At 32.6% G+C, this 223,639-nt stretch overlaps 3 protein-coding genes, 1 long non-coding RNA gene, 1 other non-coding gene and 1 pseudogene across 5 annotated transcripts; 3 read left to right on the top strand and 3 right to left on the bottom strand.

The window, feature by feature from the left end:
• Positions 1–28,502: 28,502 nt before the first annotated feature.
• On the bottom strand, positions 28,503–28,584 carry Trnal-aag. The gene has a single exon. It is a non-coding gene; the product is annotated as a tRNA-Leu (tRNA).
• Positions 28,585–41,615: 13,031 nt separating this feature from the next.
• LOC124537829 (glutaredoxin domain-containing cysteine-rich protein CG31559-like) lies at positions 41,616–150,241 on the bottom strand. Its single transcript, XM_047114754.1, has 5 exons — positions 149,973–150,241; positions 106,894–108,523; positions 72,748–72,981; positions 46,508–46,573; positions 41,616–43,936 (listed from the first exon to the last, which is right to left on the bottom strand). The coding sequence occupies exons 2-5, from the start codon at positions 108,340–108,342 to the stop codon at positions 43,760–43,762; spliced, it is 1,926 nt and encodes a 641-aa protein (XP_046970710.1). The 5' UTR covers positions 108,343–108,523; positions 149,973–150,241; the 3' UTR covers positions 41,616–43,759.
• A 4,287-nt stretch (positions 150,242–154,528) lies between these two features.
• LOC124538041 (guanylate cyclase soluble subunit beta-1) lies at positions 154,529–170,572 on the bottom strand. Its single transcript, XM_047115050.1, has 15 exons — positions 170,437–170,572; positions 166,403–166,430; positions 166,244–166,317; positions 165,559–165,659; positions 165,176–165,294; positions 164,370–164,525; positions 163,850–164,003; positions 162,710–162,864; positions 162,153–162,284; positions 161,329–161,411; positions 160,847–161,017; positions 160,375–160,612; positions 160,134–160,271; positions 159,866–160,023; positions 154,529–155,949 (listed from the first exon to the last, which is right to left on the bottom strand). Exons 2-15 carry the CDS (start codon positions 166,403–166,405, stop codon positions 155,829–155,831), a joined length of 1,803 nt encoding a protein of 600 aa, XP_046971006.1. The 5' UTR covers positions 166,406–166,430; positions 170,437–170,572; the 3' UTR covers positions 154,529–155,828.
• LOC124538042 lies at positions 158,391–159,840 on the top strand. Its single transcript, XM_047115051.1, has 3 exons — positions 158,391–158,558; positions 158,749–158,982; positions 159,144–159,840. Exons 1-3 carry the CDS (start codon positions 158,429–158,431, stop codon positions 159,803–159,805), a joined length of 1,026 nt encoding a protein of 341 aa, XP_046971007.1. The 5' UTR covers positions 158,391–158,428; the 3' UTR covers positions 159,806–159,840.
• A 14,968-nt stretch (positions 170,573–185,540) lies between the features above and the next one.
• LOC124538116 lies at positions 185,541–185,675 on the top strand (annotated as a pseudogene).
• A 23,322-nt stretch (positions 185,676–208,997) lies between these two features.
• Positions 208,998–209,893, top strand: LOC124538026. Its single transcript, XR_006966955.1, has 3 exons — positions 208,998–209,284; positions 209,425–209,564; positions 209,877–209,893. It is a non-coding gene; the product is annotated as an uncharacterized LOC124538026 (long non-coding RNA).
• The last annotated feature ends 13,746 nt before the right edge of the window (positions 209,894–223,639 follow it).

Below are 223,639 nucleotides of genomic sequence, written 5' to 3'. Positions count from 1 at the left end.
ACAAAGTTTCCGACTCCGCAAATTCAATAAATCCTTCTTGGGGCAAGGTATCCGATTATATAATAAAATACGGCAGAAATTTTTAACTTTGCCGTTTCATAAATTAAAATCATTTGTAAAGAAATACATTAGTAAAGAAGATATATTCAAAACAATAATATACAGATGATAAAAAAGCGTGGAATTAATACTTGTCGGCTTCCAGCCAAAATACATTACATGCATATATAATTGTTATACGTGTTCTAGACTGGAGGCCGCATCTCGGCAAACGTAGTGTAGGACGTCCTCAGGCACGGTGGAGTGACGATATACGCAAGGCAGCAGGCAGGAGCTGGATGCGAGTAGCCGGAGAAAGTCCACAGTGGCTTGCACTTGGAGAGGCCTATGGCCAGCAGTGGACAAAAACGGGCTGATGATAATGATGTATACTTGTAATTAACTAATATGATTGTATTTTTAAATGTTGAAAAAGAGTAACTACTGAGTTTCTTGACGGTAGAATCTACTTTCCGAACCGGTGGTAGCTTCACTTAATATAGTTGTCAAATGACTTGTAAAAGCCCATTTGAATAAAGTATATGTTGATTTTGATTTTTGATTACAAGGACCTGAAATTCACGCTTGTAACATCAATATATCTCTGTCACGTGTGTGGATTTAGCTTTTCAAACGATATCATGTCCACTATGCTTATATAACTAGGAGTTGCGTCGTTGAATTCGATGCCTTTACGGAATCAGACTAACTTAATGAGTTTCAGCCCCTTTGATACAAGATGCAGTCTTGGAGCTGAGTTATTAGTTCATTTAATCTTACTGAAAGCTCTCTTGTTTTATTTACGATTATTAATACAGTTTTATGATTTCGCTATTGTATTTTATTTTGAGTATAGTTAAAAATTTATACTCAAAATAAAATGCATTCATATGTATATATTGTTGAACGAAAATCAGTGACGTCACCGGACATACGACGAAGCGTTACAGAAGATATCTGACAGGCGGGCAGGCGACGGCCATATTAGTTGAAACATAATATATATTTTTTATAATAATAAATATATATATTTTAATTTAAAAAAATATATATATTTATATACATATAAATATGATACTATTGTTATAGCTTGTATGAACGAGTTACTGATTACATGTGACGATTTTATGACGACGTAGGACCATACTCTATCACCTGACAAAAGTTTACAAGGAGCAGACTCGCAGAACACACACACACACACACATACATACACTTAGGATCTTTGTATCACTGAGCCTGCACGTGGAGTCTTTTTTTCGTATGTAATGTAATAAAGAGCTATAATCAATACAGAAAAAAAAATGTTGGCAATTCTGGTAAGTTATGGTACATTTTACTAAGGAGTTTTTCCCTTGTTGGCTAATCCTAGATACTTGGAATAATTAGTTTTTTATTTATTTATTATCATTTATTACATATCATCAGGATAATTTACAGTTTATTAAATGAAATCCATGATAATTGGCTATAACATGAATCTGTTCTAGATATTCGATAATCAATTAATACCGGCGATTAATTAGTTAATTGATTAAATGATATGGTTAAATCCAGATACACTCGTATTATGTATGACATACTATATCAAATACTATGTTACTTTTTTTTACTAGCTATCCTTCCCTTTGATGGTAAAATTAGGGTCTTGAAGATTAAAGAAAAAATGTTGTTTTTCTTGAAGTAAATGAGGTTTAAAATTGAAATTCTCGGCTATTCTTTACTATAATATGCATGTTCAATGCATATTAAGAGGAAGATTATTCTTGAATCACTCTATTTTTTGATTAAAGCCGCATTAAAATGAATGATGAATGAATTTGACGCATAAGACGGCAGGAATTTGTTTATATTTAATAATAGTCTATTTTGTAAATAATTATTTTTATTGCCAAAATTTATAGTTTCAATGATAATAAAATCTTGTATTGAAGTTTTTGAATAGTATAAACAAAGTTTTTTAATTATATTTTTTGTATTAATTATCTTGGTCCAATTGAAGTTTATCGAAATCTATCTATCTATGAATAACATAAATATACAATAATTTATAGTTCAATACATACATAGAATCAAGTGAAGTAATGTAGTTTACATTAGGCGAATAATCTTGGGAGTTTATAGATTTATACCGCACCTTAAATTAATTTTATTATCTTGTATTACTGTATTTATTTAACTCTTAATAAAGACATAGTAGTATAAATATCAAAATATAAGAATTATAACATCAAAATCATAATCACGTAAGTATACTGATCTAATTTTACCGATAAATCTTAATACACTGCGCGAAAAATGAACAAGTACTGACACTGGAGAAAATAAGAATACAGGGCATTGAATTATCTGAAAAAGTTTAGATGTAATAAAATACTTCATATTGAATGTTTTTATAACAAATTATTTTGATATATAACGTTTTATTTCGGTATTTTTCGTGACTATTCGTACTTATTGGTTCGCTGATGTAAGGTGATCAGTGTCCATAATCTCTTATAGATATGGTGTCCTACTGTGACTTCACCGTATCCAAGTAAATAGGGTCCGTCCATCAAGACATTAGCAGGGCTTTGTTCTGTACCGTCTCTGATAAATTATTAAGTCACCAAGCAGATGTTACATCGGTGTGTTTTGGGTGAGTTAGTTCATGTATTTTATACGGTTATCGATTCTATTCGCGAAGCATTGACATCGTAAAATAGGTAAACCCACAATGAGTGGGCGTAGATGACCACTCAATCCCTCTTACTCTTGTCGATAAGAGCGTTTTCACTCACTTACTACTTACTACAAAAGGTTAGCGTGGGTTTGCGTTTATTAGTAAAGTAAAGAAACCTGTAAATTACTGTTGAATTAAGGCTACTTTTAGAGAAGATTTGGAGCTTATTCTACATAATGTTTAACTTAGAAACAATCAAGTGTCTTCACGATGTTTTTCTACACCGTAAGCACGAGACGAGTTATAAACACGGAAAATGAAAATTCATTGGTACTTTCCCGGTTCGAATTCGCAATCATCTTTTTATTCATATTTATGTTATAAGCATATGGCAAACGAGCAGGAGGCTCACCTGATGGAAAGTGACTACCACCGCCCATAGACATCTGTCTAGATGCACGCATTCTAAAAATTTGGTCATCATATATTTAAAAGTATATTCGAATCGTTTTCTAAATGTTTCAATTTAATATGAAACTGCTGAAGAAATATAAAGAAAGTCAGTTGTGTTTATTTATATAAGGAGGTTCTTGCAAGCCCATTTCCTATATTAATTTGATTGAACTTAATAAATTACAAAATGTATAAGTGTTCTCAACAGTACTCCATACCGAACATTTACAGGTATACATACAAAAATAAATATATAACTTACTTATGTAACATCTCTTTTATATTATATATTTTAAGACATTTGTATTGTTACGACATATATTGCTTTACTAATGTTGAAAATGCAAAAGTAACTCTATCTGTCTGTTCCTCTTTCACAGTCAAACCATTAATATCATTAATTGAGGGAAGGTTAAACTCTAAGAAAGCATAAATAAAAATTTTAACAAAAAGAAAAACCGACTTCAAACAAAACACTATTTTAAAACAAATAAATATGAACTAATAAGTAATAAAATAATTGCGTTTTCAACATATGAGTCCTCCTAAGTAAAATGAAATGAAAAATATTAGACTACTTAAAAGTCGATTTACGATTATATAACGTAGTTATAGTTATTGTTATTTAGGAAAATTATCAAAATCGGTCTACACAGTTAAAAGATATGGGGTAACAAACATAAAAAAAAACAAAATACAGACGAATTGATAATCTCCTCCTTTTTGAAGTCGGTTGAAAATACGATACTAACACCTATCGATCAAAGCCGAAAATGCAAGCAAGCTACGAGTCACAACCAGTGTAATTTTTTTTTAAAGCAACACATTTAAGAAAACGTAGAACCTATTTTATAAAATCGCTGTCATATAAAAAAGCCGTCGAAATAACATATATTTATATGTATATATAAAGTAACAGACACACATGTCAGATTCTTAGAAATAGATCTTATCCGCTTAAGGAGAAGGCTTATGAGTTAATTAATGATCACACATGCGGCAATATATACGGAGTTTCTCACAAAACATCCTTAATCGTTAAAAATGACTACATGAAAATTATGCTTACTAAGTTTTGAAACATCTGATAATATTCACGTTTGCATTCCACTGAGCTAAAGCTCATATTGATGGAATGGCAACCTCTTTCAAATGTCGAGCTTTGACTTATATGGATTTAGAAATAGATATATTTTAGGTTAGGAAAACTTCAGTGTTCAGTGAGTGATTTGATTTTCAACCGACTTCAAAAAGGAAAAAAGACATCGACTCCAAATATAGCAATAATTATAGCTATATTATATAATCGTAAATCGACTTTTAAGTAGTCTAATTTTTTTTTTCATTTCATTTTACTTAGGACTCTTAAAAAATTTGTTGAATACGCAATTATTTTTATTACTTTTTAGTGCATATTCATTTGTTTTAATATAGTGTTTTGTTTGAAGTCGGTTTTTCTTTTTGTTAAAATTTTTATTTATTTGAAGCCAAAAAACCCTTTCTAAGACTGTTTTGATAACATTCTTAAATAAAAAAATAAATAGTTAGTTTGCTTTGTGCTAGGTCTTTGTGATAGCCACTCATCAGATATTCTTCCAAACGGCCTGTATGCTCTGGTTTAAAGGGTAACCTAGTATAGCTAGGTTAGTGACTCAGGCACAAGGGAAATGATATCTTAGTTCTCAAGTTTATAGGTCTGTCTAATAACATAATATATATGACGAGCAAATGCTAGCTACTTCATATACAAATATAAATAAACAAAAAAACAACCACATTGATTAAAATATAAAAGTCTATTGAAATATGGACTTAACTGAAATACCTTAAACGTATGTTTGAAAAATAAGTAAGAAGATGTTCAGTATCGAAACCTAAATTTCAACCTCGTTAGTCGACATATCGGATATCAAAGAGTTCTTTCAAAATAACGGGTAACATAGATTCTTGTTAAGCAAGTTCCAAAAGAAGCAATACCAGTATCTTGTTGCTTCGGTAACGCGAAACTTACTAAGGCTGTTTACACACGTGCGATTCACTTTAGACTTGAAATGAATATAAACTGAGATTATGTAAGAGGTTAAGCAAAGTGCTGTTTATTTTACTTCTTGCTAATTTGTGATTGAATAAACTTGTGATCGGTGAAAGCGTGTAATAGTAAAAAGTAAAAAGTAACAGCCCGTAAATTATTACCGACCGCTGGGCTAAGGCCTCCTCTCCCATTAAGGAGGGGGTTTGGAACATATTTCACCATGCTGTTTCAATGCGTGTTGGTGGAATGATCATGTGGCAAAATTTCGATGAAATGAGACACATGCAGGTTTCCTCACGATGTTTTCCTTCACCGCCGAGCACGAGATGAATTATAAACACAAATTAAGCACATATAAATAGTGGTGTTTGCCTAGTTTCGAACCCAAAATCATCGACTACGATGCACGCGTTCTTACCACTGGGCCATCTCGGCTCAAGCGTATAATATTAGCCTTAAATTAATTTAATATTAACGGAACTTTACATTGTTTTTTGTATTGGTACGAAATCAGTTGGTTATTTCAATACGCTAACTGCACCTAGATATTAAGATTTATTAGGATATACAAGACAAAGGTAATATGATTATAATTAAGTTGACGAGTTTTTCAAGGTAGAGCTTACGTTCAATATGTGTAGTGTGTGTTTGTACACACTACACTCTGTATATTCACATATACATATCAATCACTTACACATACGCAGACTGTCTGTGCATATATGTGTGTGTTATATCAGAAATTCAAAACTGTAAAGAATTTAAGCTTCTAATTTTAATAATATATGACGTGTAAGTATTTTGTGTGTGTTTTATATTACTCACACTAATACACATAACCTCAACACACTCAAACACCTTACACGTCCGGTTTATATCATACACATCCTATGAGTTGATACTCAGGATAAATTAAGTATAACAAATACTGTTATACATAATAAATTATGTAGAACAGTATCTTTTAAATTTTTAGAGTTCTATAAGCGCTTTGATTTTTTCACCTAGAAATAATCCTTATATAATTAAATATTCACAAAACGCAAGCCTATATCCAACCTTAAATCCGTTCAAATTTAGTAAAATTAAATTTAGAAAATCTTGAAAAAGGTGACATATAAATATTAAAAACCTTTTTATAGAAGAGAGTAATTAATGTTGTTTTTAAACAGATTAAATTTACAATAAAACAGGACTTGCTAACTTAAGTCTGTAATTAAGCAAGAGTAATTGGTGACTTGTTTTAGGATAAAACTTCACTTAGTTCTTTATTATGCGACCGTAACATGTTAAAGCAAAGTAAGTAATCTTTTTTTTTTATTTGTTTCTTAGTAAAGTTACCCAGGTAAAACCCATCACATATTCTACCGTGAAATTAGGTCTTAGTTTTGTTTTGTTTCAGTTTCAAGGCTAGTCATTGTAAATTGTACAAGGGACATAATATCTTAGGTTTCAACGCTGGTGAAGCATTGGTGATATAAGGGATGGTTGATATTTTGTACAATGCCAATATGTATGGATGGTGGTGACCACTTACCATCAGGTGGCTTACTTGCAAATAGGCTTATTATATGCATATTTTCATTTGAATCGTTTCTCGAAACCAGTAACATAGTAAATTCTTTGCTATTAATTATTATATTCTAGATTTAATTTTTTGTTATTATGTTTTCCGTCCATAGCGATCCATGAGAGAATTTAAAAGAGATTTTCTTTCAAATCAACGTCCAAAATTGTATATTTGAATGGTATTTTCATTTATAATAGAAATACTAGGAAAACCTTTTAAAACTTTTGTTAGAACGAAGGTTCACGAATGATTTATCGAATGGAAAGGTGAATGAAATTATTAGAGGTCAGCCATAGTCCACGTAGTTCGTCTGTTTTAATGAGTGCAATAAGATTTTATCTATTTTATCTAAAACTTAGCACTATATTATTTGTAGTTGAATGAAATCCAAGACCTCGTCACCAAGAGAAGTTGATTAATTAAAGGTTTTCTTAGAATTTGCTCACCGAAATTTATAGTCTTACACGTTTCAAGGATTCAGAAACCTTAATTAAGAAATTAATATTACATGTACAATTCGATCTTAAGTCTGGGCCATATTAATGAGATGGAAATTTAAAAAAAAGAGAAATAACACAAAATTATTTTTTTATTAAAAAAATCATGATGTATAAAATATAATCAAAGAAATAAAATATTTCAATTAAAAAATAAAGGAGCTTAAATAGTTTAATGTGGTCGTCAAAATCAGCCGATAGGTAATAAACTGAAGGTTTCTATGGTAACTAACTTCAAAAGTACGATTACGATCCAATATTGAAACGTACAAGTATATTGAAATTTACCTAACTACACGATATAAAGGATATTGTGAAGTAAGCTCTAGAATATGGAAGACTTAAATTTTTAAAGTAAAATAAAAGTGAAGTAACCGCCTGTAAATTACCCACTGCTGGTCTAAGGCCACCTTTTCCAATAAGGAGATGGTTTGGAACATATTCCACCACGCTGTTCCAATGAGGATTGAGGAGAGGTTAATAGAAAGCACATGTGGCAGAATTTCGATGAAATTAAACACATGCAGTTTCCTAACAATATTATTCTTCACCGCCGAGCACAAGATGAATTATAAACACAAAGTTGCCTGGGCTTGAAACCGAAATCATCGGTTAAGATGCAAGCGTTCTAACCACTGGGCCATCGCAGCTCTTAAGTATATATGATAACAGTCCAAAATTTTATTTTAGTAAAACTGTTAAAGATTACTATAGTATAAGCATTGCTTTGAAAGAAACGATTCAGGACAATTATTTTTAGATATATGATTTACATAAAGATATATACCACAATTTTAATAAATTAGTACTTGGTGAAAAGAAAATTTGGGTAACCAATTCCATTTAAGTGCCCAAGTATTTCAAGCAAAATTGCTTTTTACAAGATTGGCTATCATAAAAGCATTTTATATCCAAGTCAGTAATGTGGAAGGAAGAGGGCACTTGTTTGAACAAGTGTTCACACGTGCGTCGAAGAGTCTGACCTGAATGAGTCTACTTATGTACGTGAAAATCAGAACTCATACTGTAAGTAATTCAGAACTAAGAACAGCAATATACTCGTAGTAACAAAAACAAGTACAGTCATAAATATACAACTGAATACCTATTCAAATGCTAATCACATACTTAACGTGACGATAAATTTCGTTTTGTGTGGAGTAGTCCTGCTTTCGAGCTACGCATTTTCGCCGAAAGAGCCCAAATTTTTTTTTACTTACAATTCTGGTGTACCGTGATAAAGAACGATTGAGCGTCTTTAAAATCTGATGTTATGAATGAGTAATTCTATTCTGTAGTTTTTCGGAAAATAATTGCAAACAAAATAAAATGTAGTATTAGTTAATAAATTATTGTGTCTTTTTGGGGTAGGTATTTTATCGATCAATGTTTGTCCGTATATTTATCTATTTCTGTCCGAACACGACTACCCGCTTTACGTAAAAAGCTTTTTCATTATATTTAGTTATATTTCAGAAATTATACTTTTGGTTTTGTAACGTTTTCAAATGGTATAATTAAAAAAAAAAACTGATTTGATGTTAGGAATGTCCATTAATCAGATCTCAATCTAATTATTTTGCGATTAACCAGAACACACACTACATATTGATAGGTAATGCTTCGATAGGGACAGACGAAGTTCAGAATCAATTGTATCCTTGAATAACTCTGCTTGTGTGATATTATTAAAGTAACCATGTCCAAATGTTGGCCCAACGTTTCGTATTGGCTATCCTCGTCCATATTCATGGTTGATAAATTATGTTATTATTTTATATAAGTGTAGTCAATATGTCAATATTGACAACATATCAATGAGCGATCGTAGAACTTAAGTCATTATTACTTTACGATATATTCTTGTTTGTTCTATTTATATAAGAATAACGTTTGCGTCTAAAAATAGGCCAAGGGAAGCGACCTTCAGGAAATGGGTCACGGTGTCCCGCTATTGAACTTGTTTGCCGATAGTATAAAGGTTTCTTATATATTCGACTTTTAAATTGTTTTATAATGATTGATTGTTTTACTTTATATGAAATTTTATTTTATTTTTTTGAGCCGAGATGTCCCAGAAGTTGGAGAGCCTACATCTTACCCGATGATTGCGGGTTCAAATCTAGGTAATCCATTGTATTTTCATGTGTGTGTTTATAATTCACCTCTTAATCGGCGGCGTTGGAAAATTACGCCACGTGGGAATCAAGCAATTGCTGATCCTGCATTTTATTCAGTAACTATTTTTATTTTTTACTAATATGGGGTTAATATTAATAATTCTTTTAAGGAGAATATTGCGTTTCTGTATGTATTTAAAAGACCTCTGTTCCAATATTGGAAATCCCTAATGTAACTTTTTAATTGAGATATCAATGTTGAATACATAACAATAGTTTTTAAGTTCTTTATTATAAAAAAATATCCTATTCTTTTAATTAAAAAAATACATATATATTTTTTACGAAATATTTTCAATATTAATATAAAATTACACGATGAAGATGCTCGCTGAGCCACCAATTAAGTATCAACTCGAAACAGACAACTTTACATATTACTTTATTTTACACTAGCCCGCCCCAGTTTCACACGGGTACAATACTGATGTATACTAAATATACCACAGAATCTGTTTACCTAAAGTAAAAGTAAAGTAACAGCCTGTAAATTACCCACTGTTGGGCTAAGGCCTCCTCTCCTATTGAGGAGAGGATTTGGAACATATTCCACCACGCTGTTCCAATGCGGGTTGGTGGAATGCACATGTGGCAGAATTTCGCTGAATTCAGACACATGCAGATTTTCTCACGATGTTTTCCTTCACCACCGAGTAGGAGATGAATTATAAATACAAATTAAGCACACATACATATATATATATATATATATATATATATATATATATGTATGTGTGCTTAATTTGTATTATATATATATATATATATATATATATATAGTGGTGCTGGCCTAGGTGAGCCCGAAATCATCGATTAAGATGCATACGTTCTAACCAATATACATATATCTCGACTCCATCTGTTTACCTACGATATCCCAATATAAACATCTAAAATTATCAGTGTGTGTCTAAATAAAAACAATTTTTTTATATATTTTTAACGCCGAAGAAGAATAACTTCTCAGGCTTTAAGCAAGTTCACACACTTTTTTTCATCAATAACCGTCAATTGCCATGTCTAACCGCTCACCGCCTTAAGATGTCTACATTTTTACAATAAGAATTCTTTTGTATACTCACAAAAGCAATTTTTTTGTACTTAAAAGATTGATGGTAGAGAACGCTATTAAAGTAGGCATGGGTGACTAAAGAGGGATATGCTATCGATTTGACCTAACACGCAAGCTGCAATGGATTAGTAAATGACTTTAAAGTATCTCTAGTGTATTTATGAAATTTGATTTTATCGACTTAATCTTACCATTTATTTTCGCATACAGCTGGTAGTTAAGTAAGTGATTTAGTCCTCGTCTGATAAGAATGCAAATAACAAAAAAGTGTATGTGCAGTTCGCGTTTCGGCGACTTTATATATAAATATGTATAATGGTGGACGAGCATATGGGCCACCTGATGGTAAGTGGTCACCATCACCCATAGACAATGACGCTGTAAGAAATATTACCTATTCCTTACTTCGTCAATGTGCCACCAACTTTGGGAACTTAAGATGTTATGTCCCTTGTGCCTGTAGTTACACTGGTTCACTCACCCTTCAAACCGGAACACAACAGTACTGAGTACTGTTGTTTGGCGGTAGAATAACTGATGAGTGGGTGGTACCTACGCATACGGGCTTGCACTAATCCCTACCACCAAGTGCCATATATCATTCTAAAATAAAAGTAGACTAAATTACTCCTCATTACATTAGATATCTACTTGTGAAAGTACCGTAACAATCGATCCAGCTGTTCCAGAGCTTAGCCGGAACAAACAGACAGACAGACAGAAAAATTGTATAAAAAGCGTCATTTTGTTATATGGTATACTTATGTATTTATTGAAAAGCATTTGTTTTAATATTACAAACAGGTACTCCCATTTTGTTATATGTGTAAGATTCGTTTAATTCTTTTTCAAACATATTGTTTGCTTGATCTGTTTTATTAAATATGATGACTTTATTAAAATTATTAAACATAATCTATCTTTCAGTTCTGTGTTAGTATTTTTTCTCATGATTATATAACTATGTCATAAAATACTCTGAAAACTGGTTCATACTAGTTATATTAGTTCGAAGAACCTTCAATTTAATATCAAACTTTTCCAATAATGTAAAATTTAGCCGAATTTGGGTGAAATGCGCTTCGTCAGATAACATTTTTATAATTGACTGAACACTTCATTACATTTAGATATTACGTTTATTAGTATACTCTTGGTGACTTACAACCAAAAAAAATATCTTAAAATGCGTTTCATAATTACCAGCGTCATGTTTGGAAAACTTGAAAACACAAAGAAAGTTCATTTCTGTCGAAACATTTTGTTAATCGTGGATGTATTATTATTTTGCTCGGACTTTCGATACTCGGAGGAAATTAAGTGTGTATTTACGAAAACTAAAGTAATCCACAGAGCTCTAAATATTTAGACTTTGCTTTTTATAATATTACTAATCTCTGCAGTTGTTATTCTTTATTTATGATTTTATGTATTTTATTTTAATGTCCTCGCTTTTTTTTGTTTTGTGTAGTAGAATAACATTTTTAATTTAAATAAATGTGGGAGGATTCGTTATATTGACATTACATGATAAGACATGACAAGGGTTTGCTGGCATTGTCAGGAAATTTATTTTAAATCTAATAATATAACAGTCATTATTTGTACTTCAAAATGGGTATTACATAGACTTTTTTATTCATGTTTTTTTTTTATAATGTAATTTACAAATATTACATTTTTATTACACAGACGGTTATTCGCTAATGGTAATTGATATTATAATAAATAAGAGATCTGTAATTCTGACGCCCTGTCTCACGGTGGAGCGATGATTTACAGAAAGTGGCTGGTAAGAAGGGGATGAGAAGCGCCGAAGATCGGCCATATTGGAAGAAGCCTATGTCCAGCAGTGAACTGATACGGGCTGACCATGATAATGATGAATTAGTGATTTAGTTTTATACATATATTATATGTTATATATCTTTAGGTTTTTTAAGCACTGAGCTATCTTTGGTCTTTATACTTTTTATAAATTTATTTTTGAATAAAAGCAATCGTAATGTTATTGTTCCATCATTAGAGAATTTAATTTTTTTTTTCTAGAAAAATAACTAATATTCTATAATTTTAAAATAAAGAATTACTGGTTATGTGGATGTTGTTTGTACAGTTGTAATATTAAATCTATTAAGCTACATCCTCGTATCAGTTTTCAGAGGTAATGTTTATAAACTATTAATTCCTCGAATTACAAACGTTAACAGTTCAGGGGTAGTTTTAAGCCCATGTGATGTATTAGTGAAACAAGAGTTTTAGTTTAATTTTAAACGTTTTCAGCGTTAAACTTTAAGGTACAAAAGGGCTGTTGAACCGATTTATCTGTACATTTTTATTATAGTTTTTAATTTTCAAACATACAATGTAAAATCTTACTATTTTTACATTGATCTGAATAACGTAAGCAGATTATCGGTCCGAGTTGTATTAAGATGATTTTGATTAATATATATCAAGATTATGAAAACTTTTTATGTTGATTTAATAGTAATATTAAAAATTATTTGAAGAGAAAATGTTTTTTATCCATTGTCGCATGTAATATTCTGAAATAGCCTGTTAAATGTCTAAATCTAATTAATTTATGTCCTGTCTATATCTTATTAGCTCTGTACACGACTTGAACTTTTTTCTTGACCTTCATCTAACAAGCAAACAATGAGGGAAGAAATCATATTTTGTTGATTAGTCTTTGTTTATACAACTCAAACAATCGATTTTCTGTGTTCTTTATATACGAAACTGATACAAAAAGGTTATATTCAGCGTTATGAGATGCATATAAGAACACCAGAATAATATTAATAATATAAATAACAATAACAAATCGACATTACTATTCACTTAGAAATTTTAACATTCACAATTTTATTGAATAAAGTAAAGTAAAGTGTGACGTTGTCTATTTCGAGTGACTCGAACAAAAAAACTTTTGAGAAGCATGATATCCTGCCGCGAATGTCTGAACGCAACGAATCCAAAATCTTATGAAATAAAAAAAACGTGACAGTTTTCACAAGTGATCAAATATAAAGCATATGTATAAAGCATGGAATGATTCACCAGGAAGGCGTATAATTCGTTAATGTTTTCTGCTCTAGGAAAATGCTCTAGGAGCGGTGTGCTTTAGGTAAATTAGGTATATACAAAGTATGAATTATATAAACTCATGATACATTACTACTTGACTATGCGCATGTATTACATACCTTATATATTACTATTCAATCCATGCGCAAACAACGGATAGCAAGTAAGTAATATATTGATATCTAACTCATACAGCTATAATTCTAGGAATGACATTAGTTTCAAAACTTCAGAGTAAAGGTCATTTGTCATCTCTTGCGGGAAAACTCCGCAGCACCCGCAGTAAGGAAAGTTAAATACTGGTTAAAGGCTATTAAAAGAATTTCATACCGATGTGTATATATTTAGCCATTACAATATCAATTTTATTTTATTACAAATTGAAATTGTGAATGTATTGCTACGCAAATGAGTGTTATAGTAGCGAAATTAAAAGAGTATGGTGAGATGATACTTATTATAATCATTTTATTATATAAATATATGATTATTTCATTAAATTTAATAATTTGTATGCAATAAAATATATTTTTAGAAACCCATCATTTTTGTTTTTTAACATCCAACGTATTTTAATTGAAAACAACATGTGCCTGTAACTTTGTGCCCGTTTCATTTTTTATAAATGTTATTGTTGTAGCCTAAGTTACTCCCTATAACATCAGCTTTCTGTCAGTGAAAATCCCGTCAAAATCGGTCCAACTTTTCCAAAGACTAGATGGAACAAAGAGAACATACAAAAATTGTAAAAAGTATTTGTTTGGTATATACATATAGTGTGTATACATAAATATGAATTTAGAAAAAGCGGGTTGTTTAAATATTACAAACAGACTTTACAATTTTGTGATATGTATAGATGATATTCTAGGCGATATCCGCAGCGGCCATTCTCAAGAGAGACTAGCAGACTACGTAGAGCACAATATTATAACGCTCAAATGTCTGCATAACCGCTAGTCCGATATTCCTTGGAGCGGCAAATCTTAGTACCTATATATTAAACCAACATCTCTTACATTTTACAATTAGCCATAAAACTAACTACATATATGTGTGTATAACGGCGTGCTCTTGATTTTTTTTTTCATAGTTAGAGAGTTAGAGTAATTGCTAATATTATTTGATTGCTTATTTATTTTTAAGAGCGAGTCACCTCGAATGGTGTTGTGTCATGACAACGCGAGCCGTTATTATGTGATAACTTAAGCCTCTTAAATGCGATGGTGACTTGCAAACCTATTTTTCTCTCATAGTTTTCCAAATGTCGGATTAACCACCAAGCCCACCTCTTTTGCATCCTGTTTCTCTGACATATATGTATATGTTATGAGTGCCTTGGTCTAGTAGTACTATAGGAGAAGAAGGTCATGTATGTCGGGATCGTTAGGATCTTTCAGATCTTAGGAAGATTATCGGTCCGAGTCTCGAAGTTGGTAGACTCCCGTGGCTATGAAAGCAAGTAAAGCCTTGACCTTGCTTCTGAACTCTTTTCGGTGTTGAATTTCGAATTTCGAAAACCGTCCCTTCGGTGATGTGAATGATAGTGAAGAAATAGAAAATGCACAAGCTTAGTAGCAATCAATGGTCCGCCAATATCTTCTTCGTAGTTGGTTGGTTCATCTTGAAAATGATCGTAGTTGAAATCTAATCATGATATAACGTATTCATAAATTATTCCCACTTGTTGGTCAGTTTTGTGCCCGGTAGACATCAGCTCATCAGATATTCGACTGTCAAAGTCACTGTCAGCAATTCACAAGAAAGTCAGTATAACTACAGACACAGTGGACATAACATCCTAAATCCCAAGGTGGGTAGCGCATTGGGGCTGTAAAGAATGTAGCACTAGTATCTAGGGTGGTAATCACAACGACCATCAATAAAAATATCTAATCATCAAATCAAATCAAATCAAACTTTTGAGTCGTCATTTCACAATTAAGTGAAGCTACCACCGGTTCGCAAAGTAGATTAATAGTTGTAAAAAGTAAAACCGGCAAGAAACTCAGTAGTTACTCTTTTTTAACATTTAAAAAATACATAGTCATGTTTGTTAAATACAATTATTTAAATTAATATATCCTGCTTGGAAGTGTTGACTCCTGTTGAGGTCTAATACCATATAAAATATCTTTTAAATGTACTAAATAAATTACTTTTCTAGAATTTTCGCAAGCTAGATTCTTAGACGAAAATGATATTATTTTAACTGACTGAAATAAATATATTTACATTTTAAAAGCGTTTTCGTGCAACGCCTCGAATCGCATTATACATAAGTTGAAGAATATTTATTCAAAATACGTCTGAATAACGTTTGTGTTTCTTTGAAATACTTTATCATATCTGATGCAACTCGTATTTTAATTAAATCTGTCTACAATTTCTGAAATATTAATTAAATTACTTAACTTTTTAGTATAGTTACGTTGCCGAGTTTGAATTCGGAATTGATCTCTGTAGATGATAAATATTTGTACTCGCTAGTAATTGTTTGTTTTCAATCAAATCAAAATATTCTTTATTCAAGTATTTAACTATACTGAATGAAACTATCACCGATTTGGAAAATAGATTCTATAACTAAGAAATCCAGTACTTATTCTTTTTCAACCGATTTCAAAAAGGAGGAGGTTATCAATTTGTCTGAATTTTATATTTGTTACTTCATAACTTTTTACTGGGTCGACCGATTTTGATATATTTTTTTTGTTCGAAAGGTATATATTTAAAAAAGGTATATTTTTATTCAAATATAACAATAACTATAACTACATTATATAATCGTAAATCGACTTTTAAGTAGTCTAATATTTTTCATTTAATTTTACTTAGGACTCTAATATGTTGAATACGCAATTAGTTTTATTACATTTTAGTAGATATAATTCGTTTTAAAATAGTGTTTTCTTTTAAATTTTTATTTATCAATATTTAAAAATAAAGTAGTGTCAGTTAAATATGATTATATGAAGTAGCGATCCATCCCGCTTCGCACATGTGCAATGCTAATATATTGCATAACATAGAAAGGTACCAGTTTTTCAGTCGTTGGACATACAACCCGCTATGCCCCATTTTTTAAATCTGTAATACCCTAGGAAGTATTCATTAAAAGTACATGCTCTATAGGGCCATATTGGTCTATATTAAATGCACAATATATTTAAGGTACTTAAGTTGATAATAGACGTTACTATAAAACTTTTCAAATTATCAGTGTTTCGGTAATATAATGTGCTTGTATTATGACTATAGATGATCCTCTTGAACCAATACATCTGTTAAAAAGACGCATCAATATACGTTGTGCAGTTTTAAAGATATATACATATGTACATCCCTAGTGTATACAGCAGTATAGGGGTATACAGCAGTAAGCAACTTTATTTTATAGTATGTAATGATAATGATAATGACGATTGATAATCTTAATCAACGGGGTCAGTAGAGAAGTTGAAGATAGATTCCGTTTCGTCCACTTATTAAAAATAAATAGTAATTTATTAGCAGGATTGAGTACGGCTCTTGTGTTTGCGTGATCGGTATCGCCCACTCATAGCTTGTGAATCTGTGTAATTTAATCCAAAGACGCTTTGTTGATGTAAGGAATAGTTCATATTTCTTCAATAGGTTGTCTGTTTTACAATTATAGACAAAGAGTAAGTGAGAACTGCATTTCCCTGTAATAAGTTATATTAATAATAGTGGTTTCTCAACATTTGTACTAATAATATAGAGAAATTCGAATCGATTTTTTCAAACACTTTTGAATCTTCTTTTTACAGAAAGTTACTACCAGTTCGATATGTGGATTCTTTCGAGATGATCCTGCAAGAAACTCAACAGTTATTCGTTTTTAAAATTGAGAATACGAAGTTAAGGAATCAGCTGTTTGTTCTCTCTTTAAATTGGTAAAATATATACAAAGTTATATAATATACTTATAAATAATTATTTATAATATAATTATAAATAAATTTGTAATTTCCAAAATTCCCTTCTTTATAGTTTGAGATCTTATAACGAGTCAGTCATGAGTCAATGATATGTTTCACATGTATGAAGATAAAATCTAACGAAAGGAAATTTGTGTAATGTAATAATTAGGAGATATAAATTGTAAAAATGGAATACTTATAATTTTGTAAAGGATACAGTTATTAAAAATTTTGATGGAAACTCGCACGCTTTTGCAAAGTACACGATACCGACCTTGAAACGGGGCGTGACCTCTTTACAAACTCCCTGGAGGCTGATTGGATAAAAGATTATCAGTTAGATAACACCACGGAATTTCACTTTGAAGTAAATGGTGTAAATATTGTTACAAGTGAATTAGTTTAAGGCATCATTCGTTCTGAAGCAAATGGAAGCATTTAAAAAAGGAACTAAATGATGGTGATGATAGGCGGAATGTATTCATTTATTTTATTTAATTATTTAGTACGTTTAATAACAATATTAAAATAACTATCGACGTTATATAGGATTATACACGTGACAGGATACTGATACTAAATATACTACAGAATTCGTTTATTTTACACACAGTTTATTTACATCATCACATTAGAAACTTCTTAAATTATTATCAGTGTGTCTTTACTATATTGTACAAATGTATTATATTATGTACAAAAACTTTCCTCTCGAATCACTCCATCTATTAAGAAAAGTGAAGTCGGACGATTTTGAGTGAAAAACAAAATGTAGAAATATTTACATACGATCGGCCGATGTCAATAATACGTGTTAAAATCAAATTATTTTGTTACATTTTTAGTGATCACTTTGAGTCGGTGTTATTTTTTTTTTAAATATTTTATATACTATCTAATGATATTTCAGTTTTCAATCCTCGTGAGCTCACTCAGGCTGCAACAAAACAAATCCACCATGTCGGCTATCACATTGAGAGCACGTAACGTGCGCGCCAGTGGCGCCGCCTTGGGAAACTTGGTTCACCCAATGGGCACCGCTAGCAACGACGGTCGGTGTCTCCGAAACACATCTTTGGCGCACAGACTCAACTGGCTTAATTGTACATTGTACCCTACCATACAACAACAAATAACAACAACAACAGCCTGTAAATTCCCATGGCTGAGCTAAAGGCCTCCTCTCCCTTTGAGGAGAAGGTTTGGAGCATATTCCACCACGCTGCTCCAATGCGGATTGGTGGAATACACATGTGGCAGAATTTTTATGAAATTTGTCACATGCAGGTTTCCTCGCGATGTTTTCCTTCACCGCTGAGCACGAGATGAATTATAAAGACAAATTAGGCACATGAATCAGCGGTGCTTGCCTGGGTTTGAACCCGCAATCATCGGTTAAGATGCACGCGTTCTAACCACTGGGCCATCTCGACTCTTTACCCTACCATGCCTAGGATAAATAATGCTGGGTACATCAACAGGCAGTAAGGATACTTCCCATACGTAATAAATTTATCTTGAACTCGCTCTTACATTATACTATATTTCGCTTCATGTGGAGCCTAAATGACTGCATTACATTCTAAGTGGCTTCTAACCAACGCATTATACAAGGATATAGCCCTCATATCTTTGAAACCAGTATGTAGCACGAAGTCTACATTTCTATACATGCTATTTGCAGCATTTTATTTTGTGATTACGAAACATTAGGTCAGTCCTAAAATTACATCAATCCTTAACCTCTGAAACTCTTAACTGCACTTCAACGATAAAATATTCGTAAAGAATTGGACCATGAGCACGAGAAAATGTAATCACCGTTTCGCCTTCTGATAATTAAAGGCAAGATCATTGATAAAAATTAAAACTAACTGCAATGGTCCTAAATTGCTTCCCTTACTTACACCGGATCTTGTAAAATATGATTTGGACTTGTATCACTAAAATATATGAATTACTAAATTTTTGTCACTCACAATTACTACGATTGCATAAGGTCCGTGTACTTACTTGTGGTGATTTAATTGTATGGAGTTAATTAATGACAATCTAATATCAATATATTTATTAATAGTAACATAATCAGAGCAATAATGATAAAGTATCATAACTTTATTCTCAATTCAATACAACTAGGAACACTTTAATTTGAATTTATTTAATTGGGATCACACATACATTTAACACTTCATTATTTTATAATGATGAAATAATAATCTTGAAAATCAATATATTTTTATTGATTATTTCTTTTTCTGCTCTTTGTAATATCGTCATTAAAATTGGAAGCAATTAGATCGTCGTAGAATAGCGTTATGCAATCGCGTGAAACAAAAGGTTGTTGTTTAAAAATACATACGAAGCGGTAAATATACACAACCCACAAAATATAGACCTTTTCTAAAATATATGATTTTTTATTTACTTAAATAAATAAAAGAATATGTAACTCAATTATACCGAAGCAAAATAGATTAATTATTGTTCAAATCATGAAAATGAAATAGAATTATGAAAGGAGAACTAATTTGAAATCGGTACATATTTATTTATGTTATAAAAGCATACACTGCTTATAATTGATATGGAAATAATTAAATACAAATAATAATTGTTTAGACAAGGTTGCATAAGTGGACCACCGCATATAGACAATAGAACTGTATGAAATATTAACCATACCTTTCATCGCCAATTCATCATCATAGAAACTAAGATGTTAAGACGCTTGTGCCTGTAATTACACTGGCTCACTCACCCTTCAAGATATGATGATATGAGCGGGTGGCATCTACCGAGACGTGCGTATATCTACCAGCAAGAGATAATATAACAAGAATATGCTGTCAGTTTTACTAAGTCATCTAAAATATTTAATAGAGCATGTATTAAAATCCACATCAATAAATTTTAAAAGCAAATATGAAATACAAGGAACTTTCAAAGAATTCCTCAGCCACCGGCGACCCGGAGGAAATCGTCCTTCAATTCAGATATCGAAAACGGATGGAACGGGAAGGTTCCATCCATTCAACATCGTTGTATTTGAACGACAAACAGTTTGCTATACATTACTGTCTAGATATACTTATTTAGACATTATATGTATCAGATTTCAATGTGTATAAAGGAAAAAGGCTGTATAAATTAACGATGTTAATTTCGCAGTCCTACAAGTCTTGATGGATTAGAGGATTCCATAATGCGTTGTAATGCGTGTGGACAGACCGTGTTTGTACATGGTGTCTAATTAAAATTTCCTTCTATTTCGACTCTTAAAATAATGACCCATAGTTCATCAATAATCATATTCTCTCTATTGTATATTAATATTATAAATGTGAAAGTAAATCTGTCTGTCTTTTTTTATGGTATAGGTTGGCGGACGATCATATAGGGCCACCTGATGGTGAGTGGTCACCATCATCCATAGCCAATGACGCTGTAAGAAATATTAACTATTCCTTACATCGTCAATGTGCCACCAACCTTGGGAACTAAGATGTTATGTCCCTTGTGCCTGTAGTTGTACACTGGCTCACTCACCCTTCAAACCGGAACTCAACAATAATGAGTACTGTTATTTGGCGGTAGAATAACTGGTGAGTGGGTGGTAATTACTAATTAACCAGACAGGCTTGCACAAAGCCCTACCACCAAGTCGCTCTTTCACGACAAAACCGCTGAACCGAATTTCATGAAATTTAGTACGAAGCATATATTAACTACAAGAAAGGACTTAGGCTACTTGTTTGCCTAAAGTATGACAACCAACATCTAAAACGCGTCTCAGCCGCGGGCGACTACTAGTTAAAAATATGTTTTAATTAAGGTTACTGCAAGAATAACAACACGTATAGATATCTTAAACATTGAAAACCTACATATATATGTGTATCCGTGAGTTGATTTCCGAACAACACAGTCCAATTTTTCTTCGTGATATTTCCAGACAATAATTGAAGTACATGATGGTAACGAGTCACAAAGTTTTATAAATTCGCTCTCGTCTCGACAACCGCCAGCAGCCTCGCCAAGATATATCTTCGTATATTCTTGTGTGTTCTTTGCTTATCCAATTCAAATAAGCTGTAACGTTCAGCTTTTAGAGAAACAAATTTGTCTTGAATGTCCCTTTTATTTTTACGTTACCGATCGATTATATATTATTTTGTAGTCAATTTAGAAGTATGTTTTCGAAAATAGATTTGGACATAAACTTTTAAAAGGAATTGCGTGGTTAAAGTTGATTAATGATTCAGAATGCGAGACGAATTTATAGTTGAAGTTCGATCAGATGAAAAAGCCTCATTGTCCTAATATTTTAAGCAAAAATTGGATATTTGGATATTTATACACAATACTATGATAATGGCTGAATAGATTTGCTAAAGACTTCAATAAATCAAAATATTCGATTTGAGTATTTTGATTTATTATAAAACTTTTAATCTTAAAATAATGTAGGATATTTAGTTTTAGAATAAACGTGTTTTCCTAAAGAAATTGGTGTTAAAAATGGTGAAAGTGGTGACAATATTGTCATTCTGCATTTAGCTTGCTTGATAAAAAAACAAAATTTCATCTTAATATTAATATTTTCCATACAATGGTAAAGGCAATTTGTATTGTTTTTTTCTTTGTTTTAGTTTCGTAACAAGCTCGATGTATTTGAAAAATCTTTTTCCAAGAAATTCAAAAAATATGTTCAATAGATAATCTTCTTTCATGGATTCTTTGGAATTCGTTTAAGAATGGAATGATGTAAAAATCTGTCCGTTACGTTGGATTATGTTCTTATTTCAAACAATTTTCGGTTAACCATTTTTATCGGAAATATCATAAAAGAAACAGTTAGGACCATCCAGCGTCTCTTACCTTGGTGTTTTTTTGAAGTTAGTGGTGTGTATTTTGCTGTCTTTTTTTGTTTTTATTCTAATAATATTTGTAATAATATATAAATTAAAATGTAAAAGTGAGAAGCACTTTTGGCAGAGGTAGATTGTTCGGTAATTATACTCGTGTGCCAGAATACCGAATTTTTTGTAATTTATGTGTGTTATATATGATGTCATTGTATATGTTATATATGTTTCGTAAATATTGTTTCTAGATTTGATTCTATGACTTTTGAATTATGTGTACATCGTCCCGGGTTTGATTCCCGGCCGATGCAGAAAAAGTTAATGAATGAATGAATCTACAGCCTCTTATCAAGCTCCTTTGGCAAAGCACTTTAAATCATCATTTATTTGTTATAGTTTAAAATTAATACAAATTCATTTTAGAATGTAGATTCTACCGAGAAAAACCGACAAGAAACGCGGTAGTTAGTCTTTTGTACCATTTTAATTACTGAGTAGATTTTTAAAATATAGTTAAATTTTTATACATATGTCTTGAAATCAACCAAAAACACGCATTTTTGTCGCATGTTGTATTGAGTGCATGCATTATTTATGAATATTTTTTTTATGTTAATTTTCAATTTTTAATAGGCCGAGTTAAAAATATCTGCGGCATCTCATTATTGTAACGAGTACCGTCTTGAAGCATGTAATAACTTTACAAAGCCGGAAAATTGGTGTTATTAGGCTACCTACTAAACTAGGTTATTAGGTACTAAAGCAATGAAATCTTTTTCTTTCATAAGTACTAAATGTTCTTAAAGAGTGGGTAATTTGCACACATGAAAGATGATTACTTAACGTTTTAAAAGGAAATGTTCGATTCCAATGCTGTTATTACTGCAAGGTGTTTCCCAATCAGCAAAATATTATTGGTCATCATTTTACAGTACAGGAGCAGAGATGGCCCAGTGGTTTGATCGCGGGCATCTTATCCGATGATTGTGGGTTCAAACCCAGACAGGAACCACTGAATATTATATGTATGTGCTTAATTTGTGTTTATAATCCATCTCGTTCTCGGCGGTGAAGGATTTTTCCTTTGCAAGGAAACCTGCATGTGCCCAATTTCATAGTAATTCTGCTCCATATATATTTCACCAACCCGCATTGGAACAGCGTGGTGAAATATGTTCCAAACCTTCTACTCAAAGGAAGAGAAGGTTTTAGCTCAGCAGTGGGAATTCTACAGGATGTTGTTTTTACAGTACATTAAAACATATATGATAATATTACATATACAGCTATGTAGAATGGATATGTAATAAATCTTTGTAGTTCTAGGCTTTCTCATCACTCACTGTCCCATGAGACCTAACGTGTTTTACGAGTGATTTTAATTAAACACGTCTTACTATCTACGATTTTTTATATAGGAGCAAAATAAGGACACAAATTTAGTGTTATTTGTTAAGTATTATTATAATTTTTAACCTCCAAATGAACAAAATATTTTAGGCGATTGTTTTGTAAGTGGATTGGACTCGGTTTGTTATTTTCAAAAATGGAATGAGTAAACCATCTTAACATAACTGGGTTTAGGTATTCAATATAACAAAGCATTTACATCCGAACTAAGAGACCTGTGCGTCAGCTGTCAGCCATTTATCAGAATTAGTTACACATTTTCCTATAAAGGTTCCTATTTCTTTATGCTTACAAATCCTTATTCGTCCTTAGTAAGATTCGAATCCTATCTCAGGTTCGCTTATTCTCAGCGTCAAATAACGAGTAAACGTGATCGCTGTACAGATGAGTCGGTATAAAGTTACAAAGTTTCCCAAACGTTAACATATCGTCCTATATTTGGTATTGGGTATGTTTTTATTTTTTTTTAAACAATTGAAACACGAAGAAGGTTTTGCTCTTTTTTTATCGTATCTCATTTTCATATAAACAATGGCACCATATCGAAGTATTTATCTATTTTTCCAATTGACAATGTATGTTTACAAATTTCTTTCGTTCGAAAATCCAAGAAATCTTTTTTGGATATGCAATTGAAATGTGGATCATATTATACTATAACATATACACTGTTGTACAATATCACACTGGTTCACTCACACTCAGCAAACCAGCACAAAAAGTGGTAGAATAACAGAGGAGTGTAGTAGATTCAGCTTAATAACACCTAAAGGAGATCAAGTTATACATATTATGCTTAAATATGCTAGCAGCTAATTGGCCTAAAAGTCCTTTGTCAAAGTAATACAAAAAACAACCCACAATCTACAAAACATACGCAATATGTCCTGTAAAATATCCTTTGATATTTAATTTGCTTTGATCTTACTGGAATAGGAACAATAACAGTTAGATTCGCTAACTTGTGTTGGAAAAGGTCAAATAATTAAAGCATTCATATACACAATAAATTAATATCAAAAGAGTATTCCTTTGAATATTTTGAAAATAAAGAAAAGCCGCAAATAAAATTAATAAATCTCTTATTTTCTGTTAATAATTCCAAGTTTTTAAGATTAAGGAAAGTAATGTCCAAAGTATTTGTCATTTTCTTAACTATGAAATGTAAGTGTAAATTTTATATAGAATGGTTTTTAATGATCTTGCTGGGATGTCCAATATAGTCTTTGTTATTTACATGAGTTATATCTTATTTACTAGTAGTCGCTAGCGGTTTCGCTTGCATTTTAGATTTAGGGTGTTGGTTGTCATGTGTTTGTCCTATTTTTATGGAATAGTAAGTGGTCAGCATCACCCATAGACAATAGCGCTGTAAGAAATATTAACTATTCCTTACATCGTCAATGCGCCACCAACCTTGGGAACTAAGATGCTATGTCCCTTGTGCCTCTAGTTACTCTGGCTTACTCACCCTTCAAACCGGAACACAACAATACTGCGTACTGTTGTTTAGCGGTAGAATATCTGATGAGTGGGTGGTACCTACCCAGGTGGGCTTGCACAAAGTACAACCACTAAGAAAAGTCCTTACTTCGAGTTCAAGTTTGCTTCATACCCAAATATCATCAAATTAGGTTCATTAGTTTGATCTTGAAAGATCGACAGACAGACAGACAGAGTTTCTTTCACATTTATAATATTAATATATATTGATAATTAATATGTAAAATTTGAAATTTATTTCGGTTGCTAGCTGGAAAATTAATCGTCAACCGAAGCCAAATAAGTAGGCGTATATTTGTATTGAAGAGCAAGTTCCGTTGAGTGAGACCGAATCTTAATTAATTCTACACAATTGCTGTTTCATTTTAAGCCCTCAACCCCTAACGTACATCTTCATCAGATTATTCTTTTGTCCTTCTAGCATATATCAGTTCGATTTTGCGATTCGCAACCATGACCAGAAAGAAAAATCTATAGATAACTCAACCTATTTAGATGGCCTATGCTTTTCTAGAAAAGTATCAAAGTATAAGTACATAATCTGAAATACATATGGGACAACATCACATACATTACTCTGATCCCAATGTAAGTAGCTCAAGCACTTGTGTTATGGAAATCAGAAGTAACGACGGTACCACAAACACCCATACCCAAGGCAACATAGAAAACTAATGGTAATCAACATCGACTCGGCCGGGAATCGAACCCGGGACTTCAGAGTGGCGTACCCATGAAAACCGGTGTACACACCACCCGACCATGGAGGTCGTCAAAGTAAGTATATGGAATTTGAGTATAAGGGCAGCACCCAGCCTTTGGACAGATAAAATTAATGTACCAACCTGGGCAAATATTAGTCTCTCGCATAAACCCGTTGAATATTGCGAAACTCCAACAACAGTATTAAGTTTATCTATTCAACTAAGTACAGTCAGAGTAAGAAAACCTTCGGCAGTTCTCAAATTTATTTCTTTGTCAAGTCATAAACTCTTAGTACCTTTTGAAACTAAAGCACAAAACTAAAAACTGCATTTAAAATTAAACTTATATGGTATAATAACTTGGTTCAAAATTGTGTGACTTATTTTTAAATTAGAATTGTCAAAACATATTTGTTAGTGTTATTACTTTCGATCGGTAAAGCAGATTATCGCTCATACTGAGCACACGAAAATAGATCTTAAGGTGACGAACCTTTTCTTACCCCGACTGTACATAATTGTACGAATATATTTCAAAGGAAATTAGTTATACTATGCTCTTTACTTTAATATTTAATCCTGTTATTTCCTGCTTTTTATAAATTCTATTTTGACACAGACTTTTCTGTCCGTGCTTCCGAGATTATTTTGTTGTATAAGACGTATTGCAAACTCCAGTAGCCAGGAAATCTTTTGCTAGCGAAGTAACAAGATGGAACGAATGTAATCATTCATTTTCATTTTTAAAACGAGAAAATGTGGAAAGTTTTCGTAAGTGGCCATAGACACTGGTATTGTTAAAAGTAGAAAATAGTCCTTATATTTTCAATAAGCTCATTCGTTGACTTTATTTGAGGCATTACCCTTGTTGCAGTAATTACACTGACCTACTTATATGCCTAACTGAATCAAAGATAAAGAAAATGAGTGATATTCAGCAGTATGATTTTTAATTAGAATAAATTAGGGTAGAACTGAAACATAAGACATAATTTTATTATTTTCTTGAGACTTTGTCGTCACGAGTTTTCGTTACGTCGAGATTCAATCACAACGATTCTAAAATTAAAAAATTCAAAATATTCTTTAATATTGTTTATTACTAATTTCATTATCAGTTTCTTTTAATTTAATATCAAATAAATCATTTAATAATTTTTTAAACACACAAGTTGTGTTTTTTTTTTTCAAAAATACAACATGGCGTCTAATACAATTCAAAATACGAATAGATACAATATTCAATAGTTTGACAACATTTAAACCACGTGACAGTCACGTGCGCCAGTGAAATTTACATTGACTGATAATGTCATCAGCATTCAATAGCGAAATGAGGGAAATCGCTTCAATAACCAACGTAAAATGAAACGTCCTACAAACTAATCTGGACTCTACTACCATAGCAATAAAGGTGTAAAAATTGCATTTAGAAAATAAACATGGTAGTGACCACGTGTCTGAGCAAAATTGTCTGTACAGCTGGATATTGGAATATCGACTTTATCTTTGAGATATAAGATTCAATTTAATTGTAATATAGCTTGGTAAACATGTGGAGCTATTTCAGATGTCAAATGAGTCGTGATAGCGTAGGTGGTGAAAAGAGGGGACGGTACAGATTAGCTACATTTTCAGGGAAAATTATGCGTTGGGAGAATTTCTTTATTATAAATATAAATATAAATTTCTTCATAAATTAACAGCAAAATAACTTTTAAGTTATATCATTTAGACTAATATAATTTGAAAAACTCTAGCTTTGAGTTAGCCATTTAAAAGTACAGGAAATTGACTATTGTGTGTAAATGCATTTCGAATATAAAGAGGAATAAAATATATAAGTAATGCATTATAATTTAAGTGAAATCTCTGTAAACAAGCTACTCTGTGTGGAATCCAATTTCATCGTTGTGTGGCTTGTCTAACTCACCGCTCGTAATATTCTCACGTGGTACAATTTGATGGCAATTAAATTATTGTTTTACGTTCCAATTACTGGAACCAATTAGCTGGAATAATGTTGGGTCTTCGTTATCGAATTAGTTATTTGTTAGAGCTCTTTTAAGTTACACGAAACATAGGCGATTAATAGTTTTAGAAGTATGTACATATTATACATATACATATGTATGGCTGTTTACAAGGCCCTTGGGATTTAATTTTTTTGCGTGTCTTTATAATTAGTGGCATAAAGACATCTTACATCCCGTGGATGATACAATGATATATTACAAGAGTTCTTTTCATATAAGAAGTCTCTTTGATGTATTTTTTCTTGTGATAAATTTTTCTTTAGGTTAGGTCTCTTATGAAAATCTATTTAGAACAATTCTGCGCAATGAAGTTTTCTCAAAGATTATTTTTTAAATATTTTCATTTATGTAAAATTATTCATTAGTAAATACTTAAATTACATACTTAAAAGACAAATATCATAGAAATATATCGATTTAATAAAATATAAAAAGTTATTGGCAGCGGTGGGATTCGAACCCACGCCTCCGAAGAGACTGGTGCCTTAAACCAGCGCCTTAGACCGCTCGGCCACGCTACCTGACAACTAGTGTGACGAAAAAGTTAACTCATTACTTTCATTTTATTTAATTATTTAAAAAAAGTTATTTCATCATTAATATTAATTGCAGTGTATGTTGATTAATATTGTATTGTGTTAATGATATACATATAACGAGGTTCAATGATATCAATATCCATAATGAACAAAATAATATAATGTTCTTAAAATTAATTAATAACATCGCTTTGAAAATTCGTCAGCTAAGATTTTTAATATTGGTGTTAGAACTTCTATTTATGGTTAAAATATGGTCGATAGAGTCTTTTGAAAATGTGCCCCTTTCTTGGTAGAATGGATTTTGCATGGAGAGAAATTTCGCTATTTTTTTTTTGTTAGAAATATTAAAATCGGTTTTGATGTGATATTCTATCATAACTTGAAGTTTTTCTTTATGTGGTTAAACTGTTATACGTATTCAATATATAATAAGACTTTTACACTATCACCACTGATAGAGTGTTTCAAAAGGAAAGTTTTTTTTTTATAAAAAATATAGTTAAATATCTAATATGCTGTCGTAAATAATAAAAAAATCTATAATATATTTAGTATCAGTATTGCACTCGTGCGAAGCTAGGGTGGGTCGCTAGTAACTATATAAATCCAATTATTTTTCAGTTGATTCCATGATGAAAATTAAATTATTTATATGAATATTTTGCTGTTTTCTTAATACTTGCCTCTGAGCGTACAAGTCTATGGCATCCTTTTTAATTCAGAACAATAATAAGGTCTTATTACACTACGCTGCTCTATTTATCGATGCATACATGAGTGAAAAATTTTCCTATAACACGTGGGTTCCTCGCAAAGTTATCCAACATGAAAGTAACAGACTGTAAATGTCCCACTGCTGAGATAAAGCCTCCTTATCCATTAACATATTCCAGGGTTTGGAACATAATCCACCACGCTGTTCCAATGCGGGTTGGTGGAATTCATATGTGTGAGAATTTCGATGAAATTTGACACATGCAGGTTTCCTTACGATGTTTTCCTTTACCGCCGAGCACGAGATAAATTATAAACACAAATTAAGCACATATATATAGTGGTGCTTGCTTCGGTTTGAACCCGCAATCATCGGTTAAGATGCACGCGTTCTAACCACTTGGCCACCTCAGCATCCAACGTAACAATTCAGGGGTATTTGTCGTTCTTAACAAGAGGCTATATTGGCTCTATAAGTCAATATGGTACACGAGAATATATACAGGCGAGACGACATTGAACTCTCGGGAACGCAAAACTCATAATAAGGTCATTGGCACGTTTTCCAACAATACAGGTCTCGACTGTGTGGTTACTATTTGCACTTTAAGAACACAATGGTAAACTTAAGTGATCTGATGTATTTGAGCCGAGATGGCCAGTGGTTAGAACGCGTGCATCTTAACCGATGATTGCGGGTTCCAATCCAGAGAAGCTGTACCGAATAATCATATGCTTAATTTGTAATTCATCTCGTGCTCGGCGGTGAAGGAAAACGTCTTGAGGAAACCTGCATGTGTCTAATTTCAATAGCGTGGTGGAGTATGTTCCAAGCTATCTCCTCAAAGGGTAAGAGGCCTTAACCCAGCAGTGGGAAATTTATAGGTTGTCGTTATTGTTGTTGATAATTAACGACAAGACGGTACAAATCCCAATGAATTGTATGAAACTATATTTATTATGTAAGAATACGTATATTCCCATTTCTACTTTTATTAATTTATCAAGAAGCATATTACTTTTTTAATTCAGACTCTACTAAGACCTTGAGCCCTAAGGGTCAGGATTGTGCTAGCGATGTTTACTTTCGGAGTTTAACGGTAAGAGGGTACGCTTAAGCCGTTACGTTTTCGTCAGTGATACAATTTCCTTATATTAGAATTTCTTTTATGTAATAAAATTGTCATTTATATATTATTTACTTTATCAATATAATCAAAATATATAAGGTTTAAAACTTTATAGACACTTTTACTTTAGTTACAAGCGGTTGTTGTTTAATCTTACTCTGCTTTTGATTGCATAATGCTACGACCACACTATGGTTAAAGGATAGAAATAGTGCTTTATTGAAATGACTCTTCACTAATTATTATAATCTGCAAAGCCATATCGTGTGTGGTAATATTATAAATGCGATAGTGATTCTTGTCTGTTTGTTTTTATTTAACAAGTGAAGCATTTTTTTTTATTTCGCGACAGAAAACATTTATAACCCTTTAAGGGGGTAATGTTAGGGGAAGGATTGTACACAAGTTGTTGAAGCATTTTCATTAAAAACTGTATTTTCCAGCGACGAAGTCTTGAGGTCGTTTTGTACCTATTCATCCATTTACTTACAAGGAAACAAATGATAAATCAGGACATTAAAATTATGGACTTACACAATTTAGAGTCAGATTACATTCCTAAGTATGTGTACACAACTTCCGCATAATAATTATATTAATAAAAGTGTTTTTCTATATAATCATATTAAAAAAGAAATTACACTACCTACGGTATTTTTTATAATTTTTAATTTCCTATATATATATATATATATATATATATATATATATATAATATATAAATATAAAAATATATAAATATAAAACTCCATTGATAACGGTGGATGAGGCCAGACATAAGAAGTTAGTTTTGAGTTACAAGTTCGAATCCATCGCCCTTAACTATTGAAGTAATTAAATGAGTGACAAGCGCTGTATGACAGGAATAAAATACGAGAAATAAAATTATATTTGCTACATAAAGTTTTTACTCCGAGAAGTAAACTGATCTCTATCAAGACCAGATTTTCAATATGTTAAAATTGAGTAAAAATTATTATTTAATTTTAAAAATTTAAAGCTCAAGTATAGCGCATATAGCGCAACGACCTTATAATGAACATCAATAAACATTAGTGTGGCTGCAGCATTAATCTGAGAAATGGGTTAAAAATTTATATATTCGAAGAAGAAGAACACTGCATCGCATTAAAAGTAACATCGAAACAAATGCTACTTTTAAAGTCTACGAACCTTTTAAGAAAGTTTGGACTTTATCAGATGTGGCAGAGTCTAATCCACTTAAGGGTTCCTCACGATGTTTTCTTTATCACAAGATTACTGAACAAAAATGGTTCTTGCATGAACTTAAATCCGTAATCATCCACCGGCTTTGTTGTTCACATAGTAAATATTTACTTTGAAAGGAAGTGCATCTTAATCATTTCATTTTAAACTTACATAGAATCAGTTGCGATTGACTTTACCTTCTACTTTGTATATTTTCTCGTACAACATTGTAAAAGCGTGGATATTAATTTCAAGACTTCGCAAGCAATATCAATATTAGCTGCAAAAGATCTATGCATTACTGAAAAGGACTTAACATTGCAAAATTTTCTTTGTTTTATTTATAGAAGTTGGACTGACAAACGGACCGTTTAATGTCAAGTAATCACATTACTAATGTCAGAAACTAAGAAGTTATGTTTTTGTTCATACTTAATTTAAACGATAATACATGTATCCCACCAAAAACATTAAATGTAAAAAAATGCCAAGTCTCTCGATGCAGTCTTTCCATCGTAAAAAGTTTTGAAATCTCATAGAAGCCAATACCTATTCAAATTATTTTGTAGTCATAAATCAACAGTTAGTAATTGTATCAATAGTTTTCTTTATATTATAATAATAGTGACTTGTTTAAGGAAGCATACTTATCTAGCGTCTGTTACAATTTTCATATATAAAAATTAAGAAATAGAAAAAGGTTACATTTTTATAAATTAATACATTTTAATCAATATCTCACGTTAAACGAGACAGATCTCTTTGAAATTGCTTACTTTCTTCAGATTATCAGTAAATCGATCAGAACTCGCCGTATTTACTTTTAAAAATTTACAAAACTTAAATCGGTGGAATGTGGCTTTGATCTAACCGCGATAGTTTTAAAATGACTTCGTGTCAATAACTCTAATTTCAAAAGTCGCGTTGAAAAGATAGAAATTTTTGCATATCATTAAAAAATTATAACATCATGAAAGAATACTAAGTGAAGTTAGGTATTATTTAGCTACACTACCTATCTTGAAAACAATACATTTTATATTGTTAACTACACTGATTTTACATGTTTGAAATTTAAAATTTGCATTACATGAACGTGAGTGGTCAGAAATGCACGTTAAACATTGTGTTAAATTATATTAGGTTTTGCATTTCTTATTTAAAAAACTGATCGATTGCCTTTCTATTCGATTTACCTTCCACCTTCCTTGTCACACCCCCAAGGAATGATTTCCGTGATAAAAACTAGCCTATTTCCTTCCCCTCAACTGAAAATATCTCTATACTTTCAACGGTAAGAAGACAACAACATTTGACAGCAAATTGACGCTATGTCATTGGTCGCTTGATTAATCTATGATATTCACTGTGGATTTGCGAAAAAAATGCGTTTTGAACATCGACGAAACTGTTATCGGAATTACAGCTAATCAAAAAGGGATATTTGCACCGTTTTTTATTGTATTTGATGTAGCTCGATATTTCGACATTATCTACGAATGTATTGTTCACGAGACTGAAAAAAAATATGTTATCGGAATTTTGATATATTAATCATATAAATAAAGATATGTATATTAATCATAAACACTTAGTAGTCTATAGCACAATATAGGAAAGAGAGTTATTAGCAAAAGTTATGAAAGAAGTTTGTTTTACTTGGTGGTAGGGCTTTGTGCAAGCCCGTCTGGGTAGGTATCACTAACTCATCAGTAATTCTACCGCCAAATAACAGTACTCAGTATTGTTGTGTTCCGGTTTGAAGGGTGCGTGAGGCAGTGTAACTACAGGCACAAGGGATATAACATTTTAGTTCCCATGGTTGGTGGCACATTGGTAATGTAAGGAATAGTTAATATTTATTACAGTTTCATTGTCTATGGGTGATGGTGACTACTTACCATCAGGTGGCCCGTATGCTCGTCTGCCATGCTATACCATAAAAAAGTTTATATACAATAATTCATCTAAATTATTGCATCATGTTTTTGCTAAATATAACTAAAGTAATATTACTAGATATCGTTAAACATGTATCACATATCTGGTAAACACATATAATGTACAGAAAAAGAAATCTAATATCAATTAATTTTCGGTGTTGTTTGTCTGTAGGCACAAAGAAGATTCATTCTAAAGAGATTAAGGGCATTTAACGCCTAATAAAGGATCTTTAAAAGCCTTTTGATCCTAAAACGAGAACACTAAATATTGAAGAAAAATACAACAGATCGTTGAAATTTTTTAGTGATACTTTTGCTCCTAAACGCATAGTATTATCGGAACTTGGATGCATAGCATTATTAAGCACAAGGCTAGGCTATCTGGGTTAAATCTTTAAATAAGAAACAACTAATTTAGAACAAAAAAGTAACAGTCTATAAATTCCCCACTGCTGGGCTAATGCCTCCTCTTCCTTTGAGGAGAAGGTTTGGAACATATTCAATGCACATATGGCAGAATTTCAATGAAATTAGACACATGCAGGTTTCCTCACGATGTTTTCCTTCACCGCCGAGCATGAGATGAATTATAAGCATAAATTAAGCACATATGTATAGTGGTGCTTGCCTGGGTTTGAACCCGAAATCATCAGGGGAGCAGGAAATATAGTATGTATGACTGAGAAAATTGTTCATTGGAATGTAGAGTAAAAATTTGGACTTTGTTAGAGAATATTTTTTGTTTGACAATATACTAATGAAAGAGTGAACGAAGTAAGAGCGTGGCTTCAGTTGAAAACGATGGAAACTCTTTGACAATTTGAGGCTTCTCTCATCTCTGTAATCTTTTAAGTGTACAAGGCTTCTAATATACAAAAAATGAAAGGAAATGAAAGTACAAAGAAACAAAAAAGGTAATGGTAATTAAACATTTTATTTACTGTGGAGTTTTATTTATTTCCTGTGTCGTGTACTTTTTTTAGCACACATATTGTGTTGATACGATGAATTAATGTAATTGAAAAACTTTGAATGTCGATAACTAATTATTTTCAAAGCAAATACTTCAATATATGTAGCAGAAAATAATACGAAAAAAATATACCTACTTTAAGAAATATTTTTTTTATAAATTAACTTTTATAGAATCGGTAGGATATGATTTTAATATGACAGATATCAATGAACCGTTAGTTCTGATTCTGAGGCACGTGCCCGTGGATGACACCCGCACCAAAAATAACAATAATTGTAACTACATTATATAATCGTAAATCGACTTTTAAATAGTTTAATATTTTTCATTTCATTTTACTTAGAATAACTCTAAAAATATTTTGATCATTGTTGATATACTTTAGAGTACTAACAATGATTTTTAATATACCTAATCATTAAGTCTTAATGTTTTTATTGTATTAGGTTAAGAATAAACAAGGAAATCGCTAATAGTACACAAGTCTTCAAAATTTAATTGTGTTTGTTTCCTTAACCGTACCAATCAATCTCATTCGTGTCTTCTCGATCCTACGTGACTATGGCGAAATATTCTGTGCCCTGTCAGCACAACTAAAAGCCATTAAACTAAGAAGTTAATTGAATTGAATTTGCATTAAATTTTGCTTCACAATAATACCGGAGTCCAAAAAAACTTTTAATTTAAGCGTTTAATTAATTTTACATATGAAGGAAGATCCAGATTTGACCCAGCCACTATACTGCATATTTTGATCCATTGTAACTAAAAAAAGAATCTCTGCTCCAATTTAGATTCTCTATCTAACTATGTAAGTAGGTTTTCTCATATTTTTCTCAGGCATATATAGGCAGGTCCCAAATATATATTAATCATAAGTTCTTAGTAGTGCACAATATAGCCGAGTTATTAGCAAACCGCATGAAATACGTAAATCTAAGGTTTCTTTATCTTTTTTCCTACGTCCACTGGAATCAGCTAAAGAGCCGTTGGTGCTGCGCCTAATAGTGGCGTCAATGAAGCCTTTACTTCGAAAGTCCTCGAGAACAGGATTAAGAGTGCACCTGTATAAATTGTGCATAAACTTATATACTATAATACATTTGTCCTGAGTACTAGTGTCTCTTAAGATACCAAAGTCACTATCGTTACCAAAGACAACTACCTGTAAATTTCCCACTGCTGGGCTAAGGTCTCCTCTCCCTTTGAGGAGAAGGTTTAAATCATATTCCAGCAGGGCAGTTCCAATGCGTGTTGGTGGAATACACATGTGGCAGAATTTATATGAAACAGACAGATGCAGGTTTCTGTCAGGATGATTCACAATATACAATCAGTGATGCTTGCCTGGGTTTGAATCCACGATCATCGGTTAAGATGCACGCGTTCCAATCAAATCAAGCCAATGACAGTATCTATATATATATAGAAAAAAAAAAAAAGTTTCTTCGTATTTTATATGAAAATTCAAAAAGTTTTTTTTATAGTTTATTTACATTTGACTAAAGTGTGTAGGTGCCATTTTGTTCCATAACTTTTTGCCATCTTGTTGGTAATGACATGATCCCATTGCTGTAAGACAAGTGGTTTTGGCAGTCCTCTCGTGATGTTAACCGTACACTGCCTAAGGAATTCTGCAGAGACCGAAACAGATGAAACTCTGAAGGTGCAAGGTCAGGTTAGGCTATACGGCGGATGCATTAATACCTCCCAGCCAAACTCTCGTAATTTTTGTTGAGTGGCTAAAGATGTGTGAGGTCTAGCGTTGTCATGGTGAAAAACCACACCCCTTCTGTTGATCAATTCTGGCCACTTTCTCTCAATTTCTTGCTTCAATCTCATCAATTGTTCGCAATACAGTTCTGAATCGATGGTCCTGCCGGGCGGTAACAGCTCATAATGAATGATGCCCTTCCAATCCCACCATTACCTTGTTGCGAGTTAATCCGGGTTTTGCCACAGTCTGTGAAGCTTAACCGGCCTTTGACCACGATCTTTTTCGCACGTTCTTGTCGTATGTGATCCACTTTTCATCACCAGTTATCAGCTTCTTCAAAAATGGTTCGGTTTCATTACGCCGTAATAAAGAATCACAAATGAGTACACGGTTCATTAGGTTTCTTTCAGTGAGTTCATGAGGCACCCATATATCGAGCTTTTTTGTGTACCCAGCTTTATTCAAATGAGTCAAAACCATTTTGTGGTCAATTGCCAGTTCTTCAGCTACATCGTAACTACTAATATGCCGATCTTGCTCCACTTTTTCAAAAATGGCATCAATTTTGTCCGTAACAGGGCGACCAGAGCGAGATGCATCTTTGATATCAAAATTTCCGGCTTGAAAACGCTTAAACCAAACTTGCGCTACTCTCACAGATACTGCATTAGGTCCATAAACATCACAAATTTTTTTCGCGGCTTGAGTTGCATTTTTACCTTTTTTATAGTAAAATTTTAAAATGTATCGAATTTCTTCTTTAGATTCACTCATTTTAACAACAACAAAAACAAATGAAAATCACACAAATTCCTAATTTGAATTTGGAAGTGCCTTCTTTAAAATTAAAACTTTTTAATGATACCAAAACCAGCCAGATACAAATGGTATAGCCAAAGAGATTTTATTACAAGTTCATACATACTATATGCAAAAAGACTTTTTCCAACCTAATAATTAACCATACACATAAAGGCGTATTTGCCGTAAGTTTTTGAAGCATTCGTGTTATGCAGTTTCTAGTTACAACTGGTTATTACTGGATATTCAAATTGGATCAATGCAAATAACAAAGAGCGGTATCTGTATTGAATAAATTGAAACAAAAGCCGGTAATTAATCAATTCCAAGTAGACATAACGACGAATTCAATGAACAATATTTTTTAGTATTGCTTTAGCGGTAGTATTGAATGTGTTCGTAAAAGGAACGTATATTTATGATTCGTTTGATTCTGCATAATATATTTTAACCTTCTCAAAAGTTTTCTCAAAGGAACGCCTCTCTTAGTAGTGACTATCTTTACTATATAAAAAAAACCCGCCAAGAGTGTGAAGTACACGCACACGAAAGGGTTCCGTAGCCACAAGATGGGCCATAACATGGAACTTTAGCAGACTCTATTTTTCACCCTGGCCCACTTCGGTATGTAGGAATGTAACATTCCTACTTATTTTCATAGTTTGTAGGTAGTTATTTCCATAAATTATCATTTAGTTAGAGAAACTGCACGTCATAAGTTGGTCGAGTTGTGTAAAAATAATTATGTATGATACAGAATCCGCTATAGTTGTCGTTGAATTAACTTACAAACTAAGCAAACACAACTTAAGCACATATATATAGTGGTGCATGCCTGGGGATGAACCCGCAATCATCGGTTAAGATGCACGCGTTCTAACCACTGGGCCATCTCAGCTCTTTAACATCTGAAGTACTCTCATTTATTCTGTAGTAGTACCTCATATCCCATCAATGAAGTTTATTTACCACAATGATTATATTATTCGACAAGTGGGTGAAGCAATACAATATATAAGCGTATTTAATTGATACGCCCTGGGTTGTTCTGATAGATTATCCTGTCATAACATGAGTAGTTTACGACTTGCCGATACATTGTTTCGATCAACATGATATTCGAGTAAAATTGTGATAATATTGGCTTGTTTTGCTGATTCTACTAGGTCGGAGGGAAAGTTCTGTCGTATTTTAAATAAGCAGCTAATTTTTTCTTGTAAATAAAAATTTTAAAAATTGGTCGGTGATATATAAGAATACAAATAACAGGACATACTCGTATATATAATCGATTAATATTAAGTACATATATTTTTTAAATGAATTCAAATATACTTTTTAAAATACGGCAGCACTTCCCTCCAAACTATTATTTGAAGTTTAATGACACCCCAACTGTTTCGAACAGTACTCATATTTTTTTGTAATGACGTCTAAAATCATTATAATATGGGTAAGTAGGTAGTAAGCTCCTAAAACTGTTTTTTTTTTTATATATGTATATATAAATAGAACAACGCTGCAATTATACAGCCAATATTAAAATTTACGTTCAGGTGCACGCAATTGTCACCGAAACATTTAGGTATTAATTGCTGAAACGGAATCAAGCCGTAAGCCCTCATCGTGAACCCCTTTCAATAGTTTTAATAGGAAAACTCCAAATATTCAAACTAGTGAGCGAACATTGCTAACCGCTAGTGTTACTCTAGCTTTAAAAAATATTGAATTATTTATTATTTGCTCATAGTTTACGTGATATTACAATTAATTCATTTTATTAAATAAAGTTTTATTTTCTTAAAATCTACTAATTAGATCTAATAATTGTTATTTTTATAATAAATATTATATTATATTATTTCATTAATTATGTAATTTATAAATTTAAGTACATACAATAATTGTAATATTATTTAAACCTTACAATTGTTTTGTCTACATCAAAAGTTACTATTTGTTCAATTTTTTCATCATGTTTTAATTTTGTAATATGTTAAATGTTAATTCTATTGCGTTTTTTTATTTATATATTCGACAAATTAGTAAAATTAAAATGTGTTTAGTAAAGCAACGTCGCTTTGTTAGCGGGCGTTAATAACTATCGCAGTAATTATCGTTTCATCTTGTTAATGATGCAATATGATGCTTAAATAAATATCTATTATTATTATTATTATAGGGAGACGAATTTTATATAAAGGGAGTACGTAAGAGGGAGTTTGACAGTGACACCGATCGCCGAGTTGTTATGTGGCAACAATTATGGTATGAACATGTTATGAGGAGGAATGAGGAAAATATTGTGAGGAAGGTCGTGTGCATGAATCTGGATGGACATAGAGGAAGGGGACGACCAAAGAAACGATGTTTGGATTGTATTAGAGATGATATGCCTGTAAAGGACTACTTGTGAGATAAAGTCAGATATTAAGGATGAAAGAAAAAGACATGTTGTGCCGTAAGTAAATTGGGATAAGGGAAGGAGGATAATGATCTTTATGTTAGAGAATGGAATGATTAAAAGATAAAAAATCGTTTAACATTTTGCACGAATAATTTCAAATTTGAAATCATCGAAACGATTAAACTTCTCGTACAACTTCGCATTCGTTCGTAGTGAAGCGAATTAATAACAAAATGTTTCCAACTATTCAGACGAGTTAATAGCGGAATATTGAATTCGACTTTGGACGTGAATAAAACCATTAATTACAATTATTACCGTCTGTAAATTACGCCCGTTTATGAAAAGGCCAGTCGAGATGGCCCATTGATTAGAACGCGTGCACCTTAACTAATGAATGCGAGTTCAAACCCAGGCAAGCGCCATTGAATGTTCATGTACTCAATTTGTGTTTATAATTCATCTCGTTCTCGATGGTGAAGGAAAACATCGCGAGGAAATCTGCATGCCATGTTGTAAAATATGTTTCAAACCTTCTCCTCCAAGGGAGGAGGCCTTAGCCAAGCTATGGGAAATTTACAGAACAGTTTGTAAATTTTTGTTTGTTGTTATATGAAAGGACTAATAACTTTGTTCTGCATCTTAATGTTCGAAACTTTTCTTCTAGTTTAAATACAAACAACTTTATTATCCCTCTTGTGATTACACCATTTGCATAGTACGCATCTGTACAACATATTCAAATAACTTAATTTTATAATTAAGCCTTAATACTCAGCGTTATTCTAATTATGAACGGCCATAAAACCGATATTTGTCCGCAAATACAACGTTTTTAATGAAATATATTCTCTAAAATAATATAATTTACACAATTCGTGGTTAATTAACTATACATTATAATATGTAACAGTAAAATTATACTGTTAGATTATAATGTCTCGTTATTTAACGCATTCAATTATTAGTCACAAATCATAGGAACTGACATAGGTCAGGTTTCTTATTATAATTAAACTAGGTCACACGCTTTAAGTCGGAATAGCATTACTAAGAACTGATATTTAACAATACAATGATTGATACCTAGGTATACCTCAGGTACACTCAAAAACCTACCACTGTTAATATCAGTTGCCACAAAATGACTACGAAGTTGCAGCTACCGTCATTTGAAAACAAAGTTAAAAGAAATATTGAAAAGTAAATCCGTCTAAATGAACATCACGACCACAGATACAAGAAAACCCCATTATATTTTTAAAATAATTTCATCATTTATCATCATTCTACTAAGTCTGTGCAATACACTAATCATTGAAGATATCAATCTAAATTAACTCTAATATCTTCGGCATTAGGTCTAAAATACGTTGAAAGATGAATCAATAAGAAACAGTCCGCGAAACACATTCAACGACAGATGGAAAAGTTTAGTAGGAAGTCTTCATATTTCGTTTACGTACAAAGAAAAACAACGATTGACACACGTGTAAAATCACGCACACATAAAAACCGCTTGCAATCCCTGGCCCAGACGGGATGGCGAGCCAGTTAGAAAGAGACAGTTGATCAATACTACACGTTAGAAGAGTACAGGCTAGTGATATTGACCTTGCGTGTCGTGACGTCAGTCGCGACCTAGCTGCAGCTTCCATCCCTTACGTGCTAGTGTGCGTGAACCAGACCCTGAAATGGACTAGTGTGCGTGGAGTTCCGTTTGCCCGAACATTAAACTCGACGTCAACTTTCGATGTGTGTCGTGCGTGTTTATAGCGTTGTGTGTATACAGCATGCAACAGGCGATGTTTGTATGTGTTGTGACATTGATTTCCCGTATAGGAGCAACAGGCGCTACTTTGTTTTGTGTTTTTATGTATGCATGTAATGTATATTCATTGTTATACCTTTGATTGTTTGTAAATTTATAATATACATAAAGTAAGCAATTGTAAAGTTACTTAAATATAACATTGTTTTTGTTTCAATATATGTATCTTATAAGTTACAAATGTGGATTATTAATGGCTATTGTTTAATGTATGTTTAATCTGTTTCAACTGTTTCAAGGTAACATTTTTGTGTACTTAGATTTAAAAAATAAAACATCAAATATTTTGTGACATTATATTTCGATAAAAAACGTTATTTACAAAATGCCCTATAGTATTATAGTATAATAATTATTACGCTTGAAACAATAACTATTATAGTACTAACAATATTAAAAAGACACAAGTGACATTATATTCAAAATTGATACGCCTTTTTGTTATTATCAATATAACATATTCCAAAAGTTATCTAAACATTCTAAGTAATTTTAATTTTATTCACATTATTTCTAATTGATTACAATTTTTCATTTATTTATCACATTTCCTTGTAAGCCATCACATATTTACATATTATGTATAAATTTTACTTGAATTTTTAAACTCTATTTTAAATTATAAAATAGGATAAAATATTCGAAGTAAGGAAGAAATTATTTTCGATTGTTTTATCTTTGTGATGTTATTATTAACTCGAGAGAAAATACATACATAATATAATAATGATACCATTCGTATTTCATATATATTAGTACACGGTAAAGAAACTTATATTAATTCCACACATATACAAAGGTAACTGTAGTGTGAAAAAAAACAGTTTATTTTACCAAATACCTTTACGACTAAAACCATGCATATCTTTAAAATATAATATAATCATTAATATTTGGAATAATAATTGCATTCCAAATTCACAATTCAATGTTTAAAAAAAAACTCGACATTTTTATCAACGCCATCTAGTATCAGAGGACAACAACTTTATCGAGTTTTAATAACTCTATGATATATTTATAACTAAATTATATTAATATATTCTATGTAGAAAAGCAAGTATACTAAACATTTAATTCGCCTATAAATACACATTATTGCATCTAATTTATGGCATACTACTTTCAAGAAGTCTCAATAAAAATTATGCGTTTAACTTAATCATACTTAATAATTTTACCTTACATCCAGACTTGATTTTTTCCCGTATAGTTTGAGCATTAGCAAATAGTTAAATAATCAGCACCTTTGCGTTACATTAAAAAAAAGTGAAAGTCGAAATAATGACTACGATAAAATCTCTACCCGCTAAAAATGAAACTGCATTTGTGTATAAAAAACAAAGGAATGTAGTAATTATGTATATTTGCGAAATATTGTTGATAATATCAATGGATATCATGGGATTCATTCAATTAGTCGAAATTCCTAATAAACGACGACTATGAGTTCAAACTCGGGTAGTCAGTGAATTTCTCAATTTTCAGTGCGAGGCAGCGCCACATAACCGACCTGTGTAACAGCTTGGAATATCAATAGTGCTGTTACAGGCTCTTATAAATTTTATAAAGCTACAATCGAGTAGCACTTAAAAAAAAGTTACAGTAATTCCTCAATTGTTTCATTTTCAAAATTTAAAAATATTTTCATTTTGATATCATGCGTTAGATAACATCATTTTATATAACTAAAACCTTAGTCTAATTAACAAACTTGACACACTAACTAATAATAACTATATAAGCATGCTCTATACGTAAAATTTAATAATCGTATTGTTTCATTTTTATTTCGAGTACAATACAATAATTAAACCTAGTATTCAAAAATACTTCCGATAACGATGACAATTGTAAAAGAGACTACACCTACATCGAATTCTATTTAAGAAATAACTCCACAGTACTCATTAAATTCTGGAAATAATATTGAGAAAAAAAAACAATTCGTAATTTTTTGGAGCGTCAGAATAACAATGACTCGTGACGACGAATGGCATGACGTCATCTTATGCTTTCATCTCTCCTTTTTATTTAGACAATTGTCACACAAATATGTAAACATTCGTTACTATGTGTTTTAGAAAAATATTTTTCTTGTAAACATTGTTTTGCTAACCATCAATTTTTGTTGTTGTAATCTTCATTTGTTTTACGCTGCTATCCGTATTCGTGCGATTGATTGCTAACATGCCAATAGTCACTTCTAAATTACGCCACTTTGGCTCTATTATTCGTTAGCAAAGCTAATTGTTTCTAGAGTATACTATCTACGTATTAGCAGAAACACAATTCGAGTTAATTGCTTGTAAATAATGAACATCTCAAATACGCACAGGCACACAAAGCAAAACTTCAGCCTAGCTTAAATTCTAGATTTTATGATCTAAATGATCATTTAATGTTTTTTTTTAATTTATATTGGATCAGGAGCAGGCTTCGCATCGGACGAGGCCGACTTCATCGCAGTTCATGCATTTGAGAGCGACGAATTCAGCCGTGAAATGGTTCCGATGGAGGCTTTTCTTGGATCCGTTGCAAATCCGGCACGGTAGGAGACGGAAGCCGCCGCAGAATTGACAAGTGTTGCACGCGTCTGGACTCTGAAAACAAATTTTATATGTGTATTTATTAGAAATACGACACAAAATAATTGTAAACAATCGAGTATTTTATAGGAATGATGACAAGATTTATGTAGTCTTGCAGTATATACTAATGTTATAATTTGACGCCCTTTCACTGGATCAAATTTGATGACATTTGTGAAATACATGTCGGTTAAATTTTAGTCAACGAATAGTGTTCCTCTTCACTCTTATAATTTGTTACGATAAATCTAGACTACTAGAAAGAGATAGACAATGAGAGATAGACCGTGCTTTCTGAAACAAAAATATACACTTCTTAATTTAGGCCTAGTCCTAAGAAAGGAACTCCTTAATTTTTGACATGATCTGGCATTTGATCTAAGTCCTACGAAATATTCAACCTTAAACCAAGTAGTACTTAAAAAACTTGAATAAAACTAAATTCAGTATGAATTACAAAGCATTGTTTGTTTCAACTACAGTGGGAACAAGAGTCGGGAACTTCAGTTCGCTTTTATAAATGTTCAAAAGGTTGACGTGCGTTTCGGAGAGATTTCTTTGAAACGGTTCGCGTTTGAATATATTGTTTCATTTCGAATACAACTTGAACAATTTTTTATTGTGAATAGGAAGTATTATATATGAAACAAATCTTTTATAGCAAGTGATTAAACAGCGATAAATATTAAAACAAAAAATCAAAGAATAAATAACAAAGATTAACGGTTACTGGTGTTTATTCATATTCCACAGAACAAATAAGAAAATGATGAGTTCTTATATCATGAAAATTGATAATTACAAATCGTATTCAAAATATTCTAAAACTTGAGCAGTATTCTAACTAATCGTTGAACTAAATATTGTTGAAAATCTCAGTAACACGTGGTCCGTGATCCGAATTATATCATACATCGTATCGATGAAGTGTAATTAAGGCCCAGCAATCGAAATTTTACACGCTGTTAATTTTGTATATGCTATACATATAAGTAGGTACTCATACGCAGGATTTGACAAATCAATCTTGACACTAAATAACGCTACAAATCTTGATCACCATACAAAAAACTCAAGTATTTTTATGGCATAAAAAGGCGACCGGGAAAATGGCCTGCTAATGGTAAGTGCCACAGCGTCCATAGATATAATCGCTGTAAGAAATATTAATTATTCCTTACATAGCACCAACCTTGGTAACTAAGATGCCTCGTGCCTGTACTTACACTGACCTCAAACCGGAACACAACTCTGCTTAGTATAACTTACACAAATACCCTCCAAATAAATTCAATTACTGGTTTTTAAATTTGGTTGCATTGAAATCTTTATTTCTTAAGCTAAATATTTTGAAAGTATGATGATGAAACGGACAAAGATTAACACATCTTGCGTCATCTCCACGCCTCGGTAGCATAACTTATTGATGGACCGGTCAATCAGTAAATAAAAACCTCCCGTCGTATCTATATGTAGTAAACTTTAAATCTACTAAACAAGAAAGCATTGTTGTATAATTAATGTTTACGTAGACCCATGTTGTTATAATGACTATGTTTACTTTATATTATATAAGTAAATTTTGTGTGCAATTTACAAAATAGAAAAGAATAGGTTAGTTATTATAGAAAGACATACTTAACTCTTCCAGGCTTCTACTAAGGATTAAGTCGAAAGTCTGGCAAAGTTTGCACTAACTATTAACTTAAGTAAGAAATAACTTTAGACTAAGTTGTATTATATAAGCAATACGTATACAACAAATATACACACCAAATACCCATACATTTATGTGTATCGTATTTAATTTAACTTTTAATTTAAAAACAAACGTACTACTACAATATTAATTTGTAAAAAAAATAGTAAGTATATATATATATATCTATTAAATAAATTAAAATGTAATTATTATTAGATATTTTTAAATGTCACACATAAGTGAAATAAAAGAAAAAAAGTTTACCCGGTGTATAAAACACAAGAATTTACAACATAAATCGTTATGATTGATAATGTTTTTTTTTTCTTCATATTGTCCGAATAAACATACACAGATACGACTGGTAAGCGGTAGTGGAGTGCGAAGAGAAGTAGCTCAGTACAGTCAGGAAGAAAGAACTGTACTAGTTGCCCTCGCCACGCCGGCCCTAACAATGCTTCATCACGACTCGTTTGAAGGAACACAGGTTGTAAAAGGGTAATACCTGTGATGGTAGACAGTGCCAAGAAGAAAAAACGTTGCCTAATTTCATCTTGTACGTTGGAATCTATCACACAGTTAGCGAATGAGATTGACATCATTCGTTTAAAATGTAATACGTAATGATAAATTCGTTTATATTTCCCTTATAATGTAATGTGTATTATTTTATTTATAATATACATATGTTAACCATATGTCTGTGAGTACATTATTATTATTATTTTAATTGTAGCGACGCCTATTCCTTTGATTAAACATAAAGCTTGTACACGAGTAAGGAAGGCAACAGCCCAGTGATCAGGAGTGTCATTAATTAAGAGGCTATTAAGTTACGTTAATTTGTAAAATCATTAATATATAAGATCAAGAAACGTTACCTTATACGGTTTCAGCATTTTCCTCAATTCACCGCACTCGTTCAGTTTCTCAACAGTGTCCGCGTCCTGGAAGCAATAATGTTACCATAATAAAAAGAACAATAAAAAGAGACTTAATACAGATACTAAGAACCATCAAGGAGGTATTAAAAAATACTTTATTAAAAATAATCATCGATTGATCGATGAAATAATTTCATTTTTTTTATTCAAAAAATGATAATCAAAAAAATCAAAAAATATTAATATAAAAATCGAAATCGCTCAAGTATACATTAACAAGACATTTTGTATAGTCATACAATACAATACAGTTGGTATTGATACATAACAGAGCACCTTTAAGTTGAATAGAGTTACTCTGCTAATAATAAAGATTCAGAACGATTTATTTTTAATCCAGATTTAGATCGATCTAATCACTATTAGTTTAGGCATGTGCCATATTTTTTTTTTTCGGTTTAGTTGCAGTTTGAATTTGCACTTAAAAATCATTGTAAGCTACCAAAATCAACATTGATTTCGTAATGAAAATATTTCACTTCATTTTTTGTAGCTAATTTGCAAAATAAATAATGAATTAAAACCCGAAATTTGCTTATGAATCATTACATTAATTGGTGAAAAAATATTGTTCGGTTGGTTTCTGAATGTATAGCGTCCAAATAAGCATAAATAAGGGATACCGCTAATTTATTTTATAGTCTGTACAGACGATTTTATCAGACTTCAAACGTAATAAAGATTTTCTTAAGATTTCCAATAGTTAATCATTATGTATGGACATGTATATTTATATTTGTTTATAACTCCTCATATGATTGCAATAGGTATTACCAAACTTAACGTTGAAAGACCCTTTTCAATTGACGATAACCATAAACGTCTAAATTTGTAAGGAAATGTGAGAGAATGAATGGTGTAAGGTAAAGCGATATAGGTTTATGTTCGATGCGTGGGCAGGTGAGATTGGGTCCATGTCGCATTAAATAAGAGACCGTGGAAGGTATAGCGGTTAGGTTTCAAGCTAGCTACAATCCTAATCCAATATATGAAGTGTATATGAATATTGGATTTTCAGTTTATGAATTGGATGCAATCCTAAATCTTTGGTTGTGGTATTCACTAAAACAAGGTTACAAATACTTTGATCTTTCTCAATTGGATGGCCTCCTTCGACATCGATGCAAATTCCTTGACGTTTATTTTCGCTAGAGGGTACTTTCCGAAAACTTAGTAGCTAGTAGTAGTAGTATTTATATATCGACGATTCAAAAACGCTTTGTAAAGTTTACTGGAATAAAATTGATTTAATTTTTCTGATAAATGATCACACCCCTTTAAACTTTGTTGGCGGAAAAAAAAAAGAGAAAAATACAGGTCTGTTAAGCGAAATGTTTCTTTACGCAGTGATTTTTTAAGTAAAGGGGGGTGGGGTGGTTATGTGTGACTGCATCGCGATTTATGGGCTGCAATTATGTAAAATAATTGTATAAATATTACGAAAAATATAATGTAAAGATAAGCATTATTCAAAATCCTGATCTCAATAATAATAATAAAAATATCTCGTAATGTACAGTCTCATGAAGACTGCAAGGTCGAAGTCCAGCAAAAATCTGCGGATTTTCATATAAAACGCCACAATTAATTAAAGTAAATTGAAAACAAAAGTATGGGAAACTGTTATAGTGGATTTTGTTAAATTATACAAAAAATGCCCCTAAATCACGAGGGTAAACGTTCCTAGAAGGAAATAATTTGCCATCTTATAATTTGTATTGTCGCTGTCACTTCTTCGTATGGCATTGCTCTTTGAAGAGGATGTTATAACGTAAAACGACCAAACCTTTTACGATTGTCAATTTCGCCTTTCCTCGTAAGGTTATTGACCCGTCGGATACAGACGAAGCCACAAATACTTCCTTCAGGAACGATATACTAAAACTTTCTCAGCAAGGAAAGTATGTTTCGTCGTTAGCTGGTGATTTAATAGTCGCTTTAAACGATTACAATGTAAGGGTGAGTACAGACGTTTCTCATGTTTCTATTGTTTGTAACAGATAAAACGTATGTCAGAACAATAAAGACTAGGAAGATTTTTTTACTTAGAACCTTTGACGTTTTGATATCAGACTAGCGGTGCCTGCGATTTTGTGCGCGTTTGAATTAACTTATATAATATTATACACATAGTCTTATTACAATCAGCTATGTCAGTGAAAGTCCCGTCAATATCGGTCCAGCCAGAGATTAGTCGGTACAAACAGTATAGTAGACACTAAAATTTTATGTGTAGATTTTTATTTTATATTATTATCGTATAGATTTAGCGTTAATTAAAAACGTATAGCAAAAATATACATCCATTTAAATATATTGTGTAAATAAATTGTATTTGAAATAAATATGTATAAATCTTTGCTACCTGCATTCGTTCTCCATAAACTTTAAATATGTCAAATCTCAATCTAGTTCGTGTGTACAATCAATAAGAGGTTATACCCTTTATTCGAATTTACGCACTATTGCGTTGGGGTAGGGTCGTATCAATCCAATTTCTTTCTGATTCAAGAACATTTCTGCTGCTTATGTTCTCCAGACGATGTAATCCTATAAAACTACTCCTTCTGATTTGTGAACAACGTATTAAAATTGGTTGAATCAACAGGAAATTCGATAGATATGATCTTATCCTATTGGCAATCTCCCTCGCTAAAAACGCTACAGAGAGTATCTGTTAGGAACTTAAACAAGGTAAATCTTTATCTCCATAAAATTAGTTGTGTATCTTCTACAAAAATTCTTATTCTTCTACAAAAGTAGGTTACCAATTCAGTACATAATAATTCCATTAAGTTCGAAGCTAATTGTACTTAAATATACCGACTTATCATTTAACTGCTTGCGTTACTGCAGATCTCGTTACGAGCTAACTTCTACCGTCGAATGTAATGAGCGCTTTCAAGATACCCATCACAAAAGTGTGCTGTTTAAATTTTAACCATATTGCTTTCAAATAAAGATCATATTCCGTTGTTCTTATTTAAGCTTACTTTGAGTAGATTTTTTATACTTTTTTTCATATTAAAAATAATTAAACTGGATTATTCGAAAAATATTAAAAAGCCTTTGAGAGTCCCACTGGTGGGTTGAAGCACTTTTTCAAAAGAAAGTGTAGCCATTCCTTCACTTCAGCTTCAATGCTGATTTCTTGGTGGATACCAAAGCAGCAGATTATCATCCCAAATTTAAGAACAGCAACACACATTTGGTGATGGCTCGAGTTTGAACCCGCAATAATATTTCGTAAGGGTTAGTGCAAGTCCTATCTGGGTATGGAACACTAACGCATCATAAAAAAAATGAATATCAAGATGTTCATTGTATCTATAGTTATTCTGATCCGAGCCTCCCAGGGTTGGTATCGCATTGGTGATGTAAGGTATGGTCAATATTTCTCACAAAACGCATTACAATAAGTAATGACTACCAGGTGAATCATATACCAACTCAGCAGTTTTCAGCTTATCTATTTTATATATTCACTAATGTATAAACTTCTTTCATGATTCATGTGTTCTCAGCTCGTTAAAAAATCCGTGATGAAAAAATGATATCGGTATTATTTGTTTCTAATTCCATTATCAACGAATCGTAGTAACAATATGTAAATACGTAATGTAATATTGTGTTACGTCTGGGTGTCACGTGGAATTCTTATTACGTTGTTCAGGATAAAATTGTTCATCCGTCTTCATATATTTCACGGAGCTCCATTAAGTAGTCGTATGAGAAAAACCTCGTTGGACTAACGGCTGTTTTAGAAGGTCGCAAATCCAGAGTATACGAGTTCAGATCATTTTATAAACTTATGTTTAATTACTTGTGAAAGGAAAGTGGATTTTCAAAGAAGCGATAGAAGTAAAATACTATAAACGATTATAAAATTGACACGTATTTCATTTATAAATAGCGTGAACGCATTTGTCCCAGTGATTATGGGACGATAGCTGAATATATAAAGCCGGCCATGGTCACTTTTAGAGAATTCTAATTATTAAATAATAGAATGATAAAAGCTAATATAAATATAAAACACGTCAATATATATCCATAAAATGGGTATGTCATTACAATTGGTATTTATAAAAAAAACTCGAATACATATTAGGAAATTTTTTTAAATAATAAAAAAATTGGAAATGAAGTAGAATATTATACTGATTATGCACTGGCAACTAATCAAGTGATACACCCGATACAAATAAATAGAAAAAAGAGGAAAGGTTATTCAAGGGACAAAAAAAGGAAAAACAAACGAGAAAAAATGTTGGGGCACGTGTATGAGTCTGAGGCAGAAGTGCACTCTTTATTTATATATCACTACATAGTATAAAACAAAGTCGCTTTCTCTGTCCCTACATCCCTATGTATACTTAAATCTTTAAAACTACATAACGGATTAGACAGTGTGATTCTAGGGGAATGTTTGTGTATATAATACATGAACAATATAGTAAAGAAACACTGATAATTTTCGAACCTTCTAATGTGATGTCGTAAATAAGCAAATTCTTTAGTATATTTAGTATCAGTATTGCACCCGTGCGAAGCCGAGGCGGGTCGCTAGTTATATATATTCCCTCATTCCGTCCAAGGGATACAAATTCAAAATGGTCGGCGAGAGATCACGAGTATCAACAGCAGCCCGACAGTTAACACTGCTTTCCTAACAGTCCGTCAGTCTTGTGCCTATTTACAACACGAGAATATATCAACAAAAAGTAATAAGTATAGGCATCTCTACAGGTACATAACCTGCAGAGAGTATGCCCAAACTCCCTACAAATATATCAGCATATTACACATTTAACTTTATTCACAAGTATGTTATAAAATGTTAAAACACACGGAAAACAAACTAGTTAAGCTTATATAGATTATTATGCAAGTATTTGCACTATTTTGTTGTGTGCTGAGTACACATTACTCTAACGAGTTGTAAATTCAAACATTGTACACATACTTGCGTAATAAAGTGCCTACCGTTAAAAATGTTTGAACATTTCAAAAGACAAAATATTCACATGGATTTGGCTTCACAAATACCACGACGAATTTATTAAATACAGCATCAAATCTCTCGTTACGCGGTGTAAGGGTAAATAATTGCATAATTTAATTACGATCTGTCAGTATTGACCAATCCTTCGGTTATTATAAACGACCTTTGATGGCCCAATAATATCATTGATAGGCGTGATGAAATTTGTAGTAGTTGATTAATTACTGGTGGTGCTGCACCAATCTTTGGGCATCCTCCTCTCATCAGATATTCTACTACAAACAGCAATATTTAGTAGTACCGGCTTGTAAGGTAACTACAGACATAATAAAATAAAGCTATTAATTTCGGGATATTCACCTTTTTTTTTGTTCGGTAGAGCTCGATATTTCGACATTATTTAGGAATGTCTTGAAAAAAAAGATCTTATATAATAAAATAACATCTTAGTTCCAAAATATATTGGGGTGGGTGATGCAAGGAATGGTTAATTTTTCTTACAGCGCCAAAATGTATGGGTGATGATTTATCATCAGGTGGCTCACTCCCTCGTCCGCCAACTTATATCATAAAATAAAGCATGTCTCCATAATAGCTCTACAATTCACTGCTGGGCAAAGAGCTGTATCCTTTGTATTTCTCTTCCAGTGGACCATTTCTTATCAAGACTAACTTAATGGCTAAGTGTACACTTAGGCTTGTTTGTACTTATAGCATAAATAATTACCATTCAATTTTTGCACATTGGTACAATGTGTTCAATTATCATGGCTTGTGTTGTAGTAAAGAGTAATATACAGTTTTGAAGTTATGTGCTGAAATAAAATAGAGCAAATATTTTGTTTTCATTAAAACAAGCACCAAATTATTGAACGAGCTATGGCTTACTTTAAATATATAGTATGGATATTAAATATTGTAATAGCTGTAATTTTTAATAACTAAATAGTAGGATGTTATACTCTGTAAGCGTCCCACTTGGGCTTACGAACTCCTTAACCTTTGAAAGAGACTACTGGATTTTTGATAAATTAGCGAAAAACAAGTTTCCTGAAGATGTTTTTCTTAATCGACAATAACGAGATGAATTATGAACACATATTAAGCACGTGATAATTCAGTGATGATTGCCTCGGTTTTAAGTCGCAATCATCGGTAAAGATGCACGCGTTATAGCCCCTGGGTCATTGCATGAAACTATATACATATAACATAATCCTATTAATATTCGCAATGAGTTAAATTATTGTCAGTTGTGCATAAAAAAATCTATACTTAGTTAATTATATTGATGTTATTTTCTTTTTCTTATTTTATTAAATAAAATTAAATGTTTAATTGGTTTGTATATTGTTCTATAAGATTTCCTAAACTTCGATAATGAACAACTTTAGATAAGTTGTTTTTCGTACGACAGGTATAGAAATACACTAATGTATTTCCCGAGTGTCCTGAGTCTGCTTGTCTGACTGTTCTTTCAATGTAAACGTTGTATGATTATTCTACCCGTGCAATGCAAGATGGGTAGTTATAATAGTTATTCATATATTTTATAAAGATACTCTAGCCCGACGTTGTACTAAATTACCATAATGTTTTTTGCAAGTTCCTTAAGAACCTTCCAGTTAACTATAAGGTTATAACTTTAGTATCGCTTGGGGCCGTTTACTTTTGAACTTAACATTACTTAATATTATAATTAACGTTAACGACGATATGTTATACTACAAACGCGAAGCGGCGTAATAACGCTCTATTAAACTCTTTGTGTACCTTTTGAAGGGGTTGGTATTAGACTCATCTATTCTTATAATATTATTGTTGTGTTTGATAGGTGAGCCAGTCAGTAACAACACGAACACAGGAAATAACATCTTAGTTTTCAAAGTTGGTTAATATTTCTTACGATCTCTATATATATTAAGCATTACGAACGTAGGCGATGTTACGGTCTTTAAATTAAGCAACAAACATAAAAATATTTAATTAAGGCGCTTATGATAAACATAATCTCGGTTTGTGTAAATTTTATCAAAAATATCACAAAGAAGAGATTATAGATCTCAACAATTCCGATTCAATAATTAAATCATTTTTCATAAAAATTGTAGTTACGGTCGTCTTTATTAAGAGGGCAGTGTGAGCGACGGACATTTGCCAATCTAGCAATAAAAGGTATTTAATATTTTCATAGGATCCATTATGAAATAATGAAGTACTTGTGAATAAACGCACAGAAACGTGTCCTTATCACAATGCTTTCAGGGTCAAGGCCGGCGAGGCTATGCACGTGGATATCGGGAGCTTTTCGAATATAATTAATTGTTTGAGTTAGATAAACACGTGTATTATTTTACACTGTTTATTTGTAAGAATTTCGCGCTAACGTTTTAATTGATTACTATATAACTGTTAAATCTATACAAATGAATTTAAACCGTAATGGACGATAAATCACGCGTGCGTCTTAACTAATGATTACGGAGACCTGCTGGGCTAAGGACTTTTTAATTTTGAGGGTTAGGTTTTAAGCTGCATTGGAGGCTTGCGATGGAGCAACCACCCTACGCTGGGGGATGTGATATGTAAGCAGACTTTCATTGAAATTTGACATATGCAGATTTTCTCACTGTTTTCTGTCACTGCCGCGTACAAGATGAATTACAAACACAAATCAAGCACGTGACAATTCATTGGGGTTCTAGGTTTAAACCCACTAGTCTTTGCCGGAATTCACTTAAAAATAAATATAATATAAAAGATGTTTGTATTTTTTTAAGTAACGCATTTTAATCTTCACGGATCGTGTCTTCACAGTCGTCTAACTCAACAATTTCAACAATTCATCAATTCAATCGATAATTACCATTAGCAACGCGGTATTCATAATTGTTTTGTAATTACTTCAGCGATTAGAAGTCCATTTGAACGTATTGCTTGCCAAGATTATCTGTATTTGGTTTTGTTAATGATCCTTCGCTGTATTGGGATCGGCAATCATAGTAATGAGTGATCGTTTAATGGATTTGTAGTTATAGGTCGTCCTTCAGATTTCCAGATTCACATTCGAACTACTGGAACATTTTAGGCTTTATATGTATAATTTAAGTTTATTATTGATATTGGATTAGTATGTTGATAAGTGAAATAGTAGCTTAGGGAGAAGGGTCAACTAATAGTATCTAGTTTCCGCCTTTCAAAACTCAAAATTCAAATAACTTTATTCAATATAGAAGTATATATATTGCACTTTCTTATTGATGGTCAATTGAAATAGTACCACCGGTTTGGAAAAGAAAACACCCTGACCTGAGAGGAAACGGCAAAAGAAACTCAGCCGACTTTTTTTGTCTCATATATTATATACACAACTTAATATAAAAAGAAATAGCCCGGAGGCGATCGTTTCTTTGTCATTCTTTACTAAGTTAATAAATCCTTCAAGATTTCACAGATATGCTTAATACTAATGTAAAAAAAAGCAATCAAAATACACATTATTTAAGTAGGCACTCATATGCTCTTTTGAATCGTCATTTAACAAACTATATTAAATGAAGCTACCTCAGGTTCGGAATGTAGATTCTACCGAAAAGAATCGGCAAGAAACTCAGTAGTTACTCTTTTCCACCATTATAATTACAGATATGTCTGTTTAGTACATTTTTTTATATATCCTGTTTAGAATTCAATAAATACTTAGTCTACGATTTTTTATCTCCAATAAAAGATATACTGACTAATGCTTTACTTATCAACTTTGTTGTTTTATAAATTCAAATAACTTGTTTTCTTCTTGGTTCTTCTCGTTACAATTTACATATCGGTGGCAGTTTTACATTTAATTCGACTCTGAAACATGGTGATTCAAAAATACTTTTATAGGCTTAGGCTTAGTACTTGAACCATTTTTTTTTTATTTACTTAATATTTTGTCCTGCATGTTTCCGCATCTGATTGTCATCCTATCGCTCGATAAGAATTCGGTCAGGTGACATTATTACTGCTCCATTGCGCATATTTCAAGGAACGGTTTCCTCGTGACATTTTTCTTTTTGCAAAATGTCTAAGGAATTCTGAGTTCATTTAAATATTTAAAAAACGAATTTATGCAGCTAGGATTGGTTTCAGTGTGTGTCTATGGTATATGTGTCTTATAACAGGAATTTATTTTGTTCAAAATTGAAAAAGAATAGCTTTAGATGTCTAAATCAGCTCATGTGAGCTGATGAACGAATCTTGGTGGAGTTATTAAATGGTTGCTATTAACAATGAGTATTTGAGACTTCAATGTTATCGTTTATTTACCAAAACATATTATCATCTACAATGTAATTCGGATAAAATCTTTAATTTATCCAAACGGAGTCGTAGAAGGCGGTTACATGTGTGTTTAAATATTCTTTAACTCACAAACATAACTTAAATTATTAATCCTGTTAAGTGGAATATCAAATAAATAGTTTACTCTAATTCCTGGTAAAAACGACCTTAATATTACTAGAATATTTATTTCTGAGTAACTTCAACTGCAAAACATTCAATGGAATTTGGATCAACGAAGGACATATTTATTGGACCACAATTTTTTAAAACAAATCATCAGAAATAAATAATACAATAGTTATAATGCTGATGATGTCCTGTGTGAATTTAGTCAGGTGGGGCACGGCGAGCTACTTTTAAGAAATCGCGGATATTATACTAGTAGTCTATTAGGGTGTTAGTTGACATGTGTCGGGCAAAATAGTAGCTGGATTTTCTTAGAGTTCAAATATGCTTCATACAATAATTCATCAATTTCAGTTCAGCGGTTTAGCCGTTAAAGATCGACAGGCTGACAGACTGACAGAGTTACTTTCACATTTATATATATTTTTTTTATATATTAATATTTGGTATAGGTTGGTGGACGAGCATATGGGCCACCTGATGGTAAGTGGTCACCATCACCCATAGACAATGAAGCTGTAAGAAATATTAACTGTTCCTTACATCGTTAATGTGCCACCAACCTTGGAAACTAAGATGTTATGTCCCTTGTGCCTGTAGTTACACTGGCTCACTTACCGTTTAAACCGGAACACAACAATACTGAGTACTGTTATTTGGCGGTAGAATAACTGATGAGTGGGTGGTACCTACCCAGACGGGCTTGTACAAAGCCCTACCACCAAGGCTATTAATATTAATATAGATAGTATAGATTGCAAAAGTTCGGCACAGACATATCGTTAGTGACATACATACATATGAGTTAGTGATGTGAGAAGTGTGTACATATACAAATATTCTCGGATCACCAGTGTCTTTGGATGACGGTACCAACTTACTGTTAGGTGCTTCATAAAAACTTACTATCCTCATAAAAACAAGTCAAACATAGTTTTATATGATCTGATCCTAAATTACATAATCATATTTATTTGTCTGGTTGAATTCAAAATGATTCTCCAAATAGGTTAAATAGGGGAAAATTAAAATTGAAACGGTTCCACGGGCTCATCAAAAGGAAAACTTCGTAATACCATTATAAAGAAACAAAGGTCTAAGTATCTTTGTTAAATAGTTAATGCCGCGCATTGATACAGTAAATTCGTCAACAATGCCTGTTAGCAAATGACTTGATACTCAAAGCCTAGTATGTATTTGCTGATCGTCTTCAATCTTAGCTCAACACACAACTAACTAGCCGCTTTTGTTGATCTTATGATTGCTTATGGTCTATACTCATACAAGGATACCACATTATAGATTCAGTTCATTTTTAGCTCGATTAATCAATCCATTAAAATTATACTTCGCTTCTTGGTTTAAAACTCACGTCAAAAAACATTTATAAATTAGGCATATTTGTTGACTTCTGTGGTCGAGTGGTGTGTACACCGGTTTTCATGGGTATTCTCGGCCCAATCGATGTAGAAAATTCATTAGTTTTATATGTTGTCTTAGGTCTGGGTGTATGTGGACCATCGTTACTTCTGATTTTCCATAACACAAGTGCTTTAGCTACTTAAATTGGGATCAGAGTAATGTATGTGATGTTGTCTCATATTTATTATTTATATATTGAATATGAGATTTTATTATTATTACATAGTATAAAACAAAGCTTACCGCTGTCTGTCCCTATGTATGCTCAGATCTTTAAAATTACGCAACGGATTTCTTTGCAGTTTTTGATAACAGATAGAGTGATTTGAGAGGAAGGTTTTTGTATATAAAACATGAAGACTCAGCTCCGCAACATACGCGGTTAGAAAAGTTAGACAACTAACTGATATTGATACCGCTCGTTTAGTTTAGTTTGGTTATTTTCACAGTATTATGTCATATGGCATATTACTTTGGGGTAACGCTGCAGATATTGAATCTGTCTTTATTTTACAAAAGAGAGCAATTCGGTTTATTTATAATCTTGGAGCTAGAGACTCTCTTCGGGATGTTTTTAACAGAGTAGGAATACTCACTGTTGCGTCGCAATATATTTACAACAATATCATGTATATTCACAGTAACATTGATCACTTTGATAAAATCAGTGATAATCATTGTATATGCACTAGAAGTAAGGATAAACTTATAACGCCAAGTTTCCGACTCCGCAAAGTCAATAGATCCTTCTTGGGGCAAGGTATCCGTCTCTATAATAAAATTCCGCAGAAATTTTTAACTTTGCCGTTTAGTAAATTCAAATCGTTTGTTAAAAATACATTGGTAGAAAAAGCATACTATTCGATACAAGATTTTGTAGATGATAAAAAAGCGTGGAGTTAATACCTGTTGACTTCCAAGCAGGATACATTAATTGAAATAATTGTATTTAATTAACATGACGTTGTATTTTTTAAATGTTAAAAAAGAGTAACTACTGAGTTTCTTGCCGGTTCTTCTCGGTAGAATCTACTTTCCGAACCGGTGGTAGCTTCACTTAATTGTAAAATGACGATTCAAAAGTGCTTATAAAAGCCTACTTGAATAAAGTTTATTTTGGTTTTGATTTTGATTTTTTGCACAATATATCAAAGAAACATATATATAGTCATATCGTTTCTTGTTTCAGGGTTTCATTAATTCATCTATCGCAGTCTTGTTTATGATCAGACGTGTTACATCTCATTTAGTTTAGTTTTTATATTAATCCTAGTGTCCTTTCCAACGATATCATTGATTTTCATTTTTATAACAAATTTATTTTCCAGAGTATGGGAGAGGAATTTCGCAAAATTCCTCAGTCGAAGCTGCTTCGAAGTATTTCTTGATAGAAAACTGACTTTTATTAGTCTGTAAGTCCAGTTACCAGAACCTGCTATAAAGTTACCTCTAGACGCTTTTATACATTTTCAAGTAAGTAAATAAGTCATAAGCTCTTTATAAGGACTTTTTTATATGAAATCTATGTAAGCTAAATAATCCACTATTTCATCGAATGTGATAACTTCATTATTTTTTTACTCGGTATCAACACTACCTCCTTTCTCATAATAATATTTTAAATGTAAAAGTAACTCTGTTTTTATTTTATTTAACTCTGTTTGTTTGCCCGTCGCTCTTTCACGACCAAACCACTGAACTAAATTTGATGACTGTTGTCTTAAATTTTCGCGATTATTACACATTTAAATAAAACTAATTATAACGGATGAATCGCGTATATTAATTATTTTTAAACATCCCGACGTTTCGAGCACTTTGCAGTGTTCATGGTCACGGGCAGACCACGGTATGTTTAAAAATAATTAATATACGCGATTCATCCGTTATAATTAGTTTTATTTAAATAAATTTGATGAAATTTGGTATGAAGCAAACTTAAACTCCAAGAAAGGACAAAGGGTACTTTTTGCTTAGCACATCACAACCATCAGAGAACACTAGTGTAATGGCCCATTACAAATTTTAAAATAATCATTAAATTTAAACTCTGATAAAGCAATACATAGAAAAATTAAAAATTGAAGTATTATTTGACGACCGTGGTCGAGTGGTGTTTGCGCCGGTTTTCATTGGTACGCCACTTCGAGGTCCCGGATTCGATTCCCGGCCGAGTTAATGAAGAGATTATCATTAGTTTTCTGTGTTGCCTTGGGTCTGGGTGCTTGTGGTACCGTCTTTACTTCTGATTTTTCATAACACAAGTGCTTTAGCTACTTACATTGGGATTAGAATAATGTATATGATGTTGTCTCATATTTATTTAATTATCAGTAGTTAATACAGATATATTCTACTTTAAATTAATTCCCTATTTCTCTCTATTAGTATCTATCGTTTATCGTGAGTCTCTCTTGTTTCACATCAAACAATGACGTCACGTATCCTCAGATAAACAATGCTATCTTAATATAATTGTTGTCAAACGTCTTTGTCTAGTAGGGTAGTCAACTTCAACAACAACATGTACAGTTTATAAATTAACTGGTGGGTGGAGACTTCGTCTCCCTTTTAGGAGAAGTTTAGGAGCATATTCCATTACGCTGCTCCAATGAAAATGATGGAAGAATTTCGATGAAGTTAGACACATGCAGGTTTCCTTACTGTGATTTACTTCACCGCCAAACACCAAATTAATTATCGTGTATTAATTACGACCATATGAAAGTATATTTGTATATTTTTGTCACATAAGTTCCAAATATATTCAATTTTAAATAATAAGAAGAGCAACTAGGCCATCTCGTACAAAGAGGTCAATGACATCGAACATTAAAACTGTAAGGGTATCTACACATTATGCGATTAGTGGGTACATGGTCAGACGTCCGGTTAACCGCAAACAAAAATCGTTTGGCGAGCTACCCACGGCCCCGCAGACGGTTGCATTACGCGGGTAGTCTGTGGTTGCTCACTATTGACAGCTCACGGCTAGACGCTATCTGGTTAGTCGCATTTATATCCTGTGGCTAATCGGACGGCTTTCCATACACAGCTAACACTGTAACTGTTCTTCACACGATAGACGTATCGCCACCTACATTACTAAGGCTGCTTACACACGAATTTAGAAATGCCACAAGCAAATTATGAAATGTCGAAATTGATGGTTATTAAAAAAAGATCTAGTTAAATAATATCCATAAATAAATACAAATTTTAAGTACGTGTGGCGCAGACACAAAGGGGTCAAGTGCGGCAGAACAGAGTGGATTTGACGGTATTAGGGAGTGCGTCACGTCATTTGTCGTCACGCCATACGAGTTTGTCTTACCCCCAAAGCGAGCCAATATATGTATAAAATTCTATTTTTCCACATTTTATTAACAAACCAACAGACTGTATCTCATAAACCGTGATAGATAGACAATTGAAATGTTCACTTATGATGCATTTCTGTTGCTGCTATAAAATATTTAAAAACAAAATTAATTATAGGGAGCAAGTTACTTAGTTAGTTTACTTGGTGGGTTTTGTGCAAGCCTGCCTGGTACGTACCATCCAGATATTCTACCGCTAAACAACAGTACGAAGTATTGTTGTGTTCCGTTTTGAAGGGTGAGTGAGCCATTATAACTATAGGCACAAGGGACATAGCATCTTAGTTCCCAAGGTTGGTGTCGCATTGACGATGTAAGGAATAGTTAATATTTCTTACAGCGTCATTGTCTATGGGTGATGGTGACTTACCATCAGGTGGCATAGGCTCATCCACCAACCTATTCCATAAAAAAGTAAGTACAAAAAAAAAACGTATTTTTGCCGTTTTTATTGATAATAGTACGGAATCTTTCATGTGCGGTTTCAACTCGCGCTTATGTGCGGATTTTTCAGCCTAAGAAGTGAATCCACGTTAGTACAAAGTATTAATGTTTAGTGGTAAAATAACATACGAGTGAGTGAGCTGTTTTTGCCCAGACAGACAGCCTTCAAATACTTAACTTTATATTGTATACTTTTGTTTTTAATTTGTTTGAAGGAAACATTTCCATTAGTAGTTTTTGTTTTCACTCTGAGAGTCGATTCACGTTTCACGTCTTGCTTTTCAAATTGCAGTGCCCTGACCGCACCTTAATATATTTATCTATGACTCTTATTGTTCTGAGAATAAAGTCTAAGTTGCAGAGCATATTTTCCTTTACAATGTTTCAAGACGAAAATTTTCAAAACAGCTTTCGTTCTATTTTTTTGTTAACATTCAATTTTTTAAAAATGACGTAAGTACCTACAATGTTTACTCAAATTTAATCTATATGTACAGTATAAATTCAAGCAAGCGATGGGTGTTTTCCCACCTGAGACTCGAGGTTTAAAGTAAATTTTGAACTTTAATGTTTTGGATCGAAGTTCCTTGTCGTACGTTACTTTTCAGACACTTGGAACATTAATGCTAGAAACAAAAGCTATAGTGTGTGTGATATGTTTACAAGTGTATTGTCTGTGTGTGAGTGTATCACTTCTTTGTAAATAAAACAATCATTAAATATAAAACAATCTTCTCCACTGTTTATTTATCATATTGTGCCTGTAATTAACCTATACTAATTATTATAAATTTGCAAGCAATTTTGACTGTGTTTGTTTGTTACGCTTTAAGGGTTCAACTACTGAATCGATTTTGATGAAATTTGATATTAAATAAGCTTGAAAACAAAGGAAAACGGATACTTTTTATGCTTAACGACTAACGCAACCAACCCTTAAATTACAAGCGAAACTGGGGGCGACAACTAAGACAGATAGACCAGACAGGAGGAGTGCAGAAAGCATATATTTATATTATATGTATTATAAATATATTATCTATACACATAATAAAATTGAAGTAAATATCAGTTTGTATACACGATACATGGTATATGTAACAATAACATTTTTACAATTTTTGTCTGTCTTTTTGTACTAATCTCTGGAATGGATGAGCAGATTTTAATGGGACTTTTACTGGCGGATAGCTGGTGTAATAATTAGTAACTTAGTCTACTTTTATTTGAATTATATGTAAAAATTTATTTCAATTCAAACGTGCACATAGTCACAGGCACAGCTAGTATTGAATTAAATAGCTTTTTGTCAGCAATGAATCACAATCGAACGAACGACCACTTCATTTAATCACTTAATATATATTTTCTCAATAAACATATAGAAAAAACCATTCGCAAATCGATAGCAATAATGTTTTTTGGAAATGAAGAAACTTTTTAATAACGCTACTCTTAAACATATTCCAGTCAAGTCGTAAAACTTTCCTCGTAATAACTCAGAAAAGGCTAATGTTACTAACGTCGGGATCCTACGTTACACATGGGAGGTGTAAACGGGACAATAACTTATTTAAAGACATGGCAACACTAACTGTTAATATAATATTTCTTTTGGTATGTTTTAAGAATATTTCAATAATTAAAGTTCCATTTTTAAATAATTCTATTAACAAAGTCAATTGAAATTCATGTCACTTTTTGCACACTCTGTGCAATGTCCGGTCAGTACAGTGGTATGCATTAATTAACTCCTGTATAACTTGCATATGTGTGTATAACCCACACTAAAACAATTTGAAAATGGAATATGAGTGAGCTTATTTACTTAGTTTCAGTTAGGAAAAGGTTTTATGTAAAATTTTAAATCAATATTTTTTTATTCGTTTTTAAACTGCAGAATCGAATTTAACGTATAAATGTTTTTAAGGTTAATTTGAATCTTAGTAATTATGATTAATGAACTCTTCCTAAATGGCTGGATCAATTTCAATGAATATAATTGAGTGTATGCCGGGATCCTCTTGTATCCAATACTGATAGGACTGAGGATGATACGATCATTTTTTTCTTATAATATGTACATGAGGCGTTAAGTCCCTTATGTCTGTATTTACTCTGGCTCAATCAATTGTTAAAACAAAACACAACGATACAAGTATTGATGGTTGGTGGTACAACACCAACCATGTGGTGTAATTTCCGAATGGTACAAGCCTGCACAGTGTCTTACCACCAAGTGATACTAGTACTTTATAAGAACAATTTAAATATCGATATTATAGCTAGCTATCACACAAACGCGCAAAGGCATAACCACATACAGGTAATGCTAATTACAATGTTTCTATGAATTCACTTTGACTTTTATAGCAACTTAAATGTTTTATAGTCTGTGGCGCGTTTCATCGTTGTGTGTGTCGCGTGCCTCTCAACAGGTGGAAGTTATTGATTTTGCTTTAGGCTCCAATTGCACTGGATGCATATCAGAAAGATCTAGAATCTAAAACTGTCTATCATTTTAAGTATATCTAAACATCAATATAAAAGAGTAAAATAGCATTTGAAATCGCCTAAAGATAGCTTTATTGATAAAGAAGTAATAATGGTTCCGGAGGTCGCAATCAACTATAGTTAGTCGTTTTTGGGAAATAGAATCTTATTAAGAGGGTAGTAAGGTGTGATAATTCTCGTTGGTTATTTTGTTGGTTACGGCCTTATATGTTCGAGAAACAATTAGCGTGGTTTAGCTGTTTAAGGATATTTTTATATAAGTAAAATAACATAAATGTTTTTTTTTTTTGTGTCATTGGTTACCATATTACTTAAACGGAAAAATATTTACTTAGTGATAGGGTTTTGTGCAAGCCAGTCTGGATAGCTAGCACCTACTCATCAGACATTCTCTCACCAAACAGCGGTAATTATTGTTGTGTTCCGGTTTGGGTGAGTGAGCAAGTGTAACAGGTACATAACATATTAGTTCCCAATATCAGTGGCGCATGGGCGATATAAGGAATGGTTAGTATTTCTTACAGCGCCATCGTCTATGGATACAACAACAGCCTGTAAATTTCCCACTGCTGGGCTAAGGCCTCCCCTCCCAAGGAGAGGGTTTGGAACATATTCCACTACACAGTTCCAATGCGGGTTGTTGTAATACAACATGAGGCAGAATTTCAATGAAACTAGACACATAAAGGTTTCCTCACGATGTTTTCGATTTGCTCGTCCACCTACCAATATAATTAAAACAGCTTTAATTTTTGTAACTAAGACTACATCTGAATTAAGCCTTACCATCTAATGAATTGCAATTAAGCGTAGGTCTTTGTAATGCAAGCTGTGTTCCATGACGGAGATAATAAGGGGTTATACCTAGTCAATATTTTGAATCAGATAATATAAATCAAAGATAGACTGATGATAGATACGGTACTCGGTATCATTACATAGTATAAAACAAAGTCGCTTACCGTTATCTGTAGATAATTATATTTGCTTAGATCTTTAAAATTAGGCGACGGATTTTTGATGCGTTTTTTTTTTAATAGATAGAGTGATTCGAAAGGAAGGTTTCTGTATGCATGCACGATATAGCAGAAAAATAAACACATTTTTATTATCAGCAAAGCACCTGTGCGAAGTGATTTAGATTTTATTTCTGTAACTCGAAACGGAATAATTTTGGTTTGCCTATTTTAATTGACTATTTGAGATTGAAATTATTTTTTTTTGTGTAAAGAAAGAAAAATAATAGATAAAAAAATAACTATTCTATGCAACTATCGCGATGTCTTAACGAATTATATTTTTTATTTAATAATTGCAGTTAAAAATTTATAAGATGAAATAATTCATCATTTCATAAAAAACTCAGTAAAAAGACGGTTAAAAACCTTTATTTCTGTTTCTCGTGGTTGAAACATTTCTGAACAACACAACTTAATTGTAATTGCTTATCGAATGATTCAAAAATGTAACAAAATTTTATGTTTTATTTATTTGCTTGCAGTATAGTTGCAGAACAGCTGTTCTTAGTATTCCACCAGTGGGACATTTACTGGCTATTATTTATAAACGTGTATTTTAAATGATTACATAAATATACATAATATAACCAATAAAAACTTAACCTTTCCAAGAACCAAAAATCTATACGGGAAAAAATCTCTTAACTATGTCCTACCTATGTTTATAAATGAGTTACCAAAAAATATTAGAGAAAAAATTACAGAAAAAAATATCAAAAATGTCCTAAAAAAATATTTTTATCAAAAATTATAATATACTATGTATGTATATATATGTATATATATATGTATATATATGTATATGTGTGTATGTGTATGTATGTGTATGTGTATATGGTATGTATATAAATAAAAAAATACATATAATTAAATGAGACATTTGGGAACAGCCTGTAGTTTTAATAAATAGTATATGCAAATACTTTTCTTAGCCAATACAAACCAGAAAATGGTTTAATTGCTTGTAAAATATATTAATGTGTATGTTTTATTATAAAAAGAAATAAATAAATAAAATAAAACAAAAATAAAATAAGTTTCAATATTATAATATTAATAGCTATGCCCGTGACCTTGTACGAGTTTGAATTTAAGAAAAAAATATATATTACTGTTGCCTACGTTGCTCCTTATTATATCAGTTATCTGCCAGTGAAAGTCCCGTCAAAATTGGTCCAGCCGTTCCAGAGCGCTATTTTAATATTACAAGCAGACATTCCAATTTTATCATATGTATAGATTAAAATTTCTTTAGTTATAGATTCAATTGAAATAAACTTCGGGCGAAATCGATTTTTTTTATTGAACAATGACATTTGTAACTGACAATGTAAAAATTATCGATATTAGAAAGGCTTAAATGTCAGTGACATCATAATACAAGCGATTACAGTACTTATTACTATAATTTTAAAATTCATATTCCATTTTTTTATTTTCGTAACTGGTACACAATGGTACCGAGCTTGTGTAAATCTTGGAAAAAAAATGTTATCATTTGGGTCTAGACTTGAGTATCTACAGAAAGTAAGAATATGTCGTCAACATTTAAGCAATTTGTTTTTAATAATCTGTGAATATGGAATGATTATTTTTGTAGTTTTATTTATTTTTAGTAATGTATATAATTTGGTCGTACCATTTATCGAAAAATATTTCATTTCTAATTAGTTCTAATATTAAGAGCGATTGGAATATTAGCAAGAATGCAATTTCCTCGTTTAAACGCAATCACGATTCTCGAAAAGTTATCTAAGACAAAATATGACAAAGAATTTAACAATCAAAGTTTCTTTAAATTTATTCATTATTAAACATAATATCGAAATATAGACCAGGAACTCATACAAAATGTATATATTTTGGCCATTCATAATGGACTAATAATACTTAAGACAAATAGAAATCGATATATGAATTGAACTTTTAAGTAACATCGTCATACTCCTTAAAGTAAAAATAAAGTAACCTGTAAATTTTCCAATGCTGGCGTAAGGCATCCTCTCCCAAGGAGAGGGTTTCGAACATATTCCACCACGCTGTTCAATTGAGGGTCGCCTGAATGCACACGTGGCAGAATTTCGATGAAATTAGACACATGCAGGTTTCCTCACGATTTTTTCCTTCACCGCCGAGTACGAGATGAATTATAAACACAAATTAAGCACATATAATTATGTATATATGCTTGCCTGGGTTTCAACCCACAATCATCGGTTAGGATGCATGCGTTCTAACCACTGGGCCATCTCGAACATAAAAAAATTGCTCAGAAATTCATTTTAAATGTTAAAATCATAAGGAAGGATTATTCGAGATAATTAAATAGGGAACAAAAGTTTATATGAAACTTTGTGATATTTCAGAAATTAGAAACATGATTCAACAGATCGGTAATTTAGCTTCTAATTAATTAATTACATAAAATTTTGACAAAGTTTTTTGGAAAATTCATCACTTAAAGGGGTGAAAATTAATTTGAAAGTTTGCTCAATAATTATTGCAGGTTGAACCTGTAAATTTAGTCGTTTTATTATAGTTAGCTATACTTTACATATTTTCTTCAACGTTTACAAGTGGTAGTGCCACACTGCATACCTCTCGGTTGCAGTCGAATGGGCCGGCACGCCCGGGGAAGTACCACTCTCTCACTTAAAATCGGCGTGAAGTGGTAGCTATGCTACCGCGTTTCGTCCGGTAAGTGAGAGTTCCGGAGGCCCGATCCCTCTCCCCCCAAAACATGGTTGTGCAGAATTTGGTGACATTACCCCAGGAGGGTACCATCAGCGACTGCGATGGAGAATCCCTCTCTGGGCATCCATGCTCAGGACGTACACCGCCTGAGCAGGGATGCCCAGGCTGCCCTCCGAATTCTGGGGGGGGCAATTTTGCGCTCGCCACTGTTCGGGGCAAGCGGAGCAGGCATCATAAGGCAACCCCTACCACACTCGCTGTGGACTTCTGCAACATAAGGGGACTCAACTCCAACTTGAATGCCGTTCACTTTCACCTTGAGACGGCGAAGCCGGCCTTGCTCTTTCTTACCGAGACCCAGATATCTTCTCCTGCCGATACGTCTTTTCTCTCTTACCCCGGGTACAAATTGGAGCATACTTTTGTGCCACGAGCTGGGGTGTGCGTTTACGTCAGAGATGATATCTGCTCTCGACGCCTCGGCAGCCTTGAAGGGCAGGACCTATCAATTATCTGGCTGCGCGTAGACTGCGACGACCATCCGCGAATCTACGCGTGCCTTTATAGGTCCCATAGCGGTAATGCCGAAACCGACCGACTGGTTGAGCACGTCCAATTGGCTACAGATTCCGTGCTGCAGCAGACTCCATCCGCAGAGATCATTATTCTGGGCGATTTCAATGCTCATCATACAGAGTGGCTTGGATCACACACCACTGATCATGCGGGTAGATCTGTTCTCGACTTCGCTTTGGCTTATGATTTGACACAACTGGTCACCTCGCCAACGCGAATACCGGACGTGGAGGATCATACACCTTCCCTGTTGGACCTTCTGCTGACTTCGCATCCGGACGGCTATAAGATTGTCGTCGATCCCCCTCTGGGCTCGTCGGACCACTGTCTCGTCCGGAGTACAGTGCCAGTTGCACGGTACTCACGACCTCGTTTCGCGGGCTGTCGTCGCGTGTGGCACTACAAGTCAGCAGATTGGGATGGGATGCGGTCCTTCTTTGCATCTTACCCATGGGGGCGAGTTTGTTTCTCGATGGATGATCCGAGCGTTGTTGCTGACTCTGTCGCCGATGTGGTGCTTCAGGGTATGGAACTTTTCATTCCATATTCTGCGGTGCCCATTGGTGGCAAGTCCCAGCCCTGGTTTGGTCGCCTCTGTAAGACGGCTTCACGCCGAAAATGGGAACGCTACCAAGACTGGGCTAACGCATCGGCGTCTCGTGATACAAACACCAGCACATTCAGAAAGGAATATAACTCTGCCTCCAGGTCCTTCAAAAACGTGATAGCTGAGGCGAAGTCGAAGTACATTGGCAGAATTGGCGAGAGACTGGTGCGCTTCCCATCAGGAACACGTGCGTTCTGGTCTCTCGCTAAGGCTGTCCTAGGGAATTTCTGTCAGCCTTCTTTTCCGTCTTTGCACAGGGACGGTGAGTCATTGGCCCATACCGCGAAGGAGAAGGCCGATCTTTTAGGGTCTCTCTTCGCGTCGAACTCGACTCTGGATGACCAAGGAAAGTCACCTCCATCAATCCCGCGATGTGATACGACGATGCCGGAGGTTAAATTTCGGCAAAGTGCAGTTCGGAAAGCACTTCTTTCCTTGGACATTCACAAGTCGAGTGGACCCGATGGCATCCCTCCAATCGTGCTACGGACATGTGCTCCCGAGTTGGCACCGGTCTTAACGCGTCTTTTCCGGCAATCCTACGCATTAGGCGTCGTCCCGAACTCCTGGAAGACTGCTTTGGTGCATCCGATCCCTAAAAAAGGCAACCGCTCAGATCCGTCCAATTATAGGCCTATAGCCATCACCTCCTTGCTCTCCAAGATAATGGAGTCCCTTATTAACTGCCAGCTCCTGCGGTACCTAGAGGAGAATCAGCTGATTAGTGACCGCCAGTATGGTTTCCGTCGGGGTCGCTCAGCCGGTGATCTTCTAGTTTACCTTACTCACAGGTGGGCTGAAGCAGTTGAGAGCAAGGGGGAGGCATTAGCAGCCAGCTTGGACATAGCGAAGGCCTTCGATCGCGTATGGCACAAAGCGCTTCTTTCGAAGCTTCCTTCTTATGGGCTTCCCGGGAAATTATGCAATTGGATTACCAGCTTTTTGGCAGATCGGAGCATCAAGGTCGTTGTCGACGGTGCATGCTCTGACTTAAAATTCGTCAATGCTGGTGTTCCACAAGGCTGCGTCCTATCACCCACTCTGTTTCTTCTGCATATCAATGATTTGTTGCAAATCGGGAACATTCATTGCTATGCAGACGACAGTACCGTTGACACCTTATACACCGGCCGCGCTAATATTTCTCGGGAAAACGTCGAAGAAAACCGGAACAAACTTGTGTCTGAAATCGAGTCTTCGTTAAACGAAGTCTCGAACTGGGGCCGGCTAAATTTAGTCCATTTCAACCCCAAAAAGACGCAAGTTTGCGCGTTAACCGCTAAAAAAACACCATTTGTCGTATCTCCACGATTTGAGAACATCCCGATAGCCGCTACAGGTAGTATCGGAATACTTGGCGTTGATATTTCGAGCCTCGTTCAGTTCCGCGGTCAATTGGAAGGCAAAGCCAAATTGGCTTCAAAGAAGCTCGGTGTGCTCAGCAAGGCGAGACAGTACTTCACGTCGGCCCATCGCCTAAAACTTTACAAGGCGCAAATTCGGCCTCACATGGAGTACTGCTCTCACCTCTGGGCGGGTGCTCCCCAGTACCAGCTCCTTCCATTTGACCGCATCCAACGTAGAGCGGCTCGAATTATCGACGATCAAGCCCTTTCCGATCTCCTTGATCCTTTGGCTTTGCGTAGAGATGTTGGATCACTCTGCATCTTCTACCGAATTTTTCACGGGGAATGTTCCGAGGAATTGTTCGGATTAATCCCGGCTGCTGAATTTCACCTTCGGACATCTCGTCAAAATTCTAAGTTTCACCCGCACCATCTTGATGTCCGAAAATCCACAACAGCGCGATTTCTTAGACATTTTCTGCCTCGCACAACCACTCTGTGGAACCAGCTGTCGCCGGCGGTTTTTCCGAACCGATACGACATGGGAACCTTCAAGAAAAGAGCCTACTCCTTTCTCAAAGGCCGGCAACGCACCTGCAAGCCCCCTGGTGTTGCAGGTGTCCATGGGCGGTGGTAGTCACTTTCCATCAGGTGAGCCTCCTGCTCGTTTGCCACCTATTCCATAAAAAAAAAAAAAAAAAAAAAAAAAAAAACGTAAATTCTAGTAAGGTATAATTTGTCTTATAGTTGTGTCAGTTTCGTTAGAGAATAGAGCACACCTTAATCTTTGGTTGTGTAGTTTCACAAGCAAAAGCACTCCCTAAAGGGGTTGATGTTATAAGTCTGCAAAATCTATGCAGTTAGCAAACGTAATAAACTTAGGATATGAAATGGTCCTAGATTTATTTAAGTCTCGAGTTATATGTATGCCAATGTCATATGGTTTTATCAAAAAATGTGTTAATGACATTGTTCAGTCTCACGGGAGATGCCAATCAAGTAGCCTTATTTATCATACTAGTTCTCGCCCACGGCTTCGCTCGTATGTTAGGTTAGGTTAGTTAATGTCTTTCCTATTTAGCCTATGTCCTTCCTTGAAGCTCAAACTTTCTTCATACCAAATTTCACCAAATTCAGTTCAGTGGTTAGGTAGTGAAAGAGCGACAGACAGATAGATAGAATTATTTTCACATTTATGATATTAGTATAGATTAAAGTGCACAAATATTCGGTATAATAAAGGTGTATTATCTTTTTGTTCACCCTTATAATCCAATGGGTCGACAAATCCGAGGCGACAGAAAAGGGTACAGGTGCAGTGTCATGGGAGATCACACTTACAACTTCCAGACTCAGGGCTAAAACAGTACACAGTAACAGCCTGTAAATTTACAACTGCTGGGCTAAGGGCTCCTCTCCTATAAGGAGAGGGTTTGGAGCATATTCCACCACGCTGTTCCAATACGGGTTGGTGGAATGCACATGTGGTAGAATTTCGACGATGTTTTCCTCCACCGTCGAGCATGAGATGAATTATAGACACAATTAAGCACATATATAAGTGGTGCTTGCCTGGGCTTGAACCCGCACTCATCGGTTAAGATGCACGCGTTCTAACCACATGACCATCTCAGCTCTACTCAGACTCAGGGCTGTTTATGAGAATTGGGATTCGAACCCAGGGCCTCAGAATTAGGGGTTTATATATAGCCACTAAACCAATGATGCAGAACAATATTACGAACAGCATAAAAGACAAGTCACAAATAAACACTTCTTTTAAATACACATACTTCGTGTAAATACACGTAATTTGTTTTGATAAATATAACGAATGACGGTTCAACGATTATTATATTATTAAACATTTTATTTGTAAACTTGCTTATTGATTTTGAATGCATTACAATTTACATCTGATTGTGCAATGCTTTTAGCGTCAACATATATCCATCTCTTGCACTCCGAGGCGTGAAACAGGGATAGCCTATGCTGAAAATTCAGAATTCCGATAGAATTTTGCTTGCCCGAGGGTATTAGGGAGTTATTTGTTCGGTTGCTATTAGCTTGTAAATTATCGATTTTATAATGCAATTGTAATAGATCTTATTGTATTAATAATAAAGTTGATTTTGAAAAAGCAATGGTGATTTTAAATTGGTGAAATTTAGTGTCGCACAGAACAATGAAAGCTTAAAGGAAATGTTATTCTGGTGTTATTATAAACTAACCTGACATGTCTTGATATGTCCCAACTAAGAATATTTAATTGTGAATAAATAATTGTGAATGAAATAATTATACCAAATACTATATAATATTGTTTTTGATGCTAAAAATTTATATTATAAATGCGAAAGTAATTTTGTCCGCTATCTCTTCACGCTTAATATTAGGTATATAATTTGTGTGCTATAGATAAAGTTTTCAGGTTCAGCCATAAGTTTCTATTTTAATAATTTACAATAAACAACATCATCATAGATAGGCATCTAGGTATAGAAAAGTATTCTGTATCTTTCCTTTAGTTTTCTTCAAAAAATTTCATTAAAGTCAAGCAGGCTATCTACCGTCAAAGCATAATGAATCATTTTTCCTTATATTTCAGAGTTATGAAATACCTGCGCCAATTTCAAAAGGAAAGGAAAACTAATTATACGATACCTTAGGTAACGAACATTAAATTTACAGGTTGATTCGAGAGAAGTAATTACTTACCCCCACGTGTTGACCATCAATGAACAGCTGTGGGACGAGAATCTGGTCACTTTTCATCCTATCCCTGATTTCATCCTGGTACTCCATGCTCATGAAGACGTCCCTCTCTTCGTACTTCACGAGCAGATTCCGTAGAATCTTCTTAACGAGCAAACATCTCTGGTACGTGCTTCGAACTATGCCCATAGTTGTTGCGTATAAAACAACTTTGCCTGCGTCCTTTTCTCGGTAACTCTGCAAGAGAAATAATCATACATTAATACGTGAAATTCTAAAACCGATGAACGCGTAGTATTTTTGTAGTTGGTGACAGTTGTATATTTTTTATGATAGGGCTTTGTGCAAGTCTCTCTGATAGCAATGTTGTTGCACAATCTAGAGTAATATAATATTATAAATGTGAAAGTAACTCGGTTTGTCTGTCGCTCTTTCACGATCAACCCAATGAATATAATTCGATGAAATTAAGAGTGAAGTTAAATTGAAGTTCAAGAAAGGACATAGACTACTTCTTTGGTTAACACATGATAACTAACGCGAGTGACGCCGCGGGCGGCCACTAGTTATTATTTCTTACAACGTCTTTGTCTTTAGCTGGTGGTGAGTTACCATCCGTCTGTACAATATAAAAATCAAATTAAGGCCATTTTTGATGGAGATAAAATTATATCACGACGTGTATATATAGGGGTGAGCGGTTAAGTTTTGAGGGCGTATAAAGCTTATATTTTACGTGATTTTGTTTAGGTCGAAATTAATGACAAAAATAAAGTATTGTGAGCATAAGTAAGTTATATATTTCAAGTACTATCTTTGATCCAAAAATAAAACAATTTTTTTTCTCGATACAAAACAATTTTCGAAAGGTCCTTTTTCTTTCTTTTTTTATTTATTTATACTCTTAACTTAAGGTTATTCAAATAACAGTTGTTTATCTAATTATACTTACGAATAATTTAAGCTAGCCAATCGGGGATTATTTTTTAAACCCATTTATTTACTTGTATAACGATAGTAATTATTGGCGCTTACTACATTTTCCATCTACAATAAACTAAATCCTCAATTATATATCTCCAAATATATTATATTTGTTTCTTAAATAAGATATCGTTGACTGCAAATTACGACAAAAAATCGACTGCGCTTTGTATTAATTATTCTATTAAAGTTAAATATTGACTCAGGAAAAACAGGATTCAATGGTATAATGTACAGTCGGGGTAAGAAAAGGTTCGACTCATTAAGATCTATTTTAGTGTGCTCATTATGAGCCATAATCTGCTTTACCGATTGAGACTGATATATTGCGTTGCGATGATTTCATGTTTAGATTCAAAAGGTACTAAGAGTTTTTGAGACTTGATAAAGGAATTTGAAAAATGACGAAGGTTTTCTCACTCTGTCTGTACCTGGAGCGAAACAGAAGAGAAGCGCGGATGAATTTTGATTTTTTGTGTGTGCGAACTGAAAGACGCTCTACTCGCTCATAATTAGCTTTTGATCTGAGCTGTGCTCGCTTTGCAACGTGCTTTAAAATCCACGAGAGTGTTAACACTGACAACCTAAAAACTACAGTTTGTAACTGAGAATGGTTCGACAAAAAATTCTATTGCTTTTCATTAACTTAACTTGGAGCTTGCTAGATGCAGCCTTATGAGCTGAATTCTAGATCAACGCCAGTCAGAACATCTGCCTTGACGTTGTTATTTCAACTAGAGAATATTTTACGAGTATTAATCTAATATAGTTGCTATTGTACTCGTTGGCCTTTGTGCAGGCCAGTTTAGGTAGGTACCGCTTTTCAAATTTTTTTCTCTGGTAAACAATACAATTAAATAAAGTATTGACTTAATATCATTGTATTCTGGTTAAAATGAGTAAGCTTTTGTACTTATAGACACAAGGGACATAACATTATAGCTTCTATAAATAGACATTGGAAAGAATTGTTAATATTTCAAGCAGCGTCAATTGCGATGTAAAATAAATATTATTAAAAATATCATCTTAAGAGTAGTTAAGTGTTAATTTTCGGAAATTGATTATTGTTTAAGAACGCACCCTTGGATTGGTCTTATGTGAAACGGTTTCAGAGCAATTCATGTGAAAATCGTGCACTTCAAAGATTTTGTCTAACACAAAGAACACCAAGCTTCCAATTTTTTCAGGACATGTACCAGATTTGGAATTTTCTTGGGAGTTTTGGTTCAGAATTATGGAGTGTACAATGGCCCACAGCAGTTGGAATGTTATAATTTTCCTATTCCCATCGTATAATATTAAATACGATAATGATAGTTTTAAGGGGGGTACTAATTAAAGTTTTAATGTTATGAAGTAGTAGTAGGCCCATTATAATTGTATAGAATCATTTATTTTCCTTCTGGTATATGGCTAAGAAACTATTAATTATGGTGTTATTTATATATTGTAGTATAATTATATAGAGCAGAAATTAAGGTTTGTTTTAATGTTTTGTTTTTAAGCATTGGAGATGGCAACCTATATTTTTACATTTTTTTCTAGACATTTTTATTATTAAATACATGCATGCTAGTAAAGTAGTATAATGTTTCGCGAGTGACAAGCGTAGTGGTCACGGACTCTAAGATATAATAATTTGCTCGTTTTTTAGTTCTTTTGTAGGGCGACAGACTAAATAGAAATATAAATTAAATGTCCAATAATTCATTCAATTCCAACTCATTCGATGTCAAGTAATTATTTTTAATCTGTGGCGAAAATAATGAGAAAACTCGTTTACGGTTCTGTTCAAATTTAGAACGATGCGAACTGATAAAACAATAAGATTTGGACGTCTGAACTATGATAATAACATGGTTTATGGACCGTTAAAATGTTTTGTAATATCTGAACCCTGATATGACATAAGTTTACCTTGTAATATTACGAGGAACCAGATAGGAAATGTTAATTAAATTGTCAGCCCTGTTAGTTCTGTGGTAGATCAACGAGCGACACTGAAGATTGTGTCCGAATGTAATTATAATTTAAATTTCGTGCTCAGTTTGGAGTTATTTTAGAATAGAAGAATTGAGAGCCCTGTAGATTGAATATAATGATACTATATTAGGTTTTTGCAAAACTATAACCGTTTACGTCTCGTTGGAAGTTGAAGCTATCAAAAGACATAATTTTTCCCCGTTTTGCAATATTTTTCATTGATACTATACCCTTCTTTTGATCACAGCGTGATGGGATAAATGGATATCTAACAATGAGACTCTTTCAAATATCTTCCGAGATTAGCGCGTTCAACCAAACAAACGAACTCTTCAGCTTATAAATATTAGCATAGACAGTTATTGTAGAATCTTCTATACTATTTTTAAGAGTTCCAATAAATTAACATTTGTAATAAACAAAACGTATACCACATTTTATTGAGAACTAAACATCCAGACAAGAATATTATATAACTAGCGCCATCTATTTAAAACTTTAAGTACTAGAATACTTTATATTTTACAGTTCATGCTGAAGCTTGATTGGCAATCAGTTTGAAAATTCGATGATAGATGGCGCTGAGAAAAATATATGTTCATTGTAAGACTATTTGCGAATTAACGTAATAATCATTATTATCGAATTTGAAATTCGAAATGAAAGAAACCTCTTATATAATATCGTTTTTTCTTTTATTAATTCAATATTACTAGCTAGGTTCAATGTACATAATTATGTTTATTGAAACATTTCATCAGCTTGCAATTTACAAGGAAATATTGTCTGAGGCGAGCTAAGAAGACCACGGAGACCAACCAAGACTTTAAACGCACCCTGACCGTAATTCAGGATATTAAAATTTACTCCACTAGCATTGTCATAGTCAAAAGCAAATCGGGTATTAAAAACTTTTGCTACCGGCCTAAGTTCCAAAGATTAATAGACAGTATCAATTTGCTTTGTGTGATCCCGTCGGGGTAGATGCCCATAATGTTACCTAGATCCCACTTGTCATAGATTCTACCGCCAAACAACTAATGTTTCAGTATTGTTGTATTCCGGTTTGAAGAGTGAGAGAGTCAGTATAAATGAAGGTATAGAGCATATAATATCGTAGGTCCCAACTTTGTTGGCGCATTGATTTTATATAAGAAACTATTAATATTTTTATCTCTCAGTATTATGAAGGCAGTAGTGCCCACTTACAATCAGACGGCCCAAATGGCCCAAACATAAGAAAGAGATAGAAAGAAATAACCCTTAATAAAAAACTTTACGGATCGTGAAAATTACTTTGACGTCACGTCGAAAGTAATCTTGTACCTGTATCGTGTATTTTGTGCATGATTCCACGTTTTTAATATTAGTTGGTTATGCAGTTTTATAATAATCTTAGTGGGTCATTAACAATGTGACTGGCGACCGCAATGTTGCATGTTCTGCTATTTTCGCTTACGTTTGCTTAATTTCTTAAAGCATATCTTGCGGTAAACCATATCAAACAAGTACTTCTGACTTTATAAACAATATATGCATATTTATTAATTATTTTTTTACTATACCACTACTACTTTCTCTGTCTCTATATCCCTATATATGCTACAGTCTTTAAAACTACACAATGGGTTTTTTTTTAATAGATTCGAGAGGAAGGTTTTTGTATATAAAACATGGACAATATAGTTAAGAAACTCCGATTTTTTTAGAAATATTTAATGTGATGTCGTAAATAAACAAATTCTGTAGTACTTTAGTATTAGTATTGCACCCGTGCGAAATCGGGGCGGGTCGCTAGTAAATAATAATTGGTAATTTCATAGCATGCATTTTATTCAATACATTTTTAATGACAAAACAATAATTATGGTGCTAAATTATCTAGTGCTACATTATAAGAAAGGATTTGACAGCCCTAGTCGTAATTTAGTGTGATAAAAGGTGCCCAAAGCATTTGGTTTACATCTTAATGTAAATGAGTTGAGAACTTTGCTGTTTAGCAATAAATGCCTGTTGCACCTCATGCAACTTTTGTGTACCAAAAATGTTATTTTTAGTTTTAAGATTGGGTGCAAGAAAGAATAAATAAATAAACTTTTATTGGTATGACGAATTATGACACTTCATTTATACCAAATTTAGCTGCAGGAAGGAAGGTTAGGAAGGTTCCCATTTTATTGGTTCGTGCGATGAATCCTTTAAGAAAATAACAGAAGAAAACAGAAACGAAAGATGTTCGATCCATTTTGGTAAGAACCGTTATTACATGCCAGTAGCTGCAAGTAAGATAGCTACTGATGCAGCACCTAAAGGCTTGGGCGCAGGTTTATCTAATAGACTACCAGTTGAAACAGAGAGACTTATAGCTTTTGCCACCCACCACCATTTCATTGCCATCACCCTATCATCAACTGAAAGAAATTCTAGTCAGATTGAAAAGGAAGCTACAGCTATATTCTAGGGATTAAAAAAGATTTTTCGGTCGTAAGTTTATTTTAGTTACGGTTCACAAACCTCTCACAACAATTTACAATCCACATAAAACCTTGCCTACAATGAGAACTTTGGGATTATTTCAATATGCTCACTTTTTGTATGGGTTTGATTACAAAATTGAATACAGAAGTTCAGAAAGACATTCAGTAAAGTAACAGCCCGTAAATTTCCCACTGCTGGGTTAAGGCCTCCGCTTCTAATAAGGAAAGAGTTTGGAACATTCCACTTCCATTACACCACGCTGTTCCAATTCCGGGTTGGTGGAATGCACATATGGCAGAATTCTCACCGCCGAGCACAACATGAATTATAAGCACAAATTAAGCACACATGTATAGTGGTGCTTGCCTGGGTTTGAACCCGAAAGCTTCGGTTAAGATGCACGCGTTCTAACCACTGGGCAATTTCAGCTCATTAAAGACATTCAAATTCTGATAATTTACCTATATTTTCCGTCGAAAAGACATCAACATACTATATATCAATTACAACAGATTGTTATGCTGCTCAAAGCTACACATACAAATTATTGTATGAACAATGGATCTGCTTACATATTTTAATTAATATTTTAATTTTTACATTGATCAAGACTCGCGTTGTTACATAAATGTTTTCCTGACACCTCTATCGGCTTTGTCATGCTATATTTGTGTGCTCACAAAACGCTGTGCAATGTATGTTGTGTAATTATCAACATGTCGTATACTCGTATGAATAGGTCAGAAACTCGTTAATATTGTCACATATGACACAATATACTTATGTTACAGGTTTTTTGATAATGTTTTGGAGGTATATAATAACATAGTATAAAACAAAGTCGCTCACCACTGTCTATCCCTATGTATGCTTAGATATTTCAAATTACACAAGGGATTTTGATGCGGTTGGTTTTTAATAGATAGATTGATTCAAGAGGAAGGTTTATATGTATAATACATGCACAATATAGTGAAGAAACACTGACAGTTTTAGACGTGCGATGCTGCGGCGTGTCACTAGTAGGTATTATAATATTGTCAATTTGTTGGTTTGTATGTATTGATAATCTCGGTAACTAATGACATGATTGGAAAAATATTTTCAAGCCTTGCATTATTTATGAGATAAATAACATTTATGTGATATCATAATTTATTGAATACAGTTTTAATGATATGTCATTTATATATATGCAATAATAATATCTTAGTTAAATTTGATTTATTAGAAGTAAAGTATAATAAGTAATAGATAATACATTAAGTCTCATAAACAAATGATACATTTATTACAAAGAAAATAATATTCACAATAATAACTAAATAATGTTTTCAAGTAACCCTTTTCGGTAATGCGATACAACATTTCTGAAATGTATTTTTTTTAGAACTCGCAAGGAATTATATTTAATAAATTGTCATGGCAATAAAGTGGCAGAATTTCTATGAAATTTGTCACATGCAGGTTTCCTCACAATGTTTTCCTTCACCGCTGAGCACGAGTGAATTATAAAGACAAATTAAGCACATGAAACAGCGGCGCTTGCCTGGGTTTGAACCCGCATTCATCGGATGCACGCGTTCTAACCACTGGGCCATCTCAACTACAACCCTAGTTCAATTCAATTTTTCATGTAACTTACATACAAAAAAAACTGAGATTAGATGATCAATTTTAAGTTATTTATGTCTAGAAGTTGAAGTCGGGCGTAACTTTCTAGACAAGGAATTGTTATGTTTAACTTATTGCTAGAGCAATTTAGTTGAGTCGAGTTAAGACACGACGTTTACGTAATATCACTTAGCGCGCTAAGTAAATATATTTGCGAACTTGTACAAGTTTGTTAACCGTGAAAGACGTTTATTAGGTGTGTCGAGTATTTGAGTATAGGCTTGGTTTTGTGACATCGAGCTGATTTTCGCTTGTGATATTTCTTACAAACACTAAATTACAACAATAACAGCAATAGCCTATAAATTTCCCACAGCTGGACTACGGATAGGGTGAGCTATTCCAATGCGGATTGGTGGAATACACATGTGGCAGAAATTCTATGAAATTAGACACTGCATGTGTTTTCGGAGCATGAGATGAATCATAATCACAAATTAAGCACATGAATATTTAGTCGTGCTTACCTGGTTTTGAACCCGCAAACATCGCTACGCACGCGGTATGCATGCGTTCGAATCACGGAGCCATCTCAGCTCTTCACTAAATTAAGGTTGCCAAAAATATATTTTGAACGATACTGACACAATATTTGTTAGAAGCTCGCCGTATTTTATATCTTATAATCACTAAATTAGGGTTGCCAAAAATACATTTTAAACGATAATAGATATGTGTCAAAATCTCGTGCTATTCAACAGTAAGATCCTAATAGAGTGGTACAAATTCTCAATAACATGGAGATAAAATTTAGCCTGTGTGACACTCTTGTGTCTCGTAAAGTATGTTAAGTCAATACAGCGTCCGCATGTGTCGGATTGTCTTTAAATATAACTAAGAATCTTGAGACTAAAATTGCATCTATTTTGTACCGTAATTTTAAGGAGTGATATTTCTATTTTCAAACCGACTTCAAAAAGGAGGAGGTTATCAATTCGTTTGTATTTTTTTTACTTTTTTGCGCACCGGCTCCAAATACGATAACTATAATTATGTTGTGTAATCCTAAATCGACCTTTATGTAGTCTAATACTTTTCATTTCATTTTACTTATGAGGACTCTGAAAAATATGGTGAATACGCAATTATTTTTATAACTTTTTAGTGTATATTTATTTGTTTTAAAATAGTGTTTTGTTTGAAATTTTTTGAAATTTTTAATTTAAACTAACTAGATTTATTTGCTAATACGGACATTATTATGATTTAAATTATTGATATACTAAATGAACATTCTATTGGGTAATAATGGTTTTGATACGAGACACTATTCGTGTAACGAATAGGCGTGAATTAATTTCATGTTAATTAAGAATATGGTAATTTATTTTAATTTCTAATAATTAACATAATAGTACTAAAATTGCTGCATTAATAATTTACATATCATTAACGAAATGTTGCCTTAAGTTTTTTTTTTTGTAACTATCGTAAAAAAAAATGTTAGATTTAATGAACCGTTTGTAACAGTTTTTATGCAATTATATAAAAAAATTCAATGTTATTCTACTGGAATCAAGAGCAAAGATAGACTTGTGGTTAGAAAATCTTAATCTTAACAGAAGATAAAGGGCTTATGATAATTGGACACATGTGGTTCTACGTAGAGCAGCCTGGTGGAATACGCCTTCTTCTCATGAGTAAAAAGAGACTTACCAGACATGTTAACTTTATAGTAACAATTAATTAAATAAGTATTGTATATAAAAATACGAAGAAAAGAATTTCCTTGTTCTTAATGCCTCGATCCTATTTCGCATTTGGGTTAGCACTTAGTTATTACTTACTGTGGCCATTTGCTTAAGTATGGCATGTTACTTAAAATCACTTCTTAAGTCCAGCACTTAGCTATGCGTACAAGTTGTACCTTATCAATGTCGGAGCCATCGTATAATTAAGCACGTTTTTTATAACACACGATATTTTGTAACGTCGTATGGTTTTTTTGATCATGTATAATATGTAAATATTTGTGTGTGATGTAATACATGTTTTAGTAATTTGAGTAAGTATTTGATATATTGTATACGTTAGTCATTTGAGTTCGCATTTGTAACATCAAAGTTTACCTCAACAAAGAAAGATGTGTGTACGCGCGTCAGAAGTTATACCTATTTCTTAAAAAAATACAAATAATTAATCATAATAAAAAATACATTATTTGGAGTTCGATAGTCAAAACGTTTGACAAATTATTTTTTTATAAGTAATTGAGATGGAAACATAAGGTATGAAATTGTCTGTTTCCGACATAACACTGGATTGGTTTAGCGAGTAACCTCGTCAGACATAAACATACCAGCAAGTGCGGGCGCGTTATAAAAAATCACTACTACCTAAAAAAACAAATAATATGTTGTTACTATTTAATTTAACAAGCAGTATTTTCCTATACGAATAATAATTAATTGAGCATATAATTACATTTATGATTAGATATTCCAATTTGTAATGACTTTATTGTTGTAAATTTATTACGCCTTATAAGGAAATGACATTTGATAATACGTACGTTTTTGATAGTCGAATAATGAGCATGTTATTGTCTGTCTGACCAACATAATTTGAGCCACCAATGTCATTGTTAGAAAAGAATAGCTATATATAGGATATAGTTGTCAATTATGTGCGAATATGTGGATACTTTCTTGATTTCTGCCTAGTTATAATTCGTTGAGAGGACAATCTGACATAAAAAGATACAGTTCAGAAGTCAGAGACACGAGTTTTATCATACCAAAATTTAAAATTGGAACTGCTATCGAGACTATATTTTCAAATAAATGATAATTTTAATGGCCTAGGATATCGATCCAGAACGTAAAAGATAACCATTTGTACGCGGCTTTCAATGATGATGTATGTAATATTGATATGAAGACTTATATCTCTATATGTTGCTAGGTGTCGCCTGCGACTTTGCTAGCAGTACTAACTAGTTTTAGGGTTTAAAAAGTAACAAACTTATGTTACTTTTTTTTAACCTTTAGGGTTCAAGCTCCCTACATTTAAAATTTCATGATAATTTTAGCGGTTTGGCCGTGAATTCATAACAGACAGACGGACAAACATTTACAGTATTAGTATAGATATATTTTTCAACCAACTTCAAAAAGGAGGAGGTTATCAATTCGTCCGTATTTTCTTCTAAAGCAAATACGATTATTGGTTATTTTAATTATAAATATCGATTCAAAAATGAAAAATAGAATGTCGTGTCGTATCGTATAAAGAGTTTATAAGTCGGTACGCAAACCAACGGTATTATGATTCAAATCCACATTTGCTTACCGTTCCGTTATTTACAGATTTTATAATAACGTTTGATTAATTATCGTTTATTTCTAATTTATTACGAGAAACGTTATTGAAATATTTTGTTTACTATTTAAACAATTATTTGAAACGTGGCCAGTGACTTGAGCTGAGATGGCCCAGTGGTTAGAACGCGTGCCTCTTAATCGATGATTGGGGGTTCAAGCACCACTATATATGTATGTGCTTAATTTGTGTTATAAAACCTGCATGTGTCTAATTTTATCGAAACTCTGCCACATGTGCATTCTACCACCCGCATAGGAACAGCGTGGTGGAATATGTTCCATACCCTCTCCTGAATGGAAGAGGAGGCCTTATCCCAGCATTTAACATTTAACTTTAACAATATAAATCAATTTATAAAATTCCATAACTTATTAAAATTAGTATCAATAATTCAATGTCCACATATTTATATACTTTAAGGTACATTATATTAATTATTGATTCTATTGGAGAGATTATATTTAGTGCATTTCGCTCATAGTATCGATGCATCGCGCAACTGAATAATGCTGCTAACATTCTTGCCACCAATCCAAACGGTCACGAGTAATACATCAACGGTTTTTAATTCAGATTTATTTAGTTAATCATATACTCATTTTAATAAATAATAATAAATAAATATTGGACAACATCACATACATTACTCTGATCCCAACGTAAGTAGCTAAAGCACTTGTGTTATGGAATAGAAGAAGTAACACAACATATAAAACATTTTCTACGTCGACTCGGCCAGGAATTGAACCTCGGAGTGACGTGACGTGAAAATCTGTGTACATACATACTATTCGACCATGGAGGTCGTACTTATGTCAATATATGGCTTTATTCACAGATTGTTTTTTCTTAAAAAAAAAAACTATTGCAAAATGATGTATACCTATGTGATACGAAAAAAACAAAGTGTTTAGAACAATAAAACAATTAAAACCACGTGGCTTAAAAATTCCTACACGTCCAATCATACCCCGTTCTCCTCAAACCGGAATTACAAGGTCGAACCGCTCCGTGACCAGACGGAGTCTATATCATTCTTATAACTTATTTATCTCGATAAGATAATAAATAACACATCGACATAATTAAACAGATTCCTTGTTTAATATTTACCGAGGAATACTAAGGAATATCGAATAAGAGGATTAGTTAGCAATGTCTACACAATTGATATTTCAAAATATTTCGATAGAAATATAGAAGTTGCATTTTAATTTAGTGGTAGGTTGTGTAAGCCCTGGTTCTGGGTACCACACACTCATCATAAATTGAACAAACAAATAATAACAATACTCAATATTCAGGTAGTGTTCCGGTTTGAAGGGTGAGCGAGTCAGGTGTTATAAGCGATGGTTCGTGGTAACTTGTTGTAAAGAATGGTTCATATTTCATAAGACGACAATGTCTATGGGAAATCGTGACCACTTACCATAAGGTGGCCCAGTTACTCATTAACCTACCGGTATTTACAAAAAAAAGGTAAACCTGCCTTAAACAATTTTTATAATGGCGTTAATTTATAAACATACCTTATATATATTTTTATTATTTACCTGAATATATGCCTCTTCAATGTTCCATATGGAACCCAGCGCGAGTCAATTTATCGTTGCTTGTTAGTTTATATTACTTATTCATTTAAATTTCGAATAGACGTATCATGTTACTGATTTATTAATGAATCAGATTCTTAAAAAAGTTACGTTATAATTATGCAGTTTATAATCAAAATTTAGGCATACGTTTTTCTATGAAGAAATTCTACGGCATAATGCAAGCCTATAATGTTATGCCATTTGATTTACATCAAAACTCTTTTAAGTTGTGTTGGCTTGTCTTATCATCGAACGAGAGTAAGTTAGTAAGTTATTAGATATTGCATTGATGTGCGCAATCATGTGTGTGTAATATCGACTTCGCATTTGATTAGTGAAGGCTAAAGAGGGACATTATAATCTAATTAATTACTGGAAATATACACTTTATTTTAATTGCATGCACTTATAAATAAATAAATAAAATTATTTATAAGTGCATGCATTATATTACTCTGATTCCAATGTATGTAGCTAAAGCACTTGTGTTATGGAAGATCAGAAGTAACGACGGTAGCACAAACACCCAGACCCAAGACAACATAGAAAACTAATGATAATCTACATTGACTCGACCGGGAATCGAACCCGGGACCTCGGAGTGGCGTACCCATGAAAACCGGTGTAAACACCACTCGACCAGGAGGTCGTCACTTAGTTATTCGCTTAATATTAAACCGCTGATGAAAGACACAGATCTATCGATTTAAGTTAAAATTGAGTAAAAACAGAACAGCTTTATATGTCCCATTGCTGGGCTAAGAATTCCTCTCAGTTTGAAACGGTCATATTATCCTTAAAACAAGCTGATTCTAGAGACGTTCTTATAAGCATAAGATGAATTATTAACACAAGAAGCTCATGGAAGTTCGGTGTAGCTAGGATGTGATTTAAGTACTAATATTATAATGCTGATAATTTATCTTAAAGCCTATAGCGCCGATGAGTTTATCCGAACGGCAACCGAAGGAAATAAAATCAACCAATTAAAAAAAAAAAACTTTAAAAAGACATTATTATTCAAAAAGGTTTTATATATACGTTAAATATCACTACTACAAAAAAGGAGAAAAGATACTGTATTATAAAGGGAGTCAAATCACACTTATAATTGTGATGATATATTGATGTGAATATTTAACAACCCGCATTAGAACAGCGTGGTGGATATGTTCCAAACCCTCTCCTCAATGAAAGAGGAGGCCTTATCCCAGCAGTGGGTAATTTACAGGCTGTTACTATTGCTATGAAGGTGCATTTAGCTCGGATCGATTTTGGTCCAAAATGGATCAATTATTTCGACCACATGCGATAATATTTTAATCAAAATACCATTCACCGTCACTTACAGTGCTAGGAATTCCGTATCACATTTGGATAAACAATTATAATTGATTGCATTGACCGTAGAAAAAATATCGGTTAGCGGTACCCTTGTGTCTTGCCTTGAGATATGTTAATCCGCCCATGTTGACTGTTACAAATACATAATAACAATTGTCAACTACGGATGTATATACTATATTATTGTACAATATGGTTTTGAGTAGAGACTTATAGAGATTTTTCTCTAATTTGTCTTTTTTTATAAAAATAGAAGTGTTGAACGATATTTATATGTTAACACATGATGTAGCCATTATTGCCCAGTGGTTAAAAAAAGTGAATGATTCTGAGTTCAAACCCGGAAAAGCAACACTATTTTGTTTTTTGTTCATTCATGTAATTAATTCGTATTTATAATTCATCTCAAGCTCGACGCTTGAAAAACAGTATAAAGAAACTAGCAGTTGGTGGATAAGAATCTGCCACGTTTATCCACCATCGTGTTCGAAACCTTCGTTAAAATTTGTTACTTTACGTACGTTTTTTTATGTATATTATGTGTTTGAATTGTTAGTAAAAATAGGTGGCAAATTTCTTGTGATAATCACAGTTCCTCATCAGACTCAGCGACGGTGAGTTTCAATGTGTGTATGTACATATGTATGCACACACATTTATATGGTATGTCTGTACTTTAATAAACCAATGGAATCCAATATGATAGCTGCTCAGGAAGACACGCAGGGTAATAAATTTAACCCAATAAAAATTTTATAGGTTGTAATCGGATAAGAACCTTTGACCACTGCATCCAGTCTCTAAAGCAGCAAGATTTATTATTTAAAATATAATATTTACTAAATATTAAATCGATTACAAAATTAACCTTCGTATAAAGTATTGCCAAACGCAAATAGCTTTCGGTAATTATCATTTATAACTTCCAGTAATAAAACTTACGGAGTTGCGACACGAGATATTAAATCAATTGCTTTAACAAAGACCTATTCAATTAAAATTAAAAAAAAGCGTTGCAACTTTGTAATTCCAATTATAATATTCGCTTTCGTTCATTCGATTTTTATATTTCATTTGTTTTTCTAACCATACTTTGTATAATTGATTTGTGACATAACATCTTGTAAACGCTCCATTGCTGGGCTAAAGCCTCATGTCCTTTTGAGGAGAACGAAACACATGTGTCAGAACCTCATTGAAACTGCAACAAGCTATTTTTCTCACGATGTATTCCTTTACCAAGCACGAGAATCTACCCACGAATTAAGAACATAGAAATGTAGTGGTACTGGCCTGGATTTGAATAGTCATGAGTTAAAATACATACAAAATAAAAACAAAAATCGCTAGACAAACAGAGCATAAAATAATACAAAGTTGTTTTGTCTATGTATATTTAAATATAGATTATAATCTATTGAAGATTATACTGGCGAGAAAGAAGTATTTGTATCAGTGGCTTTGAGGGCTCTAGGTCACCAATTAACGGTGAACGGTGAATGAATTTGTAATTAAACAACGCACCCAAGTGATGTCAAACCTTATATCTAATGGTATAAAGTGTATACGTTTCTTACAAGTGACTATATAGTATCAGTTTCTTTTTTATAATATGGTTAAAGTTGGCGTATGGGCAAATGCCCTATTCGATAAGTACGTGGTAAAAGTCAAGTTAAAAAAAACCTTTATTCAATAAGGAAGTGTTTGCTTATTGATACTCAAAAATCTACCATCGTTTGTTATTTTATCAACTTTAAAATCGATATCGGATGACGAATAATAATTGTAAGATAGACATTTCCAATATTTTTTTATAATATCTTCTTTAGATATAAAAAAATGTGATTTCCGTAAGCGAGTTATATAGCATCATTTTTGTTTTACACTAATTTTTATGTTACAAAATTCAATAAATATAATTACAGTCAAATTGGTCATACGTTGCCAACTACATTTGACGTTTATCATTACCATGTATTTAATTAATTTTACATTAAATAAATTACTTCTCTTTCTAGCATATAGTATTGAAAAGAGATAGAAAGTATTGCAATACAATTAAAGTAGTAAAGATATTGCACAAGAGATTCTTAGGTATTATGAGCATAAGTATAAAAGCGTATAAAATCGCAATCATAATAATTAAAATGGTACCATTGAAAACTTGCACAGTTATCCAAGAAAAGGCAATGAACAAGATTGTATAAAACATCGTCATTTGAACTAGAATGTAGAAATAAGTTATGTAAGGCTGTCTGCCTTGGTTTCGACCCACTAGTGCCTATGATGGGATCCATGACGCATTCCTTTTAAGATATGGTCACCGTTAAGTAATCCACATAATTGTATATCGTTTCATTTTATATATAAATGATATTTAATTTTAAATGGGATTCCGTAGGCTATAACGAGTTTTAATTTTCCACAATCTTGATAATTTCATTGATAATAAAATGAATTAAAGTATATTCTAGAAGTGTAATAATAAGCTAAGTTATGTAAATTGTAGTAGACAAAACAGACTACATCAATAGTTTGCCGATATAATAGCCAGTATATAAAATGGTTAGTAGTCTGTATATACTTTTTAAATAGCTTAATTAATAACTTCATTAAATATCTAATAACTATGACATGCTACAAAACAAATCACACTTTTATAGAAAATTAAATTTTGTAAGCCTTGTCCTCTTACATCGGTTTGGTATACTACAAAACATATTATCGAGATAGAATAAGAAAATCATGTCACCACCCATGAGAGCAATCAGGGTATAAATGTACAAATTAAAGATCGCAGAACAAATATATAATAAATCAAAATGATTTCCAGTTAGGAAAGTTAAAATTTTCTGCTCTGTTCTATAATTTCAGGTTTGATACATAATATAATTTTTCCCCTCGAATCTTTCTGTTCGTTGAAGAAAACTGCATTCAAATCCGTTGGGTAATTTAAAGGGGAAGCGAATATGTTTTATAGTATGTAGCTTCGGTTTGCCCGCTTTATAATCTTAAGAAAATAGCACAAAAAAACTTACAATAAAGTGTTTGTAATATTAAAATAAACGTTTTTTAATGTGTATATACACAGTACATATACCAAAATTATAATTTTTACCATTTTTGTCTGTCAGTCTGTTTGTTCCGGCTAATTTCACGAATTTTGACCGGACTGAGAGATAGGTGATGTAATAAGGGTAATTTAGGCTACTCTTATTTGAGAATGTGTTTGAATTTAAGTGTTAAATTATAGCCGAACGAAGTCGCGGGCACAGCTAGTAATTCATAAATCATTAAAGTTTTAATTGTTATAAAAAAGTGGTTCGTTCACGTAATAATTTACCCAACGGCGGTATTTATGAAGTAAGCTGTTTTGTATGACAATACTTCTTTGTTCATTGGGTTTCTCAATCGCCACAACTTTGTAAGCAGCTGACACACATGCGTTTTTAAGAGTTTTTATTTCTATTAAGTACTTCAATTAACTATTGTTTTTCAAAGCAAATATAAAAAATATGATTTTCCTTTCTAGACGTATTTAAATAATTTCATATATAGAACAAATCGATCGAAACCTACCACAAAATTCATATAATCAAGATATTTCGATATACAATAAGATGAACTGTCATATCATTGAATTTTAGGCGGCCATGTTTGACGTTTACGGATGCGTTCAGAATATGTATGTATTCCATATAATATTTTTTGCAGGGCATTTATTTTACCCGAATGAAGTCAGTTTTTTTTCTAGTTCATATATATTAGTACACGACACGCATCACGACGAGACATTCGCACAAGCTAATATTGCACTAAAATGATAATTGAGCCAATCACAATTCATTATTCAAGCTTTAAGTATGAGTAAATTGGGTGGGTGGTACAATAAACAACGATGTCTGAACAGAATCTGCGACCATTACCCGTAGGCGGCAACAGTTGAGATATTAAAATTAAAGCATTCTTTATTTAAATGAAGATGAATACTGAACCATTTTTTAAGCATACGATATTGTACAGTATGCTATAATTTTGAGAGTATTCGCTAGAATCTAGAACCTCCATTGAAAATTAATCTGAGCGAAATGTTTTGTTTTAATCTGTGTGGCATCTGTGGCCCGATTGCGTACAGGCTGTTACTTTTAATATCGGTAACACTCAATTAAGGCTGAAAGGCAACGACGTAAATTCTCCTAAGGCTGTTGTTATAATGGCTCATAGTATAATCCAATCATGTCAATAAAAAGTATTAATGTTTATGTAAATGAAAATCAATATATATATAATGGAATTTATATAGCAGGATTCATTCCAAGCTATCGAGAAGAACTAAAAGTAAATTAAAAAATTTGTTTTATTCTCGTGTATGAAGGAAGATAAATTTGTTTTTTATCATTACTGATTTATTTTTGATAATCTATTTGATGACTTCGCTTTTTTTATCATAACTGATATCAATGTAATGTAATACTGATGTATTTTTGATGAGTTATTATAAGGATAACATTGATATATATTTATATATCATTTCATCTTAATTCTAAGAGGTTTTCGACGATGTTTATTGGAAAAATCTCTAGCCGATGTTATTCATCATACAAATAATTTCGTAATCAATTTGAAAAGTGATTAATTGATAAAGCGGACACCTTTCGAAAATATTCATTGACGACATAAATTATATATGGATGATACATTAAATGACTGGAAGAAAGTGACGGTTTATTAATTTTAGCCACGGTTTTGGAATCTCCGACTTTAGTATGGTCACTTGTTTTTAACTTGGCCGAGTTATCGGAATTTTCGTGTGACACATACCTTATTCTGGTTTAACTTTCACAAAACCGCAGTATTTACTGTTAGCACGTTTTGTTTTGGCGCGTTTTCTTCGATGTTAATACTTTGTAAGAAAATTTGTTTACGAGCCTTTAGTAAAAACCAAAACCATTGTGGTTTTCTTTGAGACTATTTTTGTCATTTGTTTACCTTCTATTGTTTTTTGGACATCGTTACTAAAACATTTTTTTACCTTTGCTTATCAGTTTATATAATATTGTCAGTTTCTGTTTAAACGTTGAGTTACGTAACAGCCTTTATAAATACTACCTTATTAATTATACACATTTATATTGTTCCGATATTTAAAACTGATTTTTAATTGACACTTGACGACCTCCGTGGTCGAGTGATGTATACACCGGTTTTTATGGGTACGCCACTCCGAGGTCCTAGGTTCGATTACCGGCTGAGTCGATATAGATTATTATTAGTTTTCTATGTTGTCTTGGGTCTGGGCGTTTGTGGTACCGTCGTTACTTTTGATTTTCCATAACACAAGTGCTCTAGCTACTTACATTGGGATCAGAGTAATGTATGTGATGTTGTCTCTCGTATTTCATATTCATATTTACCAATATATTATAAAGAAATTCTTAAAGAATTTTCTCAAAGTCGATGAACAGTCAACAAACAGACGGATCGACTTACTTTCGTATTTATAATAAAGATCAGCATATATATTGTTTAATAGTTTATCTTATAACTTTCCCTAGTTGGTATAATCTCGAACCGTCTAGGTTGTTTATCTAAAATATTTAAACCTGTTTCAAATTGGCAAGCATAAAAACCCATTTCAAATTTGCAACTTAATAATTCTTTTACTTAAACCTGTTATTTATGTGAATAAATAAAATAATTTACAATAAGGTTTCGATGTCACTCATTACAATAATATTGGAAGGAATGTGAGTTTGGAAACATTTCTGACAGATATCTATCTCCCATCATAGCACACCTACTCATTTTTGCAGCATATTCCATTAAATGAAGCTGGCTTTACAGCTAAACGTTTTAATGAAACAATACGATTATAAACAAGTAATAATTCCACAATATCCGCGCTAGATGTACTAGACGAGCTCAGAATCTTCCGCGTTCCACATATCTCACTACACAATGACGCCCGCGCAACCAACTCAACGCAAGACAGCGCAAAAATAAACTATTAAAACCATTCAGGCAGGAAGAAAGGCGAAAGCGACAAAAAGGTACCTTTGCAAAATTACATTTAAAGTTATTACTTTTCAGTTTCGTTTACGTTGACCTTTAAAATAGACATATAATTATGAACAAATTACAAAAACTAGGAATTAAATACACATTCCTAAAAAGTTTAACATTTTCCATATATACCTCTGTCATATTGATTGCTATCGTCTAGTATCATAATGATTGGGATTATTTCAAAATAATAGAGTTCGGTATCTAGCTATACTAATTTAAAAATCGAATCCGTTTCAGTTTCCACCAAAATCGGGAGACTCCTTTTTTTTTTTTTTTTTTTTTTTTATGGCATAGTAGGCAAACGAGCAGGAGGCTCACCTGATGGAAAGTAACTACCACCGCCCATGGACACCTGCAACACCAGGGGACTTGCAGGTGCGTTGCCGGCCTTTCAAAAATGAGTAGGCTCTTTTCTTAAAGGTTCCCATGTCGTATCGGTTCGGAAAAACCGCCGGCGAAAGCTGGTTCCACAAAGTGGTTGTGCGAGGCAGAAAATGTCTGAGAAATCGCGCTGTTGTGAATTTTCGGACATCAAGGTGGTGCGGGTGAAACTTAGAATTTTGGCGAGATGTCCGAAGGTGAAATTCAGCAGCCGGGATTAATCCGAACAATTCCTCGGAACATTCCTCGTGAAAAATTCGGTAGAAGATGCAGAGTGATCCGACATACTCTACGCTTCTCATCCTTTTATGAGTATTTATTAATAGTAATTTAGGCTTTGCCCATCCTTGAAAAAATATTCAAATTATTAGCCAATAAAGTAAGCAAACTTCATATGTTAATGTCCTACATCTGGTCATCTGGTCATTAATGTAGTTTCAGCTTGAGTACCTTCAAAACTTAAACCACTTGATTCAATGAAGAATGGCCTACAAACACCTGATGTAATTACATCCAACCACCGAGTCCGAGATGACTCATTAACACAGGTTAACATAGAAAGTCAGTGGCACGGATTGAATCCACAACATTCGGTTAAGATTCACCTGTTCTAACCACTGAGCAATCTTGACTATATTGAGTCAGTTGATATAAAATTGATTTTGTGGTTAAATATATGAATGCATCCGCAAGATGATCTCAATTAAGGGCTGTCTAATAAGGAAATATACTTTATTCAAGCACTTAGTACTGATTTATTTACTTAAAAACTTTTTACATTAAGAATAGAATTGTAGTAAAAACGCAGCAACTTCAATTTCATTAACTATCGATACTTATGAAGATTCTTCAGCAATCAACCGATATGAAAAGTCATTTGTTATGAAAATTATATGGCGTAAATAAAATATCTCAAACATATAAAAGTTTGATTTAAAAATCAGTAACATGTAACCTCATTTAAATTTCATAATAATTATAGTTAAGCTTTTTTGATTATGATACATCAGCTATTCCTACATACCCATTCTAACAGTAGGAAATCATTTCTATAACATATAATCTTTTAGAAAAAAAATAAAAGTTTCTATGTATAATAAGTATTGTGTTACATCCCTGTTCAACCTATGAAAGTCATCATGCTACCGTTACCATCAGCCAGCGTTTACCATTAGATTACCAGACCTAAATCTGACGAAGCGTATCCAATATTATTAATATTGAAGTTAGCGGTTTCACACAAATGTATTATAAATCTGTCTGTATTTGTGTAAATTCATATACTTCAGGCGCGATTATAAAAACATAAACGATCACAGCCTAAGTGTGAGCTTACAATTGTAATAGTAAAGTCCAAATCATTAAATAGACGACACACTTGATGAATTAAAACGAACGACCCTATGAATAAATCGTCGAACACACTATCTATAATTACTAATATAATTTTAATTATACTTTTATTTGTTTGGTACCAAAAAAATAATAAATATAATATTTTGAAATCGATGTTAAATTCACGAGAAGTCGATATAAATCGCTAGTACAGTACAATAAGAATATACTGTACAATATAAATTATGAGATGATACTGCACAAAGAAGTGGGAGAAAGTAATCGACTTTGGAGTCTATTGTAATCTATGTGTTCAATAAAACAATGACGTTGCGTGAGTAATAATTCTTCCTATCAAGACAAAAACTATGATGACAAGTAAAGTTGATATTATGTTGACATCCCAACAAACAGTTATATATGTTTAACATAATTTCATGTCATTGTATCGGAGACCGAAGTACTTTACGCTCATCACTCATTCAGCCAAAAAACAAAATATATTGTTACGGTATTCCATTTTCAAATGATTCAAACTTCGAGAACATTCTATGTGCCATCGTAAACAAAAACAGTTCTTATTGTCAAGTTTATAAACAAAGGAGGCGGTATAACTTAATAAGGCTTACACTGGTTTGATTTAGTCGTATTACTGGTTTAATTACAAACAATACTTAATTGCTGTAGACTCGTTTATCTGATCTTTAGGAAAAGGATTTAGCTTTATAAGACAGCGATATATTTCAGATAACCTTATGTTTAATGTCATTTAAATATAATAGGAAATAAAAATACCGTATATACGTATGTACAGTCAGGATAAGAAATGTAAAAGTATGGGTTTACTGCTTTACTGATTGAGAATGACATATTGCGTTGCAATGTCATTATAAGTCACATCTAGCAAAGAGTACTTTGTAAGTTTAATTTTATATGCGATTGTTTATTTAGTGTTTTAGTTCCAAAAGGTACTAAAAGTTTACGACTTGAAAAAATTAAAACTGACGAAGGTTTTCTTACTCTGACTGTACTTGAAATCGTACTTAAGTAAATACAATTATGTAAAGAATTGGATTAAATACTGGCGAAACAATCGTAACTAGAGAACAAGAATTAATCAACATTCTTTATGATAAAAACAATAATATCCATTAATAGATACGATTTCTATGATCTTGGCGAAAAAATATCTTTCTTTTTCTAGACAACAATCAAATAAAGAAAAGAATAAAAGAAATCAAATCGATATAAAAGGTAATGCTGAATTCAATGTATACTTGTTAGCATATAAACGATATTTATTCGTCACACTGCTCTTAATTCGGCACGTCTGAGCCTAGCATAACAATATGTCATGCAATATCATAGCAATCGATTTTAAACCTTATATCTATACAAAATAATATCTGAATTCCGATGAATGAATTAGGAATTTGTGACGTAAACTTTTTTATTGTATCATTTTTTTTATGTTGTTAATATGTACACATTTGTTCCGTTACGCATATGAGAAATTATGTACTTGATTCATGAATTATTGATACGTTTAAATAATTTTCGTGATGTCGTTAACAGAAACATGTGTTAATTTTTTTTTTAAATTGCAATTTTACAGATGCGCTCATCTGTAAACATACTAATGTTAGCAACTGTGCTATTTACTTGATTTGTGAGCTAATTTTCTTTGATGATTTTAAACGAGCCATTTGTGTAATTGTTTTTATTATTTAATAGTACTCGACTTTGCTCACGTTTTACGGTGTTGGTAGTCATGTGTCAGGAAAAATGGAGTAGTATGTCCTTTCTTGTAGTTCAAATTTGCTTCATACCAAATTTCATCAAATTCAGTACAGCGGTTTAATCGCGACAGACAGACAGACAGAGTTAAAGAAAAAAAAAAGAAAAAATCATTTATTGACATACACACATATGAAGAATAAGGAAAAAAATATTTACAAAAATTGATGTTAAAACAACATAAACAAAGAAAGATAAACTAATAAAGAAAAAAAAATATAATGAATATAAAACTTGTGTGCAGTCAAAAGGAGACGGCTCAGGCTATGAGGGATTTTTATCCCTTTGCTGTCTCCCTTTACTTACTTTCACATTTGTAATATTAATATAGATTTATGAAAATATGAGAACTTCTCATGGTTTTCTTATTATTTTTTAATTATATTCTATCAACTACAACTTTAAACTTTATTTTACTCTATTCAGAATTCAAACTAGTGTGTCTTTATATAAAAGTGAAAGTTTATTTTATTAAATCAATCAAAAAATCACCGGATAATTTTAAATGATATATGGAATTGATATACCCTGACTTTAAATAAAGGCTACGTCATACCTGTATATGATAGTTGAACCGTAGTTTAATTATTTAATCGGTTAATCTTAAATCACCCAACCTGCCAGGAAAGAAAGAGAAAGTGTTTCACGTTCATTATTTTCTTTGCACTAAACGATGCTACGTCACATTGAGACACACAATCTATCATTATTATATCATACACCGACTGTTGATCTTTTAGTTAACTTTTATGGCACTCGAGGTTCTAAGTTCTAAGTTTCTGGAGAGAAATTTTGATCGGTTTTCCTTCGAAAAAAAATTAGGAGCATTTCCAAAGCAAGATATAAAGAAGTTTACTAGCAAAGAAGAACCGGGTCGTGTCTCTATTGTCATCGTAATTTGTGAATAGCAGCCATATTAGGAAAGAGAATGCTCGTTATTTTTCGTACATACTTATTTACAACGATATAATCTATAAAAGATCTGATCTCCAATAATAGGTCCGATCTTTAAACTTCAAAGTCAACCTCCTTATTGATCAACCTCCTTTTTATATACTCTATGATGGATACTCTCAACTATATCATTTTGAAATCGCTATTAGTAAATACAATTATTAATAATATTCATATTAATAGAAAACGTTTTGATGTCGCGATACGCAGTGGATAAACCGGTCGAGACATTAATATATGTACAGTAGGCAGCAGAAATTCCTTTAAAATCGATACATTAAAATCGATACTTCGATTAAGAAGGCGCCACGCATTGAACCTCTATGATCTTACACTCGTATATGAATTTAAATCCTAATGTACGGTAAATGTTAATACATAAATGTGTGTGTGTGGTAGCTTCACTTGATATAGCTGTTAAATGACCTTTGAATGATTTAAAAGTGCTTGTATAAGCCTACTTGACTTAAGTATATTTTGATTTTGATATTGATTATGACCGCAACGAAGTTCTATAACGAGTCTTACAGTCGAGTGATCTGAAAAGAAATGTCACGTTATCTTCCTTCAAGGCTATCTTTCCCTCTATTTTCTTTCTCTCTATCTCTTTCTATTTCAGACAGTTTTATATAATATACACAAAATTTTTGGTACCAATTTTATTTCACGACTTAAATTGCTCTCAAAAGTTGTTGATTTTTTCATTGTCTGTTTTTAATATTTATTTAGCGAAAACAACGTCATTTGAAGCGAGTGTCACGATACCTACCATTTAACAAATATATAAATTATATATTTCAAACGCAAAGGTGCATTACTTAACATAACTAAAGTTAGCTAAGCTATTCATACTCTAAGCCCAAAATTCGTATATAGTATTCATAATTCGAATACAGTGTGTACGTACGTATTAAATATATTATTGAGTCCATATTTATGAGATGATTTTTTTTAAACTTCATCATCTGGGAATCTCAGTGAACGGTTTTATTAGACAAGTCTTGTAGCCGACTGTACTAATATGCAAATTGCATTTTTTACGCTGAATGAAAGTACGCGTAAATACCAAGGTTGAATTTGAGTTCCTTAAACACTGTAGCGTAATATAAATTTAATATTTTGTTTTATTTTTTATTGAACACAATACTTATTGTTTTTTTTACCGATTTTACGACTGGCTGTTCGAATTGAAACAGCGTCAAATGAACATTAAATACCACTTACGTATAAATCAAACTGTTTTTCGAAATCATGCGCAAAATACAGCCTTGACCGAATTAATTTGTTTCAATTCATCTCATCTTTAAGCAATATAAGTACTTATATTAAAATACTAGTAGTCTACCGCGGTATCGCGTGTTAAGGGTAAAATAGTAGCATGTGTCCTTTTTGGAGTTCAAGTTTGCTTGTTCGTGATCGTGAAAGAGCGACACACAGACAGTGTTACTTTCACATTTACAATATTAATATAGATGATGTTCAACGATTTAATCTGTATTCAGTGTTGGTCATATAAAATACAAGTACTGTAGTTGACAAGCAGATTCTAGGCCTGAAAATAAAGTATAAATAATGTAGAACCATGTCAAAATAAGACACTTTGAGGCTTAGGATTTAAAAGGTTTGAAGCCTATTCTACGTTGCTCGATAACGGACCTGTGTATAACATATGCAGGTGTCTTTACATTTTTTTTAAACTCTTTGCTCACCCATGTAATATAGCCGCTAAGCCATCTTAGAATAAAACTAAAGATACATTAAAGAGATTTCATCTTGAAATAATGTCCAACCAATCAATCTAAGCTTTGATTCCCTTAATTCTAAACAGTTTTATTTATACTCATTTGCTTTCAGTCAGTGAGTGCAAAATTTCAGCTTAGTCTGTTGAAATTTGATTTGAGTCATACGTAAACAAGGATAACAACTACAGGCCCAAAGGACATAACATCTTAATTCCCAAGGTGGCACATTGACGATGTAAGGAATAGTTAATATTCTTTAGTGATGGTGACCACTTACCATCAGGTGGCCATATGCTCGTACACCAACCATAAAAAAGGATTAATTAAAAACGAATAAAAACCTCGAACCCAAAAGTAAAGCGTGATGGCGACTAATTACGATTAATGAAATTAACTTTCTAACTATAATTTTCTATCGTAACGTTATTATATATGTACGTACACTTATATTAAGATGTAAAATAACAAAAAAAGGAAACCGAATATTTGTAACATCAACTGAAACTGTATTACAATCGAGTCAATTAACGAATTCCATTCCTCAAATTAACAACATTAAGTTGTTTGAGCAACAAAATTGTTGTAACATACATATTAATAAATATTTTTAAATTACCAACATTTAAATAAATTTCGCTAGTGAATGTATCATATTCATTAATATCAAGGACGATTCATGTCTTTAATTCTTTATATATACACGGAAGACATTAATGTACAGTCGGGGTAAGAAAAGGTTCGTCACCTTAAGATCTATTTTCGTGTGCTCAGTACGAGCGATAATCTGCTTTACCGATTGAGAATTACATATTTCGTAGCAATGTAATTGCAGTTGTCTGCTTAGTGCTGTAGTTTCAAAAGGTACTAAGAGTTACGACTTGATAAAGGAATTTGAAAACTGACGAAGGTTTTCTTACACTGACTGTATATACTATATGTAACGAGATGTAAAAAACACGAAGGTCGTTTTGATGTTTAATTGTCACAATAAAAAACGGGCTAATTGTCGAAACAAGAAGTAATATTGGCTATCGACTGCTTAATGTGTTTCGTGAAATAATATGTTTACCTTAATTTTTGATAAATGCAGGTAGGCTGCACTAAATTATTTTAAATGTTAGGTAGACAGACAACCAAATGGTAAATAGTCAACCAGTTATGTACATCGGTGATGGAAGAAATTATTAAATATTCCTTTCATCGCACCGATCTTGAAATTTAAGAAGTTCAAATCGTTGTTCCTGTATTTATACTGGCTCACTCCCCCTTAAACCTGTTGCAACCTGTTGTATATCAACAATACTGATTATCGCTGTTTGGCGGTAAAATACATTATGATTAGTGATCTTTGTCTAGACAGGCTTTATGTTTAATGAAGGAAATCTAATAACAAACTAAATCAACGGCCTTCAAATATAATTTTTGAAGGTTTGTAGTACCACTAGGTCGTTCCAAAGACATTTAAAAGAATTTTATTCTCTAAATTATAAACGCTGTCATAAAATGACATTTGTAGAAATAATATTATCATAAAATTATTATTTTCATTAAAAAAAAAACAATCAAACGAGTTGCGTTTGACATTCTTCAACAATTTCATTAAATGGTTATTAAATATTCGTAACATATTAATAAATTTAATAATTCCTCAATTGTAATTACTGTTATCAAACAGTATTAAAATTATTAAACAATTATCATATTACATCGTAAACAAAATATAGTTCCAAACGAATACCACTAAACATAACAACGTAAAAAACAAATGAAAATAACGAGAGAAAATATCGTCAAAACAAAAAAGTTATCAAAAATAATGACACTCGGTTGCTATTAAATGTCAATTGCGACAAATTGAAAATAATACGAGAGTAATGAGCTGTCTCATTCAATACAAATTGATCGGATTATGTAGCAAAGTAGTAGAAATCTAAACGAGCTTGACCGTGTTCATAATGTTTAATGAGCGAGCGATTTCTCGATGCTCACAAACATCGATTTTATCATCTCGATACGAATAAATTGCACTAGAACTGTTAAAGAATGTTATTTTAATATAACGTTAATGTTTTTGTAATTTATCTCACTGATATTATAATGCGAAAGTTTTGATGGATGTTCGGAATTTAATCGCGCCAGAAATGTAGAATGGTTCTGAATGAAATTTGGCACAGACACGTGACATTCCAGACCATAATGTTATATTCTGGATTACCACATTGGTTATCCTTTATCCCCATCTATACTTGCATACTTATGTTATAAATTCGAAAGTATCAGTCTGTATATCTATTGCTCTTTCATGGAAAAAACACTAAATTTCATTTGATGAAATTTGCTATGAAGCAACTTTGAACTTCGAGGTAGAACATAGGTTACTTTTATATCTAATACCTAATCACCAACTCTTAAAACTCTAGCAAAACTAGAGGGAAATATTTGTAATATTACTCATGACATGAATACGCAAATATAATGACAAAATTAATGAAATCGTCTTAAACTTAATTCATATAATTTTAAGTAACATATTATGCGTAAATGAAACATGTTTTCTTCCATTAGATATTTATTTAATAAGAAAGAATTTACAGTCTGTGAATGTTCCAAGAATAAGCTAGGCCTCATCTCGTTTGAGAAGATTTTTGAAGCAAATTCAAAGCAGCTACTCGGTATATCCGTTTGATAAACTTTACCATACTTTCATCCGACATATACAGATTTTCTCACGACGTATTCTTTCATCGAAGATCATAAAATGGACTATAAATACAAATTAGATACAGGAAAATTTAATGGTTAAGAACTGGTTTGAACTTGTATCGGTTTTTACCTTTTGCTTAAAAAAAAAAGGTTCGTTATTTTTTACTTAAAATCAGCTAAAAAATAAAACTAAAAATAGATACGAGTATTGTATTTAATTAGAAACTGTTTCAATGTCAATATAAATTAACAAATAATTTGTAATTCTTTAAATTTAAATTGAATCCATTGACCATATATAGAACAATTAATTACAGCATACGTTTCTAAAAAGACAAAGCAGATACATTATTTTTTAGTACGACTTTCCCAGCATCACGTATTTCTATTGAATCATTATGTGATGTCTCTTCCTCTCGTCGTGAGATCTTTGCAAGGAAATGGCATTTTTACTTTAATTACTAGACTTGGAAAAGCGGGAAATAGTTGACAGATATACGTTCAAGGGCTGTAATTATTTTGATTTTAAGTGGAATAATTATAAGCTGCTTGGTTTGCGATTATACATTATCACCTATAAAAAAATTTAATGGAAACGTGGAAAGGTGTTTGTTTGAATAACGGGAGACTTTTGTGGGAACATTAGGATGATTGAATACAAAGATTGGTGAAAAAATTAACTATCGATCTAATTACGACAAATTGATATCGTGTTAGCGCGGATATGCAAATTTACTCACGATTTCAAATCACTTATGACCTTTTATACAATCAAGTATTTTTTCATCTATTAGTATTATTCTGATGTACCAGTTTGTAGGGTGAGTGAGTGCAATAACACGCAAAGGGCATATCACATACAGGCATATCCGTCCTGACGTTTCACAATCTTGGTCTGTCAGAACTCACTTCGAACTCACAAGTGAAATGTTGAAATGTGACTTACGGTACGCTATTTTTATTCCTATACTAAATGTAAACAATATATAGTGAATGTCGCATGACATTACTTTCTGATATTTCATGATCATAACTAGTGTTTAAGTTTGTTTATTCTTACAGAAAACCTCGAATGATATTTTTGTAGTATTATCGATCAGATTATTAAAAACGATAAATAAACTTCAGTATTATCTTAAGACAATTATTAAAATCAATTAATCCTTCAGTTGCCTTAAGGAATAGTGTTGGTTTAACCAAATTAACGCCCTCCCTAATATTATCGATGGCGATAAATATTTTGGCCTTAAAAGTTTTGAAATGATTCTATAATTGACATTTGTTTGAAGACATTACATAACAAATATGGTGTTGTCAGGTTGTCGTGTAACTTTTTTAGCCATCATTCAATACAATGATGAATCTGTTCAGCTGTTCGATAATACCGTCTAAACGTAATAAGTTTTTGATCGGTTGTGTAAACCGATGTGGGTGGTTAAAATGTATACGAAAATTATGTAAGATCGATACGAGTTTATCGACTTCTTAATTATGCAGTAATTGCGAATTCAAAATAGTTGTAAATATCTTGATAATAGAAAGCCAGTCTATCATATCTTACCTAATGGTATTGGAGAATGATTGAGCTATTCACAGACGTGAAGTCTATACCTAAAGAATTTTATTAACTTTACTATGACATCTGGTGTATAGTGTGGTAACAGCATATCATTCATTTCTAGAGAAAAATATTAAAAAAAATATGCTACTGTTTTTTCTTCAGCTCTCAGCTTCAGAAATGATAGGAGTGATGAGTGAGAATACTTTTAGGTACGACATATAACAAAATTTATATTTCTATTTTAAGCTTCAGAAAGTGATAGGTGTGTTTTGTGAGAAGGCTTTTTGGGACAGGTGTATAATGAAGACGGGGTACCAAAATATTTCAGTATGTATTTTTGATGGAGAGATTCTAGAAAATGTTTAATTAAAATTTATTACTTTTTTCTTTTTTTGGTGATAATGACACAAAATTGATTGATTTCGTTTATAAATTCTAATAGGAATATTGATACCTGTTATTGAGACATGTTAGTTTACAAGAGTGTACGCATGCGCAGAAGTACTTTATTCCCTCATTCTAATTTTTGCATGTGTATGCAGATAACCACATGTGCTACCTGATGGTATGTGATGCCGTATGAAATTTTAATACATTTCTTGCCAATGCGCCACTAATTTTGGAAACTAAGAATTTATGGCCTTTGTGTTGGTAGTTAATCTGACGCAGACACTCTTTAATGGGAACACACTGGATGATACCAACTCAGACAAATTTGTACATATGGTATATCTTCTGCCAAGTAAAAGGATAGGACAATTTTTGATGTAAGTACATATGTATAGTGAGATCAAGCAAAGAATCAAACGCTTTATGACAATCCAAAGCCATTAAAGTGTACTGTAGATAAATTCCTGATTACAAAAAAAAAACCAAGAACGTTTATTGAACTTTGAACCTAGAAATTCAGCATCTGCAGCCATATGACTAAGCAACTACATCAATGAAGCAATAGATATAGATAATCATTATAACCAAAGCAGGGAATCTGTGTGTAATCGCAGTAATCATTCAATGTCAAAATGATCACAATAGAACACGTTAAGGAATTTTCTTTTATCATTACGTCTATTGTTTAAGTGAAGTTCTTAAACAAATTCTCATACTCGATCTCGTGGCATTGACAAATAACTTGTCATATCATCTGTTTCATTAGTTTCTTATCATCAGACAGATTTGCTTGTTATTTTATTGCTGTTATATTAAATACAACGAGTGGCTCGCAGCTTTTACCCAAATTTTAGGGTGTTGTTTGTCATGTGTTAGGCAAAAACGTAGTATATCCTTACTTCGAGTACATGTTTGCTTCATACCAATTCATCAAATTCGGTTCAACAGTTTGGTCGTGAAAAAGCGATTGCTGTCTGTCTGTCTGAACAGACCGAGTTACATTTATAATATTAATACAGATTTAAACGAAACTTTCAGAATTATTTTATATAAAGATACTTTTTCATAAGTTTTTTTTTTTGACATCAACGCCAGTCACCTTTATAGTCTAAATTTATAGCAGGTTTAACTCCGGAAGTGTTTATTTCTTTAGTAGTTTTTTTATTCAGTTAGGCATTACAAAAAATAACGTTTCTTTTAGGAATTTTAAATTTAATTTAACACTGTGACATGACGATTCATAAGTGTTTTTATGAGTCTACATGAATAAAGAAAATTTTGTTTTGGTTGTGATTTTATAAAGATACTAGCGACCTCACCCGGCTTCAAAGGGGTGCAATGCTGATACTAAATATACAACACATTTTTTCTTGTTGCTTTATGATGAATTGGTTGTCCATGTATTATATACAAAAACCTTCCTCTCGAATCACTCTATCTATTAAAAACACCGCATCAAAATCCGTTGCGTAATTTTAAAGATCTAAGCATACATAGGGACAGATAGCGGTAAGTGACTTTGTTTTGTACTATGTAATGATATTATATCATCGAATATTATTTGGTTAGCCATATATTTAGGTGTTAAGTGTTACTGTCTCTTTAAATGAGAAATTTATTATTATTATATTAATACGGAATAAGAACTAAATTCCATTGACAACTCGCTTTTGATTAATGGATTATCACGTCTCAGTGAGGAATAAGGGTTTGGATTTCCGGTGGCAGGAAAGGATTCCTCTGATTTGTAAGTAATCAAGCAACCCTCGCAATCAATTGCATTACCTTAAACCATATATAACAATTATTTTGTCAGAAATATTTGACATGAAAATATTGTTTTGTAAAGAAAGCTTAAGTGTAGGGGCTCTTCCTCCAGATATACCCCGACCTATCAATTTTCAGTCTTTTCTCACTTATTCGCATTCTTCTTTTGTAATTCATTTAATGAAATAAATTTCATTTCATGACTTAAAATATGAAACATTTTTTTCCCCTTTACACATGTTGTTAGATTTTTTTTCTTTCCTACATATATTTTCCATTTCCTACTAATAAACTTATTTCAACTTTTTTTTGTATGATACCATTATTGTATTGTCTTGTCTGTGTCGTCATTTTATGTTATCTGTTTTAGGTGTCCTGGAACAAATCCTTGCGTGTTACTTTCCTAAAACGTCGTAATTGGCCAAATACGTCGCATAAACAAGAGATTAGAATGACATTGAATATTTAAAAAAAAAGTGATGGGACAGTCAAATTACGTTCAATTATGAATTCTAAAACTATTGTCAAAACAATTGCTTGTTAGATCTTTGAAAGTTACGATAACTTAATAACATTGACCGGAGTCGTGGTATAATCATATGCTGTCATGCGTATAAAATTAGCCGTCGTTTGAATGACAATAGGCCTTTGTTGAGTAAAGAATTAACCAGATCATCCGTTAATAATTACAAATGTAATTAAGACTGTAATTGTTGCTTGTTACTTGTATTATTGTACCATTGTTTTAATATTATGAAGGTTCTCATTTAAATATTTCAAAACTCCTAAAAACAATGCTTGTATAAATGATAATGTATAACAATTTTGTTTTACGTTTATATGATTTCGTGAACATGATCATCTATACATAGTATAAAACACGGTTACCGCTGTCTGTCCCTATGTATGCTTAGATCTTTAAAATTACACAACGCATTTTGATGCGGTTTTTTTCAATAGATAGATTGATTCGAGAGGAAGGTTTTTGTATATAATACATGGACAATTTACTAGAGAAATACAGATAATTTTAGAAGTTGTAAGTGATGTTGTAAATAAACAAATTCTATAGTACATTTAGTATCAGCATTGCACCTCTGCGTAGCCGGGACGGTTTGTTAGTTATTATTATTCTTGTATGTACTGTGTTGAATGCTTTTTATCCGATAGATGGATTATTGTGTGATTGTTATGGAGAAAGAAAATCGTTTCTTGATAGGTCTCTTTGTATTTTGTGGAACAATAAATATTTGAATCGCAAGATAGATAAAATATAGCGACAGCTTATAACCACTTATATCTAAAGGTACTTGTTATAGAATGTAATATAGATATATATAATACAGAATGAGCTGAGGTGGCCCAATGGTTAGAACGCGTGCATCTTAAACGATGATTGAGGGTTCAAACCCAGGCAAGCACCACTATATGTATGTGCTTAATTTGTTTTTATAATTCATCTCGAGCTTGGCGGTGAAAGGAAACATTGTGAGGAAACCTGCATGTGTCTAATTTCATCAAAATTCTGCCACATGTGCATTCCACCAACCCGCAATGGAACAGCGTGGTGGAATATGTTCCAAACCCTCTCCTTAATGGATGAGGAGGCCTTATCCCAGCAATGGGAAATTTACTTTTACTTTATATACAGAAAGAGTTTAGTGATATTCATAAGTACAGAAAAATATTATAAGAATTATAATTTTTAATGATCGTTCAATACTATAATAATATGTACTTCTTTGTTATTGTTGACTATGCTATACGTCGTGTTCGGCAGTCTTGCACCTTAATAAAACGGTCGTAATACCCTAGGGTACGTGTTTGCGTGCACTTTCAAATACTTGACTGTGACCTCTAAAATCGGTACGTGTTTAATGAGCAGTTAGTGCAAACTTTCTGATTCGTAATCTACTAGCTAACTTGACATTGTAATGGACACTGAATAAAAGAAACAAATAATTGTCTCACTTTTACTTGAAGTTTTTGACGCGCTATTAATTCCGACTAATGCGTTTTTGACTAAGAAGTTTTTAGTTGTTTATTTAAAAAAAAAATTAAGACATACCTTTGTCGTGCTTTGCATTTGAAGGAATGTTGCAATCCCCGCACGAACGCGGTTTTTTACTCCACGAATTGTTCCCTTCGAACTTTTTATAGTAGACGGTGCCTCCTCACTTTTGTAATCTTTTATTCCCGCGAAATACTCAATATCGGATAGCTGTTCACAAACACTGTTATTTTCACTCACACTTTTCACCGACACATCGTCGAATTGTTTTTCATTCAAGTGGAAGTCATAAAATTTGTCCGTATCGAAGTAGTGGCTGCTATAACATAAATCGTCTTTCATTTTCTCTGATTGCTTTCTTTCTTCGTACGTGCTCTCGCTAATAAGGGGCGTTTTGGTTTCAGTTACCGGTAGCAATTCTACGCTGTTTTTCTTCACTTCGCTATTAAGCTGGGAAACTAAACGGAACGATGTGAGTTGAGCGCTTTCTTTTGATATATTTGCATTATCATTAATATTCTGAATCACTTCCTGATTCCGCTCAGTCTGCAACTCACTTTCAGTTTCGACCGTGCTGAGTTTCGCTGAACGATCTCTAATGTCTTGAAGAAGACCTTGTGGTAGAAAGCTGCCGTCTTTATTGTTCGCTTTGGCTAGCGCTTGTGGCGCTGCCTCGGAAGACTGTTTCTTTTCTTTTTTACTCGCGTCGTCGCTGTGACTTTCGTCGGCGTGCACGCTTCCATTTAACTCGCTACTATTTAGCGAGTCACACGATATGTTCGAGTCGTTATCTTCGAAATCGACCTCGCTTTGATTTCTTGACTGGTTAATTACCGTAACGGAGACTTTCTTGGCGGAGTTAGATTTTAATGTCTTCTTTTTTGGAAGCGGCGGTGGCGTGCCGTCAAGGTCACTGCACGTACCCGAATCTAGAGTGTCACTTGGAGAGCATTGGCCACTCGACATTACGATATTAGACATTGTGTTCACGTACGAATTACAATAGATGTACGGTGGTTTATCCACCTTTAACATATCCTCATTATCTAAAATTTTCGGTCGACTCTCCTCGACGTTGAGTCTGACTAAGCTGTTGTTCTTCTTGCTGTTGTCATTGATTTTATATGTGTCGAAGTCGACGTCACTTTTGAGGTGGACGCTCGATATTTTCGGCGCCTTCGGCTTATCAGCATCCGTGTTTATTCTGATAGTGACCACGTGTGGACCGTTGGCGAGTGCGTCTGCACTATGAGCGATCGCGGGTCGCTCTGGCTGGGTCGCCGCTAAATATACCGTTGTTGTTGGTGTCTTAGAATTAAGGACAAGAGAGTGCATCGAACTTAGAGAGTCCATGTCTGAACGACTATCGGCGAATCCATTCACTCGAAGGCTAGCATCATCGGCGGTTATCTGCGTAAAAGTAGTCGATCCGGTAATTTGCTTCACTTTAGGGGGTAGAGGGGAGATGTACTCCAAATTGGGGCGTGTAGTCACCTCCTCCATCATGTCGCGAGTTAATAAATAAGCATAATTAACTAACGGTTCTTTCAATTGCAATTCGAGTCAGGTCTATCGTTTTAGATTGTTGTTGATGTATATGGCATAATGGTTCCGGTTGGTCGAGTGGGTCACTAATCACTGCCAAGCATGCACGGGTGGCCTGTTTCGCCTTGCTGTATTTATTTACCTGAAAAGATGAATTCTCGGTTAGTAATTGTTCGTATCACATTTACGTTTACATAGAAATATAATTTTCATAATAATAGAACGCTACAAATGTAAATGATTGCATGAATTATTAAAATTACAAAACATTCATAAATAAACTTATGTGGAACGAATATTTACATAATTTTCGTATATTTTTTTTATGAAATTTTATTCACTTTTACATACAACGAGATAATTTGTGAAAGGTAAATTATATATAAAGCGTTATTATATAATTGTCTAGTGTATGTTATTATCGAAGTTTGCATAAATATGGCGTACTAATGTAAACGTTCTACAAACAATGAAATTATGCAATTAAATATATAGGAAATTTTGTTTTATAGTTATAATGTTTATGTTGCACGCACGTACATTTCCGTTACGTGAAAATTTACCTTATTACAAACGTATTACGACATAAATTAACAATTACACGACGATGTCACTTGGTCACTAAATAATCGAAATGTGCAATAATTTCGTTGAAGACACGCCTTTAATGTGCCATCGGTTTTATTACTCAAATACAGTCGGCGAAGAAGTAGCAATCGACGTACTAAATTTTGTTACACAATTTTTAACTGGAATCTTATGTTTTTTTTTTATGAATAAATTCAAAGATGATGAATGATGATGGCTGATTCACTGATCTTATTTTAATATCAATAGCTTTAAGTAATAGAATAACTTTACCTGATTTTAAAGTAGTTGTATAAACCTACTCGATTGAGGAATATTTTGATATTGATTCAGAGTTATTTTTGGGGTTACCTATTGTAAATATTATTGGATTTTTGGATTATTATTGGATTTTTATTGGAGTTTTATTATTGGATTGGAATTGGGAGTACAAGCAAGGTACGACGAAATATAGGACGAATTGAATTAATATTTTATTTAACATGGTTTTATTAATTTTTGTTTATTACATTATAATTTAAAATTGTATTATGTATTCTTATCTCCAATGCTTGTTTGATATATTTTTTTATTGTGCATTCTGATACATGGTGAGACTACCTGTAAATAAATTGTTTATTGTAAATAATTGTATTAATTATAATAGAAATGCTTTTTTAATTTTGATTTGTATACTACTGTTGGTTGTCCTAACGAAAATAAAATAAAATATGCGAGTACAAGTTAAAGTAGATACTATAAATAAAAGTAGAAGCACTCGGAAGATGTACGATTAAAATCATACAAGTAATCCAATATATAAAAAAAATCAATTATTTCTAACAAAAAATTGACCTTTTTAAAAGGTTACAGTATAAATACTCATGTTGATATCATATTATCAGGGCCGACTGTACATTTTTATGGACGTAACCATTGATAGATTTTGTAAGAGATTGCGTCGTTACTATGGTATAAATTCAAGTAACACGGTTGTAACAGTTACATAATATACCTTCGATAATAAGCAAGATAATATTTCAATATGAAAAAAATATATATTTTTTTCAAACTCTTATACAAAGAACACTAACTAAAATATTATGAAATGTAATTTAATAGGCTGTTTTTAGACTCAAGATTTCTTGAATATACCTAAGTGTTATTTGAAGTTATAATAACCGTAGAGAAGGTATGTAATGTGGATACGTGATATAGTATTATATGGATGATTTAAATTTAGTTGATTATACATAAAAACTATTGTTTATTTATTAATTATGCTCGTTTAACATAAATAAGTAAAACTTTATTGTAATTGTTTTATTTACATAGTTCTGCAATCGTAATTTTTTATGTAGGCGAGCTGTCAAATGGGTCACGATATGGTAAGTGGTCACCACTGCATAAAGTAAATATTACCCACAGCTTACGTCGACAACGTAACACCAACCATAGTAGCCATGATGTTACGTCCCTTATGCTTTTACACTGTCTAAGACAACAACATTAAAAATTGCTGTTTTGCGGCAAAGTATGTGATAAGTTGGTGACACAGGCTTTCAGAAATCCCCACCGCTAAACTAAAACTCTAAAGGATGAGACACGTTTAAAAATAAATTTGTATGCGCAGTAAATATAATAGAATGTTCATTTCACGAACTAATACCCGTTAAGCGAAGATGACTTAGAATCCTCTAGTCTCAAAACACGCGTTCGTGTTTTGATACGATTTTTTCAGTAGTGTTTTGTTTTGAACTAACTTTAGACTACTATCACTTTATTACAGCATACTAAGATGGTAAGCGTTATAAACTAGCTGCAGGACTCCAGGTAATATTATATTAGAACCCCTTGTTGGATCAGAAAAAAAATATAAAACAAATCAGTTGGATAATTTTCAGTAGTGCTCATTTTGCTCTAGTAGTTTTTTGGTCACGTGACTGAAATCGGTCCGAAGCAACTTTTATTTTGGATTCGATTTTATTGCTTCACCATAATGTTCTACGCACTCCATCTGTCTTTTGATTTATTAAGACATTGATGTTAATTTCGACACCAATTAATTTATTTTTAAAAATTAAAAATTACTATAAATATAAAAATAAAATTATAATAATCTCACTTCAAATCAGCAACGATAGCGATACTTTATTTCTGGTATATAAATTTTAAGTATTAAAAATGAAAGCATTATGTAATGAGACTCGTTTCTAATTACACAGCTTAAAAAAAATTGAAAGTAAATACGTAGTAAAAAATAGGCGAAGAAAGTAGTTTTTTTTATAAGAAAGTAATTATATTATTAAAAATAAACGCTGCAAAAAATATAATATTTTTTTATATTTTTTTATTTTGATGGTCATTGTCACTAATTTACCGAGCAAATTATAATTAAAATATTAAAACTCTCGCTTATTTAACCTTCAAATGGTATCGTTTTGGCGTCTATCACCTGGTATAAAGCAATTGGTATTGTTGTGTTCCGGTTTGAAGGGCGAGTGAGTCAGTATAACTATAGTAACAAGAGACATAAGATCTTAATTTCCAAGGTTTGCGGTGCATTAGCTTTAACAGCGCCAATTTCTATTGACAGTGGTTGAGCATTTAACATGATGTGGCCCATTTTCCAGATAACCTACTAATAAAAATTATAAATTTGCCTGCGAGATAATTTCTCACTGGAATAACGTTTTACGGGTTTCCCCTGCATGAAGTTTGCACGTAAGACTAACTAGTACTAAGAACGCCAGATGCGCCTCAGTTCCAGAATACCCATTGAATTGATACCAATCAAACGATACCTATTCTCCGGGGCACCATCGCTTACGCATACTACCGTGACGCCACGACAGTTGGCCCCCAGTTTGCAAGACCTCACCGTGAATATCAAAAAAGGTTCGAACAGATTTCGAATCGACATCATAAAATTATGATTAAATTCGTCGAACAGAATCATCGATTGGAACAAAAACAACTTTCCCAACAAAATATTGGAACGAATCGATTTTATAAATCATGTTACGCGAATAATTTATATCGATTCGAAGCGAGTCGATTTATACAAAGAATGAAGGCAGATGCTTGGTTTACTTAACGAAGTTTCGCATACTTTATTCAAAATATAATGTAAGGCTTATAATTAAATCTCATATTTCTAATAAGATCCACGAGATATGACGGGGGTGTTCAATCGTTGATCAATCAAGTGCGTCAATCGTTGATCATGTAAAAATGTAACACATAAATACATATAACACTCTCTCTCCAGCAAATGAAATCGATGGTCACTTTTGATCCTGTCTAGGCTGTGTCTAATCGTCTTAGTCTCTCGTTCTAAATATAACAATAACGACGTTATATAATCGTAAATCGACTATTAAGTAGTCTAATATTTTTCATTTCATTTTACTTAGGAGGACTCCAAAAAATGTTGAATACGCAATTATTTTTATTACTTTTTAGTACATATTTATTTGTTTTAAATAGTGTTTTGTTTCAAGTCCGTTTTTCTTTTTGTTAAATTGATAAGTGGTAAGTGGTACCTTCATAGATATTGATTTTGTAAAAAAGTATAAACAATATCAAGGCGCTGCAAACCATGGGATTAAAATCTGTAAATGCAATAAATTATATTATACTTAGTGTACACCACCCAGATCTGCTTTGTAACACTACACTGGTAAGCGGTGATACCGTAACTAAACATACTCCTATAAAAATACTGCTGTCCCACCAATATATAACCTGATAAGTTTAAAAAGTCATCAGGGAGAAACATCGATGTATCAGTCAGAATCATTTTATAATCGGTCGCACTAAATGGAAACAAACAAGAAGACAACGTCACGGTCTAGGCGGAATTAAAATTTACCAATTTAAGTAACCGATTTCTTTGAACGTAACGACAAAATATGTATTGTTTTGTCGCCTTGTTATCATGTCATCAAGATTCACTCACAGCCGAGACAATACAACAATGTTCAACTTTTTTTTCAGATATTGTATTGTCCTTATGTAAAGGTGTCGAATGTTGTAACTAGTCCAAGAGTTTTTATTGTGACTTGAAAACGTTCGTAAAGTATTCACGCAGGATTATACTTAAGATATTTAGGTGTACTAAAATAATATAATTCATATTTCGCTTGTGAATTAATCATGAAACGCTGTTTTGAAGGACGGGAAAAAGACTACCTGATGGTAGTAACCATAAGTTAGCGGCGTGATAAATTTTAACCATTTCTTCCATCCTCAAATGCGGAATGCCAACAATTCCTGGGGAATTAAGATGTTATGTCCCTTGTATCCATACACTTGTTCGTTTTGTGCTCCACGGTGAAGCGAACCTGGATATTCCGGATGAAAATATTACAAATGTAACCACTAATCCACGCCTAATCGAATAAAGAATACTTGTATTTTAATATTTATTTTTTAGTAAATAAATACCCGATACGATCTGTGTTCTATGATAATGAATGAAACCCTCACGAATGTGATCTGGTCGATACAATAGTTCTGTCGGTTGAACGACGGTATGAGCACATATAATACGAACAAAAACAAAAGTAGTTTTCTTTATGGAAAATAATAATTATTATTATTATTCTATTTCTTTCATATCTAACTGGTTTATAATTGAAATGTTTCTATTCTATATGTCTTTGCTATTTTATACAATGATAACTGCATTGTTTCATAAAATTATTGTCATTATTATACAATAAGCACATACATTAGCTCGAACAATAAAAACACACAACATTGACTTTAATTACAATGCATTAAAGTGTAATTTCCTTTGTTTGTATTTGATAAAGATTGCATTGTTTACTCAGTATTGACAATTGCACTTTCACTTAGCGTCCAAGCTACTTTTGTGACGATAACGCGTTTTCTTCAGTAAAAGCGTATGATGTCAAATGTCAAGGTAAGATTTGCCCATACATCATAAAATGAATTGTCAGTAAAAGTGGTGTCATTAAATTTATCATTAGTTTTAGAAAACTGCTTTTGTGAAAGCGAATTATTTAGCTGAAGATAAGTAAATTGAATAAATTATTTTTATTATCAGATAACATTAATGAAATTATTAGGAGGTTCGATATATGTTTCATTTAATATAATAGATTTGAAATTAAATTACTTGTATGTAAATGGGACAGATATACAGCGTGATGAAAAATCTTAAATCTCCTAGATTATCGTTTGCTCGGTGGTAAAGGAAAACATAGTAAATAAATTCACATGTTTCTAATTTCAATGAAAATCTGCTTCACGTGGACACGCTTTGGAGTAGAGGAATAAGTTCCAAATCTTCTCCTCACAGGGAGAAGATTTGCTTAAGTTTTTTGCTGACAATTTGTTTTTAGTTATTACTTCTTTATCAACCGACTTCCAAAAGGAGGAGGTTATCAATTCGTCTGTATTTTTTTTTTTTTTTTTTTTTTTTTATGTTTGTTACCTCATAACTTTTCACTGGGTGGACCGATTTTGATAATTTTTTTTTTGTTTGAAAGGTAGTGCTTCCCGTGGGGTCCCATTTTTTTAATTTTTTTTTCCGATGATGGTATCCATGTGAAAACGACATAAGTCTTAAATTTGCATTACGTATATGCGCGACAAATAGGTGAATAACTGAAAATCACGTTAACAAATTTTGATAATTCTTTTTTTATTATAAAATATATACTTCAAGGGTAATTTGGTGAAAGTTTGGTAAGGTTCTGAGCACAGGATCCATGACAAAGTAACGGAACGGAAGGGAACGGAACAATTCTGAGGAGCACGTTAGCGATACGCGGTCGAATCTTTTATTTATAGGTTATTTGGATATTTGAGTCACCTTCCGTAATGTGGTTATGTTTATGTAATTATCATAGTCGAATATTATAATCAACTAGCTACCCACCCCGGCTTCGCACGGGTGCAATACTGATACTAAATATACTACAGAATTTGTTTATATACGACATCACATCGCAAACTTCTAAAATTATCAGTGTTTCTTTACTATATTGTTCATGTATTATATACACAAACCTTCCCCTTGAATCACACTATCTTTTAAAAAAAAACCGCATCAAAATCCGTTGCGTAGATTTAAAGATATAGGGACAGAGAAAGCGACTTTGTTTTATACTATGTAGTGATGGAACTCCTATACGGCTCGCAGTTAGGGTGCGATATGGGGCAGAATTTCTTACTATCTTTAATCAAATTTTGTGTATGTGATGTGATGTCATATGATGTACGAAATATAGTTGGTCTTTTTCAAAGTTTTTTTGCTGAGTTCGATTACAGCTCCTTCGAGGGATCCTTGTAGCTTACGCCGCGTGACGTATTAAATCCGCATTTTCGAAAGTCTATTTTTGCTTTATTCGCAAGTTTCCTTTAAAAATTGTCCTCGAAGTAGTTTCTGACTCATATAAACGGAACGCTTAATCTATCCATATTAAAACAAATTAGTTAGTCAACATCAGCTTCACTTAAAATCAAAAAATAAATAAAATTTTAACAAAAAGAAAAACCGACTTCAAACAAAACACTATTTTAAAACAAATGAATATGCACGAAAAAGGAGGAAAAATAATTGCGTATTCAACATATTTTTTAGAGTCTTCCTAAGTTAAATTAAATGAAAAATATTAGACTACTTAAAAGTCGATTAACGATTATATCATGTAGTTATAATTATTGTTATATTTGGAGTCGGTGTCAGCCAATAAAACCCTACAGTATATCTATCAAAAAACATTACGAGAATACTTTAACAAATATGTTTTTTACAAATTACCTTTTACACAATAATATACTGGATCAATCAAGGGGCTCGTATCGCTTCTTTCTTTTGATTGTTGGGGCAAGGGCACCGTGGCTGACACCGGCTCCAAATATAACAATAATTATAACTACATGATATAATCGTTAATCGACTTTTAAGTAGTCTAATATTTTTCATTTCATTTAACTTAGGAAGACTCTAAAAAATATGTTGAATACGCAATTATTTTTATTACTTTTTCGTGCATATTCATTTGTTTTAAAATAGTGTTTTGTTTGAAGTCGGTTTTTCTTTTTGTTAAAATTTTATTTTTAAATAATATTAGTTTCTTTTTTATAATTGAGACCAAATAAAAATCAAGTCTGATATAGACGATATGCTTCCTCAGAAAATATACCTCAAACATATACAAAACTACAAACAAAAGTAAAATAAATACTAATACTTAATATATATTTATAGAAACATGTGAAATGCCACTAGAACATGCTATTATACATATGGAAGTCTTTATCTACATATAAATTATAATGCTTGTGATTGTATTAACGATAAATGAACACGATGTAACACACGCAAGAACTGAAGCTAAAACAATCGACGAAAGATACGTCAGCGATTTTAATGAATATAGTGCGAATTATTATTGTATGTTGTTTAAACACTTACATATAATATTATTTATTATCAACATTACTTATTGTTTGTTGAACCGAGCTGTATAGACGTATCAAGCAGATATTTTTTTTAAAAAATGAATGATTTAAAAATAGAACACTATTGATGAGAATAGTAACAGTCTGTACATTTCCCACTGCTGAGATAAGGCCTCCTCTTCCATTAAGGAGAGGGTTTGGGACATATTCCACCACGCTGTTCCAATACGGGTTGGTGGAATGCACATGTAGCAGAATTTCGAAATTAGACACATACAGGTTTCCTCCCGATGTTTTCCTTCACCGCCGAGCGCGAGATGAAATATTATAAACACAAATTAAGCACATATATATAGTGGTGCTCGCCTGGGTTTGAACCCGCAATCATCGGTTAAGATGCACGCGTTCTAACCACTGGGCCATTGATGAGAATAACCCTGTCAAATTATATATGTATATTACTATAGAGTTATCATATCATTTTTAAGATATCTTTTATTTCATAGCATTGCACTGATTTTTACTTAAGATATATTGAAGATAACATTAGTGACTTTGTGGGTTGGAATTTGGAGCATTGCTGTTCATCACGGTCCCATTAATCTGGGTAATTCAACAACCATCTCACTAAATTCTTATATGTATTAATATTAAACGAATAGACAAGATACTTTTTGTCGGTAAATTAACTATTATACTTCTCAACTCGTATTGGAGTTCTTATAAGAGAATTCCAAGTTAATTTAAAATTTATAGGGGGCAATTCTACTTACAAGTTGTAACTTTAAATAATCATCATTTTTCTAAAACAAAGTCTCAAGTGCGGTTTTGAAGGCTTTTCATACGAGAAGGTTCATCTTGGCAAGCAGTTTATTTACTTATTATAAGCGAGTAAGCAAAGCGTGCGATTTCACATGCGTGTTTCAAGGCGTTTTCCTTTATGGTCGCACGATATGAATTATAAAGACAAGCTGATGAAACTATCTGGTGTTTGGGTTTGAACACAATTATACATAATATATATTAGTCAGATATGTCGTATAGATCTTTAAAATTACGGAACGGATTTTGATGCGGTTTTTTTTAGTAGATAGAGTGATTCGAGGGGAAGGTTTATGTATCTAAAAAAATATAATATAGCTAAAGGAATAGGAAAAAATGTGTAGAATATTTAGTATCAAAATGACATCCGTGCGAAGTTTGGCCGGTCCTTAGTACATAATATAGTACAGTCAAATATAAATAAATATGAGACAACATCACACACATTACTCTGATCCCAATGTAAGTAGTTAAAGCACTTGTGTTATAGAAAATCCGAAGTAACGAGTACCACAAACGCCGAGATCCAAGACAACATAGAAATTAATGATAATCTACATTGACTCAGCCGGTAATCGAACCCAGGACCTTGGAGTGGCGTTCCCATGAAAACCGGTGTACACACCACTCGACCACTGAGGTCATCAAAATATGTTGTTTATTATGCATTGAAATTTCTAGTTTATAAGTGTCATCTGTATTTGAATTTCGCTAAAGTTTTTTCCACTGCGACTTCATATCTTTTATTATAAAACTATTTATAAATACAAATGTTAAATATGTCAACTGTTGTTATATGGTCATCGTTGTAATGCAAAAAAATCTAACTCGTTCTTCCTCAATTCCTGTTTATTTATATAAATAAAGGAAATGGAATGCTGTTAAGTATTTAAAAAAGTATTTCAATAATTGCATTAAGGAACTGGACGTTGATTAACGTGGAAACTATTGGAGTATGTTAAATATATTAATAAAGATTATGTTGATTGTTTGTTTGTATGTATTTAAGTATCTTAACAGTTAAGTCATTTAAGATGAATATGTGAATTTATAACAAGAATATTGTTTTACATATATAATGCTAGTACGTTGGTGTAGTGGATTTAAGGCAGCAGAGGTGTCAGGAAGTTAGATGCACCCTCTCGTGCCTCGGAGAAAAACCCTTGGTCCTGCATCTTAACTCTTTTCGTCTGTGTTGGATTTGCTCGAATATGACAGTACAAGATCAAAGCACATTTTTTGTTGTGTATGTATGTGTGTGTTCTGAATTTTATTTACTCATCTGAACCATCCAAATATCTTCTAAATAAGTACAACAACAACAACAGCCTGTAAATTCCCACTGCCGGGCTAAAGGCCTCTTCTCCCTTTTGAGGAGAATGTTTAGAACATATTCCACCATGCTGTTCCAATGCGGGTTGGTGGAATTACACATGTGGCAGAATTTCTATGAAATTGTTCACATGCAGGTTTCCTCACGATGTTTTCCTTCACCGCTGAGCACGAAATGAATTATAAAATAAAGACAAATTAAGCACATAAATCAGCGGTGCTTGCCTGGGTTTGAACCCGCAATCATCGGTTAAGATGCACGCGTTCTAACCACTGGGCCATCTCGACTCCAAAATAAGTACAAAACCATTAATTAAAATTAGACCAGACCGTTATGAGGAATCCAGTGGCACACCCCCATACAGAAAAACTACATATGTAACATATATAGATGATTATATCCGAAATGAGCCACACTGTTCAAAGTACATAGATCCTATGTTATATCTTAAATTCTTGCACGTCTTGTTTAATTTTCAATTTGGCGCATTGGGTTAATATATATTTATAAAATCTGATTAAAAAAAGTTCGCAGGATCCACAAAAGGGGGTCAGATAAAGATATAACATATTGCCCTCATTGTGTATGTTTGTTTGTTTTGAGATAAGTGATATCACTATCAGTTTATCTTATAATATCTGCTCTATTTTAAGTGTGAGAAAAATATGACCAACAATATTACAATATAATCGATGTTCTTACTTACATACGGACTCGTGAAAATGAATATAAAAATACACTTAATTAATTAATTAATTAAACGGCCACGAGGTCCATCGTGAGGAAACCTGCATTTGTCTAATTTAATTGAAATTCCGTCATGTATCAACCGTATCTTCACAGTTACATAACAAGTGGGTAATTTTACCTGATACCCATTGGTTAGAACATGTGCATCTTAACCTTTTATTAAATTTCGTGTTCAAACCCAGGCAAGCACCACTATATATATTTGCTTAATTTGTGTTTATAATTCAGCTCGTGCTCGGCGGTGAAGAAAAACATCGTGAGGAAACCTGCATGTGTCTAATTTCATTGAAATTCTGCCACATGTGCTCCACCAACCCGCATTGGAACAGCGTGGTGGAACATGTTCCAAGCCCTCTCCTTAATGGTAGAGGAAGCCATTAGCCCAGCAGTGGGAAATTTACATGCTGTTACTTTTTCTTTACTTACTTTATGTATCAACCGACCCGAATTTGAGGAGCATGGTACAACATTCAAAACTTATACTCATAGAAGATCCAGCGATGATCATTAACAGACTCTACAGGCGGCTCTAATCACCATATATATCCGCAAAATTCTTAATTCATACATATAAATTCTAAGATAAGAATCGTAAAGTCATCTGAGTCAATGTTTTATTATCACAATACGAGTATGTTCAGTCGGTTGGTTTGTTTTAGTTGTGTTGGTAACAAATAAACCGACTTATATGTTTAATTTAGAACTGAGGAAAATCGACTGACACTTGAAAACTCAATATTCGTCTCATGTGTTGTATCAAAAGGTTGAGTGTTTTAAAAATGACAACCGAATTCCAATACACTAACAACGTAAACGTGTAATTATATAAGCATAAACTGTCAATTATGAATCGGACTTACACGCTGAGAGTTCCGTACAAAAGAGATAAATACACTGAAGATACAACAAATTATATAGTTACTAGTTTTTGCTTTATTCGTGGAAATCAACCGAAGTACCCGGAAGGCTTTGATTCATTATGCGAATGCAAGAGGAATTCGACATAATTAACGATCTTTTGATTGCGTTTACGTAGAGGTTTGATTTTTTCATAGATCCAAGGGACACCAGTCCTCATTATTTGATTGATATTTCAGCTTAATAACAACAAAGTAATCTTATAAAAGATTTTTATTTCATTTAGAAGTACGGAACCCCAAAAAGAAGCCACGCTTCTTGTATAGATGTCTAATAGTGATGATCCTATTGAGTCCGACATTTTAATATATATGATTACTTTTATGATAGTAACCACAGTGGCCTTTCAAATTAAGTTCGTTGCCGACATTTAGTAGTGTTCAAAAGTCAAGCTGTCAAGGTCGTATGGAGATGCGCCCGCGCATGTCGCTTACGACTTAATCTGCGTTGATATCCTTGTGATTAATTAAAATCAATGCGATCATAAGGTCAATGACAATGAAGGACTTTAATGATTTTTTTTTAATTAATTATAAATTTTATTTGCGATGGTCATATGATGTTCATAAAATTTCCCAAGATTTCTTTTTTTTATGGTTTAGGTTGGCGGACGAGCATGTGTGCCACCTGATGGTAAGTGATCCCCATTTACCCATAGCCAATGACGCTGTAAGAAATATTAACTATTCTTTAAATGGTCAACGTGCCACCTTGGAAACTAAGATATTACGTCCCTTGTGCCTGTAGTTATACTGGCTCACTCACCCTTTTAACCGGAACAAAACAATACTGAGTACTATTGTTTGGCGGTAGAATAACTGATGAGTGGGTGGTACCTACCCAGACGGGCTTGCACAAAGCCGTGGTATGGCAAGAAAGAATTGATTCATTTAAAGAACTTTATTTTTCATTGAGATATGCTGATTATATCTTTGTATTAGCTGTTTAAAAACTGGACCTTGAACCTTTACAGAGAGTATTACATCTCGCTTTATTGCCTGCCCTGGTGATAGGGCTGCTCAGAGTTGCCAGAGTATCAGAATTCCAATCAACGGGGAAATGCTTCTTACATTCTTGCTACCATTCCACGCGGTCATGATTTCTATAGTGACTATTTTTAGTCCTTATTTGTATATAGTCAAAGCTATTTCATGTAAATAAATATAGTTATTAATATATTTTGATACATTTAAAAATTATTCACATGACAATACAAACAATTAGTACAATATTAAAAAAGGTAGGTAGATACAAAGAGTCATCATTGCTCGTATCGGCTACAAACAAAGAAATTAATTCATTGTTGTGACAGACTGGTGTAAATACTAAAAAAATAAAAAGTTAATCTACTACCAGTTCAGAATTTAGATTCTACTGCAAAAAACAGGCAAGAATCTCAGTTGTAGTCAACATATAATAACCTGCCTGAAAGTCAACAAGTATCATCGATTTTATATTCTATGTATAATATATTTCATATATACATATGTACTTCCTCTTCCAAGCGTTCTTCTTAATAACGTTGATTTATATATTTATCTAAAAATAAATGTTTATTTGTACTGTATGTTACAATATAATAAAAATGATTACATTTTTAATCTATATTTAAAAGCGAAATACCACTCACTGATTAGTCAAAAATAACTCAGAAACCATAACACCTACAAACTTGAAATTTGGCAGTTACTTTCCTTAAAGGTGTAGATTTTTACGGAACTGCGCCCTTAAGGGGTAAAACAGAAATTTGTATTTTATAACTTAGCGCGGGTAAAGTTGCATCTAATATTAAAAAAAAAATATGCAATGTAATAAAATTGAGCAAACATATACATATTTTAATAATATATTACTCCACTATTCATCTATATTGTTTAAAAAGAAACTTAAATTCAATATGTACTTGCCGTTATAAAACGTTCTAGTTTCGTCGGATGGACGGATGATTTCTAGATAAACGAGTTTTTATTCTATATATAGGATGTTTACCAGTTTCTATAGAGAGAGGTTTTATTTTTATATGGAATACGTAAAGACGGAATGTTTACTTCATGTATGTGTATGTAAAAACATTTTATATAAATATGATCATGTTATTTTGATAATAGTTTAATACTTCGTTACTATAAATATATATACCAGTATATATCATTGTCTGTTACGAATTCACTACTACACCATTGATCGATTGTCTTTCGGTTTTGTATGTAGGTGGCTTAAGAAAAGACATATCTGTTTTTATATATTATACCTTAACTGTTCCAATGTAACAAATAGTAATAAATAAAATTATATTTTTTTTATGGAATTGTGTACATGACAGTTCTAACTGATGGAAAGTGACCGCTGCCCATAGACAAGACTAGGAGGCTTGTAAGTTCAATGGATATGGTAAGGTGTATTCCTAAAGATTCCCCCGTCATATCACCTCTAAACAATCCCGAAAGTGAAAGCTGCTTTCATTCAGTGATAGAGCGAGACAGAAAATACCGTCAAACCGCTCTGTTTTGGATTACAACCTAATCAAAAAACGGCATTATATATTGGTGATGTTTCCAAATTTTACAACAAAGCATTACTTCTATAGATCTCTTTTGTTTTTGAAGCAGATGATAAAATAAAATATGTATTTATAGTCACTCAAAATACATTTAATTCTAGTATTTTCCAAGATGTTTTAAGGTCATTGCGAATGCTAGGTATCAAGGACAGACACATCTTACCATAATTAGCCGACGACACGCGACGGTTATAAATTGCTAAATTAATATATTATAAAGGTGAATACATACATACAAATTACAATAGACTAAGTACTATAATTTTATAAACCTCTTGTCCCAATAATAATCATTACAAAATATAAAACAAAGTCGCTTACCACTGTCTGTACCTATTTATGCTTAGATCTGTCAAGTTACGCAACGGATTTTGATGCGGTTTTCTTTATATATAGAGTGATTTGAGAGGTTTTTATATATATTATTCATGGATATAGTAAAGCAACAAGAAAAAATCTGTAGTATATTTAGTATCTACATTGTACCCGTGCAAACCCGAGCTGGATGGCTAGTCACGATTAATTACAATGCAAAAGTAAATAGTAGTAGTAGTTAATGATTAGAAGTATTCAGGGGAAGAATAAATGTTAGTTTTATTACAAAAATAAAGAATGAATAATAATAAATAATAATAATAAATAATAAATATGAGACAACATCACATACATTACTCTGATCCCAATGTAAGTAGCTGAAGCACTTGTGTTATGGAAATCAGAAGTAACGACGGTACCACAAACACCCAGACCCAAGACAACATAGAAAACTAATGGTAATCTACCTCGGCTCGGCCGGGAATTGAACCCGGGACCTCAGAGTAGCGTACCCATGAAAACCGGTGTACACACCACTCGACCACGGAGGTCGTCAATAAATGAAAAAAAAGGAAAATTTGTCTTATATAATAAGTAAGGAGTATAAAACTCATTAAACTTTTCGTTAATTTATATTATGTGTAATTTTGACCAATCATGTGTTTTAGAATGGAATTTGTATATTATGGTTTAGAATGGGTGCTAAAATACGGGCATTGTTTTTGGAGGATTGGGTGATTTAAAGTTTTATAATTTGATGCGGTTTTAGCTATTTATCAACCAACTTCAAAAAGGAGGAGGTTATCAATTCAATGTATTATTATTTTTTTTATGTTTGTACACCGGCTCCAAATATAACAATAACTATAACTACGTTATATAATCGTAAATCGACTTTTAAGTAGTCTAATATTTTTCATTTCACTTTACTTAGGTAGACTCTAAAAATATTTTAAGCACACAATTATTTTTATTACTTTTTAGTGCATTTTAAAATAGTGTTTTGTTTGAAGTCGGTATTTCTTTTGTTATTTTTTTATTTAATAATATACAGAAATAATGTTATTGCACAGATGTGCAATATAATACTTAAATATATAATACTTTACCTACTATGTTTTGAAATTGGCCACCGTGTCCTAGTTGTGGTTAAAACATTAGTATTATTCATCAGAAAGCATTGGTTTACACGTTATGCAACTCATTAAAAATATATAGTAATTATATACATATACAGTACTAGTAGTGACTCGTGGCTTCACCCGCGTTTTAGAGTATTAGGTGGGTGAAATTTCATCAAATTCTGTTCAGCGCTTTCGTCGTGATAGAGCGACATACAGATAGAGTTACTTTCACATTTATAATATTAATATAGATTCAACGAATAACAGCTGATTTCTGAAAGGCTAATAAAATATGGCCATCGAACATAGCTGTCAGCGTTAATCAATATATGTAATCTCGATCGGGTTACTACTCCGGCCATAAAGTTACATAATTATAATACTTTCTCAGCTTAATTTTAGCGCTTTAGATGACTCTTAGCGTATATTTAGTTTAATGACCTGAGAACATTCGATACTAATTTACGCTCGCGGCGTCGCTTTCATCTGAAGAGGGTTAGGTTCGGCGTTTAAAATAAGCAAATTCAATTTCAAATATGGAACACTGATGACGGTTAAGTTAGCTGTCATGTTTGATAATGTTTTCTATTTCAAATTTGGAACGTCCGTGTTCTAAATGATATTGTAAAACAAATGACTTCTGAGATAGCCTTGGTAACGATATTATTTGCAATAAGCCGTTTTAAATAGATACATAAATAATTACACAGTAAATAATCATTGTTGAAAATGTATGATTTTGCTCAATGTTTTTACCAATTCTTTTTAGAGGGAGGAGTTCTATTCGAATCCGTAGGTTTTTTTGGTCAGTCATGCTATGTATTTACTAATTTACTATCAAAAATATAATTACTGTTAAAAAAAAATACTTAAATATATAATAAAGATTTTGACTTTTAGCATAGTTCTATAAGGTCACCTCAATCAATATACTAAACGACATTTCGCCTATAGATGCCATCATTATCATAGATATCTATAAATTATAATAATTGGATCAAAATAGGTAAAAAAAATAGTTCTAATTTATTCTAAGAAGTTTTAAGGTCATTGTTAATGTTAAGGTAAAAAAAATAATAATTTTATATAAGTCACCTAGGTGAATTTATTATCTGTGTATGAGAAAAAGAGGACATTAAGATATCTACGATATTATATTATGAATAATAATAGCGATATTAAAGCAGTCTCATAAAAGTTTAAGATATAATCTGTTGCAATCTAAAGTGTAATATGTAAATTCTAATTAAATGAAAAACGGGATGACTGTCAATAAAAATCATAATATTGGAGCGTACTATGATCAACCAAATTTAAAAAAAAAGTCCAATAAAACGTTTATTTTTTAACAGATGAAAATATTTTGTTTTTTTTTTACAATTCAAATTTGGAACATAAAATTTAAATATGTATTTAAGCTGTACTGCATTGATAGTATTATTATATATTTTTAAATGGACCGTTTTTGAGTGTGCTAATTTAGAACGTGTTCTATGTGTCCTTTCAATTAAACTCAAATAAAAAAGATCGTAAACGACACACGATTAAGGTAAGGCTAGAACGAAATTAAACCAATTTTATAAACGTTATGTTTACGTTGTCCTAAAACTGGTACGAAACCTTGTTCTTAGCCTTCATATAAAACTAGTTTAACTGTCGTGAGTTTCAGAAATTCGTAAGCATATGAGATATTTTGAAAGCCACGAACAGAATGGCAAATCGAATCGGCTAGAGGTTATTGTGCAATGTTTAGGTCGTTATTTCTTTAATGTGTGTTCTAGGCCTTATACTTTGTTTTTTTAATTCCAAATTTAAATGAGGCCGTACCAGACATGGATTTGACTTATTATGTTTACATGAGCTGAGATGGCCCAGTGGTAAGGATCTTAACCGATGATTTTGGGTTCAAACCCAGGCAAGCATCACTATGTATACGTGTGCTTAATTTGTGTTTATAATTCATCTCAAACTCGCCGGTGAAGGAAACATCGTTAGTAATCCTGCATGTATCTAATTTCATCGAAATTCTGCCACATGTGCATTCCACCAACCCGCAATGGAACAGTATTCAAACCCTTATCTTAATGGGAGAGGAGGCCTTAGGCAGTGGGAAATTTACGGGCTGTTACTTTACTCTACTATGTTTACTTGTGTTTGTGCACGCATACAAAGACAATTATAATCAAAACAATTGACGGATGTAGTTCTATGTATGCGTGTGGTTGTCGTTAAGTTGTAAAGCACTCCGATCATGGTTAGATAGTTAAACGAAAGTGACACACAAACTTAACAAATTAATCGTCGATCTATTGTAATAAGAGCTTCAATTCAATAAGTGGTCACGACTTTACACCTTCTTCTGATGAAAAGAACTAAACCTTATTTTATATGATATAAGGTTGAAATTTAATTGACAAATATGTTCGAATACAATGTTAGCGAACTTGTGAACTATGCGATTACATATTGCGGTACGAAGTTGATGATTCTTGTTTGAATTATGCAAATTGTCTGTTAGGTATCTCTAATCGGTAGGAAAAAGTATTTTTGTTACCAAAAGAAAACAATATATTAAATATGACACATGTAAACGTGAAATGAACTTAATGTGTATATTGATAAGGTTTATTTTCATGTAGTGTTAAATATTTTGAATGATCTGTCAAGTTGCTCTACGTTTGTTTGTGAAGGTTTCTTTTCAACCGACTTCAAAAAGGAGGAGGTTATCAATTCGTCTGTTTTTTTTTTTTTTTTTTTTTTCTTTTTTTTTTTTTTTTATGTTTGTTACCTCATAACTCTTTACTGGGTGGACCGATTTTGATAATTTTTTTTTTGTTCGAAAGGTAGTGCTTCCCGTGGGGTCCCATTTTTTTTTATTTTTTTCCGATGATGGTATCCGTATGAAAACGACATAAATCTTAAATTTGCATTATGTATGTGCGCGATAAATAGGTGAATAACTCAAAATTGGTTAGCACAATTTTGATGATTCTTTTAAAATTATAAAGGACATACTTTAAGGGTAGTTTGGTGAAAGTTTGGTAAGGTTCTGAGTATAGGATCCATGACAAATTAAGGGAACGGGAGGGAACGGAACAATTCTGAGGAGCACGTTAGCAATACTCGGTCGAATCTATTATTTATGGGTTACTTGGATATTTAAATCACCTTCCGGAACGTGGTTATGTTCATGTAATTGTCATAATCGAATATTATAATGAACTAGCGACCCGCCCCGACTTCTCACGGGTGCAAAACTGATACTAAATATACTAAAGAATTTGTTTATTTACGACATCACATTGCAAACTTCTAAAATTGACAGTGTTTCTTTGCTATATTGTTCATTTATTATATACACAAACCTTCCCCTTGAATCACACTATCTATTAAAAAAAACCGCATCAAAATCCGTTCCGTAGTTTTAAAGATATAGGGACAGAGAAAGCGACTTTGTTTTATACTATGTATTGACGGAACTCCTAAAAGGCTTACAGTTAGGGTGCGATTTGGGGCAGAATTTCTTACTGTCTTTAATCAAATTTTGTGTATATGATGTGATGTCATATGATGTACGACATAGCATACGAATAGCTCTTTTGCAAAGTTTTTTTACTGAGGTCGATTACAGCTCATTCGAGGGTGGTACCTTGTAGTTTATGCCGCATGACGTATTAAAGCCGCATTTTCGAAAATCTATTTTTGCTTTATTCGAAAGTTTCTTTTCAAATTGTCCCCGAAGTAGTTTCTGATTCATATAAACGGCACGCTTAATCTATCCATATTAAAAAAAAATGTTAGTCTACATCAGCTTCACTTAAAATCAAAAAATAAATAAAATTTTAACAAAAAGAAAAACCGACTTCAAACAAAACACTACTTTAAAACAAATGAATATGCACTAAAAAGTGTTAAAAATAATTGCGTATTCAACATATTTTTTAGAGTCCTCCTAAGTAAAATGAAATGAAAAATATTAGACTACTTAAAAGTCGATTTACGATTGTATAATGTAGTTATAATTATTGCTATATTTGGAGTCGGTGTCAGCCAAGAAAACCCTATAGTATATCTATCAAAAAACAATACGAGAATACTTTAATAAATATGTTTTTTACAAATTACCTTTTATACAATAATATACTGGATCAATCAAGGGGCTCGTATCGCTTCTTTCTTTTAATTGTTGGGGCAAGGGCACCGTGGCTGACACCGGCTCCAAATATAACAATAACTATAACTACGTTATATAATCGTAAATCGACTTTTAAGTAGTCTAATATTTTTCATTTCATTTTACTTAGGAGGACTCTAAAAAATATGTTGAATACGCAATTATTTTTAACACTTTTTAGTGCATATTCATTTGTTTTAAAGTAGTGTTTTGTTTGAAGTCGGTTTTTCTTTTTGTTAAAATTTTATTTATATAAAACACTTTTTCATATTTGTCCTTCAATACAATCGTTTAACGACCCTTATACAGTGTGAGGCAGGAATGAGTATATAGTATTTTTTATTTCCTTATTAATGTAGGTTAAATTATTATTAATCAATGGTAATTTTATAAATGTGAATCTAACTCTTTCGGTTCATCTCATTGTTACACTTTCACTGCTAAATCACTGTACCGAATTTGATTACATTTTCTATGGAGCAAGTTTGAAATGCAAGGGGAAAAAGGGATGGGAATATTTATACCTATATATGCGAATACCTTTCATTACATTTATTTAAGTTTTTTACTATTTTTATTGGCTATATTATACTGTGTCCGTGAAATCTCGTTGGAATTTAACAAAAAAAGTTACTGTTGTAGCCAAATTTCCTTCTTATTGCATCTGCTTTCTGTAAATGAAAGTCCAATCAAAATCGGTCTAGCCATTTCAGAGATTAACCGGAACAAACGGACAGACAAAAATTGAAAAAATAAAGTTTATTTTGTATATGTACCGTGTATAAATACATATTGCATTTAGTATAAAAAAAAATATTTATGTATGTATTTTATTTAAATAACGGCGAATCAAATAGAGGGTTAGTGTGACACAGGTTTAAGTGTATATATTTTTATACCGTACTCGATTCATATCTGTTAAGAAAATGTATACCGGTTGCGGATACCGTACAGCGGAGCAGTTAGAACTGTCACGAAGTAATCTCGGAGTTGTCTAGTATCACGCTATTTTAGGTAATAATTATTTTGTCACTGTAATATTCCATTAGTATTTATAGGGTAAGATGTTACAAGGTCGTTTAATTTGTACTAATATTATAAATTTGAATGTAACTCTGCCTGTCTGTCTGTCATTCTTTCACTACCAAACTAATGAACCGATTTTGATGAAATTTGGTGTGAACCAAACTTGTACTCCAAGAAATGACGGTACTTTTTTGCATAACACATGATCATGATCACTAAAACGCGAGCAAGACCGCGGGTCACAATTAGTTGAAATATAAATAAAATAATCAAGATTTAGCGGTCGCATATAATAAGGCGAATTTAAATAAAAATGTTAGTTATCAAATCTATTTTGGAAGACTCATGGTGTTTCTCAAGCATGAAATCTTCTGGAAAGAGTCGATACGACTCAGTGGCTAGATTACGTGCCAGTTAACCAAACATTGCGACTTCAAAGATCAAAAAGTACAATCGAAATTTCATGTCCTTAATTGGTGTTTATAATTCATCTCGCGATCGGTGGTGAAAAACATGAGGAAATTCTACCAATTGTTTTGTGGAGTCATTTGGTAAATATTGGCTTCCAATTCGACTTTTAAATCAACAATATCTATTGATTATATTAGTGACAGATACAAGGGATCTTAATGACCAATGTTGGTGCGTTGGTGGTGTCGGGATTGGTGAATATTTCTTACATCACTAATGTCTACAGACGGCAGGTTGGCGGTATGTTGGTGATTTCAGGATTGGTGAATATTTTCATTACTATCAGGTGCGTAACAATTATATGAAAAAAGGTTATTTAATAATTTAGGTACAACCCACTTATCAGTTATTCTACCGCCAAATATCACTACTCAGTATTGTTGTGTTGCGGTTTGAAGGGTGAGTAAGCCAGTGTAACTACAGGCACAAGGGACATAACATCTTAGTTCCCAAGGTCGGTGGCACATTGACGATGTAAGGAGTAGTTAATATTTCTTAAAGCGTCATTGTCTATGGGTGATGGCGATCACTTACTATCAGGTGGAACATATGCTCGTCCGCCAAACTATACCATAAAAAAAAAATTAAAAAAATTAAATATTAATTATTGTAATCAAATTAAAAAAACGGTATCAGTCATTAGCACATGAGTGATTACGATTCACCAATCAAAAATGTATAAAATTTTAAAACGCCTACACTTTTAATTAATTTAATTATTTTTCGATTGCGGTTTGACCGTATCGAATCTAGGAACCGTATTGGCCAGGTATTATAATAACTAAGATTTTTTTTTCTATATAAAGCAATGAACTTACAACAATTCTACGTGGGCGTTTAAAGATAACTTAATTCTAACAGTTCTGACGAGTGATTGATGCTGAATGAATATCTAAATCATTAATCTTGATACTTGGAATTTAATAACAAGAATAAAATTGAATTCAAGATTAATCAAAACTGTGATTTTGATTGGCTGTATAAATTATTTGTATTTAAATATGTGTTTTGATTTCATAAAAAAAAATATAGCAATAAATGGAACGTTACATGATGTAGACTAAGTGTGTTTTGAAGGAAAAGATAAAGTTCATCACGCTTTAAAATTTTACTGCTGATGTGACAGGAATGGATTTTACATCCTTGTTAATTCATACCAAGTAAATTAATCTTTATCTTCATAAGCAAAATAGTTTGTTAGTGTTTTATAACACAAAAACTATCAGTAAGGCTACGGGATACGATAATTTTGTTCATCTCATTTTTGTCATATGTGTATCCCCCAACATTGGGGTAGCGTGGAGCAATAAACTCCAATCCTTCTCCCCTATCCCTCCCTCAAAGGGAGAGGAGGTTTTACCCACTATTGAGATATTTACAGGCATTGTTACTAGTCAAAATTAAATAATAATCAATATTTTAAAATCAAAATTTATTTGTAGTAATTCCAATAGTATGTATGTGGTACTCCTCATACTAAAATTCTACTTAAGACTAAGTTGATTGATCAGACACCCAGTCATCAAACTATAAGTTATTCTTGGTACGAAGTAAGTATTATAAATAGACTTACAACGTCATCCTCACACAGACATTCACAACCTTGACTTGGAACTTGAAAGTTAATGTCGAGTCGCCATTAAAACTTGTATCACGTAGTGCTTTCATCGATTCTGACCAATATGTGTATGGAAACCTTTATACGACAGCTTGGTTCGGTACAATTTGGATACGACGTTTATTAACTGGCTTAAATAAGGAGGTTATCGATTTTGATAACTTTTTAATTGTATCGAGTTATCTTTAATACCTAAATCATTTAGATAGTCATGACTTATCTTGATATTTATATCTAAAAAGATTTCCTTTGTCTTACTTTAATTGTTTTGATAATATTTAAATAACAATAATATTGTATGATATCGTTAAAATTAATACTTTGTGGTAGGACTTTGTAAACTCACTTCTGTGAAGTTAATACCTACCTATCCCTGCCAGCCAGCCAGCCAGAGTGAGCCAGTCTATCTATACACAAGAGATAACGTCTAAGTTACCAAGATTTGTGGCATATTGATGATTTAAGGGATGGTCAATATTTCTTACAGACAATGTCTACCAGTGTTGGTGATGAGGTTGGCCATATATCTTTCTAACTACTATTCATTCTGAAATTTATTATTTTAGTAATTGTAAATATAATGCTGGAGTAGTTTTTTGGTTTTTCTTTAAACAATGTTATCTCTTTCTTTCAAAATTCATTTCGACATAAGAAAGAAGAAGACAAAGTATTGTTTATTCACCCCCCTAATGGCGTCAACGGGTTTCGAGTTTGAGTACCGTCATAGCAAATGTTTGTAGAGGCTGTACCGTCTTTGTTGGTTTAAGAATTTGTGCCGTGAGTTATTGATCCCCAAGACGGAGTTTCCATGCAAGATATTTGCGATTGCTGTTTTTGCCAATGTTTTTTTTTATTTGTAGTATAGCGGAGATGGTCCAGTAGTAAGTAGTCATATTACCCCATGATTGCCGGTTCAAACCCAGGCGAACTGAATTTTCATAAGTTCCATTTCTATTTATAAATCTCATGCTCAGAAAACATCGTGAGGAAATAAGATCAATGAATTTCAGTAGCCGTAGTGGAACATTAAAAATTGACTGCAAATTAGCAACTACGATTCTATTGGGTGATAAATTATTATTATAAAAATGCGCCAATGGGTTTAAAGTTGTTATATCTTGTGTACAGTGATTGCGATAGCTCACTAATACATAAATATGAAGAGCTTGCACTTAACCTTAAGACTTATAAGACCGCCTTTTGATGATTCTTATCTTCATTTTCTGTTCATATAGATCCGAGTCTCATTTCTTTCCAAGTTCACCGTATATAACTGTTTACTAAGAGCCGAGATGGCTATTGGTTCAAACGCGTGCATCTTAGCCGATGATTGTGGGGTTGAAACCCAGATGAGAGCTGAATTATCATGTGTTATTTGAGGTTTATAATTCATCTCAAGCTCTGCAGCGAAGGAAAATGTTACAGAAATTGTTGGGTTAAGGCTTCCTCGCCGTAGCCCAGCATTTACTATCGGTTGGACTTTATCTAGGTAGGTCAATCATCTTCTTCTCAGTAAATCTACCGTCATTCCTGATTGAATCATTACAAAATTATACGTGCACAGATATTAGATAAAGTTTATTGCATTTAAATTTTCCTTATTTTTAATATATGAGAATACCTTCAAAGAGTCATTGACCGAATTATTTTCTTATGGCGAGTAGGTAATGTTTTATAAATTAACTTAGTTAGGCAAATTACAGCTTTATTGTTATTACAAAAAAGGTCAAAATTGCTTAAGCACCCTTTAAAAGTATTCAACGTAAATTCCTAACTAATAATAAATAATGATCAATGACGCTTACCATCAGGTGTCGTTTTTTGTTGAAAACGTTGTAAATTTAATATGGAAATTTTATCAAACATATTTGGTTTCTCTGTCCATACAATAGGGACTATTTTTGCTTGTTTATATTTAAGAAGGCATTAAATTTGTATGGTGTATCTATAACAATGTCCTGGACGCGTCCGTCTCAGGTAGCGTTTCCGCTCATTACTCACAGGCCACAGCAAAGGATACACCAATCTATCAGCGATTCAACTGCTTTAGGATATTAACGTCATATTCTTTAAAAGCATTTGCAGCGCTGAATTTGTATACATTGTATGGATTTAATTTAATAATTGTAAATTCTTGGAAGTCTTGTATAGAATAAATTATTTATAAAATAATGCTACACAAAATATTTTGTTTTGTTATTTATTCTTTAAGTATAAAATTTTACATCTCATATGTCCCTTGTGTCTATAGTTACACTGGCTTAATCGTTTTGCCAAGCAGAACGCAACAATACTCGTTAATCATACTAATTGTTGCTTATCAACGGATTTATGATTAAAAATATGACAGAGTCAAATTAAACATATGTAATATATGCCACAGATTAATAACAATTATATTCCGTACATACACAAATTTAGCGTGTAAGAGCTCATTGGTGTTCACTTGATTTTTGATTTTGATTCACATTTCTCTAATTTAAAAACGTGATTTAATTAAAACATATTTAAAAGCCAGTTTAAGTATTCCAATAACTGAATGTTTCTATAAAAGCCCAATTCTCAACATCCCATACAAAACATTGCGTGTTATTTCCTAATGAATCGAGTTCTTGTATATCGACTTTCTCTTCAAAATCTGACCAAGTAATCGTACAAGAAATCGATTATATAACATCGATATTTTGTGAGGCCATTAATATTGTAATTATACCTCATTAGTATCGCTTGATTTTTTCGTTTTTTTTTTCGATTACAATCGTAATATAATTTGCGAAAAAATGCTAAAAAATATTAAGTTCAACTTATTGTGATTGGAATTGTAAAGGAGAAATTTTATTAGATTTTTTATATGCGTCAGAAAATAGGCCACCGAACGGTAAGTGATCAACACTTTCCATAGGTTTTATTACCGTAAGAAATTTTAACCACTCCTTATCCAAAGCGCCATAAACCATGATGCTTTTAGGTAAAATGGCTCATTCATCCTTCAAGATTTATTCCAGATAAAACATTGTATTGCTAATTGAGTACTATCATCCTTATCCCTTTATTTTGGTTATTGACATAAATAAATGAGATGAAAAGTATTTACCAGGACAGTCGAGATATAATATAATAGAAGTGGTTGTGGTGTACTATATAGTATGTACACAGATATTATCTTTATATAAGTATTTTTATAGTAATCTATGACTATGAAATAAGAAGACACTATTTATTATATCGCATATTTGAAAAAAAAATACTCACCCAATACTTATAAAAGAAGATACAGTGTGATACGAAAAAGGTTTTACTATATATCATTACATAGTTTAAAGCATAAGTCACTCACCGCTGTCTGTCCCTATGTATGCTTAGATCTTTGAAAATAACGCAACGAATTTTGATGCGGTATTTTTAATAGATAAAATGATTCGATAGGAAGGTTTTTGTATATACATGGACAATTTAGTAAAGAAACCCTGATAATTTTAGAGGTTTCTACTGTGACGTCATATCATTGCACTCGTGCGATGCCGGGGCAGGTCTCTAGTTATTGTATAATTATAGGTTTCGTAATTCACTCGCTTTAAATTTAGACTATTGACGTGTGAAACGTGAGTTCTTGTAACGAACATATGACACAGTAAACTAAAATGAATACGAACTCTATATATTGAATATTATAACAATTCAATTATATTAAATATTACATCCTTTAATATGCAATAATGATTATTTTTATAGACATATTTAATGTAAGACTTTGTGCACGTTTTAACTATCGACCTTGTATTAATCGTGAGGCTTTGTATAGTGATTTGCGGATATGTTACACGTAAGAAAAAAAAAGTGTGATTCGTGTTAACGAACTAAGGGTTCCGTAGAAGAATAAAAGTACTTTTGGATTTACAATTTTTTATTATTGTGATGATAGAAGCTTTATTCATAGGGACTCTTATCATCATCAGTAAAGAGTACAGATAGTGTGCGAGAGAGATGACTAGAGGTGACAGCATTTTCAATTTAATTCTATTGTATACATAATATTAGGTTACTACATATGGAATATAGTATTACATATGTATGTACGTATATATGTTTTACAGACATACAGGTAGAATAGGCTTTATAGTAGAGTTCATTCTTACGCTATAGTACCCTAGACAGTTGAGCAGTTTTTTTTTTAAATTACTAGCAGAAAGGCAGATATGATAGTGATCACCACTTAAGGCATTAAAATATCAACTAAAGAATCAAATTCCAAACTATACGGAGCCTCCGACGCAACAAGTAAATTATTTTAGAAAGTAAATATACAGTAATATCGGAGTGCGAGAAGCTGTAATCATTCATCAGTCATCAGATCGGAAACAGAAGTCGTTTAGTGGTACAATAGTGTCCACAAAGACGGCATTTCATCATGATAAACCAGCTAAGTTAGGGAAGTCATTAATTTTAAACTATTTTACATGTAACAAAATCTATAACCTAATTTAGGCGGATTAACGTTGTCACTTTTGGTGGAAATTAATTAATTATATTAGAAATAAAAATATAGTAAGTAGATGGTTATGAGGTTTCTGTACGCAGTATTTACGCAGGTTTCAAGAATTTTTCGTTTTTGTACGAAATGAGTTATACACAAAAATTAATCAAACGGAAATTCAATTGTGCTTACTGGGGTTTGAATTTGTTATCGTTCGGCCATAGGCTTTTTATAGTAATATAATTTTCCAATTTATCGAAATATAAGAACTAAATCAACCTTTGGTTACTGTTCTGCTTTCAGTCTAAGTTGTTCAATAAATATATGTCGCACACATGAGACACGGATATTTAAAATATCGTCACGAATAGACTAATTACTTTAATTTCAAAATGAACGTAAAACATCATACACAATAAATACATTTCAATTTATAAACGTTTCACCAAACTAATTTGATTTTAGATTGTAACCTACCAGTGCTTCCACTTTATCATTAAAAACACATATGACAATAAAATTATATATAATCTGTGGCCGATACCAGTGTTGTCAAATATAGACAGTTTACGTCAGCTATAATAACCGTTCAGAATGAAGTATTCAAAAAAATCTACTTTTTCTTTCAAGCGTAATTAATTGTTGCAAAAACTGAAACCGTGACAATACGACCGTTGAACCATACAAAAATGCCGGAATTTATTTAGTTTCTGAATGTCAGGGCTGCACGGTATTTTATTTGATGACTGCTAAGTTGACATATTAATTAATTTTGTTACAAAATATCTATATTAAAAAATAAGACATATAATTCAACACAAGATTTTAATGTAGATGATAAAAAAGTGGAGCTAAAACTTGAATTCCAGATATATATTATATGTATATAATTATAATCACTGTATTTAAAATATTAAAAAGAAGAATAACTACTTCTTACCAGCTACCAGTTCTCGGTAGAATCTGTATTCCGAACAAGCGATAGCTTTACTACTAATATAATTCTGTAAAATGACGATGCAAAAGTGATTATAAAAGTTTGGATCGAATATTTCTTAATCTTGATTTTGCAAAGTTTAATAGAAATTACAAACAAAAGTATTAACCTTTAGCTGAATTTAAATCTTGAAATTATAATACATTTCTTCTATTTTCCCATCGATTTTGGAATACTTGTACAAATAACGAAGGACTAGGTATAATTGGTAAAGGAGCCGTAATCGAACCTGTCACTTGCCCTAACTGTTAATCTATTGAGGTAACTTACGTTTACCTATTTACCAAAACATAATGTTTAACTCTAAGTAAAATTAATGCAGAATAAACTTACCATTATAGAAACATAGAATTGACAGATTTCGTAATTTTAAAAGATCATCACGTCAATTAAATCTAAAGCCACCAGGCGGTGCGGAAACGAAAAGAACACTTGTTAATCTTTTATGTACATATTTTAGTAGTTGTTTACTATTAAGTAGTTTCTTTTATAAATTACATTAGCTGATGCTAGGTGGTCACCTGTATTCATTGGCGCCGTAAGACATTTTAACCATTCCTTATATCGCCAATGTGGCCCCAATTTTGGGAACAGAGAAGTTAGTAAGATACGTCCGAATTTATACTGGCTGACTAACCCTTCAAACTGAAACACAATAATATGAAACATTGCTGTTTGGTTGTAACAATATACAATGACTGATTGGCCCACACAGATTGGCTTGAACTGGGCCGTATTACCAAGTAATTAATTATTGGAGTGGCATGTTGAATTGTTGGTGTTGGATTGTTGGTTAGTGTTGGAGCAACAAAAGGCAATGTGGATATTCCTCAGCTGTGGGATAGAGGCTTTACTTAATACGTCCTTAAAAACCGACAAATACAAATTGCCTGTATTTTTCCATCAATATTCAATTTTTGTCGAATAATATGTTATGCAAATATGAGGTACTTAAAAAATACTTACGTTTGTAATGTTTAAAGGTATACAGGATGTTGCAAAGAATAATATCCGCTCTAAAACGAATTATTCACAGGAAAACGATACATACAATTCTTAGAAGAACATAATGACAAAAGACAAAAAGCAACTGTCAGATATAATATACATATAAAAACATAAAAGCTGTATAATCTGTGTAATCTGTGATGATTGAGAATATTTAAAAGCTGAATCAGAACATCTATACCGATATGAGTAAGTTTAGGAAATTAAAGGAGACAAAAGCAAAATAAAAACTGACCAAGATGTTGAGATTAGTTAAGAAGAAAAATCGTACCATCCATAACTTATTGTAGATTAAAAGGGCTTTGTTTATAAATGTAGTTTGGCGATATTATTCATGCTCCGTCTTCTTCTTTCGAATGTCAAATCAGTTATGACCGAAAGAGAAAGATCGGTGTTAAACAGATCCCGCTAAGGTATATTTTTAAGTTATTTAATTTTGAGGAGATGATTTGCAACAAACGTCATTATTATAATTCAGAAGGAGCATGAGCAGATGATTTGCAGCATTCTTAAATTTATCATTATTATAATTCGGATGGAGCATTACAGAAGATTATAGTGAAGTATCGAAAACGAATACAAATTCAAAAGTCAAGTCAAATTTCCGTTCAATAATTTGTAATTAAAGTGACAGCACTTTTGACGTATTAACAATATCCCGTCGTTTCATAGTACTGGAAATTCGTATTCGCTTTTCATGTTGTATTTGATTTTTTTGTATCAATATGATGTTCTGAGCGCTCCATCTCCTTTTGTTTCAATCTGAGTTATTACAACTTATATTCATATATCGGAAATAAGAAGTTACCTCGTGTTTGGACTGGACGTAATATACTTAACACACACTTTCTCAAATTATTATAGCTGTAAAATACAGGTATCAATACAAAAATACACTTTTGTTGCCAATATCGAAAATCAATTAGGATGAACGCGCGAATTTATCGTCACTGGCAATACAGTTCCGGTTTACCTTTTGTTCGTTTGAATGTGATGAGTAATTTTTAATATTGCCAAATCAATGCTGCTGTTCTTTTTCGAAAATCGAATCATCGGAAATACTACTGGATCTCTCGCAAAACGTCTTGTTTATCTAAAACATTTTTCAGGAATTTTGAAACCTATGACAGGTTCTCGTTAGATGTCACTTATCTATAGGAGCCAAAATGATGAAACCTCTTTTATATCAACATTTTTAATATCAAACAGTGCACATTAGTTCAGCCGTAGTACCGCTCTCTAAGCTGCCAGTAACTTTTTTCCGCTCTCTAAAATTAATTCTTTGTTAAATTGTAACAATTTAGTAAATTGCAATTAAGAATCCTCTTTAATTTTTTGCACATTTTCGGCTGGAGTTGGAGGTATTTCTTATATGTGGATTACATCCTAATTGGTGATGAATATGTAAATACGCCGAATGCCCTTTTACATAATTTCCAAAAACATACGTCTAAAAGCCTAAATTTACATTCCAATATAAGAAAGGACGATATTTTGGCTGATGTATTCTCAAAAATTTACTCTCAGAGATTATTGGCAAGATAAATTAAGTCAACCTTTTTGGTTTGGTTCCTTGCTTACACGTACACTCTTAGAACGCGTCACTGGCTTGAACTCGTCTTTTTTTTTTCATTTATGATCACAAAACAAAGAACAAAACAACAATAAACTCCAAAAATAAACACACAATATTAAATACCAATAAATTAATTAAATAAATACCCTTGTAACAAATGACAATCAAATGCTGTTCAAAAATTATTGTTTTCGAATTTGGAATATTTAATTGTAATAAAACATGATGACAATATTTACTAAGAAAAATAATACTTGGAGTTGAATTTCGAACGCACGGAGCATTTTTTGCTTGCTCCGAAGTTAGCAAGATACAATCAGATATATGATCGTTCAGAAACACGAGAGCTGACCGAGTAGTTCTTTATCGAGTCGAACGAACGGAAATTTTATGACTCATTTAGTCATTTTGCAATTTAACATCAAGTTGAGATTTGTATGTTAGAATACAAGTGAACGAATGCATTACATCATTTATTGGAATGTTCAAGAATGTATAAGCTATGGTTGGTACGATATATTATTTATAAATATTTTACAGTATAAGTTATTTTCTTAAGCGTTTCGTTATGGCGTCCGCCGCTGGCTGTGTTCCTGGTAAATATTTTCAAATAGCTGAACTGATAGTTTTATCCCTACTTTATTAATAAAACTTTAATAAACACTAATTGTCAAAGCGATTTTACACTTTCGAGAAAAAAGTAGTCTATATTCTTCCCTTGTACTTAAACTAGTTTCATAGTAAATTTCATCTAAATCGAATCAGCGGTTCAAGTGTGAAGAGTTATCTTCGCTTTTTATCTGTGGTTAGGAGTAGCAAAAGTCAATCTGGTAATCTCTAAATATTTCAATACATATTCGAACCATTTGCACAAGAGTTAATAGACAAAGATTTATAAGTATAATATTATAAATTAGAACGTAAATTTTACATAAACAAAATTTTCTTATTAATTTGCCGAAACACAAAACATGCGTTAGTTGGTTTCGGTAAATTAGCAACAGCGTTGAACAGCGATGTGCTGAGCGCTAAAGCCGCTTAACAACTATAGCTAGCAACGTAGACAAAAACTTCCGCGTTCGTTATTCATAAGGCAATTATTGCTGGAAAAAAAAATGTCCGTTCATTTAAAACACGTAAACAAAATAAATGTCAAACTATTCGCTTTCACTAAGAATAAAAGACAATTATTTAAAGGCACTCGATGCGTAACCGTTCGAATAGCTGATGTCGATTGCACTGTCGTTAATATTAGATAGTGTTACGTCTTCTAATGGTTCTTTAAATTATAGATTGTAATATTATAGATAAATCTTATGAAAATTATTTTGCAAGTGACCAATGACTGACTGTAACGTGGCACTGATTTCCAGATTATAAATAGACCTGTTCGAAATTTGAAAAGCAAGTTGTTTATACTCAAGTGCAATCCTTTACAAAACACCACCGATTATGATACCTCGATTTTCTCGTATGATAATTACAAGTTCAATGAACCACATACTTTAATAGGATCACTGGATAGGACATCAACTTATTATTGCCGGTTTGAAGCCGGACCAAAGAGTTTTTATGTTAAATTATATTAATAATACATATCATGCTCTTTGATGTGTAAAATAACTCGCCACAATAACATATATTACAATAGAGTCATGGATTGCCTTAGTCTTTACAAAAGGAGGTCTTAGTGCAACAAGAGCACATTTACAGACATACATTGACATATAAATAATAAGGATTACTGATGAGGTTTTTTATGTCTGGGCTATAAATTTCCACACCGGTAGATACACGTGAAGTGTCTCGTCATATTTTCAAACAGATGATTCGAATATAACATTAATTACCGTTTGAATAATTTAAATTATTCAATACTAATTGTAAACCGCGGATTCGATCGCGCCTAAATGGCTTATGTCCTTTCTTAAAGTTTAAGTTTGCTTGTTGGTCTTGAAAAAGTGACAGATAGACAGAGTTACTTTACATTTATAATATTAAATATATGTAGATAAAATATATAAACCCAATTTTTCCAAGTGTAACATGGCGTACGAAACAAAACGGGAAACGAGTATCTAAATCTTACTTACATTAATAAATGTGAAAGTCGTTATCTTTGTCACACAATCACTTGATAACTATGGAATAATTAATTACATAGACACTTTTGAAGGATACTTAATTGTATATATTATAATTAGTATACCATTCAACCTTATTAAACGTCGGCATTATTATGTATTTTAATATTAATAAGATTTAATTATAAACTTGTTGATATGAACCAAAACATGAATGTGTTAGGCACTAAATCGATTAATGATTAGACTACTTATTTACATATTAAATTATTATTTATAATTATTATAAATTCACGATAAAGTTATTAGATATTGCTGCTTTCATAAAGATTTTTAAGCGAGTCTTTTTTTTTTATTAATAAAATATAAATTTTACTGTTCATGATGCTAATTTCAATAAGCTAAGATAAAAGTTAAGAAAGGCCTTATTAAATATAATGACATAATTAATTAAAATTACAAAGATGCCGCATCCAAGTGTTAGCACATCATGAACTTCATTATCCACAAGTTTTTATTATCGGACCCTTCGTTTTAAGTCATGCTGGCAAAAGAAAGTCCAGGGTGCGAGGCCAATGACCTTGAAACTTGTTCAGCAACCTCTTTTGAATATGTTATAAAATAAAAAGGTTTGGTGACTGCCATAAATAATAAAAATAAATTTATTAATTTAAAATCAATTAATACATAAATTTAATCTTTTTATTGACTATATTTCTGTTATATTTTTATAGAGTATAAAACAATGTTGATATCCCACAACTGTATCCTTCGATCTTTTAAACTATGTAACGGATTTTGATGCGGTGTTCGTTAACGGAATAATTCCAAGAATATCAAGATTTCTTTCCAGAATAGAACAAGAATTTTTCTTCTATATAAAAGTTGAATGGACTTTTATTGTACTTAAGCGAAGTTGGGATGGACAGCTAGCTTATATTATGTATTGCATTGACTTTAATGTCTACTATAGTTGGTTGATACGAACAAGTGGTTTATTACAGAACAGTTCGTACGCAATAGCTTGGAAAACACGTACAATAGACATATAGGTGTGGTTTAATGGAAAATTTCGACATTCCCACAGCATGGACAGACAAGTGAAATGTACTGTGTTTTTCGGTATTGTGGCTCTTTAGTGGTTTTTATGGTCCATTACGTTGATTGTTACAATATCATGTTTTAGTACAGGTAGAAAGAAAAGTTTAACGAAATAAAATTACTAAAACGATCGCAGTCGACGCCTTTTAGTCTTGTATATTTAAGTTTGATTTAAATCTATTACACACATAATATACAAAACTGAGTTATTTTGTATGTATTGAAAGTTATTTAACGCAACGTAGTTACACTCATGTAAACCCACTCGTAGTACATACTTATAATATTTCAAAATAAATAATTTCATTTCATCTAGCTACATTTGTAAGTTATACGTTTCCCCTTACCCCGCACTCCCTTTCATACGTCCGCGCCGCCCTCCTATCAATCAGTGATAGTATTTATATGATGTAATTTTTATCTTGAGGAATGACGTATATCATACGCTGTAGTCGAAAACCAAAGAAACGAAGTGAGGTTATATAAAATTCACTTAAGTTATAGGCATACATCCAAGGCGGTTATTTACTAACTATATAATCGTTATTTTGTGAATACAAACATTATTTTATTTATCTTACCAAAGCATATCATAAAATATCTTACAGGCATTAAAATTATAGATTTCTATAAATAAATGAAGGCGTTGTTATTCATTTATAAACATTAAACTCATCAGTTAGCAGAAAACGATATTAAAATTCGCAAATTGCTCTGAGAAATGTTTAAAAGCCCTGTCCCTCATCTCACCAGGTCCCTGAAGCTATAACAGGTTTCGAAAAGCCATAACTTTGGACCGCCGATGCATAATTTCCCTACGAAGATGTCTGGATATGATAATTGTAGGCTTTAAATACTTGCTCGTTAGTTGATATAAATAATATTGACAGCCAGTAGACTTCCACGTTCGTCTAGCTAGCTTAGCACTACACGCTATGAGTGTCTATATGTTCTATCAAAATTTCAGTAGGCTGACTGAGTCCTCGGAAATTAGCTCTCGTATTTGCTGTCCCATTGGACTGTAAGAGATACGGAGTCTCTGCTCCTCTAAGGGCACTACTTGTGACCAATAATACTCTTCTGCGTTTCAGATGTAGACCAACTATTTTTGGTAAACTTGAAAATGGTTCAATATTATTGTGAGATTCACACATAGCTGGAAAATACAAACACAGACACACAAAATACATTTTGACTCGTAAAAATTAAAAATATTTACAATGAACGGAGGTCGAATTCCGACGAAAACGACGAAGACCGTTAACACAACATCTAGTTGTTGAAACAAATAACGTGTTAGCGAATAGTCGAATCGTCGTTTATATAATGTTCTAACAATTAGCAGTTTGTTTCCCTTAACTAACAATATTTACCACATGTATATACACATGGCCTGTGTACGTGGGTAAAGCTAGTTTAATTTCATTGCTAAACATTGTTCATTTATAGGATGGTTGACAAACCTAGTATAAATTACGAGCACGAGATATACAAAAGTTTGACAGCTGTCACGTGCTAGTATTGCTTTTTACCCGTTAAATAGTTATCTACAATAGTACCAAATAAGGAAGTTATTTACGTATATTTTTGAAGATATTGTGATGTTGTCGTTAAGGCTACGGCAAACAATCTCAAACAAAATCATCAATGCAAGACATAATATAACTCATAAGTATGAGCAAATGGTAAGACATATTATAGAGCACAGGTGCAATCTCTATTCCTTCACTATTATAATCTGATTGGACGGCTAATTCCGAAAGAGAGATTCACACACATACAAATTCTAGACTGATTCTTTACTGAAAATTTTCTATGGAAAAATCCAATTTTTATGGGGCTCCATTTGGGGTTTAATCCAGGAACTCCGGACCAAGACAAGAACAATGAGACAGATGTGTATAAGATTTTCTAATAAATAATATATTACTAACATAAAATTGTATATCTATAAATTTTTGTACATTTAAAATGTAATTTATGATATCTATTTGAAAAGGTAATTAAATAAATTATCCATCTTTTATCTTTTACTATTTGACTTTTTGATAGCAAAATAATTTATACAGTTAAAACAACTTTTATGACTGCTTAGCATATTCATCACTCATAAAAGCGAAAGTTAGTATGTTTGTATGTTTATTAGTCAATCACGATTGAAAGATTGAAATTGATTCATCGATCGAATAACAACGATTATTTCGCGGAATAAGGCGTGGAAATCGAGTAGTGCTTAACGCATAGTCTTTTCCGATCGAAGAAGTAATAAAAATAAACAAATCTTAGACTTATATTAAATATTATATTAAAACTTCTAATAGTTCTTGACTAATATATATATGTTTATTTATAATACAACACAATTCCACTGATCTACTTATATTCACTGTAATATTCAGTAGCGGATTTACAAATCTGCCGCTAATAGGCTATTCAATTTTTGCCGCCCCTAATTTTTTTTTCAACATTTATGATTTGTGTTCTATCATCTTCATTACATTGGTTTTTTCCCGTTATTAGTTTGATTATAAACTAGGTGATGTTTCTGTCAGTTACTAGATTATTTTTCCAACCCACTATGTAGTGACGAGTATACGGATTACGGACGTAATTTGTATACATATAATTATAAGTTTTTTTTTTATTTCTGTAAGACATTTCTGTAACAAATTTGGACTAAAATTGCCGCCCCTCTAAATCTGCCGCCCTAGGTTCCAGCCCACTTAGCCTATTGGCAAATCCGCCACTGGTTTCTTCTAGTTTCGTCATCGTTCAAAACGCAATGTTTTTGTAAATCCGTAATGAATATTATAGATTATTCAAGCTCTTGGCCAATGAGATCGCATCTATTTGGTGTCAAACGTCGTTTATTTTACTTTATTTACCTATACTGGTATGTCGTAGGAATATCGGAAAAAAGTAATTACTATAAAAACTTGGGATTCGAATATATGGAAAGTTTGCGCAGTAATTTAAGCTATTTTTAGGATAATTGCAAATTGCTGTGTTTTTTTAATATCTCATGGAAATAATAATACATTTAAATTATGATCTAGCGAAACGGCAAATAGCGACCAACTCAACAATAAATAGAAAATAAATTCTTAGAAACGATATCATAAAGTTAACAATGTTATAATCATATATAAACATATTGTTGACATGCAAAGGCATGCTCGTTCAACAGACTTACAGACAATTAATGCATATACACTATATTTAGATCAAAAACTCAATACAAACACACTATTCGAATACTGAATAAAACATTGTAAATAATGAAAAAAAACTTGCAAGTATATTAAATTATAGAAATCATTCTATAAAAAATATATATTATTAATTATTTATAACGTATCCATGGTTTATAACTTAGCTGCTCCGTGGTAAGGAATAAGAAAGGGCAATGACGTGATCCTTTTTTTTTCCTTTCGAGGTTCCCATCGAAACCCAAGACGATCAGTTCAAGCGAGACGAATGTTACTCCTAATGTATTATTATAAATCCATTTGAAATTTAATTTTATTTCAAGAAATTATATTTTTTGAAATTATTTCGTTTGGCGTGTTATGAAAAATGATGAAAGTGAATTTTTATGATGCGTACAGGATGATATAAAAACTGCATGATGAATATCGCTAAAAATAGACAACTTCAGTCTGTACTTTTTTTTGATTATTTATTTAAAATAAAAAAAAAATTCAATGATTGAATTTGTGTGTGGTTTGTTATACATTTTATGATAATGATGAAAAATTAAGAAATTTAATTTATCCTGATATTAATGATATCATTATTATTTTATTGTAATCAATTATTTACACGCAATTAACATATATTTTTGTTTACGTGAAAGAAGTAGAACATATTACACGCTAAGTATATGCTTCTTGTTTATAATACTTATGTATAATTATGTAAATATTTGATGCAACAATATATTATTCATTTAAAAATATTTCATATGATCTACTTGGAGATAGAACTTTGTGCAAGTCCGGCTGCTTAGTTACCACCAACTCATCAGTCAGTTCTTTGTGGTAGGGCTCTGTGCAAGCCCGTCTGGGTAGGTACCACCTACTCATCAGTTATTCTACTGCCAAATAACAGTACTCAGTATTATTGTGTTCCGGTTTGAAGGGTGAGTGAGCCAGTGTAACTACAGGCACAAGGGACATGACATCTTAGTTCCCAAGGTTGGTGGCACATTGACGATGTAAGGAATAGTTAATATTTCTTACAGCGTCATTGTCTATGGGTGATGGTGACCACTTACAATCAGGTGGCCCATATGCACGTCCGCCAACCTATTCCATAAAAACAAAAAAAAAACAAACAGCATACTCAGTATTATAGTGTTACGGTTTGAAGGATGACCAAGGGATATAACATCTTAGTTCTCAATGTTGGAGGCGCATTGACGATACATGACATTGCTGTTATTTCTTACATCTCCCATTTTCACGTCCCTACCTATATTATCAAAAATATTCACTATAATATCAGAGTTATAATTATGTCCTCTTGGTCTACTCTCAATAAAGCCTAACTAACTAAAACTAGAGTACCAAAAGTACTCAAAGGTATGCGTAATGGGAAATTACCTCAATGCAGATAGACATGCGTGTTGCATATAATGAAGTCTACACAGTATGAAATATAAAGTTAATCTATATCTGGTAATAAACATATACACGCTCATAAGTAGGCTACCATTTCACCTCGTTTCGATACCTTTAGTCATTATAAAATCTAGTTTCTAGGGAATATTGACAAGATACTATTAAATTTCTAAGATGACATATAATTACTATATGTGGAACGTTGCTGGGCTTACCTGTCAAGAACTCGTCACGAATATGGCAACATACAGTTTTCATGTTACAAAAAACAGTATATTCTACAAGTACATATTATTACTATATTAGTATAACAGATTAGTAGACGATTGCGGCTTCACTAGTGTCTTAGTGTCTTGAAGTTAAAGTTCGCTCATACAAAATTTCAACAAATTTGGTTCAGCGGTTTGTTCGTGAAAGAACGACAGATAGACAGTTAGATTTAAATTTATAATATGAATATAGATTTGTTTATCTCCGATAATATGTATATCATAATGCGATAAACCATAATCAGACTAATAAATATAAAATAGTAGAACATATGCCAAGAAAGTTATAAAATGTAATTTTGTTTTTTCATGTAAAATTGTATATACTGTCAGTTGTTCTACTGAAAATAAATTATATTCTGGGTAATATAATTTGTTCAAACTGGTGACACTTGGATACTATCAATCCAAGTGTCTCGAGTTAGAAGTTTGCTAAAATATTTCTAGCCCGTAACACTATAAATTTGCCGTAAATTCTTCACTAACGACATTCCTATTATCACCACCATACCATAAAATTGTACAGTACATATTAGTATTACTATATACATATCACATACATATAGTGTGGGAGACAACCAAAATTGTCGACAGATGTTATCTGTCGTGTACCCTGAAGTAAAACCTCCATCGAAGCGCACTACATTTTCTGGTAAACTTATCTTTAATGCTGCTATCGTTCAATATATTGTTACACATTCTTTAGTAAATAATCCCTTAGAAATTCATTTAATAGAAATGATATATACTGCTATCTCTTTCTATCTTTGAAATATAATATAAATCAATTTAATGCCAGTAAAATGTTTTTAAATATTATGTCAAAAATAATGAATACCAGTATCAAAGTATTATTAAATATGTCAGCCAAGAATAGCTTAAAACGAACTACTACTACTATAATATTCATAGGCATAAATCATTAATTAATATAGTACATATTGTCACAACAAAGGCTACGTAGGAAGTTTTGTTTAAATTTACAGATACAAATGTTCCTTGGAATAATTATTTATTAGTAGCTAGCAATGAAACGTCATCACAAGATCTAATTAATATTAATTAAGCTAATGCAATTAAAGACAAAACAATAGCATATTCTTTTATCTGGAAAATTAAAAACGCCTCGCTTAAAGTAATTTCTCTTATATTTGCTAAACTCTGCAAATTGTGTCTTAATAAAAGATTTTTATTATTTGATTACCTACCTATTTTATATTTATTGTAACGTGTATAACGTTTATATATATGTAAAGATAAATTAGTATTGTTAAATAATGTTGTAAAACTGTTAATCTTGATACTTTTTCTTTGAAAAATACTTTCGCGAAATTCAGTTAAATAAAATCTACATATGTATAAACTTAAAGTGAATTTCACTCATAAAATAACGAAACACTTAAAATAAGAACTGAAAGTAACGTTCCACGTACATAAAACTAGATTAATATCTAAAACATCTAAGTTTTTATTTTTCATAAGTTTATTCAAATTGCCGTTATAACACTTTCCACTGGCGTATGCGTGTGCGCAACTTAGGTGTGAGAGCGGCAGATATGCGACTGACCTCATGTGTATAAACATTTCCATAACTATTCTTTGGCATATGCCTACCTACATAATATAAATATTACAAATGTTAAAAAAAGTATGCCAAATAGCAGAACCTCCTTTTTATAATTTAAAATATATACAGGCTGATTCAATTTTAACATTCGTATAATTTATATGGTAATTTATTCTGTGTCATTATTTTTGTGACTGGTAATAATTTCGATACGACGGCGATTGTGAACTAACTTCTCAACAATTTCTTAACATAGCACGCTATATAACTATTAATTATTATTGAATAATGTTTTCCGATAATGAAAATGAATCTACGATATCTAGCAGAGCGTGACTCGAAGACAGCTAGTGAAAATTACGACAAGTAGAACAAATGGTCGTTTACGTTAAATGTTTGTGCCACTAACTGGCCTATTGAGGCTAAAAATCTCCGTACGTATGCAACATGCATTCTTGTATTGTTCATAATTATAATTGGCTTAACGAAGAGATCTCGTCATTCAAAGATGCTGATAGAATTAATATCTCATAATTTTCCTCATTATATGCTAAATTATGCGTCCTTGCGAATTTGTATTCTGCAAATACCACTAACCGGATCTTATTTTGTTCGAATTATTGAATTTTTAAAGACCAATAAATAAATGTCTTTATCGAAATACCTATCGTTTCATATATTAAAGATACGATTAACGACAGGTGTATATAAAAATATTATATCTAGATATTTATAAATATATCCGCATGTATATACAAAAAAAGAGGTTTCTTACCAGATATTAAATGAGTACATCCGACCTTCTAAAACGAAATGTAAAAAACCACAATCAACTGTATTAAACAGTTTTTATTTCAATGTCACAGACACAACACTAACGGGACACACTGTATATGTAAAAGTCGCCTAAGAAAACCAACGATCGCAATTGGCCGATCGGTTTCTTTAACGTAATAAAATTCAAATTTGCCAATTGGAACACTTGCGTGCGCGCGTGCGTCATGCACAGGTGACAGTCGCAGACTGACTGGCTAAAGCGGTCTAAATGACGATTAAGTTTAAGGCGAAGAGCCTTCTCCATTCAAACCGTCAAGTCGCTTTCGGATTTGCCAGCCAATTATCGACCTTGAATCGACGTGACAACATGCAATTAGTCGTAACGTTAAATTGTTTCTTGAGTCATTTAATCATGGGAGAATGCTTGCCACCTGGGTCGCCTTCACAGGCGCACGAGTTGACTTTTTTGCGGTAACTTGTTCTGTTTTTTACCTGTTTCCAATGTCTTTCGCTGGAGTACAGGTTCGATATTCGAATAAAGCGTCCATTTTTAGGGGTACGTTCAAAATAAAATACAATTCGGTTAATTAATGATGCATTAGTTAATCAGAACATGTCGAGATATTAAAAAATGACGTAATATATTTCATCTACCTAGAGTGAAATCGATTTTGTAATTTTTGACGGACTCGGAGAAATATGTAAGTATATATCATATATAGTAGAAATAAAATGCGAAAGTAATGCTGTCTGTCTGTGGTCTTTTAACGTCAAAACCAAATTTTTTGCTAAGCTTGAACTTCAAAGGATCTAAGCTGATTTTTTATGTCTTCCATCTGACAACCAACCCATAAACTTAAAAATTAATATTACCTTTCTGTAAATTATACTTTTTTTTTATGGTATAGGTTGGCGGACGAGCATATAGGCCACCTGATGGTAAGTGGTCACCATCGCCCATAGACAATGATGCTGCCACCAACCTTGGGAACTAAGATGTTATATCCCTTGTACCTGTAGTTACACTCACCCTTCAGACGGGAACACAACAATGGTGAGTACTGTTATTTGGCTGTAGAATAACTGATGAGTAGATGGTACCTATCCAGACGGGCTTGCACAAAGCCCTACTACGAAGTAAATGTTAATGTTAAAAAACATGTTATTGTTATTTAAAAAATAAATAAAATATACTGCTACGCACATTTTAATTATCAGATTTTAGATATTATACATTAAATAAGTATGAATAGGAACGTCAATGACCTCGACCTGTCACTTGAAGTGTACGGTTAGCAAAAAAATTAAATTCTGCAGGGTCATATATCTATGTATATCTTTTAATATTCTGCAATAGTGGTTGGCGATTGAGAAACTAACGTAACAATACTCTTTTGGTTATTTAGCTAAATATTTTATTTAGTGGCTTTATCCAAGCAAGTCTTGGTACGTCACCAGATATTCTACTACCAAACAGTAAGCCTTTGTATTGTGGTGTTCCGGTGTGAAGGATAAGTGAGTCAGTCTCTAAAGTCACAGGAGATGTAACATATTAGTTCCATGGAATGCTTAAAATTTAGATGAATAAAAAACAGTGTAAAAAGCGACTAAAGATAGCGTCATATCATTATCCATCATGACTTACGATCCAAAATATATTTGGAAATAAGACGCTTTGAGCTATCAACCTCACTAAAATATCAATACACAATTTACATATGCCTTACTTTTTTACTTAAATTTATAAAAAACAAAAAAAAATACAAATATTCACAAAGGTAATGCAAAGCAAAAACAATACCATAAAGATACATATGTTTAACACGATTTATGTTAATATGAGATAAGCCTCGATGATTCTAAAAGCAATGATGTCATGAACCCTAACATCAGCTAAACACGTACTAAACATCCTCCTTCAAATTCATATAACTTGATACTCTTAAATTTTTGTAATACATTACTAATTAACTTGCAAAGAAAAATAAATTTGGCATTAAAAATTCGCAATGGTTGACGAAGTTTTAAATATATTTGTAATTTAAATCACATGGTAACATACCAACGTCAAACTTTGACCATACGATTACTGTTAATGGAATATAAAAAAATCACAAACGAACTGGCCAAACAAGATTTCAGGTGTTGAACTTACTGGTTTCTTGTTCCATCTCTGTTCGGTGTTGATTTTTAAAATTAGTATTTTTTTGTTATTTTTAACAAATACATTGAGGTCTTATATGATACACAATAAACATTTTATAGTATATAAGCAACAGCTTAAACCAACTTTTTATGTTATTCAACAGGATCTGAAAAAGTTCAGTCACCAGTCTGAAAGGAATGGGATTCTACATTATTTCAACTACGAGACTTCGGGTGGCTAGGGAATTATTCTTATGACAAATCCATCAACTTAGCCTGAACCCAGTACTGTATAACCTAGTAATCTGCGACGGTAAAACTTATACTTCAAGTTAATAGTGATTTCTATGATAGTCTTAGATTTCATTCTGATCTCTTTGACATTTGATGATTCCATAACTGAAATAAAGTAAGTTAATGATAATTGGTATATTTTTGCCAATGAAATTGTCATCTCCACGCAAGGTTTTCTTATAAGATTGTTTTATACAGTAGTCATCAGTCTCAGATGATACCAATCGGCTATGACCTAGCTCAATTCATAATCAATTAAGTAGGTATTGTAACTGATCGTAAATTTTATAGATGGAAGAATGCCTTCCCCTTAATAAGCAGGCTTTAGTCTATACCACGTTGCTTGGATGATGGATAAACATTTAGCAGAATTCCATTCAACGCATGCAGGTGTTCTCTTAAAATTTTCCGCAGTTAACGATATAAATTATCCGACCAAATAAAATGTATGTAAATTCATTATATTGTATTAATGGATAACGCACACTTCAATTTTATAATATAAAACTAATTGATATTGTACCTACACCATAAATATGTATTACAAATAATCTCCACTAGATTCAGGGTTTCTGGAAGAGATCTCTTGTTAGAGATAAGTTATCCCTTTGTACACATTTTTCTTTTATACAATTTTCTGTATACTCTGTTGGTGCATAAATAAATAAATAAATAAAATAAAATAAATAAATAAATACCAAGGTATTAGCAAAAGACGGTAGATTAGGATTACTTTGTCTGATAGCAATCGGCGCACAGAACACAGAAGGTGGACTTTCTTATTAATTACGGTATCTCTCATAACCCTGACTTACATATATGAAACAATGATCAACAGTGCTATTCTATAAGATCAGATCTCATACCTCACTCGTAAAATGTTGAAAATCGACTTACGGTGATAGGATGTTACGCTATTTTGACACATGCATCCTTTAAATGTTATAATTATAATAATCAATGTCGCGTATAACTTTCTGACATATCACGATCGTTCTGCAATAAGTTTCGACTTTGTTCTTACAGAATAGCTCCGTTGAGGTCGAAAAGAAATAAATAAAATGTTTCATTTGAAATGTATGAAAGGTCGTTTACCTGTTAAAGAGAAAGAGATTTAGATGAAGTAACAAATATCATGATTTTGGCGATACGTTTCTGGGAACGTTTTCTAAAGAACATATAGTCGCTTGGACAAGCTTAAGAAATTAGAGTTTATTGGAAATGGTATCGCACTGCCTCAAGTATGTATCTGTACTTATGAAATCGTTTATTCCGATTGATTGTCATCGGACAGAACTAGCCTACTAGATTAAACAACATCCTGTAAATTTCCCACTACTGGACTAAGGCCTATTCTCCTTTTTTGGGGAGAAGGTTTGGAACATAAATATCACTACGTTGTTCCAATGCGGGTTGGTGAAATACTCATGTGGTAGAATATCTATGAAATTAGATACATGCAGGTCTCCTCACGATTTTTTCCTTCACAGCCGAGCACGAGATGAATTATAAAACTGCTGATGATTCATTAATAAAGAAACCTTAGTGTTGGCCCGTCTGGGTCGGTACCACTTAATCCTCATAAAAATTAGAGTAGTCTTCTGCCGGAGAGCCATACTTAGTATTCTTGTGGTGCGTTTGAAGGTGCGATTGTGACTACTTACCATTAGGTAGCCCATGTGTCTGTATAGGACATAAAAAAGTGTGTATATTGTACTTTAAATCTTTAGTACGTAATACACAAATCGATACCATTTCCATTATTGTTTATATTCTGTGACACAACCGGATGGTGGAGGTCGTCCGTCGACATTCCAAGCCGCTTATTTTTAGGCGTTTATCGTAATGTCCAACAGCCTTGCTTTTGAGCTTAACGCATTATTTTAACCGAGTGTATCGCAAAAGGATTCTTTATATACCAATCATTTATTTGATTTCGATATTTTGACACGATTTAATGAAATCTTGGAAATGTCACCTGTCACTGTCTGGATATATATAATATATGTGTCGTTATATAGTTATGGTTATATTATAGAGGTGATCGACTTACGAAAATTGTTGTTGTTGTGTTGTTTTTGATTTGTTATTTAAAAGATTTGTTTTCAAATACATATTTTTATTTATAAGTAATCTTTATTATGACTAGACGCTAATAGACAAACATTTATTGATAAAATTTTATAAACAAAATAAAGTTAAAGCTCACTGATACATGATAAATAATTAATGACTAGATAAACAGCAAAGCCAGAATCTGCCCACCCCAATAATAAATTTACAACAGATACTCATAACAATACTTTCATACAAAAAAAAATTACTAATAATGTTTTATTCTGTAATATGTTTACAATAAAAAAGAAATCCATTTATATTATATAATAATTATTTTCTTTTCGAGAAAAGGAGATGTGTGACTACGAATACGTACGCACACAAGCTGTTCCAAACAGCTCTTTTAGTTAATGTTCGTTCAAAGAAAACAACTAGGTAGGCTTAACTAATATGTTACTAATTAAAAATCATATTCAATTACAAAAACACTTAGAGTCGGTTAAGTTCTGAAAATACCTATCTTGAGTTATTAAACTAAACTAACTTAATACTAAAAAACATAGTTTTTTTTTACATATACATAAAATCAAAACGACGTTTCATCAACTGCTAACTTGGTGGGTTTTATTAATAATTTATAAATTACAATATAATTAACTAAAAACTAAGACACATTTAAATATTTCATGGAGATAAATAAATATTAAACCTATACGTAACTATATTTCTCTATTTGGTTTGTATTTACCGTATATATTATCAAAATTACTAGATCGTAAATTAGTCAGATATTTGTAAACAATTAACAAATATAATTATGTTAACATGCAATTTTTATATTCGATACTAATAAATTTATTGAATATATTTTTTAGGGCTTCAAGAATCAAACACAACTATGGGAATGTTTGATGTCATGCGAGGTCATCAAAGGACATTTCAATAACATTACAAGGTCATAATAGAAAATAACATTTGGCAAAATATAGAAAAACTAAATTAAAAAAAATGCATATTTTTGTTTTTTATATATACTTATTTAATGATTTGAATAAAAGCTACGAATCTCATATCCGCTCTATTGGTAATATCTAACGTAAATATCGATAAAAATATTTTTACTAACTTGAATTTAGGCCCGAGTTCCAACTACAAGACATCGAATAATCATTCGAAAAAAATCTAAACATCGATTCTACAAAATAGTCATCATCTCCTGAGATTACTTTTCATTGATAGAAAGTGTAACAGACGAACATCTAAATATTTGTGACGATTATGTGAACATCTACTACATTAATATAATCTTTAAGTTCCTGTTATAATCTTCTCTGGAATAAAGCATTTTTATATGACTTTAATTCGTCTTCCTGGTCAGGAACCATGTCTGCATCGGTTCGGCTTTACCCTTCATGGACACGTGACCACGATACGTCAGTTCAAATTGCTCATCGTAGTTGTCCTCCCTCATTAAGTAGCTGAAATAAAAGTATTATTCATAATTTTTAGTAAAATAAAGGCTTAAAAATTTAAAAGAAAAAACAAATTTACTTTTCTTGGGTAGGTTTTTACACCGACTCCAAATATAACAATAATTATAACTACATGATATAATCGTTAATCGACTTTTAAGTAGTCTAATATTTTTCATTTCATTTAACTTAGGAAGACTCTAAAAAATATGTTGAATACGCAATTATTTTTATTACTTTTTCGTGCCTATTCATTTGTTTTAAAATAGTGTTTTGTTTGAAGTCGGTTTTTCTTTTTGTTAAAATTTTTATTTATTTTTTGATTTTAAGTGAAGCTGATATTGACTAACTAATTTTTTTTTTAATATGGATAGATTAAGCGTTCCGTTTATATGAATCAGAAACTACTTCGAGGACAATTTCAAAGGAAACTTGCGAATAAAGCAAAAATAGACTTTCGAAAATGCGGATTTAATACGTCACGCGGCGTAAACAACAAGGATCCCTCGAAAGAGCTGTAATCGAACTCAGCAAAAAAAACTTTGAAAAAGACCAACTATATTTCGTACATCATATGACATCATATCACATACACAAAATTTGATTAAAGATAGTAAGAAATTCTGCCCCATATCGCACCCTAACTGCGAGCCGTATAGGAGTTCCATCACTACATAGTATAAAACAAAGTCGCTTTCTCTGTCCCTATATCTTTAAATCTACGCAACGGATTTTGATACGGTTTTTTTTAAAAGATGAAGTGTGATTCAAGGGGAAGGTTTGTGTATATAATACATGAACAATATAGTAAACAAACACTGATAATTTTAGAAGTTTGCGATGTGATGTCGTAAATAAACAAATTCTGTAGTATATTTTGTATCAGTATTGCACCCGTGCGAAGCCGGGGTGGGTAGCTAGTTGATTATAATATTCGACAATGATAATTACATAAACATAACCACATTACGGAAGGTGACTCAAATATCCAAATAACCTATAAATAAAAGATTCGACTGAGTATCGCTAACGTGCTCCTCAGAATTGTTCCGTTCCCTTCCGTTCCGTTACTTTGTCATGGATCCTGTGCTCAGAACCTTACCAAACTTTCACCAAATTACCCTTGAAGTATATATTTTATAATAAAAAAAGAATTATCAAAATTGGTTAACGTGATTTTCAGATATTCACCTATTTGTCGCGCATATACATAATGCAAATTTAAGACTTATGTCTTTTTCATATGGATACCATCATCGGAAAAAATAAAAAAAAAAATGGGACCCCACGGGAAGCACTACCTTTCAAACAAAAAAAAAATTATCAAAATCGGTCCACCCAGTAAAAAGTTATGAGGTAACAAACATAAAAAAAAAAATACAGACGAATTGATAACCTCCTCCTTTTGGAAGTCGGTTGAAAACAAATTTACTTTTCTTGGGTAGGTTTTTACAATGACTTCATTGTTATTTCAAATCAAATCAAATCAAAATTACTTGGTGGTAGGGCTTTGTGCAAGCCCGCCTGGGTAGGTACCACATACTCATCAGATATTCTACCGCTAAACAACAATACGCAGAAATGTTGTGTTCCGGTTTGAAGGGTGAGTGAGCCAGTGTAACTACAGGCACAAGGGACATAGCATCTTAGTTATCAAGGTTAGTGACGCATTGACGATGTAAGGAATAGTTACTATTTCTTACAACGTCATTGTCTATGGGTGATGGTGACAACTTACCATCAGGTGGCCCATATGCTCGTCCGCCAACCTATTCCGAAGAAAAATACTTTATTCAAGTATCCAAGCACTTTTGAATCGTCATTTGACAATTAAGTGAAGCTAACAATAATAGAACTATATTAATTTAAAGTTACTACCGTTACGGTATTAATCTTTTACCGAGAAGAACAGACAAGAAGAAGAAAACCAGTAGTCAATATCTTTGAGAATAGTAAGGAATATATAATTTGTATTTGTTTTTCAAGGTCGCATCTATTCTGTATACAAATTGATATGCCTTAAAAATTTACAACATATAAAATGTTCATTAATATATTAGTAGCAATTTTTGTGATAACATTTATACCTAGTAATTATTATTGTGTTTTTTTATTGACAAATGAGTTTATTTATAACATTCCTCAGTTTAACTCGTATTGATATGGAGGAAGAAATAGAATCACAATTTCGGATATTAAAAACACACCACAATATGGCTTCCCAATGTTGTAACCAGAGGTAAGTGGATTAACCTGCACTTCAAAGATTTCCAACACAACGAAAGGGAAACAATTACTGATTTTAATCTATTGCTAGACCAGGTGTTGCTAAAGAACATCCTGTTCCATTTATTTAAAGTAACATAAAAAGTAAATCAATAAAAGAGGTACAACTAATAATAAAAACATCAATTGTCAAACCAATAAACGTAAATATTTTTAATATAATTATTTAAAAGATTTCAAATTAAATTTTCCGTGAATCATGGATTCTTTTATGGATTTTTATTTCGACGAAGTGTTCAGTACTATGCAACGTGACGGTTTAAATGCAAAATTTAGAAGACGCGAATTAGTGGAATATTTTAATACAGTGATAGCTGGATGTGCGAAAGGTGATATGCGTGTTTAATATATCTTGAATTGAAGTCATTTGCTTCATTATAAGTTTTATAAAACAGCCTATTTTAATAAATATATAACAACTATTGCAATTATCTAATTTAATGGATGATTAATTTAAATCAAATAGAAACCTACGTGTGAATTATATATTGTAATAATGTCTTGATGGCGTTGTTTCAGGTCAAAATAAGTCAGATAACGCAACATGCAAATCCTTCGTATCCTCTGCACTTAGATACCACAATCGTTGCAAAATAGATAATGGTGATGTATGTCTAATGGGAAAATACCATAACCTTCTCTACATAGCAATGAAACTTGCTTTTGACTGGAGTCTACAAGATAATGGTACTGTGGCCGCTTTGTTAGATGAATTGTACGCTTGTGAAGGCACTTTTGAGAGAATCTTTCTTGGTAAGTATTATTTTAAATGATAATCTAATTTAATTCAAATTACGATATATAATAATACTCAAATAATATACAAACAAGACGTTGTTAGGATATTATAGGATATTGAACTTAAATTTTTTTTATTGTTTTGCTAATTTAAAATATATATATTTTCTTAATAGGAGCAATTTTTGGCACGTCAGCACCGTATTTTCTGGCGGGATGGAAATCAGATTTTGTGGATAAGGAAGAAAATGTACACGCATTGGTTTATTTCTTGGACCACGCGACCAATGCTAGTTTAGAGTACAGAGACGGTATCAAATGTTATCGCTTCATAGATGTTCCGCTAGAAAGTTGTGGAAAAGCATCTCCCGTGAGAGTTGTGATTCAAATGGGAGCATCGGAGATACTTATGATTCTTCTAAGATTCGGTGCCAGGATAACAGCTGATCACGTTTCAACAAATCCAATAGAATCAATATTGGACAGATTAAAAGAATATAATAGAAAGTATCCATATGAACTTGTATCGTGTCTCAAGTTAACTCTGAGAGCTGTACCGAGGATTGACTTAACAGTAGACAAAGCCACGTTAAAACATTTGGAATTGCCACAAGATTACAACTACCAAAGAAAGTTAGCGTTAGAAAAATATGGTGAAATACTGGACGACCATTTGGTACCGAGTTCGAGGTGTGGTATCAGGCCGGTAGAATTGAAGCACCTCTGTCGATGTCAAATAAGAGAAATGCTGTGGAAAAATTTCGAACTCCCATTCGGTATTCAAAAATTACCAATACCTCCAGCATTGAAAAAATATTTGGATTTGTTTGACGATTAAATCTTGCACGAAAATTCTCATTTTTTTAATTTTTCACTAAGTTGTCATTAAAAAACGTACCTGTAAGTATCTTCACTGACATTTATAGTTCCGGGTACTCCAGTGGTTTCACAGCGGCTTGTTAGATTCACTGTGTTACCAAAGAGGCAGTAACGTGGCATGCGATGTCCAATAACCCCAGTTACGACTTCACCCGAATGAATACCTATAGTAATGCCCTTTAAAAATATTTAAAATTAGTATTGTCAATGGACAAGCACGTATCTTTAATATGCGGTGTAAAGTTTGTGTATAGTTTTGCAGGACATTTAATACATATGCTACTTACCACCGGTTCACCATCAACAGTGACAGTCCGGGAAAGATCCATCATTTCAAGAGCCAGCAATGAAATATGTTTTGCATGTGCCACTTTATATTCTGGCAGACCAGATACGGCCATGTATTTATCTCCAACTGTCTCGACCTTCAAAATAACCGTACAAAATTTAATATCTTAAAATCATAAACCATATCAGATACCATAATCGTTTCTTGTAAAATGTATTTTTCTATGACATAATACTTACTTTATAAACATCAGGATTTCTTTTTGGATCTGTGAGTACGTCAAAAGCAGTATACAAATCGTTGAGCATTTTGACGATTTTCATAGCACCTTTGTGGTCGATGTTCCGAGCGCAATAGTTAGCGAAACCAACGATGCCGCTGAAGAGAAGAGTTACGGGGTCATATCGGCGAGCTGGAACTGGACGACAGTGACGCAGCTCTGTGGCAACACTTATTGGAAGTACGGAGTAGAGGAGACTGGAATACAAAGCCAAGTTTTAAAAAAAAAATAAAATGTGTTTTATTTTAGAAAAATCCTTACTCATGTAAAAGATGTTTATTGTAATCTGTATTGATTATTATAGAAATGCTCATTGACTGTTATTTGACCATTGTGCGATAATATTATATTTATATTCTAATACTGATCAATACAAACTAATTAATATTTTGGAATATACCAACATGCTATTAAAACACTTAAATATTTACCGGTCAGTTTTCTGCTTCTCCGCCTCCAGTTCACGGAAGGTTTGCTGCAACTTGTCAGTCAGAACTTCAAGATTTTGAGTCAATTTATAGTCGGCTTCAAATTGCTCGGACATCAAAACGAGATCCCTTGTAGCGTCATGAAGAGGAATATCTGAGATGCAAAGTCCACGTCTGTAAATATAAACGTAATTAAACACTTATTCTTGAGAATAACATTAATGTTATGCCTTAAAATATTATTACGTCAAAAATGTGTTGAAATGCTTCACTAATATTATGAAGTCGAGATTAACTTTGGCCGCATGCTACTTTGTTCTGAATAGTTTTTACAGAACGTTCATGTAGATCCACAGACATAGTTAATTTTCAACTTGAAAATTTGTACACGACACAAAATGAAAACATTACAATTTTCGAAAATATTTTCTAATCATCCAGTAACGATTAAAAAAATCTACTTATAGGATCTGTAAAGTATTTACCGTGTCAAGTCATCTAAGTTAGTTACACTTGGATAGCACTGGAAAACGACCACGTCAGTTTCTGGTATATACAGCATTTGGCCCTGGAAATATATTTGATGTTATTATATTATGATATAATAATAATAAATAAATAAATATGAATGCTGTGATGTGAATGACACAACATTACATACAATACTCTGATTCCATTGTAAGTAGCTAAAGCACTTGTGTTATGGAAAGTCAGAAGTAACGACGGTACCACAAACACCCAGACCCAAGACAACATAGAAAACTAATGATAATCTACATCGACTTAGCCGGGAATCGGACCCAGGACCTCGGAGTGGTGTACCCATGAAAACCGGTGTACACACCACTAGACCACGGAGGTCGTCAATAATATAATAAGCGCCAATAACGAAAAAAGTTGGAGGAAACCGTTTGACTTGATATGCGTATGTGAGGCGCAGAGAGGAACGTTACTAAAAGAGTGATTAGTATGAGCGTAGAGGGAGAGACCTAATAAAACATAGATGGAGTGTGTGAGGAGGGATATAAGAGAGATGGATGTGAACGATGACGTGTAATAGAGGAGAATTTAAGAGTCAATAGCGCAATGGTTTACGAGCCGCCTTGCGATGTAAAAGTTGCAGAATCGATCATGATCCCTTGGGCTATTTTCGTCCCACTCCTAAGATAAGTGATAAGCTTCAAAGGAGGGGTAAATGAGCATAATAGTAATTAAAGTAAAAAAGAAGTAAATAAAAATAAACTGACACACGGGTCGGGAAAAGAAAGTTAGGAAATAATAATAATTCATTATAATCTACCAAACATACCTTTAAACGCAAAGAAGCAATTTCTTCATGAGGATCTGCGACTATCATTTCCTCTGGCTTAGTCTTCAACACGTACACCGTATTGATATGGGCCAAAACATTTGAAAACGTCATCTCCAAATGAGGACGAACCTAAAATAGACAATTTTTATCTATTATATATACTTTGTTATTCTCTAAATAGCACTCTAATATTTTGTTGATTTTTTATTAAGATAATTGGAATTGGTTACGATAAAATAATCCATTCTGAAATATCTTTATAAACCGAAATATCGACACTTATTAAATTGTCCTCAAATTTAATAAAATTAAACTAATATTTCCAAATACATACCAAACGTGGAACAGATTTTTCTATAAGTTATTTAGAGACCGAAAAATTGAAAATCCAGAAACAAATATAATAAGAATCTCATATATTATTCAACGGAAAAATATAAAACTAAATTAAGTAAAGCGGTCTTATCCCTCAATCAAATTCCTGTTATCTCAAGAGATTATTATGAAAAGCGAAAAAATATTTCTGATGATTTCAATAATATCTGATTCATTACCGTCTCCAGAACGTCAGTTATCTTGCATCCAGGACGAGTGACTCTTGGTAATAATCGGGATACTGTTCGTCCAGCTTGTACGATGTTCAGCTCCCGATCGAACATAAGATGAAATGGAAAAACACGGCAAAATGTTGCAGGGCTAATCTTTGGCTCTAAAATCATAAAAGGAAATTTCAAATTCCGAATCATGTACACAAATATCAAAGCACGAAACTTAATAAAATTTCATAAATTGATATTGTGTGTGGTCTAGCAAGGTTTTATTTTGTTTTTATTTAGTAGGTTTGAATATGGAAAAAAAAATTGCTCTTAGTCAATTAAGGGATACTATTATAATGGAGAATGTTACTTAGTATGCCAAATCACTTGAATTTTTTCTCAGTAAAGCCTGTATGTATACAAATACAATAGTTTTTGTTTTAGTCAAAAATTCCGAGTAGTTTTGATTATAGGCATCCAAAGTTTCGAAAAATATCGAGACCCGCTAACAGCTGCGCGAGTGCTGTGACGTCATTTCACAACACGCCGCGCGGGAAGCGTACCATGTAATGTATGTGACTAAGGCGAAGTGAACAGCAGTTAGGAAAAAAAGTCCCAAAAACTTAAATGAGACCAAACGGAAGTACCGATCAAAGCAGAATCGGTTCAATAATGAAGAAGTCCTCAGGTAACAAAACTTAAAAACAAATGACAAGTTCCAGCTTTTTGGTCTCAATTTCTATAATATAATGGCATTGTTTGGAATTGGTTAACAACAACAACCTGTAAATTCCCACAGCTGGGCTAAACGCCTCCTCTCCCTTTGAGGAGAAGAGTTGGAACATATTCCACCACGCTGTTCCAATGCGGGTTGGTGGAATACACATGTGGCAGAACTTCTATGAAATTTGTCACATGCAGGTTTCCTCACGATGTTTTCCATCACCGCCGAGCACGAGATGAATTATAAAGACAAATTAAGCACATGAATCAGCGGTGCTTGCCTGGGTTTGAACCCACAATCATCGGTTAAGATGCACGAGTTCTAACCACTGGGCCATCTCGGCTTTTTTTTTGGTTAACTTCCTTATTTATTATGGCTTTTGGTCATTTAGTAAAAGCACTGGATGTGATCGATGCTTTTAACGGAATACTTACCGAGTGATAATGTTTCGATTTCAGCAATCTCAGGTATGGAGACGCGTCCAGTGTTAGATGTCTCCGTGATGAGGAACTGCACGTGGTCACATTCCTCCTTCGTCTTTAATATTTCCACTTTAACTTCTGTTTTGTGAAGTTTACTTGTCACCGTCTGCATTCATTCAAATTTGATTGTGTAGTAAAACTTAAAGATGTTTAAATAAAAACTAAGTTTTTTTAAATGTTACAGATTTATTGTCATAAATAGAGGAACTTTCCAGCTATCGCAAATTTTTACTTCGAAATAAGACTTACTGCAAGTCTGCGTAGAAAGGTCTATAAATATTCTACTGCAAAACAGCAAAACTTAGTATTGTTTTGTGTCCGTTAAGGTGCACAAGAGTCACATCTTATTTTCTAAGATTGTTGGAGATATACGGTGTGGTTAGTATTTCTCAACGCCGATGTCTGAGGCCAGTGGCAATTGCCCGTCCTATCAATATCATAAAAAATACTACAGAAAGGTCGCTTTATTTACCTTGACGATACCTATAACGATATGCTCCAAGCCAGGTCTATCAGAGTAGTAATGGAGCACCAATGCCCCGTCTTCTGGTCTTTCAGTGCATCTGAATGAAGGCGCTCGCATTCCAGGATACAGGGTACCCAAATGGTCATGTAAGCCATCTAGATTCTGGAAAATATAAATATTTTAAATGCATAGATTTTTCTAGAACCACTTCCAATATCTCATAATTTATTCCATGATTTAGAAGTTTTCACTTCCACTTCTACTTGAGTTTTAACGTAATTCCGTTAGACTAAAAAACATGCGTTTCTCAGAAGTTTTATGTTCTATTAAAACACAGGATACGTAGGTGTAAGTGATAGTTTTATAATATTTCCCAGATATAAATTACGAGGAAATATGTGAGCGTTATTCTATTAAAAAAAATAATTATGTCGATTATCAAGCGAGTTGTTTCCTCGTTGTTTCACAGATTGACGACAATCGCCTGAGCACGTGCACGTGGGAGAAAGCCTATTTCTCGTACGAAATAATTGTCATATTCAATTGCTTTTTTTACGATTAACATAATTTTACTGTATTTGGCCGTTCTCTAACAAAACTGCTTCCAATCAAGCCTTTGGCCATTTCTGTAAATCATATCATTTGTCATTATGCCCCGGGCAGTAAAGTAGAAATAAAAAAAATACAATATAACTTGACTATTAGACTTACGCCTATCACAAAAATACTTCTTTATTTTACAATATTCCGGCCCTATATTGGTATATACATACATATGTTTGTACAATAAAAATATGCAATGCAATATTTACCTGTAGAAAATCGCGCGGTGTCGCTCCAAGTACTTGTAGAATCTTATCATAACCAGAGTCTTGACAGAACTCAAAGAAGGTCATTCCGAATAATTCTAAAATGGCATCAGCTGGTTTTTCTGCAATAATTTATTGTTAATTAAAGGAAGGATAATAATTTCCGAATCACGTAAAATATTCAGCGCGGTTTACGATCACTAAATTTAATTTTATACATAAAATGAACAGCCTGTTAATGTTCTGGGATATCTAGGACCTCTGGATTTACAGCCTCATATCTAGCCTCTAGTCACACAAAGCTATCAATTGTAAACCATATTATGACTCATGAGAATGCCTGCCTAACACTTATTAATTAATGAAATACTTGTAGGATAACTTACGTAATATTTCTACGGCCGCTGTTATGAGGTTGTAAGTTATATCATCTTCATATATTTGCCTCACAAGAAAGGATCCTTCCATAGCAACTTCAGCCTTTTTCCTGCAAAAAGGATTATAAAAAATGGGCATAAAGAAACAAGGATTAAGTATAATTTTTTTCATATTTACACTGTGTATGAAAAAAAAGTTATAAAGAGTATAAGATTCCGATTCCACAATGTCAATTCATCCAATTCATTTCAAATCAATTTAATTGGTCAATACATTTAAATTTTGTAGTACTGTCATTATTATATTATGCATAATTTTGCATGTGTTGATTGAACCCTCCGATGGTGTTTAGAAGGAAATCTTATTTCAGCCGGACGAAATTCGGACAATCAGTTAGTTATTACACTATATTATATTCATTTAGTGAATGAAAAGAATGACGACCTCCGTGGTCGAGTGGTGTGTACACCGGTTTTCATGGGTACGCGACTCTGAGGTCCCGGGTTCGATTCCCCTCCGAGTCGATGTAGATTACCATTCGTTTTCTATGTTGTCTTGGGTCTGGGTGTTTGTGGTACCGTCGTTACTTCTGATTTCCATAACACAAGTGCTTCAGCTACTTACATTGGGATCAGAGTAATGTATGTGATGTTGTCTCATATTTATTTGAATATATAAATAATGTATACATACTTTATCTTTTCCCATGTCTCTTCCCCATAGGTCTTAGTCACCAACAGCTCAAGGGCGTAATTCACAAAGCCGTACTGAAAAAGTGTCAGCGTTTTAGGTTATAAAATTCACACAATAACATATAACAAAATTTCAGATAGTTAGAAATATAAAACATACCATTTTGAAGCTTTAGTTGAGAGCGTTTCTGAAACAGGAAAGTAAGAAACGTTTATTGTAGTTACGTTGTGTTTCGTAACATCCGTAAAAAGTACAATCTAGTAACTGATATTAATGCAATAAACTTAATAGTTCCCATACGAAAAACTAAAATACTAAATCAATAATATATTAATCAATATACGACATGCTTCGCTTGACGTATCTACCTTTATTAAATTGATAATAATTGATCTGGTCTACATCAAATTTTCCTTTTACATGGAAATTTACTACATAGCATTTCACTCGCAGGAGATAAATGTATAAGTCACAATTCATAGTTCATAATTATTAGTAGCGCTATAGTTATCCCAAGAAGATCACTTAATCAAATACCGACTGTACCGACTTTTTTTATTATCGCTGGAAAAACGCTTTACGCTCTTCCCCCACGTGATGGAAGGTGGGGGGGGGGTTGTGGGACTCCCCTATTGGCGCCGAGTGCGCCCAGGCCCACCGGGTTTACCCACTAAAAAACTAGCGGTACCCTCTCCGTCCTTCAGCGGGCGCCACGGGATCGCTTACGCATGCTATCGTGACACCCTGACGGTCGGCCTGCCTATACGTTCCTACAACTGTATACTGGAACCTAATCGACTTTTATCGCAACATAAAATAACAGACGACACCCTCCCAAAAGACAGGCTTTGTAAAACTATGATTCATGGTTATTGTTTAAATAATTTATTTACGATTTTGTTTACATCGCAAATCATGAGATCTACGAAGCATTGCAGTATTTATGAAACTTTTCCGGAAATTATTCGGAATATCACGTAGGAGAAATTAAAGAATGTCTGATTTTTTGTGCCCGAACGTTAGGTCAACTCAAGACAGACGTCACTTGGAATGATTTTGTATGAGATGAGGGCGAAGTCAGCTGGCATTCCCTTCAATTTCAATGTAATTCTGAGCAAAGTGTGATAAAATAGCGTATGGACTATTTGACAATGCAATTTGGAAGAGCGTTTGTATGCACGCCAATAGGTATAAGTTCCAAATAATCTGGATATTCGTGAGTAGGTATGTTAAATGTTGAAATAGGATATAGTTCCAAATAATCTAGCTATTCAGAAAGTTAGATAAAATTTTGAGATTTTTTCTATGACTATTTTTTAGACTGTACGGCATGTTATTAAGTTTCTCGTAAAACGATGGATGGCATATCTACATGTGACCTGTTACGTTACTTCATACGTAGGACTACGGTCTTTATGTGGTTTTCAAAGTGTATCACTGGAAATAGAATGCCTAAGTTCGAATTGCTTTTGAAAATAAACCTCTTTAATGATGACCTGACCTGGTATTGTGATCTTAGAGATGTAGAGACTTTTTGTTTTGTCTCATCAAGGTGGCAGTAGAATGTAATATGGTACCCAGAAGAATACACAAAGTCACAATAACAGAAGAAATCTACTATTATAATCGATTTTATAAGCTCCAATTTTAAGACATTTTTTTTGCTGACTGTACTTGACATTGATGAAGCGAAATATCTCATTAATCATTAACTCCCATCAAACTGTCTTAGCTAAGAAACCTTCCGTAATCCCAAGATTTCAATAAATTTCAATTCACCTCTTATTACCTTTATAAATTCATTTGTTTATAATCTCCAACGGGAGGGAGTCTCAATCTTGTTTCTATAAACCTTTGAAGTGAGGGCAATATTGCATTTTTATATTAGAAGATTCATTTTACGTTCGTTCGTTTTTCAATTTTCATTCTTATAAGCCTTTTCAATAAAACGGGTACAATGCTTAGGTAAATTGGATATTTTATTCTTGAAAATCTTATTGTAGCAAAACATTGGCAGGATATTGGCGCTGTATACAATATTAATCATGTCCAAGCAACACACCAACGTTGGACTCTAAAACGTCACCTTTCAAATAGGTAGTTGAAAATACAATATAATACTGTTTAATGTTGCATCTAAAAATCAAGTTCAATCACCAAGAATTATGACAAGACATTTCCGAAAAAATATAGATACTTTCAACAACTCTAGCATTTAATGGATATCGTATTGCATACTCAATTGAAACAAGTCAAGCACATAGGAAGTGTACTTGTATGTGCGCAAACACAGTTTGTAATCTCTGAGAGGAGAAAGCACCGGCAGTAGATCTTTAAAGCTCCTTTTTCTAGGCAGAATTAATTTAGAAATTATTGCCTCAGTAGCCATTAATGTAACAACTAACTAGCAGGTTTCAATAATTTGCTTTAATCATTTGGTCTTTCTTGAAATTTTAATTAATATTCATGTAATTTTTACGAGCATAACTTTAATCAATTTTCAAGAAAAACAAAGAAATAGTTTAGAATCCTTAATTACGAAATATCAAGCAAATATAGCACGCGGTCATGTCATAACAAAAGCACCTATTAACGTGTTCACAGTTAAAAGTCGGGACAACACGTAAAAACGGAACGAACCATTAAAACGAGGACAAAGTGCGAAAGGGGGATGGGTCGTGCAAGTTGAATGTTGATACTTTACGGTTCGTCTGTTTTAAAGGTTCTGTTTTCTATATGTATGTGGTCGAATTAAAATCTATAAATAGTCGTAAAATGTAATAAACGATCGCGAATTTTATTTTTTTGTAATGGTAACATTAAAGTACTATCATATAACTTATATATCTGTTTAAAAACATTGTTGAAAATGTTTGAACCAAACAAAATGCTGGATGCCTTGCATTCTCATCTTTACATCGTGATCACAAATACACGGAAGTATTATAGGATAAATGTATGAGAATTATTAAACATATTAATAGATAATAAATAAATATGTTTTATATGTGTTTTTTTTTTTAATAGTAATATTTATTATTTAAATTGGGTGTCTCACAGACGGTGACAAAACATATGAACCTTATTTTGGCGCCTTAAAGTTACCTCCGCGCCCTTCTCTGTAGCTTCGGGATCCAACGCAGTGATTGATCAGTCGAACCAGATTACAGCATATATGTATTATCTATGAGTCGAGCGAAGTCACAATTTTGTTGAAAACCCTCGACGTCAACCCAAAACATTTAACGACTCAGAATCTTTATGACTTTAACGATTTGACACGACGATGATCAACACAATTGTTAAATCAAACATTTTACAGATTTGCACAAAGTAAAATCCAAATAAAGTTGAACTAATCCCCACCGATCGTGAAGAAATGAAAGCTTTCTTAAAAAAAGCGAAATATTAGCTTTTTGATTAGTACCAAATAAATGTTGTTCTCATACGAAAACTGACTAAACCACCTCAGTACTTAAAGGTTAAATGAGGATGCTAGTCTCATTGTAGATTGGAAGAAGGTAGGGACTGAATATAAAAGAGTTTGCTGACTGCATAGAATAGGTAGTAGATAGGTATTCATGGCATAGTATACCTACATACGTTTTTTAATAATATACCAATATTTCCATTGAAATAAAGCTGATCCATGATGAATAAAACTCATGTAGGATTGGTGCTTGAATTATAATATTTATTAAAAAATAAACAAAAATTTTGCGCAATTTTTCATCCTAAGTAGAACTTAACTATAACGTGATTTGATTCGCACATAACACGTAAACACAACATATTATTGAAAGCGCCATCTAGTTAACTAAGCTATAAACTTGATATTCGAAAGAATTGGGTTTGAATCAAAACTTAAGCGACTATTGCACAAGAGATGGCGCTAGATAAACATACTGACACTGGAATATTATTACTTTTTATTTATTTAACTTTTTTATGTTTACTTTATACGTCGATAATTTTATTAGGGAAAATTCATGATACATACAATAAAAGCATAGCAGTTTTTATTTTATAAGTAAAAAATAATCTTATACAAAATTAAAAAGTGAATATTTTTAAAACCCAAATAAGTAATAAAAAAACTACGTATAAAATCAAATAATGTACATCTTATATTGAATAAATATTAATAAACTAGCAAATATATGCGACTTAATTATTATAAGCATAAATCTTACCTTTTCGTAGTGTTTAGGCAATTAGTCTGAATCGCGTTTCAATTTGCCGCAATGAAGCCATATATTTTTTATAGTTACGTCGTGTTTGTTTGTATTTAGGCCGAGAACATCAAATACATAACTGCACGCACCAAGAGCGGAGGGTGAACTGACGTTTCTTTACAGAAATGCCACAGAGAAAAAACTCAGTTGGTCCGTTTCACTACGCATGTCTAGTATTTAAGAATTAATTATGAAAGCTAATCAGGATGCAGGTTAACCAGTTACTATCTATTACAAAGGAAATAGGTTATTGTACAATTAAAATTGTGTTATTTATCTTTTATTGCGAAATGTTTTATTTTTTAGCGACATCTAGTGATTTTTTTCTACACTAATTAGTATTACTACTGGTCGGCAGATGACGTTATACGTTTATAGCTTACATATTTTCTTATATTTAAGTCACCGTAAGCTTTTTTTAAAATATATAATATTTTGATAGTAATTGTTTTATTTCATTATTTTAAGTCCTTTAGTTCTAAATCTATCATTAAAAAAATATTTTGAAGTTTATTTGCAATTTCGTTATAAAACTAGGACTTTTTTTAAATTCACATAACTGCCTACGAAACTCTTTAGTAGTAAATTAATTTTCCATTAAAAAGGGAGAACCTATCATTATAACCTCTTATTAAAAGATGACGAAAAGAGGGTTTGGAATTAAAAATTGGCTAAGCCCTAGCCTTTGTAGCAGTCTCTTTAAAAATAATGTTCTATGACAGTTCTTCAAATGCGGATTTTAACAGTTATTGTAATATATCAATATATCCAATCATGTTCATAATTGCTTACAATATAATTAAATATTGTAATTAAATGTTCTATTGAGTTTCTTGCTGGTTATTTTCGGTAGAGTCTACACTCCAATGGGCTAAGCTACATTTAATATAGTTCTGTATAATTACGATTCAAAAGTGCTTGTGAAAGCTTATTTCAATAAAGTACTGTATAATTTGATTTTAGAAATGAGTACTGCGTCCGCAGTATCTGTGCTGGGTAAGGATAAAGCCTTAATTAAGCCTCGCGCTTTTGTAATGAACTTTGGCAAACCACGAGGTTTAATACGACACAACTTAGATGTAGCATCGAAAAAAATCTTAAAACCGATCGGATCTGAATTAAGTAGGCTATCCCAAATTATCAATATCTATTTTTTATGTGAATATGATCTTTAGAAAAACTTAATGACTTGTAATATCATATGACCTAATATATTCGTCAATTTGACACGTCACTGGCGAGAATCTATAGCGACGAATAGCGTCGACCGGCGCGATCTGGAGCTATTTCTATTGGTTGTGTAAATCGGCAGTAATCTGTTATATTCAATTTGCTGATGCTACATCTAAGTTGTGTCGCACGATACTTATACGCCTTACTTTTTACTTTAGGTCAATTTCATATTATGATTGTTGCATTGCCTAGGGCCGACTCGGCCATACAGATGGAAAGGACATTTTCATCGTGTATAATAAATACAATTTTTCCGTCACGCGATGTGGCTGCAGTTTATTTGTTATACGCGATAATTGCTGTTTGCAATTTTAAATGAAATAATTAGTTCCGGCCGATGAAAGGCAATTGGTTTATATCGCCGATAAGAGGCCTTTGTCGCACCCGTGATCCTTATCGCCATTATAATGGCCCCAAAGTGGTTAATGACAAAGGTGGAATTATGCTGGCAGCGGGCGGTAAAAGTCAACCCAATCTTTTGTTATGCACAAACTGCGACCCCAAATAAATGGTACAAAAGTAAAGCCATAATTATTATTATGATGTCGACCGTCTAAGGACTTCAAGAATCATTATAAGAGGGAATATTTTCTTCATTTCAGTAATATTTTCTTCAAAACATACTTTATTTAAGCGAGCACTTTTATAGACACGAGATAGCCCAGTGGTTGGAATACGGTCTCAAACCCAGGCAAGCACCTGAATATTCATGTGCTTAATTTATGTTTATAAATAATCTCGAGCTCGGCGGCGAAGGAAAACATCGTGAGGAAACCTACATGTGTTTAATTTCATAGAAATTCTGCCACAAGTGCATTCTACCAACCCGCATTGGAACAGCGTGGTGGAAAATGCACCAAACCCTCTCCTTAATAGAAGAGGAGCCCGTAGCACAGCAGTGGGAAATTCACAGGCTTTTATTTTACTTACTTTTCACAACTATGAAATAGTAACTATAGTAAGTGGGACAGGCCGGTCAAAAATATTGTGCCACAGGAACAACAGTCATTGAAAAATAAAATCTTATTCGTATCGCGAATTAGAGTATTTATGGAATTGAGACGTACTCTGTGTGTTATTTCAGGCGTAAGGCATATACTTCCTTACAGTTTAAGCACGGTGGTGACCATTTACCATCAGATGTACAACTATACAGTCTACTTACCAACTTTTTAAAACATTTTTTTAAATAAGTATTTAAAAAAATGTTGAGTCAAGATTAAATCAACCATCAATGTAATTATGTTCTATCAATCTAAATTATCTTGAAAGCCTCTAAATGAATTAGTAACAATATATTTAGGAAAAAAAGATGTTTTTTTTAATATCTCGCATTAAAATCAATGAACTAGCTTTATCGTTGCGACGTGTGTTATGATTGTCACTATAACTCATTTATATTGGCGCTATAATATTTAATGGTTCCCAACAATGGCGCAAGTCTGACCTTCATGAATTTTAATGTTTTTTTTTATATTTCTTACGAAACACTTCATTTAATGGGCTGCGCCTACGAATCTTCTCTGGTTACTTATTCTAATGGAAATGTAACAAAAAACTCGGAAGTAAAATAAACAGTACGATCTAATTTGTCATAACATGAAGAATATAAGGAAGGTTGTGTTCTATTAAAGCGCTCGTATCAGATACAAAATATGCTCAAAAATCTAAATCATGATATTATTAGTTCAAGTATGATTAAAAGCACTTTTTGATGTTACAGAATTAATTAAATGTATCTTCTCTAAGCTATCATTGGCTAGGGAAGTGGACGAAACTGAGTATCTGACCAGAAACTTGGTGATACTTGATATAAATAAAATACAATTAAAAATTGTAATATTATAATATTGTCTTAAATTTAATGTTATTGCTAGTAGCATTGATTTATTTTATACGAGCTACGCCCGCGACTTTATTTCAACAAAAAGTTGTTGTTGTTTTATATATTACTCCTTATTACATCAAGTACTTGCCAGTAGAAGTCCTGTCATAATCGGTCCAGCCGTTCTAGACATTATACGGAACAAATAGACAGACAGATAAAAATTATAAAACATTTTATTTTGGTATATGTACATGTGCATTTAGTAAAAAGCGTTTTTTTTTTTTAATATTATAAACAGACAATTATATATTGTAAAAATTAAATTATATCTAAAGAGTTTATGTTGTAAAAGCAAATTAGTTCACATTTTTAAATCAAAGATTATATAAATTCTTGTCTATCGATGAAATTATGAGATTTTATATCGGCAGGAAATTCTATTGTTATTCTTTGGTTTTATTCAATAGTCAACCCTTGAGTACAAAATAAATTATAACTTGATTATAAATAAATAAATCGCAATCGCATTACATTGATCGAAAGGTTATAAAAAAAAGGACACCAATTATATTCCAAATGACATATACCAAATTCATATACAAAATTCCATTCCAATCCAGCCAAATGTTTGGACTTGATGTGTCAATTATACAAGCTTATAAATTCATTTTAATTCAAAGTTGTCAAAACTTGTAGTTACCGAATTTCCCAAGGGTTCTTCTCGGTAGAATCATACAGAAAACAAAAATGTTTGTGACTTGTGAAAAATTGGATTGTACCAGTGTTGTATTCTTAGATTCATGTGGATATGGAAACTTAACTGTGTATCATAATTATTTATAAACATCAAGATTCAAGAAGTAACACGGAAATGGATGCATTCCAAGTTGTTTGAATCATGAATTTAACTCCAACAAAATGCAAGCATGTCTGAACTCTAGGAAACCGTTTTCCGTTTTCATACTAGATATAAAGAGCGAGGCCAAGAAGCGCAAATACATTTATTTCTATAACCTATTTAAAGAACCAAAAGTAAAGAAATTACATTACATCGGTAATCATAATTTTGTAACTCGTACATTTCCCACGTTTTGTGATACGAAGAATTGTTTCATTCACTGCGATCGCTTTGGTGGTTGTTTTCAATTAATTTATCCAGTAAGGTATTACGAGCATTCTTGAAAGTAGAATGTCGACGGGAAATATATTATGAAGGGAGACCGATAGTGGTCAGTACTGTAGTCTAGTGCTATTATAACATACTACAATTTTCTAAGACCTTCAGCTCTTGGTTTTACTGGACCAGCACTCCACCATCCATACATGACCTGATGATGATAGTTTTATATCGATATTAATATTCTGTCTTATGCTGTCGCTGAGATGGCCCACTGGTTAGAACGCTTGCATCTTTACCGATGACTGCGAGTTCAAACCCAGGCAGCACCACGATACATAATTATGTGCTTAATTTGTGTTTATAATTCATATCGTGCTTGGCGGTGAAGGAAAACATCGTGAGGAAACCTGCATGTGTCTAATTTCATCGAAATTATGGCACATGTGCATTCCCCAAACCCGCATTAGAACAGTGTGGTCGAATATGTTCCAAACCCTCTCCTTAATGGAATTAAAAATTATCCCAGCAGTGGGAAATTTACAGACTGTTACTTTACTTTTTACTTTACTTTTTTATCTGCCGCCCTTTGCAACCGAAACGATTAACAGAATTTGATGAAATTTGGTATGATGCAAACATAAATTCCAAGAAAGGACACAGGCTACTTTTTTGCCAAAAACGTGACCTTAAAACGAGCGAAGCCGCGGGCGGCTACTACTAATTTATAAAATGGCATACAAAACTGAACCAATCCCAAACAATTTCGAATCGTATGACGCAATAGCAATGACCGTACTTTAAATCAACACACCCTAAAAATTCCGTGGTGAGCTTTCACTCCATTATGTTTAATTACCTTCATCACCAACACCACACCCTTACACGGAAATCTGAAAAGTCGATGGTATTATACGATTGATGGTATGTAGTATATGATTCACCTATATTACACATATTTACAGGCAAATAGGTCGTTGACCTAGATAACATTATTTGTATTATAAACAAAACCTTTTCCAAAATTTGTTGCACTTTTTGGTATAGGTTGTATATATGTCACTGTAAGATTACAAAATTCGTTAGATTACAATCTGACGGGAAAGATTGCAAACTGACGAAATATTGCGAACTGTGAAATATGATTACAATTTAATATTATTTTTATATATATAATGGTTTCCTTGTTTGTTCCTTTATTTTACTATATTATGTTTACTTGCATAGAGATTACGTTTTTTCTTATTTTTTACCTAAAACAATTTTGGGCGTCATTTTATGTATAAGTATGACATTTAGTATATTTAATGTAGGCTTTAAAAATCACCTATAGATACCTAACTATATAAAGATGTAACATAATATGAAACATTTATAGTTTAAAGAAAGAAAACACATGTCATGTCGAATTAAAAAAAAACACTGACGTTTTTTTTAAAGGAAATAAGGATAAGGTTGAGCCACAATTTTCCAATTTTTCAAGACAACGTATCTAATATTTTTGTTAGCCTTGAATAGAGAACGAATTTTATCTAAGAGCTACATTTACTTTACATAAACTATAAATTAATATAAACACAGTCATCCGTTTAGTTTAATATTTGAACGCCCTCAAATTGGATTCGTATTGTAACTTTCACATTAGAAGTTAATAAACTGAATATCTAGGACTCCAGGGAAACATAAATGTTTATTTAAATCCGAGGTATGAATACAGATACAAGTTAAATAGATATATTTGAATTAAAATGTAGTGTTTTCCAAAGTTTAAGTAAGTGAAATACGAGTGCATCCCAGGACGCCCAACAGAAGTGATTATTTAAAGGCTCGTCTGTTCGAAATACAGTTGGCGCTATGGATTAGAGTGAGAGAGAGGAGCTAGCCTATCGCTGCCGTATGTATTAGAGAAAGGGACAGATGGACGAGCGTCGTAACGCGTTACGTAACGAAGGGGATTGAACTATTTTTAGAAGTTATTACTTTATAACTTTAAAAATTAAAAAGCTAGATGTAGTTAGATTCCAGTAATTGTAACGTGTGCTTCTTAACCAATTATTGTTCATAATCACACAAGCACTCTAGAATTTTTAAGTGTTTAATTTGCATTCATAATTCAATCCGTGCTCGACGTTGAAGAATAACATCGCGAGGAAACTTGTGTCTAATTTAAATGAAAATTTGCCACAAGTGTAAGCAAACGACATCTATTGAAACATCATGATGAAATAAGTTCTAACCCTTCTAAAAGAGGCCTTAACTTGAAAAAAATCTGCCTATGTAAAACTGTTCCAATTTTGTACGTTTAATACAAAATAGAGCACAGAATTCTTTAGTAAAAATTACATTGTTCCACCTGCTATGGTTGGATCCCAGTGAGTCTCACACCATCTCAGGTGGGCAGCCTCACATCATTTTTAGTGGTTCTTTCCAACAAAGCTGTAGAAGTTAATCTTGGCCAGAATAATCTGCTGGGTTTTGACACCCACTATCTGGTATTATCTGGTCTGGTGTAATCAACTCCGCAGTACTAATTACACAAAAAATATGTTAGTTTAAGTATCCTTTATATTGTTTTATGCAATTATTTTTGCGAGCATTTGAAAAGATAGTTAAGATAAAATTGGTACAAAATAAAATAAAACATTTGATGGCATTTGTGAATTCGCTAAGTTTTAACACGAAATATTGCTTCGGGACATGCAAAAAAGCAATTTACGAGGATGCGAGGTATGATATCTTCGTGTAATTTCCGACATAAAATGAGTTTTTTTTTGTGTGAATAAATGGGATAAACGTGAATTTTTAAACGCTTGTTTACCGTGAGCTTCTCTCGTGGCTCTTTTAATTTTCGGTTTAACGTGCGTGTGGTTTAATGAGTGACTCTGCAAACAACGTGTGGATTTTTCAAAAACGTTTGAAATGTTACGGCTTAATTATAATTTGGGTGATATTATTCACGTTAGACAATTTTTAGGTCTATAAAGACAGATATCTGAATAGGCTACTTGGTCTACTTGGATTTTGAATCTGTGCATAAGATATTTTAATAATTCCATTTTCGAATTTCGTTTTACTTTTCGAATTATGACCTTTTTTATTTATAATAAAATGGCCAAGGTGTAAATTGTAATTACAAGGGCCTTGGTGGTTGGGGTTATTTTGACGATGTAAGATTTATATATATCTGTAAGGAGTGGTTTGTATTATATACAATTCCTAAATTCTACTGACCTCAGACACCACATACAGCTACATCAGTGCATTTTATCCCCCATTTAGTATTCCTTTATTTTCAAGTTCATTAACTGTATACATTAATTCTACTGCCTGTTTTATAATGGTCAGATGTGAATCCGTTGATTTAGGTCCTGGGTTATGGGTATTTTAGGTATGGGTTCAAACTTCAGGTCAAGGCAATAACAAGTTATTAAATGTATTTTTTTTAGGAACAGTCTGAAGTCCGGAAGCTGGAAAGCATCTAATGCCTTGAAATATGTGTGTGAACGAGTATAGAGTATATTTATGTTTGGCCAAACTGCCCTTGGTAAATTTCCCACTGCCCGGTTACAGCCTCCTCTCCCTTTAAGGAGAAGTTTTGGAACATGTTCCAATGAACAGCGTGGTGAAATATTTTCCGGGTTGATGGAATACACATGTGGCAGATTATTTATCAAATTAGACACATGCAGGTTTCCTCACGATGTTTAACTTCACCGCCGAACGTGAGTTGAATTATAAACACAAATTAAGCACATGTATATTTATCTTGCGTTAGTTGATTTCCCTTGAAATCGGCCGCCATGCTGAAATCAGTCGAGTAGACATCCCATATTTTCCAATTTCTTCGTATATTAGTAAACATTTCTCTGAAGTCAGAATACGAATTCAGTGTTTTCGGTACATTATTACAGTTCATTTTGCGACGGTACCCTAACGTGCGATTACGGCTTAAGTATTGTATTTTTGCTCGAAATTTATGTACATAATGCTGATGAGCGAGGCAAGCGATTTGCATAATTAAAGTGGATGTTCGGTGGCTTGGTTTGCCTTGTTAATGTTGTCTCATACAAATGGTAGTTTAGTTCGTATTTATATACTGTTGTCTCGTTTAGTGGATTAGTCATGAGACACCAGATCTCGAAAGACTCTTTTATAATTCGAGTTTGGTCTAGTAAATATATTGAGTTATTTTATTAGACAGTGATGGCTCGGTGGTTAGAACGAGTGCATTTTATTCGATGATTGATTCAAATCCAATATGAGATTTCTTGAGCTAAATTTGTGTTTATAATTCATCTCGTGCTTGGCGATGAAATTATCAAGAGGAAGCATCTCTTATTTCAATGAAATTCTGTTACATGCGTATCCTACCTGGTTTAGAGCAACGTAGTGGACTGTGAACCTTCTCCACAAAAGTGATAAAAGAGAAAATATATTGAGACAGGGACAGGCTGCTGTTGGTAGCACACCTTCCTTCTGACAGTCATTATAATTGTTCCTTCTTCATTTTCCGAGGGTTTCCTAAGACAGAGATAGGGTAACCTAACCTTGCGAACTCCTTTGTACGTATACTTCTTACAATAACATTTTTTTTACTTATAATTAGTTTTTTTATGATTTGATTTTTTGTTTAAAGTAACATATAATTGAATTATAAAATACAGGTGTATTTAATAAATAGACTAACGTAAATAAAAAGAAACAAAAGTGAAAATTATATGTATATAATATTTTATCACATTTTATAAACTTAATTGAAAATTCAATTGTAAACTGCATCTTTATATAAATCATAATATATTAATGGAATAAAATTTTGATTTGCAATCAAAACCATTAGATACTAAATTCGATACATCATTTTCAATTTAAGATTGTTGTTCCTTATCGTGTCTGTAAATCTTACCAGAGATATTCCATCATCACTGGTAAGACTAATATAACTTCACAAAGCATAAACAAAAGTTACATCAGACATCATACAATTCTACAAACAAATATTGCTAGCATTCTTTTTGTCATAAACCATGATCGGGTAATAATATAATTTTTTATAGTATTTTTTTTAAAGCAAGTACTTTATTGTTCAGAATTCTTTGCTTATTAAAGCGATTTATATTTTTATATCAGCGTTTTAATTTTTTTATGAAACCCGCTTTATTAAATTCAGTAAGCCACTGGAATTTACAGCAACATTTTTAAACCAGATTAAATACGTTGGTAAATAATTGTTTTATATTTACGTTGGAACATTTCTTTTGACCGCATGTTTTAATTTAATCAATAATAATATATTGTGTTTTTATTGTCATTTAATTTCAAAACTGTTTTTGTACCAATGATGCGTTAAAATTTATATATATCAAAAATACTTGTAAAACCTATAAAAAATTTTGTTGTTTGTTCTTTTCTTCCTTTGTTCTTTTCTCTTAAGAATGGCTTGAGGGTGGTTTCACCCCGCTGATCAAATGGCTTTGTAGATACATATAATAGCAATTAAAATACAAATTAAGAAAGTAATAATGCTTGTCTGTGCTTAAAGCGATGTTCTGTTTTACATGATTTTTTTTAAAATTAATGCGTAGGGGTGCAGATGGGCCATTATGGTTATTGCCTTCACTGTCCATATATATTTACTAATTCGCCTATACACCACTGGTCTTGGGAGCTGTCACTTTATGTACCTTGTAGTTACACTGACTCACCCTTCTAAGTGGAATACAACAATACTAACTATAGCTGCTTGATGGTTAAATGATGTGCGGGTGGTCCATATGAGCTTGCACAAATACCCAAGAAAACTTGTACATACGAAAATACCACGGGTTTGCGACATAGTAACAAAAATAATGATATTTATGAAAAGAAAAATTGATAAAGCTGAATAAGATTTTGATATGATACTTATATGGAATCAATAATTAAATTTATTTGTTGTTAGGGTTGTGTACAAGTCCATCTGAGTAGGTATTAGCCAATCATTAGATATTCTACCGCCAGAGCAGTACTCAGTATTATTGTATTCCGGTTTGAACCGAGCTGAAGTTCAGGCATAAGGGACTAGGGATCTGAGTTCCTAAGGATGGTGGCGTATTGCCGATGTAAGGAATTGCAAAAATTTCTTACAACGCCATTCATGGCCGATGGTGACCAATTGGTCATAACATAGTGCATTTGTTCGTTCACCAACTTATGCCATATTAAATAAAAGATTATATTTCATAAAATATATGTTTTGAGTATCTATGTAGATAATATATTAGTATAGAAATAAACGTATCTAATACATGTCGCGGATTCCAATGGATCTAAATTATTGTCATCCAACATGTTGAAATTATAACTTCAGTCAGTACGCACGTGGCGCTGTAGCTGTCCCAAGACTAAGAGACCAAGAGCCTCATTCAACAAAGGAACATACATTGACAGATTTTTAAACCATTGACATAAAACAAAATCAAAATAATTTTTATTACAAGCACTTTTGAATCGTCATTTAACAATTGAGTGAAGCAACCACCGTTTTGGAAGGTAGATTCTACCGAGAAGAACCGGCAAGAAACTCAGTAGTTACTCTTTTTAAACATTTGAAAAATACAAAGTCATGTCAGTTATTTCAATTATTTAAATTAATATATCCTACCTGGAAGTCAACAGGTATTGATTCCACGCATTTTTATCATCTACAAAATCTTGTATCGAATAATATGTATTTTTTACCAATGTATTTTTTATAAACGATTTGATTTCACGAAACGGCAAAGTTAAAAATGTCTGTTCGAATACGTGTAAATTCATAATCTTTGATATACATATACGTTACGGTCGCTATAAGTGTTATGAGAGAGTTCTTAAATGGATGTTCCTACAGTTAGTAAACAACTTAATTGATTTTTAATGAGATCACACCACAGTATCAGTTTACCGGTACAAGGACTTGTTGCGGTACTTTTATTTTCGGCACTTTATATTCTTGTTAGGATATTAAATATACTAAGATGTTTTTAAAATGATTCATACTTAATAGCGGATGATCACTTAAAATAAAAAGTTACTGTAGCTACAAGTAAGTACATGTTATATCAAATATTTACCTATAAGTATTTAAATCTTCATATAGAATTGAGAATGTGTCAAAAAATGTGGTAGTAGATCGCCACGCACATAACTAAAGTAGTATAGTGTGTGTCAAGTGTAGCTGTCACACGCACCAAGAAAATAATGAAAAAAACTAAAATAAACGGACAAACCGTTTATTTTAGTTTTTTTTTTGTAGTTCGATACCCTATCTAGCTATAATATAAGGTATTTGTTTATGGATTTAAGAAACCAACGTGATATACAAAGCGTCTAACCCTAGCTGGATATAAATTTTTAATTATTAAATAAAAAAATGAAAATTAAACAGTTTTTTTTTTTATTTAATTTTATAAAACTTTCCATTATTTTGACATCATAACACTTCCTCTTGCTTTTGCAAGTGGTTCATTGTAAGACCAAATAATGCGAATTTAAATTCAAATGCTTGCAGCCAGTCCGTTTTTATTATCTATACAATCGCTATTTAATTTTGATTTAATATCTGCAAATAGAATGAAATTTGAGTGTCTGTTTGTAATATTAAAATAACTGCTGTGCACTAAATGCATATGTATGTGTAGACGATACATATACCAAATTAGCGTTTTGTTTTAATTTTTGTTTGTTGCCTGTTTGTTCCGAATAATCTCTGGAACGGCTGGACCGATTTTGACGGGTTTTTCCCTGGCATATAGCTGATATAATAGGGAGCGACTTAGGCTAAATTAATATCTTTTTTTAATAAATTCAATCGCCCACGAAGTCACAGATACAGCTTGTATTGTATTAAATACATGTACAATATATATAGTCTTCACAACATTTATATTATCTCTATCAAAACACTCAACAGGTAAAAAGTGTGTATTCTATAAATAATAATACAATGAAATAATAATTATTAAACTATAGTTATTTCAGTATCATTCATTTAATTACAGTTCCACGGTATAATTGTGTATTCCCAACAGGATACTCAGAGATTTTTATTAAAGCGTAAAAAACAGATTATAAAGAATTGGGCTATTAAAGTAATTCATTTCGAATAAAATTACTGGACCTAATTCCGTAGCAAGGCTTATTTAAATGCCCCCGAGAGTCATTCTAGCAAAAAGGCAAAGCTATATACATTGCATTACATAGTTCATATGTGTATAATTGTATATAAAGTAAAAGTAAAGTAAAGTAACAGCCTGTACATTTCCCACTGCTGAGATAAGGCCTCCTCTTCAATTAAGGAGAGGGTTTGGAAAATATTCCACCTCGCTATTCCAATGCTGGTTGGTGGAATACACATGTGGCAGAATTTCGATGAAATTATACACATGTAGGCTTCCTCACGATGTTTTCCTTCACCGACGAGCACGAGATGAATTATAAACACAAATTAAGCACATATACGTATATATAGTGGTGCTTGCCTGGGTTTCAACCCGCAATCATCGGTTAAGATGCACGCGTTCTAACCACTGGGCCATCTCAGCTCTCTAATTGTATATATGTAATCACAATGTATCTTGTAGGCGACTCTGTGTACAATCAGTTTTACTATGTTTGCACATAGTTAAAATACCAGTGAAAGCCGGTTATTGGTCTTTGCTTAAGCCTGTGTATATGGGTATCTAAGACATTTTCTTTAGTTATTTTCTATATGTCTTTGTGTTGCTGTTTTGGAACAATTGGTGAGAGAGCCAATGTAAATAAATAGACAAGTGTAATAACTTTAGTCTGTCTATTTTCAAAAGGGCGCTAAAGCATCGGTGTTGCGGAGTCAGTCAAAATATAAACTATTTCAATCGCCACTGAATAACTGTGCTTAATTTGTGTTTCGTGATTGTCTCGTGTTCGGCAAGGAAGGAAAACACCGTGAGGAAACCTGGATGTGTCTAGTTTCAACAAATTTTGCTAAATTTGTATCCAGTAATCCGTTTAAGGGGCCGCATGGTTAAACAAATTCGAAGAATTCTCCTCAAAAGTAACTCAGTACGTTGCCCAGTAGTTCGTCATTAACTGGCTTTTACTGTACTATAGTAAAAACGAAAACAAATCCCCATTACACAAATGAAAAATTTAGCAGAATATAAACTATAGCTATAAATTATTATTATTTCTTTTAATAAAAAGATCATAGATTTAATAAAGCACTATAAAAGCCACCATACAAATCAACTGTATTTTGTATTTTCTCAAATTTATTTTATTATCATGTAAGATTAGTGTATCTCTCGTATAACATAGCTGATAGCTGGGTAAGAACTGTTTATTTAAAACTAATTTTTATGTCTTACTATTTGTGTATAAAATTATACTTTGTATATAAATAGGAATGTAACAAGAGTAAAGAATAAAAGTATTACTACATAAGTATTACTACATATATTACAGTCAAAATATAATTCAGAATAATTACATGTAAAAGATCTCATAGATCTTATTATAATATTTCGGCGTCAATGAACAAGAATATTCGTTATACTTGCAATCTTAAGTTACAAAACGGTTCGTCTGTTGAAGGTATTTGTAAGAGAAAGCCAGTTTGCTATAATTGGTATTACTAATTAATCTAAACAGCTCAGTGAAATTAAGTAAACAATGAAAACGTCTCCGATTTTAAATAATTACAAATTCTCGAGGATTGTTATCGTTATTTGACAAATAAGAGATTATTTTTGAAGCCATAATGGTTCAGTAGTTAGAACTGGGGACGGACCACTTTTCATTTAATTTTATTAATCTGGGCTTAAAATGTATCACGTGCTAAGCGGTGAAGGAAAATATCATCTAAATCAAGGCAATCGGTAAAATATTTTAAAGTTGCATAGCGGAACTAGATGGCAACCCTTCCTTTAAATGGATATGTATCATTATCCCAGCTGTGGTATATATAACAACAACAACAACAGCCTGTAAATTACCACAGCTGGGCTTTAGCCCTCCTTCAGGCCTCCTCTCCCTTTGAGGAGAAGGTTTGGAACATATTCCACCACGCTGTTCCATAGCGGGTTGGTGGAGTACACATGTGGCACAATTTCTATGAAATTTTTCACATGCAGGTTTCCTCACGATGTTTTCTTTCACCGCTGAGCACGAGATGAATTATAAAGACAAATTAAGCACAAGAATCAGCGGTGCTTGCATGGGTTTGAACCTGCAATCATCGGTATAAGAAGCACGCGTTCTAACCACTGGGCCATCTCGACCCAATTTATGGTATATATAATAAATAATAATAAATAAAAGGGCCGGCCGGGAGTCGCGTACCCATGAAAACCGGTGTACAAACTACTCGACCTCGGATTTCGTTATATATAGGTTAGGTTAGTACTTAATTTTTTATTTAGTAACAAAGTTTGTCAACATAAAAGAACAATCGTCCAAAAGTTCATGTTAAAATTGAAAAAAGAATACAATTAATACCAAAATTATTTTCGATCCACAGACAATGGACAGACAAAGCCACGGTTCGGTACGAGTTGTTTATAAATTTGTATACAGCAACAACAAAAACAACAACAGCCTGTAAATTCCTACTGCTGGGCTAAAGGCCTCCTCTCCCTTTGAGGAGAAGGTTTGAAACATATTCCACCACGCTTTTCCAATGCGGGTTGGTGGAATACACATGTGGCAGATTTTCTGTGAAATTTGTCACATGCAGGTTTCCTCACGATGTTTTCGTTCACCGCTGAGCACGAGATGAATTATAAAGACAAATTAAGCACATGAATCAGCGGTGCTTGCCTGGGTTTGAACCCGCAATCATCGGTTAAGATGCACGCGTTCTAACCACTGGGCTATCTCAGCTCCATTGCTTCTCGGCCTGTTGGCTAAGATCAAAGTGCAGTATCTGTTCTTTTCAGCTTAATAAATTTATATGCCCTAAGAATATTCATTCTTTTATTGAAAATGTATTCGCTCTCTTAATAACGCGCCCTAATCTCACACTATGCTTTTCACACAATGTCTTGTACAGTTTTTATACCGTCATAAACCCCTTAATGTGGGTTTCCGACATTATGTGAAGTGGATTATTTGATGGCAGTCCGTTGAAAACTTACCCTATTGTTGTTTTGTCATATATTTTATTAGCACTTTTAGGTTTGAACTGTATTAAATGTAATTTACACAGGAAAAACTGCTTTCATTGTCATTATTGGTTATTTCTCTAAAGTAGGAAGGTTATCTACAAATGTCTTACTATTTTTTTCCTCTTTGCTCTTCTTTTAAGGAGAAGTTTTCGAGATTATTCCACCTCACGTTTCAACTGTCCATTACTAGATGCAAATATGCCAGATTTTTTTCCGTTTTGTAACGATGATTTACATTTTCTTGCTTCGAAATCATGTAAAACCTATTCCTGCCCTAACACAGGTCTTATCAGATTTTCTGACCCATCTGATTGTGAAAGGTTATAGAGAGTTCTGTGTTTGAACACAGATTAGAATACTTTATATGTTTTTCAAAGTTGGTTTTTGGAAAACGTAAACGAAGAAACTAATGAAAAGTAAGTTAAAATATCTGATCTTTCGCAGTTCACGTCAAAGTGATGTCCATTCCAATTATAAGACTGAGAAAATAAAGAACACACGCATGCATGGAACACACTTAAGTACTACAACATATTACATGTAGTTGTCTATTAAGGAGGATATCCTCATTTTCATAGAACATCATCACTCACCCCACAGCTGGTATAAGACTTAATTTTAAAGAGATCTTAATTATAGCGACTGAATAGTCTTCCAACAACAACTACAACATCCTGTAAATTTCCCACTGCTGGGCTAAGGCCTTATATCCCTCTGAGAAGAAGATTTGTGACATATTCCACCACGCTGTTTCAATGCGAGTTGGTGGAATATACATATAGCAGAATTTCTATAAAATTTGACACATGCACGAGAGCACGAGAAGAATTATAAACACTAATTAACCACATGAATATTCAGCGGTGCTTGCCTGGGTTTGAACCCGCAATCATCGGTTAAGATGCACGCGTTCTAACCACTGGGCCATCTCGTCTCTCGAATAATCTCCAATAGCTATCATTAATTATTGTTACTAAATATTGCTCTCAATAAAGTCTCCCTTCGTTATATTAATGGGGTTTTATGTACAAAGTTGACATAATTAGGTCAAAATTGAAAATGCCTTCAAAGGCAAACTTCATTAACTCGGACAATATTTGTATCTATGGAACTATCAAAAAGTATTTGCTCAAAGAAATTGGTTTTGTGCCATAAATCAAATTACCAAGTCAGTCGTAAAACGCGAACCGGTATAACTTTGTAAGGGGATTCCGATGAAATAAATTATTTAGTTGAATGTATTATTCGAAATAATGTTATCTTGTATTACCAAGTATTACACAGTAGACAAGTAGAACATAAGTATAACATGTGGAGATAATTTGGTTAGTAGGGGAGTCCCAAATAAGTAGGTTATATTATTAAGCTGACGAAAAAGTTTTTATTGCATACACAATTTTTATTAAATGTAAACTTAGCTTTTGTAGAGAAAACTATAACAGATACACTGGTAAGAGAGAAGTTTAGATGAGCGCTAACACTAAGAAAACTGCATCTACGTAATATGTATAATTTATAGTAAATGTTTATACATAAATGGCGTTTGAATAACTAAAAATTGTTTATTATGACGTACTACGCAAATCTCAATATGTACTTAATTGTCGGTACAAAGTGCGGACAAACTGATCGGATGGCGAAATCTTTTTCAACATAAAAATATTTACTTTTTACTAAATTACTACGAATTTTATTAGTGACGCATTAAATTAATTCTGACTCATATAATATATGGGAAAGTAGCTGTGTTTGTCTGTCTGTTTGCTGTCACGCCTTTTTAATCGTCGTCATCGAAATTCTGACACATGTAAAATTCACCAACCCGCATTGGAACAGCGTAGTAGAATATGTTCCAAACCTTCTCCGTAATGGAAGAGGAGGCCTTATCTCAGCAGTGGGAAATGTACAGGCTGTTACTTTATTACTTTACTTTACTGATCCGGTTGGGGTTAACGCCACAGAGCGATCAAGCCTCGACAATCGGAGACCTGTGGTGGATCCATCTGTAGTATGTCCGTCTCAAGTCTTGACCCGTCGTGTATAGACAAAATTATAGCGTTATATAGTATATACAAGATTTTGTAGATGATAAAAAAGCGTGGAATTAATACCTGTTGACTTTCAGGCAGGATGTATTAATTTGAATAGTTGTATTAACTAACATAACTGTACTTTTTTTTAATTTTGAAAACTTAGTTTCTTGCCGGTTCTTCTCGGTAGAATCTACTTTCCGAACCGGTGGTAGCTTCACTTAATTGTTATATGACGATTCAAAAGTGCTTGAAAAAGCCCATTTGAATAAAGTATATTTTGATTTTGATACAATAGTTAGGGAATCTTACCATCGTGATGTAGAAATTTCTATAAGTTGAAATAACGCCATCTAGTAATTTTAAGCTGCATTAATTACGTATACAATACCTTTATAATTGAATAAAATGAAATCAAACAAATGAATCAGTATTACGTGATTCGAAATTTGTTAATTTTAATTAAATACCAATCACGCTTCGAAAGACTTCGAAACAATCAAGATGAGATCGTTTTAAATTACTGAAAGCCTTTATTAACTGGAACATTTCTAACTATGACTCATAAGTGCTGTTCATTTTGGAGAGGGTGAAAAATGACGATATTTTGACAATAAAATGCTTCTTTTACATAAAAATCAGTACTTTATTTTCAGTTAATAAAATAGTAGTGACCCACCCGAGCATCTCAAGGGTAATTTACGTTATATCATGACCAAGTTACATATAAACATTATTAATTGTAGCCTATATGTTATTTTGATGTATATCCTATATTACGGCAAAATTTCATCCCAATCCGTCAAGTAGTTTTTTCAAGAAAGAGTAACAAAAATACAAAAATCCAACCTCACAAACTTTCGAATTTGTAATATTAGCAGGAAAGGATAGATTAATCATATATATGTATATATATAAGACACTTTGTATGATATTTTTGTAGAATCCGTATATGGATTTAATACATTTGTATATATGTCTATGGCAACTTACAAGTTCTTACTATCAATTTATTTTTTTACAAGATTAAGTTCTATGGTATGCAAACCATTTCTTGTATATTATTCTTTTATATTTGTACGAGTACATATGCAAGAAAATGGTATAGAGTATAAATGTATCTGCAAATGTAAATGCACTCTCTTTGCCGCCACTGTCATAATCCGATTGAACGAAAAATCCGACAAGATCGGAAATAGGTCAGAGTGAAAACATTTTGACAGGAAAATCAACTTTATGTATGATGCGGATGTAACCTAAGGTCTTTTAAATTGAAAGCCGACAATGAAACCAAGGACTGAATTTAAATAGTATGGAGAAATTAAATATCAATATAATGTATAATTTTGTATCAGAGATATATTCCTTACTAGCGACCCGCCCAGTCTTCACACGGTTATTGTAAGTTATCCTAAGACAGTGATTCCCAAAGTGGTGCAGGTGGACCCCCAGGGGTCCACGGGAAATGTGATGGGGGTATAAGTAGGCGTGAATAAAAAATTGGGGTCCATAAAATGTTAACGGTCCACAAAAATTTATCTGCTTTTGATAGTAAAGAGCAAAATTGTAATCATAGTTATATTACCTTATTATTTTTTTCTTGTAATTCTACTCTTTTAATAAGTGTTAGAAAATGTATTTTTTTTCGTTTTTATTTTACCTATCGGAATATAGGGACAGAACTCAGAAGCGACACAATTTTTATTTTTTGGCGACTTTAAGAATGTGGTAGAAATGTAGCAGCAGGCGGTCCACCGAAACCAAGAAAATTTTGAAAGTGGTCTACGAGTAAAATAAGTTTGGACACTACTGTCCTAAGAGATAGACATATACCGTCGCAGAATTTTTAAAGACCTTTTTAAGTGGTACAATACTGTAGTACATTATTTTGATATATCATTACCATAATGATGATGATGAAAAATAACTGAACATTATTATTTTCGTCTTATTATTAATAAATTTTACATTTATAATTAAACACAGATTAAAAATATGTTTATCAATGAAACTAAAACTAACATAACCTAAAATAAAAGTAAATTTAACGGTGATCTTTGTCGGTGATCAAGAGTCAAATAGAGACCCTAATAGAATAACTTTCTGCACAGTATGAGCTAGCGCCTCACTCATGCAGAAATGAAAATGAAGCCTAGACATTATCTAATATATGTAGAATGTTTTATTTTTAGAGTATAATTCATTGAATGGATAGGAAATTTGTCATATCTTTTGTAATATTCAGATTTTTTTCCTATAAACTAATACATTTCCTAAATAGCACAGAAAATTTATCATAATCTTGATTGTTGTAAGTATAGTATTGATAGCGGGAATGTTTTTATAATGCATTAAAATCATCAAGATTTCTAAACAAGATGGCCTTCGGCGCTACGGGATGTGCCACCCTCTTTGCATTTTCGATTTCTTAACAAACACTCTAAGGATAAAATCGACGAAAGACATCGAGTCGGAGGTAACAAAGTCGTTTTTATTTTGAAGTTCATATATTTTTTTCCTACTATGATTACAGAATTGCGTAGAAAAAAGTATTTTGGTCATTATTTTACACAAATATTATCGTTATCGGAATTGTATACATTGCCTAAGAATTGTTTAAAGCTAATTACAAATAGGTAACATTACATACTGAATACTAAGGGCTAAATAGTTATTAACAAAATGCTGTGCTTTACTATTGTATTTATTTACGAATGAATTAATGAAATATAAAGTATTTAAGTATTCCTTAAGAAACCACACACTTGCAAGTTCCAAGGTGTTGCAGATGACCAGAGGTAGTGGTTATGAACCTCCGTTTGCCACCAATAAAGAAAAAGATCCCAACTCATGATATTATTACTTTGTTATTCGTTTTTTGCCCAGAGGATCGGAATTGCGATTCAACGGGGAAATGCTGCTAGCATTCTTGCAACCATTCCACGCGGTCAAGATTTATACAGTAACTAGTTTTAGTTAATATTTGTACATATTTAAGCATTTAATGTTATTAATTCTTATGTTAATAAATTGTATACTTTGTTATTCTCATATATATCAAATAGATTGTCATGCTATCGTGTCGTAGCGTATTGTATTGCCTTGAGACGCATCTCATCGTATCCAAAGAGTCATCAGACAGGTGGTCATTTGTAAAAGTCTTTGAATCCCTGTCTTTTAGAATTACTTAAAAACTGCATTAAAAAAAATAGCACTAAAAACGAGCAATATTGATAGTTTGTTAATTCCGCAGATTAATTGCAGACGAAACGAAAACCACAGTCGAGGAAAGGACTTAATTAAATGGACGCTGAAACACGTTGAAAGGACTAACCAGCAAAACGCTACCGTAGGTATCTCTTGTACGTGTGTATGTCACAAATAAACTTGATATATCCACAATCCACATGTCATTACTAACACTTGACTGTTAATTGAACTAAAAAGTTATAAGAAAACTTGGTTTTAAGACACTTTTGTGATAATATAAACTTAAAAAGTAATACTAATTTAATCTAGTACCCGTTCCACTTTCACGCGGTACAATAATGGGCACTACCCAACTTGTACATTCTCATATTTTCTTTAAAATAGACCTTCCCCTTGAATATCTCTGTTTATTGATACTATATTAAAATCTATAATATGTGCTGAGATGCCCAGTGGTTAGAACGCGTGCATCTTAACCGATGATTGCGGGTTCAAACCCAGGCAAGCACCACTATATATACACTTGTTCGGCAGTGAAGGAAAACATCGTGAGGAAATCTGCATGTGCCTAATTTTATCGAAAATCTGCCACATGTGCATTCCACCAACCAGCATTGGAACAGCGTGGTGGAATATGTTCCAAACCCTCTCATTATTGGAAGAGGACGCCTTAGCCCGGTTGGAGGTAATTTACAGGCTGTTACTTTTAGTTTTTTATATTAAAATCCGTTATGTAGTTTTAATAGTGCTAAGTGCACTACTTCTGGAAGCGACTTACGATACTTGTACTAAGCATTATAATTTAAAAATGATTTAACTTGTTGTAATGTGAAATATCTATCAGCGCTTTGGGACTAAGACTGATTAGTATTCCGCAACAGCAAACAGCATAACACTCTTATCATGCCGTCATAAGCCTTCCTCGTCGCCCTTTTATTCGCTTTACGAGTGTATTCTACACAGGCAGTCGCAACAGTGTTTTCATTTACTTGAATTTATTGTTCTTTTTTTAACGATAAATTATTTTTTCATTTTCAATTACCATCAATTTAGATTTAGATTTGACAATCGTGACGGCCATGTTTTACATTTTTACGAAAATAAATTCCAAACGATTGATTGATAAAATAAAACGATAATCTTTAATCGTCTCGGTCTACATAATAGATAATGGAGTTTTTAACAAGTTGTGGCAACATCTTCATCCGTTAAACAACCGAGTTTGCACAATGACCTTGAGTAGGAAACTTGCATTGAAGCACTTAAAGTACTCGTCTAGTAGTAGTACCCAGTAATTATAAAATAATTTTTTTTCAGAGATTGATGACTAATTGTATATCATAACTTGAAATATTGTGCGCGCGTGCGCGTGTCTGTCTGTGTGTGTGTGTGTGTGTGTGTGTGTGTGTGTGTGATGTGATGACTATATGGTAGTAGCTGAAAACGATTTAACGACTTTTATTTAATTCATTATATCTAAGTAATACACTCGACTGGTCCGGTTATAACACGTGAAGCTAACCAAAATCTGAAATTACAAATCCAGTCAGTAAGTCATTTACAGACCGTTTCTTGTTTATTTTTAAACTCCTTTTAGATTAAAAACTCCCTATAGACCAAAATAAGGTTGGTCGTTTATCAAGCTGGAAAAATACATTTCAATTTGTTACCTCTTTTTTCTCCTAACTAATGAAGAAGTCATTCGGATCTAACGTCGCTATAGCGACACCCCTGAATATCCCCGAGGGGAATGCCGTTATACTGCAATCGACAACTCCTCTGTCAAGCGTGGTGATTAAGGCAGATTTCCTAATGAAAGACTCAGCAAACCTACGACTTCCTAGGGTTCAAAGTCCACAAGTCCTCATAATGTTGTCTTAAATTTTCGCGATTACACATTGAAATAAAACTAGCTATAACGGATTTGAATCGCATACCTACCCGTGACCACGAACGCTGTAAAGTGCTCGAAACGTCGGGATGTTTAAAAATAATTAATATACGCGATTCAAATCCGTTACAGTTAGTTTTATTCCACAAGTCCTCTTTCATAATTTTAAAAATGTCTAGAGTGGAGTGATATAGACTAAGAATATTTATTAAAAACGGGGATTGATCACAGATTTGTAGGAGCCTCATTGAATCTCAATATTAAATTTCACAAGTTACCAAGCGATGAAGTCAGCGCTCAGACCTAACCTTTACCATCAAAAACCCTGAACCTTTTCGGTTCAAATTTTAAAACAGATTCGAATACCGAGCAGAGGGCAAAGTCGATACGTACAATGACAGGTGGAATTAGAGCTGAATCTGAGGTTTTACTTGCAGTAAAAACCAAAAATATATATGCTGTCGCTACTTGACTTATTAAAAAAAGACGAAAAATGTAAAATGATCAGCAAAGAAATCCATCATCATTAGAAAAGATTATCCACCGTGGAAATCATTGGAGAAAGCTTTACCCAACAGTGGACGTATTCCAACGGACATAATGATGATAGTTTTATATAATTAAAAAAATGTCGCTAATACTAAGAAGAAAATGGTGCTACTAATATAACTTTTGTTCAAAGAGTCAATAAATTACACAAGAAAACTAATCCTCCACTGCAGAGAAAAACTATAATTTCTGATAAATCTGTAAGATTTCTTTCTCAGACAAAAACTTCGTTCCTAAGAGATATTTGGAGTGTTAATCTTCGAAGGTGGTTTCAGTTTCTCTTTCGGAATATTAGTTTTTTATCAAATAGATCTTTTAAGAATTGTTCTTCTGAAACTTTCAATCGTGTCTTCGATCTTGAACAGCTTGCCTTGGAAGTTTATTCAATCCAACCTCTTATTGATTTTAATTTTTTTTGTAATATAAGAATAAATTCATGTTATTATTATTACAATGTGCTCGCACAATCACTATCTTCTTTGAAGAATTACTTATACTTGGTGGTAGGGCTTTGTGCATGCCCGTCTGGGTAGATACCACCCACTCAACAGTTATTCTACCGCCAAATAACGGTACTCATTATTGTTGTGTTCCGGTTTGAAGGGTTAGTGAGCCAGTGTAACTACAGGCACAAGGGACATAACATCTTATTTCCCAAGGTTAGTGGCGCATTGACGATGTAAGGAATAGTTAATACTTCTTACAGCGTCATTGTCTATGGGTGATGGTGACCACTTACCATCAGATGGCCCATATGCTCGTCCGCCAACCTATATAAATAAAATTTTAACAAAAAGAAAAACCGACTTCAAACAAAACACTATTTTAAAACAAATAAAAATGCACTAAAAAGTAATAAAGTAATTGCATATTTAACATATTTATTTAGAGTCCTCCTAGTTAAAATTAAATGAAAAATATTAGACTACTTAAAAGTCGAATTACGATTATATAACGTAGTTATAGTTATTGTTATATTTGAAGTCGGTATCAGCCACGGGCACACGCCTCAACAATCAAAAGAATGAAGCGATACGAGCTCCTTGATTGGCCCAGTACATTCTCTTATAAAAGGTAATTTGTAAAAAACATATTTCTTAAAGTATTCTCGTATTGTTTTTTGATAGATATACTGTAGGGTTTTCTTGGCTGACACCGACTCTAAATATAGCATTGCTGCAGTGCTCCTTAGAACTGTTCCGTTCCCTTCCGTTCCGTTACTTTGTCGTGGATCCTATGCTCAGAACCTTACCAAACTTTCACCAAACTACCCTTGAAGTATACATTTTATATTAAAAAAAGAATTGGTTAACGTGATTTCAGTTATTCACCTATTTGTCGCGCATATACATAATGTAAATTTAAGACTTATGTCGTTTTCATACGGATACCATCATCGGAAAGAAATAAAATTAAAATGGGACCCCACGGGAAGCACTACCTTTCCAACAAAAAAAAATTATCAAAGTCGGTCCACCCAGTAAAAAGTTATGAGAAAAAAAAATACAGACGAATTGATAACCTCCTCATTTTTGAAGTCGGTTGAAAAAAGAAATGAATAAATATAAACAAATCATAAATAAATATTTGACAACATCACATGCATCACTCTGATTTCAAAGTAAATAACTAAAGCATTTGTCATGGAAAATCACAAGTACCGTACTCAACCACCCAGACCATATAGAAAACTAATGAACTTTTTCTGCGTCGACTCGGCCGGGTATCGAAGTCAGAACTTCGGAGTGGCGTATCCATGAAAAGCGGTGTATACACTACTCGACCATGGAGATCGTCAATAAAATAATCATATTTCCTACTGTATTTGTACAATATATGTATGCTAGTTTTATGATGTGTACACTCTCCTGTTTTTGCTTTCCTTCGCCTTAAGGCTGCCCGGAAGCATTGATGTCTTCGGGATAAGGGCATTTCTTTTTCATGTTCCTTCTGTCTCCTATTTTTTTTTAATTTAATTTGTGTTCAATTTTTGAAGGATTTTGTTGGTTTGTGAAACAAAGCGCTGCTAGACTACATAAATACTGAACATTCACTTGGACACAATAATATATCTGGTTCAATCTGGATATTGATTTTTAATAATTACACTCAAACGAAGTAAAATTAAAAAAAGGATTTATTTAATAAATGGTAGTATAAAAATGATAAAACTAAAATTAGCTCATAAAAGATAAAACGAAGTCAAGGTAATCTGATTTTTATTAAATGTGAAGAGAAAATATTGCGTGAACCGCAGTACAAAGCGATGGTTAATGAAATTCCTACTTGCAACCGCGCTGCAGAAGACATGCAATTTGGATCGTTATTTCCAAGAACATAAGTGCCTTTATACCGAACACAACGTTTGGCTTATAGAATATTTATATTTATTATTTTTTATAGTGTGTCTATTTAATCTAATTATGAAAAATATTATGTTTATATAAGTAAATTTATGCATGCAGTTTCAGTTGAAGAGTATCACAGTAATTTATTATGATTGTTAATATTTATTTAAATAAGTAACCGCCTGTAAATTTCCTATCACTGGTCTTGCTGGAAGATTCCGTTCAGGGAAAGGGTTCCACCATTATGTTTCAATGCGAATTTATGGTTACACATATGTATAGCTACTAATTTTTTTCTAATGCGTGCAGGTTTTCACAAGATGATTTTTTTGGGTTCCGCAGTCTACTAGGAACCCTTATAGTTTCGTCATGTCTGTCCGTCTGTCCGTCTGTCTGTCCGTCTGTCTGACCTGGCTCATTCACCGCCGTTTCTGCACCGATTGCCACGAAAATTGGTGGAGATGTATAATGATAATCCAAAAATTGGTTTTTAAAATTATCGCAAAATAATTAATTTTTATCCCCCCTACCATACAGCGAAAAGTTAATTCGAAAAAAAAATTGACTTACCCCATCGTGTGGGGTATCGTTAAAAAGGTAATTTTAACTACAGCAATAATTGCCTTGAGACCATGTGGATCAAACTTAATATATACATATAGAGATATATTAATACAAAGTTAAATTTAGAGCGAAGAAAAATTGTGCTGTGTAAGTACTTTCAACGCAAACTATAGCGGACTCTGTATCATACATAGTTATTTTTATACAACTCGACCAACTTATGACGTGCAGTTGCCATAACTAAATGGTAATGTATGGAAATAACTACCTACAAACTATGAAAATAAGTAGGAATGTTACATACCTACATACAGAAGTGGGCCAGAGTAGAAATAAAGATTGCTAAATTTCCATCTTATGACCCATCTTATGCCTACGGAACCCTTTTATGAGCGTGTCCGACACGCTCTTGGTCGTTTTTTTTTTTTATATTATAATCGTGCTAGAGTTTAATCAGAAATATTTATATTCATGATTCAACTCTTGCATGAGTTTATAAATTACATAAAAATTCAGCAGTGCTTGTTGAAGATTGTATTCACAATTTTTGTTTAAGATTCAAGTGTTCTAATAACTGAACCATCTAGGTTCTTGATGATAATTTTAACATTTACGTAATATATATGGAGAAAATACTGCATATTGCACTTTCTGTAGATATGGTTAGGGGATAGCGAAATGAAATAAAGCGGTAATAGCCGCTTAAAGGTGGCTGGCTTCAGCGCTTTACGCTGTATAATCAATTTAAAACACCCGTAAAACAAATTGGCCGACAATAATTATGTTATGGCCGACAAAACCGGACTCTATAAACATGGCGCTATAAATATTTAGCGTCGTAACCATTCAACACAATGATACACTAAAAATTAATTTCCATGAACTATGGTATATTTTATTAGTCCTATCATTTATTTAAATGAGGTCAACAAAGGCTAGTCTATGAGACAGTATTATAAAATTACTATGTAACGGAAAGTTCCATGTTGGTCAAGAGACTAGCTAATCCATGGTGCTGTGGTCCCACAAAGCAGAGTCTGGAAAGCGGTTGATTTGCGTTGAGAACTAGAACGTTCAAGCGATTAAGTACATTAAAGGAAATATTGGGTATCATACTGGAGAGTTGCTCGGACTTAAAGAACACTTTGAACATCACAGTCCATGAAAATGTTGCTTAGCATAAACGTATGTCAATCAAATCCAATATAGGTATTTGATTCAAGAAAACGTCACAATGAATCGTTTTTGAATCGATAACATTTAAACACTACCATTGTTTTGGAAACTGACCTCCAGTGAGAACAAACGGCACAAGACTCGCGTAGTTGCTCTTTTCAAATAAACAGATTTACAATGCTGTTGTTAAAAATTAGTGTTCAATCAGTTCTGTGATGGAATTTGTCCCTAAATACAGGATTTTTTTGCAAATACTAGTATTATTTTGATAAATTGATGTAGATATATGATAGATATAGACATATGATATTGATAAATTATTTTGATAAATTAATCTCAACCACCAAGGTCCTTGTAATTACAAGGACCTTGGTGGTTGAGATTATGTTGACGGTGTAAGATATTTATATTATTTGTAAGGAGTGGTTTGTATTATATACAATTCCTAAATTCTACTGACCTCAGACACCATACACAGCTACATCAGTGCATTTTATCCCCCATTTAGTATTCCTTTATTTTCAAGTTCATTAACTGTATACATTAATTCTACTGCCTGTTTTTTAAAATGGTTAGATGTGATGCCGTAGATTTTGGTCCTGGGTTCAAACTTCAGGTCAAGGCAATAACAAGTTATTTAATGGTTTTTTTTAGAAACAACCTGAAGGCCTGAAGCTGGAAAGCATCTAATGCCGTTGGTCTTGGAGTATGTGTGTGAACGAGTATAGAGTATATTTCTGTTTGGCCACAAAAACTCTCCCTATAAGGTGAAGTGGACATATTCCACCACGCTGTTTATTGGAACAGCGTGGTGAAATATGTTCCGGGTTGGTGGAATACACATGTGGCAGATTATTTATCAAATTAGACACATGCAGGTTTCCTCACGATGTTTAACTTCACCGCCGAACGTGAGTTGAATTATAAACACAAATTAAGCACATGTATATTTATCTTGCGTTAGTTGATTTCCCTTGAAATCGGCCGCCATGCTGAAATCAGTCGAGTAGACATCCCATATTTTCCAATTTCTTCGTATATTAGTAAACATTTCTCTGAAGTCAGAATACGAATTCAGTGTTTTCGGTACATTATTACAGTTCATTTTGCGACGGTACCCTAACGTGCGATTACGGCTTAAGTATTGTATTTTTGCTCGAAATTTATGTACATAATGCTGATGAGCGAGGCAAGCTATTTGCATAATTAAAGTGGATGTTCGGTGACAGGTGGAGACACCAGATCTCGAAAGACTCTTTTATAATTCGAGTTTGGTCTAGTAAATATATTGAGTTATTTTATTAGACAGTGATGGCTCGATGGTTAGAACGCGTGCATTTTATTCGATGATTGATTCAAATCCAATATGAATTTTCTTGAACTAAAAACTAAGCTGAATTTTCATGAGCATAATTTGTGTTTATAATTCATCTTGTGCTTGGCGATGAAATTATCAAGAAGAAAAATCTCTTATTTCAATGAAATTTTGTTACATGCGTATCCTACCCGGTTTGGAGAAACGTGGTGGACTGTGAACCTTCTCCTCAAAAGTTAGGAGAGAGAAAATAGATTGAGACAGTAACAGCAGTTTGTAAGTTGGTTAAGTCTTGCTTCTGTGTGACAGAGATACAGTAACCTAACCTTGCGCACTCCTTTGTACGTATTCTTCTTACAATAACTATTTATTTATTTATAATTTTTTTTTGAATTTTTATTTAATATTATATATAATTAAATTATGAAATACAGGTGTATTTAATAAATAGACTAACTAATAAGAAACAAAAGTGAGAATTATATTGGAAATTCAAATGTTGTTAAAAGCGATAACGAAAAGAAATTTTATGATTTTCCTTTGTAAACTGCATCTCTATATAAATTTTAAATATATTAATGGAATAAAATTTTGATTTGCAATCAAAGCCATTAGATACTAAATTCGTTACATCATTTTCAACTTAAGATTGTTGTTCCTTATCGTGTCTGCAAATCTTATCAGAGATGTTCCAACATCACTGGTATGGCTAATATAACTTCACAGAGCATAAACAAAAGCTACATTAACAAACATACAAACAAATATTGCCAGCATTCCTTTTGTCATTAACTATGATCTACTCGATCCCGATAATATAATTTTTATAGTATTTTTTTTAAAGTAAGTACTCATTGTTCAGAATTCTTTGCTTATTAAAGCGATTTATATTTTTATATCAGCGTTTTATTTTTTTTATGAAACCCGCTTTATTAAATTCAGTAAGCCACTGGAATTTACAGCAACATTTTTAAACCAGATTAAATACGTTGGTAAATAATTGTTTTATATTTACGTTGAAACATTTATTTTGACCGCATGTTTTAATTTAATCAATAATAATATATTGTGTTTTTATAATATATTGTCATTTAATTTCAAAACTGTTTTTGTACCAATGATGCGTTAAAATTTATATATATCAAAAATACTTGTAAAACCTATAAAAAATACCTTTGTTCTTTTCTCTTAAGAATGGCTTGAGGGTGGTTTCACCCCGCTGATCAAATGGCTTTGTGGATACATATAATAGCAATTAAAATACAAATTAAGAAAGTAATAATGCTTGTCTGTGCTTAAAGCGATGTTCTGTTTTACATGATTTTTTTTTAAATTAATGCGTAGGGGTGCAAATGGGCCATCATGGTTATTGCCACCACTGTCCATAGATATTCACTAATTCGCCTATACACCACTGGTCTTGGGAGCTGTCACTTTATGTACCTTGTAGTTACACTGACTCACCCTTCTAAGTGGAATACAACAATACTAACTATAGCTGCTTGATGGTTAAATGATGTGCGGGTGGTCCATATGAGCTTGCACAAATACCCAAGCAAACTTGTACATACGAAAATACCACGGGTTTGCGACATAGTAACAAAAATAATGATATTTATGAAAAGAAAAATTGATAAAGCTGAATAAGATTTTGATATGATACTTATATGGAATCAATAATTAAATTTATTTGTTGTTAGGGTTGTGTACAAGTCCATCTGAGTAGGTATTAGCCAATCATTAGATATTCTACCGCCAGAGCAGTACTCAGTATATTGTGTTCCGGTTTGAACCGAGCTGAAGTTCAGGCATAAGGGACTAGGGATCTGAGTTCCTAAGGATGGTGGCGTATTGCCGATGTAAGGAATTGCAAAAATTTCTTACAACGCCATTCATGGCCGGTGGTGACCAATTGGTCATAACATAGTGCATTTGTTCGTTCATCAACTTATGCCATATTAAATAAAAGATTATAGTTCATAAAATATATGTTTTAAGTATCTATGTGGATAATATATTAGTATAGAAATAAACGTATCTAATACATGTCGCGGATTCCAATGGATCTAAATTATTGTCATCCAACATGTTGAAATTATAACTTCAGTCAGTACGCACGTGGCGCTGTAGCTGTCCGAAGACTAAGAGACCAAGAGCCTCATTCAACAAAGGAACATACATTGACAGATTTTTAAACCATTGACATAAAACAAAATCAAAATAATTTTTATTACAAGCACTTTTGAATCGTCATTTAACAATTGAGTGAAGCAACCATCGTTTTGGAAGGTAGATTCTACCGAGAAGAACCGGCAAGAAACTCAGTAGTTACTCTTTTTAAACATTTGAAAAATACAAAGTCATGTCAGTTATTTCAATTATTTAAATTAATATACCCTGCCTGGAAGTCAAAAGGTATTGATTCCACGCATTTTTATCATCTACAAAATCTTGTATCGAATAATATGTATTTTTTAATGTATTTTTTATAAACGATTTGATTTCACGAAACGGCAAAGTTAAAAATGTCTGTTCGAATACGTGTAAATTCATAATCTTTGATATACATATACGTTACGGTCGCTATAAGTGTTATGAGAGAGTTCTTAAATGGATGTTCCTACAGTTAGTAAACAACTTAATTGATTTTTAATGAGATCACACCACAGTATCAGTTTACCGGTACAAGGACTTGTTGCGGTACTTTTATTTTCGGCACTTTATATTCTTGTTAGGATATTAAATATACTAAGATGTTTTTAAAATGATTCATACTTAATAGCGGATGATCACTTAAAATAAAAAGTTACTGTAGCTACAAGTAAGTACATGTTATATCAAATATTTACCTATAAGTATTTAAATCTTCATATAGAATTGAGAATGTGTCAAAAAATGTGGTAGTAGATCGCCACGCACATAACTAAAGTAGTATAGTGTGTGTCAAGTGTAGCTGTCACACGCACCAAGAAAATAATGTTTGTCCGTTTATTTTAGTTTTTTTTGTAGTGCGATACCCTATCTAGCTATAATATAAGGTATTTGTTTATTGATTTAAGAAATCAACGTGATATACAAAGCGTCTAACCCTAGCTGGATATAAATTTTTAATTAATTAATAAAAAAATGAAAATTAAACAGTTTTTTTTTATTTAATTTTATAAAACTTTCCATTATTTTGACATCATAACACTTCCTCTTGCTTTTGCAAGTGGTTCATTGTAAGACCAAATAATGCGAATTTAAATTCAAATGCTTGCAGCCAGTCCGTTTTCATGATCTATATAATCGCTATTTAATTTTGATTTAATATCTGCAAATAGAATGAAATTTTAGTGTCTGTTTGTAATATTAAAATAACTGCTGTGTACTAAATGCATATGTATGTGTAGACGATACATATACCAAATTAACGTTTTGTTTTAATTTTTGTTTGTTGCCTGTTTGTTCCGAATAATCTCTGGAACGGCTGGACCGATTTTGACGGGTTTTCCCTGGCATATAGCTGATATAATAGGGAGCGACTTAGGCTAAATTAATATTTTTTTTTAATAAATTCAATCGCCTACGAAGTCACAGATACAGCTTGTATTGTATTAAATACATGTACAATATATATAGTCTTCACAACATTTATATTATCTCTATCAAAACACTCAACAGATAAAAAGTGTGTGTTATATAAATAATAATACAATGAAATAATAATTATTAAACTATAGCTTTTATTTCAGTATCATTCATTTAATTACAGTTCCACGGTATAATTGTGTATTCCCAACAGGATACTCAGAGATTTTTATTAAAGCGTAAAAAAACAGATTATAAAAAATTGGGCTATTAAAGTAATTCATTTCGAATAAAATTACTGGACCTAATTCCGTAGCAAGGCTTATTTTAATGCCGCTGAGAGTCATTCTAGCAAAAAGGCAAAGCTATATACATTGCATTACATAGTTCATATGTGTATATATGTAACGTATCTTGTAGGCGACTCTGTTTACAATCAATTTTATTATGTTTGCACATAGTTAAAATACCGGTTAAAGCCGGTTATTGGTCTTTGCGTAAGCCGGTCTATATGGGTATCTAAGACATTTTCTTTAGTTATTCTCTATATGTCTTTGTGTTGCTGTTTTGGATCAATTGGTGAGAGAGCCAATGTAAATAAATAGACAAGTGTAATAACTTTAGTCTGTCTATTTTCAAAAGGGCGCTAAAGCATCGGTGTTGCGGAGTCAGTCAAAATATAAACTATTTCAATCGCCACTGAATAACTGTGCTTAATTTGTGTTTTGTGATTGTCTCGTGTTCGGCAAGGAAGGAAAACACCGTGAGGAAACCTGGACGTGTCTAGTTTCAACAAATTTTGCTAAATTTGTATAGTATGTAATCCGTTTTAGGGTCGCATGGTTAAACAAATTCGAAGAATTCTCCTCAAAAGTAACGTACTCTCAGTAAGTTGCCCAGTAGTTCGACATTAACTGGCTGTTACTGTACTATAGTAAAAACGAAAACAAATCCCCATTACACAAATGAAAAATTTAGTAGAATATAAACTATAGCTATAAATTATTATTATTTCTTTTAATAAAAAGATCATAGATTTAATAAAGCACTATAAAAGCCACCATACAAATCAACTGTATTTTGTATTTTCTCAAATTTATTTTATTATCATGTAAGATTAGTGTATCTCTCGTATAACATAGCTGATAGCTGGGTAAGAACTGTTTATTTAAAACTAATTTTTATGTCTTACTATTTGTGTATAAAATTATACTTTGTATATAAATAGGAATGTAACAAGAGTAAAGAATAATAGTATTACTACATAAGTATTACTACATATATTACAGTCAAAATATAATTCAGAATAATTACATATAAAAGATCTCATAGATCTTATTATAATATTTCGGCGTCAATGAACAAGAATATTCGTTATACTTGCAATCTTAAGTTACAAAACGGTTCGTCTGTTGAAGGTATTTGTAAGAGAAAGCCAGTTTGCTATAATTGGTATTACTAATTAATCTAAACAGCTCAGTGAAATTAAGTAAACAATGAAAACGTCTCCGATTTTAAATAATTACAAATTCTCGAGGATTGTTATCGTTATTTGACAAATAAGAGATTATTTTTGAAGCCATAATGGTTCAGTAGTTAGAACTGGGGACGGACCACTTTTCATTTAATTTTATTAATCTGGGCTTAAAATGTATCACGTGCTAAGCGGTGAAGGAAAATATCATCTAAATCAAGGCAATCGGTAAAATATTTTAAAGTTGCATAGCGGAACTAGATGGCAACCCTTCCTTTAAATGGATATGTATCATTATCCCAGCTGTGGTATATATAACAACAACAACAACTTCTTCAAAGAGTGGTTTGGAACATATTCCACCACGCTGTTTCAATGCGGGTGGTTGGAATACACATGTGACACAATTTCTATGAAATTTGTCACATGCAGGTTTCCTCACGATGTTTTCCTTCACCGCTGAGCACGAGATGAATTATAAAGACAAATTAAGCACATGAATCAGCGGTGCTTGCATGGGTTTGAACCTGCAATCATCGGTATAAGACGCACGCCTTCTAACCACTGGGCCATCTCGACTCAATTTGTGGTATATATAATAAATAATAATAAATAAAAGGGCCGGCCGGGAGTGGCGTACCCATGAAAACTGGTGTACAAACTACTCGACCTCGGAGGTCGTCATATATAGGTTAGCTTAGCACTTAATTTTTTATTTAGTAACAATGTTTGTCAACATGAAACAACAATTGTCCGAGAGTTCATGATAAAATTAAAAAAAGAATACAATTAATACCAAAATTATTTTAGATCCACAGACAGTGAACAGACAGAGCCAGGGGTTAGTACGAGTCGTTTATAAATTTATATGCCCTAAGAATATTCACTCTTTTATTGAAAATGTATTCGCCCTCTTAATAACGCGCCCTAATCTCACACTATGCTTTTCACACAATGTCTTGTACAGTTTTTATACCGTCATAAACTCCTTAATGTGGGTTTCCGACATTATGTGAAGTGGATTATTTGATGGCAGTCCATTGAAAACTTACCCTATTGTTGTTTTTTCATATATTTTATTAGCACTTGTAGGTTTGAATTGTATCAAATGTAATTTACACAGGAAAAACTACTTTCGTTGTCATTATTGGTTATTTCTCTAAAGTAGGAAGGTTATCTACAAATGTCTTACTATTTTTTCCCTCTTTGCTCTTCTTTTAAGGAGAATTTTTCGAGATTATTCCACCTCACGTTTCAACTGTCCATTACTAGATGCAAATATGCCAGATTTTTTTCCGTTTTGTAACGATGTTTTAATTTACATTTTCTTGCTTCGGAAATCATGTAAAACCTATTCCTGCCCCAACATAGGTCTTATCAGATTTGCTGATCCATCTGATTAAGAAAGGTAATAGAGAGTTCTGTGTTTGAACACAGATAAGAACGTTATATGTCCTGTAAAGTTGGTTATTTTTAGAGCAGTCGTATATTGGAAAACGTAATTGAAGGAACTAATGGAAAGTAAGTTAAAATATCTGATCTTTCTCGGTTCGCGTCAAATTGATGTTCATTCAACTTATAAGACTGAGAAAATAGATAACACACGCATGTATGGAACACACTTAAGTACTACAACATATTACATGTAGTTGTCTATTAAGTAGGATATCCTCAGTTTCATAGAACATCATGCACTCACCCCACAGCTGGTATAAGACTTACTATTAAAGAGATCATAATATGAAGACTGAATAATCTTCCAACAACAACTACAACAGTAGTTGTAAATTCCCCACTGTAAATTTCCCACTGCTGGGCTAAGGCCTTATCTCCCTTTGAGGAGAAGGTTTGGAACATATTCCACCACGCTGTTCCAATGCGGGTAGGTGGAATACACATGTGGCAGAATTTCTATGAAATTTGTCACATGCAGGTTTCCTCTCTATGTTTTCCTTCACTGTCGAACACGAGAAGAATTATAAACACTAATTAAGCACATGAATATTCAGCGGTGCTTGCCTGGGTTTGAACCCGGTTAAGATGCACGCGTTCTAACCACTGGGCCATCTCGTCTCTAGAATAATCTCCAATAGCTATTATTAATTATTGTTAATAAATATTGCTCTCAATAAAGTCTCCCTTCGTTATATTAATGGGGTTTTATGTACAAAGTTGACATAATTAGGTCAAAATTGAAAATGCCTTCAAAGGCAAACTTCATTAACTCGGACAATATTTGTATCTATGGAACTATCAAAAAGTATTTGCTCAAAGAAATTGGTTTTGTGCCATAAATCAAATTACCAAGTCAGTCGTAAAACGCGAACCGGTATAACTTTGTAAGGGGATTCCGATGAAATAAATTATTTAGTTGAATGTATTATTCGAAATAATGTTATCTTGTATTAACAAGTATAACATAAGTATAACATGTGGAGATAATTTGAGTCCAAGGCTTAGTAGGGGAGTCTCAAATAAGTAGGTTATATTATTAAGCTGACGAAAAAGTCTTTATTGCATACACAATTTTTATTAAATGTAAACTTAGCTTTTGTAGAGAAAACTATAACAGATACAAAACTGGTAAGACAGAAGTTTATATGAGCGCTAACGCTAAGAAAACTGCATCTACATAATATACATAATTTATGGTAAATGTTTATACATAAATGGCGTTTGAATAACTAAAAATTGTTTATTATGACGTACTACGCAATATATAATTGCCGGTACAAAGTGCGGACGAACCGATCGGATGGCGAATGCTTTTCTCAACATAAAAAATGTTAACTTTTTTCTAAATTATGATGAATGTGATTAGTGCCGCATTAAATTAATTCTGACTCATATAATATATGGGAAAGTAGCTGTGTTTGTCTGTCTGTTTGCTGTCACGCATTTTTAATTGAAAAAGTGTTGCATTAAATTAATTCTGACTCATATTATAAATGGGAAAGTAACTATGTCTGTTGTCTTAAATTTTCGCGATGATTACACATTTAAATAAAACTATTTATAACGGATGAATCGCGTATATTAATTATTTTTAAACATCCCGACGTTTCGAGCACTTTGCAGTGTTCGTCTACCCGTGACCACGAACACTGCAAAGTGCTCGAAACGTCGGGATGTTTAAAAATAATTAATATACGCGATTCATCCGTTATAAATAGTTTTATTTAAATAACTATGTCTGTCTGTCAGTTTGCTGTCACGCTTTTTTAATTGAAAAAAAGTGTAGTAAAGAGTTGTGAAGGTTGTATGAAAGTATTATCATTTTTAGAACTAGAAGCATGAAACTTATATTTTAAGTTGTTGAACTACATTTATAAAATATCATATCATAACACTCACTGTGTTCATATTCTACAAGGGTAACAGCTAGTTCGTCATAAAATGCAATGCTCCACGACACTATTATTTATTATATGTTTTTATTTTCAATTGAGATATCCACGCAAGCCTGCGTGGGCCCCGGGATCTGGTCGGGCCTCCTACAGTGGTGGCAACGGCGTCTGCCACTAGGTGGGACACTGGGTGGAATAAACTATCCATAGTGTCTGATCCGGGTGGGGTTCAACCAACAGAGCGATCAAGCCTCGACAATCAGCGACCTGTGACGGATCGAAGGCTTCACACGTCGTGTTAAAAAAATTATAGCGTTATATACAATAGTTCGCGAATATTACCATCGCGATGTAGAAATTTCTATAAGTTGACATAACGCCATCTAGTAATTTTAAGCTGCATTAATTACGTATACAATACCTTTATAATTGAATAAAATGAAATCAAACAAATGAATCAGTATTACGTGATTCGAAATTTGTTAATTTTAATTAAATACCAATCACGCTTCGAAGGACTTCGAAACAATCAAGATGAGATCGTTTTAAATTACTGAAAGCCTTTATTAACTGGAACATTTCTAACTATAACTTATAAGTGCTGTTCATTTTGGAGAGGGTGAAAAATGACGATATTTTGACAGTAAAATGCTTATTTTACATAAAAATCAGTATTTTATTTTCAGTTATTAAAATAGTAGTGACCCACCCGAGCATCTCACGGGTAATTTACGTTATATGATGACCAAGTTACATAAAAAACATTATAAATTGTAGCCTATATGTTGTTCTGATGTATATCCTATATAACGGCAAAATTTCATCCAAATCCGTCTAGTAGTTATTTCATAAAAGAGTAAAAAACATACATACATCCATCCTCACAAACTTTCGAATTTGTATTATTAGCAGGAAAGGATAGATTAATCATATATATAAATAAGACACTTTGTATAATATTTTTGTAGATTCCGTGTATAGATTTAATACATTTGTATATCTGTCTATGCTACAAGTCCTTACTATCAATTTATTATTTTACAAGATTAAGTTCTATGGTATGCAAACCATTTCTTGTATATTTGTACATATGCAAGAAAATGGTATAGAGTATAAATGTATCTCCAAATGTAAATGCACTCTGTGCCGCCACTGTCATAATCCGATTGAACGAAAAATCCGACAAGATCGGAAATAGGTCAGAGTGAAAACATTTTGACAGGAAAATCAACTTTACGTATGACGCAGATGTAACCTAAGGTCTTTTAAATTGAAAGCCGACAATGAAACCAAGGACTGAATTTAAATAGTATGGAGAAATTAGAAAGAAGAAGAAAGAAAGAAAGAATTTTTATTTGTAAGCATCGTGTTGATACATAAGTGACATAAACAATACAACAAAAAAAAAAAACAAAAACTTAAAATAACAATACAATTAAATAATATCTAATAAAGATTTTAAAAAGAGGCATAAATAAATAAAAACAAAATGCTGCCTACATAGCAGTACGATGCCACAAAAAGGGAAATCACTCAGCATTTGCTGTCGGCCTAGGAATTTCACACACACAAAAAAAAAAAAAAAAAAATAACGATTTAAATTATATAGTTTTTTTTTTTTTTTTTCTATAAGTACTTAAATTAAAATACGATTCGTACTATGTGTGAAATTCGCAAAGACGGCAGCACTGATTTTCAGTGATCACCTTATTTCCGTACGTCAAGTGAACGACATTGACAATAGTCCACTATTATGTCGTGTTAAAATCAAATAAAAAATAAAAGTAAAAACATAACAGAAATCAAAACAAGTCTAGGATAGTATGATGCGCTCAGCCCTCAGGTACCTCGCGGCGGCAGTGGAGGTTGGACGTGTAGCACAATGGATTAAAATTTAAAACTAAATTATATTACGCTGAGATCACAAAGATATTCGATCACCTACGAATTATTTAAGGAGAAAGAAAAAAAAAAAATTAATAATAATAAGTAAGTAATATATACTAATTTCTGTTTTTCTTTTCTTTTTTTAAATGTGTTTTAATATAATCTAAATCACAATAATATTACTTTTGATTCTTTGCATTTATTGGAGGTATAAATTAATATAGCGAACATATTTATTACAGAAGGTCGCAAGCAGGTCGAGACGTGCCGTTTAACAAATATCATATCAATCAAATAGAGGTTGAAATCTATTCACTAAATAGCTAATAACTAACCAAGTCTGATCAATACTCCATCTTGCCAATGGGCCATGCACTGTAAGGTGAGTAGATTTGATTACATATTAAAAAAAAAAAAAGTTATAAGATTATATTGAATTATCATTTTATAGTTATGACATATACATATATAAAATCTCATCTATACAACTACATACACACACATACCTACATATTATACACACACACACACACACGAACATGTATATAAATTCATACATATGTATACAATTAAATATAAATCATTATATTATATTTAAATTAACAAAGATAAATAAAATCAATTGCTATGTTTGCTTTTGTTTATCAAGAAGAAATTTTCTGTATTTGTTTCTAAAATTATGAATTATATTTAGGTTCCTCAATGGCGGTGGAAGGTTTTCCAGCACTTGGTGGCGGCGTATCGAAAACTGCCACGGAAGGCGGCCGTTCTATGGAGAGGCATAAGAAGTAAATATGATTTCGATCTGGTTGCGTATGTGTTCGTATCGTGCGCCCAACGAAGCTTGTTATAAAGGTATGGTGGAAGTTTGAACTTGATTACCCCGAATAAGAGCGTCATAAAATGCAGTTGCCTACGGTATTCCATTCTCATAATTCCGGCGTTATTTAAATACTGTGTGACATGCGTACGTGGAGGTATATCGAAGCAATATCTTGCACAAGCATTTTGCACCTTTTGAATTAAATTTTTTGTACGTTGCAATAGTCTTGGGCCCACCACTACATCGGCGTAATTTAATTTGGATAATACTAATGATTCACATAGGCGGATTCTTACATTTACCTTTAAAAACTTTCTTATTTGGTATAAAACTTTTAGACGATAAAAGCAGCTTTTAACTGTATTATGAATATGTTTTTCAAATCTAAGGCATTCGTCCATAAGTACGCCAAGATTACGTGCTTCTGTAACTCTTTCAATTGGTTCATCTTGAATTTTAACCATAGGTATTTCCCTTGATATCAGTTTTATTTGATTCGCCGTGCCCAGTATTACAAATTTAGACTTTTGTGGATTTAGCGCTAAACAATTTGCTTCTGACCAACCTGCTATGTTTCTTAAATCTTCATTTAGCTTAAGTACAGCATTATGAGTTTCATTAGGTGGAAAAGATATATATATTTGTATGTCGTCAGCGTACATATGGTAACGGCAGTTTTTTATGACCTTTGTTACGTCAGCGCAATATATAATAAATAGTAGAGGACCAAGTATCGATCCTTGGGGTACACCTCTAAGAACTTGCCTACATTGCGATGATTTTATGGTGCCATCTTCATGTTTAAGTTCTACGGTTTGCGTTCTACTACCCAGATAACTGGTGAACCATTGTATAGTTTCTGCGCTAAGTCCGTAGTAGTGTAGTTTAGCTAGTAAAAGAGAGACGTTAATCGTATCAAATGCCCTAGAGTAATCCAACAAAACTAGTATAGTGCCATTACCTTTGTCTTGCGCGTTTAATATTTCGTCAACCACATCAATCAGTGCAGTTGCAGTACCGCGACGTTTACGGAATCCTGACTGTCTCATGGGTAATATATTATTGGTCTCAAGAAAATCAGATAGCTGATTATATACTATTTTTTCCAATACTTTGGATAAACATGGCAGGATACTTATTGGCCGTAGATCCTTATTTTCTGAGGGATTATTATTTTTAGGGATAGGCTTAATTATCGCTTTCTGCCATATTATAGGAAATATGCTCTGGGTAATAGACATATTAATTATCGTAGTAATCATTTCTTGAATATGAGGCATAATGAGCAACAACATTTTTAGAGATATTCCATCGGCCCCAACAGCATTTGATTTAATACTACTTATTACTTTATTGACAACTGTACAATCGACAGTTTTGATGTAGAATGTAGCATCACCATAAAGTTGACTGTTAAAGTATGCTATATCAGTTTGAGAAGCCTGAGGCCTGCCTGGTAGTTGGAGAAAGTGATCATTAATACCATCTGGATCATCAAAATGAGCGGGCAAAAGTTTGTCTTTCTTATTATTAATGTTGACATGGCGTTTAATATGTGACCATAAGTATCGCGAATTTTTGTAATTATTATTAATAAATAAAGTAAAATAAACAGTTTTTTCTGTATTTATGGCCGATTCTACTGATTTTTTAAGTTGCTTATAATAGTTAACATGAGCTTCTATCTTCGTACTACGGCATCTAATTTGTGCTTCATTTCTCCGTCTCATCATTAATTTGATGTTATAAGTAACCCATGGATATTGTAATTCTTTGATATATCGCAACTTTATAGGGCTTAATGTGTCAAATACCCACAGGATACTGTCATTAAAAGCTGCAACTGTTTTATTAATGTCTTGATCTGAAATTATGAGTTCCCAGTTAATAAGCGCGGTTAAATAATATTTTAATTGGTCTAAATCTATGTCGTCTAATCGTCTACTATATATTTTTTCCGTTACGGGCTTATCTTTTTCAATATTAAGCTCACACGATAAAAATGCATGATCACTTAAATTGCTTACATAGTCAACCCACACTCGTTCGACATTGGTATCTGAGCAGATGAGATCGAGGAGGGTTTCGCTGTGACTTGTGAAATGTGTGGGAACGGTAACATATTGCGTCATATTTGTGTATGTGAGAAAGTCTGTAAACATAGTTGTATTTACATTACCTGTATCTAGGAAATTGATATTAAAATCGCCCACCAATAGTATGTGATCATGATATGGCAAAGCGCCATATGTGTCAGTAATGGCATCAATAAAAATTTGCGTACTTAACCAAGGCGGTCTATATGCTGTACCAATGATTAAAACTTTACCCCTAATATTAACACTTAACCACATTTGCTCAATAGTTAAGGTCTCTGGGTGTTTAAGGGTCCGAACAGAAATACCCTGTTTTATATAAAAACCGACTCCACCGCCACGGGAACGTATTTCCGCAGGTCGAGGAATTTTAAAAATTAAATATCAATATAATGTATAATTTTGTATCAGAGATATATTCCTTACTAGCGACTCGCCCAGTCTTCGCACGGTTATTGTGGGTTATCCTAAGACAGTGATTCCCAAAGTGGTGCAGGTGGACCCCCAGGGGTCTACGGGAGATATGATGGGGGTATACGTAGGCGTGAATAAAAAATGGAGGTCCATAAGATGTTAACTACGGTCCACGAAAATTTATCTGCTTTTGATAGTAAAGAGCAAAATTGTAATCATAGTTATATTACCTTATTTTTTTTCTTGTCATTCTATTCTTTATAAGTGTTAGAAAATGTACTTTTTTTCGTTTTTATTTTACCTATCGGAATATAGGGACAGAATTCCGAAGCGACACAATTTTTATTTTTTGGCGACTTTAAGAATGTGGTAGAAATGTAGCAGCAGGCGGTCCACCGAAACCAAGAAAATTTTGAAAGTGGTCTACGAGTAAAATAAGTTTGGACACTACTGTCCTAAGAGATAGACATATACCGTCGCAGACTTTTTAAAGACCTTGTTAAGGGGTACAATACTGTAGTACCTACATTATTTTGATATATCATTACCATAATGATGATGATGAAAATTAACTGAACATTATTAATGTCGTCTTATTATTAATAAATTTTACATTTATAATTAAATATAGATTAAAAATATGTTTATCAATTAAACTAAAACTAACATGTTATGTATGTGACCACCCTATGGATGTACATTGGGACATAGCGTTCACTGAGACCGCCGACGACGGCCCGGTACCAGCAACCCTTGCGCAACACCACACCGGCCAACAACGGACCACACCGATCTTTCTTATAATTTCTGTGTCTCTTAGAATTAAGAAAAGTATTAACATAAATAATATTATAATATAATAATTAGCTCTCAGAGCATTCTGTGTTACAACCTCAACACATGAAGTAGTCTAATTAAGTTAGTATTAATAAATAAGTTTGTGAATTAAAATAAATTCACTTTTAAAGTACATTTTGCTTTTTTAACTCCTTCGGCTGCGAACGACGTAATTAACATAACAACATTTATTTGTCGGTCATCAAGAGTCAAAGAGAGACCATAATAGAATAACTTTCTGCGCGGTATGTTCCAGCGCGTCATCCATGCAGAAATGAAAATGAAGCCTAGGTATTACCTATCATATGTATAAAATGAATGGATAGGAAATTTGTCATATCTTTTGTAATACATTTCCTAAATAGCAACCGAAAATTTATCATAATCTTGATTTTTGTAAGTACAGTGTTGATAGCGGGAATGATTTTATAATGCTTTAATATCATCAAGATTTCTAAACAAGGTGGCCTTCGCTACGGGACGTGCGGCACCCTCTTTGCATTTTCGATTTCTTAACAAACACTAGAACGATAAAATCGACGAAAGACATCGAGTCGGAGGTAACAAAGTCGTTTTTTTTATGGAGTTCATATATTTTTTCCTACTATGATTACAGAATTGCATAGAAAAAATTCCTTTGGTTATTATTTTACTCAAATTATCGGTATCGGAATTGTATATATTGCCTGGGAATTGTTTAAAGTTAACAATTACAAATGGGTAACATTACATACTGAATACTAAGGGCATAATAGTTATCAACAAAATGCTGTGCTTTACTATTGTATTAAGGATTCCTTAAGAAACCACGCACTTGCAAGTTCCAAGGTGTTGCAGATGACCAGAGGTAGTGGTTATGAGCCTCCGCTCGCCACCAAAAAAGAAAAGGATCCCAACTCATGACATTATTACTTTGTTATTCGTTTTTTGCCCAGAGGATCGGAATTGCGATTCAACGGAGAAATGCTGCTAGCATTCTTGCGACCATTCCACGCGGTCAAGATTTATACAGTAACTAGTTTTAGTTAATATTTGTACATATTTAAGCATTTAATGTTATTAATTCTTATATTAATAAATTGCATACTTTGTTATTCTCATAAATAGATTGTCATGCTATCGTGTCGTAGCGTATTGTATTGCCTTGAGACGCATCTCATCGTATCCAAAGAGGCATCAGACAGGTGGCCATTTGTAAAAGTCTTTGAATCTCTGTCTTTTAGAATTACTTAAAAACTGCATTTCAAAACATAAAGGACTAAAAAACAAGCGATGTTGATAGTTTGTTAATTCCACAGATTAATTGCAGACGAAACGAAAGCCACATTCGAGGAAAGGACTTAATTAAATGGACGTTGAAACACGTTGAAAGGACTAACCAGCAAAACGCTACCGTAGGTATCTCTTGTACGTGTGTATGTCACAAATAAACTTGATATATCCACAATCCATGTCATTATGTACTAACACTAGACTAAATTAAACTAAAAAGTTTTAAAACTTAACTTAAAAAGTAATACTAATTTAATAATTAGTACCCGTTCCACTTTCAATAATGGGCACTACCCAACTTGTACATTGCTATTCTCATATTTTCTTTAAAATAGACCTTTCCCTTGAATAGCTCTATTTATTGATACTATATTAAAATCTATAATATGAGCTGAGATGGTCCAGTGATTAGAACGCGTGCATTTTAACCGATGATTGCGGGTTAAAACCCAGGCAAGCACCACTATATACATGTGCATATACATGTGCCACATGTGCATTCCACCAATCCGCATTAGAACAGCGTGGTGGAATATGTTCCGAACCCTCTCATTAATGGAAGAGCCACCTTAGCCCAGCTGTGGGTAATTTTCAGGCTGTTACTTTTACTTTTTTATATAAAAAACCGTTGTGTAGTTTAATAGAGCTAAGTGCACTACTTCTGGAAGCGACTTACGATACTTGTACTAAGCATTATAATTTAAAAATGATTTAACTTGTTGTAATGTGAAATATCTATAAGCGCCTTGGGACTAAGACTGATTAGTATTCCGCAACAGCAAACAGCATAACACTCTTATCATACCGTTATAAGCCTTCCTCATCGCCGCCCTTTTATTCGCTTTACGAGTGTATTCTACACAGGCAATTTATTGTTCTTTTTTTTACCATAAATTATTTCTTCATTTTCAATTACCATCAATTTAGATTCAGATTTGACACTCGTGACGGCCATGTTTTACATTTTTACACGATTCATTCATAACGAAAATAAATTCCAAACGATTGATTGATAAAATAAAACGATAATATTTTATCGTCTCGGTCTACATAATAGATAATGGAGTTTTTAACAAGTTGTGGCAACATCTTCATCCGTTAAACAACCGCGTTTGCACAATAATCTTGAGTAGGAAACTTGCATTGAAGCACTTAAAGTACTCGTCTAGTAGTTGTACCCAGTAATTATATAATAATTTATTTTTCAGAGATTGATGTCTAATTATATCATAACTTGAAGAAGTGTGCGTGTGCCTGTGTGGGCCTGTGTGTTTGCGTGCGAGCGTGCGCGCGCGCGTGTGTGTGTGTGGTGTGTGTGTGTGCGTGTAGTAGATAAAAACGATTTTACGACTCTTATTTAATTCATTATATCGTAAGTAATATACTCGACTGGTCCGGTTATAAAACGTGAAGCTAACCGAACGCTGCAATTTCAGATCCAGTCAGTAAGGCATTTAAAGACTGTTTCATTATTTATTTTTAAACTCCTTTTAGATTAAAAACTCCCTATAGACCAAAATAAGGTTGATCGTTTATCAAGCTGGAAAAATATTTTGTAATTTGTTACCTCTTTTCTCCTTACTAATGAAGAAGTCATTCGGATCTAACATCGCTATAGCGACACCCCTGAATATCCCCGAGGGGAAAACCGTTATACTGCAATCGACAACTCCTCTGTCAAGCGTGGTGATTATGGCAGATTTTCTAATGAAAAACTCAGCAAACCTACGACTTCCTAGGGTTCAAAGTCCACAAGTCCTCATAATGTTGTCTTAAATTTTCGCGATTACACATTGAAATAAAACTAGCTATAACGGATTTGAATCGCATACCTACCCGTGACCACGAACGCTGTAAAGTGCTCGAAACGTCGGGATGTTTAAAAATAATTAATATACGCGATTCAATTCCGTTACAGCTAGTTTTATTCCACAAGTCCTCTTTCATAATTTTGAAAATGTCTAGAGTGGAGTGATTTAGACTAAGAATATTTATTAAAAACGGGGATTGACCACAAATTTGTAGGAGGCTCATTGAATCTCAATATTAAATTTCACAAGTTACCAAGCGATGAAGTCAACGTTCTGACCTAACCTTTACCATCAAAAACCATGAACCTTTTCGGTTTAAATTTTAAAACAGATTCGAATACCGAGCAGAGGGCAAAGTCGATACGTACAATGACAGGTGGAATTAGAGCTGAATCTGAGGTTTTACTTGCAGTAAAAACCAAAAATATATATGCTGTCGCTACTTGACTTATTAAAAAAATACGAAAAATGTAAAATGATCAGCAAAGAAATCCATCATCATTAGAAAAGATTATCCACCGTGGAAATCATTGGAGAAAGCTTTTCCCAACAGTGGACGTATTCCAACGGACATAATGATGATAGTTTTATATAATTAAAAAAATGTCGCTAATACTAAGAAGAAAATGGTGCTACTAATATAACTTTTGTTCAAAGAGTCAATAAATTACACAAGAAAACTAATCCTCCACTGCAGAGAAAAACTATAATTTCTGATAAATCTGTAAGATTTCTTTCTCAGACAAAAACTTCGTTCCTAAGAGATATTTGGAGTGTTAATCTTCGAAGGTGGTTTCAGTTTCTCTTTCGGAATATTAGTTTTTTATCAAATAGATCTTTTAAGAATTGTTCTTCTGAAACTTTCAATCGTGTCTTCGATCTTGAACAGCTTGCCTTGGAAGTTTATTCAATCCAACCTCTTATTGATTTAATTTTTTTTTGTAATATAAGAATAATATTCATGTTATTATTATTACAATGTGCTCGTACAATCACTATATTCTTTGAAGAATTACATTATACTTGGTGGTAGGGCTTTGTGCAAGCCCGTCTGGCTAGATACCACCCACTCAACAGTTATTCTACCGCCAAATAACGGTACTCATTATTGTTGTGTTCCGGTTTGAAGGGTTAGTGAGCCAGTGTAACTACAGGCACAAGGGACATAACATCTTATTTCCCAAGGTTAGAGGCGCATTGACGATGTAAGGAATAGTTAATACTTCTTACAGCGTCATTGTCTATGGGTGATGGTGACCACTTACCATCAGATGGCCCATATGCTCGTCCGCCAACCTATATAAATAAAATTTTAACAAAAAGAAAAACCGACTTCAAACAAAACACTACTTTAAAACAAATAAAAATGCACTAAAAAGTAATAAAGTAATTGCATATTTAACATATTTATTTAGAGTCCTCCTAGTTAAAATTAAATGAAAAATATTAGACTACTTAAAAGTCGAATTACGATTATATAACGTAGTTATAGTTATTGTTATATTTGAAGTCGGTGTCAGCCACGGGCACACGCCTCAACAATCAAAAGAATGAAGCGATACGAGCTCCTTGATTGGCCCAGTACATTATCTTATAAAAGGTTATTTGTAAAAAACATATTCCTTAAAGTATTCTCGTATTGTTTTTTGGTAGATATACTGTAGGGTTTTCTTGGCTGACACCGACTCTAAATATAGCATTGCTGCAGTGCTCCTTAGAACTGTTCCGTTCCATTACTTTGTCTTGGATCCTATGCTCAGAACCTTACCAAACTTTCACCAAACTACCCTTGAAGTATATATTTTATAATAAAAAAAGAATTATCAAAATTGGTTAACGTGATTTCAGTTAGTCACCTATTTGTCGCGCATATACATAATGCAAATTTAAGACTTATGTCGTTTTCATACGGATACCATCATCGGAAAGAAATAAAATTAAAATGGGACCCCACGGGAAGCACTACCTTTCCAACAAAAAAAAATTATCAAAGTCGGTCCACCCAGTAAAAAGTTATGAGAAAAAAAAATACAGACGAATTGATAACCTCCTCATTTTTGAAGTCGGTTGAAAAAAGAAATGAATAAATATAAACAAATCATAAATAAATATTGGACAACATCACATACATCACTCTGATTTCAAAGTAAATAACTAAAGCATTTGTGTCATGGAAAATCAGAAGTAACGACGGTAATCAACCACCCAGACCAAATAGAAAACTAATGAACTTTTTCTGCATCGACTCGGCCGGGAATAGAAGCTAGGATTTCGGAGTGGCGTACCCATGATGACCGGTGTATACACTACTCGACCATGGAGATCTTCAATAAAACAATAGTATCATATTTCCTACTATATTTGTACAAAATATGTACTAGTTTTATGATGTGTACATTCTACTTTTTTTGCTTTCCTTCGCCTTAAGGCTGCCCGGAAGTGTTGGTATTAGTGATAAGGGCATTTCTTTTTCATCTTCCTTGTGTCATCCATTTTTTTTTATTTAATTTGTGTTCAATTTTTGATGGATTTCTTTGGTTTGTGAAATAAAGCACTGCTAGACTACATACATACTGAACATTCACTTGGACACAATAATATATCTGGTTCAATCTGGATATTGATTTTTAATAATTACACTCAAACGAAGTAAAATTAAAAAGAGGATTTATTTAATAAATGGTAGTATAAAAATGATAAAACTAAAATTAGCTCATAAAAGATAAAACGAAGTCAAGGTAATCTGATTTTTATTAAATGTGAAGAGAAAATATTGCGTGAACCGCAGTACAAAGCGATGGTTAATGAAATTCCTACTTGCAACCGCGCTGCAGAAGACATGCAATTTGGATCGTTATTTCCAAGGACATAAGTGCCTTTATACCGAACACAACGTGTTGCTTTGAAATATTTATATTTATTATTTTTTATAGTGTGTCTATTTAATCTAATTATGAAAAATATTAAGTATATACATACGAGTAAATTTATGCATGCTGTTTCAGTTGAAAAATATCATAGTAATTTATTAGGATTGTTAATATTTATTTAGAGAAGTAACCGCCTGTAAATGGTTCAATGCGGCTTGTTGGTACACACATACACATACGTACTAATTTTTTATCTAATGCGTGCAGGTTTTCACATTTTTTGTTTTTTTTTCTATTATAATCATGAGAGTTGAATCAAGAGCATAAATATTTATGATTCAACTCTTGCTCGATTTTATAAATTACATGAAAGTACTGTACTTACAATTTTTGTTTAAGATTCAGGTGTTTTAATCGAATCATCTTCGTTCTTGTTTATAATATTAATATGAATACATGATTTATATGGAGAAAATACTGCATATCGCACTTTCTGTAGATACGGTTAGAGGATAGTGAAATGGAATAAAGCGGTAATAGCCGCTTAAAGGTGGCTGGCTTCAGCGCTTTACGCTGTATAATCAATTTAAAACACCCGTAAAACAAATTGGCCGACAATAATTATGTTATGGCCGACAAAACCGGACTCTATAAACATGCCGCTATAAATATTTAGCGTCGTAACCATTCAACAGAATGATACACTAAAAATTAATTTCCATGAACTATGGTATATTTTAATAGTCCTATCATTTATTTAAATGAGGTCAACAAAGGCTAGTCTATGAGACAGTATTATAAAATTACTATGTAACGGAAAGTTCCATGTTGGTCAAGAGACTAGCTAATCCATGGTGCTGCGGTCCCACAAAACAGAGGCTGGAAAGCGGTTGATTTGCGTTGAGAACTAGAACGTCCAAGCGGTTAAGTACATTAAAGGAAATATTGGGTATCATACTGGAGAGTTGCTCGGACTTAAAGAACACTTTGAACATCACAGTCCATGAAAATGTTGCTTAGCATAAACGTATGTCAATCAAATCCAATATAGGTATTTGATTCAAGAAAACGTCACAATGAATCGTTTTTGAATCGATAACATTTAAACACTACTATTGTTTTGGAAACTGACCTCCAGTGAGAACAAACGGCACAAGACTCGCGTAGTTGCTCTTTTCAAATAAACAGATTTACAATGCTGTTGTTAAAAATTAGTGTTCAATCAGTTCTGTGATGGAATTTGTCCCTAAATACAGGATTTTTTTGCTAAATACTAGTATTATTTTGATAAATTGATGTACTCGTATTTACCGGTATCTTATCATGGATGCGTATATCATTGCCCCCAAAAAAAATTCTGTACTGCTTGATGACAAGTTTATCCTTATTTTTGTAATAATAATATGTACAGATAACATAGTTTAGTACCTAATCTTATAATATTTAATATCCGCAGCACAAAGTCGATCCACGATATTGCATGAATAATATTTGAAAATTTATATATTAATTGGATATTGCTATTAAAATTTAATATGCATCGCTTCATATTCTCAAAGTTAATCTTAAGAGCACGTCTAATGTGTTAACAACCGGTACCCGGATATTAGAGGAACATAACTAAATTATACATAGAGCATATTTGTACATATAAAATATTAAAAACTTAACGATCAATCTATAGTATAGTAATGTAAAGTAACAGCCTGTAAATTTCCCACTGCTGGCCTTCTATTCCATTGAGGAGAGGGTTTGGAACATATTCCAACACGCTGTTCCAATGCGGGTTGGTGGAATGCAAATGTGGCAGAATTTTAATGAAATTAGCCACATGCAGGTTTCCTCATGTGGGCTACCTGATGGTAAGTGGTTACCACCGCCCATAGACATTGGCTATATTAGAAATATTAACCATTCCTTACATCGCCAATGCGCCACCAACCTTGGGAACTGAGATCGTATCGTCCCTTGTGTCTGTAGTTACACTGGCTCACTCACCCTTAAAATCGGAACACAACAATACCAAGTACTGATGACGGCAGTAAAATATCTGATGAGTGGGTGGTACCTACCCAAACGGGCTTGTATAAAGCCCTACCACCAAGTATATTTAATAGTTTGTAGCTGAAATAAATACGTTTGCATTGTTGACTCTGTTTGATATGGAGATTGAATTATAGTTTTTTATCTCGTGCGAAAAATACTTACAAAAGATATTTAGGAAATACAACGTAATGCTAATGTAGTCTAGCCTCACTAAAACGAAAGCGTCTGAGAGCTTTTTTATAAAATTGCTAATTTTTAAAAGTTCCAACGCTCCTCTATAAAGAGCTTTGGCAAGTTTTATTTTCACACAGAGCTTAAGATTTAACAAATGTATATTTGTAAAGTAATCTCAATTTTTAAAAACTCTTTTGCATTTGGTGAATGGACAAACTAGAAATATCTGCGCTTAAACGATATAAAACAATAATTTTGGGTTGCTGAAAACATATTTTGACGTTTGGAAGCCTCTAATCACCAATTAAGTGCTTGGAAATAACGAACGTATTATCTCGTGTAGAGCGGTTTTACAAGCAAATCGGAAATTATTACAAAATGCAATAGTGAAATCTCAAAATATCATATGCAAAATTGTCTATAAGTGTTGTGGAATAGCCTTTAAATAGCCTATTAATTTAGTAGTCGTTTGGAGGTTTAAAAGGTGATTTACTACTTAACAAACAATTTACAATATTTTTATGTGGAAACCTTCCAGTTGAGAAAGTAAGTAGGGCGGGTGCTCTGAGCAAATTTTACTTTTTTTTAAATATTTGTATGTGTGTGTGTACAGACCAGGCGCGACGGCTGTTATGGGTCAGGAAGCTGTTATGACATTCACTTTAAAAATGTTGTTAAAATAACTAAAGCAACTGTTACAACCGTTTCAGTTATCTTGCTTTTAAATTGTTAAGGCTACTCACATTCTCTTAAAATAAAGTAAATAATATACATTTATGTATCGCTTTATATTACATACATAAATACATAATATGATACATAAATGTATATACGACTTTATCTATGTAGTCTCTAATTATCTTCAGATTATAAAATTGGAGTATATGTTTGTAATATTAAAATACCACTTTTATACTCAATGGATATGCATGTATACACGATACATATAACATTTGCTACAATTTTTGTTTGTCTGTTGTTTGGAACTGCTGGATCGATATTGACGGGACTTTCACTCGCAGATAACTGATATAATAAAGAGTAACTTAGGCTGCAATATATTTTTTTGTTAATTTCAAACGGGAACAACGTTGCGGGCACAGCTTGTGTTATTATATGTATAGATTAATAATTATGTAATTAATATCAGTGGTGGTGTGTAATATCAGTAGTCATTAATATCTATTAATATCACTGGAAACTTAATACCCGATTTACGTAATTATGCCATAAGTGTCATTTAGTGTTTGTTTTTCTTAACCAAAATAAACATAATATAAATTTTTAAATCAACGTAGCAAAACCATAAAAGAAAAGAAAAGTAAAGTAACAGCCTGTACATTTCCCACTGCTGAGATAAGGCCCCCTCTTCCATTAAGGAGAGGGTTTGAAACATATTCCATCACGCTGTTCCAATGCAGGTTGGTGGAATGCACATGTGGCAGAATTTCGATGAAATTAGACACATGCAGGTTTCCTCACGATGATTTTCCTTCACCGCCAAGAACGAGACGAATTATAAACACAAAATAAGCACATGTATATAGTGGTGCTTGCCTGGGTTTGAACCCGCAATCATCGGTTATGATGCATGCGATCTAACCACTGGGCCATCTCAGCTCAGCAAAACCATAATTTTTGATCAATCAAAACCGTAAAGTTATTACTCGAGCACGTTTGAATCGTCAATACACGAGTGATTATCGTAAATCATCCAACGGTTTGGAATGGCGATTTTACCACGCATCACTGAGCATATACGTTCTTAATTAGCACGTATTTATGATTCGCCCGCGGCTATGCTCGCGTTTAAGGTTGTTGGTATATAAGCTAAAAAAGTAGCCTATGTCCTTTCTGGAGTTCAAGTTTGCTTCATATAAAATTCATAATAATAATATAATTTTCTTGTTTGTTGATAAAAGATATATCATGGATAAAAAATATTTTACATGTTCGACCTATGATAGACCCAACGATCGATACTGGCATCTCTTACCTTTCTTACTTCATAATGCGTTTCATAAATAAATAAATGATTTAAATTACTCGCAAATCTGAAATACTGTTTCAATATTCAAGAGTAAATGAAGTAAAATAAGAATGAATAAGAATGT

Source organism: Vanessa cardui, chromosome 19, assembly GCF_905220365.1.
Source record: "Vanessa cardui chromosome 19, ilVanCard2.1, whole genome shotgun sequence".
NCBI classification, from domain to species: Eukaryota; Metazoa; Arthropoda; class Insecta; order Lepidoptera; family Nymphalidae; genus Vanessa; species Vanessa cardui.
This window is presented reverse-complemented; position numbering and strand designations above follow the sequence as displayed.

Bases quoted from the DNA above. Each gene is read 5' to 3' on its own strand.
- LOC124537829 (XM_047114754.1), bottom strand. From the start codon at position 108,342: ATGATGGAGGAGGTGACTACACGCCCCAATTTGGAGTACATCTCCCCT. The intron at 46,574-72,747 runs GTAAGTAATTAC...TATTGCTTCCAG, and splicing joins TTGATGGTCAACACGTGGGG to GACGCGGACACTGTTGAGAA. The intron at 43,937-46,507 runs GTAACGTTTCTT...ATTTGTTTTCAG, and splicing joins AAATGCTGAAACCGTATAAG to AGTCCAGACGCGTGCAACAC.
- LOC124538042 (XM_047115051.1), top strand. From the start codon at position 158,429: ATGGATTCTTTTATGGATTTTTATTTCGACGAAGTGTTCAGTACTATG. The intron at 158,559-158,748 runs GTGATATGCGTG...GCGTTGTTTCAG, and splicing joins GATAGCTGGATGTGCGAAAG to GTCAAAATAAGTCAGATAAC. The intron at 158,983-159,143 runs GTAAGTATTATT...TTTTCTTAATAG, and splicing joins TTTTGAGAGAATCTTTCTTG to GAGCAATTTTTGGCACGTCA.
- LOC124538041 (XM_047115050.1), bottom strand. The intron at 165,295-165,558 runs GTAAGTTATCCT...AAATTATTGCAG, and splicing joins AGCGGCCGTAGAAATATTAC to AAAAACCAGCTGATGCCATT. The intron at 161,412-162,152 runs GTATGTTTGGTA...ATATATTTCCAG, and splicing joins TTGCTTCTTTGCGTTTAAAG to GGCCAAATGCTGTATATACC.